Here is a 202,548-nt window from a genome sequence, read left to right as displayed (position 1 = left end):
ACTCCGAAGCGGCGCGGCGCGCCTAGGGAAACGGTCTGGGATTCGAACTCATGATCTTTGGTAAACTCATTCTAACCACTTAACTACCAGGACTGAACAAAACCTTAACGACACTATTACACAGATATATACCTCTAAGTGGCTAGGTACGTGTATGTTTGGTCACACGGTAATAAGTCCGTCACACGACTTTAAAGTAGGCTCTTCAGAATGAATGCTCTCGAAATTAGTTACACTTATTTTCGTGATTACAAGCCTATCTCTCAAAGTTACTATCGTTACTATTTAACTATGTCGATTATAGACTTTGAAACCATCCAACCGATGTGCCCCAACCTGGTTTCAGTAGAAAGGCAATAAAGCGAAGTTGGTACCTATAATTAGGGGCTAGTTAGTAGTAACTAGGTACGAAGTACGAACTCTACGAACTTCCAGATTTCAGTCCGTTCCAAAAAAGAACTTTATCGTTTCCCGATATATAAAATCCAAAAGTTTCATCTGTACCTACCTACCTTTTGTTAAGGCATACCTAGATACCTGTCTGCGGATTGTATGCGCCTACATTTCATTATATTTCATGATGATAGCCTAAGCTTCATGACAGCCTAAGTTTCATGAGCTCATATCTTAGTGGTTTAAATAGGTAAGTAGTAGATTGTTTGTTTGTATAGAAGCGGAGAATCTCCACAAATCCTAAACAATTTATTTAAAATACAAGCAGGCGGTATAACGAACGATTTTTTTAAGGTTCGACAGTTTGTGCGTTCGCGCCTGATCGCTATTCGGGTCACACACATCCCCTCCCACCGAACAATGGTTGGTAGCACTCCTTTCCACGCAGGAAACGACGCACGCGCATGCATTACAAAACACCTAGCACGTAGGTAACACCGCCATATATTTTTAAGGCTCGGACAGACATGACGCGTTACGACCGCGGCACCTACGACAGGACGTCACCCTCCGTAGCTTGATGGCAACGGCACCTGTCCTACGCACATTTCGCCCTGTAAACACCTTCATATAATTTCTAAGTCACATTTTTAAGACTATAAAGGATAGTCAATTAGTCACACAAATGGTTGAAATAAGTGTAATAATTTTTGTTCCATCTTTAAAAAATAGGCTATCTGTTAACTAAAATAGGTATTTTGGAAAATCATGTAAGTAAACATGCCAAAAATGGTTTAATTTACGTAGGTACTACTTAAGTTTTTTTGCACTTTGTATTTTGTACAAGTTCTAGCCTTTAGAAACGTTGCTATCACGCGTCGCTACCGCGATGCGTTATGCTTGACCAAGCCTCAATGCCGCCATATTTAAAAATAAGCAGCCCGTTGCCAGTCTGCCTGGAAATGATGGAGACAGTTGCCATAAAGGGTACATCCTGGTTAGTTTCCGTCCATCAGTTTTGGCTCAGGAAACGCGTGATTCACATTCAAGTCGGCTTGTAAAACCTCTTTCCGTATCCCTAATAGAGAGAGAGAGACCCAGGGAGGGGCAGACCTTCGTTGTTTTATAGAAGCTGAAAACTCCTGAAACTGAGTATTAACCCCAACACAGGGAAGAACAATCAACGACTATGAAGTTTTGATCAAGGTGGCTGTGGGAGATAACGGGTAACAAAGATGTAAAACTTCTTACGTCAAAGAATAAAGTATAAAAAATTTTCCGGAAAAGTATTAGAAATCACGTCATGTATTGCCACGACACATAAGATTTTTTTACACCTTTGTTACCCGCTATCTCCCAAAACCACCATGATCCAAACTTCATAGTCGCTGATTGTTCCTCCCTGCGTTGGGGGCAATACACAGAGAATCTTTCAGCTTTTATAAAATAACGAAGGTCTAACCCTCGCGGGCTTTTAGTCCATAACGTGCAACAGTCAACACCCTATGGGTGGAAATAAATGAGCGGTATCGGTTAATTCTTATTGCAGTCACGTTTTCTGATAAGGAGCCTACTACCAAAAACACGTAAATTCATTCACCCTATAAGTGTGATGTCTGTTCCCCTAAAAATAGAATTCCGACTGTGTGTCTTCTATTGATTTTCTTGCTGTCATCATGAATCACCATCAGCACTGGTACACTACTAAGCACAGATCTTTTGTCAGAGTGAGAAGGGTTTTGGCCATAGTCCATCAAGTTGGCCTAGTGCAAAGCAGACTTCACACACCTTTGAGAATATTTCAGAGGACTCTCAGACATGCAAGTTTCCTTACGTTTTCCTTCAACATTAAAGAGAGTGATATTTCTCCTCATAAATTCTCCATACAAATTATTACAAATGCGAAAGTGTGTCTGTCTATCTGTTTGTCTGATCATCAGTCTGCCTGTCTGTCTGCCTGCTAACTTTTCACGGCCCAATAGTTTAACCGATTTTGTTGGGAACAGAGCTTACATCCCGGGGACGGAAATAGGCTTCTTTTTATCCCGGAAAATCTGAGTTCCCACGGGATTCTCAATGACATAATTTAGGCTAAACCGATTTATGCGTACGGAGGTAGCCTGCGCCCCGGAAATTGACATGGGCAACTTTTTTCCTCGGAAAAGCAAAGAGATCCCACGGGTTTTTAAAAAACCTAAATCCATCAGTATTTTTGATGCTAGTAATCCGTAAATCAAGAAATGGCAGTAGGTACCTAGGTTCCGAATTATTCCAACAATTTGCCTCAGCTGGCACCCGAATGTCAGACTGGTTAACAGCTTAACACTCGTAAGTTTTCTTGTTCAGGTTTTAAGTAGATCAACCCAAAAACATTCAACAGTCCAATTGTAGTGCCGCGACATTCCGCGCATTCCGAAGCATTCTAGATTTCATAGAGAGCTAGAACGAGAGTTGTGATTATCACATAGCTACAATCGCAATTGTTCAGATTGGCTGAATTTACGATGTTCTAGCTTGGTCTGATCTGAGCTTCGATAGCTCAACGGTCGAGGAGCGGACTGAATTCCGAAAGGTCGGCGATTCAAACCCCCCCCCCCCCCCCCCCCTATGCACACTACCCACTCCAACACTAACCTCAGGTTGATAGCAGACAGACAGAACAGCGCTTTCAAAGCGCATTATACATATCTGCATTAGTTATGAATAAGTTCCTTACTAACACGTATTATTTCTAGATACTAGCATAATATTGTGGGCCTTTGTTGTCCGATAAAATATACTTAGACAGGAACTTCTCCAAAATCGATGAGGAACTTTCACACGGTACGGTCTTGCGCCGCCTGAATCCAGCCCTGCGACTCGTTTGAGGTCGTCACTTGTCTGTCCATGTAGGGGGTCTTCTAACGCTGCGATTTCTCTTACGAGGTCTTCATTCTAGTACCTTGACCTGTTATTGGAACTATGTGTTCTACCACCTACCCATTTCATTTCAGCTTCGCAACCCGTTGAGTTATGTCAGTTACTCTGGTTCTTTTATTCAACAGTTACTCTTTTCAAAAGAGAGAGCCATATGCCTTCCTTGCTCCGAGATTCCTTAAAACCATCATCATCATCATCTTCACGACTACAAGGTTGGCCCTTCTCTTAGAATTTGACCTGCAATTCGCTCCAGCAATGCGCAGGAGTTCAATTGCTTTTATACATGCCATAATATTGTATATCAAATCTTTGAAAAGAGCAACCGCCGAGTTTCTTGCTGGTTCTTCTCGGTAGGAAAGGCATTCCGAACCAGTGGTAGATGCTTTTGACGATTCAAAAGAACTTGTAAAAGTCTAATTGAATAAAAATATTTTGAATTTGAATTAGAAGGATAAAGGTTTAAGAGCTTACCTTTATTAAATCAAATTATACCTACGAGTACCTATTAGAATAGTGAAATTAATGCGTGTAATGTAAATATTATATGTACAAAGCGAATTTAAATAAGTATATGTACAAAGGGCGTAAGAAACATCTGTATTCCCTCGTGTGGGAGTTACCAACTGGGTAGGGTTGCCAAAAACTCACCGAGCTTTTCAATGATTACAAGTTCTCAATCTATACTAATATTATAAAGAGGAAACCTTTGTATTTTTGTATGTTTGTATTGAAAAGGCTCAAAAACTACTGGACCGATTTCAAACCAATACTTAGAGGGATTCTTCCGAATCCGTATAGGCTATATTTTATCCCGGAAAATAGAAAAAATAAATGTCCACCCGTGCGAAGCCGGGGCGGGTCGCTAGTTGCTCAATAATTTATGTTTTCAGCAAATGCCGGCCACATGGAAGAGACTCCAATGTAAGTAAATGGATGGCGATTGGTGAGTGATGCAAGTGACGTGCACACGACGACCATAATAAGGAATTGATTGACAACTCAATCATCAAAATCGGCCCAGTAATTTAGGTGCTACGGTGGAACACATAGAATTTGATACATACATACATACAAACATGCATCTATACATACAAACATGCATACACACATAGTCTGCAAAAATCATAACCCTTTTTTAAGCTTTGCCATAGTCGGACAGAAAAACCGGCCAAACACCAACATTTTGCACGATAAATCAAAAACTATTAAGTAAACATAAAAATATATAAAAATCTGTTTTAGAATGGACAAGTAAAGCCCTTTCATATGATAGCCCACTTCTGTTGGTTATCTTACTTTGAAAATTAAAACACATTTTAATTATTTTTTTTTAATGATGTAACCACAAATCAGGGTTTTCAGATTTATTCCTGTACTTGTGCTTTAAGACCTACCTAGGTACCTGCCGTCAACGGGAAGTACCCTATACGTTTCTTGACAGACACGACGAACAGACAGACAGACAACAAAGTGATCCTATAAGGGTTCCGTTTTTCCTTTTGAGGTACGGAACCCTAAAAATATATAGTGACTTATCAAGTCTATTAAGTGATGGTGTAGTTAGTGGGAGTCGGGAGCCCTATCAGCGCGGCAGAGGAATGGGCGGCGAGTGATGTAAGTCGTGAGTCATCCGCTAATCGTGTAATTACGCCCTCTGTATCTGCACACTCAGCAGAATATCACGGCGCTACACAGTTACCGACAGAAGGAATAGGGAAGGATAGTTATCGCACTACACAGTTAACGACAGAAGGAACTAACAAAACGACGAGGCTTCGACTTGGCAGGCGTCAAAATCACTACCCATATTCTGCCGTCCTAACGAAGAGAGCAATAACTAGGTTTCGACTACTTTCGAGATATTCGCGGTTATGATTAGCTACTTACAAATCGTAATATTACATATTGCAGTTTTGATAACCAACAGAACCGAAACTACTGAAGATACAAAAAAGACGTCTAAGGTGAAAATATAGAGCTCATTTTCCTGATTACGGATATATATATGGTCTTAAGTCAATTTGCCCAAAAACTCGACTTATTGCACTCTTTGTTAGGACTCAGTATTATAAACTAGATGAAGCCCGCAGCTTCGCCCGCGTGGATTGGTCAGTTCCCCTGCAGCATCAAGATTGAGGAGATGGAATCCAAATTTTTTATGGGACAATGTCACAAAGTTCCTCTATCGATTAAAAAAAATTACGCAAATTGGTTCAGAAATCTCGGAGATATCAGTGTACATAAGTAGAAAAACACAACTCCTCCATTCTTTAAAGTCGGTTAAAAAGGTTGCCTATGTCACCTACTCCTTGGTTAATCCTCTACTTGTCTGTGAAAGTCCCATCAAAATAGGTTCAGCCATTCCGAAGATTAGCCCGTTCAAACAGATATACACTTCAATTTTATTTATTAGTAAGTATAGTTGCGAAAGTGTGTTTGTTTGTTGGTTTGTCCTTCAATCACGACTCAACTGAGCAATGGATTGTCGTGATTTTTTGGCATGGGTATAGTTAAAGGTATAGGTTACTTTTTATCCCGGAAAATCAAAGAGTTCCCACGGTATTTTTAAAAACCTAAATCCTCGCGGACAAAATCGTGGGCATCAGCTAGTATGTTAAATGCATTAAAAATGACTTCTCACGCGCTATTTTAAGTTTGAAGTGATACTAAAAAAAATCAAAATGGCCACCATCATTGGAAAGTACTTAATTTAAAAGTGTTAAGTCTTGTAACTACGATGGTACGGAACCTTTTGTGTGCGAGTCGACTCGCACTTGACCGATTTTTAAAATACGCAAAGCATTGACAACGAGTAATGCCATATATTGCCAAATTATCGGGTACGGTCGCGTGCGCATATCTACGCGTACGCTGTTACGCGCGTTGAATGTTATGTTATTTCAAAATTGTGAAAAAACACGACGCGGTTTTGAGGGCGTTAACGCACGTTTTCCTTTACCCTATTAGATTAGACCCATTACGCACGGTTGACTGGTCGCCTGGCAACTGTGTGCACATAGACACGGCGATTTCCATATAAATTACAGATTCTAACAGTCGCTGGCGACTGAGTTGCCGGGCGACTAGTCGACAGAGCGCAAGTAATGGGTCTTAGAGATACTAGCAAGCTGAGCTGTCCCTTCAGCAGTTTTCTAGAACCACTATACGATCATTTCAGGAAGGGGATTCTTCCGTCGTTGACTTTTTGCCTATACGAGTTTAGAAGTCAATAAATAATAAATAATTGTTGTACCTGACCTACAAACGACGACTGACGAAGGAACAAGAACAAGACAATCGCCTTCCTGAAGCTAATTAAATAAAATACCCAGCGTTTAGTAGGAACTAGAAAGTTTTAGAATTGGAATTAAAAACCAAGGTCCCTCCCACATCAGGCATATCTTTGCTACCTGAACATATTGTCCTGGTAATCTTCAGGTTGTAGTTCTATAGCAGACTATCACCGTCCCTTAGGCCTAGCGTCGTAATTTGACAGTTATTGTGTGAACTTTAATTGACTGCCACTCTCTTATTAGTGGCCAAAATGCACAGTTGCAGCAAGATTAACTTATTCAACAAGAACTGCGATTCTAGGAATGTGAATTACTTACTTAAATGTGAATACTTATATCATATAGCATTAGAAAATTGTCGTTAACGCGCGAAATATTCTCCCGTATGTTTTAAGCTGGTTTTCACCTACTTTAATATAAATCTAAAAACGAAGCTTTGCCGATATGTTATGCCTGCCAGGTATACTATTAAACGTGATTTAACTTAATATCATAATATCTTTAATTTCAAAATTAGGAATATCCCCCAACGAAATAAAATTACAGAGTCAAGAAGAGATGTGTCTGCGGCGCGCACAGAAATCTATACATATAATAAAATTGTAGAAAAGTGGTGTCTGTACAATGGAAATATATAAAAAAAAGTAGCAGGGGTTGTTATTATATCGATGCCGAACCCGAAATTGTAATTAATTTTTTTTGTCTGTTTGTCTGTCTGTTTGTGCACGCTAATATTAGAAACGGCGTATTCGATTTAGACACGGTTTTCACTAATATATTGTAGTAAGCTTCACTTAACATTAAAGTGTTTATTTCATGTCAATCGGTTCATAAATAAAAAAGTTATGTCAATTTAAAGAATCACGGCGAACATTTTTAACGAACAGGGTATATATGCTGCCCGAAAAGTCACTATTCCACTCGAACGAAGTCGCGGGCACAGCTAGTTTAAAATACTTTCCTACTGCATGAGAATCCTGAAAGTTTGGTAAAGAGTAAAGTCACCACCACCATCGTTGCGGCTCACTCTTGGGTAATTAATTCATCCAATTCCAAGGCCTCACTTCATACTACCCATCAAAATAAATCAATAAATTCCCCACTGCGCAGGTTCAATAACAAACTTTCTGGTTCGAAAAAATCTGCTGTGTAAACTGCTCCAACGCTCCCACGAAGAGCCTACCCACTGCCCAGCTAGCTTATGATTTGTGACCCAAACCATCAGCAGGCGGGTCACCTAAACTTTTAGCAAAGCTAAAGCTCAGATCTATAGAGTGCACTTTGACTTTGCTCAGACTTAAGACACTGTTAAAATGAGACAGCGTTATACCGATGGCATAAATCTGTCTCGTTTTAACTGAAACTTAAGTTTAAGCAAAGTCAAAGTGCGGTCTATAGATTTCAACCTAAAAGTCCAAACTTTGGGCGATCTCAGTGAGCTTGCTTTTCTTGCGAAATTCTCCAGATGATATTCTCCGGATATTATCTAATAAGTAGTTAAAATTATGTTACCGAAAGTTATGAATACCTCCTATAATAGTCGTTCCGTGACGACTTGTTTAGCGGTTCACTATATAAGTGACGCGGCCATTTTTACACATTCCCGCTAAAATTACTGACCTTGGCGATATGAGGTTAGTGGTTCTACATGTAAGTTACTAATACATACTAGAAGTTACACATAAGTAAGTTACTAATACATTAAGTTATACCTACCTAAAAATAAGTTTAACTAGGAACCATCGTTAGACGTCATCTGTAGGGACTTCCACACGCTGCGGTTTTGCAACGCGTCTGGAATCTGGATCTAACGGCTACCAGCAACTCGTCTGATGTCGTCTGTCACCTGCCCGGCTAGCATGGGCAGTAGATAAAAATTATATCCCCCGATTATATCCACTGATGTCATAGAAATCAGTGGATATAATCGGGGATATACTGCCCATGCTAGCCGGGCTGGAAGGCTGGGGGATCTGATAACGCTGCGCCTGCGCTTTCGGATGTGAAATCACCATTCCAGCACATAAACGCACATAGGTAAGTACCTACCTAGCCCCCTGAATAAGAGGCGAACATCTTTTTTGACGGCCTCTCTGACACAGTAGTAAGCGCTGTGGTCTTATTAGTGGGAGGTCCTTGCTTCGATTCCCGAAATTGGTTTGGAATTTTATAATTTCTAAATTTCTGGTCTGGTCTGGTGGGAGGCTTCGGCCGTGGCCAGTTACCACACTACCGGCAAAGCCGTGCCGCTAGGCAATTTAGCATTCCGGTACGATGCCGTGTAGAAACCAAAGGGGTATGGGTTTAATAAAAAACTGCCATACCCCTTCCAAATTAGCCCGCTTCCATCTTAGACTGCACCACCACTTACCACCAGGTGAGATTGCCGTCAAGGACTAACTTGTATTGAATAAAAAAAAAACGCTAGGCTATCACGGCTCTTCAATAGGTAAATAACTATTCGGAGGTTATTTATTTAGGTACATGGATTAAGATTTTAGGATCTACGACGTAGGCATATTGCTATGATACTAATAAATAGGTAGCCGCATATATATGCGGCTAATAATAATATAATTAATATTTGCAATTTTATAGCCACGGTTATGAATATTGCAGCCCTAATTCGTCCACAGAACCATTTTTCGCGCCATCCAATGGGCAATCAATGGATCGGACTCCATATTGGAATCGATTGAAAACTAATTGGTTATCGACGCCGTATTGGAAGTAGGTATAATATAATATAAAGTAGGTATTAGTATAGTATAGACATGTATGAAAGAGTTGACGATTGTTGTAGGTAACTACTTAGTGTTGAAAGAAAGAGATGGACAATGTGAATATTTTGACTTTTATTCGACTTCGATATTCGTCTCTTATATACAGGGTGTCATAGGTGTAACCCTATTGAATTACCTACTATCTACTCAAACACGACCAGTAAAGTATAATTCAATTAGCACAGCGCTACGGCCTAAAATTTAATAAACGCCTCTCTTTCTATCCTGCATAACCTGCATTTAGAGCGAATAGAAGAAATCGGTTAAGTGCTAGTATACTAGAACTACCACGAAGAGTTCCGTACAATGGGGTGGCGCTTTCAATATTTATTCTTCTGTGATTTCAGTTCTGTATCTTTACAATCTGTAAGGCAAGGCACAAAGAAAACCAGAAAGCTATGTGCGCTAATCTGCCTTGACGTGAGAAACGCTTTCAATTCAGCTTCGTGGAGGGAGATCCTTTTAGAGATACGGATGAGAGGTTTCCCAGGCTACATTCAAAACCTGCTTAGTAGCTACCTGGAGAACCGATACATTGAGGTGAAGGATAGTAAGGGTTTGGAGGAGAGGATCCAAGTTAGTAGCGGAGTTCCACAAGGATCCATACTTGGCCCAACACTGTGGAACATTCTATATGATGGCGTTTTCCAAATAACGCAGGAAGAAGGCACAGAACTGGTGGGGTTCGCTGATGATTTGGCTCTGTTAGTCGTGGCCAAAACTGAAGCTACCCTCATGACACGGGCAAACACAGCACTTGACCGAATAAACACCTGGATGAAAGGAAGGCAGCTCTCCCTAGCACCGGAAAAAACTGAAGCGATAGTGTTTAGTGGAAGGCGAAGGCTAAATCCCATTAATTTTTTGATCCAAGGTGCTAGAGTAACACCAAAAGAGCACATTAAATATTGGGGAATATGGCTGGATAAGAGTCTTAACTACAAAAAACATATAGAAGAGGTAGCTAATAAAGCCCAGAAGCTGACAGAGGCACTATACAGACTAATGCCTACAAAAGGAGGGCCTAGAGCGAGCAAGAGGAGGGTGTTGGCATCAGTGGCCCACTCCATAATTCTTTACGGGGCACCAATATTCAGGGAAGCTATGAGGGTGGAACTGTACAAGAAGAAATTGGAAGGAGTCCAAAGACGACTGGCTATAGGTATTTGTGGAGCATATCGAACAGTCTCCACTGAAGCCGTGCTGGTGATAGCTGGGCTTATCCCTATAGCGAAACTGGTAAGCGAACGCGCTAAGCTGTTCGATAGCAAGGAGCAAACACTTATAGAAGTGCGAGAGGACACCTTGAAGGAGTGGGCAAACGAATGGTCGGAAGCAGGAAAAGGGAGCTGGACCAGAGAACTCATCACCGACTTGAAAAAATGGCACACTAGGAAGCATGGGGAAGTAGATCGCTGGCTGACACAAGCGCTCAGCGGTCACGGGGTGTTCAACACCTACCTCTTCGCAATTGGGAAAGCACCGACCGAAGGCTGCTACTTTTGCGGAGAGGAAGACACCCCGAGACACGCAATATTCGAATGCCCAGGTAGTGCCGACCTAAGGGCAAAAGCGCTTCGATCGACCGACGCGGAGGACGTGAATGCCGGAAATCTTATGGCGCGCATGCTGTCGAGCGAAGACGCCTGGCTAAGATATAGCCAAATGCTGAGGGCTACCATGATGCGAAGGGAGGAGAAAGAAAAAGAAGGAAAGAAGAAGATAGAAATTTAGGAGGTCAGCATGATGTAATGTCACGCAGTTCCGTGCTCACCTTGGCAGACATGGGGAGGTTATTTTAGTCCGTGCAAGTCGGACACACCCTGCCAGCAGGTAGATGTCCGTAGGGATTTTTTTCCTCCCCCGAAGGAAAAAAAAAAGTTCTGTATCTTTTACGTTTGAAAGAAAGAAGAATATATTTTCGTTTTGAAAGTTTGGCCCACCTATACATATCTATGCCCACCTACCACCCGATAAAATTACTTAAAAATTTGGTTATCCTGGAACATCTTATACTTGAGCATTAAAGCCTCAAGTATAGGAATAAACTTTGTCACCAAAGAAGGATTTCGTGCCGTGAAATTCTTCTTTGTCGAGACTCTACGGAGTAAATACCCCAATTATTGTTCAGACTTTACCGGACACCCTGTAGTATTGGTACATCTGACAAATTGCGTAGTGTAGTCCCTTGTTCAGGCGCGTAAAGGAGTATAGGCCAATATGTATGCAAGTCAGGCCCCCGCCAAAGCCATTCGTGCCCGACCAGCGCTGAACCGACCGAATCATGTCGATGGAATTTATGTTCGCTCTGTATGATATACTATGAATATGTAAAATTGAGGGTTCTAGGAATTTGATTGTTTAAAAATGCTCGCATTTTGTCGTTATATGATACATATTGATTTTGAAAGAGCCACCCCATGATACATTAGGGATACAATCAATCATTTCAATCATCAATCAATATTTAATAATAGAATCAATAAATATTTATTTTATTTGCTGAAATCTTGCAGATTAGCATAGATATCTAAGTCTGTTTGAAGACTATCTAGGTATGCTCGCTGAGTAGGGTTGTTTTCGTTACCTATGGATATAATAGGTATGCACGCTCCCCTATGTTAATCGCTTTTACTGTACTTTTATTAACCGCATCGGCAAATTCTTTTGCGCAGAAAAGCGCGACCTAACGCAGCCTAAAACCGAATGTACACCAATGAAATATAGACCTTATTGTTTTACGTTAAGATTTTAAATACAACAACAGAAATTCATGCTACCTCGCACATAATTCGCGCGTACTTTACAAAACATGGCGCGTCAGCAACAACCAATAGCGGACGGCCGCGCATTATGATTGGCTAAGATATTTTCGCGCCATTCAAAAATAAGTTTTCTGCGTAAGTATACCGACGTAACCAGGGGGTAGGTAACTTATAAAAGTAGTAGTGTCATATGAATAGATAGTGGTAAGTAGCACTATAAATCTTATAATTCTACCTTTAGGCCTTTACCTACAATTTATAAACCAGATAGTCAGATCTGAATAATCTTACTGAATCGTGGTGACTTTGAATTGCCATTTGGCAAATGCTCAGGCGTTGAAGAGTCAGGTTTATAATAATGTTCCTGATACTTTACTGAGAATCAAGTAAATAATGGTTTCGATTGCATATCTCGATACTGCCCCAAAGATTTATGCTTTCGTAATTCGTTCTACTCGTATGTAGAATTACCAATAAGGTCATATTCAAATCCCTGCATCTGTTTAGATACCTACTATAACTGAATACAACTTCTAGACAAAGCAACTGCCTTGTGATTTGCTCACTCAGCGTCTAACACTGAATGATAACGACAGAGCTCATTTGACATTTAATTTCAATTCATTGACGGTTTTCTATGAAAAAATATTTTAATATCCCTCAGTGAAGCAGCAATGTAGAACCATTATTATGAGCTTGGTGACTGTTGTTAAGTGTTAGACACTGACTTCGAGGCGAATCATCCTACACGCACATTTTATGTTTAACTATGTATGTTGGATTCACAAATAAAACAACAATTAGTTCATTCATTTATAATAGAGGTAGGTACCTACGTACTAAACAGTCGCCGAAAGCAAACCAATCTAAATCGATCGGTTCGAGTAGTCCACGCGGACAAAGTCGCGGGCATTAACTAGTCTAAATATATAAAAGGAAAAGGTGACTAAGAGACTAATTTATTATATTTATCAATGCACAGCTGTGGCTTAAACCACATGAGTAAAGGTAGCTCAAACTACGGACGGGTTGGGCTGGGTATGCAGATAGCTAAATTATAATGTAGACATCAACTTATTATACTGTATTATAATGTAGACAACTAAGAAAGGAGTTTTGAAAATTCTACTCTTAGTTAAAATAGGGTTTTGTTATGTGTAGTCCATGCAGACGAAGTCGCGGGCATAAGCTAACTTTATTTTATAACTTTGAACGTAAGATGAAACGTCTCTTACAAATCAATGTGAGCTTGTGGCTTGTGCTTCGTCTCTGTTGGCGTTTGCTGGCGCGCGTGTGGTGCCTCTTTGGAGTGTTTTTTTTTTTTTGTTAAAAGTGGCCGGTTTTTGTGTTTTACTGGTGTTTTTTGGTGGTGGAACTGACTGGGAAGCGCTCTAAAGGGGCGCCGCGCGTGTGGCGGTGGGCATCGGTACAGACGAAGCCCATACTTTTATAGTTTCCCTAACTTATAAATAGCTACAAACCTGACATTGGCTCATCTATGTAAAGCCAGGCGAGAGAAAAAAAAATCAATGTGACTTTGACGTTTAAAATGTCAATGTCAGTTGAATGAAATTAAGCGATCGTAGGGTGTTGTTTGTTTTGATTTTTCTTTGTCTATAAAAAGTTCCTAAGTTAATAAAATCATGCAGGATTTTACGAGTATACTGAACATAATATTCATCATCAGTGGTGGCGTACTGACCTTCGTGATCCTGTTCATATTCGCCAAGCGACAAATAACAAGGTTCGCCCTTCGGTCTAGAAGAGGACCTCACGTTCCAATAGGAACAGCTGCGAAAAAGGTATAATATGAACATTGTTGTAACAGTCTTTCTCTATTTAGGAAATTACCGCCCACTGCTAGGCAAACTCCACAGTTCTTTATTTACAGATAGGTAAACTGTGCAGGCCCATTGATTGCTTCTTTTTAAAGCAGCTGGTCATGAACATTTATTTGGGTTCGATGCCCATTTGCACCTTTCTTTCCCCATTTGGGCTTATTATTCCTTGGCCATATTTCCCCAATATATACCGTCTTTGGCTTGGCTTTGTTTTCCAATTCTGCTATTAAAATCGCCCATGATGTTTTTGTAGTAGGACTGTATGGTTTCATTTGGGTTTGTATAGAAATCATCTTTGAACCACTATAGCCACAGCAGAATGCTAGAGCATCTGTCTTAATAGTCTAGTGATTAAGGTATCCCTCACCTATTCAGGAAGTCAGAGGTTCAATACTGGACATGCACCTCTAATTTTTCGGAATTATATGCAGTTTAAGCAACTAGGTATCACTTGCTTAATAGGGAACGACAACATTGTGAGGAAACTTGCCTGCGTATAAATCCAACCATTGCAATTATTACAATGTGACAGTAACTCAATGTTTCCATCCCAGATTTAACAAATGTTTTATTTGTAGTGCTTGAAGAAAGAAATAGAGAGGCGCATAGAAGCAGTCCCGCGCATAGTGTTTGAGCCCCGACTGCTGAGCACGGAGCCCTCACATTACATCCTGGAGCCCCAGCAGCCCTACCACTACCGGTTCAGGGCTGTGGACGATGTTAAAACACTTGGTAATATATGACAGGCATTATGCATAACTGAGATTCCTAGTGTAACGGTGTGGGAGGGTGTGATGACGTGACCTGAGAGCTCAGTGATTGGTTAACTTGTGAGAACTGTCACCCTCCCGCACTGCTCACTACTGCAGACTATTCAGTCATGTGCTCCCATAGTAATATAATATTTATTTGATCTTAGTAATAGACGTGAAGGTAGCATCACGTTATATTCTATGAGGGTATTATGAAAATAGGTTAGTACACTATAGGTAATTTTCCAATTTTCTGAGACAAGGTGCATGTTAATTTGAATGAGTGCCAATAAAGAAACGAATCGAAAGTGTTCTTTCTGTGCTTTAGTGGCTTTATTATATGATAACACTGTTGTGTTATCATTCGATTTTACTCACACAGTCTAACCTGAATATAGTGTGAGTGAGACAATGATTAGCACTGCTTCATTACCATTGTTTTCTTTATTTGTACTAATATTATTGTTATCTTGTAGAAGAGGAGATAGCTCGTCAGGACCCTGGCCTCCGACGCCATCCGCGGGAGTCTCTCCGGGCGTTCCTGTTGTCATCACTGGCGGCGCCGCTCGATGGTCGCGGTCAGAAGCTCGTGCATCAGTTCTGTGACGCGTACGAGTCCGCGAGGCACCACCCTGCTGAGTTCGGCGAGGACGAGTATAGGGCATACACTCGACTGCTGCTCAAGTTGTTGGACGCGTGAGTATCTACTATCTCTGAAGCTACTACATCAGTTCTGTAACGCGTATGAGTCCGCGAGGCACCACCCTGGTGAGTTCGGCAAGGATGAGCAGAGACGTCGGGAGAGTTTCCATCCTCTTATCGTGTACAGGTAAAACCCTTTCATATGATACCCCAGTATCTTACTTTGAAATCACTAATTATGAATACATTTTAATTTTTTTTTTTGTGATGTAACAACAAATTCACGATTTTCGGATTTTTCTTTTACTTGTACTATAAGACCTACCTACTGGTCAAACATGATTCTAGGTCAACGAAAAGTACCCTATATCCCTACAGGTTTTCTTGACTGACAAGACACTTGACAGACATACAGACAGACACACATCAAAATGATCCTATAAGGGTTCTGTTTTTTCTTTTAAGGTATGAAACCCTAAAAAGGTATTATATATATAGGTTAGGTATTATAATATTTGTGGTTTAATTCCAGTGCTCGCTTATTGAAGAGTGTGTCATGTGTGGGCGCAGCGGGCGCTCGGAGCTCGCCGCAGCGCCGCGCGCCGCGCCTGCTCGACCCCGCTAGACTACGGCCCGCGACTCGCCCCGCCAACCATTACACTGCTTTGGAGGTAATTATACTAAACAGCACGGCATATGATCATACGACATATGATCTAGTATACTTGCGCACGTGTCCACTCGTCCACCTGCTCTAATGGATTGGTGTGTGTGTGCACTGTGTAGGCTGTACAGAGACCAACCAATGCAGTTAATAATGGTGTCATTAGTTACGGGACTCCAAAACACTAATATGGCAACATATTATGAGATGTAATTTGTTTAATGAAAAAGTAATTTCTCAACATACCAACTACTTACATATCATGGAAAGCTCATAATTTCATGCAAAAAAAATCAGAATTTAAAAAAAAAATTCATATGAAATATTTTATCATTGTTGCAAGTTATGGAAGTCTAAAACTTGATTGTTGTTCACAGAACATGCCCATAGAAGCTAAAATGGAGGACGAAGTACTCAGGATCCCAGTGCGGAGCCCCACCGAGCCGCTGGTGAAGGCGCCGGCCGACGAAACGGCACTCTGAGCGCGCGCCCCGCGCCAACCCGCGCAGACTCTGTAGCAAGCTACGCTCACATGTGCTGTCATCTCGATAGGTGACCAGTGTTAAAGTGAAGTGAATTTAGTGACATGTGATAGAACAGTGTGTTTGCCAGGAATCACATATTATATGGATCCAAGATATGATTGCTAACTGTAGCTAACCTCAGTGATCGTATACAAACTGTATGTGTAAATGATGTGAAGTCATCCGGATCAGCCTCACTAATGGGTGTTCCACAAGGCTCTATCTTAGGTCCCTTCATGTTTTTGGTATATATAAACGATTTACCATATTTCGTCCAAAATACTTGCGATATTGTACTATTTGCTGATGATACGTCATTGATTTTTAAAGTCGATAGAAATTATAATAATTTTGACGATGTAAATAGAACCATATCGCAGGTTACTCATTGGTTTACTGTTAATAATTTGCTTTTAAATGCAAAGAAAACTAAGTGTGTCGAATTCGCATTGCCCAATACTAAGACGGCAAATGATTTTAATTTAATGGTAAATAATGATATGTTGAAAGTACAAGAAACTACCGTGTTCCTGGGGATAACTTTAGATGCAAAGCTTCAATGGAACGCCCATATATCAACACTTGCTGGTAAACTCAGCTCTGCTGCTTACGCTGTTAGAAAGATTCGACAGATAACTGATGTGGAAACTGCAAAAATTGTATATTTTGCCTATTTTCACAGTATTATGTCTTACGGAATCTTGCTATGGGGTAAAGCGGCAGATATTGGAAAAATTTTCGTTTTACAAAAAAGGGCAATACGCGCAATCTATAATTTAAAACCGCGCGATTCCCTACGAGAGAAATTTAAGGAAATAGGTATTCTTACAGTAGCTTCTCAATATATTTACGCTAATATAATTTTTGTACGACAAAACATTCATAGTTACAAAAAAATCGGTGATTTCCACGACCGGCAAACTAGAAACCGTGATAGGCTCGCATATCCTACGCTCCGCCTCAGGAAAGTTGGAAAATCGTTTGTGGGAATGAGTGTAATATTTTATAATAAAATTCCACAATCAATTTTAGACTTGCCTTTACACAAGTTTAAAAAATCTATTAAAAGTATGCTCCTGAAAAAAGCTTATTATACAATCGAAGATTATGTAAATGACAAAAAAGCTTGGATTTGATGCGCTCCAGCAATACACGGCGCTGCAATTGCTTGTATACAGTATGGCATATTATTGTAAATTGTACATTTGAAAAGAGCAACCGCCGAGTTTCTTGCTGGTTCTTCTCGGTAGGAACAGCATTCCGAACCAGTGGTAGATTATTTTGACGATTCAAAAGCACTTGTAAAAGTTTAATTGAATAAAAATAATTTGAGTTTGAGTTTGAGTAGACTTCATAAGAAAGCTCAGTCACACAGCGAGTGATGGAGAGAGCAATTTTTTGGAGTTTCTCTACATGATCGAATTAGAAATGATTACATCATAGAAGAACCGGATAATCAATACAGCTCAACAAGTTGACAATGGGCAGGGCAGTTTGAAAAACCGATAGATTTAGGGTCCCAATTTGGCGACCTCACAAAAGATAGCTCAGTGTTGGAAGACTCCCCTATTGCTGAAATGGCTGGTCAGATGAGCTAAAAGAACTACGTGTGATTTGCCCTGAAAGGACTGAATACTTAATTTTTATAATAATAGTATGTTTCGGTACCTCGGTTCCAAAGTTCAATAAGTCTGAAATTCAGCAAGTTTGAGATAAGTATGAGTAATGGTTCCTCAATAGATTACCCATATCTCCAAAGAGAAAAAAACGATGGGTGAATAAGAAAATGAGTCCCTTGTAATAAAAAAAAAAAAAAACAGTTTATATTTTTTAAAAAAACCTTTGAATTTATTAAATTTTTTTTGGCTGCGTTATGTGCATTAAGATGGGCCTAAAAAAATTCATGTATTTCGTTTAACTTTATGATTATCTCTTAAGAACTCTTTCTGAATTGTTACAGTTTGGAACTGAGGAAATTCTGTAAATAGTTGAAATAAAATCCAATTATTATTATTATTAATACTTTATTTATATATTCAACAAGTATAACATTTTCAGATCTCTTATAAACATTTAAATATATTAGGACTAGTTATAAGTATGTCACTTATATTTATTTATAATAATGATCACAATAGGTATTCTTAATAATCTACCTACTACATACAGAAACAATTAATGATTTATTATTATATATTATGGCATAATTATTAAATAATTATATATTAGGCATATTTCCAGTTTGGAGAACCACAAACTTTAGTGTGTGCTAATGGCGTCAATACAAATGTAAATACTCAACTTATTTAATAATCTAGATTGGTCGTAGTCAGGCCAAAGTTAGTTTCTCTGTAAAAGAAAAATAAATAATTTATTACTACTATTAAAATTTCTCAAAAAAGTTTGTTGTGTAATTTTCTAAGCAAAAATCATTTACCTCACTGTTTAGAACTCTTCAATATTCCTCCTTGAGAAGCATAAACAAAAATATCATACAAAATGTGTACAAAATTACTAAAAACGTATTGTAATTTGTATTTTTGGAAAAAACAAGATTTTGATTAAAGAATGACTATCCTTTTGTATTATAGATAGCTTTCAGTACAATACTTCAGTGAAGGATCATGAAAATCGGTCTAGTTTTTTCTATCGAAAGCTTTGCAGTATTTGTTTTATACAAAGTTGTTAATAGATTTTGATAAATGAGGCATAATCGGTTTACCTTAGTTTTCCGCGTGTCATGGGTTATGACGTCACGACGGTAGTAATTGTATACTTACATCCTAGTCCAAATGCCCTGTGCAGTGAACTGTTCAGTGTGTCTCAGCGCCAGCATCGCTCGCTGGCAACACCGCGCCGTTTCTGACTCTTTGATGAGGTCTCGAGTGTGACAAAGCCATTCCAGCATCTGAATTATAGATTAATAATATTATAACACAATGATCTACGTTAGTAGTTAGTACGCACCGGTATCCGGTTCAAAGGACCGGAAACACTTGCCTGTGCAGTACAATCCTTCCAACCATCTCTCGACATCAAAGAGGCCGCGGCGGCCGGTAGCAAGGCACGGCGCGCGGCACCACTCGCGGCCAACGTTGCCGCATCCGGTTCGAAGGACCAGAGTCCACTGAACACCGTCACAGTGAGAAAAAATACGTCGCATAAATACAGCTTCGACAGTTCGTCGTCAGTTCTAGAACAAAATAGAGGTACATGAATGTTTTGACTCTTGAATCCCACTTCTGAAACTAAAAAAATTGAAAAAGAATGAAATATTAATCCCAAGTGACTCACTCATTAAATGCCACTTGAGTTCGTGCTAGTAGTTGGAGAAACCATTCCTGCGTGGATTTATCCTCAATCTTGGCAACTTGCAAGGCAGGCAGCATACAACGAAGAGAATACTCTTGCTCCCTGCAAATGTCGTTGACCTATAAGTAGATTTATGAATTTCCTTTCGAGCGAAGCGAGCCTCGATTTTTTTTTTGTGTGACTGAATTTGCGCATTTACATGTGTACATACATACATGCATTACATGCATACATACTTATCGGCGCAATAATGAGACACGTAATTCATAGATCGAATGACGAGTAGAATCCTCAATGACGCATCGTACATCGTCGACGTTTCCGAACCCCACCGCCACGATAGTATTTAAAAGCGAAGCGGTCCAGCGGAGCGGCATTCTATTATCGACAGTCGAAGTGATAACACGTTGAATTTGTCTACCTTTTTAATTTATTCGGTTTAGTTTGACAGTTAATTGTAACTTTGGTTTAAATGTTGAGTTTCTTAACTTCTTTCAAATTTGTTCGTTTAAAGTTTGACGGTTAAATGTAATTTCGGTTAAAATATTGTAAATCGAATCTTATTGTAAATCAAATCTTTGAAAAGAGCAACCGCTGAGTTTCTTGCTGGTTCTTCTCGGCAGGAAAGGCGTTCCGAACCAGTGGTAGATTCATTTGATGATTCAAAAGTATTTGTAAAGGTTTATTTGGATAAAAGTAATATTAAAGATGGTTAAAAGTTTGATAATAAACTGTGATGAATAATAACAATGGCGCGAGTTTTATTGGAGCTAGTTCTTCTACTCTTACATCAGAAGTGGGATGAATCAACGCCAATTACCATCATCGCCTCGCTAATAGCAACGGCATTTCTGGATAATACTTTAGAGACATAGATTGAGAAATAATGAATAGATTTTAGCCGTTTATTGTCAAACTTCAACCCTGATGTGAAAGAAATGAATATGATTTAAAATACAACGAAGTGCGACTGAAAGCAGCTAGCGCTCATTTAGGAGCAGTAAAATCGTGGGAATGTTTGCTTAAAACCACGACACGGAGTACAGTACCAGTTTTAGAACAATCAATCCAAGGAGTATAACCTGAGTGAATTGGCATACGTATGATGTTGGATAAGTGAAATAATGGCTGAAGGTATCCAAAGTCTGGAACGTGATACAAACCTAAGATTTCAAAGATAGTTGCCGACAGAAGATGACGTGCCTGGCGTGGTGTGAGCTGTTTTATTTGTCATCATTTCATTTATTATTATCATAATCTTTATTTATTTTTCCAGTGGTAGGCCGCTATTAGAAGCAGATGTGTTTTGTAAAGCTTCACAGGTGTATTTCTTTGAAAACATTTACTTTACTATTTCGTGGTCCCAAGATGATAGTAGACGGGTTTAAGCAATTTATCGGACTCCTGTTGTGTTTCTGGATAGTTCCGTTTTTTTTTTGTCTTCAAAATCGTTTTTGATTATTCGTAGATTTCGCTGTTAATGGCGAACCGTTGAATATTCTTAAATTTCACAGCAGTCACTTTGAGAGGTCATAATAGCATAGTAGTTTTGTTTTTTTAAGTGATCCTTAATACCGTACTAGATCAAGGGCTTGTTTTATGGTGGGAGACACTGATCGGCAGTGTTCCTTCTTTTCAACGTTTTCTGTTTTATGGTGGAATACTATTACCAAGGACCAAGCTACTGACTGGATGTTGTGTCATATAGAATCGGTTGTTTTCTTCGTAATACAGGTTTATCGAATAACTTTGACAAACTCTGTGGTGAGCTGACGGGTCTGTGCGAGGTGACTCAACGGCTTTGGTGATTTGCTGATCATTTTCCATTTCCGTTAAAAGTATTGGCTCCGTTAGGAAGTGTTGTTGGGAAAACTAAATTGTCTTTCTTGGCCGTTGGTTATGAATATCTTTTGTAGGATTTAATCTCAGAGATTTTTAATTTTTTTTTTAAGTTGATATTTTAATAGTTGTTCCGCGTGTTTCTCAGACCACTGCCGCATTTGGCGGATTAAACATTTGTGGGTACATGGATTGCTCGATTAGGTATTTGGAGCCCGAATCCAAGCTATCTTAAAGACTTACTGGAACATCTTCGTATTGGCCATCTCTTTCGAGTTTCTCGTTCGGTTCAGACTTATTCTAATTACAAGTTTCGCACTTAAACGTTTCCGTGTGTTGTGCGTGCCAATGCCAAATATCAACGATACGTAGAACCGGTATCCCAGTTTCCTTTTTGTCTTAAATGATAGTAGTGAATAAATTTTTAAGGTTTCATTTTTCAACCAAGATACGAGTCTTGTAGTCATAAATTTGTTGAATGTTCATAAGTTTGGTTCATTAAGAAGGCCATTATTATAAAGAATTTTCTACTAAGTAATTTACTCGGACGATTGACAGACAATTTAAATCAGTTTTAATAACACCATCCCATATTAAGATCAAGCTCAAGCTTTACGAGAAAGCTAAAAATGTCTAATCAAACCTTCAGTGGAATACATCAAATCACACCATAAAGCGATCCTAAAAGAGATGAAAGTACTGACTTAATCACGGCATATCTGAGGTACTTATTGTCTACCGACGAGAAAAGGTTGTCATGGGCAGAATGGCCGAACATGTTCTCAAATTATGTAATTCACCCAAGAAATCAATGAGACCACATCGGTGATGACTGACTGACAGACCTCACTTGTTCCTGTAGTGCAATCCAAATTTTAATTTCAAGGTGTTGACGCGGTTTTATAATTTAAGTGCTTCCATGTGTTCCTATTATCTACCAAATAGTACAGACCTCATAAAGAGATGTGTTTGCGAATCCACTTTTTTTCTTCTTATTGTTACAAATTTTTGGTACCAACCAAATACGAACAGATAATAACATTACAATTGTCGTGATTCGATTAAATTTACTGTTTAATAATTCCATAATTATTCAAAGTTTTGAGTAAATCGTGTTTGTCCATAGTCAATATTATTTTCAAGTGGCAACTTTAACAATATTGGCAATATCATTTTTTATGTTGGCAGTCTTGTGATATGTTTGAATCGACCAATAGCAAGTGGCGCGGGCCATTTTTATGATAAAATGGCGTGAAGTGGTAGGGAGATTTTTGGGGTAGACACGCTAACCAGCGGCAGAGCGGCATTCATTACGTGTGGTGTTTCGACAGAGTGAAGTAGTGAAAGGACTTCTTGAGTCAGTACTGTGAAAGTGATTTTAAGTTGCAGTTGTAATTGGTGAGTTCGTTCCAATTTGTACAGATAATGTGAATTTACATACGTGTGGATATTGTTGGTTAGAAATGTTGATTAGACGATTGAGATAGTAGTTACGATGGAGCCAATCTAGTGTAGGGTACCGTCGCCCAGTTACTTGTTGTTATTATAATCAGAGTTCTACAGGTCGGTGATACATATCAGATCTAGTTATAGAATCCCGTGGTGTTTTATGAATTCGTAACGCTGGGTGTTGTATATATCAAAACCGATTCATTATTCTGCGGCTCTGGTCAGAGACACTTCTCAGTAGACACGGTCTGTCGTACTTACTGTAGGTTTTAGAGTTGTGGTTACCTTATGTGGTTTCCGTTGGTTGAGGTCATAGTACTAGTTGTGGTAGCTAGGCTAGATGGTCGGTTTGGGACCGGTATAGGGGTGGAAGAGCCGGTCTAGGTAGAGTTGGGGTTTTGTATTTATCAAACAATGATACAAAAAAAAAAAAAAAACAATGGGATAGTAATGATAAAAAAAAGAGGATAAATATTTAAAAAAAATAGGGTAATACCGCAAAAAAAAAAAAAAAAACAAACAAAAAGATAAACAATGCAAAAAAAAAAAAAGAAGAAGAAAAAAAAAAACTGATAATAATATTGTATAAAATGTTAACGTAAAAGCTGAAGTAAGAATATCCTCTGAATATGAATATTACTGAACAATAGACGTGAACTTCATCGAAGTAAACCAATGGGACCAGAAGAAAAGTTTGCCACGATTAACGAACGTTTGGAAAGCGTACCAAAATTTGAAGTACAAAGTAATGTGGCCGTATCGGCTATGAGTAAACGTAATAGTACGGCAAAGTGAGGATTTGACGCGCAGACTGACGTGCTTTTATAAGTTAAGTACTTTTCCATTATTTAAGTGTAAACGGCAAGGCCAATATGAGCGCTGAGGCTCTGAGGCTGAACCAATATTAGCGCTGAGGCTTGAGGTTCCGCCGTCATCACTTTTTACTATCTCTCCGAAGGTGTAAACGTCAAGGCCAAAATGAGCGCTGAGGCTCTGAGGCTGAACCAAAATTAACGCTGAGGTTATGAGGTTCTGGCGTCATCACTTGGGGTTTCAATTATCCTTAAAGTCCATTTGATGTGTGAACCAAAATTAGCGCTGAGGCTATGAGGTTGTAACGTCATTTGTGCTTTAAGATAATTGAAAGGTGAAAAAAAAAAAAAAAAAAAAAAAGCAAAAAATGGTTACTGAACCGAAATTAGCGCTGAGGCTATGAGGTTCTGATGATCACTTACCTATGTGTTTTCAATTGTCTTGTAATTCATGTGTCAACGTCAAGGCTAAAATGAGCGCCGAGGCTCTGAGGCTGAACCAAAATTAGCGCTGAGGCTATGAGGTTCTGACGTTATCACTTATGTGTTCCAAGATAATTGAAATGTGTTTACGTGAAGGCTATGAGTTAACGTGAAAGCTAATATGGGTGTCGAGGCCCTGAGGCTATGAGATTCTTAACGTGATAAGAGTGTTGAGGAACCATTTTTGATTTCGAAATTATAAGGGTTTATGTGTGTGTGATGTTGGTTTACTAATTTATGCACTTTATTGCAGAGAAAAAGGACGAGAGTAGGCGCAGGGACGCGCCTATGATCAGTATGGCCGTATCGGCGCAATAATGAGACACGTAATTCATAGATCGAATGACGAGTAGAATCCTCAATGACGCATCGTACGTCGTCGACGTTTCCGAACCCCACCGCCACGATAGTATTTAAAAGCGAAGCGGTCCAGCGGAGCGGCATTCTATTATCGACAGTCGAAGTGATAACACGTTGAATTTGTCTACCTTTTTAATTTATTCGGTTTAGTTTGACAGTTAATTGTAACTTTGGTTTAAATGTTGAGTTTCTTAACTTCTTTCAAATTTGTTCGTTTAAAGTTTGACGGTTAAATGTAATTTCGGTTAAAATATTGTAAATCGAATCTTATTGTAAATCAAATCTTTGAAAAGAGCAACCGCTGAGTTTCTTGCTGGTTCTTCTCGGCAGGAAAGGCGTTCCGAACCAGTGGTAGATTCATTTGATGATTCAAAAGTATTTGTAAAGGTTTATTTGGATAAAAGTAATATTAAAGATGGTTAAAAGTTTGATAATAAACTGTGATGAATAATAACAATGGCGCGAGTTTTATTGGAGCTAGTTCTTCTACTCTTACATACTTAGTACTAATGATACTCACGTGATACTGGAAGCGTGCGCGTCTATGGACTCGTTGAGCCACACCAGTGGGGCGGAGACCTCAGTCAGTGCGGCCAGTCTGCTCCTCACTGCACTGGACTTGCGCAGAAGCTCGCTCGTCACTTCCCACCAGCCTGTGGGGGAGGTCATCCGTTCCAGATACTTGGTGGATAGAGCGCGACAGGTTTCCACGTATAACGGCCACGCCTGCAAAATGTTACATGTATGGGGACCTTCAGTACATACGCAACATTTATATATCTACACATTATAAACATAAATACATAATTAATACAATTATAACTCATCATCAACACTTGCATACAAACCAACTTTTTTATTTTGTAAAGTGATAGTATGTGCACCGCGCGGCTGTCTCGACTTGGAGAACCGGTTTTGTGTCGGCAGGCAGGTTAAATTGCTAGGTATCTTAAAACAGTGAGCAACTGCACCGCGTTGCGTTTACTCCTGTCACACGCACGCTCGCCACCACCAAACATGCATAACCCAAAATTCTTCACCAGTCTTCACCAGTGACGGATTAACCCTTAATCAAATTAAGTAATTGCCTAGGGCATCACGTCTGAGGGGGCACCAGACGAAGCACAAAAAAAATCCGTCCTTAGGGCATCACATCTCACTCTCACGTCACCAAAAACCACACCAAAAAAGTTTCTAGGACTAATTTGAAAATTCGCGCGTTTTAAGTTGACATAGAGTCCGACCTAGAGTCATAACCCAACTCCAGCTTGCCCACTCGCTGCCCGCTTGTGCATTCGAAATTCGAATGCCTCCGAAAGCCGCAAGGCGCATTTCAATAAATAAATAAATTATGCTTTGGTTTTTTTTTTATTGTTGTCGCACCTACTCCACTTTTAAAGTAGGTTTCATTTTCATCTCATCATCTTATTTTACAAAAAACTAATGTTTTTAGGCGGTAAAGGTTTAAAGACCGATTCTAGTTGACATACGGATAGGGGGGCCCACAGGCATGGATTGCTTAGGGCATCATGTAGTCTTAATCCGTCACTGGTCTTCACACAGTGTGTGTTGCTCAGGGATGACATATTATAATGGATTCTAGACATGGTCGCTAACTATGGGCCTCATAAGTAAGCTCAGAGTCATTAAGAGAGAGCTATGCTTGGAGTTTCTCTACGTGATCAAATCAGAAGTGAAGAGATCCATAGAAGAACCAGAGTAACCGACATAGCTCAACAGGTTGTGAAGCTGAAGTGGCAATGAGAAGTTTGAAATTTTTTTGTTTGAGGTCCCAAGGTGTTGAAATAACGACCTTGCGATGGAAGCGCAGCATTGGAAGAGCACCATATCATATCATTTATAATAGCATATCAGGTGGGCATGCAAAATCAAACGGGATGCAGAGAACCGCTGGTTTCAGGTAACGCAAGACTGTGGTATGTTGTAGAAGTTCCTACAAGATTTATGTCCAGCAGTGGACACTGGACGTCTATCAGTTGACGATGATATTGATAACATAAAATAACTCACCAAATGATCATCATTTATGACTGAGAAGTAGTTCTCCACAATTTGTGACAGCAAAGTTCTATTGGCATCATGTATTTTGTCTCCTTCTAGACATTCCTTGATCATTCTCAACTGTTTTATGAACAGGAACTCCTCGAGGTCAAGGTCTTTAGGTTTGACTCTGGGTATTGCTGAAAATGACTCTGCAAGGCATTGCTCCAAAGGTGGCCTTAAGTTGTTTGGAGGTACTGTTCTGCAGAGAATTGACAGGTTTTCGAAGAACAGCATTATGTCTGATTCCTGCAAAAATATAATTAGCCAGGTAACGATCAGGCTGATCACCTTAAAGATAAAAACCACCGCCAATATCAATATATAACACACTAGCAAACCCGGCGAACTCCGTTTCGCCACCAGATGGCTTCGTTTTATGTAACATTTCGTTTGGTGATTAAAAGAAGAAGAAAAATTTTTTTTTGTTTTATATTTGAAAAGGAAAAATTTTATTTCATTTCACAACAGTAATGAATTCATTTCGATTACAAAAATGAAGTGTTATTTAGTTGAACTTCTCTAAGTAAATGAAAGTGAATCCAAAGTAAATACTGAATCGAAGCGTTATACGTGTCCGCAAATTATCCGTTTCATTGAAGTGCTCTTTGGTAAACCACATTTTTTGTTTTTTGGTCTGACGTTAACACAAACAAAGCGGATGGTTTCCCAACTCGTGAACACGCAACGTATAACTGCCCATGTGAAAAACAATGATTTTCTAAATTTATCCCGCAAACACTAAGCGATTGGCCTTGCGACTTGTTAATTGTCATTGCGAACGCAAGGCGAACTGGAAATTGCAATCGTTTGAAGTCAAACGGAAGATCAGTCGGAATCATTGGTATTCGAGGAATACATACATTTTCACCTGCGTACTTTCCGTTAATAATGGTTGCCTCAATCAAATTCGGCATAAGTCTTTTTACCGAAAGTCGAGTACCGTTGCAAAGTCGCGGTGGATTCAAATTACGCAATATCATAATAACTGTACCAACTTTGAGTTGCAAGTTATGTGGTGGAAATCCTGGTAACTCCAGAGAGTTCAAAAACTCCGTTGGATAATTTACTACATCATCGGGATTTGTTATGGAATCAACGGATTTGTATGTCACCAAATCGCCAGCAATTTTTGATTGAATGGTGAAATTCAGTGCGTGTACATCATTATTCTTTGCGGCAAGAATTGCTCGTTGACTTAACCAAGAATAATTTTGATAATTCTCACTAATGTTTGGGAAAACATTTTCAATAAGAGCTAATTGAGAGTCTACAAATCGGCAAAAGTCGTTGGTAAGAGTAATTAATCCAGATGTCGCATCAACTGGGACTTTTCCATTTCCAACAGCTAACAATTGTTTGGAAAATTGTGCAGCACTTTGATCATTTTGAAGTTGAACTCTCATATTAGTGGTTAGCGATAGTGTTTTTACGTTATTCCATAAAGGTGATGCCTTCAGGCAAGCATTCAATTCATCTGCAGGCGTTCCACGGGGAATTACTGGCAACATCTGCCTGAAATCGCCTGCCAACAATATCATCAAGCCGCCAAAGATGTTGTTATTTCGCCGAAGATCCTTCAGTGTGAAGTTAAGTGCTTCAAGTGATTTCTTATGTGCCATTGTGCACTCATCCCAAACAATGAGCTTGCATTGCATCAACAATTTTCCCATTGCACTGGATCGGGAAATATTGCATGTTGGAGTATCAATTGTGTTTAAATTGAGTGGCAACTTAAGCGCAGAATGTGCAGTACGACCGCCATCTAGAAGAGTCGCCGCAATTCCAGATGATGCTAACGCCAAAGCTATGTCACATCTTGATCGAATAGTGGCCAAAATCAATGAAATGACAAATGTTTTCCCTGTTCCTCCAGGTGCGTCCAGGAAGAATAGACCACCAGTATTATTGTCCACCGCTTGCATTAATGTTTCGTATACTTGTTTTTGCTGTTCATTCAGCAACGGCACATTATTTCGAACGAATTCCTGCAATGTATCAACATTGTATTGCAGCTCTCGATTTAATTCTTGGTTGAATGCATCGTGCATTTGTATTCAAGGATGTGTTGAAGAAAATGGCTGGAATCGGGATCACTTCCATCGAACAATGATTTCAGTGGCTGTGGTGGTGTAAGTAATGGATCCAGTTTGACTTTTCCACTTGCGCAGCACAATCCAGCCCTTTCTCTTTTGAACTTTAACGCATTGCAATATCGGCATATAGTCGTCATTGGTCCAATATCTAAATTTTCATCATCACTGTAGTTCGCAGTGGGATCATATTGGAATGCCAAGCGATTGTATGATGCCAATGATCTTCGTGTGCTCACGCGTTGTCTCAATCGGGCATTTGCTCTTATTATATTTTGTCTTTCTTCGCTTAAGTTCTGTGAATACACTTGTTGCTGGCTTGCATGTCTTGTGCGGCGGCCGATGTTCGCACGTCGTCCTCTAGGCATTTTGGACTATGGACAGAGTGGTGAATTTAACCTCAAATGCACGATCCACATAATTTACACAGTTCAACTTACCACCTTAAAGACAAATGCCTGCTGTTGAAATTGAATAAAAATTTGCACAATACACGTGATTGATTTGATGGTTTCCAATTGAAATGTTAGGAAACGAATAACTTATTTTTTTTACTTTTTTTTCACAATTTCACTGTAAACACAATACCGGTTTGTCACATGAAATTAACTGAGCAGAGAACAATGAGTAGCTGTCAAACAATGTATCACGCATCTGCGCCATCTACTTAAAATATTGGTTTGTAGTGCATGCTATGTATCAGAGATGGCGCTGTATGTGAAAAAAGATTTTCAAATTTGCACAATACACATGATTGATTTGATGGTTTCCAATTGAAATGTTAGGAAACGAATAACTTATTTTTTTTACTTTTTTTTCACAATTTCACAGTGAACACAATACCGGTTTGTCACATGAAATTAACTGAGCAGAGTACAATGAGTAGCTGTCAAACAATGTATCACGCACCGGCGCCATCTACTTAAAATATTGGTTTGTAGTACATGCTATGAAAAAAGATTTTCACGCTTTTCTGTTGAAATTTTTCCTGAATTTTCTTTGCTATAAACCACACGGAGCCCGAGACCTTTCCAACGAATGCAAAACCGTGGAAATCGGTTCGTGCGTTATGGAGTTATAGCGTCAGGAAGGAAAACCCGACTTATTTTTATATAGTAAGAAGATGATGAAGTTGTTTCAGTCATCAATAATACAAGTACGAAAAATAGATTCGGTACCAAAGATTTTCGAATCTAGGTAAGTCCCAGTCATTCCAAAATGCATCAATCCACAAATTGACAAAAAAAAAATCCTTAAGAATGTGTCAAAGCGTTGAAGCAAAGAGCACAAACTGGGCTATAAATACTTAGTACAATTTGTTGGACCATGAGCAATCACATATCAAACTAAATTTTTCCGAAATTAACAAAATGTGGCGTGAAACATTTTTGGATCCAGTTAACTAAGACATAGCAATACAACGAATATACGTCTTAACATGAACGCAAAATATAGAAAAGAATTATACTAATTGTTCAAGACCAATTATACTGTTTACCAAGCCAGATAATAGATGGCGCTGTACGACCAATATGTCGCGGTCTTGGTCGATTATGTAAGAAATATATACTCATGTAAAATATTTATCAACGTGTGTTCGTCCTTGAGTTCAATAAACCGGCCCGGCCTTTTTAGAACAAACCGTGGTTTTTTTTTGTTACGACCTGCGGTCCCTCAGAGCACGGCGGGCTGGAGCGGGAACATTTTGTTCCTTCAGAACCGGACCTTTTTTGAAGAACAAGTGGTCCACTGGAGTGGACCACTCACCGTACTCGCAGTGGATCGCTGCAGACACCAGAGTACGTGGTTCCAGCAGCGGCGGCAGGCGCCGGCAGAGGGCGCCAGCAGCGTGGACCAGCGAGAGCGAGCGAGACGAGTGGTGCAGAGCAGGACAACCCTAGTACGCCAAGGATGGACTACCAAGGACCAGTTTGACAGGTGTCAAAGTCAAGTTTGACAGGTGTCAAAGTCAAGCTAACAGCTGTCATCGTGACGTGTGAGTGCAATAGTTCAAGTGAAGTGTCAAACCGTGAGTACAAACTTTATGTCAACTTTTCAAGCAAAATTAAACTTTATGTCAGTGATTCATATTTCAAGCAAAATTGAACTTTATTTCATTGGTTTCAATAACTTAGAAAATTCAAGCTAATAAGAACATAGAATTTGAAACTTGTAGAAATATTAGTAAACTCTTAACTTTAACTTAGAGTAAATTGCATGCTAGTTAGGACTTAGAATAATTTCACTAAAAACGAGGGAACGGGGAACCTATGTCCGATTTCCCCTAGAACTGTTTAAGTTTCAAACACTTGTAAAATTTTCAAGAAATATCTTAGGACATAGAATTTTTTCGATCAGTAAAACAATTTTTTCAAGATAAAAGAACATTGAAATTATTTAGGACATAGAAATTTTAGATCAATCAAACACTTGTGATTTACATGATGGTATAGAACATAAAATTATTTTGATTGATAGAACACTTGTTAATTTAATTGAGTAACTTAAATTTAGTACAAATAAATTATTTAGGACACTTTTAGTTTGAGTTCAAATGAGGACAATGATTATTTAATAGGTCAGTAAAGAGGTGAAATTTTAGCTAAGTAGATCAATAATTAATTTAATTTGAGTACAAAATGGAAGGACTAATAAATGTGCAGTTAGATTTACATAATTCAATTAAAAAGGATTTATCCAATTTTAAGAAAAGTGCAAAAGAAAGAATAAGCAAAGAGTACGTAGAAATTAGATTGGAAAGTTTAGAAACCGATTGGTTATCTTTTAGAGCAAATCATGCTAAATTGTTTGAAATTTCACAACCAGATATTTTAGCAAGTACACAGTATGTTGTAAAAGAAATTTATGATATTACTAAAGATCACTATTTCAATTATAAATCTCTCTTAATAAGAACTTTAAATCAACTTAGGTCAACAGAAAGTCAGTCAAGTCCTAGTACAATTAATAGTGATAAGGTCAGCCCGTTAGTAAAGCTTCCAAAAATTACTATTCCGACATTTTCGGGTAGTTATTCAGAATGGACAACATTTCGTGATTTATTCGTTTCTCTTGTTCACAATAATACTGATTTAGACAATGTACAAAAGTTAAATTATTTGAAAGCTCACATAACGGGTGAGGCAGAGCAATTAATAAGGCATACACCAATTACTAGTGCAAATTACAGTCGATGCTGGTCTCTATTAGAACAAAGGTACAACAATAGAAAATACTTAGCAAAATGCATCTTTAAGCGCTTGTTTAGCATTAAACAGATGAACACTGAGTCAGCATCCGGTCTAAAAGATCTTATAGACACCACCATAGACTGCTTGAATGCCTTAAAAAATATAAACATTGATGTTAGCACATGGGATATTATCATAATTCATATTGTTACTTTCAAACTCGATTCCGAAACACGGAAACAGTGGGAGCTACATATTTCTAGTTCAGTCGATTCGAATCAATTGCCAACCTTAGAACAATTTAAAACTTTTATGGAAAACCGTTTTCGCGCTTTAGAATTTGTAGATTCTAAAAAACCTTCAGTACAGTACAACAGTGGTTCTAGTTCAAAACCAAAGTCTTTTAAAGCTACAAATACCTCAGTTATGCGCTGTGAGTATTGTTCAGAGCAACACAAATTGTGTTTTTGTAAAAGGTTTGCTGGTGAAGATATCGCAACAAGGCGTGACTTTGTGGCCAAGAATTCAATTTGCGTGAACTGTTTAGGCAGCAATCACATATCTTCTCAGTGCAGAAATCCTGGATCCTGCAGAATTTGTAAATTGCGTCACCATTCCCTTTTGCATCAAGAAATCGAGAGCACAGCTTCCAGTTCAACGGCAGAAAAACCTGTTGAGAGTACTAGCACTTTAACTAATACTCCACCAATAGTTTCATGTCTTTCAACTCAAAGGATTTCCAGTTGCGGTCAGGTTTTACTTCCTACGGCATTAGTAAACACCGAGTCTGAAGCTGGTAAGGATCATATCCTCAGAGTTTTGTTAGATCAAGGATCGCAGGCCAGTTTTATAACTGAGGCTGCAGTCCAGCTGTTGCGTCTTAAGAAGACTCCTGTAAGCGGAATGATTACTGGACTAGGCAAAGCATTTGACTGTGTTGATCATCAGATTCTCTTGCGTAAACTCCAGTTCTATGGAATCAAAAATAAAGCCCGAGACCTAGTACAATCTTATCTTCTCAATAGATTGCAAAAGGTAGATATAGGTGGTGTCAAATCGGAGGGATCCTTGGTTAAAATGGGGGTTCCACAGGGTTCTATTTTGGGCCCATTTTTGTTCTTGGTGTATGTCAATGATTTACCTCATATGGTTCAGAACATTTCAGATATAGTAATGTTTGCTGATGATACTTCGCTTATTTTTAAAATAAAAAGACAGCTCAGTAACATGGAAGAAGTAAACATTGCTCTGTCCCGGGTCTTGGACTGGTTTACAGCGAACAATCTGCTGTTAAACTCCAAAAAAACTAAATGCATTAAATTTACCCTTCCTAATGTCCGGCAGATAGACACTGACATTTTTTTAGGCCATGACAAGTTAGAATTAGTGGAAGATACAGTGTTTCTTGGCATAGGTATCGACTTTAAGCTTCAATGGGGAAGTCATATCCGTAAACTATCTAAAAAATTGAGTTCTGCTGCTTATGCTATACGAAAAATTAGACAACTGACTGATGTGTCCACAGCTAAAATTGTTTATTTTAGTTACTTCCATAGTCTAATGGCATATGGAATCTTGTTGTGGGGCCGAGCTGCCGATATTAAAACCATATTCCTATTACAAAAACGAGCAGTTCGCGCCATTTACAACTTAAGTCCACGTGAATCGCTAAGAGAAATATTTAAAGAGAGCAATATATTGACAGTAGCGAGTCAATATATATATGAAAATATTATGTATGTTCGTAAAAATATAGGAAATCTTAGAACTAATTATGAACGGCATAATATTAACACACGATATAAAAATAAATTGGAAACCCAGAGGTTTCGACTAAAAAAAGTGAGCGAGTCGTTTTTGGGCAGCGGTGTTCGCTATTACAATAAAATTCCGTTCGAAGTTCAAAGTTTACCAGAAGGGAGGTTTAAACGGTACATTAAAAAAAACCTGTGCAAGAAAGGATATTACAATTTAAACGATTATATATCGGATAAGGACGCTTGGACAGCTCCTCTAACACAATGAAGTACCTCATGTTACATCTCATCTTTATTGATAATAATATTGTTAATTATATGTATTGTTAATTTTATTGCTATTGACATTGTATTCGTACTGAAAATCATGAATTATTGTTTAAAATTAAGTATTATTTTTACTTTATTTACCTAGCATAAAATTGTACAATTAATTTATATTTTATTTTTCTGATTGAATTATTTTATTTCATTTATGACGTTCAAAAAGTGTACATTGTACCTACTCTGAATAAAACATTTGAATTTGAATTTTGAATTTAGGAGGAAACAAAGCCATAAGATCAAAATATGTAGTTACCATCAAATTAAGATCGAGGACAAATCAGGACAACAACATACAGGTCACAGCCTACGTGCTGAAGGACATAACAACGTTCTTACCGGAACGTCAAGTGCATAACTTGGACTGGACAGAATTAAAGAACTTACAACTAGCAGATCCCCATTTCGACACTCCGAAGGCGATTGATATGCTGTTGGGTGCTAATATTTATAGCCAAATAGTACAAGATGGCATAAAAAAGAGCCGTAATGGGAAACTTATAGCACAAAGAACAACATTAGGGTGGATTCTGTCTGGCACAGTTAACGAACGTTTTAACAAGAACAACGAAGACACTCCGGAAATTTCGGTTATGCATGCTCAGGTCACTGAAACTAAAAATTCAAAACGGATAGAAGTAGAGCAAAAGTTCAAACCAAGAACACCAAATAGGACACGACACCTGAACGTAACCAAAATCCAACCATCACACAAAAGGCTATCGAAGAATTTAGATCTGAAACAAATAGAACAAATTAGAAATTCACAATAGGACACATAAAATCTGTAAACATAAACGACAGAGAAAATAATGGAACTGTCTACTTACTACATCATGCATTCGTAAGAAACGATAAGACAACCTTAAAAGAGCAAGCTGAAAAATGGAATAACAATAAAGTAGATATATTAACAAGCATATATAAGAAAGAAGATCAAGAGAACATACAAAAACCACACACAAGAAAACGACAAGCAACAACAAGACACCTTAAGCAAGAGTAAGCACAAACAGGACACAATGGAAAAGAACAAACAGAGCAAAATTAGCCTCAAGATCAAAAAGGACATGAAGAACAAAAATGAATATTAGAAAAAAAAAAAAAAGGACAACTAGAACAAAAAGGACAACTAGAACAAAAAGGACAACTAGAACAAAAGGGACAACTAGAGCAAAAGAACAACAAAAATTAGAAGACAAAAAGTATTAAGGACAAAACAAAGATCAAGGGCAAAATAAAAATGGAAAAAGAGTATCATAGGATTTAGAACTTACCTTTATCCGAAGCGAAGATCAATCTAGATGCTCGGTGAATACTGAAGCCAACGTCTGGACCTGAAACAAAAAGATCAATATTATCAATTAGTATACATCATATAGGCCACTAGAGTGGATAGCACTAAGTATAAAAGCAAAAAATATTTATTCAAAAAAAAAAAAAAGCATATTCGGTATAGCAAAATAGCAAAAGACAATTTTAGCATAATTTTAAAGAAAATAAAAGAATACTTACCTTGAAGAAGTAGAACAACTTACTACAGTACAAGTCCCACGATGGTGAAGCACATAACAGAAGCTAGTATTAAATTTCAAAAGTTCGGTGATTCATTTAAATAAGTATACACAGTGCAGATCACAAAATCCACATTAGGTATCCAGTTACCGACAGAGTTAAAGGTTCATTCGGAAGGAGATCAAACTCTCATTTAGTTTTAAAATATTTACTGAAGAAGAAAGTACGAACCGAAGAATTTAAGAACAATATTTCAAGTACTTAGGAGGACAAAAGTTGCTTACAATTTAAAATATACAAATTTAGAACAGCCCATATCTGGAGACAGTTCAGATCTCAGTGACTCTCTGCCGTTTACACCGGTATTTGTAAGAACCGTAGGGCCACTGATAGCTGTACCAAAGTTTAATAATACTTAACTATTTTGAGTCCAATGTAAGTATACTGAAAAGGTGGCAATTCATTCAAAATGCGATTAGTCATCGTTGAGGTCAAACTGTTACTAGATCAACACTGTATGTATAGGTTAGTTAGATAATAAGAAATTGTTATAGTTTAAGTTTATGTATAGCTCAAGTTTGATAATATCTATAGTTCATAAGATCAAATTTGTAAATTTATTTCATGTAAGAGCAAACCGTTGCATGGTTTAAAAGCGCAATTTAGTTCATTTATAATTGTTTAATTTAGTCCAAAAATTCAAGACTAGTGCATTTAACATTATGTAATTTCAAAATTCAACCTAGTTCATTTATAGTTCATTTAGCACAAGTTTCAAACCATGTAAGACCACCCACCAAGAACATAGTCATATTTACGAGTACATAATATTAACACATTTAATTAAGGACATTTCTCACTAAATGTCCTTGGCGGGCGGTATGTTCAAGACCAATTATACTGTTTACCAAGCCAGATAATAGATGGCGCTGTACGACCAATATGTCGCGGTCTTGGTCGATTATGTAAGAAATATATACTCATGTAAAATATTTATCAACGTGTGTTCGTCCTTGAGTTCAATAAACCGGCCCGGCCTTTTTAGAACAAACCGTGGTTTTTTTTTGTTACGACCTGCGGTCCCTCAGAGCACGGCGGGCTGGAGCGGGAACACTAATAAAACTCAGAATATGTGAACTATTTTATTTTTATTGTGATTACATGACATAAATTTCTCACCTCGCTACTACCAGGAACAATTCCTTGCAGAAAGTTCTCGATCAACCTCTTAGCAGAGCCGGAAGTATGCGCCTGTCTGGCCGCTAACTTGACACAGCCGGCCTTCCACAGCGAGCCACGATGGAACACCTCGTGCAGGAAGCACAGGTCCATTGGAGGCAGGGGTTTGGGGAACTCCTCAGTCAAGGTCTGGAGGATCGCTAGAAGGACAGCTTCTGGGTAGTCGTAAGATGGGGATGTCACCTGAAAGCCAATTTTTCAAGGTAAGATTACTGTTTTTTGGCCCTGATCCGCTCAAATTCTTCAAACACTGACTTGCTTCCTTCCACTTGCTCCCCACTCTCCCACCTTCTATATTCCACTCCTGTAAATCTGGTCTCCCGTTCCATCACCACATCTGACCAGATCATCACTACTCACCTGCTTCCGGAAGCACTCCATCATCCCTCGGACCACGCTCGCGACGGGCATGTGGCCCGCGCCCTGGGGCTCCCGAGTGTCAACTTGGTACACCCCACTTCTGTATGACTTGATCTCCCGTTCCATCAACTTGGTGACCAGTTGATGAACACCATTCAAGGCAGCTTGGTTGGTATACTTGAATACTTCTGGCCAGACTTCACCTATAATAGAAGAGTCCAAAATTATTAGTAGTATATTATACGTTGGTATAAATTTCACAGTTGAAAAGGATACGATTTTAGACACGAAAAGTTTCGAAAAGAATACTCACAAGGTACATAATCGAGGACATCTTCAGGTTTCCTGGCGGCGTCGGCTGGAGTCTTGCAATAAGAAGGCGGCAGTTTCACTGTACGTCTGTATATCTAGAAACACAGAATTATAAATATATGTCTAGAAACGATAATAATGGAATCAGTTATACACAGATCTATAGTCTAGATCTAACTAGTCTTTGACCTTGCTCGGCAAGAGCGTTGCTTCTATTACTCAAGGTTGGTTGGATTCAGCTATAGCATAACGGACGCAGCCAGAGGTTCTGGCTGCGTCCGTTATGCGTTTGTCTATACTCTGGCATTGACACTCAAAGTACGGATCTTGCAGATATTCTATGAAAATCTTACCTCAAGGATGTCTTTCAAGTTATTGTCTTTGACCTTGAATATTCTGCTAAAGCATTGCAGGCCGCCTAAAGGACCGAAGGTTGGTTGGAGTCGGCGATAATATATTGCCAGAGTTTTTTTGCAGCCCCTTTATGAGTTTATCTACTCTGGCATTAACCTCGAACTACTGATATATTGTAGATGTTCTATGAAAATCTTACCTCGGGAATGTCCTTCAGCTTGTAGTCTTCGATCTTGTACTCGGCTAGAGCGTTGCAGGCCGCTTCTATTACTGAAGGTTGGTTAGACTCGGCGATATATTGCCAGAGCTTCCTAGCAGCATCTGCTATAAGTTTGTCATACTCTGGCGTTGACACTCGGAGTGCTGGGATTTCAGCTAGCAACTTGCAAAGGCTAGGAATAGTAAAATTGAAAATAGTTATTTTTGACTTCTTGCAGTATCATCATTATGATCGGTAGTGAGCCGGGATGGGTCACTACTGAGAACTCAGAATGAGCGTAGTCTACCACGCTGGCAAAGTGCGAACTCGAAGTACACGCAGTCGATAGAAACGAGATAACCGAAAAGTGGCATATCATCTTCTAGGTTCTGAAGATAGTCTTTTTTTTTCATAAAAAATAGCAAGCAAACGAGCAGGCGGGTCATCGTGATTACCACCGCCCATGAACATTTGCAGCACCAGAGGAACCGCCGATGCGTTGCCGGCCTTTCAGGAATTTGTTGGAGGTCCGCCCCTTGAATAACCCAACAACCTTCGACAACCCACCGGGCGGTCGATGTGCACCAGACACCCAGGTGAATTGAAGTGAGGTTAATGATTCGGCTGCAGATCATGGGGTCTCAGCTTCGAATCCCGGATCAGGCAAAAATCCCCCTTTACAAATACTACCACGTCACATAATAGATGGCGCCACACAGTTTAACAGTCGCTATCGAAGTTGGCAAGATTTATAGTTTATATGTACATATTTATAACATACCTAATCTGCACGAGCGGTCTGGAATCCCGCCCCAGCCGTGGCTCCAAGGCCCGCCAAGTGCTAGGCGGGGCCACAGCGTTGCCGCGCCAGAGGCTAGCTAGGGCATCCAACACTAGTGACGTGGCGGTTGCACCGGGGCGGTCGGTACAACGGTTGAGGATAGACGATATCACTGATACTAGTTCTAGGCCGTGAGTTGACGCCCTAAAAATGAAACCTAGTGTAAAATTTCTTTAAGCACATCAGGGAAAATTAATCACTAACCATATTACGTATAATGCAACAGTGTGTTGGTTTGTTTTTAAATCACAATACAGCAGAGGCACGGATCGACGTGATTTTTTGCATGGATACAGTTAAAGACTTGAAAAGTGCCACAGGCTATTTTTTAATCTTGAAAAATCAAAAAGTTGCCTTGAGATTTTGAATAAATCCACGCGGACGAAGTCGTGGGCATCAGCTAGTCTTCTATTTACATAAAAGGTGAAGCTAACTGACTAACAATGTAGACCACTGAGTTTAAATATGAGAGATTTTCTAAACGGTGACTTTAATAAAACATTTTGAAAGTCGATATTATAAAGAACTTTTTATTTTATCAAAATAATTAGTAAACTAACCGCATCTCGCATATCCGCTTGACAGCGACCGCCTTGGCGACGTCTACCTCCCACTTGAGATCATCCGGTCTTCCTACTCCAGAGTCCACCAGTAGCTCTTGCAGGTACGGGAAACAACGCACCTGCACAAATATACCATTCAATCTCCAGGGTCATGCATAACCACGATCTGGTCTACTCGGCTTCTGGAACGACTTTGGCGAAGAGGGGTACTGTTACACCCCTTAAATGTAAGCCGGGGTGCTGACTCAGCACCAACTCGATCTTGACCAGGTGTCAGATCGGGTAGATGCCGGCAGTCCGGTCCTACAACTCGAAGAGGTTGCACGTCTTTTACAATTTCCATGTAATTCCAAGTATTTTCCTAGTGTATTAAAATTTATAATCTTATTCTGTATTAAAACAATTTTTTTTAAAAACCCTTTCGGATTTCCCATTGTAACAGTACGCACAACAGACGGAAACGTTTAATAGCGGGAACCAGCCCGAAAGGAAAAGAACCATGAACTGGAGTGAAGCGGTGTGGTAACTCCAAAACAAAAAAAAAAAAAACAAAGGTTTACTTGGGGACTTAGCTTGAGATCTATAGACCGCACTTTGACTTTGCTCAGACGTAAGATACCGTTAAAAGGAGACAGCGTTATATCGCTGGCATAAATCTATCAGCTCGTTTTAACTGAAACTTAAGTCTAAGCTAAGTCAAAGAACGCTCTATAGATTTCAGCCTTAGTATGTTACCATATTAAGTGCGATTTGGAAAATTATGTTCGATTTTTATTGGCTAATGGACTGTATTACTTTTTGGCGGTAAGTTTTCCCCATAAAAGCATAATAGCATTCAGCTCAGGATAAATTGGTGGATCGAAGGGATGAATGTGAATTTTTGGACTTACTGGACAATGCAACCACCGGCACTACACTTTCACTGTTCTCGATCCATGGCCAGGCGATCACTGTTGCACCTTTTGTGCTCTTGCACTGTTGTCACTTGTGACAACTCTCAGCAATGAAGAGAACGACGCAGAGAGTTATATACATTGTGTAACTGGTCAAACAAATAAGGCTAGTACCTGTGTTTCAGCGAGTCTTGTGTAGAGCATGATGAGGAGCGACGTTGGGACGCCTTTATTGGCTTTCAGTTTGTTGAGGATCGAAACCAACGCTGGAACATTTTCCTGAAGTAAAGCACTGCTGTCAATCGCATAATAACTAACAATTTTTTACCTCACAATTCATATCCATAAGTATTAGGTATATAATATTATAAATGCGATTGTGTGTTTGCCTGTCTGTCTGATGCGTTTTTTTTAGATTTGAGATCCGTTTAACCGATTTTGACGAAAATTGATAAAAAGATGGCTTATATCCAAGGGAAGTAGATAGTAAGTAATAAAGTATGTACATACATACATACATAGTTTCGGAAAATTAAGAGTTTCCACAGGTTTCTTAAGCATTCTTTCGTCCTCATGATGTCATAATATAAGTCTTTGGATTCTCAGAACTCTAAGGCGTACATCAGGCGATATATTCAGGCGATAGGAGATAAGTTCAGTAAATTCATTGAATCATGAAGTGGTGAAATGACAAACAATTGATGGAGCTGCGTAAAAACTACTAACCTTAGTCGTGGCCATCAACGGTAGGCCCCTCAAGCACCCCAGTTTTACACTGGGTCTTTCATCGTTCGCCATCTTGTAAAGCAACACTGGCAACACTGCCACCGACACTTCCTTCTTAACCCTCACACAGTCTATTATAACCCTCAACCCCTTCAACGTCACCTCTTCCTCCCCACACCTATCCATTACAACCCCAACAAAGAAAGTGAGCAGTTCCAACTTCAACTGATCATTTATACTTGTCAAAGTATCAAACCAACTTTTTAACTTCTCCGGGTTATCCCTCAAACGTTCCCAGGTTTCTAACAACTTGAAATACATGTATAAAATTTTGTCTGAATGAGCCAGTTCTATGAACGTTGTATTGGACTTGAGATTAGCCATATAAAGGCCAGTGTCATGTTTTTGGTCGTTTTGGTGAATATCTACAATTTTTGAAGCGACTTTCAAAGCATTATTGGTAAGGTATGAAGGGAGATGGATCCATTGTAGAGACAGACCGACAAATGAGTTCAGGCATAGTTTGGAGTATTCGTATTTGCTGATTATGTTTAGACCTGTGAAACAAAAAATTATTGTTCCAGAGGGGCACTAAAATATAAATATTTTCAAAATTAAACTGCAAGCTGCAATGGTAGCAGGCCAACTTGAAAGGTTCCCAAGTTAGCCGGCTACCATTTAATTGTTTAGTAACTAACCAAACATAGCTGCGATAGCTATTTTAAAAATGAACTTAAGGACTGTAAGATTGTTTAGCACAGTTATAGACACTTGCCATCGTTAAAGAGGCATATTTAATTAAATACTAGCTGACGCCCGCGACTTCGTCCGCGTGGATTTAGGTTTTTCAAAATCCCGTGGGAATTCTTTGATTTTCCGGGATAAAAAGTAGCCTATGTGCTAATCCAGGATACTATCTATCTCCATTCTGAATTTCAGCCAAATCCGTCCAGTGGTTTTTGCGTGAAGGAGTGACAAACATACACACACACATACAAACTTTCGCTTTTATAATATTAGTGTGATAGTGTGATTAAAAAAATAATGCAGAGTACCTCTTGTTTAAACTACAGTTTAAGAAACAATAACTTTCAAAGTTAATAACTTTAGCAAAGCAACTAAGTACCTATGGATATGGTTAGTGATTAAACATGGCGATAAACTAAGATAGGGTACCTTAGTTTATTGGTGTGGAATCATTACTCACACAGGTTGAACAGCTCGTGCAGATACAGCGCGGATGTGTGGGTGAGGTTGTGGGCCAGCAGCATGAGCGTGAGGCCCGCCACGCTCTTGAGTTCCGGCGCCTCGAGCGAGAAGCAGCGTTCTATCAGGCTGTAGCAGCCGCGCGGGTCGCGACTAACACACAAGTGTAAATTATAGTATACTAGAGGATGCCTGCGACTTCATCCGCGTGGATTTAGGTTTTTAAAGATCCCGTGGGAACTTTTTAATTTTCCGGGATAAAAAGTTGCCAATTACAGGGACGCAAGCTACCTCGGTACCAAATTTCATACAAATCGGTTAAGCAGATGGGTTTTTGGGAATCCCGTGGGAACTCTTTGATTATCCAGGATAAAAGTAGCCCATGTCCGTCCCCGGGATATAAGCTAACCCTGTACCAAATTTCGTCAGAATCGGTTAAACTGTAGGGCCGTGAAAAGGTAGCAGACAGACAGACAGAAAGACACTTTCGCATTTATAATATTAGTATGGCGGATTATATGTATAGTAGGAACTTTTCTGGTTATGAGAGCCCATTACTAGGCCGGCGATCTTGATTGATTGATACTTACCCGTGCGTCACTAACTCGCCACAGATTCGCGCGAGCACGGGCAGAAACGCAACGACGTGTTCGCGTCTCTGCTGATAAATAGCTGCGTCTGTTACTGCGGAGTAAGCGGCAAAAGCGTACTCGATCTCTTTTTGACTACATATCTGTAAATAGAAAAATAGATTAACAGATAGAAGAACAGAATAAAACTTACTTTATCCTCTGCTCTTTTCTGCATTTAAACGTTGTCTGTTTCATTATAAGTGGGAGAGATCATTATAAGTATCCGAAAACCATTTATTTTTTCGCTAGCAAAAATGAAGTCAGGTGATAGTATTGATGATTGCTGATAAATAAGATACCACAAAAGAAATTCTGTATTTTAAAAAAAATCACGATGTATTGCAAATAAAACATCGGACTACATCGAAACACTAGAGGTCAACGAAAGTTGCGTAGATAAGTGTCGCGGGTTTAATGCCGCGTCGTATGCGGGGCATTGACACCGAGTTTTGCACGCATTGCAGGTTTGAAACATACTAAATGACTAAACTACAAGTATAAGGCAAATGGTTATTGGATTGGATTGTGTTGAGGTAGTATAATGATAGTCTAGCACTATCATTATCCATTCTAATCACACTCTGTATTAAGGCTCCAGGCTGTGAGATTATAATAACTGATTATTAACCCCGGACCTAAAAAGAGGGGTGTTATAAGATTGACGTGTGTATCTGTGTATCTGTCTGTGGCATCGTAGCTCCTAAACTAATGGGCCGATTTTAATTTAATTTTTTTTGTTTGAAAGGTGGCTTGATTGAGAGTGTTCTTAGATATAATCCAAGAAAATCGGTTCAGCCGTTTGAAAGTTATCAGCTCTTTTCTAGTTACTGTAACCTTCACTTGTCGGGGGTGTTATAAATTTTTAATTTACACTTGTATATGACAGTGTTAGTCACCCTCTGGCAAGTGATACAAGCCACCAACAGCTGCAACTGAGCATCCGTCTGCGGCAGACTCAGCAATAGCTGCCACGGCCTGATGCTGCTGCGGCGCGGACTGCAGGCTAGCCACAGGAACACTGGCCGGAGAAGCTCCAGGCTGTTGGATGACACTCTGGAAATAAAGATTTGCTTTGAGCATTTTATGTACTCTTGCCAGTATATATTCTGCACTTCTCCTTTCAGCAAAGGTTGCCTGGTAGAGATTGCTTCAAGCAATAAGGCCGCCTTTGCGCACAATTGTTTTTTTTTCTGTTTTCTTCTTTCTGTGTTGTGATCCTTTACATGTGTTTTTGTGTGCAATAAAGTGTTTCTATCTATCTATATTCTGTAAATTAAACCATAAAATAAATAATTTATTATTCATCCTTTTTTAATATTTATCGTAGTGTCATAGTTTGGTGAAGTTTTATATTTGCACAAAAAATATGGAAACCTAACTTGAAATTTTAGTTTTCACAAAATATACATTGCTAGCTAATGCTCACATCTTTATTCATGTGGGATAAGGTTTTTGATAATCCTGTAGGAACTTTTTGAATTTAAAAGTAGCCTTTGTCACTGTCCAGGTCAGAATTTAACCATGCCAAGTATCACGTTGATTCGCTGCTCTGCTGCAATGTGATTGAAGAACAAACAAACATACAACATATCAACAAAGTAAATTATCACATAAATATTTACTCTGCTAATCAATGAACCTGTAAAATACTTATATCTCAATGGCTTAAATCACTCTCTTATAGGGACACGGAAGACATCGTAACTTTGAAATAATCCATTCACACTCGCATGCACATACAAACACACACACACACACACACACACTCACACACAAACACACACACACACACACACACACACACACACACACACACACACACACACACACACACACACACACACACACACACGCGCATATTAACTTAACACAATATTCATTGATTTTTAAGATTGTTACATATATATTTATTTTTCTTGTCTTTAGTACCTAATTTTGTCAATCTGGAGGTGGGCGTTAACAACTGCAACACAGTTTGTACCTAACTAACGCAGTTGTTATCGTTGTTTATTTTAAGGCAATGTTAAGTGTAAATAAAGATATTTTTCATTTTTTTCATACTATAGCATTTATAATGTGGATAGAGATAAAAGGATGGTGTGGATGTTCACCATAGCATTTCTATCTGAAGTGACACCATGACTATATCGTCTGAAGAATGCATAGATGGAACTAGCAAAGATGAAACTTTATCAATGATTATTAATTTCAAATGAATAGTTAATCTTCAATAGATAAGGGATTGTACTATCAGTGGAAAACAGATCATTATAGGTTTATTGGAAAAGGATTACAACCTTCACCAAGAGATATCTGATGTGGATATTACAGGCATAATACATAATTGAGTAGGTGCCTGTGGTAGTGGAGTGGTGTGGGAGAGGTGTGATGATGTGACTTGCAAGCTCAGTGATTCGTCAGCTTGTGACTACTGTTATCCTCTCACACAGCTCCACTACTGCAGGAACCTACTCATTTATGTGCTATACCTATAGTATAAATAAGAACCAACTTACTTATATTCTGGGTGTGTGCACAGAGCATGCATCTGTGTTAGCACATCATTCTCCATCTCCTTGTTCTTCTCCAGCACGGTGATGAATGGGTGTCGGGGAGAGCGCAGGGAGAACTGACACTTGTAGACCTGCCCCGGCACCAGTCTGGACTTGAGGTCCAACACCAGCAGACCAGCCATGGTGGAAATGATTGCTGAGTAGTTACTGGGGAAAAATTACATTTTTGTCTCACGGTAGGCAGTTTTAATGTGTTGACCTGACTTTTTTCAGCCACATTTTTCATTTAAAAAACTGTTAAAAAAAGTCAACTTCAAGTCTATCTCTATCACTGCATTATTTAGTTTAACGCATTAAATGCTAATTTAATAAAGGGTAACTTAAAAACTTACTGTGTGCTAGGAAGCAAGGTAACTACTGTAGACATCGTGTGAGCTATCTCCAAAACTCCAAGTTCCACTAACGCCAACAGACCCTGGCACGCAGTCAGGCTAACCATGTGTTCCTGTGCCAAGCACTTTTCCCTCAAGAACTTTAACTCTTCATTTTCGATCACAAACTTCTGCCGTTCGCCGACCTTATACTTCGATTTAATGGTCGATAACAACTTGTCTATCGCGTTGACTATTAGAACGCTGTTGTTAGTTTTTAATTTGTATTCTATTTCATCCATTTTGATAAAAGTTTTGTAAAAATTAAATTGAATTTGGCCGGCTCCCAGCTGGTTTGAAATGTTTTGAAAAATACGAAATGTCAGATTGAAATTGACAAGAATGTCAAAGTCAGTGTTACCTTATTTAATTAATTGCATATGTAAAGTCGCCAAGCCTGGCCAACCATGGTGGTCTTTTGTCTTAAACTAGGTACGTGGACTTGACATCTAAATCAAAGGTTATTCCACAGAGTACCTACTTTTTTTTGTTACACCCATCACTAGCATAATAGTTATCTGTGATACGCATATTCGTATAAGTTATGGTATATAGTGATCTGTGAAGTTATTCGTCTGCGACCAAATCTGCAACTACGAAATTTTTTGACATTTGATTTGTAAATTTTTAATTTTGGAAATTATTGTGCATTAAATTAGAATATTATCGTGTTATATTCTTAAAAAAATGTCGACCCCACCTCGCGAAACCATTCAAAAACAAATCCAGCAAGATTGGGCGAACAGAGAATACATAGAAGTGATCACAGGAAGCATAAAGAAAATTACCGATTTCCTCAATTCCTTCGGTAAAGAACCAATATAATAAAATATTTAGTGAAAGTTTTATTTTGTAACTGTTGTACTACAAGTTATTTACATATCGAATCATATTTATTGAGGCTTTAACGAATTTTTCCTGCTAGAAACATAAATCCTTTTATGAGAGCCTTCTAATATTACTTGTGATCATTACAATGGGATTATCGCCGGTTTTACATTAATATAATATATTGAGGGATGTGTAGGCAAGCTTCGCCATAGTATACCTTTTGAGTCTCATTATTAAGTGGCCAGTCCTGGTTGTTACAGCTAACATCTGATATTGTGACAAATAAGAGTATTCATACTCATGTCATATGTAACAGGATTTGGGAGTCCATCACGTTATCATCTCATTATATAATTAATAATAAAGATTAATAGCAAAGGGTTATAACCCTCAGTGATGATTAATAGGAATGCAATGAAAACAAATAGTCAGTTGCATTACTTTTTCAGATATGTCCTGCAGATCACGCCTAGCCACCTTGAATGAGAAATTAACTTCACTGGAAAGAAAGATTGACTATTTGGAAGCTTGTGTATGTATTTATTTTGTTATACATCTATGTCATTAACATAAGGATGGTTAGACCAACACTGAAATGTCACTAAATAGCTTTAAAAATCAAATAAAATAATTTTGCCTTATATGAATCTCAGTGTCTATTCATTCATAGTCTATTTATTCAAACTAATTGTTAGTTGTTGAATTTGACTTTTTTATCCTGGAAAATCAAGGGATAGGTTAATGGAAAATCAAGTTTGCACAGGATTTTAAATAATAATTAGTGAAATAGTTTATTTAAAAACACAAAAATATAATTAACATACTGTCCTTTATTATGGAAAGTCTTTTATAGGTCTATAATTTTAATAAGAACCTATTAAAATGGGATGGTCAAAAATTTAATAGCAGTTTTTTGTTCCAGGTCACAAAAGGAGAAACTCTGACATAATCTGTTAATAAGCAAATTAGTTACTTTCTGCAATGTATGTAGCTGTATGAACATATTTGCTTTAGAAAATATTTGTTTGGTGGCAATGCTAATTGACATGATAAAATGTTGCAACTTTCACTTTTCGCACTCACACAAATATCAGGGAGTTAGTGTGGAAGCTGTGAACATCATATTGCGATAATTGCAATTAAATTCAAACTCAAATAACTTATTCAAATTAGATTCAGCACTAGTACCACTTCTAAAAGTCGCATTGGCAAAATACACCGAAAAGACTAAATTGGAATACGCACCAGTGAAATATAGACCTTATTGGCTGACGTTAAGGTTTTAAATACAAGAACAACAGAGACTCTTGCTATCTCACTCTTTCGCGCGCACAAAACATGGCGCGTAGTCAACAACCAATAGTGGACGGGCTCGCGCTATGATTTGCTGAGATGTTTTTGCGCCTTTCAAAAATAAGATTTCTGCGCAAGTACATCGGCGTAACTTACAAAGTGGTATTAAGTATACGATTGTACACTTTTTGACTGTCAATTATTGTGGAATTTATAAGATAATGATGTAATGGTGATAATAATGAATTACGTAAACTTGAAATCAATTAGCATTCCTACCAATAACGATTTACGCCTGGATATAATATAAATATGACGCAATAATATTCCCATTCTACTTTTGACACTGCCGCAAAGAGATTTGCATGATTTTCAACTAGAAAACAATTAATTACATGTAATCAAAATACTATTTAAGCCATCCCCACAGACTAGAGGGAAAAGATAGATAGGACATGTGCTTGAAAAGTTAAACTGGACTAAACTAAACGAACACTTCTAAATCTAATGTGGCCAGCATTAGATTCAGAGAGCTGGCAATATGAAAAAGATAGATTTAGGCCTGCCATTTTAGTTTAGTTTACAGATTGTGTACAACAAAATTTGCCAAAATGCTGACTGCATTTTATTAACTTTATTTTTTCTTTAGTCTGTGGGATACCCACACTTTAAACCTAGCTCAATTAATTACAAAATCCGTAAAAATGACGATTTCTTAACATTCTTAAGAGCAAGTCGATATAATTGTATGTTTAGATATCTTGTAAGGTTAATTTAATTTTTAGTTTATTAAGATTTTCTACTTTATAATATTTTAATTTTCATAATATAATATTTTGTAAATAATAGAATATATTGTTTTCTTCTAATCATATTGATTCAAACATAATAGCTACTCCCTGACCACCCCCGCAACTGGATGCAGCAATAGCTCGTTTTGCTTTTTGGCGGCTGAAAATAATTGAACAAACTTACATATTATATTTAGGTATCATTATATTATATTATGTTGTATCAAAGCAACTGTTTTTATGAATTTTTGACTCTCAGACTAGAGGACAAGAAGACAACATATGGTTGATAAACCAAAAGAAGCCAGTTTTAAGAAGCTATTGGTGTGGCAGTGATGGTGGCACGAAGTTGATACCTACTGACTATAAGCACGTATCCCTGGATTACCCAACCAACCAACGTTTTATTTCATCGGTAAGCTTAATACTAATTATTGTCTGATGACTGATCAAAATATGCCATGCTGAGTCTGCTCATGAAGGTTTGAAGCTACGTAGTCGGGGATATTCCGATAATTTGGGTGAGTTCTAGCCAACGATATTAGTTTATAGTTTATATCATACTTAAGTTGATGTATAAGATGAACGGCCATCCTCGCCCCGGTGGCGGCCACAGGATGGCCGAGCGCCAGGGCTCCGCCACTGACGTTCACTTTCTGCTCATCCAACTTCAATTCCTTTATCGTGGCTAGGGCTTGTGTGGCAAATGTTTCATTTATCTGAAAGTAAATCATAGACGCTTATATTTTCCGTATTACACATAGATGAACGTTAGGGAGCCACATAGGCCCTCGATGTACCTATGACCCAGATGTAGATGGATGCAAGTACCATCGCAAATAATAAAAAAATAAATTAAAAAAAACCCAAAAGTCAAGACCCTATTGGGAAAAGTCACACATTCTTCAGAGAACATACCTCAAAAAAGTCGACATCATGAGCCTTCATCCCAGTTACATGTAACAGCTTTCTCACAGCCGCCACGGCCCCGAGACCCGTGTAAGGGTCAACACCCACACAAGCGTGTGCGACTACCCGCGCTAATGGTATCACATCGTTTCTTCGTACCGCCTCCTCTTCAGCTAGCACTAGAGCCGCGGCTCCGTCAGCTGGGGCCTGAAAACAGACTTATTTGTAGGTACATACTAGTTGGTGCCACAACATTGAATTTGTGAAGTAGATGATTTACTAGTAGTACTAAATGAGGATTGACGGCTGACTGTATATTGTAAGAGCGTTACAAGTTAAAACTATAATCAATATGAAGACTTGCGGTGGTTCCATCCAGGATACGACTTTTCGGAGTTATGTGCGTTTCAAGCAATATGACTTGCTTCAACGTTGAAAACATCGTGAGGAAACCTGCAAGCCTGAGAGTTCTCTGTAAAGTTCTCAAACCTCAAAATAAGGTGTGTGAAATTTGCCAATCCGCATTCCCGCAAAACCTAGTATATATTCTGAGAGGAGACCAGTGTGCTCAATAGTGGGTGATGATGAATTTTATTGTATAGTGATGTGAAAGGGTGATAAGTGATACTTACCGATGAGTTTAGCGATGTTACTATTGTGCCATCTGGTAATATCGGTGGTGCTGTTGTAAAATTTTTCATTTCTAAGTTCGCATCATCATCTTTGTCCACCGAAATGTCTTTATTTTTAAATTGCACAGTTAGACTCGTCAGCTCGTCAGGGAGAATCTTTGTTGATGCTAAAATAATTAAAACCGGAAAGTAAAGTTGAAGTACTTATTTTAAGTATGTAATCCAAAGGCATTATACTATTCTTATACGATTTAAGTCCAGTGGATTTTTGTTTTTTTCCGTGCATCGTTTGGGAATCATACGAAAAACTTGAAATACATTACCATATTAAAGATCGTTAATCATTAAAGGCATGTCAGAAGATACTCGTTCTTATCTTAAACCATAACTAGTGGAAAAATCGTTATAAAATACAAAATTACTGGCTTCATTTTTCTGACGGTGCCATCTATTTCTCATCTAGTCTGTTTGCTGATGTTGCCATACTAAAAAACTCGGTTCGTATTGTAACAAAATTATAATAGTTTAGTATGTATTTTGTGTTTACCTGCTTTGTATTTTAAAAGACTGTTATTTGCAAAATCATCAGCCATTTGTCTAGTTATTTCATATTTTTGTGCGTCAATTTCAGCTATCTTTTGCAACGTAAGACCAGTGTAGCTATCAGGAATTTGGTTTTTGATATGGTCTTCAAAATTATAGGATACTCCGAGAGTAGACCCGAATTTAACGTTTCGTACCAAAAAAGGGAGAGATGACATTATTTCTGTTCCTCCTGTTAAACATACATTCGCTGAACCTATTGAGATTTCCTGAAAATAATTATCATCATGTGGGGAAATTAACGGGAAATATGCGAGAAGCTTTTTTATTTAGCCCAAGCGTAGTGTAAAGTTAATAGGAAATACTCTACCAATATGCTAGTTATGATAGCCTGTAAACCGGAAGCGCACGCTTTATTGACTCCTAGCGCTGGTTTTTCAATCGGGACCCCTGAATAAAGCCCACAATACCTCGATGTTTTGCCTCCATCGCATTGGCTAAGCTGAAATTATTGTAAAATAATTTCTAATAGTTACGTAACTTTTATTTCAATATTATAGTAATTAATACAGGCTGTCTAAAAATGAAACCTTGAAAGTAACCTCTAAAAAGAAAGAGAATAAGAAGCGTGTGACACGTATTTATTGGTTTCAATTTTATGAATTTACGTTGATAAGGACTCCGTCTTTTTTATACTTTAGTCTGTGTATTACGGTCTGTGTTATGGCTAAAAATATAATTTAGTAGGTAATCATTTGTAGTGCAAAATTACTTAAAAATAAAAACACGTACAAAATTAACGTTTCCAATTATAGTACAATCTACCAAACTAGGATTTAATTTGGCAGAATGGAAGGCATCCTTTGCTGCAGCGGCGAAGGCATGCGAAGCTGGCAACTCACGAAGGTAACCGCCATATTTACAAAATGGCGTCCTTTTCGCGCCAACTACAAAAATGGCTGAAAATCCAGTTTTTATTATTCGTCTGTGGTCCCTCCTTATGCATAGTGTAAATAAAAACAGAGAACTCTATCTAATTTTGAAAATAGAATGTTCTAATAGAATTTATTCACTCTATAAATTCGTAATAATAAATTACTTGCAAGGTTAGTAAAATAATTTGATTAAAGATATTACTTATTGTAAAAAAACGTTATCGTTTTGTTGGTTATCTTATTATCAAACTAAAGATAATCGGAACTTTTGTTTTGAAATCGTACCAATAAAAACTCACCTTTGCGCGTGAGTGCCATGGCAATAGGTAGCCGGGTAACTGATTAAATTATCAAATTATTTACTACATAATAAGAACGTCATGTTATAAACAAGATTGGTTATGTACCTACATTATACTGTAAGAGCCAGCGCACACCAAACACGGCGAATGACGGTGAATAGTGGTGGCTAAGATTATAGTCACACTATTATTATAATAGTATATTAATTAATATTATTATAAGGCGAAAGTTGTGTGTATGTTTGTAACTCTTTCACGCAAAAATTACTTGATTTGGCTGTTTGGAATGAAGATAGATATTATCCTGGATTATGGTACAGGCTACTTTTATCCCGGAAAATAATAGAGTTTCCACGGGATTTTAATAAACCTAAATCCACGCGGACGAAGTCGCGGGCATCAGCCAATAAATAATGATTCCTTGATTCAGCAAGCTCGCACGACGCGCTTTTGCGACCCGTTGGCCGCTGCGACCCGTAATCATGCGAGGAGACGCTATTTTCAAATTTCAATTACAAGTGTAAATTAAAAATTTATAACACCCCCGACAAGTGAAGGTTACAGTAATTAGAAAAGACCGAAAAGACCTGATAACTTTCAAACGGCTGAACTGATTTTCTTGGACTATTCCGCGCCTACGATCCAAAGTATCTGAGTTTTCCAAAACATCATTTTCAAATAAATAATTATGTATTTAGGCAACGTCCATCTTAACAGCTTGACATTTGTCAAATGACATCATATTATGATGAACCTAACGGTTATCTAACTTTCTTTTCTACAAGAAAACTAGAAAAGAGCTGATAACTCTTAAACGGCTGAACCAATTTTTTTGGATTATAGCTAGGAACACTCTCGATCAAGCCACCTTTCAAACAAAAAAAAGTAAATTAAAATCGCTTCATTCGTTTAGGCGCTACGATGCCACAGACAGATACACAGATACACACGTCAAACTTATAACACCCCTCTTTTTGGGTCGGGGGTTAAAAACTATGCTAAGTTAAGTTTAAGTTCATAGTCAGATTGGGTAAAATTGTACACTTTCTGATTGTCAATTGCTGAATTTGCAATTACAATGATAAAAAATAAGCTGCGGGCCACACCACATCACTCTGTTTGTGAGCGTTGCGTCTATTTCTAAATTGCCACGACTGACGAGTTGCCAACCGCGCTGGTTCTAAATATAACAAAACAATTTTATCAGTTTTCGTGTAAGAATTTCAACAAGATTTGTGCATTATTTTTATCTTTATGATTGTAGAGATACCTATACTTACAATACGATAACCTCTACCTGCGTTTCTTCGTATAAATAGGTAGTTAATCTACTATCTTATGAAGTCTTGGCACTTATGGCTTTTGAATAACTTAGATGTTTTAATAGGTTACTTTTAGCTGCAACGAAGTAGGTTTGAAATTTGAATCTAACGTAACTACAGAATGTATCTATTTATGTATCTTAAATCGGAACTGTTACATACATGGACGTACATATTTTTATTCGAAGACCATTTCAAGACTTACACAGAGTAGGTACAGATACATAGAGACATTTTACAGAGTATAAAGCCGCCAGACATTACAGGAACCTTCTAGATATCTTCAAAATATTGACGTAAAATAAAAAATGCATCTAAAATTTTTGATAACAATTTTAATAACAAAGTACAATTAAGCAAAACTTAAAAATATATTAGAAATAATTATTTATTCTTTCTTTATTTGCATTCATGTCTTCATCATAAAAAATATTATTACAACATGAAGCCCCGTCAGGGCGCTGCAAAGTATAACATTGGTGATTAAAACAATTACAATTCTATTGTTAACAATTATGAAAATTATGAAATGTAAATAACAATTTTGAGTTAATTTAATGGTAGGTAATTAATTAAAAAAAATACAATGTCACAAAAAAATACAATAATTAAAAGATACAATGTCACGTTTAAATAAATGTTCTTATCCATTGCTCAGAATACATCTATCGTAACAATATTCATTGGAGTACATAATTTATCGTGGAATTGAGGTCATATGCGTAAAAGTAGGTGCAGTTAGTTACGAGGAAAGTTCATTTATGTCATAAAAACAATTTAGTGTGAGCCATTGTTTGAGTTTTCGCCTAAAGGTCGTATCGTTATTTTCATCTGTTATGTATTTTGGGATTTTATTATAAATGTTAGTAGTTCTGTATAGTGGGCCGCGGCAGGAGATTTTAAGCTTGTAAGTAGGGTATGCTAGTTTGTTTTGCAAACGTGTACTTCTTTCGTGTTTCTTTGTGTTCTCCACAGTTTTGTATAAATTGTAATGCTTCCTAACAAATAAAGCCGCCTCCATTATATAGATTGAAGGTACTGTCAGGATTTTTTTGTTTAGAAAGTGCGGTCTACAGCTATCGCGTGGTTTTATGTTGACAAGGATGCGGATACATTTTTTTTGCAGGATGAAGATATCCTCTGCATTGGTGCTTTCCCCCCAGAGGATTATACCATATCGGATCCACGAATATGCGTATGCGTAGTAGGCGGAAAGTGCAGTTTCGTAATTTGTATTTGCTTTCAGTACGCTGAGAGCATACACAAATCGCGAAAGCTTTACGCTTAGGTTGTGAACATGGCACTTCCAGTCCAGGTGAGTATCGATAGTGAGGCCGAGAAGAGTAAAGTCACTAACTTCTTGAATTTTTATGTTATTTGCAAGTAATTTGAGGTTTAGTGGATGTTTCTGGTGCGGTTTAAATTGTATGAGTTTAGTTTTATTTAGATTTATTTCGAGATTATTGTGTGATAAGTAATTTTGAATGTTTGCTAGGTTTTCCGAGATGAAATTTTCACAATCTGTCACATTCGCGCACATGGATAGGACTGACACGTCATCCGCAAACATAATGCATCGCGAGTGTGGGTTTATTATGTTAGGTAGGTCGTTGATGTATACCAAAAAAAGAATACATCCGAGGACACTTCCTTGTGGTATAGACCAGTTCGTAACGCGTACGTTCGATTCAAAGTCGCTTAATATGTTAGTCCGTTCATCGCGATATTGCACTTGTACAAATTGTTGTCTGTCTTTCAAGTAGGATTCCAGCCATCGGTGAGCATTTCCCCGTATACCTGAGTCGTATATTTTTTTTAATAGTAGTTTGTGTGAAACTTTGTCGTATGCTTTAGTCATATCTAGGAGCAGTCCTTAATTAAACTTTTTCTAGCAGCACCGCAATTCCTTGACCGCCGCCGATACATGCTGATCCGATGCCTCTCTTCAAGTTCCGCCTCCTGAAATAAAGAGAGATACTTTACTTTACTTTACCTACTTTTTGCCTAAAAATATCTTAGATTCTCATGCTTAAAACTATTCCCCAAACCTTGTTCTGATTATCTTAGCAAAACCAGGTCATATTATAGTAAAATAAAATAAATATAGTTAGCTATGGCGGAGCGCTCCTTTGATGGCTATCGTGTCACTCTCTCACTTATAAGGGAGAGATGAGAGATAAGATTTTACGCGACAGAAAGAGAGGTGTTTATTAAATTTTAAGCTGCTAGGCTTTGTGAGCTGAATTGCAGTTTATTACGTCGATAAGAGTCGCTATTATTTAAACGTCTTTGTAGAGTCATTCTTTTGTATCTGGGAGTAACTGTTAATTCTGACGCTAAATAGTATCATTTCTTTGCAAATTTCCCAACCTTGTAAAACTGTGCCACGGTAATATTATGTATCAGTATTCCAACTTCATACAAACGGACGAAACGCGAGCTATACCTACGCACCTCGATGTCGGCAGGCGCTCGACACGCAGACAGTCGCGACTGTGCCGCGGTGACGAACGGGCGGTGTTTTGTTTTTCTAACAATAACCGCGCGATTTTTTCGTTGTATGTGAAACCCGATCAAAGAAGCCACAATTTCAGCTCAGAATGTCGGTATTTAAGGTACCGGGACTACAATAAGATTAATTCGCAAATTTTTTGATTGTACCCCAGCGATGATTTTGTGGAATATATAGAAAAAATGGAGAAAATATTCCGAACTTCATTTAAAACCAAATATATAAATTGTAAAGTAGCTGTAGGTAGGAAAGATATTCATTTTTCTCCATCTTGTCCATGTTTCCCAAAACAATTTTTAATTAAAAGCTTTATACTAGAATGCGGATTTTTTAAACTTTAAAATTTAATAATTCGTAAAGTTCGTTTAATTTCCTACGTCTCAGTCGAGGCGCAAATATTTTTCGGTGTCAAATGTATAAGACCGATTTGTTATTCAATCATAAACATGGTTTTTTAATTAAATCTACCAATCAAAAAACAACACGCATTTTTATTGAACATTTTCTATGCAATTCACAAAGTATTATATTTGTTTATATAAAAAAAGTATATTTACAATCACAAAACTAGATGGAAACACAAAGTAGGCAAGTGTAATTAAACTGCTGGAGGCGGGCAGCCCTTTTTTTTTTTTTTTTTTTTTTTTTGACGCTGGGGAATGCATTTATGCATCCCCCCCGGAGGGAGGGTATGTGGGACTCGCCGGCCGAGAGGCGACCGGAATACCCACTAAACCCCAGCGGCGCTACTGCGCGTCGCCTGGCGACTGGGTCACGGGAACGGCCGAAGCAAACAACCGCGACCCAGCCAGCGACGTCTGCCAAGGCAGACCCTCCACCGGGGACCTGCTCGGTCCCCATCGACGCACCTCCGGGACGCACCAACGAAGTGCGTCCCCCGACCTTGGGACGCGCACGTCGCCCGCGTCCCATCCTCCGCTTCATCCACTGTGCCCTCTGCTAGTCAGAGGGACACGCGGAGAAACCTCCCCCCCTGCCAGGTCATTAGCCATAGCCAACAATATCTCCGAAGAGAAATTATTAGCCATGTTACCGGGGCGCACCGGCCCGAACACTGCTCTTCCCCTCGGACGCATCCAAAAGGGACCAGCAGCATCCAGGCACACTGGGAGGTTACCTGGCTGGCGGAGGCGGGCAGCCCTACCGCATGTTTACGTACCGCGCAACTGTAGGTATCTATTTCAAAAATACGGCCGAGTTAGAATACTGTATAGATAATATTACCGTGACTGTGCCCTGTGATTAGCGTGTCGCTTACGCGTTTAGCATGTTGTTTACATTTTAGGTCTGGTAAGGAAAATAGTTACCTCAGTTCATGAGTAAGGTGAGCAGTAATCCTAGCGCCCGACGCAGCGAGGGGATGTCCCATAGCGACCGCTCCACCGTTCACGTTCAACTTGCTGATGTCTAGACCTAGTTCTTTGGCACACGAGAGGGTCTGGGCTGCAAAGGCTTCATTGATCTGCATAATGAACAAAACTTTAGGTAATGTAGCCTAGTTGTGTGCATACTTATCAGTTGGTTAAGCTGTAAAGAAACGAGACATATCAGTAGAATGGGAGGGCTGACTTTGGCATTTAACTGTCCTCTTTGCCATCAGTCTCGATTATTATAGGAATAGATGACTAAAACCTAATAATAATTCATTACCCTAAGAATCAAAATAAAGCCAAGCCTGTGATCCTTATTCATGTTTGACCACTTGCGAAGGTCAAGAGTAAAAAAAAACTAATAGGAAATGATGCTAGGAAAAGTTTTTTCTTAGGTATTTTCACAAACAACTACGTTTATACAACGCCCCAATTAAGTTTGATGTAGGCAATTGCATAATTACCTCAATTAGATCAATATCATTAAGCGTCAACTTCGAAGCAGCGAGCAGTCCCTGAATGGCAGGCACCGGGCCGATGCCCATGACACTCGGGTCCACGCCCACAAACGACCAGCCGAGCAGTCTGGTGAGAGGTGTCAGATTGTGTTGCTTTAGCGCCTCTTCGCTGGCAAGGATCAACGCCCCTGCGCCGTCGTTTACACCCTGTTAAATTAAGAATTTATTTTTATAAACCCCCGACCCAAAAAGAGTGGTGTTATAAGTTTGACGTGTGTATCTGTGTATCGGTTTGTGGCATCGTAGCTCCTAAACTAATGAACCGATTTTAATTTAGTTTTTTTTTGTTCTCCATAATAGTGTTCTCAAAGGTGTGTGAAGTATGTCAATCTGCACTCGGCCAGCGTGGTGGACTACAGCCTAATCCCTTTCTGAGAGGAGATCTGTGCTCAGTAGTGAGCCGGCGATGAGTTGATCATGATGATACAACTAGAATCGGAATTACAGCTTGAAAAAATTTCATAGAAAGCTGAGGGCAAAAGCAAGCGGTAAAGAAAAGTCGCTAGTCCATCATATTTTGTCTGTGCATTTTATAGTACGCAATTTTATTAACCCCGACCCAAAAAGCGGGGTGTTATAAGGTTGACGTGTGTATCTGTGTATCTGTCTGTGGCATCGTAGCTCCTAAACTAATGAACCGATTTTAATTTAGTTTTTTTTTTGTTTGAAAGGTGGCTTGATCGAGAGTATTCTTAGCTATAATCCAAGAAAATCGGTTGAGCCGTTTGAAAGTTATCAGCTCTTTTCTAGTTACTGTAACCTTCACTTGTCGGAGGTGTTATTTTTTAATTTACACTTGTTAATTTAGGGATGGGCCTTGCGGGGCATCCTCATCCCGGTAGCCATCTCGACCTGTCGCGCACTATAGTTGTAAAAAGGCATAATACCGAAGAGTTCCCAGCAGTCACGACGCCTCCCTTGCGGAAGAGCACGGGAAGTTTGTGCAGGGCTTCGAGGGTGGTCTCCGGGCGCGGATGCTCATCTCTGTCCATGATCACTTCTTGCTTCTTCAGTTTCACTATCACTGGCGATAGCTCTGCCTGGAACGCCCCGCTATCTTGAGCTGTAGAAATAAATCCATAGCTAGGTACTAATACTACACACTATAATAATAGGTATTTGCAAAAGTATGTGTGTCTATCTGTCCCAATTTGTTAGTTAGTGAGTTTAACAGGGCTCTCTCCGTCACTCGTTTCCACTCGTTTCATACAATCGTAGTTCCAATTTCATTTGAATATTAAGCAACCAAAGTCCATTAAATTTTGCAGACATATTCTAGAAACTAATATCTGTGTCTGTGGTGTTTTAGATTTTTCTAAAAATATGTAGTTTTAAAATTACAGTGGCTCCAAGATTTGTATGAAAATTTTAAGACCGCGTAACTTTGAAACCGAATATTTTAACAGAAATCTGGAAAACCACAGACATAGATATTAGTTTCTAGAATATGTCTGCAAAATTTCATGGACTTTGGTTGCTTAATATTCAAATGAAATTGGAACTACGATTGTATGAAACGAGTGACGGAGAGAGCCCTCTTAAGATAATGCAGTTATTTCGAAATCTCAGAAAAATGAAATTTGTTTGTATACCCAGTCAAAAATATACCTAACCCTCTTAATGCAGGTGGATACAATAAGAGGATAAGACAGGCACTTGTTGATGGGCCTCCTAGTGCCGGGGGCCCCGATAACTTATTTGTTCTTAATGATTTTATATATTGATAACAGAGGAATTGATAGGAACCCAAAAACAACTAAGCGAACGTTACCAATAATTGCAAAGACACGAGACGTATCTTCTCGTCACATCTTCACCTTCACTTCTTCAGTAACTAGGTTATATAAATCTCCCATTCAACAGTGAGGGCGAAGACATGGATGGAGAGGATGTAACACAAACGCAATAAATATCATTCCTATAAACCAAGTAGGTATGGCGTCAAATATACAAGAGATCGTCTTAAGGGTTGGTGTGCCTGCAGTGTTTTACACCGCGTTAACATTTTAACTCGTTCTAAGCAAAAGACATCCGCTTCACACCTACCTATACGTTTGTGCGTTGGTACTCACCAATTTTCCACTTCTTCTGTGACTGTAAAGCGAACTCATCCACCTCCCCTCTCACCAAGCCATATTTCTCAGCCAAATTCTCCGCAGTCTGTGGCATCGTGAAATTGCAGTATGTGTCCAAAGATCCTTTAACCAGGGAGTCCTCGAACTCTATTTTAACTCCCAAGGGTGCGCCGAACCTAACGTTTCGTACTAAGAACGGGACAGCTGACATGTTTTCTGTTCCACCGGCGAGAGAAATTTGAGCCACTCCCGTTAGGATGTCCTAAAAGTATTTTAGAACCATAAGATCTGAAATTATCCATTAATAAGTTGAATATTACCAGTTGATTTTCTTTCAATGGCAACCAGAGTTTCTTGCCAATAAACTAAAACTGAGATCAATAAAGCTTAGGTACATACTTTGCTTAAACTTTACTTAAACGAGACGGAATACTCTTCCGCTATCTTCTCAGACTTGGGCGCATTTGGAACCCTCGTAGCTTTAGTTTTAAGTTACGTAATTAATTATCACCACTATATCGTACAGATTTAACAATTTCGACCATCAAAAAGAGTACAATTGTACCTACTTTGAATAAATGATTTTCACTTTTGACTTTTTTATCTGTATTTCCTATCAATTTTAATCCATATATCTTTAAACGAATGAATAGGCATCTTCTAAGTAAACGCGTCTAACTTTAGATCACATTATCTTATGTGTTCCATTTGTTTTATAGCAACATTTAAAACATTTTGACCTTCTCTAAGTTTTACTCAGATAGGAACAAAATTTAGAAAGGTCCTTCGAGCAGGATTTTACTAAAAGAACTACTCACTTCAAGAGCATTTTACCTGAGCACTGTTGATCACTGCTTGGAAACCAGATCCACATAACCTGTTCACTCCAAGAGCGGGTTTTTCTTGAGGGATCCCAGTTTTGAGGGACGCGTGGCGAGCAGCTAAATAGCCGTCTGAGCTGCCGCTTAACTGAAAATAATGTGAAGTTTGATTTTATTGAAAAAAGCTTGCGTTTGTGTAGAAGCAGGCGTTAATTTGTAGAAGTCCATGATATAGAAGGATGAAGGAACCAAAAGCTTATTTTGCTATAATCCACTAAACCAGACAAATTTTTATGGTGCAACATGCAGCATGCAATATGCAGCGCCCGCCCGCCCATTGGTAAACATGTAGGAAAAGCCAGCCACCAAGCAAGCAATACGCACCACCACCACAAAGCACCACACAAATCCCAAAAGCACTCAATTTGCAATTTTGCAATTGTGCATTGCAAGGTCTACATCTCCTAAGGGTGCTCCGGATTTGGAGCAAAACGTGCGCAGAGTGATACTGGGATTTGTGTGGTGCTGCGTGGTGGTGGTACGTATTGCTTGCATGGTGGCTGGCTTTTCCTGCATGTGTAACAGTAGGAAGACGGGCGGTGCATATCGCATGCTGCACGTTGCATCATACTTTGTCTGGTTTAGCGGATTATAGGAAATTAAGCTTTTGGTTCCTTGCGTTTGTTTGACGTGATGTTGATCAGATCGAATCATGGACCTTAAAACAACTATGCTGCGCTTCCAGTTAATGAGGGTCAATAATTAGGGTACAAACACTTACCGTATTAACAATCCCAACATTAACAGTGTCCACCAGACTGGGAGCGACGTTACCGGCTTTCAAGACGTCTTTAGCGGCAACAAGCAATAAGTCGGATGGGGGTATATTCTTTAGCATACCACCCATTTTGCCGAACGGCGTGCGTTTGGCAGCCACTATGTATACGCCTGAATAAAATATGAGCCCATTAGTTCAATATAGGTAAACCCCCACATGGAGACCACCACTGTAGAGCATGGTTAGTGGTTACCAATCTTTTTTGAAAATAAGTAATCAAAAGCTTTGCGCTCGCTGCGCCCGCGCTCCTATTTCTTATTGTATTCTATCTTACTGTCAAATTGAAAGGTAAAATTGCACCAATCAACCAGGTATTTACCCCGTCCAAACCAATAAACAAATAAACCAATTCCTGACTACGGTCATGCTGTAGAGTGCATTACTATGATCAGCATCACATCATTCTAATAAATAATCGTTTATCATTGTACGACTAGGGTCCTAATGTTTTAACAAATCATTAAATTTAACAACCTAAGTAGAGGTAGGTACCTACTTAATTTAAATACCTACCTATATATGTACCTACCTACCTACTTTTTCTTTTTACCTATACTTACTTGTATCTTTAAATTAACTTAAATAAGACTGCTCACAAAAAGCAGTAACATAGAAAACATTGCAACGACACCCATTTGATAAATAATTTTTCAAGTGGAATTAGAATCCACAATCTTTATTTTAGGTAGAGTAAAATTTCGAGAAGCTATAAATAGGTATATGTATTACCTAATAACTACCTATACAATACAACACAAGTAGGTAAGTATAATGTGTTCAAACGTAGTGTTATCATTTTCATTATTCAAGGACGGTCGCTTGGACGTTAACCCTGAGTATAACTACATTTAACAGCTACCTATAATAATATATTTAGAAGATGTTTTGTTTATGTATGCGGCTTTGCAGTTAAAAGCTTGTTAACTACCGATCTATTTATGAGAGCTAGGCAACATTCTACCTAATAAAGTTACCTAACGGTTACTAACTTGTAGCGCAAGATCCATGTCTTGTGTTTACCTAATTAAAATTGTAATGAGCACAGTTTGGAAACGATTTATTTCATAGTTACATATGTAACCATAAAAATGCGTATAATCTAACAATAATTAATATGTCAATATGTACCTACCTACCTTTATTTATAGCTACAGCCATCTTTTATAATCAAATCCACACGATTTTAAGGCAGATAAAATCAAAATCCCACTGATAACACAATGCGGCCAGCACGTTCACTCAGCGGCCGGTTCGATGAGTTTGTGGCAAAACACGTTATGTATTTCTTTATTTGCTAGATAAGTGTCTCTTTCAACTGCAGCAGTGAATACCTATCGCCAAAATTTAAAGTTGATTTTTGAGCATTACAATTGTCAGCACCCCTTTGCACAGCACACAGGGCAGGGATCCTTTTGCGGTCCTTTAATTATAACAATATAAAAGTTATGATTAAATTTTTAATACATAATATTCGTTAAATTTTATAGGCCTGTGGTGTTTCCAAAATGTATTAAAGAACGAAGCAGTTCGTTGTCTAGAAAAAGTAGCACAAAGTTGGCTCTTTTTTTTTAAAGAAAAATACAAATCTTTGAGCCCCTGTAATTTTAAAACTCCATATTTTAAGAAAAATCTAAAACACCACAGGAACAGTTATTAATTTCTAGAATATGTCTGCAAATTTTCATGGACTTTGGTTGCTTGATATTCAAATGAGAATGGAGCTACGATTGTATGGAGTAAGCGACGGAGATACTCCTGAACTACGTAACTAAAGAATCATTTTGTGTAGCATATTATGACGACTTTTTAAATTGTAAGCATATTTTTGTGGAAATGTATCACACTAATATTATAAAGGCGAAAGTTTGTATGTGTGTGTGTGCATGTGTGTGTGTGTATATGTTTGTTACTCCTTCACGCAAAAACCACTGGACGGATTTGGCTGAAATTCAGAATGTAGATAGATAAAATCCTGGATTAGCACATAGGCTACTTTTTATCCCGGAAAATCAAAGAGTTCCCACGGGATTTCGAAAAACCTAAATCCACGTGGACGAAGTCGCGGGCGTCAGCTAGTTGAGTAATAAACGTCATTAGGGGGCAATGAGCCTTACAGTATTTGTTTATCAACTTGGGTATCAATACCTATTGAACTAGAGGTCTTTACCTAATGTTCTAGTTTTTCTTCTTTGCATTTTTGGGGCCCCTTTAATTAGGGGGCCCCTGGTATTCTCCAGCTCTAGCATCCTATTGTTTTACCAGTATTTTATGACCAGATTCAGTTTTTTTTAGGGTTCCGTACCTCAAAAGGAAAAACGGAACCCTTATAGGTAGGATCACTTTGTCTGTCTGTCTGTCTGTCCGTCGTGTGTGTCAAGAAACCTATAGGGTACTTCCCGTTGACCTAGAATCATAAAATTTGGCAGGTAGGTAGGTCTTATAGCACAAGTATAGGAATAAACTGAAAACCGCGAATTTGTGGATACATCATTAAAAAAAAATTAAAATGGGAATACTTTTTTTGTATTTAGGTTTCCGCACGATAAAATATACGTTAGTTACGCAAAAATAGTTGTTTGATTCTACCTTTTTCAGTAGGTATTGTTTCGCCATATCTTAAAGCATTATCTTTTTATTACCTACTTGATGATAAAAACAACACTAAGAACTTTATACCACTTAGGTAAGTATTAGGTAACTACTTAACTAATGAGGAAAATCTTGTTTTTACACTTTAATTCATTACAAATCGTTAACTATTGGTTAGTATTTTTTTCTTGCGAGGTGCTGTATCATGTTTTGTTACATATCCGGGTTATTGATCCATAACATACAAGGGTAGGTAGGTAGTTAAATAAATAGGCAGGTCTTCTTAAAATATTTCTTTTTATTGAAAAAATAAAACATTCGTAAAAATCTGTACAGGAATAATAGGTAATAATAATAATTTAAGCCGATAAGTAATAAACGAAATACATAAAATCGTGTTACATAAAATTATACTTCTCTTACATCTTATAAAAATACATTTTTAATATCAAAATGGGTAGTTTCATAGTAGACGGTATAAATCTTTCACCATCAAGATTCAAGACATGATAGTTGATAACAAATAGGTACCTATTTAAGGCACAATAAAAACAATTCAGACTTAGACATATTTTAAATTTTTACAGTTTATTTATTTATTCAGATACAAGTTAGCCCTTGACTGCAATATCACCTGGTGGTAAGTGATGATGCAGTCTAAGGTGGAAGCGGGCTAACCTGGAAGCGGTATGGCAGTTTTATTAAGCCAATACCCCTTTGGTTTCTACACGGCATCGTACCGGTACGGCTTTGCCAGTAGGTTGGTAAATAGCCACGGCCGAAGCCTCCTACCAGACAACAATAAAAAACAGTTAAGTATAATAGTTATCAAAATAATGGTATTTTAAAAATAAAATAGCTACATCGTAAGGAAATTGAACAGTTTTATCTTACAAAATAATTGCTTATGTAATTAATAATTAATGGTTAATCTTTTATTAATGAATTTAAACGGCTTCCACCATAACCGCGATGCCCTGTCCGCCGCCGATGCAGGCCGACCCGATGGCGCGCTTCAAACCACGGCGTCTACAAAAATAAACGTAGACAAATAACACAAAAAATTACATAAAAATCTAAAAAAATACACAGACGTAACCAAAAACTTTATTTTTACCCGACTGCGGCAAAGCCAAAAGGAAGGGTTATAATTTTCATCACATCATCACATTATACAAACGAACGAATGATGAATGAATGAATATCAATTTAGCTTAGTTCATTCACGTACAAGATGCGCGGTGATGCGAGATCCGGAAGCAGTGAAGGGGTGTCCCAGAGCCGTAGCTCCTCCGTTCACGTTCTCCATAATAAAATAATTGTATGAATGAATGAATGAAAAAAAGGAATGAATATCAGTTTACCTTAGTTCGTGCACAAGATGCGCGGTGATGCGAGATCCGGAAGCAGCGAGGGGGTGTCCCAGCGCCGTGGCTCCTCCGTTCACATTCAACTTCTCCATGTCCAGCTTCAGGGCTTTGGCGCATGAAAGGGTCTGCGCTACGAACGCTTCGTTGATCTGAGACAATTAGATTGAACGAATGAATGAATTACGCTTTTTACTTTACAGCACGTATAATAAGTTTTTCAGTGGGTGTGACTTTTGAAGTTTGGGAACGCGTGACCTGACAATTACAGTGCATAGCAATCGATTACGCTTGTTGAGCATCGTTACGTAAGTCTGACTGGATGGGTGATCGACTTTGGAAGTCCAAAGTGAATTTTTTGCCTCGGACACTTGTTAAGCCATTGGTTACGGTTATTATCATTAACATCTCAAACAATCTTAAAAACCTAAGACTAAAGTCTTATGAGGAAGGATCTGGGAATCCATCGCATTATCATCCTATGAAAACTTTTACAATTATGTGAATAATGTAAGAGTCACGACCCTCATCATCATCATCATCATGATCAACCCATTTCCGCCCCACTACTGAGTACGGGTTTCCTCTCAGAATGAGAAGGGTTCAGGCCATAGTCTGCCACGCTGGCCCAATGCGGATTGGCAAACTTCACACATCTTTAAGAAAATGGAGAACTCTCAGGCATGCAGGTTTCCTCACGATGTTTTCTTCACCGTTAAAGCAAGTGATATTTGATTGCTTAAAACGCACATAACTGAAAAGTTAGTGGTGCGTGCCCGGGATCGAACCCCCGACCTCCAAATAGGAGGCGGACGTTCTAACCACTAGGCTATCACGACCCTTAGCTATGAAGAATGCGACGCTGAGAAAACTTCCAAGCAGAGTGAATTAACATGTTTTGAAAAACCGTTCAAAGTTAAATCTCATGATTACATTACATCATGCTTGATAATAGTCAAGGCTTATATCTTCAATAAAAAAGTATTACATTACAAAAAACAACTTATCACAGAATACATCCTTATCGCTATATAGCAATTTATTCAAAACAACAAATGGTGTTAAAAGATAGCCATAGATATGAGGATGCAGAAAGGTACGAAAATATTCACATCTTATTTTTAAGTATTCACAAATGTATATATAATCATATTCCACCAATTAAGTATACACTTTAGTGTTCTATTGACATCATCACTTTTTTTTTCTCTCTCGTCTGGCTTTACAAAGATTAGCCAATGTCAAGTTTGTAGTAATTTACAAGTTAGGCAAACTATACAGGTATGGACCTCGTCCGTGTCGGCGCTCACCGACACACGCGCGGCGCCTCTTTAGAGCGCTTCCTAGTCAAAACACCAGTAAAACACAAAACCCGGCCACAAAAACACTCCAAAAAGGCAAAGCCACGCGCCAGCAAACGCTAACACAGACAAAGTCACATCATCACTTATTATCATTGGATAACTATTGGACGGATTTAGATGAAATTTGCAATGGAGATAGATAATATTCTGGATTAGCCACATATGCCACTTTTTATCCCGGAAAATTAAAGAGTTCCCACATGATTTTAAAAATCTATATCCACGCGAATGAAGTCGCAGGCGGTAGTGTTATACTATTACTATTTTAACCTGCATTTGAGTAAATAAAATGATTTGATTTGATTTATATAACAAAAACTTCAATACTAGATTCAACTTACCTCAATCAAGTCCACATCATTGAGAGTCATTTTGGTGGCCTTCAGCAAATTCTCGATAGCAGGCACGGGGCCCACACCCATGATGCTGGGGTCAACTCCGACGTAGGACCAGCCCACCAGCCTGGCGAGCGGCTTGAGGTTCTTAGCTGCCTCTTCGCTTGCCAGGATGAGGGCGCCTGCTCCGTCGCTAATACCCTAGAGTTATAATCCTAGATTTAATCACTTTATGTGTTCTAAGTTTGAATAGTTGAAGGTTTGAAGAGTGTTCTAAGTTTCTAATGTTTGAAAGCACAAACGAAATTGCTATATTTTTCCAAAAAAATCACAGAAATTTTTGGCCTGCAGATTATTTCTAAAGCTTCTACACACAAGAGTCTAGAAACTTGAGATTTTCCATGTATATATTCTCATTATAATAATCCAAACTAATATTATAAATGCGAAAGTGTGACTGATTTGTCTGTTTGCTAGGTTTTCACGGCCCAACAGTTTAACCGATTTTGATCAAATTTGATACAAAGTTAGCTTACATCCCGGGGACAGACATAGGCGCCATTTTTAAAATATTCATTTCTAAAAACAAATAGTTCCCCGGGGCTCTCAAAAACCCATCCATTAAACCGATTTATATGAAAGGTACAGAGGTATCTTGCGTCCCGAAAATTGGCATAGGCAACTTTTTATCCCGGAAAATTCAATAGTTTCCACGGGATTTGAAAACGCGGATGAAATCGCGCTAGTATGAATTATATTATAAAACAAAGAGAACCCACCAAGCTGCAGAAAACATTTTAAGAAACTCCAACTGGATCTTTAAATGGGTATCAGCAAGTCATAGTCAGAATAGTCTTTCTTACGGAAGCAGAGCCAGCAGTCACAAGACCCTCTTTCTTGAACACGGGCGGCAGTTTCTTCAGACCCTCGATGGTGGTTTGTGGGCGAGGATGCTCGTCGGTGTCCACTTTGACTTCTTTCCTCTTAATGGTCAGAGTCACAGGTTCGATTTCAGCTTTGAACACACCAGCGTCGTTGGCTGGATAAAAAAGTTTTAATTATTTCATATTACTTTTTTTTAATTTGATTGGAGCGAACCCTGGGTCCACTATTATTCAAGTGAAAACAGTTTGTTAATTAATTTATTTAATTACACAAAATGTTATTTTTTAACATGCAAACTAAAATCTATTGTATGCAAAGGCGGCCTTATTGCTTAAAGCAATCTCCACGAGGCAACCTTTGGTGATCGGGGACGTCCCGCACACAGTCCCCGCGCTGATCCGGTGCGGGGCGTCCCCCCGCCTCATACTTCGATTGCCATCTCGACCTGCAACGCAATAAATTTTATACCCACGTCATCGAAAATCCGATATATCTTACCTTTCTTCCACCTCTGTTGGGACCTCAACGCGAAATTGTCAACTTCGTCCCTAGTTATTCCGAATTGTCCGCCCAATTTCTCCGCAGTCATGCCCATGGGGAGTCCACAGAAGGAGTCCGTGAGTCCAGCCCACAGGGTGTCTTCGAACGCATAGGTACTGCCCAGCATTGTACCGAATCTGACTCCGCGGACAGCGAACGGAGCCTGGGACATGTTTTCTACACCACCCGCTAATGAAATTTTTGCTGCTCCAGTGAGGATATCCTGCACAGAAAGCCATTTATTTATAACTCAAAAACTTTTACTTAAGTAAGTACTATTTAATAAAATATCATCAATGGAAGATAAAATGATGTAATATTTCATTGACAAACTGAAAAATACTCTGAATTTGAATACAAACATACTTTGACTATTTATATTTAATGATTCAACTTTTAATAGAGAAAAAATACATATTCTGTTGAAAGCAGAATTTTCAAACAAAGAGCAATTATTAAAAAAATACTTATAAATTAAAAAAGCTCTTAAAAAGCCACATTGCAACAAAAAAAACTTTTACTATATCATTCACAGGATCATCATTATCAACATATCGTATTATTTATTAACCCTTCTCATTCTGAATGGAGACTTGTTTTTCAGTAGTGATGATGATGATGATGATGATGATTATAGTAAAAAAAACTTGTGTTTATCACATTACTACAAAGCGTGGTAGACCTTGCCTAAACCCTTCTCATTTCGAGAGGAGACCTGTAGAGGCCGCGATGGGTTGGTCAGGAATCAGGATGATAGTGATAGATAGACTAACCTGTGCGCTGTTGACGATGGACTGGAACCCTGATCCGCACAATCGGTTGACCCCTAAAGCAGGTTTGTCTTGAGGAATGCCCGCTTTGAGCGCAGCGTGGCGAGGAGTATAGATGCCGTCCGTTTGACTAGCCTTGTCAGAATAGAGAAAACATATAAATGATAAAAATTATTCATAAAATGGCACTGATATCTTATACTTTTAGTTATAGTCGTATTCCCATTAGCCGTCTCCTAGGATAGGATAGGGTTAATGGCAAGGGGTTGTGACCCCTTCCATTAATCCTATAATGATGGAGTTCTCTTGGGATGATAATGGGTTCCCAGATCCTTCCACATACAATTCGAGAGTAAGAGAACGAGATTTTGACTCTTAGGTTAATTTAGTTTTATCAGATGCGAGGACTTAACGTGCTCGCCGGGGCACGGAGGAAACAGAAAAGGCCAAATTCGGTCACCCATCAGTTGCCGACTTGGTTCAACGTTGCTTAACAATCGCAATGGATTGATAAATATGCGTTGTCACAACTAGGCCACACGTCCCTCAATCTATCTGTTATGTCTTATAGTTAATCCTTATTATAGGTACTGAAGTCCCGGATTTGGCTCTGGGCTCGTTAAAGACAACTCACCGACATGACCTGGCCAACGATCACCGAGTCCACCTGACCAGGCGCCACCCCCGCTTCCTTCAGCGCGGCGACCGCCGCTATGGTCTGCAGTTCTGTCGCGGAAGTGTTCTTGAACACACCACCGAATGTGCCGAATGGCGTGCGTTTGGCACCCACAATGAAAATACCTGCACCAAAAGAATTTTTTTTTAAATATTTTTTTACGTTAGTCTGTATAATCCTATACTAGCTGATACCCGCGACTTCATTCGCGTGGATGTAGGTTTTTAAAATTCCCGTGGGAACTCTTTGATTTTCCGGGATAAAAAGTAGCCTATGTGCTAATCCAGGGTATAATCTATCTCCATTCTAAATTTCAGCCCAATCCGTCCAGTAGTTTTTGCGTGAAGGAGTAACAAACATACACACACACACACACACACACACACACACACACACACACATACAAACTTTCTCAGTGTGATATAATATTAGTGTATATTATTTTTGTAAAAAAATTTTCAAAAGAAAAATAAAACCGACTTCAAAAACGACAAACACTAAAAAGTAAAAAATAACTTTTGTTTAGCTACACGTGTAATGCACCTAGGTATGAAGTCGAGCGAGCATATTAAAACAAAATTAGAAATCCAAGAGTGAAGCTCGCCCGACTTCATACCTAGGTGCATTACACGTGTAGCTAAACAAAAGTTATTTTTAACTTTTTAGTGTTTGTCGTTTTTGAAGTCGGTTTTATTTTTCTTTTGAAAATTTTTTATTTCACAATTTTTAGTGGCCCCACTGTACTATAATATGCTGTGCCCAGTTAAAACCCTACTGTTTACTAAGCTATTACACTGATCGCGAGCAATTTGCTCCTATCCATTGAGGAGTTCTGTTCTCCATCTCCGAAGATATTCATCAGATCTTCACCAAATTTATATGGGACCACCTGCACAGTATACCCTTTCAAACAAAAAAAAAATTTTCCAAATCGGTCCAGGGGTCTTTGAGTAATCGGGGAACATACATAAAAAATAAAAAAAAAAATAAAAAAAAAAGATCCCGACGAATTGAGAACCTCCTCCTTTTTTGGAAGTCGGTTAAAAATATTTGCCATGTTTAATATATAACGAATATTTTCATCTAAGCGCAAAGCTTCTGATACCTATAATGTAGGTACAATTTATTTTGATTGCTAAAAATGGCAAAAGCAATAAACATTCGCATTAGCTTTATAATAAGTTAATACTAAGAGTTAACATATTTTATCAATTATAAATTTTTCGAGAGTATCAAAAATTGTCTTAAAATGGGGAAAAACTGGCAACATTATTATTAGATTAGTGATATCAAAGGTCAATGCACTTTAATAAATACTGACCTTGCACTTCATTAGACGTAAACAAATAAATAAATAAAATTACATAATATTTTCACTGTAATAATTCTATCACTACAGATTTTTTTGTGAGAAAATCAAGAAGGTATGGAAAATATCATTCTAAATCATTAGTTACCTACTTACTATTACTATTCTAAATAATTAGTTACCTATTTATTTTTACTTAGTCCATTCTTCAAGGAAAGTTATTTTAAGTTTATGAAATAAATTACATAACAGTAAAAAGCAGCTTTTAAATAAAGTTTTGAAAAACTACAGCCAAACAAAAAATGGAATTTGACCCCATAGGAGATAATTTCTGCAGATTACGTTTTTGGGCACAATTTGTTTTAAAAATATGAAGTAATGTAGTGTTTACGTACCTTTTACTGCTACAGACATGATTTTTTAAAATAATTTATTCGATTTAAAGATATAACAAAAGTTTACGCCAACACTACACCGGCGCAAAAGTTGTAAAAGTGAAGTGGGGTCAGGGGTGGGAGATTTAGAATGAATGAATGAAGCTGCCAACCAACAGGTGAATGAACCTCTTTTGTAAGGAAAGAATGAATGGATGTGTAGTGTAATAAATGAACAGAGGCTATCACATGCCACAGATTACGTAGTCAGAGTCGAACTTGAACTGGATCTTAGATTTGAATCTAATTTGCTGATGTCTTAGGCTAACGTACCCCGTACCTATGTAGATAGGTACTTTTTCAAGCGTTAAAATATGTTCAATCTCACTGTTCTTCAGTGCTAATTTTCTTCTTCTTTTTTGTTACAGTACACAAGCGCATACATTTACACTGTGAGTTATCTGTGGAAACTTTCAAAGTGACTTTGACAGATCTACTACCACAGAGATCTACATTTTTTTCCAACTGGGCTTGTATTTTTTTCATCAAAATTATTCGCCCAATCACCCAATTCAACAAATGCTTATGCAATGAGCGATGGTCGTTCTGTTAGTGGTCAATTAAAGAAGTTTGTGTTCCGCGGGAAGGCATCCAGCAACGGTGACATTCGAGGTGAATATCTCGAGATCGTCATACCCGAGCTCCTGTCGGCAGGTTACTCGTTCTACACGTGGCCTTCTGCGCCGCTACTGGCTTGGTATTTGTGGACTCAGAGGAGGCATTTACGCGGTCTCAGAGTTCTAGAACTCGGCTGTGGGACCGGCTTACCTGGAATTTTAGCCGCGAAGTGTGGAGCTCACGTGACTCTCACAGATAGTGTTGCGTTACCCCGATCGTTAAGACATTTATCAGCGTGCTGTGAGGCGAACGGGTTAACTCCTGATCGTGACGTGCAAGTGCTAGGCCTCGCTTGGGGACTCTTCCTCTCTGAAGTGCATAATCTACGTCCTGTAGACTTGCTTTTAGCATCGGATTGCTTTTACGAACCCTCGCAGTTTGAGGAAGTGCTATCAACTGTAGCGTATTTCTTGGACGGTACTGACGCACGGTTTTTGTGTGCTTACCAGGAGCGGAGTGCGGACTGGTCCATTGAAGCTCTGCTGAAGAAGTGGGGACTCAAAGGTGCACTTTTGGACTTGGATTCGTTGAGCGAGAGTACCGGTGTGGACTACAGGGCCGTAATCGGTGATAGAGCTTTGCATTTACTTGAAATAATCTCTGTATAGGGTATGGCAAGCACAGCGAGAGCCGCCCGCCTCTACGTTGGCAACTTAGCTTGGACTGTAGGCCACAGACAGCTAAGAGAATACTTCGCTCAATTTGGGCCGATTCAAAATGCTCGTGTAGTTTTTGATCGCTCTACAGGATTAAGCAAAGGGTATGGTTTTGTAGAATTCACCTCTCCCTCAGGTGCAGCAGATGCTACTAACAAGCAAATACATACTCTTGAAGGACTAAACTTGAATGTTCAACTTCAAAACAGTTAGATCCTACTACTAGTTACTTGTCCAGAATGGCTGAAGCACTACCAGGTAACTCCGACTCAGATTTCTCTGATGAAGAGTCAATAAGTCCTTTAGATCAATCATTTAACAAAGCATCTGATCATGTGAGAAAGATCACATCGAAACTTGACAACAATCAACTCTTAGAACTTTATGGATTATTCAAGCAAAGTACCGAGGGTAAATGTAACACTCCGAAGCCTGGGTGGTTAGATGGGAGAGGGAGGAGAAAATGGGAAGCCTGGAGAGCCCTAAATGATATGCCATGTGAAGAAGCCAAACAGAAATATATTGAGTTGGTCCAGAAACTAGATCCAGAGTCCGAGGTAATATCTCAAGGTGGTCCCAAAGAAGCATGGGCAGCCGTATCATCACTAAGATACTCTCCTGAGCCAGAGTTAGTTCATAACAACTTGACAGTATTTGACGCTGCAAGGGAAAACTTGGGAGAACTAGTCCATGAACTATTAACTAAAAATCCAGACTTAAAACATGAGAAGGATGATGATGGCTTAACAGCCTTACACTGGGCTGCTGATAGGGATGCCACTTATGCTCTAAATGTGTTAATAAAAGCCGGTTGTGATGTTAATGCAGTGGACAACTTTGATCAGACACCCTTGCACTATGCAGTATCATGCGACCACGTTAAGTCAACACAGATATTAGTTGATGCTGGAGCAGCATTCCTAAAAGACAATGAAGATTGTACTCCTTTAGATTTAGCTACAAATGATGAGGTTCGGAATATTCTGGAGAGTGCTAACAAGTAAAACATGTATATTACATAGTTATAATATGCCATTTTTAATGATTACTTAGTTATAGAAACATAGTTATTGGGAATAAAATTTGAGTTTACCTACTTATTTTATTTGCTTCTGAATCTATTAAAAATTAAGACGCATGATGATGCCCACAACTTCATCCATATGAATATGGTTTTGAAAATCCCAAGGGAACTGATTCTCTTTGATAAATAGTAACCTATGCCCATCTGCAGGATGCTATCTACTTCTATATGAAATAGATGATGTCCACATGGATTTAGTTGGTTCTTTAATTTTCCAGGACAATAAGTAGAATATGCCCATACCCGGGCTGTAAGCCAACTCTGTACCAAAAACAGTAAACAGATGGGCTGTGAAAAGCTAACAGACAGGCAGACATAATTTCGCATATATAAATGATCCATACTAATATAAAATATGCGAAAGTGTGTCTGTCTGTCTGTTAACTAGTCATTTATAAAACTAACATAAAATAAAGGAAGTAATTTTAAAATATCTTTTAATTTGTATTACAAAACAAAGAAATCTTTTTTAAGGCAAGCCTAGATTATGTAACATGTTATATGACATGATAACTTGTTATATAACATGAAAATAATGTTATATGTATACTGTAGACTTGCCCTTACAGTAATGATATAAATTTTTTATTTAGTTAATAAATAAAAATTCTTAATAACACCCAGGCAAAATATCACGTAAACAACAAAACTTGAAACAGACAACTCTGGTAATACAAGGAACTGTATAAAGCATTTTCCTAGTGGTTAAGATTGCGCCAGCCACCTCTTCAGGTTTTAATCCCGCGCATGCATTTTAATTTATTAGGCTCAACTTACACCGACGCGGAATGGAAGCGAATTTCTAAAATATTACATAGCATATTGACTTCTATCTCCACACTATAAAGCATCAATTTCTACTGAGAAAGAAAATTCCCGCGAAGTCGCGGGAATTCCCGCGCATTCCGGCGAATTTTACATTTGGGCGAGAAATTTGTGTTTTACGTGGTGGATATAGAAGCCAATATTGCTTTATAATATTTTAGAAATTTACTTCCAATCCGCGGCGGTGTAAGTTGAGCCTTAGAGTTACATACATTTTAAGCAATTAAATATCCTTGGCTAATGGAGAAAAACATTACTATGTTACCTGAGCATGCCAGAGAGTTCCACATAATGTTCTCAAAGGTGTGTTAAGACTGACAAATTAGTACCTGACCAGGGTGAAGTATGGCCACTATCCTCGTTATGAGAGGGCATCCGTGCACAGTAGTGGGTCTGTTTTAGCAAATTAAGCTTCCTTCCTTGTATATAATGGACTTCCGCAAAGTAACGCCAACTTCTATCCAACATAGACCCAGCACTTTAGAGATTATGTATGACAGAGTTAGCCATATTGTGTGTTTCAAGCTTAAGTCAAAAGTAAACTAGTATTTACAATAAAACTTATTCTACATCCTGCTCCTCACTCACGACAAAAGGATGCGAATGCCGCGACAAAATAATGTGGATGGTTTCATGTTCGTGATTTGCGACGCTTCCATTTCATGTCGGTTTTGTCATCCCATACATCCTACTCTATGTCCCTGTCAAAGTGACTCAACCTGTCGCTTTGTCACTGTACTTTATGCGAAAAGTTGCGAGTTTCATCCATCCATCCATCCATCAGCCTGTAAGCGTCCACTGCTGGACATAGGCCTTTCCAAGAGCGCGCCACCAAACACGGTCCTCCGCCTTCCTCATCCACCCGCTCCCCGCCACCTTCTTCAGGTCATCGGTCCAGCGGGCTGGAGGTCGTCCCACACTGCGCTTACCGGTACGCGGTCTCCACTCCAGAACACGTCTGCCCCAACGGCCGTCGGTTCTGCGACAGACATGGCCTGCCCATTGCCACTTCAGCTTGCTAATCCTTTCAGCTATGTCGGTCGCTTTTGTTCTCCTGCGAATTTCCTCGTTCCGGATTTTATCCCTGAGAGTAATACCCAACATAGCTCGCTCCATAGCGCGCTGAGCGACTTTTAGTTTGTGGACGAGGCCAACAGTCAGTGTCCACGTTTCTGCTCCATACGTCATCACAGGTAGGACACACTCATTGAAGACCTTAGTCTTAAGGCTTTGCGGTATCGACGATTCGAAGACCTGACGTAGCTTTGAAGTTGCGAGTTTAGAGTGAGCTTATAAAGACTCAGATCGGATCAGAGTTTTAGTCAGATCTATAAGTGTGATTAAAACTCTGATTAGATAAACAGAAGACAGATGAAAATTTTTTTTTTACTGCCGTGCCTTACATACGCTTGCCAGATGGACTCTAACCAGGGCTAACCTAAACAAAATTCAAATATTCCAACGAAAAATTGAAAGGAGCTACCTCGGTCTCAGACTTAAAAACAGAATGAAAAAAAAAAAACGCACAGGAGCCAAGGACTTCGCAAAGAGAGTTCTGCACTTAAGGGTCACGAGCCCGGCCTGCCCGCGAAATTTAAATTTAATGTGGTTTTTCGCAATTTGTAAACCAATACGACAACGTAGGCTTATGATTATTTTATTTGCGACAATGGCAATATCATCCTCACAGGTTTATATAAAAATCTTTACTTAAAAAGGTCCAGTTTAAGAAATAAATTAAAGTTTCGACTAATTTGTGGGAATAGTCGATACTTTAATTTATTTTTCTTCCATTTATCTGAAATGGAAGCTCGTCTTATTGGATTGGAAGCTAATAATATTTAACATAATTAATTAATTGTTCATTAGATGTCAGAGTAAATCAAGCCGACAGAGCTTTTATCGAAAATCCTGTCTTATAGAATAAGAAATATAACAAAATAACGACACTGATACCACATTAGTATTTTGATTGCACCGTGCGAAGTGTTATTTCTCTCGTTCGTCTCTACGTGTTTATTCTCTCTAGCTCTCTTTAGCCTCTTTGTGCGTGGTGTCACCAGAGTCGAGTTGTTTGAGCAGTCTGAACAGCGCCGCCGCCTCCCGGATCCGGCTGAACTCAACGCAGAAAGCTTCCACTTCGATGAATAATTCCTGAAAATTACAATTTTACACTGGAAATATATAAGAGTGCGTCCAAATTGTGTAACATATTACAAAACTTGTTATATAACGTGCCCGCATTGAAATAGAAAGGTGTAACGTGTATCCGAACGTATAGACACCCAGACCGCCTCTCTTGTTTCTGACAGCTCGAGTTGTCTGTGGTGCCCTTTTCTTTGACAAGACTAGTACTACTACTACTATAATAATTTCACGTTAAAGAACCGTTTTACTGTTTATATAAGTGGTGGAAATAAACTTATCAACCAACTTACAAAGGTTTTTTAATCGTCAAGTGAATTCCACTGGTTCAGAATGCCTACACTAATGAGAAGAATCAACATGAGACACGGCGACAAAGAAATATATTTCATTATGTATACAATTAGGAATTATTTTATTATTTTTCTAATAATAGTTTCTTTGCAAAGAGCAGAATTCTGGAGCAAAATATAACATAGCTGACCTTGACGTTGATGATTTTGTTCCTGATGAGAGACTGTAGAAACACGCACACTAGTCTGACGAGCCGGTTTTGCATGTATCGGTCTCTGATAGTCTCGCACGTTGATATGCAATTACTGATGTACAGATGGACAAATTCTACCGGCAGGTCCACTGATGTTGTTAACCTATACAAATTAAGCATTACAATTTTAAAAATATTTCGAAATATAATTTTTTACATGGCTATCTTAATTTTTTTTTCGGTCTACCCCATAATATTGTCATTATTTTTCAAAGACAATCAAAAAAAATTGGGTGATAGTTTATAATGTTAGATTAGAAATTAATCAAAGGAAACAAAATAAATATTTCGGAAAATTAATAACAGCTATATAATTATTATCTATATCAAATTGTAAAATTATGTAAAAGTAAAACATCTACCATAGCAATATAGATGAATCTAGATTATGTAACATGTTATGTTTGCAAAAACCGGTCCATATTGTTTAAAATTTAAAATATTACTGAATGTAACAAAAATGCCCTGTATATTCTATAAGTTTAATAAATAAATATAAATTTAAAATTTTATAAAACCATGTTATATAGTTCTTTTTACCATTTTATAAGTGTTACCAATGAAAAAAGATGAGTGTATTACCTGTTGACGACTTCCATAGAATGCAGTGACATTTCCATATTGACTAGGACGGAGAAGTAGTCAGTGATGTGTTGAGAGTGGATGAGTTTCAGCAGCACGGATATTGCTACCATCGGGTTGTTCTCTACTAAGTCTGGCAACTGCAAAGGGGGAGAACTTTTATTATATATTACAAATTGCGAAAGATCAAATTAAATTTGAATTTCGCGGGCAGACCCGTCTAGGGCAGACTTTAATGCCAGCTGTGTCAGTTTTTGAGCTTCAGTGACGATGTTGGTGCTTTCCTTCTCTTCTATCTTTTGACTTTAACTGCCTATATCCATGCTAAAAATTACGTAGAACCGTTGCTCCGTTGCGACATGATTGGAAGACAACTAACAAACAAACACACTTTCGCATTTATATAATACTAGCCGATGCCCACGACTTCGCCCGCGCGGATTTAGGTTTTTCAAAATCCCGTGGGAACTCTTTGATTTTCCGGGATAAAAGTAGCCTATGTGCTAATCTAGGATATTATCTATCTCCATTCCAAATTTCAGCCAAATCCGTCTAGTAGTTTTGCGTGAAGGAGTAACAAACATCCACACACACACACACATACACACAAACTTTCGTCTTTATAATATTAGTTTGAAGTGTGATTAGTGTGATAGTGATACCGGAAATTTTGGAAGATTTTATTATTATTTTAGGAATTAGGCAAATACCTGGTACGGCGTGACTCCAATCTGGTACACAATGTCGGGGTCTTGGTCCAACAATGCCAGTAACCTCTGTTGGTGTGGTACACTTAAGGCAGACTTCAATGCCAGCTGCGTCAGTTCCTGTGCTTCAGTGACGATGTTGGTGCTTTCCTTCTCTTCAGACTTCTTCTCTTCTGGCTTTTCTTTCTTTTCTTCCTGTGTAAAGTTTAACAAGAACTTTGACATCTGGTAGTGACCAAAATGGTAAAAAAAAGAAATGCTTATGATGGTGTGACTTTATTTTTACCCGACTACAGCAAAGCCCCAGGTTCCTGTTATGATTTTTGCCGTCTATGTATGTATGTTCTACCGTAGCACCTAAACTACTGAACCGATTTTGATAAATGAGGTGTCAATCGATTCGTTATTATGATCATTTTATGTGAACAAAATAAATATGATGAATGTTACATCCAATAAATGGGTCCCAAAACTATCACTACCCATATTATAAATGAGTAATAAAATACACACACCCCAAAAATAGTCTAAATCAGTTAGGAATGCGCAATTATGAACGAAACTGAAATAAAAGAGGTTTTCCTTCGTTTTTCATGTATTCAAAATGGTTATGATATTCGTGATTAGGAGGTCAAAATAACTATGCTATCATACTTTTCAGATTCATGGAGGTATGCCCTCTTTTTTTATTCATTACATGTTGACCAAAATCACATCTGATGAAAAGTGATGATGTGTCCTAAGTGGGATGCGTTTACCTAGAAGATGCCTATTTACTCTTGTTTTAAAGATGTTCGGATTGTAATTGGTAAGAAACACAGGTCGCGGAAGAGTATTCCAAACTTTAGCCATGCGTATGAGGAATGCGTACGCAAAACGTTTCGTGCGTAGATGTCGACGATATATTTTTTCGGAACGTTTTTCGGAAGTTTATCCAATTTACCTTAACTTTAACTTCTTTGGGCGCGCTCGGCATCCGCTTCTCTACTTTTTCCGGAGCTTTGAGCCCTATGAGACCATCGAAGTCCGTGTCATAGAGAGGCACATACGCGCCTCGATTAACTAGATTTTTCCATACACCCTGTGAATAAAGGAAATCTTTTGATACTTATATTTTTACTTGTCTGTTTGCTATTTTGACCTATCGCATAAATCACTTAGTGTAAATCTTTGATGAAATGAAATGAAATGATTTCTTTATTTTGCGAATGAAGAATTATTTATTACAGGATTATGAAGCGAAATCGTCATAAAATTTGAGATAGGTCATAAAGGTTAACCGAGGTGGTTGAAACAATGAATATAGTGGACAGGCGCGGTCGCAGCCCAAGTTTTTGGGGACCTTGGCTCATGGTACAGTTACTAGGGTCAACTTTAAATAAAATCAGAGTCGGTCTGGGTCAGTTTTGCCTGCGGTGTGAGATTTCATTTTGGCGCTCCCCGGACCTCCATTTGAATTTTTTCGTTTACATTTTCATATTATAAGAACCTTTATAACTGAGTCCAAAATATTATTTTGTCCATACGCGATAAAAAATATGTAATCACGAACACAGCATTATAAGCGCGAGCGAAACGATCGCGAAATTATTACAGATCCCGTGGGAACTGTTTAATTTTCGGGGATAAAAAGTTGCCTATTTCGATTACAGGGACGCAAGCTACTCGGTACCAAATTTCATACAAATCGGTTAAGTGGATGAGTCTTTAGGAATCCCGCGGGAACTCTTTGATTTTCCGGGATAAAAAGTACCCTATGTCTGTCTCCTGGATATAAGCTAACCCTGTACCAAATTTCGTCAGAATCGGTTAAACTGTTGGGCCGTGAAAAGGTAGCAGACAGAGAGACAGACAGACAGACAGACACACTTTTGCATTTATAATATTAAGTATGGATTATAGATGAATGATATTTACCTCATCAGAAAACGATATTTCCGTGGGGTCCAGTAGGAAGGTCGGCGGTGGTATGGGCCCTGAAGGTTGCAGCGTTTTGTGTAACGGCAGGTACTCGTTTGACATCAACGCTTCGAGGAGTTCCTTCATCGCCATGCGGTTTGGTGGGCCCCTGGACCAAAAAAATTTCAGTACTATATTTTAATTCAGTATTTTAAAGTCGGTAAATTGACAGTAAACAAGGCAATAAGTGTTACGGTAGGTATTAAGTATTCTTGCATTGATATTAAGCATTCTTTTATTTATTTAGATAAAAGTTAGCCCTTGAAATTCAAATTCAAATTCAAATTTTTTTTTTTTTTCAATTAAACTTTTACAAGTGCTTGACTGCAATCTCACCTGGTGGTAAGTGATGTTGCAGTTTAAAATGGAAGCAACCTAACCTGAAAGGGGTATGGCAGTTTTCATTAAACCCATACTCCTTTTGGTTTATATATGGCATCATACCGGAATGCTAGATTGCTTGGCGGCACGGCTTTCTGTGATTTGTTAATACTTTTGGTCTTTATGTGGTTTTGCACCAGAACACTAAATTGGTTTATAAGCTTTATAGGGATCCGTACTCGAAGGGTGCCAACGGGACCCTATTGTTAAGCCTCCGCTGCTCGTCCGTTCGCCCGTCTGTCTATCAGCGACCTGTATCTCGTGAAACACAATAGGTAGACAGTTGAAATTTTTACAGAATGTGTATTATGCGTCTATTGTCGCTATAACAACAAATAATAAAGATGTCAAAATGGCCGCCATGTAAATAAAAAAAAGATCAAAGTACATAATCCTGTTCGATGGTACGGAACCCTTCGTTTGCGAGTCCGACTCTAACTTTTTTTTTTTTTCCTTACCATAAAGAACTCGAACTTGACAAGTTTTTTATTATTTTCCTTACCCATCACTAAGCGCCACCAGCGCAGGCGCAGTCGCTTTGGCCACTGAGCTGACATCTGCCACTCTCTCTGCATGTAGAGACTGCAGGGAAGAGTAGTCAAACTCCAACTCTTTGGCATTCACCTCTGTCAGCATCACCTGTTTCGCCGACTTTTTGAGCACCTGAAAAATGTAAAATATGTATGTGCGTACCTTTAAAGATTAAACGTTAAGAATATAACGTAACTAGTTGTGAGAATTATGTTAATACAATAAATAAAATAAAAATAAAACATTGTTTTTCTGGGCGTGGGCAGGCCATGCCTGTCGTAGAGGCGATGGCCGTTGGAGCCGGAAAGTGCTTGAGTGGAGACCGCGTTTAAGCAAACGTAATGTGGGACGCCCTCCAGCACGATGGACCGATGTAATAAGCGGCTGGCGGGAAGTGGCTGGATGAGGAAGGCTGAGGACCGGGTGTGGTGGCGCTCTTTAGGGAAGGCCTATGTCCAGCTGTGGACGTCCACAGGCTGATGATGATGATGATGTTCTTCTGAGAAATAAACTCTTTAAACCTAACCTAATGAAAATGAATTTATTTATGCAGATGTCCACACTCCACATCATAATAGCTATCTCATATCTCCATGCCAAATTTTAGTCAGATCCGTCCAGTAGTTTGAGCTGTGCATAGTTAAATCAGTCAGTCAGTTTTCCTTTTACACATGTTATGTATATTTAGACATACCCTTTCTAAATATCGTAATACTTACATCTTTAATATTAACAGGTATAAACCCATGCAATTGTGCTATAAACAATCTCTCCTGTGGAGCCAGCGGCAGCAACCCTGGCTTACCGTCCAACAGATGCAGGAACAGGGAGCTGAAGGGGTTCTCTCCCTTATAGAAGTCAAATATTAAAGCTAGGGCTACCACCCTCTGGCCTGGGAGGGACAGGTCTCCGCCTGTGATTAGAGATGATAGCAGAAGGGATACTGCAATGAAAAAATAAACACTTATATATTATTATCTGTTATAGCTTATGCCTGCAAGTTTATTTGCATAGACTACAATACTAATTATTATACTAATAGACTAATACAATACAAATTTAGTAGTTTTAGCTATACGTTGTTAGATCAGTCAGTCAATCACCTTTTCCTATTATACAATACTAGCTGATGCCCGCGACTTCGTCCTGCCTGGATTTACGTTCCTTAAAATCCCGCGGGAACTCTTTGATTTTCTGGGATAAAAAGTAGCCTATGTGTTAATCCAGGGTATAATCTATCGCCATTCCAAATTTCAGCCAAATCCGTCTAAAAGTTTTTGCGTGATTGAGTAACAAACATCCAAACAGCCAAACATCCACACTTTCACATTTATAATATTATTAGGATTATATTATATTTAGATAAGTAACCACTTTTCGGAGTTGAGTGGGACCTAACCAGTTAAATATCGCTTTCTTTAACTGAGAGTTGTCCATTATGTTATAAAGATGTGTGAAGTCTGCCAATCCACACTTGGCAAGAGTGGAAGCCCTTCATTCTTAGGCAAGATCCATGCTCAAGGCCAGCGAAGGGTTGATCATGATGATGATGAGAAAATAGGGATCAGAAGGTGGTCACACTTTCAGGGTTTGAATTAGAAATATTTAACAAAAATGTTTTATGAAAGTAGACTGGATTTTACATTCTTAAATACTTAATTATTTATTTATGGAAAACTGCTTGATCTTGATGTTGCTCAGCAGAAACAATTTATAAATTATAAGTACTTTAAATTTCAGTAAAGTAAGTATAATTTTAACTTTTAGATTATAAAGGAAATACTAACGGTTAAAATGCTCTGATTTCGGGAACCTTTTCTGCACTTGAGCACAAATTGACTCCAGGCTCTGAGAATCAACTGTTTGCTCTGAAAATAAACTAAAAGCAAAAAATAAACACTACAAAACTGCTGTTCTTGACGTCTAAACAAACAGGTTACAAGAGTTAAGAACTTTAGAAACATACTCTAATATGTATTTGCTGTTCTCGTTGATCAATTGCTGTGACATGTTTAGTGATATTTTAATAGAAAACTTTCTTTAAAAGTTTTAATTGATGAATTTAACTCCATACATATGAGAATCGCCTGCTGCGAAAACAAACAAAAATTGACATTGACAAAATTACATTTGACATACTTGACAAATGAAGTTGAAACTGGCAGTGACAGTATCATCGAGAATGTTTGACGGCTGACTTTTTTTTTTTTTCTTTAAATCTGGCTTTACTCTGATTAGCCAATGTCAAGTTTGTGATATTTTCAAGTTATTAAATTTATACAAGTATGGACTCCGTCTGCGCCGGCGCCCACCAACATAGCGCGGCGCCCCTTTGGAGCGCTTCCCAGTCAGTTACACCACCAAAAAACACCAACTAACACAAAAACCAGCCACTCCTATCAAAAAAAACACTCCAAACAAGCACAGCACGCGCGCCAGCAAACGCCATCACAGACGAAGTCCGACGGCTGACTTTGACGTTCACAGATATAATATAGGAGGTATTTTATGATGATTATCGACCTAATACCTATGATGATGACGATTTCTATGCCTCTGTAGTGTATTTCATTTCTTGATCATGAAGGTAGCAGCCTATGAAAGGGCCCAGTATACTTAATATTTAATAAACGTGAGATGAAAATCTTTAGCTGAACAATTTTGAAAACCATATTAACTAGGTAACTAGTTAGATAAAAGGTAATGTGTAGGTAATTAACTACTAGGTGCATGGCAAAGTTTCATCAAAATATGTTCAGTAGTTTTTAAATAATTATTATCATCATCAACCCATCGCCGACTCTCTACTGAACACGGGGTCTCCTTTCAGAATGAGAAGGGTTTAAGCTTTAGGCAGCCCGCCACGCTGGCCAAATGCGAATTAACAAGGTGATTTTCTGTGGGATCCAGACCTTTGAGAACATTATAGAGTACTCCTCGTCATGCAGTTTCTTTTACCTTAAAGTATTGCCTAAAACGTACATACATAGCTCTGTTAAGTTAGAGGTCCTGGATCGAACTTCGAAGCCTCCGAATAGGAGGCTGACGTCTTAACCACTAGGCATCACCGCTTTAAAATAATTATACATTTAGTTATTCAATAATTTGATTCATTCAATAAAATTAACAATAAAGACATAAAAAGTCCAGAGCAAGTTATTTTATCACATCAGTAGCGGACTAAAACATTTTGAGGCCCGAGGCGCAACCTGATCTGGAAGCCCCCTATTGACCATTGTCATCGTCGAGGTACTTTATTTCGCCTTTATGGGAGTACACCTCAAAAGTTTTAAAGAGAAATGAGGATAGGAATGAAACAGCTTACCTAGTTATATCTTTCTGAATTAACTACTAGATACAATAGAAGTCCAAGGGATATGATGCGAATTTTACAAAAAATACATTTTAAACTTTTATCGAACTTATGCAGGAACAAGAACTCTCATTTTAATTAACATCTAACTATATATGATTGAAGAATATCACGAACGCTTTGAATCGTTTTTTAGGTCTTGCTAAGTTAGATTCAAATGAAATGAGCAGAAAAAAACAATTGCATTTTAAAAAATAGCGCCAGTGAAGCTAGCTTTAATTTAATTTTACAGAAACTCGAACCGCTTCTCTTCTTTCAGCTGATCGATGCCAAATACTACGCCACTCGTAGCGACTTCCTCGTGCCATAGTTTTGCGCCGCCTGGATTTAGCGGCTCCCTGCAACTCATTTGATGTCGTCTGCCCATCTAGGGGGAGTCTACTAATCTTGTATTTTCGGTGCAGGTCACCGGTCTTCCTTTCCAGCACCTTACGTACATCGGTTCGTTGAACTATGTGCCCCGCTTACGTTTCAGCTTCAAAACATCGCTATGTTAGTACCTACCTACTCTAAACTTACCTACATTATTCTTTAATTTTCCACGGACTTCCAATTTCAGTCTCTCCTTACCTTACCAGTTTCATTTGGGACTTGACTGCTGGGATTTGTTCAAAATTTTGAGGCCCCCTGGTATTGGAAGCCTGAGACTAGCATCTCACGCGCAAAAGTTAATCCGTCACTATATCATTCACACAGGTAACTAGGTATCTATGTATCAATTCTAACAGGTAGGCCGTATGAGGCAGTCCTATTGTTAGCGTACTTTAATTTTTTAGCAACACGAAAAGTGTGTCAGCCGTTATCCATTGCGGCTATAAAGAATTATGTCTCAATGACTGATAGGTACCGTTATCAGGCAAATTACCGCGAAACAATAGCGTTCAAATTTTCATGGACTGGGCCGAAACTGTATTTATCACAGCTATGCTAATTGCGCGCGGTCGTTTATCGCTCATTTCTTGGCCTGATAAGATTATAGCAGTCATATGGCGCGTACCTACGCCATCTTTTTCAAGTTTTGTTTAAGAATTTTGTAAATATTCAAGTACGAATCTTTTATTGAGGTGTTTTCGAAGTGTTTTAGTGAAATTGGTGATGTGTTTACGCGTTGCTTTGCAAGAAATGAGTGATATTGGTTAAAGCCATGCATAATCCAAGGCCGCTTGAGTTTGTATCTTGGATCGAGCCGCACCGCAGCCGGTCCTCGTCTTGGTCGTCATGGCGGAGGACGACCAGTTCCGTGCGGCCGGAACCGAGGCTCTCCTTGCAATATCAGGTGATTAATACTGTACTTACCTTGTTACACTTAGGTAGGTACCTAACTACGATATTTTATTGCATATATACTTAAGTGTAAGTTATCTTTTCTGGATAATAATTTTATTGATGGATATTTTAGATTTAGGTATTAATCTTTTAGGTACCTACTTATAATAGGTATGATACTGATAAAATAGTTATTGATTCTGAAGATAGTTAATTGTTAAATGATGTTTTAGGTAATGTTTTCACTACATTATTAGTTATTATATTTTAATGAAATAGATACTAGTTAGTTAGGAACTTACCAAATTTTTTTTATAGTTACTTAAATGTAGTAACTAGGTAGGTATATTTAAGGTCCTCAATAATATTATCGAAATGTTATCAAAGGTCGCGGGTTCGAATACCGATGTACTGCTGTGTGTAGTATAATTACTGGTAGTTAGGTACCGCTTATATTTTTATACAAATCTTCATATTATACAGTCTTAATTGATATTATCAATAAGTTAAAATCATAGCAGATACCTCGGTATGTTTGCCGTCACTAATAAAAATCTAGAAAAATCGAATCAAGAATTTTTTTAAGTTAAGTATTCAACTTCCTCGCTGATCAATAGCAGCGCAATTTGGCCTCAGCTCATTAAGCATCTGCCCATTGAAAGAAGTGGCCTTCGATGAATCACGATGTTTGCCTTCACTGAGGAGCGCGTGATGAATTATTTAAAATTATTATTTACGCACCAAATAAGTTGCATCAAACAATATTACAAAACGCAATTATCGCAAGGATCTATGAGTTCTAACCACTAAGCCATCGAGTTTCATTTTTTATTAAATTCGATAAGTTTTTTAATTTTTTTTAAATCGCTAGATGTTCTGCGTGAAACGTGTTGTAATGCGTAAAAAAATTAATGACATTATGACAAAGACATGTCAAACAGCTGTCACTTAATTGTCATGCGAGCTGCAGACGATATTTTTCTTGATACTTTAGTTTTTTTGTTTGTATTGTGTATTTTCCATAACCGTGTTAGTGATTTAGTGCCGTAGTGTTTAATTTCCTAGTTTTTTACAATTCCAATGGTCTCCCATGAGACCGAAACATGAAACTGTGGTTGCGGCGGTGTTAAAAAGAACTCTTTAGACGTGTCAAAAATCTATGTTATTTTTCAACTGATGAGCTTAGCAAAGAAACTCCAATTGTTTTGCGTTACGATTAATAATTAGTTTAATTTCACATGGCTTGGCAATCGGATACACGTGTGAGTTTTACCAAAATAAGTTTTTCTTTAGGTCCTAATGAGTTTTCGATATCACCAAGGCTTTTAACTGTTATGTAGGTATGGTATTAACATGCACATGTCCTTGTGATTGGTTTAGCATTTTAATGGACTATTTGAGGAGTCAAACGCGTTAATTTGCCTTTCGACATTATTTTAACACTCATACCTACAGCAATATGTATAATTTAGTGCTCTACATTGTGGCCTAGCTTAAGCCTCTTAATAGGATTTGAATGGGTATTTCGTATACTTTTATCCGATAGAATGCTGCCAATCCTATCTACTTCATTTAGTTTCACACTACATTTACATAGATAAAGCCAATGAACTGTGTGAAGAGGTATTTAATATATAAATGGGTATTAGAGCAAAGTCAAGAAAGTAACTATTGTATCATAATCAAACATCTATTCTTTTTAGTTTGTAGTAAGTGCCAAGCTCAGAACCAATCCTTGATTCAATACCAAAAATCTTTGATATCAGATGTTAAAATATAAGGGTGTTAATATAGTAATCCCTTAACCTCTCGTCTGTTAAAAGTATTAAAAATAAATTACCGTTGTCTGTGTGGAAATGACGTCACCTGCGCGCCGGAAGTGAAATTCAAATGGACGTACCAAGCAACGTTTGGTACTTTGAACGAAATGAATGACTGTATATTGTTCATTATTTATCTGTCTATATTATAACATTAGACTTTAAACTCTATTTTAATCGAAATAAAGTTTAAAATCCAATAAGAGAAGGCAAGGTAGTATAGACATGGATGACATGGATCCATGACAACACACACAAGGCACCCCGCACAGATCCATGCCAACACAGACGAGAGGTTAAGGGTCGGTGTAGATAGTGACCTTTTATTGTTTAATTTTTTTTTAAAGAAAATTAGCCATGACTGATATCCTCCTTTCCACTCCAACTGAACATAAAGCTTTTTCTTAAAAGAATTCCCACAGGGGTTTTATAACATAAAACTACACTGATGATATTGCTGGCATCATCTACTTTAACTCTTTAATATATAAAACAAAAAATGTTGCTACCTGTGTCCATTATAGACTTTGAAATCATCTGACCAATGTGCCTCAAACTGGTTTCATTAGAAAGGCAATAATGAGAGGATGGTTTTAGAATGTTTTTTTAATGAATTTTTTCAGCATAGTAATACACAATGGGTATCCGCTAGTTATAACTTATTAAACCACTATTTTTACCTGCTGCAATAAAATTATAAAAGGAAATTATCAATATTTCCTGTTTGATTATTGGATCTTTATTAGTTTACTTATTTATAAACAAGTACAGCAAGGTTATAACTTGGGGCGCCAGCCAGGTAACCTCCCAGTGTGCCTGGATGCTGCTGGTCCCTTTTGGATGCGTCCGAGGGGAAGAGCAGTGTTCGGGCCGGTGCGCCCCGGTAACATGGCTAATAATTTCTCTTCGGAGATATTGTTGGCTATGGCTAATGACCTGGCAGGGGGGGAGGTTTCTCCGCGTGTCCCTCTGACTAGCAGAGGGCACAGTGGATGAAGCGGAGGATGGGACGCGGGCGACGTGCGCGTCCCAAGGTCGGGGGACGCACTTCGTTGGTGCGTCCCGGAGGTGCGTCGATGGGGACCGAGCAGGTCCCCGGTGGAGGGTCTGCCTAAGCAGACGTCGCTGGCTGGGTCGCGGTTGTTTGCTTCGGCCGTTCCCGTGACCCAGTCGCCAGGCGACGCGCAGTAGCGCCGCTGGGGTTTAGTGGGTATTCCGGTCGCCTCTCGGCCGGCGAGTCCCACATACCCTCCCTCCGGGGGGGATGCGTAAATGCATTCCCCAGCGTCAACAAAAAAAAAAAAAAAAAAAAAGGTTATAACTTTAATTAGGCAAGTATATTTCATAATATACGAAATTCTTATGCAAATTTTTATAGGTTTACCAATGCCCACTACTTCTGCATGGATTTTGGATTTTAAAAATCGTGTGGAAACTGATTTTCATGGATTAAAAGGCCTTTTCCATCTTCTGTATGTACAGGCTGTCTCTGTATCAAATTTGGTCAAAATAGGTTAAACAGATAGGCAGTGAAAAGGCAACAGAGCAGTGACACTCTTGCATTTGTAATACTAGTTTAGTAATGTATGATCAGTAATTCAGAAGTTATAAGCCTCTGACAGATTGACAGATAGACAAGTGCAATTTCAGTCAAGTAACTCAGAGATCTGGCTTTGCTCTGTCTATTAGTATATATAGATGTAAGATGTCATAATTATTTGTATGTGAAAAATAATTGCATTGAATAGCCTTAGCTTTAGTTTTATGTTAAGGAAGTTGGTTAAGCATTACAACATAAAATTAATAATTCATTATTGGCTATTAAAAAGTGTATTTATAAAACATACACCTACTTCAATCGAGATATTTGGGTTTCAGTTTGATAGTATGCTATGAGTCATAGTGCTTAGGTAAGAAATATATAATTTGATATGTTGTAGGGTGTGTCATCAGTCATCAATATCATCATAGGTTACTCTACTTCCTGTTCATTTTATTAATCACACTAATATTATAAAGAGAAAGTTTGTATGTGTGTGTGTGTGTGTATGTTTGTTACTCCTTCACGCAAAAACTACTGGACGGATTGGGCTGAAATTTAGAATAGAGATAGATTTTACCCTGGATTAGCACATAGGCTACTTTTTATCCCGGAAAATCAAAGAGTTCCCACAGGAATTTTAAAAAACCTACATCCACGCGAACGAAGTCGCGGGTATCAGCTAGTTTTAAATATAAAAATTAATGTTTGTTTGTCTGTCTATTTATTACATTACACATTTGCATATCATTTATCTCATAGATGTTTTATACAGTTAATGTTAGCACTTGTATGAAGATTTCTGATATGGCACCATACAACATACAAATATATACAAATAGATGATGTGTGAATCACAATGCAGGCCAGGCATAAGCTAGTATAAAGTTTCTACAAATTAAATCATTTATTTTTACCCAACTGCAGCAAAAGGAAGGGTTATGATTTTAGCAGTCTTTGTATGTATGTATGTATGAATGTGGGTATGTATGATGCGGAACGGAGATGAGTTCAGCCGCCCAATCAGATTCTTATAAGAGTACTTGAAAAATTTATCACCTCATATATCAATAATCTGATTGGTCTGCTAAAGACACCTTTGTACATCCTGGCTTGGGTGATTATCAAACCGACTTAGCACAATCTTAAGCTTTTTGAACTTACTTATTTAAATAAATAATTAATACTATAATGAAATTAATATTTAGCTTTAACTTACTTACATATTGAAATTAATATTTTCCTTTTTAAATTTCAGACTGATGAAAACAGCTTCCTGCTTCGGTTGAAGATAGTAGGAGCTTATTCATTGGCTAAAAAAGACATTTTTGGTGCTAGGTGAGTTCCACTCTACATAAGCATGACTACTTTCTAGTTGAGCATTGGGCGGGGCGAGGGGATGTACAATTTAAAAAAAAAAAAAAGAATATTAGCACTATTAAATGACTAATATTCCCCTTTCCTCTCCAACTAAGCGTCAGGCTTGTGCTAGGAGTAGATACGACAATAGTGCAACGGGTGGGGTTTGAACCGTCGACCTTTCGGTTTTCAGTCCACTCCTTTACCGGTTGAGCTATTGAGACTATGTTCGTACTATTACTATTTATATCGTTCTGAATGGCAGTGGTACTAATTCTGATGACAACTATATTTTAGAGTACTTATTTCATAGCTGGTTACGAAAAATAGTTGCCAACGAGGATGAAAGGAAAAAGTTTTGTCTTTATTAAATGTTTGTTATGTAAATATGTCCTTTAATGTTTTTCAGTGATCCGTATGTCCGCGTTGAACTGCAAAAGGTGGACGGTGATGTCACGCTTGAAACTTTTCTTACGAAGACCAAGAAGAAGGTAACCGTTTCTTCTGTTTCTATATAAAATCTCATACAGGCTGTAATTAGAATGCCTAGCGAAAACTTTGCGCTATTATTATACTAAAGAATCCAATACCAATAAACATTTGCCTTATACTTGTAACCCTTTTCCTTATTTAACCTATTTAATAATATATTATTTAACTTGTAGTTTTAGTGATTTATCATTTTTCAAACTCGCAGTGTACAGTGTGCAAAACTCGGGGTTATTGTACCGCTTAAGACGGGGCATTGACCCCGCGGCACATATATGTGCAACGTTCGTTGAACTGTAGCGCCAGTCAGATGTTTTATTTGTAGTAATTGCGAACTTTAAAAATAAAGATTTAAAAAAAATCGTGTTTTTTTTTGGTTTTTTAGTATCAGTAAACATCAGTACCATTACCTTCGTTTTCGATAGCATTCTAAATACATCCTGTATATGCATAGATTTATACTAGAAAAAAAGAGTATTTATTTAAATACAGTTATAAACTGTTTCTATTTGTAAAGTTCAGAATGGTTCAGGCTGATTCAGAATGTCCACATTACCGAGTGAAAAACCAGTAACAAACTTGGTGGTTGCTCAATGTTCATACTATTATTATAAAAGATGTGAAAGAGTGTCTGTCTGTTTCTTTTATACGGCTCAACCGCTGTTTCGATCTTGCTTAAATAGCTTACATACTGGAGAACCCATTTCTTAGCGCCGAAAATTTGAAAAAAGAGTAAATAAGGGTGTTTAGAAATTTTAAATTCGCATGGACAAGCTTGTGGTTACATAGTACATACCTATTGACTAAGTGATAAAAAGTTTTTATTTTTATTTTGTACCCAATTTCATTGCATATTTAACCTTTTGGCGCAATCTTTTCAGACTTTAAACCCAGTATGGAATCAGGAGTTTGTATTCAGGGTAAGTTTAAAGATAAATAATGTTATCACACTAATATTATAAAGGCGAAAGTTTGTATAGGAAATATGTATATGTTTGTTTGTTCCAAAAACTACTGGATGGATTTGGCAGGAAATGGGGATAGATTATACCTTGGATTAACACAGGCTACTTTTCATCCCGTAAAAATCCATGGTTCCCACGGGATTTTCAAAAATATATCCACAAAGTCACAGGCTCATCTAGTGTTTATGTGGAAGGATCTGGGAGTGCACTATGATCTATGACTCAAATTCCAATTCAAAATATTTTTATTCAATTAGACTTTACATAGCCCAAACTATTAGCAAGCTGAAGTGGCAGTGGGCAGGCCATGCCTGTCGTGGAGGCGATGGTCGTTGGAGCCGTAAAGTCCTTGAGTGGAGACCGCGTGTGGGACACCCTCCAGCACGATGGACCGACTATATAAAGCGGCTGGCGGGAAATGGCTGGATTAGGAAGGCTAAGGACTCTTTAGGGAAGACCTATGTCCAACAGTGGACGTCCACAGGCTGATGATGATGATGAATTAGACTTTTACAAGTACTTTGAATCGTCAAAAGCATCTACCATTGTTAGCAATGGGGGATCTAAATCGTAATTTTCCACCTCAGGTGAAGCCCCAAGAGCAAAAGCTGCTCATCCAGGTGTTCGACGAGAACCGGCTCACCCGCGACGACTTCCTGGGCATGGTGGAGATCCCGCTGAGCGGCGCGCCCGTGGAGAGCGCGGCGCAGACCCGCGCGCCGTCCGTCAAGTACCCGCTGCGGCCGCGCAGGTCGGTGTAAGTAGTCGGGCCTATGCTTCTTATTTTTATTTTTGGTTGTTTTTTTTAAGTTTTATTTTTTGGTTGTTTTTTATTAATTTTATTTTTTGGTTGTTTTTATGAAGGTTTTATTTTGTTTTTTTAATTTTTATACAGGATTTTTTAACCAATGCGCAAATTTCAAAGTATTATAGATAGATAGATTTCATAGCACACATAACAAGAACAAAAAACACAATGAGAACTAGGTACGTAGTGTTTTACCGAAATGAAAAATAAACGTACCTACGGCCTTACCACCAAAAAAAGAAACAAGTGTTGAACACGTGTTTATTTTAAATTACTTCATAGATTTTCCGTACAAAAATGATTAAAGCATCTATTTATTTACTTATTAGTTGAACTAGTTTTATTTTTTGTGATAAAACAGCTATTTTTAAGTATTGGGTCAGGTGTCTGTACGGTAGGAATTCCAAAACCAATGTTAACTAGACATTTTTACTACTCTACTAAAGTATTATAAAAAAATTAAAAACAGAACTATTAATCGAATTATATTGTGTTAAAGATAAGTCAAAAAGAATTTGCGCACTGATTAAAAAAAAAATCCAATTTGTTTTTTTTTTGTTCTGCGTAATTGCAGTATTGCCTCCGTGTGTGAGCTTTGTAGTTAACCAAAAGCTAGTATTATTCGGCTATGTATTTGATTTTGTTTTTGAAAATATAATTTGGAATGTTTCTAACTTCTGCAGTGTGTTCGCAGTGTACGTGAGATTAATTAACTGTCGTTTATTTATTCAACTACAAGTTAAACTTTGACTGCAATCTCGAGTGAGGACGGTACAGTCTAAGGTTGAAATCTATAGATCGCACTTTGACTTTGCTCAGACTTAAGACACTGTTAAAACGAGACAGCGCTATACCGCTTGCATGAATCTGTCTCGTTTAAACTGAACTAAGCAAAGTCAAAGTGCGCTCTATAGATTTCAGCTTAAGATGGAAGTGGCTTAACTTGGAAAGGATATATCAGTTTTATTACATCAATGCTGTTATGCTAGATGCGACGTAAAATATGTGGTTGTGAGGGGTCTTTAGTAGGATGCAAAGCAAGCAGGATTTTCAATGGATGTCTGCTGAACTAATAAAATATGGAATTATATAATTGATTTAAAATAGAAATCAATGGCGAGTGAGAGTAGAGCGATTTTGGATTAATCAGTAAAAATAAATTTTTAAAACAATCAGTGGTCCCATTGTAACCCACTGTTTTTGAAAATTGACAAATAAACCATGAGAAAAGAAAAAGCGAGTGCAAGCGTAGCGAGCGTTAAATATGTGTACTAATAAAAATTAAAATGGTGATAGCCTAGTGGTTAAGACTTTGGCTTACCAATTGAGGTGCCTGGGGTACAATCTTCAGTATGCACCTCTAATTATTCGAAATTATGTGTTTTAAGTAATGAAATATAACTTGCGATTGAAAACAGAGATGTCAGAGAGTTCTTCATAATGTTCTTAGTGGAGTGTAAAATGTACCAATTTGCTCTTGGCCTGAGGCCTAAATGCTTCTCATTATGAGAGGAGTATAGTTGAAATTCCTCGGACACGTATGAGGCGATTCGTTTCCTCATTTCTAATCCGAACCGCTGGGATATGAAACGCCCTTCCTGCATCAGTTTTCCCTTCCACTTTTAATATGGGTACCTTCAAGTCAAGAGTGAATAGGCAACTTTTAGGCAAGCACACTCCATCTTAGGCTGCATCATCACTTGCTAGCAGGTCTGATTGCAGCCGAGGCATAGTCTGTAAATTAAAAAAAAACCCGTACTCAGTAGTGAGCCGGCGATGAGCTGAGATGATGATTAAAAAAGAAATGTTTGTAACCGTAGTGCGCGGTCGCGCGTGCGTGGCCACATCGAGGTGTACCACGCACTGGTGGGGCGCGTGGGCGAGCCGGGCGCCGAGCCCACGCCTGAGCCCGCGCCCGACGGCTGGGAGATGGTGGAGCCCGCTCCACAAGTGGGCAACGTGCAGCCGGTGAGTGTACACATCTTCTCTCTTTCTGTTGCTCACACTTTCAGTCGCGCCAAACTTCTAGCTCCCTCGACCACCCAAAACAGATCCACTGGTGCGGTGAGAACAATCCAGTCAGGTGCGTGTTTTCTAAATAACGTGATTGAATTCTGCTCAGCGCCATCTAGTACAAAGTAGTGTCACAATGCAAAATTAACTTGTTAGGCCCAACTTTTAGCTGAAATTGTTGATTTGCGCATGAAATTGTTATGGTTTATGTATTTTAAAACGCCTTTTCTTTTTCTATCAGACCATAGTGGAAGAACAATCAGTAAGAAAGTTGTCTTTCTGTAGAATAGCTAGTTAGTAATACTATTATATCTTTTTCTGCTTTTTAGGGTTTGTACCTCAAAATGAAAAACGGAGCCCTTATAGGATTACTTTGTTGTCTATCTGTCTGTCTGTCTATTTGTCCGTCCGTTCGTTTTGTCTGTCAAGAAAACCTATAGGGTACCTAAAATGTGTTTCAATTTTCAAAGTGAGATAACTATACCAAGTGGGGTGTCATATGAAACGGCTTTATCTGTACATTCTAAAACAGATTTTTATTTATTTTTATGCAAAATAATCTCAGATTTATCGTGCAAAATGTAAAAAAAAAATACCTGAGTACGGAATCCTCAGTGCGCGAGTCTGACCCGAACTTGGCCGGTTTTTACTATCTAAATGTAATTTTGTTATCTTTTTTGCTCAGCCTATCACTATAACCGTGGAAGAACCACTCGTAAGACAATTTATTTGAGTAGAAACGCTAAAGTAAGGTTTTTATATTGAAAATTGAAATGAAATAAAATAAAAATACTAACATCCCGCAACCTACCCTTTGAGCCGTGTCAGTCATACCTATACATAATAATATGTAACGTGTCTTTGTGTTTATGTTGCTAGATTTAGTTAGTATCACCACAGAGTAAATACATACAGCCCTTGATATTTGCGGATGAGCTGCTTTTTCGTTTTAGCACTTAGACGTAGATTGAAAACAAAAGTAACCGTATTCAACATTTAGATTTTATAGCTATTAAGTAATAATTGCGCTTAAAACGACTAAATATACAAGTGTAAATTAAACATTTATAACACCCCCGACAAGTGAAGGTTACAGTAACTAGAAAAGAGCTGATAACTTTCAAACGGCTGAACCGATTTTTTTGGATTAAGTATAGCTAAGAACACTCTCGGTCAAGCCACAAACAAAAAAATAAATTAAAATCGGTTCATTAGATTAGGAGCTACGATGCCACAGACAGATACACACGTCAAACTTATAACACCCCTTTTCTTGGGTCGGGGGTTAAAAATGACACTATCATCGTAGATCATAGAAGGTATCAAGACAAGGATATTTACAAAGGATCTTTTCTTCCCGCAGAATTACAGATAATATTGTTGTAACTCCAGAACTGCTAATTTTTGGATAAAGCCAGTTTTGTTTTAAAGCGATATTTTATCGTAACAACACAGTACGAAGCAAAATAATCAAAATTTCTTTTGTCGGCTTCTGCAGCTCGTTCGGTATTATCCCTTCCCTATCTCGCCCGTCACCCTTCTGGATTGCTCTGTCTATAGATCTCCGTCGACTGACTGTATGATGTAAATCTTCAGGCTATGGTACTGTTATAATAGATAGAATATTTACGTCTAGCCAGCGGATATTAATTTTTATTATTATTATCCAGACTCCTATGTCTAGCATGGATGAAGATTCAGTAAGAATTCAACTTTTTCGTACAATTGCTAGACATTGCAACTGGTGTGAAAATTGTTGCAACTTGCACTTATTAAACATGTTTTGCACAAGAATTATTTTCACTTTTTCGTGCAATTGCCAGACGTTGCAACTGGAGTGAAAGTTGTTGCAACTTACACTTGTGAAACGTGTTTTGCACGAAAAAGAATTTTCAGTGTTTTGTTTTCAGTCAGTATATTTTTTTAAGGTTTTCACCTTGCATTTTATATTTAACTTTAGTCGCTATAGATTTTTAAATTTATTGTTTGTTAATATTTACTAAATAACCTATGTAACATCATATTATTATCCTATATGCATGCTAATAGACAGTGCAGTCAGTGTAGTTTAAACAAAATCTAACGGATCAAAAGGTATTTCATTTATAATATTTGGCCGTTTGTGTATAAGTAGAATAACACCGTAAGACAATAGACATAAAGTTGGATTTAACTTGCCCTAAGTGACACCTTATGGCCAGTCAAACCAAACCTTATAACACTTGGCCGCCTTATTGCAAAACTAGAAGTAAACCCACTCTTACTAGTCATAAAGCTTGGTTTTGCCTGACAGGTGTCGTCAGTACCGCCAAAATGCTATTAAATTATAGCATATAAATGTATACGTAGAAATCATCCTTATCGCAATAAGAATTAAGCTTGGTTTTGACTGGCAATAGAGACACAGTAACATTTGGCCATCTAATTGCATAAGTAGAAGTACACCATAACACAATAGTCATAAGACTTAGTTTTGACTAGCACTAGATGTTGTCCGTAACGTCAATGGCATTAAATTATAACACTTGGGCAGGCAGCCAAATGTATGCGTAGAAATAAACCTTATTACAGTGACTATACAGCTTGGTTTTGACTGGCAATAGAGACACAGTAACATTTGGCCATCTAATTGCATAAGTAGAAGTACACCATAACACAATAGTCATAAGACTTAGTTTTGACTAGCACTAGATGTTGTCCGTAACGTCAATGGCATTAAATTATAACACATGGGCAGGCAGCCAAATGTATGCGTAGAAATAAACCTTATTACAGTGACTATACAGCTTGGTTTTGACTGGCAATATAACACTGTAACATTTGGCCATCTAATTGCATAAGTAGAAGTACACCGTAACACAATAGTCATAAGACTTAGTTTTGACTAGCACTAGATGTTGTCCGTAACGTCAATGGCATTAAATTATAACACTTGGGCAGGCAGCCAAATGTATGCGTAGAAATAAACCTTATTACAGTGACTATACAGCTTGGTTTTGACCGGCAATAGAGACACAGTAACATTTGGCCATCTAATTGCATAAGTAGAAGTACACCGTAACACAATAGTCATAAAGCTTAGTTTTGACCGGCAATAGGTGGCATGTGGCCATCTAATTGCATAAGTAGAAGTACACTTTAACGTTATAGTCATAAAGCTTGGTTTTGACTGGCACCAGGTGTCGTCGGTTCCGTCGCTGACCGGGGACGACTGGCAGCTGGTCGAGGCCACGGACTTTGATATTGTAGGTTCACTTTAGTTTTTTTTTTCGATCGCTTATTTTATTAGTTCGCGCCTTCAGTTCTTTTGCATGCTATTCGCTTATTTACACAACTGCTCAAAAAAGGAGTGTAATGTTTTCAGGGTGTATAAGAAGTTATAGTGGGATAAAAAACTCACATAATACTAATTTTAAATTTTCAGCAGAATACTAAATTTAAATTTATTATCTTTATTTGTAACACCACAAAAAGGATTACAGTAAAGTAACAAAAAACACAGACAGAAGGAGGATACAAAAGGCGGCCTTATCGCTAATTAGCGATCCAACCAGCCAGGCAACGTTTAACTGAAAAAATATATTTACATTTACTAGCTGATGCCCGCAACTTCATTCGCGTGGATATAGGTTTTTTTTAAAAATCCCGTGGGAACTCATTGATTTTCCGGGATAAAAAGTAGTCTATGTGTTAATCCATGGTATAATCTATCTTCATTCCAAATTTCAGCCAAATTCGTGCGGTAGTTTTTGCGTGAAAGAGTAACAAACATACAAACATACACTCAAACTTTCGCCTTTATAATATTAGTGTGATATGGGATCACATAACAAAGAGATCGCTATACTTTCCGCGCACAGAGTATAGTAATAGGCTCTCGTTTGGTACCCTTTCGGTACACTACGGATCCCTAAAAATAAATTCAAATTATTTTTGTTCAGTTAGACTTTTAGAAGTACTTTTGAATCGTCAAAAGCATCTACCACTAGTTTGGAATGCCTTTTCCACCGAGAAGAACCAGCAAGAAACTCGGCGGTTGCTCTTTTCAAAGATTATTCTTAATATTGTTCTTTACAGGCGATCGGCGGAGACGTCCTACCTCCAGGCTGGGAGGAGAGACAGGATGCGAATGGACGCACGTATTACGTGAATCATATAGCGCGATCCACGCAATGGGAGAGGCCTACGTTCACGTGAGTCTAAATCACTAATTTAATAAGCCACGACTATAGTATCACTTAAGTTACGCTGCTGCACCTGCGCACAAATCTTATTTTTAGGGTTCCGTACCTCAAAAAGAAAAAAGGAACCTTTGTAGATTCGTTTGTCTGTCTGTCTGTCGTGGCTGTCAAGAAAACCTATGGGTACTTCCCGTTGACCTAGAATCAGGAAATTTGGCATGTAGGCAAGTAGGTAGAACTAATAATAATAATAATTAGTATTTTCAATTTTTAAAAGTGAGCTAACTATACCAAGTGGGGTATCATATGAGAGGGCTTTGTCTGTATATTCTAAAACAGATTTATTATGAATAGTAGTTTTATTTACTTTTAAGAACAAAGTTTAATATGATTCTTCATGATAATATGAAGCAAGCTATCTCTTTGCCTTTCGTTTAAATCGGTTAAACAGATTTTCCTTGAAAAGATAAAGAGACATGCACGTGTTGGGATTTATATTAGTACTCGCTGACGCCCGCGACTTCGTCCGCGTGGATTTAGGTTTTCGAAATCCCGTGGGAACTCTTTGATTTTCTGAGATAAAAAGTAGCCTATGTGCTAATCCAGGATATTATCTATCGCCATTCCGAATTTCAGCCAAATCTGTCCAGTGCTTTTTGCGTGAAGGAGTAACAAACATACACACATACACACAAACTTTCGCCTTTGTAATATCAGTGTGATGTGATAGTGTGATGCATATTTTATCCCACCAGGCGCAACATAAGCATAGAATCACAAGCTGAACGTATGGAAACGGCAGTGACGGAGTTTCAGCGACGGTTCCACATCTCGGACGAGGAGCACGCGCCCACGCGTGGGCACAGCCCTGCGCCGCGGCCCCCCACGCCGCCCACGAGCCTGCCCACGCCCACCGCACTACCCGCCTCGCCGCCCACGAGTCTGCCCACGAATCTGCCTGCCGTGCCGTCTCAGGTCTGTACAACTACATGTGATGAAAATAGGGACCGTAACCTTGTCTTGAAAAAAGTTATCTTAAAGTCATATAAAAATTATGTGTCTCATTCGTAATGTGCGATCAGTAGAGTTAGTACGATTTTGCACATTTCGACAACGTTGATAGATTTCGAGTTCGAGACACTAGCCTTTTTTATTCGACAACTAGCTGATGCTTGCGACTTTGTCCGCGTGGATTTAGGTTTTTAGAAATCCTGTGGGAACTCTTTGATTTTCTGGTATAAAAGTAGCCAATGTCATTCTCCGGTTCTTTAACAATACCTATCAAAAATCACGTCGATCCGTTGTTTCATTGCGACGTGAATGAAGGATAAACCAATAAACCAACAAATACATATAATATGAGTAGTAATTAATACCTTACTGTACAGTAAGGTTAGTGCGATCTCGCACATTCCAAAAACGTTGGTAGATTTCGAGCGTCGAAGTGCTATGACTTTTTATCCGATAACAGTTGTGCACATTGCAATCTCACCTGTAGGGTTAGTATGAGATTTGACATCTCGCCAACGTTAATTAAATTAGAGTGTGGAAACCCAATTAAGTCAGAGTGAAATGAACCTAAAATGTACTCGTTTTAAAGTTGTTTTTTCAGTACAATTTTTGTTTTACGATCTGTACGATTATGTTTTCGCTCGAGGCGCTGGCGGTGTATGTATGGACGGATTAAAACCTAGAACTATCTTTCGGTTCATTTTACTTTTGCCAAATAATATTTCGAAGTTCGATGTTACATCAACGTCGGCGAATTTTTAAAATCATCCTCTATCCTCAGTGATAGTGAGTGAGTTACGTCAGAATAAGATGGATTAAAATTCGAAATCTATCGACGTTATCGATACAAAAAGTGGTACTAGGCAACTTAGTCGTTTAGATTATATTTTTTTATTACGTATCTTTAGTACATAAAAGTTTACAGATACACTTGTTAGACAGACATAAATTACTACTTTTTGATTAGGATTGATTTTTGTAGAGCTGATGATTTCAGCTTAAAGATAATATGAACAAAACTTGCATGCAACACAACATTTTTAATTTTTAAAGTACATACTTTCAAATTATCGTCCAAAGTAAGGAAAATCATAACGAAAAATCATTTAACTAGATGATAGTTGTCCGTAAATTCGTCCTCGCGGAGTTCGGTTTTTGAAATTCCGGCAGTAACTTTTTTTTTGATAAAAAGTTATTTTGATAAAAAGATACGTATTCATGCAAAGAATTACGCCAATCCGTTACTTTGCTGCGGTGTGATTGAAGGACAAACATACACTCGCACGTCCGCATTTATAATATTAGTGGGATTCGAATTGCATGCCGATATTTGTTTAGCTTATCAAATGCATGTAACATAAAATAGGAACATTATACAAGTACTCCTAATAAGACTGCACTTCTCAAAAAAGGTTGATGGATTTCGAGTATTGAAATACTGTAATCTCAGAGTAAAATTGACCTTAATTCCCTTATTTTAACGTGCAGTTTCCGTTTGACTGTAGATGTATGGTATTGTATATATACGAACTCAAGCTTCAAAACCAAGCAATTTAGTTGCATTTTATTGTGACTTTATAGTATTCCAATCTTCGATTTCTATTAATATTATCATTAATAATATAATATTATCATATATTAATCATTTTAATATGACGTTAAGTGTTTCGATACTCGAAATCTATTAACGTTGTCGAAATGTGCATACTTGTACTTGTACTAAGCCTACTTGTGTGTACTTCGAAAAGTTATTTTTTTACAGAGTATGTAGTTTATTATTACAAGCATGTTAACATGCTTTAAATGTTTTATTTTGCAAAATAATATCTATTTACTTGTACTAGGATTGCATGGTAGAGATGATGGTGAGAATTTGATTATTACCGTATTATCCCTAACTATCAGTTCTATTGAATGAAATTTTTGAAAAAGTAAATAGCTTATTTTACTTTACTAAGCGCTTTGTTTTTGCAATCATATTCTTTTCAATTTATATTACTTAACACTGAAGCCTATTACATTCTTCGAAAAAAATAGATAAATCATAACTCCGAGAAATCTCTAAAGACTATTAATGCACGAAAATGGTAGTATCCCAAAATAATTCAAAGTTGCATCAAAACTAACCATACTAAGGTTTTTTTTTTAATTTTTACAAAATCATTGCGGTGTCGGTAAGCATAGGGAAATTATGAAATATTAAAAAGTCATACAATAAAAATAAACTTTCTGAAACGTATTTCATGATATTCCATTATGACTCCGAGAGTCAAGACACACTGGGGCAGGAATGACGTGACACGATTTTTCTAAAATGTTACAAAGTATAAAATAAGGTATAATGTTAAAAGTATGAAGTATTACTATACATCTTCACTTTTTAAGCCCTTACTAATAAATGTTTAGCGGTTGTTCAGTTAGACTGTTTTATTATGTTCTTCCATCTAATGTCAAAATATAGATGTCAAAACGAGAAAGATCGATGTGTAACTATTCACCCACTAAATAACATTTAGACATTAAAAAGGCCCTTAGTGTACAATGTATGAAGTAAAATAAAGATGATACGCATTTGCGTGACATTTGCATTTTGTTCCTATCCTTTAGCACGCTATAATCTAATTGTTGTGATTGGTTTATGATATTATTGCTGCAACAATGCATTTTACCCAATAGTGATGGAGTAACTGCCAATCAGAGATAATTACGGACGCTACGAGGCTCTCAAATTGCGGCGGCAAGCCTCCAGAAACTTTACTTACTAAAATATACATTGTAAACAAACTTCAGTATAAATTGCAATATTTTGGAAAAGACGTGTGGCGTCAATTCGATACAGCTATGCCACAATGTGCCTCGAGCCTATGTTTTCATTTAGAAATTTTTCGCAGCATGGGCTTTTGCTGGACATTGGGAGACTAACAATGGAGTCAATTATTTTATGTATTTCTACTATAACTTGTTATATATCGTTTATTAGTTCTAGATTGGTATTATAGTTCGATAAAAGGTTTTGACAAATAACTGATTAAGTACAAAAAATACATGTAAAGTTTTCAAAGTATATATTTTGCAGACTATAGGAACTATCAATATTTTTCTGAATAATCGAATACAGCAAGCGACGTAAGGAAAGTACGTTCAGGTTCGAGTTAGAAAGTTAAGGCAAATAACTCGTGGATTCGTGATCCGAGCGCAACTAAGTTTTAGAGCGTTCGCATCTTTTTCTTACCAATGTAATTAGAAAAGGACAGACAAACTTTTCAAACCCTTTTTAAAATGCATTTTCCATCCTATTTTCCGCGATATTAAAAAGAAAAAGATGTAGATACTAGTTGAGAAAAAAAAAAAAAAAACTAGAATTGGGCGCCCGTATCTGTATACACAAATGAGACTTAAAATACTGTATAAATGTAAAGTCGGTATCACAGAACGATTCGTTTCAGCAAGAGATTTGCGGGGTAAATTCACGCAGTGCGATTTTGAATCCAGACTTTTTTTTAAAAGTAGGTACAATTTTGTACTATAAATTATTAAAATGGTAAATTTTGTACGATATAGTGGTGATAATTAATTACGTAACTTAAAACTAAAGCTGCGAGGGTTCCAAACGCACCCAAGTCTGAGAAGAGCCCACAACAAACTCAGCCGGTTTTAAACGAAGGTGTTCGCCTCAACTTTCTCTGTTCGATCTATATGCACAATTTATACGTGTGTGACTAATTTTTTAATCTCTACAGTACAAAATTATGGTGTTCCGTGTTGTCATAATGGTTAATAGTACACAGTGAACTAAAACATTCATGCTCATGGCACACTAATTTATTATTCTCCTTAATGGAATTTTTGAAGCGAATAATTTGCAAAATATCTACGTAAAAAAAGCTGCTTATTCAGTTGACACCAAGTTCGACCAGTTGTAAACCAACCCAAAAAACTGTAGCATCCTTTTTAACCGCAGATTTTTCACTTATACCTTATCCGCGGCATGAAGTGAGTATAGCGCTCTCTCTGTTATGTAATCCCATACAAATGATAGAGACAAATATCTCAGTGGGCGCTAATCATTTTGATACACCAACCAATCACAAACATGTTTTAAAAAAACATTCGAAATTCAATTAGAAAACATAGCTCCCTTTGTGATTGATTGGTGGCCCAAAATGGTTAACGCCCACTAAGATTTTTGTCTCTATCATTTGCATGGGATTATGTAACAGAGAGAGCGCTTTACTAACTTCTTACCGCAGATAGAGTATAGTAAATAGTTGAATAAGCAAATTCATTATGGCAGGTTGACTTCTTAAGTTTTGTGAACAATTGAATTCGGTACAGAACTAACGTGGCTTTTATGTAGGTATTTTCGCAAATTGTTCATGTTTTGAATTGGAATCGGGTGTGATTACAAAAACATCGTGTTGTCCTCACTTGTCGTAGACAAAAATTTTAAGTATTTTTGGCTTTTTCTAAGAAAATCAAATTTAGACGTCTTGATTAGAGCCTTGAGAGTTTCTAAAATGTCAATACATTTATGGGAATTTCATGAATTTGCTGATTAATTAACCTTACTCCTGGGTCAAATTCACCCCAAAACTTACGCTCAAAGCTCAGTTGTGGGTATAGATAATTTTTAGAAATTTAATATTTAAATGTTTATAAATACAAAATAGCTAGCAAGAAGTATCAATTCGAAATCTCTAACAGGAGGAAGTGAGTGATAGGCGAGCCGAATCGACTGAAAACACTCCTTACTCTACGCCGATCCTTTCCCCGGAGCTGGCAGACCAGGCTTCTGCAGCCACAATAACTGAACCTACAACAAATATAAGCAATGACTGTGATACTAATGTAAGAGAAAGTCCAAACGAGGAAGATGATGTCGTATGTGCAAATGAACATGTTCCAAGTGTGGAAGAGACGGCCACTACAGAAGAGACTGTCGAAAATGCTCAAGATTCAACCAATGAGAATCAAAATTCTAGTCAAGAAACGGTAGAGTCCGAAGTCAATGAAGCTGAAAACGAAAGACAAACTTCTAATGAAGTGAATGAAGTTGTTAATGATACGGAATCCAATGGAGTCATAGATCAAGATATAGATGATAGAGATTACGATTCGAGGACGGAGATTGAGGAAATAACGTTTGGGAGGGAAAGGACGTTCACGGAAGAGACTGGGGACGATTCGACGGAATCCCTGACGTTTGATGAAAACCATTTCAGCACGCCTACGGGAGGGGTCACTCCGGAGAGGCGACAATCGTCGTCTAGGCGAAGGAGGACTACCGCAAGCTCTTTGGATGACTCGGAGGTAAGCAGCCGACGGGTTTGCGGGCGTGACGTGTAACTGTTGGCTTATATTGTGGCTTACATTGGAATTCTTAATCATGATAGGGGCTTCTTTTAGTCGACCATTCAGACGACATGTGTCATATTCAACCTTAAGACTGTAAAGTCAAACACAAGACAAAGATTAAATATGACATATGTCATCTGAATGACCCCCTAAAGTAGCCCTTATCTTGGCTATTAATTCCAATGTTAATCTGTTGTTCACAATCTCTAAAACTAGCTAATATGACAGATCTAAATGTATTGCTATCCCTTTCATAATGTTTCATGCGGAAAAGAATGGCACTAGATTTAGATCTGTCGATTTAGTTTAGGTTAGAGATTTTGTGACAAGAATTTGGCGACATAACGATGCATTTTGTGTAGAACGGACTAATATGGGCGTTATTAATGTAAGAAGTACGATGCATGTTGCTACCGTCTTGCTAATTAATAGGTAGATATTGAATGCATTGCGAAGATTTTTGATGATAAAAAAATAAATTGTGATTAGTCTATATTAGGGAAAAAGTTGGGTTGAGTAAGGGGGGGGCGGGGGGAGTATTACATTATAGATCGAAACAATGTTTGATAACTGTTGTTTGATAGGTATTTTTTAGGTACTTATGATATTTAGTATCGAATGTACGTGCTTACATGCATATCTTGGGCCCAAACACTATGCACGCCACTGATTACCTCAAGCCTTTATGGCTTAGTACAAGTCGCAAAAAAGCATCGTATTCCCTACAAAATAAAGCCCATATTAGATTGTTCCACATAAAAGAAGTATGTTATTCCACGCCGCTTTATAAGCCAATATTAATATGTGATCATAATCGAGTGTTATTGTGTTTGAATGTGTGCGTTTTGTTTTTTCACAAGAATCGTTAAAAATCATCATAAAGTTAGGTTAATTAGGGATTTTAAGTAGTCATAGCATTGTGCACTGCGTGTCATAGCCCAAAATCTCGCTTGTTTCCACGATTTGTGCTTTGGGCGATTGTCTATGAGTGATGGACATATAGAGGATTCGATATACAAATACTTTACATTCCCGTATACAGGTACTCTGAGAAATCATACAATTGAGACCCAATTTACCGGAATAAGGTTGAAATCTATAGAGCCCACTTTGACTTTGCTTAGACTTAAGTTTCAGTTAAAACGAGACAGATTTATGCCAGCGGTATAGCGCTGTCTCGTTTTAACAGTGTCTCAGCCTAAGTGTGCCTATCCATTGAACCGGAGTGAAGCGGAAATGTGCAGTAGACCAATCAAATTGTTGAGAGGTGTCGTAAAAGGTTTTTGTGTCATTTCTATGGAATCTGATTTGTCTGCTGAACACGCCTCCTATCCGCTCCGCTGCAATGGACAGGTACCTTAAAGCTATATTCTCACAACATTGCAAAGAAGTAGTGGGGGGGGGGGGGGATAAGAAAAACAATGTTTTTAATTTATTTTCAAAACAGCAAGCCTCTCTTGCAATAAAAAAAAAATCATTATGCATAACCCTGATCGGCAAAAAGAAAATCTGTAAAACAGAGGTCCGCTTAGTTTGATTTCTTCTGTATCTACACAGACCTTACGAACAATTAATAATAATTAATTCAATATATCAAGACGTATACTCTATATGTTCATGTTGAGGACATTGTGAAGGACAACCGGCGATTGTGACGTTTCTACCCGTGCTACACGCTTGGACTAACACTGTGCTAATAATACACCGTTCCTAAAATCTAAGGCCACATCTAAGCTGCTATAAATATAAATAAAGTTATCAGCTCTTTTCTAGTCACTGTAACCTTCATTTGTTGGGGGTGTTATAAATTTTTAATTTACACTTGTTAGCTTTAGGTGATGCGTGTACTATTTATACATTTATTAGTATATTTTTGAATTTTCTTTTTACATAATCGTTAACGCAAGAATTGAATAAATGTTTTTAAGCATTGTAAAATCATAATATACCTACTATCTAGTTACAAAAATTTGATTTCCCTTAAAGATTACCTCAAAAAAAAAACTCTGCAAACACATTATTTAAAATTGCAATACATACTCTATATTTTTTATAGGATGAATTATAATATTTTTAATGCTATAAATATTATTTTTTTGCTAGATGTAGTAGGTAAGTTTAGATATTTTTAAAAATAAGACTAGGTACCTGATGTGTACTTATAAAATTCAATATGAATTATTAGATTTGGGTGAATTTTAGTTTCAAAAATACCATTTCCATTTCTGATACATCTGCTACTGCTAAGCTTTTCATGTCTTATATTTTTCTCAAAATGTAGATTCGGTGCGGTCTTGATTAGAGTATTGGCATCTATTTTTTTATAGACTAAGAGCCAGTGCGTGCCAGACCTTGGTTATTTTATAACAGATGAAAGTTTCTCTGCGTATTATCCCCAAACAGGGAGGAACGATTAGATACTATGAAGTTTGGATCATGGTGGCTTTGGGAGATAAGTAACTTAAACTTCTAAACTTTAAGGGTGTCTGGCGGTGGGTTGGCATGACACTAGGTGTCTGGCAATGCATGACGTGATTTCTAATACTATTCCGATGAAAATAATTATATAAAATTAGTCTTTATACTTTGACGTAAGCTTTTTTACACCTTTATTGTCTGTTATCTCCCAAAGCCACCATGACCAAAACTTCATAGTCGTTGATCGTTCTTCCCTTTGTTGGGAACAATAGTCATTACGCAGATAAACTCTCAACTTTTATAAAATAACGTAGGTCTGGCACGCGCTGGCTCTCTCTCTATTAGTATTAAGAATACATAAGGTGTTAATTTAATACTTGTTTTCCGTCCTTTTTGAAAACTGATAAAACGAAAAAGATGCAAAATACTTTATTTAAGACGAAATATCAGGATCAATGGCATTGTTTTGCAACTGATTGATGATGTATGATGATAATATTTGGTGGTTGTTGGTAGTATTTAGACTGGTTTTGCCCCTGCATGTATGTTTTCCTATACCCTGCAGTATTGAAAATCTTTTTAACATATTACATATACATATATTATTCTCTGGTCGGCATCGATCTATATGTAGCCTGTACTGCAAGCTGTATTCCATCGTGCTAAATTACTAAAGCTAGGTGTACTGGAGAAAGTATAGCTTGTTTTGTTTTCTTTTGCTTTAGATGTGGTTTTTAGTTCATGCTTTAGTCGGAATAAGTCGGTATAAAGATAAAAAACAACATTTTAGGCACTTTCACATTGACTTGTATCAACGTCTAAAAATACTACTTTCAAGATGTTCCCTATGAAAATAGCACTACCTATTAATTTACAGAAGGGCGATTACGGTAAAATGTATTGTACATTGCCTGGCAGGAAATATTTTACATCGAACTTTAGAAAGAGATTTCGGCTTCGTAGTCTCTGTCGTTGAAACTCGACGAAACGTCACATAGGTATGAGTGACAAACCCATCGCATGATATAATTGTACCAGAAGTAACACCATATCAAAAGCTACGTTTAGTATGTACTGCAGTACTCAATATGCAGGTACTTACAGGTTTACCCAGATATACAAGCTAAGCTAAGAATGTAACCGCCTGCTCCTATCCAACAGATTTACCCGGAGTTATAAGCTATATCAAAGCTAAAATTCTGCACTATACACATACGTAGCACTTATACTTTGGTGTAACCAGAACGCTAGCAAAAACGAGAACAGGTGATAGTACTGATGATTACTAAAAAAATCCTGTATTTTTTAAAAGTTCACAATATATTGCAAATAAAACATCTGACTGAGGTCAATCACGTTGCCTAAGTAGGCCACTCGAGGTCAATACCGCGTCGTAGGTGGGGCAGTGACTCGAATTTTACACGCTATACATACATTGCTGGTTTGAAATATACTTAATCATTAAAAGTACAAAATTAAACAATTTATTTATTAAGGTTATTGTCATTGGATTGTGTTTAGGTAGTATAATAATAACAACGCTAAGTTTTTTGCTAGGGTTCTGCTAACACCCTGTATATTGCGTTTCCACATTGTGGTTTTGATGTAAAACTGAATGCTTATAGGATGACACAGACGGGTCCACGGAAAGCACACGCAGTAGCACGTCGAGTACAAGCCAGAGTCAAAATCTTCCTAACAGTGATGGTAAGCTTAGCTTCATTTTGATAAAAAATTCGCCATATTTGCTGTATGTGTCAACTGTCATGCCAAAAGTAACTGTTTACCCTTAGATTAAGGACTAAAATCGTACTAATTATTATTAACCCCCGACCCAAAAAGAGGCTATAAGAGGCTTATAAGTTTGACGTGTGTATCTGTCTATGGCACCGTAGCGCCGAAACTAATGAACCGATTTTAATTTTCTTTTTTGTTTGAAAGGTGGCTTGATCGAGAGTGTTCTTAGCTATAATTCAAGAAAATCGGTTCAGCCGTTTGAAAGTTATCAGCTCTTTTCTAGTTACTGTAACCTTCACTTGTCGGGGGTGTTATAAATTTTTAATTTACACTTGTAAGCTTATTTCGTGGTTTGACGACATTTTGTACTAAAATATATAACGGGTTCATACCACGATTAATTTGTTTGTCTAACTGCTGATATTTCAACTCAATTGCATGAGTGTTACACAAAACAAATTAATCGTGGTTTGTACCTACCCGTTATTTATAATTTAAATCGTACTTTTAACGTGACGGTTGATAAAGCGCAAATATGGCGAGACCTTTCTCAAAATGTATCCACTGTATTATAGCAATTATATTCTCGCAGGTCTACCGCCAGGTTGGAGCATGCAACGCGCTCCCAACGGCAGGATATTCTTCATCGACCACAATCAGAAGACTACCACGTGGATTGATCCCAGAACAGGTATTTGCATCATGTTGTTCTGTCTCTAACAGTGTCAGACAGGGTCACTGCCAGTTTGAAGTATGCAACACATTCCAGAAGAGCGGAGTCCTTGAGATACTTCTCTTGAGGGTTCCCGATACGACCTATGTTTAATAACACTAAATTTTAATTTCATTGAAAGCTTTGTCTGAACAAACTTATGATTATTTTTTTGTATTCTCGCTTCGTCTCGGCTCGTCCGTAAATATCATATTCACTCAGCTATAGAGAGAGGTCCCCTTCATAAATGTTAATACCCAGAATACCCGGCTGAGTTTGTTGTGGGGTCTTCTCAGACTTCTTGGGCTTTTAACAATTCTGACCATCAAAAGCTTAACAATGATACCCGATTGGAATAAATGATTTTGACTTTGGCTAACAAACTGTAAGAGATTGCTATAGCAAAAAGGCCGCCTTTGCACCATCTAGTAGAGTTTCTTCTAATGTTTTCTGTATATATGTTTGTGTGTGCAATAAAGTTTTCCAAATAAAATAAAAATGTGGTCGGTTTCAGGTTGCGCGTCCAGTTTGCCCAGCGCGGCGGCGGCCAACGCGGGGGCCGAAGCCGACGGCTTGGGTCCTCTGCCGGAAGGCTGGGAGGAGAGGGTGCACACCGACGGACGGATATTCTTCATTGACCATAGTGAGTTTAGCATCATCCTCAACCCATCGTCAAGCCACTGCTGAGCTCGTGTCTCCTCTCAGACTGAAAAGTTATTCATAGTTCGCACTGGCCAAGTGCGGATTGATGCCTAATGATGAGTTTAGTATACAGTGTGATTTTTTAACTGGGACAACTCACGCTTGACTAAAAAATTGACAATGTCAAAATTGTTTTCATAAAAAGACCTAAAGTTACCTAAGAAGTTTCCTGTATTTCCTATGGTTTTGAATTTCCTTATACAGGGGTATACAGGTTGAGAGGGCGATCAAGGTATGAGGCGGAGGGCCGCCTCGCATACCCGCACGCTGCCCGCGCTTACTCTCAGCGGGTTAGCGTGGGGCTGTGTGGGTGTGCGGATCGTTTCTACCCCGGTTGCCATCTCGACCTGTCGTGTACTACAGGTTACCTATAAAAACCCCTTAAAATCATTGTTTTGTCCCACATGTCCCACGCGTAAAAACATTTCCCAGTATTTAAAAAAAAAGTGTCATTTTTTTTGTCAATGTCCACAGACACGCGAACAACGCAGTGGGAGGACCCGCGGCTGTCCAACCCTCAGATCGCGGGCCCGGCCGTGCCGTACTCGCGCGACTACAAGCGCAAATACGAGTACCTCAAGAGCCAACTGCGCAAGCCCGTATGTATCCCACTTTTTTTAAATTATTCGATACAAGTTAGTCATAACTGCAGTCTCAAACACCTCAGTAAGTGAGTCTTAAGATGGAAGCGGGCTAACCTGTAAGGGGTATCTCATTTTTTATTTAACCCCCTTTGGCTTCTACACGGCATCGTACCAGAACGCTAAAATAGCTTAGCCACGAGATCAGAGAAAATTAAGAAATTACATAATTCTAAATTTCCCGTGGCCTGAACGCTAGCAAAAACGAAAACAGGTGATAGTACTGGTGATTACTGATAAGGTACCACAAAAAACGCGTTTTTGACTGACGATAGAGGTCAACGAACGTTACGTAAATAGGTCACTCGGAGTCAATGCTGCGTTTTGGGGTTTGCACGCTATATTGCGGGTTTGAAAAATACTGAACCACTAAAACTACAAGATAAGGCAAATGGTTATTGGCATTGGATTGTATTTAGGTACTTAATAATAACCCTAAGTTTTGGCTAGTTTTCTGGTTGCACCATGTATATGGGGATAAACATATTTCACCCCCCCTTCATACTCTGTTTTTAATATTTCTGAACGTAATAGTTATATTTTTCCACAGAGTAATGTACCGAACAAATTCGAGATCAAAGTGAGAAGAAACTCCATTTTAGAAGACTCCTACCGTATCATAAGTTCTGTTAGCAGATTAGATCTACTCAAGACTAAGTTATGGGTCGAATTCGAGTCGGAAGTTGGATTGGGTATGTAGCAAATTTCAGTTATAATACTTCTAATGTCTAAACTAAATCAAATAACATACCACAGTATAACTCGTACTTAAGATACGAGAATGGCGGCATCAATTGTTCTCTCTCACTCGCACACTCTACACAAGTTTAGTGTGTAGCTGAGAGGGAATGATTAACACTACCATTTACGATTCATTTCTTTTGGCACAATTTATGCAATACCATTACTTAGAAGGGCTATCGGTAAAATTCACGAAAATAACGAAAGCTATCACTTCAGAGCCTACAAGAATGGTCTTCTCAGTAACGCAATATGAAATAAATAATCCATCCATACTAATATTATAAATGCGAAAGTGTGTCTGTCTGTCTGCTATCTTTTCACGGCCCAACAGTTTAACCGATTCTGAGAAATTTGCTACAGGGTTAGCTTATATCCCGGGGACGGACATAGGATACTTTTTATCCCGGAAAATCAGAGTTCCCACGGGATCTTCAAAAACCTAAATCTACGCGAACGAAGTCGCGGGCATCCTCCAGTATAGGGTATAATTAGGATGTATGTCCATCAGACTACGGCGGTCTTGCGCGGGAGTGGTTCTTCCTGCTGTCCAAGGAGATGTTCAACCCGTACTACGGGCTGTTCGAGTACTCCGCGATGGACAACTACACGCTGCAGATCAACCCCAACAGTGGGGTGTGCAACGAGGAGCACCTCAACTACTTCAAGTTCATCGGCCGCGTGGCCGGCATGGCCGTGTACCATGGCAAGTTGCTCGACGGTAAGGATATATCTTTCTAGATCCTTCTTCTTCTTATTAACTCTTTCTCGTTAATCCTCGGCTTAGTAACACTCCTACTCCATGTTATAATGTTCGGTATGGCCGTGTCATGACAAGTTGTTCGACGGTAAGAGTAAATCTTTCTGGACTCTTCTTTTTTTTTAAATCCTTCTAGCGAGTCTCCGTAGTGACATCTAGTATCGTCAGAATCCTTAAATCGTCCTGAGTGACACTGGCTATAAAAATTTTGAAAAAATTTCAACATAGCGGCTGTATGTTGCCATTTTCAAATGTGATTTTTAAATTTTTAGTTCGTCTTTGCAGGACCGTCGCGTTTTTACTTCCACGCGTATACTTCTACACCTATTCTCTCTCCCTCCTTTTTATCCTCATTGTAAGAGGAGTAAAAATTGTGTTGTTTGTTTCAGCATTTTTCATCCGTCCATTCTACAAAATGATGTTGGGCAAATCCATTGAGCTACAGGACATGGAATCGGTGGACTTGGAGTACTACAACTCCTTGATGTGGATAAAGGTACCTCGGTCCTATGAAAACACCTAAAAAATTATAGAAGTGAATTTTTCTCATGTGATTTTTTTTTATAGACTATTGCTTGACTGCAATCAGACCTACTGGCAAGTGATGATGCAGCCTAAGATGGAACGCTCTTGCCTAGACCATGTCTATTCACTCTTGAGAATAAAAGAAAAAAAATTGAAATTCACCCTCAGAATGCTATAGTAAAACAGTTGTTTTGGTCAGATTCCATACATCCTAAAACTCATTTTAGATGGTTTTGAAGTGGTTTAAGGGCATGTAAAAATTTCATTGATATGATTGTCCAATACTTCTGTAATCGTTGAAATATTCTTCTTAGATGTACGATTTCAGAAAGGGGTCCACACTGCCAATTTTATCCCCAACCGCCTATACTGAGCTGTCAAACGCCGTAATTAAAAAAATATGGTCATGGAAACATATGAAACCTCCTTAATCTAAGTAAAGAACTATGTAGCTGTCATCAGCTTATATTGGTCGGACCTCTTGTGGCGGCCCTGATTTTGCCTGTGGATATCAACGTTTCTGTAACTTCACAGGAGAACGACCCATCAGAACTGTACCTGACGTTCGCAGTGGACGAGGAGCAGTTCGGCAAAACAATCCAGAGGGAGTTAAAGCCTGGAGGCGCCAATATATCCATAGACAACGAAAACAAAGACGAGTATATTAAGTGAGTAATGCTTTTTTTATATTTTTTCATACCTGGTGTTTTTTTTTATAGAGGGTTAAGTATCTTTCAAAATGTTATTGGATGGGAAAAAACTGTGTCAAAGTACCGATACCTTCTCATTCACTCCTCTTGCCCAAGGAGAAATTGTTCTGTAAGCAAGAAGGCCGCTTTTGCGTACAGAACAAAATATAGTTTCAAGTTATCTATGTTTCTTGCGTATTCTCTCTTGCTTGCAATAAAAAAAATTTTATTCTAAACTCTCAGTATAGACAAACCTTACCTTACCGTTAGATAGTTATCATTACAAAATTCTACATAAGCTAATTATCTTATGTTAGGTACCCATTCTGTGATTTGAGTGATGATCGAGTGGTAAAGTTGTAAAATTCAAAGTCATTCTTTTTCGTTTTTAGGTTAGTAATCCAATGGCGGTTCGTCAGTCGAGTCCAGGAGCAGATGTACGCGTTCCTCGAGGGTTTAGGAGGCTTGGTGCCTCTGCCCCTGCTGAAGATCTTCGACGAGAACGAGCTGGAACTGCTGCTGTGTGGTATTCAGCATATAGATGTGCGCGACTGGCGCGCCAACACGCTGTACAAAGGCGACTACCACGCTAACCACATTGTGGTGCAGTGGTTCTGGAGGGTGAGTGTGTTGAGCTTTCTAGAATAGTCGAAAGCAAAAATTCTTTTGGAGTCTGGGAAAAATTTCAATGATCTGGCAAATTGTTTTGACAATCTGGGAAGGTATTGCATGGAGGTTTTCAAGAGTCAGAGGCGATTTCAAAGGCCTGGGAGGGTTTTTCAAGGGTACGATGTTTTGAGGATCTAGAATCTAGATTATAATGTTGGTTACCTTAGCTCTTGCTCTAGTTCTAGTCATTACGGTCTTGGGAGAGCATCGTGGTCGTCAGTGCATTGTTGGGGCACGCTTAACTATAGTATGCGACAGATCGAGATGGCAATCTGGGTATGAGGCATGGGGACGCGCCGCACACCCGCACGTCACCCGCGCTATCCCGCGCGGGGGCTGTGTGGGCGTGCGGAGTTTCCCCACCCCGATTGCCATCTTGTCTTGTCGCGTACTATGTGTCCATTCCTCTCTAATGGCTACCTTCCTTGTGTAATTTACTAAGGCCTTACTTGTGTAATTTATTTTGCCCACAGGTGGTCCTATCATTCTCCAACGAAATGCGCTCAAGACTACTGCAGTTTGTGACGGGCACCTCACGCGTGCCCATGAACGGGTTCAAAGAACTGTACGGCTCGAACGGGCCACAACTCTTCACCATAGAGAAGTGGGGCTCGCCTGACAACTACCCACGCGCTCATACCTGGTAAGTGTTGCCTCGACTCGAGGATAATTTTTTTCGAGAGTGCGTGCGTGAGTGGGTGCGTGCGTGCGTGCGTGCGTGCGTGTGTGAGTGAGTGTATGTGTGTGTGTGTGTGTATGTGCGAGTGATTATTGTAATGAGACGCATGCCTCAAGTCGAGGCATGCATTGCGAGGCAGTTGTTAATGTATTTATCACGACTTGACTCGCCTCGGGCCTCAAGTTGAGACATGCTGCGAGACAGAATTTAATATTGCTTTTTTTGTCCCCAGCTTCAACCGCATCGACCTCCCGCCCTACGAAAGCTACCAGCAGCTGCGCGAGAAGTTGGTCAAGGCCATCGAGGGCTCGCAAGGCTTCGCGGGCGTCGACTGAGCCTCGGCCGGCGACCAGATACAAGCGTTCCTTAGGGCCTTATATTCCTTGTTATGACGGCGTATTCATTGATGATTGTGGTGATTGTGATGATTGTGGTATGATTGTGATGATGTAAGTTGTTTTTGTTTCAAACTGTATCATGAAAGAATGACATTCAAAATTTCTTATCAAAGATTCACGGTCGTCGACTGATCCTTGGCTAGAAAAAAGATACAAGCTTTCTATACATACTACTGCTACTAGTATACCATATATTATACTATATTTGGGCAAATAACTGATTGAGATTGGTCAATACCATCAAAGGTTCGCGGGCGTCGACTAGCTAGAGCACGGATACAACATTTTCTTAGAGCCATATTAAATACCTTGTTATGACGGCGTATTCATTGATAATGGGGATTGTAATCATTTATCAAATGATTATGATTATGATGATGGAAGTCGTTTTTGTTCCAAACTATAAAATTTAAGAATGACTTTCAAAAATTCTTGTCAAAGGTTCGCGGTCGTCGATTTAGCCTTGGCTAGAGCAAAGATACAAGCTTTCCTTAGAGCCTTATATTCCTTGTTATAACGACGTATTCGTTGATGATAATGATTGTGATGATTATGATATGATTGTGATGATGATAATTGCTATCGTTTCTTTAATAACAATCAAGGACAACTTCAACTTTAATAATAATAGATTTCACATACAAAACTAAAATAATTATTTAATTTTTTCTTAATTTTGTGATCAACAACTGTGCAACAAGTTCATCAAGGTGTTTAGATCATTACTTATTTACTGGGCATGTTTGTCATCAAATGGAAGCCTATTGTCAGCTCTTTACCCGTAGTGAGGTGACCGCGAACGCCGCGAAAAGTGATAATGAAGTAATTTTGCCTTCCATGGCAGCCTTTGATGGGGTGCCTCCACACATACCCAAGTAAATGTTCGACATACTTGGACGGTATAAAATCGATTCAATTAAGTTTTTATCATACTAACTGTGGTTTCACCAACAGCGAGTGACGTTGAAATGGGGAATAAATTGGGTATAGTGACAGTTTTTGTATGGAAAACCTGTCAAAATATCAAATTTACTCTCCGATAACACTTATTTTTACGTTGGTCAACTCGCCCCTAAATTGTTTAAACGCGAAAGTGTTAGCTTACTTGTAATCATTTCTAGATTAAATAGTTGAACCGATTTTGAAATTTTGCAAAGCGATAGCGATATATTTTGAAGATGGACAAAGGCGAATTATACTGCATGAAAATACAAGTATATTAGTCCCACAAGGTTTCAAGCAAATGAATTCGCAGAAAAAGTTTGTGAGGGTTATATTATTGTACCTACATAGAAATTGTTTTGATTTACGTTTCCCCTAGCATAACCGAAAGTAGCTTGTCCCTTTGTAAAATATAATAATGTATACCGCAAAACTGTTCCATCAATTTCATTAGTATTTCCCATAAAAAGATGCCGATAACGTGTGGAGGCATCCTCAAGAATTGTTTATCAAACAAAAATGTACGATATTCCATTATTTTAAGGTCCATATTTGTTTGTCCGGTGTGAAGTTAGGACGGGTCGATATATGCCTTACTCATTTATGTGATTGTGACTAATATTCTAATGTTCTTAGAGTTTTTAAAATGTGAGTTAAGAGGATTGCTATTTTAATATTGACAGGGCTCTCTCCGTCACTTACTCCATACAATCGTAGCCCCAATTTCATTTGAATATTAAGCAACCAAAGTCCATGAAATTTTGCAGACATATTCTAAAAACTAATATCTGTGCCTGTGGTGTTTTAGATTTTTCTAAAAATATGTAGTTTTAAAATTACAGGGGCTCAAAGATTTGTATGGTAAATTTTCAAGACCGCGTAACTTTGAAACCGAATATTTTAACGGAAATCTGGAAAACCACAGGCATAGATATTAGTTCCCGGAACGTTTTTGCTAAATTCCATTGAGTATGATTGGTTAGTATTCCAATGAGAGACGAACTACGTTTGTATGGAGCGAGTGACGGAGAGACCCCTCTTAAATAAATTGTATTGACTGCCTCCTAGTATTTTGTCCAAAATACTAGGGTATTATCTTATTTTTGAATGGCGCGAAAATATCTCGGTCAATCATAGCTCGCGGCCGTCTGCTATTAGTTGTTGCCTACGCGCCATGTTTTGTGCGTGCGAATTATGAGTGAGATAGCACGAGTCTCTGTTGTTCTTGTGTTTAAAATAAGGTCTGTATTTCATTGTTGTACATTCGGTTTTAGTCTGCGTTAGATAAACACAGAAATAATGTAACAGGTAAAATTAAGAATGGCAATCCTCTTAGTTCCCAACTTCAATATATTTTTAAAATTTTGCTTAAAATGCTTTTCATGGAAAGTTCGGCTTACATTCAGCCGCATTTAAAACTGTAATTCAATAGAAAAAATCAAAACCATAACCTGTTTTTGGTAAAGAAAAACACTTGCATGTGGTTTGATTTTGACGCTAATGTGTGTATAAATAGTTACATTATTAGCCTGTTAAAGTTTAGATCAATAAGAAGCAGACCTCAAACGGATTAAAAGTTTTGACAAGTTATATTTTGATTGTTAGTTTTTGTAGCTGAATGTAAGCAGGTCCTGTATTATTTTTTATAGAAATTATTCATTTGTATATAGATTAGGCTACGGTGTAGAAAATTGCTATTGTATAAAGGTTATAAGTTTGTGAGGGGTCGTCCATATAATGGAATGAGATTGGTCTGTCAAAGTTAAAGCAATAGTGTACGCCATGTATTTATTATTACCTTATTATATTAATTTACTTTAACTATTACGCCGACTCGGTTTGGATATAATATGTACCTAGTTATATAAAAAACAATTACTTAAATTGAATAGTTAGGTTAAATAAATAAATAAAATTTTAATACTTATAAACAGCGAAAATCCTAGATGTATAAGTTGCAACTTTATTTATCTATACAGATTATAAAATAACACTGATTGTTAAGAATTATCGAGATAATGTACTAATTTGTTACTAAGTATAAAATAATACATATATGTATATATTTATATTTACACGATTTTTTGCTAATTATTAAGCCGTAAAATAATCTGATAAAGACAATTCGTATTCACAGTTATATTTTAAATATATCATAATGTATTGATTGTTTAAATATCGCAATAAAAATGACGCAATAATAAAAAGCTTACATGCGAAGTGCTAAGAAAATTATACTTACATAACACAAATATTGATTTCTACAGTATTTTTCGGAAGAAATATGAATATTTTGCGACATGTAAACCAACCTTTATTGTTATGACGTTATGTCAAACCTAGTTCTTTTATGAAGAGGTGTTGAATTTGCCAATTTTTACACACTAAACTAAAACTAAACCAAAAATTGGCAGTAGACATTGTCGATCAAGGTGTAAACTTAAAGCTATGAAATAATAATGGTTTTCGGTTTGGATTTTCAAATTGTAGTATGAAAAAATAAAATTTTATAATTTGTAAATTAAAACCATTAACATAAGTTTAGTTTTACACCTATATGCACTCCGAGCAATATTAACAAGAATATCGGTGACGCGACCTTGAAGTTTTTACTCATTACAATATCGCCCAGTACGCCTAAAGAAGTTTACACTTCAAAAAATATTATGGACAATGGGGATGATGCCTAGGTCAAAAATAAATTATTTAGTTACTAAATAAAGCGTCTTCCAAAATTCGTAAAATCCACATTCAGTGGTAATTTTAAGTTTGCTTCCATTTTAACCATTCGATTTAACTAAAAAAGTATGACGTCACTGCTGCGTATTTCATACAAGCTCCCATACTAAGCGAGCGTTTTGGCGTTTGATAAAAAGTCGCTGATTTGACTAGTAGTCATTATTCCTATTCAAAAAACACCGGTCGCTGATAGTCGATATGGAGAATTTTTATTGATGAAAAAAATAGATGATCAAGCCAAATCTTAGGCCGCGATTACACCTTTAAGTTTTACTCACGTGTAAGTAGCTTGCGTAATTAATTTACATCTGATTTACTAATGAAAATGTACATAAAACAAAAGAGTGTTTACTGTTTACATTAGTAAATTGGTCGTAAGTTAATCACTAAGCCACATATTATGTGAGTAAAATTTACAGATGTAATTATTTTATCAGTTTATTGTATTAGTTTAGTTTTAGTTTAGTGTACAATTGAGAGCCTAGTGTAACTTTCAAGTTAAAATGTGACACCAGCACCAAAGTTTTGATTGTACAATATTGGCAATTGATGGCATTCTTGCTGCAATTGCACATTTTAGCCAATAGAGATAGTGTGGCTGTGCAGTGGCTAGTTCTGTTATACACAATCTCTAAACTAAACTGAAATGACAGGTCTAAATATATTGCTATCACTATCATTATGCTTGGTGCGGAAAAGGATAGCACTGTTTAGTTTAGAGATTGTATGCTACAGCATTAGCGGCTGTGTCAGACACTACAGTTATTGTGATTGGTTGGTGACTCCAAATGGTTAACGCCTACTGAGATTTTTGTCTCTGTCATTTGTATAAGATTACAACAGAACAAATAGAGATTGGCAGAGAGAGCCTGATACTAAATTATTTCCATGGTTATAGTTATTTACGTTACTTAACTTGAAAAGTTGTACTAGGGCTTCGGGATAGGGTGCCATTTTACAAAATTTCAGTTTTCGAGTAAAACAATGTTGGGTGTCGTCGAGATGTTGACTTTATTTTTATTACGACTGTAATGTACTGTACTGTATTGTATTGTGCTGTACGAGCAAGTGTAAATAGTTTATTCCAAATGGAGGATTAATGCAAATAAAATATCGATTATATCGTTTTTTGTTTTTTTTTTTATTATTTTTATTTATACTACCTATCACCTATCGGATAACAAACAAAATGTAATTTGAGGACCTCGGCGGTACGGCTTTGCCAGTAGGGTGGTAACTAGCCATGGCCGAAGCCCACCAGACAACTATTTTATCTGAACTATTTTCGGTCTTCAGTTTATGTGTTTTGGCTATCATCAGTCAAAATAACATTTTGGGCTGTAAAATTGTGAACCAATGACGACTATAAAATGCAGTTATGCAGTTTCTCAAATTAATTTACAACTTTGTTGCTATATTGAGTACCTATAGCAACAAAGTTGTAAATTTGTGTATCCGACATACTTGAAGTCATTTAGGTAATTAAATATTACTATGCAAACTTGACCGATATTATGTTTATTAAATGGTCTAACGTAATACCACAGAATAAACAAATATGGTAATTATATAAAGACTTGGACACAGCTCGATGGCACCGTGATCCATACTAATATTATAAATGCGAAAGTGTGTCTGTCTGTCTGCTACGTTTTCGCAGCCCAACCGCTGAACCGATTTTAATGATATTTGGTACAAACTTGGGGTACATCCCGGGGAAGGACATGGGTTACTTTTTATCCCGAAAAATCGAAAATTTCCTAGAGGATTTAAAAAAATACGAAATCGTGGGGATCCTCTAGTCTAACATAAGTTCTAAATATTTTGAGAAATGTAGTGGTGATAGCCTAGTGGTTAAGTCATCGGCCTTCTATTCGGAGGTCGGGGGTTCGATCCCGGGCACGTACCTCTATTTTTCGGAGTTATGTGCGGAGTTAGTAAATATCACTTTGCTTTAAAGGTGCCTGTAGGAAAATATTGTGAGATAATCCTCTAATTTTTTTAACGTGTGAAGTCCGCCAATCCGCACTAGGCCAACGTGGTAAATTGGCACCTAAACTCTTTTCATCCTGAGAGCAGACCCGTGCTCAGTAGTGGGTCGGCGATGGATTGATCGTGATGGTGATGCTGAAATGATCAAAAATCATAAAATTTTGATTCATTTGAAGAGCCGCGTTGCTGCAGTCGCGCCATTTGTCGTCACCCTCGCCTGTGTGACGTGTACGTGCGCTTTAAGTGTGACGTCCATGACCGTGTTTCTTCAGTGTAACATGGGCCATAATATAACAGTCCCTTGTATTACACAAATCGTCCACGCATACGCGCGCGTTCAGTATGACGTACTACCACACGCTTGTCGCTGCGCTTTATGTATGACCAAGTCTTAAGTGTTGCAAGTCGTAAGCCTTAAGAAGGCCACTCTAACCCCCAACGCAGGCGCTTTAGGCTTTCATAATATTTTTTATCGAAGCATGCGCATCGACGCAGTCGACCGCGACCTGCGTGTGCGCACTTATCTAACAAGCGATATTATAACACCCCCGTGAAGCAAAGATTTGGATAATTCTACTAATTAACCTTTAATAATAATAAATTGGGTATTTATTTTTAATTGTTAAATTGATTGTTGTAAAAAAACCGCTTAGTTATTAATTTTATGATAATTGAAGCATGTTAGCAGTAATATTTTTAAATATTAAATGAAGTTAATTTAATCAATGCAAAATAAAATATTTTTTAATACCGCAGTTATTTATTATTATTATTTATTTGTTATTATTATTTGTTATATTTAGTTATTTGTTATTATTATTATTTTTATACCGCAGTTATTTATAGTTAGTTATTTTTTTGCAGTTACCGTTTATCTTAGTAAAAATTTAAATAACTAGGTGTCTATGAATGATTTATGACTAACTATTACCTGTAGAATAGAATAGATTTTAGTTCAAAAAACTATTACAGGTGCTTTTTGTCAATCCTCGAAAAAAAATCCAGTTTCTGAATCCCGTATTAACTATACCTTTGTAGAAAATTATTTTTTAAAAAAAAAATTTTTTTTAATGTCCTATCAGAACACAGTTTGTCCAGATTTCTAAGAATATGAGTTACTAGGTAACTTTGCAACAAGTATAGAGTTTTGCTACCTAAACAGAAGTGAAAAAGAGTGTTTGAATAGTAACAATGCAGGGTCATATAAAACTGTTTATATTGTTGTGTGTGACCACGTGGGGCGGATGCTACGGAAGCCATTTTAACGGTAAGTAACTTTAGCTTATTTTTGTAGTGATCATCACCAAAATCGGTCGAGCTAAAACATCGCCTGCATTACGAGTAAGAGTGCGCTCCATGGTCGTTGAAATCGAGTGAGCGAATGCTGTACAAATCAAAGCTCCGCCTCGTAGACAGACAGACACACATAAAGTCTAAAGCTTTAGTATAATATAACTAACTTAAAATACAAAAGATCACAGTTCAATATGTAGGCTGTACAAGTTATCGCTAATAGTCGACCAAGTTCTAAAATGTATCTACTTAGCAACACTAGCTTCTCTTTTCAACAAAGGTTGCCTGGTAGAGATTGCTCTAAGCAATAAAGCCGCCTTTGCACACAATTGTTTTTCTGTTTTCTTCCTTCTGTGTTGTTCCTTTACATGTTTTTGTGTGCAATAAAGACTTCTATCTATCTATCTATCTACTTAGGTATTTTTAGGGCTTAGTCCGCACTGTAAAAAAAAATCGCAGTACGTACTACGTAGATAGGTAGGTTTTATCGCACCTAATACTTTAAAATAGCGAACTTGATTAAAAATTCGTGTACGGAAAAAATTGGTTTCATTTTACCGAAATCGAAAAAATTGTATCTATACATATAATAAAATTGTAGAAAAGTGGTGTCTGTACAATGGAAATATATAAAAAAAAGTAGCAGGGGCTGTTATTATATCGATGACGAACCCGAAATTGTAATTAATTTTTTTTTGTCTGTTTGTCTGTGTGTTTGTGCACGCTAATATCAGAAACGGCTTATTCGATTTAGATATTGTTTAACGTACAGAGTACATACTACACGCCTCGCGCCTGAGCGTCCGTGGCTATATGAAGCGAGCTGATTCCACGCGAACGAAGTCGCGGGCACAGCTAGTTAGAAATAAGTAGCTAGGTATCTAGTACCTATCTACATTCGGTTAGTACTTAATCATAAACATATTTACAGCATTTCATTTTCAATTTACAGAATTTTTTTTGTCAGTAGATTTAAAAGTAGGCTCAAGTTTAATTAGAACCCGTGATCTTTTAAGGTCACCACGACAATTTGATTAATATTTTGACCCACTTTAAAATCTTAATGAGTTTGACCTAGGCTTTCGTAAGCCTATGAGCAAATGAAGCCTTTTCGCCGAATTCCCCCTTAATTCTGTCAGTCTTAAGAGTTAAGAGAGGAGGAAATAAGGAATGTAACCCTTCCGGCAACAGTTTCCCTTCCACTTTTAATATGGGCACCTTCACGTCAAGTGTGAATATGCAACTTCTAGGCAAGCGCGCTCAATCTAAGGCTGCATCATCACTTACTAGCTGCAGTTCTGATTGCAGCCAAGCGCTAGTTAAATTAAGAAAAAACGAGTTTGCAGATTTATAATTTACTAGCTGATGCCTGCGACTTCGTTCGCGTGGATGTAGGTTTTTTAAAATTCCCGTGGGAACTCTTTGAATTTCCGGGATAAAAAGTAGCCTATGTGCTAATCCAGGGTATAATCTATCTCCATTCTAAATTTCTGCCCAATCCGTCCAGTAGTTTTTGCGTGAAGGAGTAACAAACACACACACACACACACACACACATACAAACTTTCTCCTTTATAATATTAGTGTGATTTCGTGTATGAGAGTTTAGGTATACATAATTATATAATTTTTAGGGTTCCATACCTCTAAAGGAAAAAAGGAACTCTTATAGGATCACTTTGATGTCTGTCTGTCTGTCGTGTCTGTCAATTCGGGAGCACAAAAACCTATGGGCTTCCTATACGATAGGTACTTTCCGTTAACTTTATAATACGCCTTATTTACAACCTTTAATGGGAAGCTGGAAGAAATCTCTGTTTAGCATTTTAAATGTAACTTAATTTATTATTACTTTGTCACTGCGATTTTGGTACATGAAAAATAAAAATAAACAAAGAATCACATATCTGTTTTTTTTTATTAAAAATTAGTATTCACTACCAAATAAAAATAGATTAGTTTACTAAATCACATCAAGATGGCACTGTCCATTATTAACTTGCAGTGTTACACCTATTGGTGCGATAAATTTTTATTATATTGGTTTGATGGTACGAAGCCCTTCTTGTGCAATTACGACTCGCACTTGACCGATGTTTTGCACGTTATATCTTTGACCCCTGGCCCCACAACTTTAATTCAGAGTATTTTATGTAACACCACAACTCGTTAATATTTTCACAGGATCATAAAAAATCCTTTCAAGTTATAAATATATTTATGAGTTCATAAAAATGTTATTTTTAGGCACCTAGTTAAAAAAACTAAGTACAGTTTTTAAAACTACCTTTAACAGCATTATAAAATACACGATTGGATATAAAACGTACCTACTTAGTTACAACCTACTTAATTATTATTATTTACCAAAAAATAATATATTATTTTAATAACATTATGGGAACACCTGTTTTGCATTTTGTTAGGGTCCCAGTTTGTAAATAAGGGGTAAACCCTCGAATTGATTCGATTCTGAAAATTCTTTCACTGATAGATAGGCTGTATGCTAAAGTGTGTGGGTGAAGCGCTGCAGTCGCACGTTTTTAGGGTTCCGTACCTCAAAAGGAAAAACGGAACCCTTATAGGATCACTTTGTTGTCTGTCTGTCTGTCCGTCCGTCCGTCCGTTCGTCCGTCGTGTCTGTTAAGAAAACCTATAGGGTAGGTACTTCCCATTCACCTAGAATCATGAAAGGCAGGTAGGTAGCTCTTATAGCACAAGTACAGGAATGAATCTGAAAACCACGAATTCGTAGTCACATCATTAAAAAAAATATGTTTCAATTTTCAAAGTAAGATAACTATTCCAAGTGGGATATCTTAAGAAAGGACTTTACTTGCACATTCTAAAACAGATTTTTATTTATTTTTACGCATTATAGTTTTTGCTTTATCGTGCAAAATGTCGAATAAATACCCGAGTACGGAACCCTCGGTGCGCGAGTCTGACTCGCACTTGGCCGGTTATTTTAATTACGCTGCAGCCTCGCTTCGGCAAATTTGAAGCTGTCCTAAAGGTTGTTTCTCTGAAGAGACTAAAGTTCGAAAGCTTAAGGTTGTATAACTAGGAACTAATTACGGAAGGGCTTATCAGCTATCATATTGTTTTTAAAATACTTAATCAGGCTCGGTAAAGGGCTACTTAAGATTAGACATGCTATAAGGAAATACAAAGGGTCATTGACAACCACCTACGAGCTTTTTAATCTTACATGAATATTTAATATATAACTTTAACTTAATTTAATACCTTTTATCTAAGCAATAAAAGACACTTATGTATCAAAATTGATTGATTGAAATGTAAGCCGTAAATAAGTTCAAATTCCAAATACAAAATTTTAATAAGTATCCACCCACCGACCTACCTTGAATTGGTATACTTAAATATCTACTGCACTGCACCCCCGACAAGTGAAGGTTACAAGTAACTAGAAAAGAGCTGATAACTTTCTAACAGCTGAACCGATTTTCTTGGATTATAAATACATAGCTTAGGTAGAACACTTTCGATCAAGCCACCTTTCAAACAAAAAAAAACTAAATTAAAATCGGTTCATTAGTTTAGGAGCTACGATGCCACAGACAGATACACAGATACAAAGATACATACGTTAAACATATAACACCCCTCTTTTCGGTCGGGGGTTAAAAATGGAAATGAAAGATTTTTATATATGAACTAGCTTGTGTCTAAGACTTCGTCCGCGTGGACTAAACAAATTTCAAACCCCTATTATACCCCCTTAGGGGTTGAATTTTCAAAAACACTTTCTTACAACCTTTTCTTAGGGTACAAGGTACAAGCTATACATATAGCTACTATTAGTTTCTGTATATCTACCACTGGTTCTTATTTGAAAATCCTTCATGTGGAAGTCCTTCTTACCGAGAAGAACCAGCAAGAAACTTGGCGGTTCCTCTTTCAAATATTCAATCTTCAAATGTGAAATTAGTGTGGATGCTTGGATGTTTGTTACTCAATCACACAAAACGGCTGAACGGATTTGGATGAAATTTGGAATGGAGATAGATTATACCCTGGATTAACACATAGGCTACTTTTCATCTCGGAAAATCAAAGAGTTCCCGCGGGATTTTGAAAAATGTAAATCCACGCGGACGAAGGCATCAGCTAGTATTCAATATTGGGTAGATATGCCATGTTTATGAAAAGGTATTACTTAGGCACAAGGTAGGTACAGCTAGGTGAGTGCATGGTGCAGTCTCGCGCATTGCTGGAGCAAGCCACGAATCGAGTCCATGCTCTTTTATCATTTGGGTACGATAATCTTCCATCGTGTAGTAGGTATGCTTTTTTCAGGAAAATACTTTTAACATCTAAATTGCTCGACTGAGTCTTTATTTGTGACTAGCTGATGCCCGCAGCTTCGCCCGCGTGGATTGGTCAGATCCCCTGCAGCATCAGGATTGAGGAGTTGGAATCCAAATTTTGTATGAAACAATGTCGCAAAGTTCCTCTATCGAATAAAAAAGAAATGACGCAAATCGGTTCAGAAATTTCGGAGATTTCGGTGTACATAGGTAGAAAAACACAACTCCCTTCTTGAAAGTCGGTTAAAAAAGTAGCCTATGTTACACCCTGGTCAATCCTCTACTTGTATGTGAAAATCCCGTTAAAATCGGTTCAGCCGTTCCGAAGATTAGTCTTTTCAAACAGTCAGACAGACAGACAGACAGACAGACAAAAATTTTAAAAATGTGTGATTCAGTTATGGTATCGTTCAAATAACCATATGACCTTAATATGTGGTAGTTATTTCGAAATTACAGACAGACACTCCAATTTTATTTATTAGTATATAGTAGTATAGAAAAAGCCGAGATAGCCAGTGGGTAAAACGCCGCATCGTCGGTCTCTGACTCGCACAGTGTAACTTTCCGGAATCATCATGTGCATTCACAGAAATTCAAATAATACTAGCAATCAATGAATATCACTTGCTGTAACGGTGAAGGAAAACTTCGTTAGGAAACCTGTATGCCTGAATGTTCTCCATAATGTTTCCTAAGGTGTGTTAATTCTGTTCTTTGAATTCTTACTAGGCTGACGTAGTCGACGAACTCTCGTAGCTTTAGTTTTAAGTTACGTTATTTATGTATTTTATCAACACTATTTCGACTAACAAAAGGAGTACAATTGTACCTACTTTGAATAAATGATTTTGACTTGACTTGATTTTGACTAGTGGATTATATCCTTACGTTCTTCTCGTTCTGAGAAAAATCTGTGGTTTGTCCGAGGGCCGCTGATATACAGGATGTTTGGTAATTAGTATTTAATGACGACACGTACCCATGCTACTTTGATCTGATAACCACAATGCTGAAGTATAATGGCGAAATAAAATTATAAAAATTTCCATACAAAATATAAAAAAAATTATGTCAAAGTTTTCATGACCCAACCGTGCCCTAACTCACTGAGATCCTTAGCCATCTTTAGATAGGCCGAGGCCAACGATCTCAGTGAGATAGGGCATATTAGGGCCATAAAAACGTGGTCATAAAAAAAAATTAAAATTTTGTATGGAAATTTTTATAATTTTATTTCGACATTTTACTTCTGCATTGTATTTATCAGATCAAGTAGCATGGGTACGTGTCGTCTTTATATACTAATTACCAAACACCCTGTATATCATTATTGGTATGAATAGTGTATCGTGCGTCTTTATCTGGCAAGGCGAGCATTCTTATTGCGTAACTTACTGTACTCTTTAGGCAGGTACATGACTGCCCTTGGCAATTTAATAAAAGACGATTTATATTGACTTAAAACGCAAAATTAGTAGGTCGAGCGTTGTTGAGTTGACCACCAGTTTACATAGCTATGTGTAACGCAGCGGCCTGGAATTTATTATCAAACTAGGTGCTGCCCGCGATTTCATCCGCGTGGATTTGGTTTTTTTTAAATCCCGTTAGAACTCTTTGATTTAACGGGATAAAAAGTTGCCTGTGTTAATTTCCGGGGCGCAAGCCGCAAGCTAAATCTCTGTACGCATCAAATCCAGTGAAAAGCTAGCAGACAGACAGACAGACAGACAGATAGACCGACACACTTTCGTATTTATAATATTAAGTATGTAAGTAAGGACTAGATGAACCTGTGACTTTGTCCTGCGGGTTAAGATTTTTGAAATTCTGTGGGAACTCTTTGATTTCTCGGAATAAAAAGTAGCCTATATCCCTGTCCAGGTCTTTAATTTTCTAAATAAGTAGGAAATAAGTATGTACTATATATTATATATACACAGGGTGGTCAAAAAGTCGTGGATCAAACGCAATAGGGAGATAGAGGAGGTCATTTCCAGCAAAAAAAAATTCTACAGCATGGCCATTTTTAAATTGCCCTAAGAGTTATGATTGGGTTTTTTAACAAAATACCTAATTCTCTTACAATTAGACTAATTAAAAAAAAATGAGATAAAAAACAATAAAACAAACGATGTTGTGTCATTACTAGATAATGTATCAGCACTACAAACCTTCTATTGAGGCTCTGGCTACCAAATTACAGGAGCAATTAATTTTTTTCCAAAACTTTTAAAGCGTTACCAAAAATTAAATGTCACTTTAAAAGCGCACTATGAAAAAAAAATGTACTACGGAAAAGTGACCCTGTATTAGAAAAACTTGCTGATTTAATGCCAATTCAAATGAGGTATAACACATTACTCTTTGTTTCGTAATACTGGTATTATAATCGTTTTTTCATATCAAGGTGCAAATTTCAGTAGATTAGTTTACTTCAAAATAATTTTGAAGATTATCACGCTGCTAGTTAAACTGCTAGTTTTTTGTACGTTGGAATGCTAGAAACATCACTGTGCTTGTCACACTTAAAATTTGTGAAAAGAACAGAAACTCTTCACTACCACCACGTGCCAGAACTACCCAGAACGCCCGTCTTGCAAGTAGTTCATCTTTTCTAGGAAACAAAAGGATAAAAAAAACTATGCCTCTCGTTCACACTAATCATCCTTTCTATTTGCATTGTTGGAATAAAGAAGGATGTGAAAGAGAGGCATAGTTTTTTATCCTTTTTATCCTAGGAAACCGTGAACGTTAGCAGTTGGCAACCGTGTGTCGATATCGAATCTACCTACTTGTATGAAACTTTTTTGCTCAAAGTTTCGGATACAAACCAATAAGATGTGGAATGTCCTTCCACATGTTAGCAGTTCGCGTAACCGTGTTTTGTACTTATTTAACTCATAACTTAAATACCTTCAAGGTAAAAGTGTGTTTGCAGTCAAGTGCATGCCTAAATAATTATAGTTAAAAAAAAACGCGCTCTAACCTAGACCTCATTTTTGCTTTTTACTAGGCATTAGCTTATTCCCGCGACTTCGTCTGCGTGAAATTCACTAACAAACTCCTAGAGTTGAATTTTCAAAGAGCCTTTTTTAGCGGATGTCTACGTCATAATAGCTATCTGCATGCCAAATTTCAGCCCGATCCGTCCAATAGTTTGAGCTGCGCGTAGATAAATCAATCAGTCAGCTTTACCTTTTAAATATTCAGATAATTAACGTCAATTGCGAGCCTATCTCATCCGGGATAAAAAGTAGCCTATGTGCTAATCCAGGATATTATCTATCTCCATTCCAAATTTCAGCCAAATCCGTCTAGTGGTTTTTGCGTGAAAGAGTTACAAACAAACACACACACACACACACACACACATACACACAAACTTTCCCCTTTATAATATTAGTGTGAAGTGTGATGCGAAAGTGTGTCTGTCTGTCTGTCTGCTACCTTTTCACGGCCCAACAGTTTAACCAATTTTGATGAAATTTGGTTTCTTTTTAATTCACTATAGGTAAGCGCTTGACCACAATCACACCTGATGGAAAGTGATGATGTGGTCTAAGATGGGACGCGTTTACCTAGAAGGTACTCTTGTTTTAAAGATACCCGGATTGTAATTGGTAGGAAACACTGATCGCGGAAGAGTATTCCAAACCTTAGCCATGCGTATGAGGAATGAAGAATGTATGATTTTTTGACTGATGTCATGACTTTTTATCTCGGAAATCAAATAGTTCCTATAGGATCTTTAAAAACCGAAATCCATGCGGACGAAGTCGCGGGCATCCCCTAGTTTTCTAATATGTAATTTAAAAAAAATGTTTTAGCATCAGCCTTTGCCGAAGCTCCTCCCCTGTACGCCCTGGACGAGTGGGCGCAGTGCCAGCGCCCGGCAGACGTCTACTGCATCGTGCACGCAGCTTTGACGTCCGCCACTCCTAACCACTTGCTGGACTTACTGCGGGTAAGCTTATCTATACTAATAAATAAAATTGGAGTGTCGAATTATTTGAAGTGTAATTTCGAAATAACTACCGCATATTAAGGTCATATGGTTATTTGAACGATACTATAACTGAATCACACGTTTTTAAAATTTTTGTCTGTCTGTCTGTCTGTCTGTCTGTCTGTCTGTCTGTCTGTTTGAAAAGACTAATCTTGGGAACGGCTGAACCGATTTTGACGGGATTTTCACAGACAATTAGAGAATTGACCAGGGAGTAACATAGGCTACTTTTTTAACCGACTTTCAAAAAGGGAGTTGTGTTTTTCTACCTATGTACACCGAAATCTCCGAGATTTCTGAACCGATTTGCGTCATTTCTTTTTTAATCGATATAGGAACTTTGCGACATTGTTTCATAAAAAATTTGGAGTCCAACTCCTCAATCCTGATGCTGCAGGGGATCTGACCAATCCACGTGGGCGAAGCTGCGGGCATCAGCTAGTTGACAAATAAGTATGACTATAAAGTATAATTAAATCTTATTTATATTGTAGATAACGGGTACATACCACGAGTAGTTTCGTGTTTTAACTGCCGATATTTCGACTCAGTTGCATATTAAAAACCGGTTAAGTGCGAGTGTGACTTGCACTGCGCACATGAAGGGTTCCGCGCCATTGTATCAAAAATATCAAACGAGTATAATAAAAACTTCCAAGTTAATGGCAGATGTAAAGACAGATTCACGGGTTTCGCTATTCTAGGGTACCTAGTAGGTACCCTAGAATAGCGAAATTTTTTTGTCTGTCAAGAAAAGGAAAATAGGGTAGGGTTTCCTTTTCTTGACAGACATAACAGACAGACAGATAGACAACGAAGTGATAGTAATTATGGGTTCCTTTTATACCTATTGTGGATTTATAAGTATAGATAACGGGTACATACCACGATTAATTTGGAGTTTTTAACTATCGATATTTCGACTCAGTTGCATGAGTCGTGGTCACGACGGGACTGCAGTGCTACGAGGGATAAAGTTCGAGCTGTCATGGACAGTACCGACCTAACTGCTTTCTTGTTCTTTTCGCTAGAACTTCACGAGCTGTCCGGCAAGATACACTCACAACGTCACTATTACCTTTGGATGTCGTACGATGCTGTCCTGGTTTACATAATTCTACCACTGGATTCTTATACTAGCAGAGTGAATTAGAGTGAGGGAACTCTCGGGTTGATCCTGATTCGACGATATTAGGCTATGGTGACGTAAAATCAAAGAAAAAGGGAAGGTCTATACCTTTGGTGGAATTTAGGGCTACTTACATAGTCAAACGTATTAGAACATTAATTGAAGCTTGATAGGGTCTGTCGTGAACTGTGGTATTAGTAGATACATATTAAATAATTTTGTGTACCTACTTATTTACTAATTTCATCCATATTTTGATATGAGAGTTGATACATAGAGCAAAAAGGCGAGTGAGAATTCAAAACTTATGTATTATATTATTTTGGACCTAAAAGTTCAATGTTAATACGTAAACGCCGCAACCCTTTCTATTCACGTGCGGAACCTGTTCGCACTTGGCGCGAGCGGGTGACCTTGACCTAGTAACCGGTCGGTTCATGCACCTCGCCGCGTCACTGGGCATCAGCCTATACGCCGGATCTAATGACATTCCTAAGATGATTGCCAAACTATGTAAGATTAGGTAAATCCGATCAAATTATAATATCTCACGTGGAACCAAAAGCTTAATTTGCTAATAATCCGATAAAGTTTTCGGCGTATTACAGCAAGTTAAGCTTTTGGTTCTTTGTAAGTAGGTATATCATGGACTTCCGTAAAGTAGTAACGCCTGGTTCTTTACAATTAATGACTTGCCTGCAACGAGGAATAGCAAAACTCCAACCACAGTATCTACAAATTGTGCTCCAACGGTGCATGAGTTATTCTTTATTCCCTTACTCTCGGTCGCTTCATGCACCTTGGCGCGTCACGATCTACACCAAATACCAAAATTTTAAGCTAGAGACCTGTGACCGGCGGACAGAAAGACTGACAGACGGATAGTCAGACAGACAGCCGACTGAGGTTAATAGGGCTCTGATCGCCCTTGAATTTCAGTCACCGCAGAATCTCAACGAAGATTAGCCAACTGCACAGAAAATATTACCTATTCTATACTAACTCATGCCCACGACTCCGTATCCTTATAAATCCAAAATAAAACTAGCCTCCATGCAAAAAATCACGTCGATTCGATGCTGCGTGTGGCGTGATTGCGGAATTAGCTGACTTCACACACCTTTGAAAATGTTATAGAGAACTGTCAAGCATGCAGGTTTCCTCACGATGCAGAATTCCTTCATTGCACCGTTAAAGCAAGTGATATATTTAATTGCTTAAAATACACATCACCAAAATTTTACTTTACTTTGTGCATCATCCCGCGCTCTGGTCACTGAACCCGTACACCAAAGGTTACCTGTAAGAGATTGCTATAGCAATAAGGCCGCCTTTGCACCATCTAGTATATAGTTTCTTCTAATGCTTTCTGCAAACATGTTTGTGTGTGCCATACCTAAAGTTTTCTAATAAATAAATTAGGTTAGAATTAGGGGTGCGGGCATCATGCATGGGATCGGACTCCTGATGTTCTAGCGCAATAAATAAATATTGTGTGCTAATTTTCCAGGAATACTCAGCCGATACGCAGAAGCACTTCAATCGGACTCTGGTGCATCGCGGGGTTTGCGTGTCGCGCTGCGGCGGAGAGGGTCCGGAGACCTGGCATGATGCTGCGCAGCTCTGCGTCAACCAGAGCCTCGCCAGATATGACCTGGAGGTAATATAAACATACACTAGGTACTTTAAGTCTAAGATTTATTGTGGAATTTTAATTGGAAGATATGCTAAAATACATAATTAACATAAACATAATATTTATTATATCACTAATTACGATGTCCGCTTCGAAACCAGAGCGAGGATAAACGGAAAAATGAGCCAAGGCAGTCTAGGCACAGTCTGCCTTGACTTTCAAGCAACACTCCCTCCCTCCTTGAAATGCACAGTTCTATGAAGAAAGTGATGTGCCTTTCTGAAGTACCCTTGAATTGAATTGTTGTCTCATGCGCAAGAGACGTCTTAGGACGCCCAATTAATGGTAAGCCATGCTGGGCTGCGCTGTCCTCGACTTAAGACTACAATGAAGATACAAGCAAACCCTGCTGCGCTGCATAGCTCAATGTTGATTGGTCACCCCAAATGTAGCAACTAGCTTGTACTGCATGATAGTGGCATAGGTACATTCTGTGAAAATTTCAACTGTCTACCTATTACGGTTCACGAGATATAGTCCGCTGACAGACGGACCGACGGAGTCCGATTGACGGATGGGCAGCGGAAGCTTAGTGATAGAGTCCCGTTGGGGACCAGTCAAGATATTGCACCCATATTGCGTCCTTTTCACTTCTATACAGTTGTGCAAGAGAGAGCGCACTATGTTAGCTCGACTCTCTGAACAAAATATAGGCAGGGACCTTACGAGCCGTCTCAGTACTCTAATACGGCATACTATATTATGTACACTTTACTTTCTTTCCAGGCTCAAGTATTGTCAGTGCGGTGGTGCAACAAACCGGTCCCTAAGTTGAGCACTTCAGCGTTTGTGTTCAACATCGTGATCCTGATCCTATTGGCGGTAACTTCCTTGGCAACTGGCCTTCATGTCTTTGGCAGATTCTGCGGGAAATTTCAAGGTGAAAAAATTAAGTGAAAGAATCCGTCATTTTTTTTAAGTTAGGCTTGCGCTATGACAATCATGTCTTAATTATTAGGCAATGATTAGGTCTCGGAAACAATAGATCCCGGAAAAGCGTTTCACCCTTCCGCCCTCTTCAGGCACCTTTACAGCAGTCCGTGCGGGCAGCCTTAACTGAGACCGTTGAGAGCTGAGTCCTTGTCAAAAAGGACCCCGGATGAGTTCGAAACTAGTCGGGCTTACGTCGACTAAATACATGAGTAGGACCGGAATAATCTATACTTATCAAATCACTTCACTAAGTACGTTGCGTTAGTTTAAACGCGAAAATAGGATATTTTTCACTCCGGTATACATCAAAAATGTCTTTGAAAAGAACACGAACTCTCTAGATATAGGTACCTAGCCCCATAATATAATACTTATCAACTTTCTTTTTTGTTTTTTTATACTTTGTTATTTCAAACATGTATTTACAGGTAACATGTATCTCCTAGCATTTTCCATCAAGAAGAACTGGCAAATATTAACGCACATCAGGTCAACGCCCAAAGCAGAAGATCGCACGAGTGATCTGAGCAGCTTGGAAGGCATTAGGTAACTTAGTAGCATTGTATCGATTTATGTAACAAAAATAAAAACAAAAAAATAAATGTCCATTTATTAGGGTTCCGCACCTCAAAAACAAAAAAAAGGAACGCGAAGCGATTGCGATTCGCAAACATCAGAATTTCAATCGTGAGCTTTAAGCTAACGAATATGTGGAGTCCAGTGATAGAATTATGCAAACCAGGACAGGATTGCACGAGTTTAAGAAATTAATTCACTAGAATTAATCTAGATTTAGATACTAATCGACTAATTTGTGAGATAGTCGATACTAGAATTAATTTCTTAAAATGGACCCTTTCAAGTAAAATTTGCCATTGTCGCAATTAAAATACCATAAGCCTATGTTTTCGTATTAGTTTACAAATTGCGAAAAACCAAATTGAATTTGAATTTCGCGGGCAGGCCCGTCTCATGCCCCTTAATAGTGACGTTGTGAGTGTATTTTGCTGGTTTATTTCGTGAAGTTCCAGCGAAAAGAACAAGAAAGCGGGTAGATCGGTACTGCCCATGACAACTCGAACTTATGCAACTGAGTCGAAATATCGATAGTTAAAAACACCAAATTAATCGTGGTATGTACCTACTCGTTATCTACAGTATAAAAGGAAACCATATACTATCAATTCGATGTCTGTCTGTCTGTCTGTTGTGTCTGTCAATAAAAGGAAAATAGGGTACCTACTTCCCGTTGGCCTAGAATCATGAAATTTAACAAGTAGCGAAAACCGTGAATCTGTCTTTACTCTGTCATTAACTTTCTAGTTTTTGTTATACTGGTTTGATATTTCTTGTACGATGGTGCGGAACCCTCCGTGTGCGAGGTCGACTCGCACTTAACGGGTTTTTAATACGGACGTAAATAACGTTCGCACTACTTTCGTCCGAAACGTCCGATGTGCGCAATTCAATATTTTCTTCTCAATTTCTAACTTGTTTCAGGTTCTTAGGAACCCTGGGTGTCATCTCCACTCACGTCACCATTGTGTACGTTTACTCATTCATCGATAATCCTGAATTCATTGAAAATGTGAGTATTTTTGGCTTTAGAATAAATTCGCAAAAAAAAGAAAAAGCTAAGAAAATCAGTTTTTACAAAGAATCAAAGACTTAATTTGCTATAAACCTCAAAAAAATCTTGTATGGTAAAACATGCAGCATGAGACATGCACCTCCCGCCCTCCCACTGCTAAGTATGCAGGAAAAGCCAGCCACCAAGCAAGCCCAAGCACCACCACGTAAATCCACCAGAACACTCTCGACGCACGTTTCGCTCCGACACCGGAGCATCCTCAGGAGATGTAGACCCTGCAAGTCGGCGTGACTTGCTTCTACGCAATGTTTAAAATCAGTTTTAATCACTGAGTAGAATTCTTTTTTCCTTCTTTCCTTCTTTCTGAGAGGAGACCTGTGCTGAGTAGTGAGCTGGCGATGGGCTGATGATGATGAAACTTTTGGTGAGATAAAAAATACAATTAATACAAAGATAATAATTAATAATTAGATAAGGCTAGCTTTAAGTTTTATTATAATATTTTCATTAAAAAAAAAAAAATTAATACAAATACTTCAAATCCCAGATGTTCGACCACATCCCCACTCAGCTGGCCTTCAACTCGCCGCTGTGGATGCAAGTGTTCTTCTCTATCTCCGGCTTCCTCACCGCCTACTTCACGCTCATCTACGCGGAGAAGCGCACGCTTACCGTCGGCAGATGCGTGCTCTCTTTTATCAATCGGTTTATCAGGTAAGATCAATTTCAAACCAATCCATACTAATATTTTAAATGCAAAAGTGTGTCTGTCTGTCTGTCTATCTGTCTCTGTCTGCTACCTTTTCACGGCCCAACAGCTTAACCGATTCGGACGAAATTTGGTACAGGGTTAGCTTATATCTCGGGGACGGACATAAGCTACTTTTTATCTCGGAAAATCAAAGAGTTCCCACGGGATTCCCAAAAAACCATCCGCTTAACCGATTTGTATGAAATTTAGTACCGAGGTAGCTTGCGTCCCTGTAATTGACATAGGCAACTTTTTGTCCTGGAAAACCAAACAGTTCGCACGGGATCTTTAAAAACCTAAATTAGATACATACATATTTCATTCATTCATCCAAACAGATTTCTTTGGTTTGGCGGATTATAGCAAATTGAGCTTTTGGTTCCTTGGACCTTTAAGAATTCCGTCGGAACTCTTTGATTTTACGGGATAAAAAGTTGCCTATTTCCTTTCTTTCTTTCTAACTTGGTTTGGTAGGTACGTTTCATCAACGTGAAAAGCTAGCAGACAGACACACTTTCGCGTTTATAATATTATCAAGTATGGATTATTCGGTTTCTAGGTTAACGCCAGTAGCGATGTTTGGCATATGGTTCACGATCGCGTACCCGCGGCTGGGCAGCGGGCCGCAGTGGCAGCTGCTGGTGGAGCGAGAATCGCAAGACTGCACCGAGCGCTGGTGGTACCACCTGTTCTACGTGCACAACCATCTCACGTTGGGCAAGTTCTGCATGGGCCACACGTGGTGAGTGAATGACATTTTATCACTAGATCGCCAAATCCAACAATTTCAAAATAAAGTACTCAGGGTATTATCAATGTACCATGGTACGTCAGAAATGAAGATATTCATCGCGATCTTCAAATGGACTTCGTGGACTCAGTTATTAGCAAACATGCTAAACCCCACGAACATAGGCTCCATCAACATTATAACGTCAAGGCAATCCAGCTTCTCAACAACACAGAAGTATATATACCGCCGTCTTAGAGTGAAAACCTCGGGAATGCATTTTTGCTCAAATTTATTTTATTGCGTTTCTAGGAAGAAAACCTCGCAACGCACATCCTGATCTGACTAATTTGTTCATTCGATACTCGTAACGCCATCTATGACATTAAATTTGAAACTCGTAAAATACTCGCTTCTAATTTTACAGCACGCAGTTTTTTCTTCCTCCTGAAAAGTTACTTCTTTTACACTTACGAGGTTTTCACTCTAAGCCATCGATACGTAGACTTAAAAGGACTAGCTATAAACGGAGGTAGGTAATTGATTTTATTCTTGTCATTGCAGGTATCTGGCAGTGGACATGCAGCTGCACATCCTGGGCTCGGTCCTGTTGCTCGTGTTCCTGCGCTGGAGGAAGAGCGTCGCGCCAGTCATCTTCACGCTGGTCTCCAGCGCCATTATCGCCACCGGCCTGATTGTTTACTTTTACGACCTCTCACCTATCATTACTGCGCAGACTCCTGAGTAAGTACCGGTGCAGGCTGTACCAACTTACCAGATATACAAGGTGTAACCCAAAACACTTGCAAAAAACGAAGACAGCTGATAGTATTGATGATTACAGCTGGTACCACAAAAAAAGTGACATAAAAATTTAAAAATTCTGTATTTTTAAAAGTTCACAATATAATACTGCAAACACACACATACGTCTGACAGACGCTAGAGTAAAAAGGCCACTCGGGGTCAATGGCGCGTTGTAAGGGGGGTGTTGGTTATGCACGCTATCAATGGTGATGATATGTAATAATCATGGTCTTGTACGTGTGTAGGATTGTCAGCAACATGTTCCGGGGCTCGGAGCTGATGACGAAGCTGTACTTGCCGGTGTGGATGAACTTGTGTGGATACCTGTTCGGCTTCGCTGTAGCTTTTATCTACCATAGCAACCAGGTGAAAGGCGTCAAGCTCAACGAAGTCAAGGTTTGTACTGATTGTGGATTCAGGAAAGAGAGAGAGAGAGAATGAGTGAGTGAGACAAAACATTATCAATCAACCTGTTTGCGTCCACTGCTGGACATAAGCCTTCCCAAGAGCGCGCCACCACACACCCTTCATCTTCCTCATCCACCCACTTCCCGCTATCTTCTTAAAGTCGTCAGTCCATCGGGTTGGAGGTTGTGCTACACTGCGTTTGCTGATACGCGTCTCCACTCCAAAACACGTTTGATCCAGCAGCCATCAGTTCTGCGGCAGACGTGGCCTGCCCACTTCAGCTGGCTAATTAAAAACAAATAGTTATTAAATTACATACCAAAAGTTTAGCTATGTTTAAAATGTGAAACAATCCTGTAGGATCAACCTTTGGCCTCGCCAACTTCTTGTTTCGTGCACCTCCTAAAGACAAGTCCAAAATTGATTACGAAGTTTTGTTATAACAGATTGTGCTCATTCCCACAAACGACTTCTGGACTTTCCTGAGGTGGAGCGTAGGAGACGCAAGCTTATTATGGTTGCTACTTTCTAGTTTGTCTATTAAGTGATTATTTTTTGCAGTGGTTCAACCTCGTGTTCCACGCAACACTAACGCTGGCCCTGTGCGTGACCCTGGCGGGAGTGGCGTTCCTCTCAGACATCAAACCGCCGCGCTGGGCTGCCATCCTCTACAGCTCCTTCGACCGCGTGCTCGTCGCTCTGTGTTTTAACATCTTCCTGCTAGGATGCTTCAGCAATTGCAAATGTGAGTATCACCACCATCAAACCATCGCCGTTTAAATGAGTTATTTTGAAGTTATTGTAATTTTTTACCTTCTCTTCTAGATCGTTCACTCTCACGTTCACAATGAGTGACTGCTGACATGTGCATTAATTTATATCATTTGTGCATAGAGGATATCGAGAAAGATGTCCAATGCTGGATGAAAGTCTCTCGTTACGAAGGAAACTCCACACTTATAAGGACTCCATTACAGCATCTAAGCAAAATTAACCATATCACAAACCCCACACTCCACAACCTACCACGTCATACACCACAACATCACACACCACATCACACTACAACCCCCTCTACACCACTTTTTCTTTCCTTTTATTTATATTGTTACAACTTTCTGGTACAAATAAATAAATAAATAAATAAATACATCACATCACACGCTACACCGTTACACCAATAAATACAACACGCACCCTACCACACCACCAACCACACCACACCACGCACCACACCATCACAGTTCCACCACAGATATTATATCTTGTTCTGATTCTTTTTCAGCTGTACTCCGCGACGCACTATCCTGGCGAGGCTTCCACGTGCTCGGGCGGCTCTCATACTCTGTGTTCATCGTGCACTTCATTATCATGCGCATGACTGTGGCCAGCAACACGCAGATCGGACATATCTCCGTTTATGCTATGGTGAGTTCTGGAGAATATGTTGACTCTACAATAGATAATTTTGTACAATACTCAACAGAGTTCACATCTTTTGAGGAAGCTTTCGTGGTGGTGCATTATAATTTCTTGGTGGCTTGCTTTTCCGTCAATTTCAGCAGTGGGAGGGTGGGCAGTACAAATGCATGTTGTCCGTTGTCCTATACAGATTTGTTTGTTTTGGCGGATTATAGCAAATTAAGCTTGTACGAAATGGCTTCAGCCGTGTCAAAGCCTAGTTAGTAAGGCATTATAAACAAAAATTTTAACAGTGACTGATTAAAAATAAATATTAAATGAGCTCAGTTTAGACATCGAGTTAGCGAATCAGTAGGCTACCCCTAAACGGGCCGATTCAAAATGTAAAAGTCTATAAATAAAGGTTTAAAAATAAGGCCGATTCACTTCAAGCACGTACACGTAACACGTGCGTAGTGACGCGCGTAAACACCTAACACACCGGGTTACGCATACGTCCACGCTTTACGCAAGCGGTGTGCCATGTTTCAGACAGTTCCATACATTACAACGCAATGGTACGCGCTACGTCTACACTTACGCAGCCTGTGTGATCGAGCTATTAAGGCCAAGTGTGTTTCAGGAATTTTCTTTTGATAGGTATCGATGACGTAGGTATTGTCATCGAAGTAAAGTAAAGTTGAAATTAGTAACATGGTTTTTCATTGTTTCAGATCTCTTTATTAATAGTCAGTTCAGTCCTCTCGTACATCGTCGCCATACCTGTCTACCTCCTCATAGAGATGCCTTTCATCCAACTCTGGAAAGCCCTCACCGGTGAAAACACGAAGAAGGAACACGAAGAAAATGACCAGAATCAGACAGCGCCGGCCAAATTAAATATTGTTAGAGTTAGAAGTAAAAGACATGATACCAATGATGTTTAATATTAAGGTTAGTAATAGTAATACTTCATCCACGGAAGTAAGTTAATATAGGTTACTTAATCCCATACAAATGATAGACAAAACAAGTGTAAATTAAAAATTTATAACACCCCGACGATCCAAAGTATTTGAGTTTTCCAAAACATCATTTTCAAATAAATAATTATGTATTTAGGCAACGTCCATCTTGACAGCTTGACATTTGTCTATTGACATAATATTATGAACCTAACGGTTATCTAACCTTCTTTTCTACAAGAAAACTAGAAAAGAGCTGATAACTCTTAAACGGCTGAACCAATTTTTTTAGATTATAGCTAAGAACACTCTCGATCAAGCCACCTTTCAAACAAAAAAAACTAAATTAAGATCGGTTCATTCGTTTAGGCGCTACGATGCCACAGACAGATACACAGATACACAGATACACAGATACACAGACACACAGATACACACGTCAAACTTATAACACCCCTCTTTTTGGGTCGGGGGTTATAAAAAGTCAGTGGGCGTTAACCATTTCACCAATCCAATCACAAACATAGACTATGTTTTCCGTACTACGTAGTAGGATAACATAATATCTGTGATTGGCGAATATGGTTAATGTCCACTGCCTTCTTAACCGACTTCAAAAACCAGTGTTTGTGGTTTTTGAAGTCGGTTTTATTTTTCTTATGATTTTTGTCTTTGTCATTTGTATGGGAGTTTAACAGAGAGAGCCCCATGATTGCCATCTCTCTGTGGATAGATTAAGCGTAAAATAATTTACTTAAGGCGAAACGCACACCGGTAGAGGTGAATGGAACCGAGGCGTGGCATCTATCTTAGTCCATTGACTACCAACTATGAGTAAACTCGTAATTTGTTTCTTCAAAAGAAGACAGCTACGATCGTAATGAATATTATCTATACGCGTTGAAGTCATTTGAATGTTTATTAGTTTGACATCTACATATAAATCACGGATATAAAATTACTTACTTAGCATTATTTATTGCAATTTTTGTTACATATTTTAGACTAGCCGATGCCCGCGACTTCGCCTACGTGAATTTAGGTTTTTTGAAATCCCGTGGGAACTCTTTGATTTTCCGGGATAAAAAGTAACCTATGTGCTAATCCAGGATATTATCTATCTCCATTCTGAATTTCAGCCAAATCCGTCCAGTGGTTTTTGCGTGAAGGAGTAACAAACATACACACACACACACACACACACACACACACACTCACACACACACACACACACACACACGCACACACACACACACACACACACACACACACACACACACACACACACACACAGACACACACATACAAACTTTCGCCTTTATAATATTAGTGTGATATTTAGGTACACACTACACATAGTTATAATTTTTTTAAAGATAGATAATGAATCAATAAATGTGCAAAATTGGGAATAATGTGAATCAATTTCAGAGGAAATATCAATAAAATCGACCTGAGTTGAAGGAAATATACATAGTCGTATTACTTACTTATTAACTCGTAGTTGGAAAGTAAACCGAATCATTTAACCGCTACCTATTCAGTGCGTTTAAGTAAGTTTTATGGCGTGAAGGATCTAGTTGAATAAAAAATATTTAAGTACTTAGATATAAGATCAATTGTTGGATTAATTGTCTAGTGATTTTGAGGCAGGGTATAACATGTATGTAGGTAAAATAAAATAATGGCATAATATATTTTTATTAACTATCAAGTATTTTATTGAATCTTTAAATCACCCCGATACCTGGTATCTACCTACTTAGTGGTTAAAAACCTTTGGCCTTTTAAACGGGCCTTTGGCCTATGTGCTACCGCATTAGAACATGTGATATTAATTATTTATATATCACAATAGCTAATACCCGCGACTTCGTTCCCAGGGGTATAGGTTTTTAAAAATCCCATGGGAACTCATTGATTTTCCGGGATAAAAAGTAGCCTAAGTATGTGTTAATCCAGGGTAGAATCTATCTCCATTCCAAACAGCCAAATCCATCCTGTAGTTTTTGCGTTAGTAACAAACATCCATCCATACATTACTTACAAACTTTCGTGTTTATAATAATAGTAGGATCGTAAGAAATTAGGAAACCGGCATATTATCCATTTATGTGTTCCGATTTCCCATTAATATAAGTAGTAGGTATTGGAAGTATGAAAGCCTAAAATGAAAATGAGGCAATCATATATCATTCTAAAACTCAATGATTCTATACTAATAAAAAAGTAGGCGGGCTGTAGTTGAGGGAATCGAAGGATCGTGTTTGGTGGCGCGCTTTTGGAAAGGCCTATGTCCAGCAGTGGACGCTTACAGGCTGATGGAATGCAAAAAAACGATAAGATCATAAAACTAAGTGAACCGATCATAACAATAGATTGTGGTACATTATGCGTAGGAGATATTTTTATGTTTCCTGTAGATCAAGAAAATGAAACGAGTTAAGTACGTTGGTACCTACTTAATGTATTTCACGGTTAAAGATAGCCTTAAATTAATACATTTAATATACCTATTGTAATTACAACGAAAGTGAATAACAAAGAAAATCTAAAACTAATTCAATTTCTTTTCTGTTTTCTCGCTGGAGGTGAGTTTGAGGAGTTTGATGGTGGGCGCCTCCACTAGGAGGTGGAAGGGCACCGCCACCACGTGAGTCACCACGAACACCCCAACGGCCATGAGGAACTAGAAATTAAAATAACAAGATAAAGTTAAACAGCACTAAACCCAACTACTACCCGCGAACTGCCGATAGATAGCGATAGATTAACGACCGAAATTAATAACTTATCTATCTGTAATCTGTCAATAAGTATCTTAGCATTAGTTTAGTTAGTTAGCATTAATTGTTATTTGTCAAGAATTATAATATGATCTTTTTTGACAAAGTTGCTTGGTTACTTATCGACAGATTAAAGATAGATTGATTATTAGGTTCGGCCGATAGTAAAATTGTTTATCTGTCGCTCAATGTATTTTAAAATTGCACTATATTTATATTTATGACCTAGAATTTTTCTTCTTTCAATTTATAACCCACTCGATACAACAGCAAAAAAAAAATTTTGGAGATCCCCACTTTTCTGGATGGCAACATCCGTCAGGTCGATTTTTTTCGTATAAAATGTAGCCCATGTCACCCGACCCATAATAACGGATCGATTGACAGCTGATTTATCAAAATCGGCTCAGTAGTATAGACGCTATAGTGGGACACACATAAATACAAACCTACTAACATACATAGACTGCTAAAATCATAACTTTCCTTTTGGTTTTGGCGCAGTTGGGTAAAAATACACATGAACATACAAAGGAACATACAAATACCTTTTATTTAATTTATAGACTAGCGCTTGGCTGCAATCAGAAATTCTGGCTAGTGATGATGGAGCCTAACACGCTGACCTAGAAGATGCCTATTCACTTTTGACTGGAAGGTATCTAGATTTTTGCTAGACTTGTCCATGGCCTTAGAAATGCTATAGTTGTGTTGCTGAGTTCTTACCGTATTATAGAAAGACACAGGCGTCAGCTGAGTTCGGATTCCTAAGCTTAGCTCAATGAATACAGTGTGCAGCAAATACACGCTGTACGACAGCCGGCTCGGCAGCACCCAGCCCGGCCACTCCATGACGGCCTTAGACATTCCTGCAAGTAAATCCATACTTAATATTATAAATGCGAAAGTGTGTCTGTCTGTCTGTTAGCTTTTCACAGATTTTGACGTTTGATGCAGAGATACATTCCATTCCGCAGACGGGCATAAGATGTAGATGTTATACGTCCTTTAGGTCTCGGAATAATTAAAGAGTTCCCACAGGATTTTTAAAAAGTCGCGGGCATCTTTTATTTGGTATGGTATATAGCTCGCATCCTGGAGATGGATATAAACTACTTTTCCCCCCTTTTAAAATCCATTTTTTCCCTTTTTTCCACGCACATGCAAACTGTGGAGTCAACTCCCAACAAATCCGAAAACTCACCATTAAATTTCAACGTACTCCCCACTGCCCCAAATGCCACAAGAAAACCAACGATGGCTCTATTTGTTCCCGCGTACAACATTCTGAGCGCAATGGACGGGCGTTCACCGTCAATGAAAAACAGACTGCCGCAGTATACCAACAGAATGTACATCGGTATTGAACACCAGCAGATGAAGTTGCCAATCTGAATGAAGAAGGAATATTAGAAGCAACACAAAATATAAAGAAAACTGCCATAGTTTACCAGAAATAATTAATTTTGCAAGTCTAATGCCGCTAAAACACAACGTGTTTATTCATCCCAAGATAGAGCCTCAATAGCTCAACCGGTAAAGGAGTGGACTGAAAACCGAAAGGTCGATGGTTCAAACCCCGCCCGTTGCACTATTGTCGTACCTACTCCTAGCACAAGCCTGACGCTTAGTTGGAGAGGAAAGAGGAATATAAGTCATTTAACATGGCTAATATTCTTTAAAAAAATAAGAAAATGACCACATTGAAATTAACTCAACTAAAATCATTTATTCAAAGTTGGTGCAATTTACTCCTTTTGATGGTCAGAATTGTTAGATTTTTAAGATGATTTAGTGGTGATAATTAATGAAGGAAACTTAAAACTAAAGGTACGAGGGTTCCAAACGCGTCCAGGTCTTGGGTATCGACATCTCACCCAACCTCAAACAGTTGAGTCAAATAACTGCCGAAAAACTTGGTACCTATCCTGAAGCAGTACTTCAAACAATACAACGCCTCGCTCTGTATCAGGCTCGGTTCTGTCTGGCATAGAGTACTAGATACGCGTTCAGGAAGACTCTGCTAAGTACCAACTCGATGCATTAGAGTCAATAGATCTGATTCAGATCTGATCAGATCAGATAGAGAATCATTCCAACATTAGCGGATGATTTATCCGCTAATGTTGGAATGCCTTTCCAGCTTCCGTTTTTCCTGCGACGCGACGGACAATCCTCATCATTGCTTTTTGCATGACATCTGACAAATACCTTAAAGTTGGAATATTCCAGTTTGTTCTGTTGCAGGTAGTAGACAAAGTAGCCTGCAGCCAGGCCAATGATGAAACCGGACAAGTTGTTATGACCCAGCGTGTGCAGCTTGCGGAAGTTTGCGTCGGAGAGTGTTCGGCATACTCTGTAACGAAAGCAAACAAAACAGTCACTTGTATGAAATACAGTCGTACAGTGTTAAAAAGAGAAAAAAAATCCTCAGTTTTTTCATCTTTTTAACACGTAGCGATGCGAGTGTTCTCGCTCGCACACTCTTTAGCGTCTTAGCTCGGGGCGGTGACCGTGCGCACATGATAGAGCGGGAGTAAATGTAATTATTTTCAAACTTTGTGTTATTTTCTTCGTGATTTTTCACAAGCCACTTTAAACAGTTCTAGCATAATGAAGAAGCTTTTTACGTGATTTTCCACACGGTCTGTGAAATGGTCGACCTTTTGGTACATACTCAGGTTTCTGCATGAAAAATGCATCGAGATCCAACCACCACACGTGCAGCGCTGGGCTGGCCATCCCGAGCAGCAGGAGGGCGGTCAGGGTGGTTATCTTAAACCTCGTGCTCCGATTCCTGATCGCAAAGTGTATTAAGATGCCCACAATGAACAGCTGCATGTCTGCTGCTATATACCTGAAACAAACAAATCCATCAAATAGGGTGTTATCAGAACGCTAGCGAAAGCTTAGCACCGATAATATTATACTACCCAAACGCAATCCAATACGAATAACCATTTGCCTTATACTTGTACTTTTATGATATAGTAATTTTTCAAACCCGCAATGTACCTATAGACCTCACGGTATCTATCTACGCAACGTTCGTTGACTGTTAGCGTCAGTCAGATATTTTATTTGCAATTCATTGTGAACTTTTTAAAATACAGGGGTTTTAAATAAATTATTTTTTTACGGTTTTATACGGGTTTATTTGTGTAAGAGTTACTCATCCGTACCGCCTCGCGAGCAGACGCTTCTTCTCGTCGGGCATACTCTGACTAAAATGACGTGAGTCTAGTCATTAGATATTACATTTGTAACGGTTTAAGTTTTGTATTCACCATACTCCAGACACGGCCTCGAGGGCGTATGGGGCGTAATCAAGTCCAACCAAACCCATCCATCCCAAAATCATCCTAAGCCGTGGTCTGAGCCTCACAGAAAGCCCCCTACGCAGCATAATTAATCCAAAACCATAAAAACTCACCATGTCTGGAAAACGCAAAACGTGTCTTCAGGGATGTAGTTGTTGAGATACAGGACGTGGGCCCAGAAGAACCGCCGGCATTGTGCCGACGAGCCGTGGGTGATGTGGGTGTGCCACAACGGACCACTGCTGAGGTGCCGCATCCAGGTCGCTGAGAACCCTACCACCATTGCTGCTGAGGGTGTTAACCTAAAAATATAAAACAAACCGGTCAAATGTGGGTCGGATTCGCACGCGAAAAGTTCCGTAGCATTTATATGTCCAACACTGCAAGTTAATTACGAATAGTGCCATCTTTTATGTGATTCAGTAAGCTAATTAATTGTTCTTGGACGCATTTTAATTTTTTTGTGATGTAGCCACAAATTCATGGGCTTCAGGTTTTTAATCTTTTGACTTTAGTACTACAAAATTATATCAATTTATTTCTTCATCCCTTACCTCCACCATCTCCCAAATATGATCTTCGGTATCATGTTCCACGTCACCTGGCGCGTCTCCGCGGAGACCTGCATGAAGTACGTGAGCAGCATGCCGGTGAAGAAGAAGAACACCTGGACTATGTTGGTGCCGCTGAACGCGATCCGCTTGTCTACATATTCGTAGGCCTGTGAGATTATCGTTTACTTTAATATCTCTAAATAATGCAGGGTGTAACCAGAACGCCTGGATACCAATAACCACTTGACTTATCTTTTAATTTTAGTGATTTTAAGTTTAGTGAGTATTTTTCAAACCCAAGTCTTGCACGCTATACAATGTAGCTTGCAAAACTTGGAGCAATGCCCCACGACACGGCATTGACTTTATTTGTTTTATTTGCAATATATTGTGAACTTTCAAAAATACAGGATTAAAAAAAAATGTCGAAGTTTTTTTTATGGTATCTTATCAGTAATCATCACTACTATCACTCGTTTTCGTTTTTGCCAGGGTTACAACTTACACCCTGTACATAATGTAGATAACGGATTAATTTGATGATTTTGAGCTGTCGATATTTCGTTCCAGTATCACAAAGTGTTGTTGGTACTGTGTAGTGGTCCAAATAGAACCCATTTTAAATAACAGACTTTCACTTTCCGTGATATCTAAGTTCAGGTAAAGGCACTTACAGGTATGGTAGTTTCAGAATTACCTTTTCGAAGCTGTGAGGATCGGCAGTAAAGTCGCTGATTAAAAGCGCAGTATGGGCACTCGCCGTGAAGAATGTCACTATTGTCCTGCAAAATCAGTATTCTATAATAAAAAACCGGCCAAGTGCGAGTTAGACTCGTGCATCGAGGGTTCCGTACTACAGAAGTGAAATGGTAAGAATCACTTTTGTTAACGAACCGCAAAACTGACTTTGTTTGTAGAAGTTTAAGAGTGTACATGTAAAGCCCTTTTATATGATACCCTCTTGGATGAAGGATTATATAATATCTCTATGGATACCCTACTCAGTATAGTTATCTTAGTTTGTCAAAACCCCGATTTCCCCCTTTTTTCGATATTTTTTTATTTCAATTCTAATTACAAGACATTTCTTAAAAGGCATAAGTAATTTTCTTGTAATGTACAAAATGCCTTAATAATTTTAGGGTAATATTATGCAGTAGTAACTTATGTAGTAGTACTGTAGAAGTAAGTACTACCTATGTAGTAGTAAGTAATAACTCACCGAAGGGCATGAATACTTTTGAAAATATTCACCCTAGGATCACTTTCTCCTATTGTAGTCAATCCCTTGTAGTTTCGAGGGATAGAGAAACATAATAATATATCTTTGCCTGACACACCTGAAAAAATAAATTTGAATACAAATTTCACTAAGCAATTAATAATGGCAGTTATGAGAGTTTACGTGTGTGTTTAAGAGATAGTAAAGTAAATCTAAATTTAAAACAATACGCAAAAGAATGCGAAAATATTAGGATACTAGGACCTTTCGAAGGAAAAAATGCCTTTTCCCTACGTGAAAAATGAGTTTCCCTACGTGATCAAATAAGAAATGGAGATCAGTAGAAGAAGCAGAGTAGCTGACATAGCTCGACGGGTCATGAATTTGAAGTGGCAATGGACAGAGCCTTCCAGCTCAAAAAACTGATAGAAATTGGGATCCCAAGGTGCTGGAATGACAAGCTGGAAAACCGTGGCATGTGGAAGTCCCAACAAGAGACTTAACTCCAGCTGTGGACATCAATCGATTGATAATGCCGAAGAAAAAATAGAGAGAAAACGTCGAAGTGTTAAGGATAGATTTTATCAGACAAATTAAGAAAAAGATTAAGAGGGCAGTAATTATACCTTACTGCAAAATGTAAGACAGGCCAGGGGAAAAAATGGTAGACAAAAAAAGTGGTTCTGCATTTTAATATTAAACGAAGCATTAGTACTTTTAGCCCCCTTTGCCCTTCAGCTAAGTGTGAAGCATGCGAAATAGCGGCTTAAGTAATAACTAGGTATTCCAAAGCGTGGTACTTGAAGCTTTGAGTCTAGAGAATGAATTCCAATCCGATCCCTAAGCTTTTAAGCTATTGCGGTTTTGAAATTAACGATAATTGATGGTTAAGTTGCAAAACTAACCTTTCTTATGATTCAGTTCATTATTTTTATCATTTGAATAGATCTCACAATAGCTTCCGACCAAGCAGAGCACAAGTAAAATAATAAATACGCCAAGAAATATATAATCAGTGTAGTCCAAATTAAGTTGATCCTTGTCTTTTTCTGATACACAGTTCATGTTATACATTCTTGCCATTAAATTGTACTTGTTGACTATAGTTTCGTTGAGGCATCCCTCAAGGACCTTTCGTAGATCCCTGTTTATATCTAAGCCTACATATTTGGCGTATGACTTGCATGTCTGAGTTACACAGACGCCTCTGTCTATTCTTGAATAGTTGTAGTGTTTCAATGCAAATTCGGAATACTCCTGGAAATCAATAATTTTCACTTAAAAATACTTAATGCTATCCATACTTATTCCTGCAATCAAAGAGCTAATAGGTAATTTTGAAACGGCATGTACTCATTAAATCTGATGAGTTCGGTTTGAGATCAGTCATTATTTTCTTAAGTAGCTGCAGCGCCCCAACAGTTTTGTAAAAGTCTGCACGTTTTTGTTTTTTAAATGCATTTTAGACTAAATAGCTACCTGGATGAGCGTGTACAGCTCATTTTTCAAGTCAGCATAGAGCTCTAAATTGGCCACGCAGTAGATGCCTCCAGGGTCTTCCATGCATTTCTCATAGTTCTCCAGACCGAACAATCGAGGCAGTCGTTCATACTCCGTTTCTGAAAGAGCAGATAATAGAATAAGAAGACAACGTAACGTAACAATCTTATAGAGCAATTAACTCATCTACAACCTCTGCACTGCGTCTTTCCAATAAATAATTGTTAAGTATTGCGTTTCGTACCAAAATCATTATGATGTAAGTACCTACTACATCTATTATTCATTTTCATATTAAAAATATAGGTAAGTAAGTATATAAGTAAGTGTAAGTATAGGAAAGTATGTCAATAAAGGGACACATTTTGCGTTCATAATTAGGGTTTCAAGATATTATGAGCGTAGCTATTCAGCGTAGATAACTAAATATAGTACCTAAGAACACTAAGAAGGTATAATATTATAAAAATATTCCAGGCGATTGAAAAACAACTTTACTTACTATATATTTCAGCGTTTATTATGAGTAAGTGATTGAATGTTGAACTTTATCTTGTTTTGTTTGTGGAATTTCTAGGTATAATAACCATACCATATTTCAAACCGAGGATAATAATATTAATGTAAATAAGAATAACCCAAGTAGGTACCTATCTACTTACTTATGCAACTTTTTTAGTGTCTAGGTAAGTATTCCGCAAAATATTAAAATTATAAAATCAAAACATTACTTGATTACTTAAGAGGGCTCTCTCCGTCACTCGTTTCATACAATCGTAGTTCCAATTTCATTTGAATATTAAGCAACCAAAGTCCATGAAATTTTGCAAACATATTCTAGAAACTAATATCTATGTCTATGGTTTTCCAGATTTCTGTTAAAATATTCGGTTTAAAGTTACGCGGTCTTAAAAATTATCATACAAATCTTTGAGCTCCTGTAATTTTAAAACTACATATTTTTAGAAAAATCTAAAACACCACAGACACAGATATTAGTTTCTAGAATATGTCTGCATTTCATGGACTTTGGTTGCTTAATATTCAAAGGTAAATAAGAATAACCCAAGTAGGTACCTATCTACTTACTTATGCAACTTTTTTAGTGTCTAGGTAAGTATTCCGCAAAATATTATTAAAATTATAAAATCAAAACATTACTTGATTACTTAAGAGGGCTCTCTCCGTCACTCGTTTCATACAATCGTAGTTCCAATTTCATTTGAATATTAAGCAACCAAAGTCCATGAAATTTTGCAAACATATTCTAGAAACTAATATCTATGTCTATGGTTTTCCAGATTTCTGTTAAAATATTCGGTTTAAAGTTACGCGGTCTTAAAAATTATCATACAAATCTTTGAGCTCCTGTAATTTTAAAACTACATATTTTTAGAAAAATCTAAAACACCACAGACACAGATATTAGTTTCTAGAATATGTCTGCATTTCATGGACTTTGGTTGCTTAATCTATACTTACTAATACTTACTAATAAATAAAATTGGAGTGTCTGTCTGTAATTTCGAAATAACTACCTCATATTAAGCTCATATGGTTATTTGAACGATACCATAACTGAATCACACGTTTTCAAAATTTTTGTCTGTCTGTCTGTCTGTCTGTCTGTCTGTCTGTTTGAAAAGGCTAATCTTTGGAACGGCTGAACCGATTTTGACGGGACTTTCACAGGCAAGTAAAGGATTGACCAGGGCGTAAAATAGGCTACTTTTTTAACCGACTTTCAAAAAGGGAGTTGTGTTTTTCTACCTATGTACACCGAAATCTCCGAGATTTCTGAACCGATTTGCGTCATTTCTTTTTTAATCGATAGAGGAACTTTGCGACATTGTTTCATAAAAAATTTGGAGTCCAACTCCTCAATCCTGATGCTGCAGGGGATCTGACCAATCCACGCGGGCGAAGCTGCGGGCATCAGCTAGTATTCAAATGAAATTGGAACTACGATTGTATGAAACGAGTGACGGAGAGAGCCCTCATGCGAAACTTATTTTATAGTCCGTAGATAAAATTTAAAAATGAACCCTCCATACTAATATTATAAATGCGAAAGTGTGTCTGTCTGTCTGTCTGCTACCTTTTCACGGCCCATCGGTGTAACCGATTCTGACGTTTGGTACAGGGTTAGCTTAATCCCGGGGACGGATATAGGCTACTTTTTATCCCGGAAAATCAAAGAGTTCCCGCGGGATTCCTTAAGATCCATCCAGTTAACCGATTTGTATGTTTGGTATCGAAGTAGCTTGCGTTCCTATAATCGAAATAGGCAACTTTTTATCCCGGAAAATCAAACTGTTCCCACGGGATCTATAAAAATCTAAATCCACGCAGACGAAGTCACGGGCATCCTCTAGTTAATTACATTTTAAGAATTACTTTTAGTTAATTTTAGTAATTAAGTCATAGACAGTAAGTAAAATATAAAATCCTATGGACCGGTGATAGTCTAGTAGTAGAGACGTAGTTAGAGACGGTAGTGGTTTGGTGGAAGCGGCTGGATGAGGAATGCTGACGACAGCGCGTGGTAGCGCTCCCTAGGGAAGTCCTATGTTTAGCAGTGGATATCCGCAGGCTAATATGATGATGATAAAGACAAAATGGATCAATTGAAAAGCCGGGGAACAAAACGGTATAATCGCACTTCTGATCAATATTTTTTTTTACTATCCGTATGTTTTTGGCCCACTGAATACGAATCAAAACGAAACGAAACTAAGCAAAACGGCCTAAAAACTGCTAAATGCCAATGGTCGTGAGTTTGAGCATTGAGTACAATTAATCTAAAGTTATTTCCAAATAAAAAGGCCTAAAGCTGTGTTAAAATTGAGCCCTTTGTGAATTTTTTTAATTGCTAGGTAAGCTTGATGACTGTCGTCAAATAAACACGCTTAAGAGGGCTCTCTCCGTCACTCGTTTCCACTCGTTTCATATAATCGTAGTTCCAATTTCATTTGAATATTAAGCAACCAAAGTCCATGAAATTTTGCACATATATTCTAGAAACTAATATCTATGTCTGTGGTTTTCCAGATTTCTGTTAAAATATTCGGTTTCAAAGTTACGCGGTCTTAAAATTTTCATACAAATCTTTGAGCCCCTGTAATTTTAAAAGTACATATTTTTATAAAAATCTAAAACACCACAGACACAGATATTAGTTTCTAGAATATGTCTGCAAAATTTCATGGACTTTGGTTGCTTAACATTCAAATGAAATTGGAACTACGATTGTATGAAACGAGTGGAAACGAGTGACGGAGAGAGCCCTGTTAACAAAAAGCAATGATGAGATCTAGGTTAGCGTGCGCTTGTCTAGAAGATGCCTATTCACTCTTGCGTTTAAGATTTATTAAGATAAGATAAGATGATTACGAAACACAGAAGCCGAAAGAGTATTTCCATCAAAATGGCGTAATTACAGTAAAGTTTCAACAGCTTTCTTTCAGTTTTTGCTTCTCTTGTAGTAAAAATTTAATTTGGTGCCGTTTTGTTCGCCAGCTTTTCAGTTATAATGTATGAAAATTGAACTTACCATTCAAATGGTATATAACTCCAAAACTCTGACCGAACCAAAATACTGAGATACAAACACATACTTTAAGATGCATTTTGTTAATTAAACAAAAATATCTTTAAATAATTATCACGAGCATAAAAACGTCTTAACGTCTTGTTCCTTTGTTTGATTTTAACCGTTGTTGATTTGATTCTCTATTAATATGATGTACCTAGATCTTTCGAGGTATTTTTAGGGTTCCGTACTCGAATTGTGCCAAGGGGACGGGATTAAAAGTAATGTCATCCGGCGTGGATAAGTCGCAAACATCATGTAAGTATTTGGTGCAGAGATAACTTGCATCCCGTATACGGATCTAGGCTATTCCTTATCCCGGAAAATGGAAGAGTTCCGTTTGGATATTTCAAAACCTAAATCCTACTTTTGACGGCCTCCCTAGCGCAGTGGCAAGCGATGTGGTCTTATTAGTGGTTGTATCTTTGAAAAGAGCAACCGCCGAGTTTCGTCCTGGTTCTTCTAGGCAGGATATACATTCCGGAACCAGTGGTAGATGCACTTGACGATTCAAAAGTACCTACTTGTAAAAGTTAAAGTGTAAGTAAATTGAATAAAAATATTTTGAATTTTGTTGTTTGAAAGTTATCAGCTCTTTACTAGTTTTCTTATAAGAAGTTTTTGTGTCGGGGGTTTTTTTAATTTTGAGTTATTAACTATGACTTACCAGAACACTTAAAATTCAAATTTTTTATCGGTCTACTGTAGATCAAGGAAAACTGGAATATAAAGTAAGTACTTATTAGTACATAATATGTATTTCACCGTTTAAGTTAGTCCTAAGTTACAATAGTGCGGAAGTAACGGAAGCTACAATTAAAAAAAATTATACCTGTTAACTACGATTTAATTAACTAAAATATTAAGTACGAAAGTGAAAACTAAAAGAACATCCTAATAACTAATTGGACTTCTTTTCTGTCTTCTCGCTGGAGGTGAGTTTGATGAGTTTGATGGTGGGCGCCTCTACGAGGAGGTGGAAGGGCACCGCTACCACGTGAGTCACTACGAACACCCCTACGGCCATGAGGAACTAGAAATTAAAAAAATACACATTAACATACAAAATACCTTTAATTTAATTTACAGACTAGCGCTTGGCTGCAGTCAGAACTTCTGGCAACTATCAAGTATTTTATTTAAAAAAAACCGGCCAAGTGCTAGTTGAGCAGTTTTAAGGGTCCGTAGATAATTATAAACATCGTTTTATTTTTGGTGTATGAAATATTTCATTTCCGAGCTTAAACATCCCAATAAACTGTGTAAGAAAACTCCAAAAAATGTTCGTTTGTTTTGGTTACAGCTTACAAAATATTTCATAAATCGTTGTTTTTAGTATTTGTTGTTTAAATACAATATATGGTACATAATATACCGAAATTTCATATTCCTAACTTCTTTGGTTTTTGAGATAGCCCCCGTCACAAAAATGTTCTAAAACTGTCATTTTTAACAGCTCCCCAATTCCTTATTTTTTAAGATAAGAAATAAATAAACAATATATTTACTCAATAAGCTCTAAACAATGATACTCCATATGCTAGGGTAAAAAAGCAGAAGTTTAACAGTAGGAGGGCGGGCGGTGCATATCGCATGTAGGTATATTTTACCTACCATACAGATTTGTCTGGTTGAGTGGATTACGGCAAATTAAATTTTTGGTTCCTTGTACTCTAGCAAAGTAACACCTGCAACACATATCTATATCAACAACTATCTATACAACAAATATCTATCTGCAGGCCATTGAGATTCAAATTACAACTAAATTAAAGTTTGTAGGGAATGCGCCTGGGAACGCGCTTGGGAAACAATGCTCCTGTAGGCACTAACCACAAAATCGAATCAGAATTTTTGGTAGATTTGTCCATGGCCTTAGAAATAGTTATTATAGCTGTGTTGCTGAGTTCTTACCGTATTATAGAAAGACACAGGCGTCAGCTGAGTTCGGATTCCTAAGCTTAGCTCAATGAATACAGTGTGCAGCAAATACACGCTGTACGAGAGCCGGCTCGGCAGCACCCAGCCCGGCCACTCCATAACGGCCTTAGACATTCCTGCAAGCAAATTGAATAAGTTAGTTCTTGCCATCTTCTTGCAGATTAAGTTAGGTAAACAGTTAAAATAGCTTCACAGTATATTTCAAAATAGTTAATATATAGTTTTTGTGCAAATGTCCAAGTACGGATTAACTTGTACTTGCAGTGCATAATGAAAGTGCAAGTACAAACGGTGGTCTTGCGCCACCTGAATCCAGCGGCTTCCCATCAACTCTAACTGCAACTGTTTACTGCCAACAATACTTCTTCCAAGTTCCAACATCTATCAATTCTAGTTTTCACCAAAGGTTGCCTGGTGGAGATTGCTCTAAGCAATAAGGCCGCCTTTGCATAAAATTGTTTCTAGTTTTTTCTTTTTCTTCCTTTTCTGTTGATTATTTTATGTTTTGTGTGCAATAAAGTTTTTATCCATCTATCTATCAATTATATGCCACATCCTCCCTTTCAACTTACCAACTCGTTAAGCTAGGTTGGTTACTAGCTGAATCCACAATTAAATAGTACTAACAAGAGTAAATTAAAAATTTATAACACCCCCAACAAGTGAAGGTTACAGTAACTAGAAAACAGCTGGTAACTTTCAAACGGCTGAACCGATTTTCTGAACACTCTCGATTAAGCCACCTTTCAAACAAAAAAATCGGTTCATTATAGATTAGGTGCGATTCCACAGACAGTTACACAGATACACACGTCAAACTTATAACAACCCAATGGGTCGGGGGTTAAAAAAATATAGGTCTCACCATTAAATTTCAACGTAGCTCCCACTATCGCAAATGCCACAAGGAAACTAACGATGGCTCTATTAGTTCCCGCGTACAACATTCTGAGCGCAATGGACGGACGTTCACCGTCGATATAAAACAGACTGCCGCAGTATACCAACAGAATGTACAGCGGTATTGAACACCAGCAGATGAAGTTACCGATCTGAAAGAAGAAGGAATATTAAAAAAAAAATCGCCCAAGTGCGAGTTCCGTACTCGGGTATTTTTTCCGACATTTTTCACGATAAATCAAAAACCATTAGGTATAAAAATAAATAAAAATCTGTTTTAAAATGTACACATAAAGCCCTTTTATATGATACCCCACAAGGTATAGTTATCTTGCTTTGAAAATTGAAAATAATAATTAATTATTTATTCATGAGCACATTTTTTTTTGTGATGTAACTACAAATTCGCCGTTTTCAGATTTTTTCCTTTACTTGTGCTATAAGACCGATACCTGGCAAATTTCATGATTCTAGGTCAACAGGAAGTACCCTATTATCTAGTATACCCGGGAAGGGACAGACAGACAGACAACAAAGTGATCCTATAAGGGTTCCGTTTTTCCTTTTGAGGTACGGAAACCTAAAAATAAGTTTTTACTTATACAAGTCAAGTCATAGTGGCAACTATAAGGGGAACCTGCCTGTTTACTACAAAGGGTTTCGTAGGAAATGAGACGGTATTATAATATGTATGTAAATGTAAAATCTGACGGTCACCTTAAAATTAGGATATTCGAGTTTCTTCTGTTGCAAGTAGTAGACCAAGTAGCCGGCAGCCAGGCCAATGACGAAACCGGACAAGTTATTATGGCCCAGCATGTGCAGCTTGCGGGAGTTCCCGTCGGAGAGTGTTCGGTATAATCTGTAACGAAAGCATACAAAACAATCACTTGCATGAATCAGGGTGTCAGTATTTCTCAGGGTTTTTCTTTTTTTAACACGTAGCGATGCAAGTGTTCCCGCTCGCACACTTTTTAGCGTCTTAGCTCAGATCGATGACCATGCGCGCGTGAAAATAACAGAGCGGTATTAAATGTAATTAATCCCAAACTTTGTGTTTGCTCCGTGATTTTTTATAGGCTCTAGCATAATGAAGATGCTATTCACGTGAATTTTCACACGGTCTGTGAAATGGCCGATCCCTAGCCGGTACATACTCAGGTTTCTGCATCATAAACGCATCGAGTTCCAACCACCACACGTGCAGCGCTGGGCTGGCCATCCCGAGCAGCAGGAGGGCGGTCAGGGTGGATATCTTAAACCTCGTGCTCCGATTCCTGATCGCAAAGTGTATTAGCACGCCCACAATGAACAGCTGCATGTCTGCTGCTATGTACCTGAAACCAACAAATCCATCATATTTTAGATTGCAAGCAAAAACTTAACGCTATTATTGTACTACCTAAACACACTCTAATACCAAGAACCATTTGTCTTATACTTGTTGTTTTACTGATTTAGTATTTTTCGGACCCGCAATGTATAGCGTGCAAACTCGGGGTCAATGCCCCGCCTACGACGTAGCGTTAACCCAACGCTAACTATCTACGCAACGTTCATTGACCTTTAGCGTCAGTAGTTTTCTTTGCAATACATTGCGAACTTTTAAAAAACACAAAACAACTCACCATGTCTGCAAGACGCAAAACGTGTCTTCAGGGATGTAGTTGTTGAGATACAGGACGTGGGCCCAGAAGAACCGCCGGCATTGTGCCGACGAGCCGTGGGTGATGTGGGTGTGCCACAACGGGCCACTGCTGAGGTGCCGCATCCAGGTCGCTGAGAAAGCTACCGCCATTGCTGCTGAGGGTGTTAACCTAAAAAAAAAAAAAAAAAACCACTCAAATGCGAATTGGACTCGCACACGGAGGATTCTGTACCATCGTACAAGATTATACTTTTTCTTTTTAATTTGTCATTTTGTTCTTAGTTGATATAGCGACAATAGAAATACAAACTCTGGGAAATTTTCATCTCTCTACCTGTTATGGTTCGTGAGATAGATAAAGCCTGCTGACAGACAGGCAGATGGTCAGTGGAGACTTAGTAATAGCGTCCCGGTACCTACCCTTCGGATACGGAAACCTAAAATAAAACTTTATGTGAGCAGCATGCTGGTGGAGAAGAATAGCACCTGGACTATGTTAGTGAACTTACCTCCACCATCTCATGAATAAAATCTTCGGTATCACGTTCCACGTCACCTGGCGCGTCTCTGCGGCGACCTGCATGAAGTACGTGAGCAGCATGCCAGTGAAGAAGAAGAACACCTGGACTATGTTGGTGCCGCTGAACGCGATCCGCCTGTCTACATATTCGTAGGCCTGTAAAAAAAAGCGGTCAAGTGCATATTCTTCAAAAAGTTAGGAGATTCTTTGTATGAGCTTTACACGGCTTGAGTTGACATTACATCAATTTGTTTGTTAAATTCACAATCACATCATTTTTGAATTTTTGTATAATAGACTTTGACTTAATATAATATCTAAGTTCAGAGAGAGACACTAGTTGAATTACCTTTTCAAAGCTATGAGGATCAGTACTAAAGGCGTTGCCGATTATAAACCCAGCATGTGCATTCACCGTGAAGAATGTCACTATTGTCCTGCAAAATCAATGTTCCATAGTAAAAATGGAGGTGTTTTTACAATAATCAGGTTCTACTATTATTATTGGTATTTATGAAGAAAGGAGGGGTTTTAGTCGGTTGGAGTCCGGCACTATCCGCTTTGGATATCCGTGAAGATTTGCCCCTCCCTAAGCGAAAAAAAAGATTCTCCTGAACCATTGGCCCCCGCCATGACGAGCTAAACAGAAGGACGCGGTAGAGAAGATATTTTTAACCCGAATTTTATGTAGACAAGGCAGATATAATTATTATTATTAAGTTCAAAAGTTTGGTAAAAATTGAATCATTAGCTATGATCTTATCTAAGTTGTTATACTTATTATTTAATTAATGTAGATGTTATTATCTGGGTGCTATCTGTTAATTTACGATATACAAAAACTATAAAATACGTCGGTAACTTGAATTCTGTGGTAAATAACCTTCTACAAAAAACTACTAAAATACAAATTATTATATTTTACCATACGTATAATTAATTTGTAATTTTTTGCGATAGGTTATTTATGTAAATATTTTAATCCTATTTGTTCTGTATGACTAAATTTTAATGATGTTAATGTTATAAAAGCACACATACACACACACACACAAACTTTCGCCTTTATACCACTAGCTAGTGTGAAGTAGATGTGATTGTAGTAATACCTATCAATAACTCACCGAAGGGCATGGATACTTTTGAAAACATTAACCCTAGGATCACTTTCTCCTATTGTAGTCAATCCCTTGTAGTTTCGAGGGATAGAGAAACATAATAAAACCTCTTTGCCTGAAACTATTGAAAAAATATTTTCAAAAATAAATAGGATTAATATCAGTTATATAATGGTAGTAGTAAGACAATAGAACAGCGAAAAAGTTTGATTAAAAAAATATTCTGAAGGAAAAAATAAACACAAAGCGTAGAGCTTAGAAATGCAAGATAATAAGGACTTTTATTTGGACCAATTACGGAAAAGGTTAAGCGTAATGTTGAACCTTAACCATTGTAAAATGAAAGGCAGGCCAGGCACAAAAATTGTAGAGAAGGTTTATCTACTAGTTTTATTATCAGGATTTTTAGATATGAGCCCAGATCAAAGTGATTTATGCAATAGCTAGACCAAAACGTGGGATTTGAATCTAACTTCGAATTACGGTCCGATCTTTATATGCCATTGAGCTATTGCAACTTTAAAATAATTAATGTTGATTGATGATGAAGTTATAAAAACTAACCTTTCTTGTGACTTAGTTCATTATTTTTATCATTTGAGTAGATCTCACAATAGCTTCCGACCAAGCAGAGCACAAGTAAAATAATAAATACGACAAGAAATATATAATCAGTGTAGTCTAAATTAAGTTGATCCTTGTCTTTTTCTGACACACAGTTCATGTTATACATTCTTGCCATTAAATCGTACTTGTTGACAATTGTTTCGTTGAGGCATCCTTCAAGGACCTGTCGTAGGTCCCTGTTTATATCTAAGAAGGCATTCTTGGCGTATGACTTGCATGTCTGCGTTACACAGACGCCTCTGTCTATTTTTGAATAGTTGTAGTGTTTTAATGTATACTCGGAATACTCCTGAAAATAAATCATTTTTAATTTCAAATATTTTATGACATCTATACTTAATTCTGTAATAGTTAAAGAGCTTATAGGTAATTTAGCAAAGGTACTTATAAATCTAAGGAGTTCAATTTGAAAAAGGACATTATTTTCGTAATTAGCACCCTAAAAATCTAGAAAAAGACAGATATCTATTTTCTTCAATTTATTTGAAGTACTACGGCTTTTTAAAAAACTATATAGCCGGCAGTCTAAACTAAATACCAAAGTGGCCGATATAGTCCACCCGTCTGCAAGTTTTCATTTCTTGATACATTTTACACTGAAAATGTTACGCTGGACTAGTGGCGTGACGTGTTAGACAAAAGTGATGAACTCAAGGGAACTTTTGAGATCACACTAGGTGACTAGTACAACAAACTTAAAGAGAGGAAATAGGTTAAATACTAGCTGATACCCACGATTTCGTTCGCGTGGATGTGGTTTTTTAAAATTCCCGAGGGAACTCTTTGATTTTCCGAGATAAAAAGTAGCCTATGTGCTAATCCAGGGTATAATCTATCTCCATTCTAAATTTCAGCCCAATCCGTCCAGTAGTTTTTGCGTGAAGGAGTAACAAACATACACACACACACACACACACACACACACACACACACACACACACACATACAAACTTTCGCCTTTATAATATTAGTGTGATAATGCAAAGAAGCGATGTCTATTTAATAAAGAAAGTACTGGATATATGTATCTCTATCAAACCATGAGGGAAAGACCCCCAGCCACATAGTGGCCCAATGTCTAGTAGGACCATCTCGCCAATGACAACTCAGGATAGAAATGCCAGGCGCTTACGCAAAAAAAAGCCCGACCTCAAATGAAATGAGACAAGGCAAGAGAAAGAAATAGAGATGCGTTTTAGACTAAATAGCTACCTGGATAAGCGTGTACAGCTCATTTTTTGAGTCAGCATAGAGTTCTAAATTGGCCACGCAGTAGATGCCTCCAGGGTCTTCCAAGCATTTCTCATAGTTCTCCAGATCAAACAATCGAGGCAGCCGTTCATACTCCGTTTCTGATAGAGCAGATAAAAGAATAAGACCACTAAGGAATAGTCATAGTCATTTATTCTTCATAATATACATTATACGTCAATCCAATAATTCAAAGAATTCAAATTAATTTTTGTAATAAAATGTCACAATAAGTTTTCTTAAAAATATAGAATAAAATAAAATAAATATTAATAAGCAATTTTGTCTTCAATCTTTCTAAGTAAGAATTCATTATAACTATAGAAAGACTCCTCGACAAGCCAGCTTTTCATTTTTCTTTTAAAAATGTTCATGTTTTGCGCATTTTTTATGACGTGGGGGATCCGATTATATACCTCGGGACCACTGAAAAAGGCAAATCTGTATGGTACAACATGCAGCAAGCGACATGCACCACCCGCCCTGCCACTGCTAAGCATGGAGGAAAAGCCAGCCACCAAGTAAGCCCGTACCACGCAACACCACAAAAATCCACCAGAACACACTCGTACTCGAGAATACTCAGGAGAGGTAGGGTAGACCTTATTGCATTCGACGGTAAAAAACTGCATAGGAACTTTTACAATGTGTTATAGGTCATTTTTATTTGCATTAATTTTTATGTGCAGTTTGAATTAATACGGTACCTATAGGGAAATATTGGGAAGTTATAGAAGGTATATCTTGTACGATGGTGCGGAACCCTTTGTGTACAAGTTCGACTCCCACTTGACCGGTTTTTCTGACGATAAGTGTACTTATTATTAATTGTGCTATAGTTAAGATCTCTCAAATCTTATTTGTTAATCTGAGTTCTAATTAATGAACATTTTTTTAATATTAAGTACCTATTGTGAGAATTAAAGGCACTTAATTGTATTTTACGTAAATTAGGTAACCACAGGCACACATTTTTATAAAATATCAGTCTCATTACGGAAGTATCAGCGAAAAATCCGGCCAAGTGCGAGTCGGACTCGCTCACCGAGGGTTCCGTACTCGGGTATTTTTTTTGACATTTTGCACGATAAATCAAAAACTATTGGGTATATATAAAAATAAATAAAAATCTGTTTTAGAATACAGCTAAACGTTATACAGGTAAAGCCCTTTCATATGATACCCCACTTGGTATAGTTATCTTACTTTGAAAATTGAAACACATTTTTTTTAAATTATGTAAACACAAATTCACAGTTTTTAGATTTATTCCTTTACTTGTGATATAAGACCTACCTACCTCCAAATTTCATGATTCTAGGTCAACGGGAAGTACCCTATAAGTTTTCTTGACAGACACGACGGACGGACGGACGGACAGACAGACAGACAGAGAGACAGACAGACAGACAACAAAGTAACCCTATAAGGGTTCCGTTTTTCCTTTTGAGATACGGAACCCTAAAAACAAACAATTTAAAACAGACCAAAAAATTACGCATGTTAGTCATGGACGTTAGTCCATTACTAACATGCGTATTTTTTTTATAAGTAGGTACGTACGCGTTTCAACTAATAAAAACACGACAAAAATTTATTCCGTACCCGCAGAGTGCCAATCGAACCCTATTTACTTAGCTCCCACACCGTCAGCTAGCCTGTATCTCATGAACCGTAATAGGCGGAGAGATGAAATTTTCACAAAGTCTTTCAAAATGTCTATTGCCACTAAAACAAGAAATAGTAAAAACTTCAAAATGGCCGCTAGCCAATTTTTATGGTTGGTAATTTTATGGATGGTACAAAACCATTAATGTGTGAGTCCGACTCGTACCTACTTGAAAGGCTTTTTTTGAATACATAATAGGTACCTACCTAACTTATAAAAGAAAAATTATATACCATGGGTTATAAACATAATCTTTGACAGCTTAAATGTTCATAATATAAACTTTAGGTGGGTTGGTAGCGGTAACTCTAGCAGTTCCACCTTTTTATGATTGTTATGTGCGTTTTAAGCAAATAAGAAAAAAAGAAAACTAATTTATTCATCTTGTGCCTAAAGTATAAACAAACTTAAAATGAGTTCTTAGTAGTAGTTAGCAATAAAATACTTAATAATTAACTAGTAAGCTTAATATACTGGTTGGTGATGAGTGTTTCATCAATCATCAACACAGAACTCTTAAGAGTCTTCCTACATCAGTGACCTGTCCCACCGGTCTCTCGCCTGTCTAGTTTGGTGACGGGCGAGGAAGATGCTGAGGATGGGGAACGTGGAAAGGGAATTGCCCTCCCTACGAACCCTAACCCTCGAGAGCACCTGTGTATGATGGATACGGGGCGGTCCGTCGTTCACAGTATGGTCCTCGAGTTGGTTGGCGTGCTGTGGTTCCGGCATGCCTCTAACGGTCTTTGGAGGCACGTAGTGGTCCAGTGGCGGACATCCGCTGGCCGAGTATAACGATGCGTTGTCGGTTCCTTGGGTTCTATCGTCAGCGGTTGGATTGAACTTCGTGAGGTTTTTAGTCGGTTGGAGTCCGACATAACCAGCTGTGCTCCACTATGGCCGGTGGTATCCATGAAGGAGTTTTGTTACGAATAAAAGGGTGCACTCCAGCACGATGAACTGACAATACAAAGACGGTTGGCGGGAGGCGACTGGATGAGGATCTCGCGAACAAATCGGTGTAATTGCACTTCTGATTAAGTATACTTTTCCATTCGGTTTTTCTCTATACGAATCTGAACTTAATTCTAAGCAAAACTGCCTAAAAATATGTTCTAAACTTGATTCCAAAGTTCGTAAATTCGATCAAAATGGCATAATGACGGCAAAGTTTCAACAGCTTTCTTTCAGTTTTCGCTACTCCTGTAATATTTGATTTCGGAAAAGTGTACTACTCATACTTTGAGTAGCATTTTCACTTATACCCATATCCATATTATAAATACTATCCATATTATAAATGGAATAGTGTGTTTGTTTGTTGGTTTCTTGGTTTGTCCTTCAATCAAGTTACAACGGAGCAACGGATCGACGTGATTTTTGTATGGATAGGTATAATTAATTATTATTAAAGACCTGAAGAGTGACATAGGCTACTTTTTATTCCGTAAAATTAATAAGTTCCCACGGGATGGTTAAAAACCTAAAATCCGCGTAGATAATTAACTGTTGCGTGTTATCAACTAGTTTATTATAAAAATATCAATCAATAAATAACCGGAGTTTCGATCAAAATGGCGTAATTACAGCAAAGTTTCAACAGCCTTTTATTTAGTTTTAAGCTTCTCCTGTAAAATTTGATTTCGTGCAGTTACACCGTTTTGTTTAAGAAAGTTTAAGTGCACTACTTACCATTCAAATGGTATATCACTCCAGAAGTCTGACTTAACCAAAATGCTGAGAGACAAACACATACTTCAAGAAGCATTCTGTTAGTTAAACATAAAAATATTTTTAAATATTTAGCACGCGCATAAACGTCTTTATGTCTTGTTACTTTGTTTTAATTGAACCGTTGTTGATTTGGTTCTCTGATATATACCTAGATATGTGTCTTTTTTGTAGATATTTACGGAACTCGGAAGGGTTATGGTCTAAGAGCCCGTGAGGACCAGTCACCAGACCTTCGTTATTTTATAAAAGCTGAAAGCTGGGGTTTTATTCTAAGGCTGAAAGTTTTTATGTGCATCGTCTTCAACAGAGGGAGGAACGATCAGCAACTATGAAGTTTGGATCATGGTGGCTTTGGGAGATTATAGGTTTTAAAAATCTTACGTAAATACTTTGAATTCTAATTTTTTTTATTTTCTTTGAAATAGTATTAGAAATCACGCCATGCATTGCCAGACATTTAGAGTCGTGGCAATCCCCTACCAGACACCCTTAAAATTTAAAAAAAATGTATTTTAACAACAAATACTGAAAATAAGGATTTCTAAAATAGTTTCTAAGCTGTGGCTCAAAAAAAGGAACATTTTTTAGTTTTTTCTTTCAGGGTTTATTGCGATGTTCTAGCTAAGAAAAGATACCTAAGTTCATACACCCAAAATTTGATGTTTATAATTTATTAAGTACGGAACCCTAAAGGAGCGAGACCCGACTCGCACTTGACCGGTTTTAATGGATTATGTGAATGTACATACGTTTTACTGAATGTATCATTAAAATAATTCCGCTTGGTATAGCAATAACGTAAATATACATAATAAATATTCAAAAATTATTATTTTATTACTAAAACTTTGTAGCAATAACGCCTAATGTCGCTTTGCACGCCGCTATTTTATGTTTCCTACTTTCTGGATTGTACCTAAGTATTTCTATCTACGAAGCGGGGACATAAGTAGTATATTATATGCTAGTAGTCTTTTTTTATACAAATAGCGAGCAGACGAGCAGGCGGGTCACCTGTCGCCGCCCATGAACATTTGCAGCACCGGAGGTACCGCCATGCGTTGCTGGCCTTTCAGGAATTTGTTGATCCGCCCCTTGAAAGACGTCTCTAAAAATATGAAATCAGTAGGAAATATCAGTCTCTAAAATCTCGGTAGGGAAGGCATTCCGAACCAGTGGTAGATTCTCTTGACGATTCAAAAGTACTTGTTAAAGTCTAATTGAATAAAAATATTTTGAATTTGAGTTTGAATATAAGACCTGCCAAGTTTCAAGTTTCATGATTCTAGGTAAACGGGAAGTAGGTACCCTTTAGGTTTTCTTGACAGACACGACGAACGGACGGACGGACAAACAGACAGATAGACAACAAAGTGATCCTATAAGGATTCCGTTTCTCCTTTTGAGGTACGGAACCCTAAAAATCTTGTATCTCTAGCAAAATTCATTCACTCAGCCTCTCTCGGGGTGAGGTGCGGTTAGAGGGAAAGGGCGCACTGATAACGTTGTTTCTGTTATCTGTGGAAACAGCACTCACTATTTTTGGCTCCGCCCGCCAACGAACTATCGCATTGATAAAGCAGGGTCAGTAGCTGATGCCTGCGACTTCGTTCGCGTGGATTTAGATTTTTAAAAATCCCGTTGGAATTCTTAGAATTTCCGGGACAAAAAGTAGGTCCACTGACCTCTCTCCAGGTCTTTAACTATAAGCATGCAGAACATTACTTACGTTTATCTATTGCCTAGTTGCGACGTGATTGAAGGACAAACCAATAAATCAACAAACAAACACACTTTCGCATTTATAATATGCGTATAGTATATATGGATGATTGTGGAACTATCATAGTATAGACCAAAAAAATATATTGGCATACTAATATAGTTTTAAGGCCTCGCTAAGTCATTGAGTTCGTTTCCATTGTCAGCATTACGACATTTTAAAATTTGATTCAACAGGGCTCTCTCCGTCACTCGTTTCCACTCGTTTCATACAATCGTAGTTCCAATTTCATTTGAATATTAAGCAACCAAAGTTCATGAAATTTTGCAGACATATTCTAGAAACTAATATCTGTGTCTGTGGTGTTTTAGATTTTTCTAAAAATATGCAGTTTTAAAATTACAGGGGCTCAAAGATTTGTATGAAAATTTTAAGACCGCGTAACTATGAAACCGAATATTTTAACAGAAATCTGGAAAACCACAGACATAGATATTAGTTTCTAGAAATAGTCTGCAAAATTTCATGGACTTTGGTTGCTTAGTATTCAAATGAAACTGGAACTACGATTGTATGAAACGAGTGGAAACGAGTGACGGAGACAGCCCTCTTAAAAACACCAGTTACAGTGGCAAAAATAAGACTCATCTAAATTATTTTAAGTTTCAACCTATTGTAACTATTAATAAATGATAAATAAAAAATAAATCATTCATTCATACGATGGTACCTATGGCAAAGAGAGGTTAGAGATAAGAGTTTATGCGAAAGAAAAGACATTAGTCCGCCAGCGCGGCTTTGCGAGCTGAATTGGACTTTATTGCGTCATAACAAGAGTCGCTATTTATATTGCCTGCGGAGTGAGTCTTCTCTACCTCGAAGGTACTATTAAGCCTTTTGTGCTAAGTATTAAGTATATTAGGTATTATTAGCTATCGGATTATATTTGCAATTATTGGAATATGACATCGTTCAAATGTTCGTCACGCTTTGTATGGAGGTCCGATTTTTAATGACTGCCGCATAGATCTGGCTGCATTTTACAGGTTATGTTGATTTTGAGGGCATAAGGGCATGACTTCAGAAAACCCCTACAAAAAAATCGAGCGGAGACAAATCGCACTGAAATTAGCACTATCAATGAAAACGTACGAAAATATGCAATAATGCTACGAAAATAGCGTTTTATCCATTTGCATGTGCAAAAATGCAAAAGCAAATAATCCGATGATTATTGTGACGCGGTTTTCAACTCTCTGTGTTTCTCTCAAACAGAAAGTTGAAAACCGCGTCCCTTTAGACACGAACTTTTGCCTCCGTCTTCATGCCGTCACGCCATGTCCTCGGTGTCGGCCGGCGCCGTGGCGTCCTGTGGAAAACTGCCCTTGTAAATAGGTAATAGAGTTGTTACAAGTTGTCAGGGTAAAGTAATCTCTATATCGAAGCCCACAATACATAATCTCGCTAGCAAACATCTTATTTAACGTCGGCTGTGAAAAGGCAAAATGACGCAACTGACATTTTCAAGAAAATCCGATGATATAAAAAAAAATTATTAGGTAACTACAAGGGTACATACCTACTGATCTAAAAAATTTAGTTTTCAAAAAAGTTTTCTATGGCTTGCTAAAGCTTTTGCGAGGCAAAAAAATGTAATGAATGATGAGCTCATGTTTGATTTGGTGCGCCTGCTTTTGAATATTTTTGTCTGACTGTTAAGACTCAGGACTTCTCCAAAATAATTGAATCGATTTCATCACGGGTCTTTCGCATCGTAGGGAATTATACAATAAGCAATATAATAATAGTTATGATTATTTTAACTATCTTTTAATTATATTTTAATAAATACCAGAAAACAAAAGATTCCTACATGATTGAAAAAATATAAATCCACGCTGACAAAGTTGCGCCGAGAATCTGGTTCTATATATGCCTGCAATATAAATAAATCAGATTACAGAGGCCAAAATGTCACTTATTTACTTTTTCCCTAACAGCGGGCGATATAATTCAACGGTTTGCTCTATGAGATAACAACTTTAATTGCCGGAACGGGTCACAGTCTAAAAAACCAGTTACAAATCAGCTGTTCGCAATGGCGGACGCGGAATCGACATTACGTGAAGTGCTAAACAGAATACTGGATGAACATGAGTACAAGCCTCGGGAGATCAAGTTGAACGCGATCACAACAGGTGGTGCAAACTACACATCATCTTTGTACATCATCAAAGTCGTATCACCGAATCTTGACGATTTAAACTTGTTCGCAAAAGTCGCTTGCATAGGAGAAACGATGAGAACTGCTATGAAAGCAGATTGGCTGTTTACGACAGAAAGATTCGTCTACACCGAACTAGTTAAAATTTACAATGATATACAAGCGAAAACCAATGTACCAGAAGAGCATAGGTTTGTGTTCCCCAAATTTTATGGGTGTAATCCTGATTTAGGAAAGGAAACAATCGTTATGGAGAATTTAGTAGAAGCTGGATTCAAAACGTATAATCGATTTCTTTCAATGGATTGGGAGCATGCCAGTGCAGCGGTGGACAACCTTGCGAAGTTCCATGCGTTGTCGTTTGCGTTTGAGAAGTATTATCCGGAAAAATTTGAGGAATTGGTGCCCAACATGAAGTATAGGATTGGTAGTGGGGACGAGCCATCTGAAAAGATGAAAGCTTTATGGCAAAAGATGGTGGATGAATCTTTAGGTAAATAGAATTGAACTCTTGATTTTCATTACAGTTATTAGAATCATTTGACTGCTGCAGACTAAAACTAAACTATGTTATGATGAATTTTAAAAAATTAACCATATATCTGGCGACAGAAGGGCTGGCTCGTTTTTTGCGCAAAGGATCAGCCTGGCTATCCAGCGCGGGAATGCAGCCAGTGTTTTTGACACCATTCCATGCACGCATGAATTACTTGCATGAATCAAAATTCATAGTGATATATATTTTTTACATATCCTAAGCAAATAAAATAAAAAATAAAAAAAGATAAAACTAAACTAGGGTGATAGTTCACATTGATATCGGAGCAATTTAATATTTCAGACCGGACGACAGGATGTGTGATATTATGACGATATGACAAAAATTGATTAATAGCACGTTTGGTGAGGATGATCAAATATAGACTAATAATAGGCTTGTAGCTTGCTGCTTTTGCTCCCCTCGTCAAGAAAGTACGAACCATTGAATATCAGCTGTTTGTTTGTAGGAAGTATTCTCTGGAAATACTGAACCGATTTTTAAAAATTCTTTTACCGATAGAAAGCTACATTATTCCTAAGTTAGATATGCTATATTTCATTTTCAGAAAAATTAGGGATCCCTGCGAAAATTATGATAAGCCACCCGTGCGAAGCCTAAGCTGGTTGTACTACAATAACTCCTCAAAGGTCCGAAAGTCGTTTGTGAGGATGAATGTAATTTTTTATAACTGAATTCCGCAATCATAGACTTGCCTTTACACAAGTTAAAAAAAAACTTTTATAAGTATGCCCCTGAAAAACATATTGCACAATCGAAGATTATGTATGCAAGAGCGTGGATTTGACTGGCAGCTCGCTCCAGCAATGCGCGGGACTGCAATTACTTTAATACGTGAAATAATATTTCTGTGAATTGAATCTTATACAAGTGTAAATTAAAAATTTTCAACACCCCCGACAAATCATTTTCAAATAAATAATTATGTATATCTAGGCAACGTCCATCTTGACAACTTGACATTTGTCAATTGACACTTGAATATTATGAACCTAAGGGTTATCTAACCTTCTTTTCTACAAGAAAACTAGAAAATAGCTGATAACTTTTAGACGGCTGAACCAATTTTTTTGGATTATAGCTAAGAACACTCTCGATCAAGCCACCTTTCAAACAAAAAAAAACTAAATTAAAATCGGTTCATTCGTTTAGGCGCTACGATGCCACAGACAGATACACAGATACACAGATACACAGACACACAGATACACACGTCAAACTTATAACACCCCTCTTTTTGGGTCGGGGGTTAAAAATATACGGATGACTTGGTTTCCAGAAGTGCTAAAGGAGGAGCAAAGGGACCGAGTGCGGAGCTACTTGATGGACACCAATCTGCTACAGAAACATAACAAGCCAATTGGGAGGCCGGTTGTTGCGCATGGAGATTACAGACTGAGCAATTTGCTGTTTAGAAGACGGGTAAGTGAGTCTTTTTTGTTTTTGTTTTGTTTTTGTTTATTAAGCACACAATACAGATAATGACAATAATAATACAATATTACAATAAAGCCATGAAATAATTTGAACAAGTGTAAATTAAAAATTTTCAACACCCCCGACAAATCATTTTCAAGTAAATAATTATGTATATCTAGGCAACGTCCATCTTGACAGCTTGACATTTGTCAATTGACACTTGAATATTATGAACCTAAGGGTTATCTAACCTTCTTTTCTACAAGAAAACTAGAAAATAGCTGATAACTTTAAACGGCTGAACCTATTTTTTGGATTATAGCTAAGAACACTCTCGATCAAGCCACCTTTCAAACAAAAAAAACTAAATTAAAATCGGTTCATTCGTTTAGCTGCTACGATGCCACAGACAGATACACAGATACACAGATACACAGATACACAGATACACAGACACACAGATACACAGACACACAGATACACAGATACACACGTCAAACTTATAACACCCCTCTTTTTGGGTCGGGGGTTAAAAAAGACTAGCCACTCTCCAAAAAAAAGTGTGTACATATGCAGTCAATAAGATAATGGACGTGTCGCTTAGAACAGCTATACACCAAAAACTAAAATTTAAGAAAACTAGAAAACAGAACTAAACAACTACCAAAGTCATGTGGTATATAACTCGATCGCTCTAAGTTTGCAGTTTGCACCTCGCTGGAATGCGTCGTCTCTCCCATTTCCCCGCTCACCTCCCCGCGGTCGTCTTGTCGCGCAGTTCGCATACCGTACCTTAGCGTCGTTTACGGTTGTCGCGATTGACGCTTGTCGTTACGATGCGAGCTGCAAACTAATCTTGACCGAGTAGTACTACTTATGATAACTGAGGACATAAATCAACTAAGTATTCATCTATAAGAGCCTTACGCATTCATCCGATCTGAATCCGTGAAAATACAGACATAAAAACTCGGATCGAGTTCGGATATTGCTTACGCACTAATCCGATCTCTGATCTAAATCCAAGCTATTCATTGGACATCTTTGACATATCTACGTCATATGTCCGATTTGAACCCGAGGCACCTCCGAGATATTCTCACGGATGACGGAGAGATATCGGATGACGGAAGTCGGATGTAGTGCGTTTTAAGCTACCATACAAATAGTTCTATGACTACTTCGGAAAGTATTTTCACGGACTAGGATCGGGTGAGTGTGCAACTGCCCTAACTGGTCAAGTGTGTTGTGTGTGTCAGAAGTCAGAACATGCTTGAGGTAGAATTCCAAGTTGTGCTAGGAATAATCTATTTTTTCTAGACTTCTCTACATAGTATAAAACAAAGTCGCTTCCCACTGTCTGTTCAACTGTACGCTTAGATCTTAACTGCGCATCGGATCTTAATGCGGCTTTCATCAATAGATAAGGGGATTCAAGAGGAAGGTTTACTCAATAGATAGAGTGATTCAAGAGAAAGGTTTATACGTACAGTTTAATATTGTTTGTGTTAATTTATTGAAATACTAGTTGACCCGCCCCGGCTTTGCGCGGGGAGCCTACCTATTCCGCATAGACAAAATGTATGCTATGCTATGTATGATATGGCTAAGAGTCTACTTTCTACTAAGCTATTATACTGATAGCGATCGATTTGCGTGGAGGAGTTGAGGCGTTGCGACTTCCGTCCTCTATTTCCGAAACTGTTCGTCTTTTCAACAAACTTACATGATACCACCCTGTCAGTATTATATTTGTAAAGAAAAAGGAATTGTAAAAATCGGTTTAAATTTGACGGATTTATGGAGTAAAATCGACCAACAGTTGGATCCCGTATGCCGAAGAATCCCTAATTTTTTTGGGATAAAAACTACCCTATATATTAACCCGGAGTATCAGCTATTATTATACTAAATTTCATTTAAATCCGTTCAGTAGTTTTCGCTTGATGCGCGTACAGACAGACAAAAATTCTGAAAAAAGCTGTTTTGGGGTCTATATCGATAATGATGTTTTCTCCGATTAAAATTTTCAAAATATATTAAATGTACAGAAATCGTACAGTTACAGTACAGTAAGTATAGATATAGATAGATAACGATAAGTAATTGTTCAAGATAATATGATGTCACCTGACAGGTAGATTAACTTTGCAATGTTAAATAGGTCTACATCTTTAAAGTTATGATGTGAATTATAATGGAATGCAAATAAAACTAATTCAAATGCAAAACCGCAGCAATCAGTCATAAGCATAAAATCTCGTAGGTAGGTACTGCTAGGCCATAAAATTTTGATGTAATTATCTACTGGTACAACCTTCTCGGCAGAAACGACATTTCTGAACCAGTGTGGTAGAGGCATTTGACAAAATAAGCATTTTATTCTTTCTATTCTATTCTATTCTAATTTGGAATATAACGTGGAAAATGCGATCTCCCGTAGGCTATAGGCCTATAGGCTATGCTATAGGTGCTCTTAAGTAAAGAGGTAAGTTAGAATTCGATTCTCGTATGGGGCCATAATTTGAGTATTTATAAAATAATGGATAAGTGAAAAGTGGAAAACCGACTGCCAACTTTTAGTACTATAGAAGTATAGAAAGAAGAAGAAAAATCGGTCAAGTGTGAGTCAGACATAACAAATAACACATATTTTTTTTGAAATTTTTATTATTTGCTGTTATAGCGGCAATAGAAATACACATTCTGTGAAAATTTTAACTCTCTACCTATCACGGTTCCTGAGATACAGCCCGCTGACAGACGGACGGACAGACAGTACTTAGTAATAACTAATAAGGTCCCGTTGGCATCCTTCGGATACGGAGCCCTACATATCAATGTATGGACAAGCTGAAAGGCCAAAAGATGAGAAAATTCGGGTGCCACGCACTTTGCCCATTATGCTATTGTCAAAGTGAAGGTCACAATAAACTAGGGATCGAGGTTGTTGGAATAAACTCACACAAAGGCCTAATTCGATTGACCTCTGTAAAGTCAAGCGTGCACAGTATTTTTCCGTTGAGCAAAAAACTATTGCTGACTATTACTAGTAGGTACATCTTATAGTTACTTCAACAATAGTTTTTATCTAAGTACATTTTAACGGATGGTTTGTACTTGATTGTGGGAAACAAGGTCTTTTGACTGATGATGGCGCCGGAACGTAGCTAGGTACATAAGCAGTGAGACTACGGAAAATAATAATCTATACTAATAAAAAAAATTGAAGTGTCGTGTCTGTTTAAACGGGCTAATCTTCGGAATGGCTATACCTATTTTGACGGGACTTTTACAGACAAGTAGAGGATTGACCAAGGAGTAGTATAGACTACTTTTTTAACCGACGTTAAAAAATGGAGTTGTGTTTTTCTACCTATGTACACTGATATCTCCGAGATTTCTGAACCGATTTGCGTAATTTTTTTTTTAATGGTTAAGGGAACTTTGCGACATTGTTCCATAAAAAATTTGGATTCCAACTCCTCAATCCTGATGCTGTAGGGGATCTGACTAATCCACGCGGGTGAACGTGCGGGCAACATCTAGTACTTAATATTATAAATGCGAAAGTGTCTGTCTGCCTATCTGTCTATCTGTCTGCTAACTTTTCACGGCCCAACAGTTTAGCCGATTCTGACGAGTTAGCTTATATCCCGGAGACGGACATAGGCTACTTTTTATCCCAGAAAATCAAGGAGTTCCCACGGGATTCCTAAAAACCCATCCGCTTGACCGATTTGTATGAAAGGTAGCAAGGTAGCTTGCGTCCATGTAAATGGCATAGGCAACTTTTTGTTCCGGAAAATCAAACAGTTCCCGCGGGATATTTGAAACCCTAATTCCACGCGGACGAAGTCGCGGGCGTCCTCTGGTACCTAATAATTATATCACAGCTCGACAAGTAGATACAAATGGTAGATTACTCAGGCACTCGACAAATAAGTTATCACAACGTGACGCAAGATAGCCTCGATTGCCAAAACGAAACGCTTTAACCTTGCCATAACCAGTTATAGATCAAATACGCAGGATGGCGGACGCGGAAAAAACTTTACGCGATACTCTAGACTTAATATTGGACGACAGAGGTTATAAACCACGGGAAATCACGGTCAAGGCAAAAGAGACTGGTGGAGCGAACTATACATCTACTTTGTTTGTTGTAAATGTTTCATCACCAGATCAAGAGAATCTGAAGTTATTCGTAAAAGTCGCCAGCGTTGGAGAATCGATACGAGGTATAATGCATGCAGACTATTTGTACAGAACAGAAAGATTGTTCTACACACAACTAACTAAAATATATGAAGAAATTCAAGAAGAACGAAACATTCCTGCAGAACACAGATTTATATTCCCCAAATTTTACGGATGCAACGGTAATTATTGTAAAGAAACAGTTGTTATGGAGGACTTGGCTGCCGTTGGTTTTGAACCTGTTGATCGATTAAAATCTATTGATTGGGACCACGCGAAAGCAGCTGTTGAAAATTTAGCTAAATTCCACGCTCTGTCATTTGCTTTTGAGAAATATAGACCTGAAGAATTTGAAATATTAACGTCTGCTATGAAATTTGAGATGAGTGGTATGGATGATGGACATGAAGAAACAGTGAAAGTTATGGGTGAGAAAATGATAGAGAGCGCTGCAGGGTTGGTAAAAAAAGAGTACAAGGAACGAGTGCGGGATTTTGCACTGACTCATAAATTATGGGAAACGTATAACCATCCAATTGGAAAACCTGTTATTGCACATGGAGATTATAGAACGAGCAATCTGTTGTTTAGGATACAGGTGAGACTATTCCTTCAAAGCTTCAGTAATGTCACTGCATATTTTGGGGAGTGACTATTTGATATCATGGCCATACTTATTATAATACATATAATTTGTATCCAGTTGTAACTATTTAGGAATAATGTCACTCTTTATGTATTAAAGGTAACCGACAGCCATTATAGCCCTATCTATATAATATAAGGCACTTAATATGGCGTTTCGTTCTTGGTAAGATTGATCCTTAGGATCCAAAGAAGGATAAGAAGTGGAGCCGTCAAGATTTTAGATTTAAATAAAATCAACCTTATAAGTAATTAATTATTCACATTTAATTTACAATTTCAATTATTTTCAATTATTATTATTTTTTCCAGTCTTAATTATTATTAAAAAATTCAAAATTCAAAATATTTATATTCAATTGAACTTTTACAAGTGCTTTTAAATCATCAAAATAATCTATCTACCACTGGTTCGGAATGCCTTTCCTGCCGAAAGAACCAGCAAGAAACTCGGCGGTTGTTTTTCTTTCAGTTTTCAATTATTATTGCAGTTATTATTACAAACCAGAGTCTCAAATCATGTAAACCTACTTGGAATCGGTTGACAAACCAACGAGCTAATGACAAATAAACAAACACGCCTCGCATTTATAGTAAGGGTAGTGATAGTTTATGAACTACTAACTTTCTTCCAAAATATAGATAATACCCAAAACATCAAAAATCTTGTGACTTGTCTTTTTTGAAATTTTTATACAAAAATCGATAACATTTTCTCCTCGTAAATGTAGTCTAATTTTCATAATTTTTAGAAATGTTGTAGTCATAATGAAGAGCTATGCTCTTACGATTTTAATTTTAAAGAAATATTGCTTATGTTAAAAGTTACTAACGTCTAAATATCCATATTTTTGACCTAAAATCTTGTGTATTTTTTAAATGTAACTAAACTAAAATAATAAAAAAAACGTACGAGCCTAGATTAAGGTGTACTGGATATATTAATGTGATCAAAATTGTCTAATATTGTAAACGTTTGGAGGGGTAAAAACGTTATATCACCCGAAATAATATTTCAAGAATAAAATGTAGGCAAATTCCTACTGGACTATGAAAAAAAAATTGCAAAAATTGACAACTAGACTATCCTTTCTTTACCTCTCTCAGTAGGATCAAAATCAATTCGACTTTTTGTGACATAGCAGGAAGTTGCAAATTAACATTCATAATGATTTTAATCATCGATAGCTTAATAATTAGTTGATAACGATAGACTTATATATGTTGATAACAATGGTAGTAGTAAGCTATTGTTATCAGGTCATTTTTATAAGGTCATCGTTACGAAACCCACTATCGGTTACTAAACCCACTTGCTATAGTTACCTTGAAAATTTTTGTTCGGCATTATCTTGTCATTTATATCAATGATAAAGATAAACTTAGATATGTAGATACCAATGATAGTAATAACTAAAAAGCTAATGTTATTATATAACACGGAAGCGGACTTTAACGTCGCGTAACCGTCTGACAAGGCTCTCTTGGCACTTGAGTGACATTGACAGGGGGGCGCAGTTGTAGCATGAAGGCTGAAGGAAGGCTGCCAGCAAATAAAATCTTCTCAAGTTTAGGAAATATCTTGAAAATATTAATATTGAAAATCGAGTAAGTTTTATTCAATTTTAACTGAATGGGAAATTGGGAAAGCCGTCTCTGTTCCCACAGCGAGGAGTAATAATAAAAACCATTGATAAGCCATGGGCTTGCAACCTATGATATTTACATGCTCAAATACTATATTTACGTAGTGCTAAATAATTATAATATTATGCCGACACATTTATGCCGTATCTGTTAACAGTGCAGCTGAGGTATATGAAGGAATGGGTCTCGTATTCAAAAAAACAGTTAATTTCAGATTATAAGCTTCACAAGATAGCGGCGTTAGTTCCAATTTCAGCCACGCGCCAAGAGAGTGCTTTGCACTATATTTTTTCATTTTTATCAATGATAACGATAGACTTATATATATGTTGATAACAATGATAGTAATAAGCTAATGTTAGCAGGTCATTTTTATAAGGTCATCCTTACTAAGCCCATTATCGGTCAATAAACCCACTTGCTATACTATAGAGTTATCTTACCTTGAAAATATTTTCGGCATATTGTCTTGTCATTAATATCAATGATAACGATAGACTTATACATATAATATGTTGATACCAATGATAGTACCTAATAAGCTAATATTATCAGGTAATTTTTATAAGGTCATCTTTACTAAACCCATTATCGGTTACTAAACCCAATTGCTATAGTTATCTTACCTTGAAAATTGAAAATCGCTAATTATTATTTGTCCATGAAATTACGTATTTAATAATATACAAGTGTAAATTAAAATGTTATAGCACCGTCGACAAACTGTGAAGCTTACAGTAACTAGAAAACGGCTGAACCGATTTTCTTGTATTATTAAAATCGGTTCATTAGTTTAGGAGCTACGATGGCACAGACAGATACACAGATACACACGTCAAACTTATAGCACCCCTCTTTTTGGGTCGGGGGTAAAAAAACCAAAAACCCTGCGTAAAACAAACAAAAGAGCTTCAAGTTCATTATTAAGATAGGTAATATAATAGGAGCAAAAACTTTGAGGTACGGAACCGTAAAAAAATTCCAAGAAATTATGTAAATCCCACAAAAATTGGAGATTTTTAGATTTTGTTAGATTCGACGGTAAATCCACGCTCTTCCTTTTGCATTGCTCCTGTACAATGATCCTCTGTTTCAATTTCCGGGTTGATGATGGCGATGATGATGAAATGATGACGAATGATCGTCTCTCATAAAAGCAATAGATGATGCCTGCGACTTCGTCCGCGTGGATTTAGGTTTTTGAAAATCCCGTAGCAACTCTTTGACCTTCCGGGATAAAAAGCCTGTGTCAATTTCCGGGATGTTAGCTAACGCTGTACCAAATTTCGTACAAATCGGTTAAACGGATGGGCCTTTAAGAATCCCGACAGACAGACACACGCTTTCGCATATTTATAATAGTCAAATCAAAGTATAGTATGGATTGCTTAATTCCAGGATGACAACCTCCAGGCCATCGCGGTGGACTACCAGACAGTGCACGCGGGCTGCCCGGCCGGCGACCTCGTCTACTTCATCTTCATGGGCTCCGACGAGGAGTTCCGGAGACAACACTACGAGAAGCTTCTGGACCACTACTTTGTCTGCTTGGAGCAAGCCTTGGAAAGGCTGGCCGTGGAGCTCAGCGTTTATACGCGGGAGAAGTTCGACAGTGATATGAAAGAGGTGAATTGCTTTTATTACCTTACCACATCATCATCACCATCTCCAGCTCACTGCTGGGCACCGGTTCCTCTCAGAATGGGACGGAATTTAGCCATGGTCTGCCACACTTGCCAAGTGCGGACTTTACAACATTTGAGAACACTGCGGAACTAGTTTTAGGGTTCCGTACCGCAAAAGGAAAAAGGGAAACCTTATAGATCACTTTGTTGTCTGTCTGTCTGTCGTGTCTGTCAAGAAACCTTTAAGGTACTTACTTCCCGTTGACCTAGAATCATGAAATTTGGCAGATAGGTAGGTCTTATAGCACACATAAGGAGAAAAATATGAAAATCATGAATTTGTGGTTATATCACAAAAAAAAATTAAATGTGGTCATGAACCAGTAAATAAATTAGTATTTTCAATTTTAAAAGTAAGATAACTATAACGCCAGACCCCCGACTAGGAAGGCTCATTTTTTGCGCAAAGGATCAGCTTGCTGTCCAGCGCGGAAATGCAGCCAGTATTCTTGCCAATATTCCACGTGGGCATGATTTTGTTCAGTAGGTACTTAATAAGGTACCTTTATGTTAGCTTTTATTGTAACTTCTTAAATGAAAAACAGAGACGCTAGTTCTTCGAGATGAGATAAAATTTTGATTTTCCCCTTCTAGTTGCTGCCATACGCGGTGCTGCTCGGCGTGATGGTGCTGCCCGTGGTGACGGTGCAGGCGGACGCCGCGCCGCGCGTTGACGGCGACGCGGACATCAACGACTTTGTTATGAAGCCTAACGAGCTGTTTGCGCAGAGGTTCAACGGCATCGTCAACGACTGCATCCGATGGGGCGCCATTTAACGATGCTGTGCAGTTAGAGGCGACGCGACGTGGGCTTCAGCGGCTTTGCTGTGAAGCCCAACGAACTGTTTGCGCAGAGGTTCAACGGCGTCATCAACGATTGCATCCGATGGGGCGCCATTTAATGGTTTTAATCGCCTGCCATCCTCCAGTATGATATCCATGAGGATTTTTCTCCTCTAGTGATAAAACCGCCTTAATAATTATTATTATTATCAACTTAGTTGGAATGGGTAATAAATATGTATTTATTGTAAGTTGTAACTTTAATTAAGTAGATAATAATTATGTGTGTTCAGTAATATAATTAATTGCTAAAACCAACGATAGATGTATAATTAAAATAGCTGAAATAATTAACTTTAAATCATTAATAAAAATTTTGATTAGATAGCCCACCATAAAGCACCAGTATAAAAAATTATTATTGAAAAGTGTACCTACATAATGATCAATCCATACTAATATTAAAAATGCGAAAGTGTATCTGTCTATCCGTCTGTCTGTCTGCTACGTTTTTTACGGCTCAACCGCTGAACCGATTTAATGTTTAGGACAGACTTAGGATACATTCCCGGGAAGGACATAGGCTACTTTTTATCCCGGAAAAACAATCAATTCAATAACGCCGTAACAGAGCTATGAATTGACGTCGTTTTTTGCATAGACATAGTCGATATATTTTAGGCTACATTTATTTTCAAAGAAAAACACACAGTCCCCGCAGGATAGCATTCTTTAACACATGATAAAATAACTTAAGCTTTGCACCAAATAATATTGTAACAAACCTCAATTATTATCATTAAAACCTTGAGTCACGCCAGCGAAGCTGCGGGTAATAGCTATTTAAATAAGTTATATTCAATTAGGTATGAATTTGTTTTTCTTTTACAGTAAGTATTATTAAGTAAATTGTTTTAAAATAAATTTTTAAATATCGTAACATGTTTTATTTGCTTTTCTATCTTACTCGACCAGCAGGGCGATTCAGAACACTTCGATAACATTATTATCGATCGATTTGTCGAAATCGTATGGTGAGATGCATTTTCAATTGAAAATACATCTTACAGTCCGATAACTTACTGAATCGATCGATAATAATGTCATCGTAGTGTGAATCGCACTGCTGGTCTTTTTGTCAATTTATAAAACAAAGTTTTGAATTGGATACTATTTTTTTTTTAGATTTAAAATAATATAGTAATAATCTGAAGACTTAATAACTTGTGTAAGTGTTTATAACTTACTACTTAGCTGTCTTCTAAAATGAAAATCCTTTCTTAGTTACCTCTAGGCAGGTAGAGAGAGAACCTAAATACAAAATCTATCTAATTTCTAGACTCGTTGGTTGGAGCAGTAGGCATTGATTTTGGAAGCGCCACATTAGGTTGTTCGTGGCAGTCGAATCTTGATGTGACAGTCAGTCAGTTCGTACTTGACAGAACGAAGCGAAACTCAAACTGAAATCATTTATTCAAAGTAGGTAGGCATTATTGTACTCCTTTTGATGGTCAGAATTGTTTGGTTTGCAAGATGATATAGTGGTGATAATTAATTAAATAAACTAAAAACTAAAGCTACGAGGGTTCCAAACGCGCCCAGGTCTGAGAAGAGCCCACAACAAACCGGTTATTCTTTTTACAATCACCACTTCATAAAGTCACTAAACTTATTAGAACTATCAAAGCTTTCCAAGCTTTCTTATCATTTAATTAATCCATTACATTCCAGTAGGATTTTTAATAAAATAACTTTTCGAGGTTTCCGAGTCCAATTGGATGTATTTCTTTTTTTCCGTCCATTTGTCATATAACTTCTTTGCACGTAATCACTACAAATTCAAAATTAGTAATGTCTTCCCGACCGAATATCGGCCAAGGCGACCAATCTTCATAGAGATTATATCCACGCGCGGGAGATACCTAGTGCATAAGTGTGTGCGCAAACACAGATGCACACTCTCATAGCCCGATGGGACGGAAATCCGACACGACTGGAGAGATACCTCAATAGAAATATAGTATTATGTAAATCAGTAACTCAAAGCCATATTTAAATTAGTCCATTACTATAAAATAGAAATAAAATTACACTTTTTTTCTTTGAGAGAGAAAAAGCTCTGCGCCTGCCTGGTTTTTTTTGCAAAAACTTTTTACAAAAACATTACTGTGCGGTGCCAACACCGACAATAATTCAAAGTCATTATAGAGAGAGAGCCAGCGCGTGCCAGACCTTCATCCATACTATCCATACTATCCATACTAATATTATAAATGCGAAAGTGTGTCTGTCTGTCTGTCTGTCTATCTGTCTGTCTGTCGGTCTGCTACCTTTTACGGCCCAACATTTTAACCGATTCTGACGAAATTTGGTACAGGGCTAGCTTATATCCCGGGGACGGTAAAGAAGCTACTTTTTATCCCGGAAAATCAAAGAATTCCCGCGGGATTCCCAAAGATCCATCCACTTAACCAATTTGTTTGAAATTTGGTACCGAAGTAGCTTGCGTCCCTGTAAATGAAATAGGCAACTTTTTATTCCGGAAAATCAAACAGTTCCCACGGGATCTATAGAAATCTAAATCCACGCGGACGAAGTCGCGGGCATCCTCTAGTGATTTTATAAAAGCAGAAAGTTCCTTTGCGTATTGTCCCCAGTACAGGGACAACCGATCAGCGACTATGAAGTCTGGATCATGGTGGCTTTAGAGTTTGGTAGATAACAGGCACAGACCACTGTGATAATAGGTAATAAAGGCGTAATCCTACGCCAAAGTGTAATGTGTAATGTTTTATATTTTCCCCAGAATAGTGTTAGAAATCATGTCATGCATTACCAGAAACCAAACATAAGCAGCCCCCTGCCAGACATCCTTAAACTTTAAGGGCAGAGAGAAGGATCTGTGAACGAGTTTGTTGTGGGCTCTTTTGAGACTAGGGCGCGTTTGGAACCCTCGTAGCCGTAAGCCGTGATGATAGTAATTATTGACTATCATAAAATATACAATGGTACCTGTTTTGAATAAATGCTTTGAGTTTGAATTCTGGCAGCCCGCCCCCATTATTATCCCAAGAAGAGCCCCCAAGAAGAATAAAAGAAGGGACACGACCCTCAGCAATGAGGATAATGGCGCAGAGAGACTACCTAGGGTACATGTTCCGGACTTACCCAGTTGTTTATAACAAGTAGTAGGTATTGTTATTATTGGCGTAAGTAATAGCTCTATTATTGCGCGTGCGTGCAGCGTGTGTCGTACTTTTCTATGTAATAGAATACCTACAATATTTAATTTTTACTCTAACATTGATCAATTTTATTTATTTAATAAACTAGATGATGCCCACGATTCATCCGAGTGGATTTAGGTTTTTATATATGTCCCGTAGGAACTCTTTAATTTTCCGGAATAAAAAGTAGCCTATGTGTTAATCCAGGGTATAATCTATCTCCATTTTAAACAGCCAAATCCGTCCAGTAGTTTTTGCGTGAAGGAGTAACAAACACACTCACACATACATACTAACTTTCGCCTTTATGATATTAGTGTGAAGTGTGATGGTGTGAAGTGTGATAGTGTGATGTGGTGGTGTGACTAGCGACCTGCTCCGGCTTCGCATTATTAAAATTTTCGAAAGAATCTCTATTTTTTTTTTTTTTAATTTCGTAGTAAAAAGATGCAACCTAATGTTTGAAATATTTTCAAAATAGTTTTTTATTTTCACGGAAAAGAATTGTATACAGACCTGCACCTAATGGTGTGGCTGGTAAACTCTCAAAATAAAACATTATTTCACCTCGTTTCCTCCATGATTGAGATCGGTATGAACGTCACGTACTGAACTCGTTTTCGTGGAATTTGTGTAAGGTACCAAATAGAGTTTAAAGGTGACGTATACCTGAGAGTTCTCCATAATGTTCTCAAAGATGTAGGAAGTCTGCCAATCTGCACTCGGCCAGCGTGGTGGACTATGGCCAAACCCTTCTCATTCTGAGAGGAGACCGGTCGGTAGTATAATGATTTTCACTAGTTCTAATCTCTAAGGAAAATCCGTCGCCAACAAAATTAACTTCTTGAGTTGAAGCACAGAGTTTTGTCAATTTCCCTGGCGCAGTGGTAAGCACTGTGGTCGTATTAGTGTGAGGTCCCGGGTTCGATTCCCGATTTTGTAGTTTCTAAATCTCTAGTCTGGTCTTGTGGGAGGCTTCGGCCGTGGCTGGTTACAACCCTACCGGCAAAGCCGTGCCGTCAAGCGATTTAGCGTTCCGGTACGATGCCGTGTAGAAACCAAAGGGATATGGGTTTAATAATAACTGCCATACCACTTACAGGTTAGCCCGCTTCCATCTTAGACTGCATCAACACTTACCACCAGTTGAGATTCAGTCAATGGCTAACTCGTATCTGATTTACCATTTAGGTAGTAGATACATACTTATAGTATCCGAATCCAAGTTATCCAAGAGTTCCTCAGAAGCTCATATTTCTAGAAATCAATATACAAATGGGGGTAGGTGGATATACTTACTAGCGGCGGTATTTCCACGGATAGTTTTCCGCTTCACTAAACCGAATGGAAGAAATGTATCTGCGTAAATTCCACAGTGAACTAACAAGCCGTACAGATTCGGAGCACAACCTATAGAGTATTCCCATCCTATTCTTGCTAATGTAATATGAACAGGACAGACACAGTTTGACAGTTTTCAATTTAATTTAGAGCTGTCAAACCTCGTGATTTACCTAGCTACCACGCGGGACTATTGTTTAATTTGTAACGTGTACTAAATTGAGTTTCATGTTACGTCCATTTTTAGGAATATTAAAAAGAAAAAGATGCAAATACTCTAAATTTAGTTTAAAGAAAGACAACAGAATCGGCGCTAATCTTAGGGCTACACGTAGTAAAGCAAGGAACCCTTGTACATATTAGTTTTGTTGAGTCGGTCTGTCCGTATATCGCAATTCACAGTAGGTAACAAGAAATTATTTAACTTGTAAGCTTAGTTATGAAATATTGTTACAGCTACATATTCAAATTAAAAAAAGAGTCCTCTCCAAAACAACCTATGAACATAAGAAGTGAGAGACAAAGAAAGATGGGTAAATCGATAATTGGGTTAGTTTTAAATGGAGAACAGCAATTAATAAGAGAATAATCGGCGCAAGTAATTACGTTTGTATGGAGAAGCGCGTATGAAGAAACGTGATGTATGTAAGAAGAAATTGAACTGAAAAGGCTTTTCTTTTCTCTTTGCTTAAATAGTTGAATCAACGTAAAGACATAACCTTTCTACAATTTTATTACTAACGTAGAAGGCCTCTAGTTGACAATAATAAGGATAATAGCCTATATCAGCATCTGCATGGTACGATCATGTTACAGCATTTGTGCCGCTCACGTCACTTGCTAGGACGTGTGTGGTGGGCCTAATTTATATTTATTTTTAAAATAATTGTAAAACAAACGAGTGAAAAGTTATATTAATTTATTAAAAAATGAAGGTGATGCTTTTAGTAATTTTTTCGTTAGTTTTGGTAGAACAGAGTGCGGCTGTAATTTATAGGATAAATGGTGCGTATGTACTCATCGCTTTTTTTTGGTATAATTAATTTAATCCCTGATCCTCCGTTTAACCGATCTTGACGTAAATAGCATGCATCCCAGGAACAGACATAAGCTACTTGTGTGCTCGAAAATCAAAGAGATTTTTAAAAATCTAAATCCAACTGCAGACGAAGGTGCGAGCGTTATCTATAGTATTATTATTTGATATAGAGTTAGCTGGCATCTCAGGGACAAGCATAGGCTACGTTTTATCCCGGAAAACAAAGAGTTCCCACGGAATTTTTCCAAAACCTAAATCCACGCTGACGAAATCGTGGTGGTCATCATCTAAAAGTGATGTCATATTTTCAAAAAATAATTTGTCTATCAGTTTTCAAAACGTTTTTCAAGCTTCAGTACTTACTATTTCATAATAAGCATTTACAAAATTTTAAGTTCCTCGGAAAAATTTGAGAGCAACGTTTGTCTAAAAGGAAATGTAAAAGAATCAGTTAGATGCGAATCGGACACGAAGGGTTCCATCGTGCAAGAAATACCACTTTTTACTTTTTACGGTTTTGCGGTACGGTACTTATAATGGTTCACGAGATACAGCCCGCTGGCAGACAGACGAACGGACAACCGGATGTACAGCGGAGGTTTAGTAATAGACGTTCGAGTGTGGAACCCCATAAAGCTCTATTCAATTCCTAACTTCCGGTGCCTAGCTAGTCCAAAGGTTGTCCTTCGCCATTCAGCGTGCCAAGCTGCACGCTTTATGGGTAGCTTTGGCCGAGAGGCAACCAGGAGCGTCTTCCACCCGATTGACATGTGAAAATTTTTACTTTTTGGCTCGTGTTTTGGCATGGCAATCGTGTTTCTTTGTTTAAATTACGACTTATTTTATGTTGTCCGTTTTTCCGGTTTGTCCGTCATTCTCTGTAGGTACAGTGCGCAAAAAACGCAATAATATGTACTCAAACTAATTTTTCGCACTCGGAAAATAGTCGTAACTCCTGCCGTGTCCAGTAGCATGAATGGCGCGACATTGAACTAGGGTTCAAGTGTCTCTGTTGAGGAAATAGGCAGTAAACACATATGTTAAACCATTCGCTAAATGCCTACAATACGGTCACTAAAGCTCGGTCCAGACGAGTGTAACGTGTGATGTAATTCACCGTGTAATGTAACACGAATTCTATGGTGTGGGCGGTGTGGTGGAATTCTGTGTGGCGCTCGGACTGATCCATCGGCTGTCGGTTTTTGCGCGAACACAAAGGCGCTTGCAGTGCTGGTTTGAACTATAATACAAGTAGATTCGCGTACACAATTCGCTTTGAGCTCGTGTGCCGTCTCTACTGTTGACTCAGTGCTGTTGACGCTAAATTACAAGTTATCTTACATTACACGTTACACTCCTCTGGACTCGGCTTTAGAATCGTTTTACCAGACTACGGCGATGCTAAAAGGAAGGGTATGAGTTTAGCAGTCTATGTATGTATGTAGGCTTGTATTTATGTGTGGTCCACCGAAGCGCCTAAATTACTTAGCCGATTTTGATGAATGAGGCGTCAATCGATTTGTTATTATGATCCGAGTGAGATAGGTTACATTTTATACGAAAAAAATCGACCTGACGGATGTTACATCAAAAAAGTAACTACAAGTCTATTTTTGTAGACTACAAGTAGTCTAAAAAAATACAACTATCTGGTCTACAAACTAGCCACGTCTGCCGTGGCTAGTTACACCCCTATGGGCAAAGACGTGCCACAGAGTGATTAAAGCGTTACGGTACGATGCCGAGTAGAAACCGATAAGGAGTAGCTGTATGTATGGGTTTAATAAATCTGCCATACCACTTCTAAGTTAGCCTGCTTCCATCTTAGGTTGGAATGTATAGATCGCACTTTAACTTTGTTTAGACTTAAGTTTCAGTTAAAACGAGACAAATTTATGCCAGCAGTATAGCGCTGTCTCGTTTTAACAGTGTCTTAAGTCTGAGCAAAGTCAAAGTTCGCTCTATAGATCTCAAGCTTAGACTGCATCTTCACTCACCACCAGGTGAGATCGCAGTCAAAGGCTAACTTGTATCAGAATAAAATAAAATAAAACATTTCGTTATTTGCGACCAGTGACGTTCGGTTTCTAACTTCCCTATTAACTCGTCTCCCTGAACAGGGTATAAGGGTATAGGTCAAAGATGCACGTGCTTTAACTTATGACGGCTTCTACCTTCGATAATTACCTACGTCTAAATAGTTAAGTGAAACATTGCAATTTGCCCTCTTGACAGTACCTAAGTAAGTAGGTACTTCCTAGGTTGTACTCGTTCAAATTACAGTATTTAACTGCATCTAGTTATACTAATTATACTGTTAGGTCTAGTGTTATGAACTTAAAGGTCTCAACAGACAAGCGTGGCAGACGTAAGCGGTGGAATGATAAACTGAACGTGTGTTCGATTAGTTCCACAAAATGCTAAATTAATGTAATAGAAATGATATCTGCTGTCCTTAATATAGGGACAGTATGTCTAATAAAATTTAAAAAAAAAATGAATGTACATCTTTATTTTCGCAAGTTCCAATAGCACTTTGTGCAGTTGCTGTTGGGACTTGTGGGAAGATTTCTGATATAGTGGATGTACGGGGTGTCGTTAGAATCCTTACATCATCCCGAGTGACACTGGTTATAAAACAAAAAAAAATATGGTGTTTGTATGGTACCATTTTTACATGTGATTTTTTTACTTTTTAGTTCGTTTTTGTATTTTTTTTTTAATTACGACTTAAATACCACTTCTATACCAACCTGTTGTGAATTCTGTGGTTCATACTTTTAGCGAGTTTACAATACGACGCCCTCTACAGTTTCAATTCCCTAAAACAGTTCCATAATATTACAACTTTTAAGAGTCAAAGTCAAAGTCAAATTATATTCAAAATATGTACCATTGTACACTTTTTTTATACCTGTTACAGCAACTGAATACCACCGGATGCCGCCACTGTTCGCGTTAGATGACTTCGCAGAATGCATGCTGGAGCCAGGGGGCACGTATTGCGTAGCGGACTACGACCTCTCCTCCAGAGGGCATTCGGACCTCATGCATTTTATACTGGTAAGCACTCAAAAGGAAAAACAGAACCCTTATAGGATGACTTTGTTGTCTGTCTGTCTGTCTGACGTCCGTCCGTCGTGTCTGTCAAGAAACCTATAGGGAACTTCCCGTTGACCTAGAATCATGAAATTTGGCAGGTAGGTAGGGCTTATAGCACAAGTACAAATCTGAAAACCGCGAGTTTGTTGTTACATCATTAAAAAAAATTAAAATGTGTTTCAATTTTCAAAGTAAGATAACTATACCAAGTGGGGTGTCATGTGAAGGGGCTTCACTTGTACATTCTAAAACAGATTTTGATTTATTTTTATGCAAAACTAGCTGATGCCCGCGACTTTGTTCGCGTTCTAAATTTCAGCCCAATCCGTCCAGTAGTTTTAGCGTGAAGGAGTAACAAACAAACATACACACACACACACACACACACACACACACACACACACACACACACACACACACACACACACACACACACACACACACACACACACACACACACACACACACACACACACACATACAAACTTTCGCCTTTATAATATTAGTGTGATAGTTTTTAATTTATCGTGCAAAATGTTAAAAAAAATACCTGAGTACGGAACCTTAAGTGCGCGAGTCTGACTCGCACTTGGCCGGTTTTTTTTTTAATTTATAGACCACCGTTTGATGAAGATGCCTATTCACTCTTGACTTGACGGTACCCATACCTAGACTAACGGAAGCATACTAATTACAAGGTGGGATTGAACCGATCAGTCAAGCGAAAATTTAACTATAGGTACTTAAGTATTGGGTAGAGAAAGAGAAAATGGTTTATGATGGATACATATTTTTTTTTTTGATTTTGAAATCGAATAGAATGAATCGATTCGCCATCGATTTTAAAGAAAGACTGTGATAAAAGATATTTCAAAAATCTAATACACAGCATAAGAAACAGGTGCTACTCTTCTTATTCTATATGTAAATTAAAAGGTATTTACTAAAGTCATATCAAGTAGAACTGATTCAACGAAACGACACCATTATTATTATTATTAAATCTGTACTAATTGTTATACGATTACAATAATTTAATACATTCGTATTATCCATATCCATACTACAAAAGCGAAAGTGTGTCCGTCTGTCTGCTAGTTTTTCACGGCTCGTTAATAATTTAAGCTTGATTATGAAGAAATATTAATTCCGAAAAATAAAAAAGTTCCCACGGGATTTTAAAAACAACGAAACTTTCACGAACGAAGTCGCGAGCATCGTCTAGTATAAAACAAAATCTTTTGACATAAGCGTTAGGAAGTACTTATCCATTTTCCACATGAAAGTAGGAACCTATTTTTCCAGATTCTTCTCACTAGTTACAATATTATAAACTAGTGGTAACTGACGTTAGATACTTAGTGCAGGTACAAAATATGCTTTTGATTTTTATTTAACTAAAAGTATAACTTAAGCAACAAAGTTTAAAAATCGATGAGTATAATAAAGGAAATCTATAACTATTTTATAAAGTAATTTTTTCACAGGAATATTCGTCATACAAAAAAAAGCATTTCAACCATACAAAAATACATAGAGGCACCTGCGTCTCAATTGCTTGTAAGGATTACTTTTATACATTAAATAAAACAAGGGACCTAGAAGAGATCCTTGGGGAGTGCCTCAATGCAAGCCTATGGAGGAGCCATAAGCTGGAAGCAAGCTTATCAGAAATACAGTATTGTAAAAAGGCTGATGATGAAACAATTTTAGATATAAGTGACTTCATTGTATTAGCTGTATATGTTTTTCTTATCATGATTAACACTATCGGAAGCTTTTACGACATCATCTTATGTGAAAAAGACAGTAAAACAGGTAATAAAATTGTAATTTTTCTTATGATTTATTATTGGTTCTATTAATCAAGAATACTTAAAAAATAAAGCCATAAACATGAGCACGGGTTAGGTACAAGATTTTTATAACTTTATGTACCTTATTAGTAAAGAGTGGTGATAACCTAGTGTTTAAAGACTTTGGCCTCCTATTCAGGGTCCAAGGTTCATGCTTCTATCTTTTTGGAGTTAAGTACTTACGTTTTAAACAATAAAATGTCACAAGCTTCAACGGTGAAAGAAAACATTGCGAGGAAACCTAGATTTGGATTACTTAGAGCTGGATGCAAAAAGGATTTTTGGAAATTCCACCCGTAAGAAGGTTAAATATGGGACGAACGCTTGTATGAAAGTCCGTCATTTTTAAGTTGTAGCCATAAATTAATTAAAGTAATAAAAATTGAATTGAATTTAATAAAATTTGTAAGGCGTTCCTATTTCCGGTTCATATCAGAAATGTTAAACAAAAACGTTTTGTGCGAGTAGATTGGATGTCATCCACACAAAGATGCCAACGTTCACCGTTTTTCGCTTTTCTGTGGTAGAACCTGGTGTAGGAGGAACGAGATTATGGAGTTCCTGAGACCACTTTCCAAAATGTATACGATTCTAGACCGATAGATAGGCAACATTGAGACAATGTTGTAGACTGAGAACTTTTGCCTGAGTCGAGGCTACCAATAATAATTTTTCAGCCGTATTGTATTGAGTCTAATGCATCGAGTTGATACATGGCAGAAGAAAGTACAAATAAAAATAACAAACAAGTACAATATCAAAATACGTATGTATTTTCAGATTTTCAGCTAAAACATAGATTTTCTCTTCACCAGGAAACCGGTATTTGCTAGCATTTTCGATAAGGCGCAATTGGTCGAAACTAATTGCCCCTGGCGGCATCGGACCAGACCCCAGGATGGAAAGACTGAAGTTATTCAATGGATTAAGGTAGGGAGAAGCAAGAAACAAAAAGCTTCATCATCACAAATCGCCGGCTTACTACTGAGCACAGGTTTCCTCTCAAAATGGAAAGGGTTAGCCATAGCATCACGCTGGCCAAGTGCAGAGCCGAGTTCACCTACCTTTGAGAACATTATGGAAAACTCTCAGGCATGCAGGTTTTCTCACTATGTTTTCCTTCAATGTTAAAGCAAGTGATATAACACACTTCAACTGTCATCGCAAATAAATGACTGATTGAATGATCGCTTATACTAAGCGATCTAGAAGCTAATAGAACATGATTGTAATTAATTTCGTCAATTTCAGAACAATGACGATAGTGTGCGTAATTTTCTCCCACTGCGCACTACTCTTGTCATGCGCTTACGTCGCCAACCCACATTACGTCGAACAGGTATACACTTATACACATCATTATTATTTTCTTTTCTATTTGTACTTCTACACATTTTTTTTAAATTAAGGGATAGATTTGCGCTTGACGACAACAATTCAAACAATTTCAAATTATGACGATTGTATAAATATAATTTAGATAGCAGCCAAACTGGGCAATTCTATTGTCAGGTCTAAATGTATTGCTATCGCTTTTATAATGCTCCCAAAGGAAAAAGATAAAAATTTACTCTATCCGCGGTAAGAGGTCCGCGGAAGTAATTGTTTGGTGACTCAAAATGGTTAACACCCACTGAGATTTCTGCCTCTATCATTTGTATGAGATTACGTAACAGAGAGAGCACTATATACTAACTTTTTCTGCGTCTACGGTATTATTCAGTTCAACGGAAGAGTTTGTGTACAAAATATTTGTGATTGCATACGACATTTGGGATTTTCACATTGGCTACGTAAATATTTACCCGGTTCGCTTTTACCTACCCTCGATTTCAGACTTACGATGATCTGTCAAAACAAATCCTGTACAACGGGAGCCTAGTCACGCACACCTTCTTCATAATGTCCAGCTTCCTCCTGGCGTACAACCTTCAGATACAGGCCGAGAAGGCAGAAATCACCTGGAAGCATATACCCAGGGGAATCCTGATGCGGTGGATGAGGTATTTTACGCAATTTCCTTTGATACATATTTTATGTACTCGATTGGGATAACCGTGTTTGATACTTTAGGGTGAAATTTTACGTAAATGGCCTGATTTTTAGTTTAATAATTATTTTTTAAACTTAACCGAACAAAACGTTGGAGTCCCAATCCCAAGGTGGTCATACACCACCTTAGTCACCTTACACCAAAAAGCATAGCGTTTCTTGCATTATAGTTGATTATATACCTTGGTTTATAGACATGTTTTAAGGTTGTATTGGTCTACATCATAATAGTTATCTGCAGCCCGATCCGTACAGTAGTTTGAGCTGTGCGTTGATAGATCAGTCAGTCAGTCAGTCAGGTTTTCCTTTTATATTTTTAAGATTAGCATAACATTCGGTTTTGATTTCAGGTTGACTCCGCCTTACGCCCTCATCATAGCCACGATCAGTACATGGATGCGCCATGCTGGCAGAGGTCCCCTGTGGGACCTAGTGGTGACCAGCGAGTCCAACTACTGCCGCCAGTACTGGTGGGCAAATGTCTTCTACTTCAACAACTACATCTACCAGGAGGATATTTGCTTCCCCCAGGGATGGTAAGTGTCGCTTAACATCTTGTTTATGATTACTACATGTCTTGTGCGTCGACAGACGACCCTGTGGGGTCCAGTGATGGATGGATCCTGATGGGCAATTGACTCTCTATTAAGCTTGAGTATTCGTCCCAGATTAGCCTTAACTTTAAACACATTTTACGGACCATAGCTCACTCCGGTGCCATCTTTAATACCAAAAAATTTTCCGTTGCTTAGTGTCTCTGTTAGGTATAGTCTACATCATGAGACCAATCTGACGGTATATATCCTCAAAAAATCTTTGGACTAGTTGTTTATATTTGACGGAAACATGGAATGACATCACCAAAAACCACCAACTTTAAAAAAAATTTAAATGTATATTCCAGGTACCTCGCGGCAGACACTCAGCTCTTTATCCTGGGCCTGGTGATCATGGTGCTGGTGAAGAAGCCTCAGCACAGGAAGGTGGTGCTCATTCTGATGTTCGTGGCCTCACTCGTCATCACCGCTGCACACACCTACTTTCAAGACTTGGATGCTGTAGTCATACAGTCACCTGAGTATGATCATAATCCATACTATGTATTTATAATAATCCATTCAGTGAGACAAATCATTGAGCTATACAATTGCGATGCTATTTTTTAAATTCAAAGACTAGCGTTTGTATATCTATCAGTCCCGCTGGAATCTGGAATGGAATGCCGTTCCTCTCCCCTTTTAATATGTACCTTCGAATCCAGAGTGAATAGGCACCTTCTATGCAAGCGCGCTCTACTTAGGCTGCACCATCTTTTGCGCTGGCAAGTTAAGAAAATTAAGTTTAAGTTGAAATGTTAAAGATCATTGGTATTCTACAGGATATATTTCAGAGAGTGTGCACAAGAGCTCTTTGACCTGGTTCCTCATTCACCTTTCTACCATCGCCGTACTGCAAGGCATCGTCAAGGTCGGCTTCCATACGTAGTTGAAATTCCTCGGACATGTACGAAGCGATTTGCTTCCTTGTTTCTAATCCGAACTGCTAGGAATTGGAACGGCCTCCCGGCATCAGTTTTCCCTTCCACTTTTAATATAGGTACCTTCAAGTGACTAGGCAGCTCCTAGGCAAGCGCGCTAAATCTTAGGCTGCATCCTAGTCTGTAAATTTAAAAAAAAAACATTGCATGTTACAGATCGTACCGTAGTATGTACAAGGATGACGACACGTACAGGCTGGTGTATATCAGAGGCCACACAAACCTCTCTGTGTACACCCTGGGGCTGGCTGGAGGACTCCTGGCCTACCGGTGGCAAACCAATGAAAAGGACTTCTCCAAATATAAGGTTAATAATTTACAACTAACTTTTTGTCTTGTGGGAGGCTATGGTCGTGGCTACAGTACCACCCTAACAATAAAGCCGTGTCACGAAGCGATTTAGCGTTCCAGTACGATATTGCGTAGATTCCCGTTCCGTGTTTAATGAAACTACCATCCAAAGTTGCCCGCTTCCATCTTTGACAGCATCATCACTTATCATCAAGAAGGCTAATCAAGAGCTAACTTGAATCCGTATTAAAATTTAAAATCTCAACCCTTTTCCAATCTATGAATGATGGGTCACCGCGCCTATCGGTGGCAGACCAACGAAAAGGACTTCTTCAAATATAAGGTTAATTTATTATCACCCGTATGCGTTGTTACGTATATTTCATCATGTTACATTACATGTTATATCATCCTCATCTCAGACCATCGCCGATCCATTAGGTAGGTACTAGCTCGGGCGACCCGCCTGATCTTGTCAGAATGAGAAAGGTTTAGCTATAGTCTACCCGTATAGCGTCACATAGGAAACTCGAAGTAGTGTGGAAGGCCAAGTTCTGGCCAAGTATGGATTGTCAAACTTCATAATATATCTTTGAAAACATTGTGAAGAACTCTCAGGCAACTCAGGTTTCTTTACGACGTTTTCCTATGCCGTTAAAGCAAGTGATATCTATTTCAATGCTTACAACGCACAAATTGAACTCTGATAAACTAGTGGTGTATCCCAGGATCAAACCTCCAAACTCCCGAAAAAATGGCCGACGTCAACTTAATTACTTATGAAATTTACTATTTATTACTTTAGCCGTGGCTAAATCTTAATTTTTGAAAAAAAAATTCCTGACTAATACCAAATACAATGTAGGTAGGTATCACATTACATTACATTTAAATTTTTTCATTTTCAGAAATATCGTTGGTTCATGTACTTTATGCTTCCTGTGGGTGTGATCATCATCCTCTCTGGAGGCATCTTCTACGTCGACGGGGTGACCCCTCCCACGCTGCTGCGAGTAGCCTATGCAATGCTTATCAAACCCATCTTCCAGCTCTTTGTGCTCGGCTACATTATCATCAGCATGTTCAAAATAGAGAGTGAGTATTTGGTATATCTTCTTCTTTTTCTGACGAGGTCAGAGGCTTCGTTCTTCTTATCAGAAAATCGGACATGTACCAACTGGTGGAGTAAACTCTTGTCTAGAATACGGCGAGCTTAAAGAAGTATGTGAAAATGACGTTTTGGAAAAGTCTTCGTGTTCCCTCTCGGTGTTTATTATTATTCATTTGACCATGAACCTCCTGTTCCCACTGAGCATAGCCATCATCGACTGGACTTTGTTTAACATGGTTAAGCTGGTTGTAGTCATCAATTTCTCTGGAGGCATCGTCTACATCGACGGGGTAAGTATTTGGCAACATTCTTTTTTTTCGACGAGGCCAGAGGTTCTTCTTTCTTCTTATCAGGGAATCAGACGTGTACGAACTGGTGAACTCCTTTTGCCACTATAAAATAACCCGTCTGCTATAAAATAACCCTTGGCTACGAACTCAGTAGGTGTCAAATGACGATGCAGTTGTCTTCTCTTCCGGATGAAGTCAGAGGCTACATTCTTGGACTTTTTCAATTGTAATGTCCTCTTCAACATCTTCGAGTATACTTAAGCTTAGGATTTGCCACGTTTTTTCAAATGATATTCTGTTCCAGGATTATGCAGCAGTATAATAGAATGGCGCGGTTTCACCTGGGGTGGCCGCGTGTCCTACAGTGCCTTCCTTCTCCACAGCCTGTTCCAGAGAGCCTTGGCAGGAGTGCAAACCACTCCCCTGGTTATGAATGACTATTTTATAGTACGTGAGCTTGTTTTTTATTTAGAGAAATAGCGAGAAACGAGCAAGCGGGTCACTTGATGTTAAGTAATTACCGCAGCCCATGAACATTTGCAGCGCCAGGGGAACCGCCAATGCGTTGCCTAATTCTGAAATTCGTTGATCCGTCCCATTGAAATCTAGTGGGAACACCACCGAAGGGAGTTGGGTCTTCAGTTTGCATGTGACATGCGTGGAAAAAAAGATCTTTTCCAATGGGCGGTCGAAGTGCACCAGGCACCCACCTAGGACCTGCCAAATTTCATGACTCTAGGTCAACGAGAAGTACCCTATAGGTTTTCTTGACACACACGACAGACGGACAGACGGGCAGACAGACAGACAGACTTACAGATAGACAACAAAGTGATCCTATAAGGGTTCCGTTTTCCTTTTGAGGTACGATTGGAAGTGTAATCACAGACATATCCTCCTCCTCAATTTCCTGTTTGCTTCAGATGATAGTGCTGTGCGCGTCGGTGTTCCTCTCATTCGGGCTGGGGGTGGTGCTGTGGCTGCTGGTGGAGGCGCCGATCAGTGGGGTGATGCGCGCTGTCCTCGCCCCAAGATCTAAACAAACTACTTGCTAAAAATACCGGTCAAGTGCGAGTCGGATTCGCAGACGAAGAGTTCCGTACCATCCTACAACAAGTAACACTTTCGAACTCAACACAGCAAGTTAATGACGGACAGCGCCATCTATTATGTGATTTTCGTCGTAACACTTTTTTTTTGTGATGTAACCACAAATTCACGGTTTTTGGATTGTTTCCTTTACTTGTGCTAAAAGACATTGCGACCTGCCAAATTTCATGATTTTAGGTCGACGGGAAGCATCCTATAGGTTTTGATTCCCTTTAACAGACCCGAAAGATGGACAGATAACGAAGTGATCCTGGGTTTCTTTTTACTATTGAGGTACGAAACCATTAAAATTATTATCAAGGATCAAATAAGCAATGCGCGACAGCAGTGCGATGCAACAGCAATGTACTCGTATTCAATAGCTAGAATCCTCCTAGAATTTATACTTATAACAGACTCTGTCTAATACGGGCTTCGTCGTCCGTCCATGGTAGTGCAGATAATATGTCCGTCATGGTGCGTCCAATTAGCGGATGACAAAATAGTTTCGAATCTCAAGCCCCACACAGACTGACAGACGTCGCATCGCGCATTCATTACGCGCTGGTGTGACCGTACCTTTAGGTAATTTCTATGTGATTTTTATGTTTTGGATAATAAAAATTGTTGTCTGGTGAAGTGTGTTTCCTTTTTGTTAACCAACTATTAGCGAAGCAACGAAAGAGTGATGTATTTAACTATGTATGCAGGTCTGTTATGTATAATAACGGACCATCGACGGTTTAAGAGGGCTCTCTCCGTCACTCGTTTCATACAATCGCAGTTCCAATTTCATTTGAATATTAAGCAACCAAAGTCCATGAAATTTTGCAGACATATTCTAGAAACTAATATCTATGTCTGTGGTTTTCCAGATTTCTGTTAAAATATTCGGTTTCAAAGTTACGCGGTCTTTAAAATTTACATACAAATCTTTGAACCCCTGTAATTTTAAAACTACATATTTTTAGAAAAATCTAAAAGACCACAGACACAGATATTAGTTTCTAGAATATGTATGCAAAATTTCATGGACTTTGGTTGCTTAATATTCAAATGAAATTGGAACTACGATTGTATGAAACGAGTGACGGAGAGAGCCCTGTTAATTAACTTGACGTATTAAACACGGAATACTTACTCTTTATTAACACATTCTTCTTAGAGCCTCAATAGCTCAACAGTTAAAGGAGCGGACTGAAATCCGAAAGGTCGCCGGTTCAAACACCGTTGCACTATGTCGTACCCACTCCTAACACAAGCTAAACGCTTAGATGGTTCTTTAAAAATAAACATGTTATGTCAGGCTTAAGTTGGTATATCTTTAACTAGCTGATGTCCGTGACTTTATTCGCGTGGGTTCAGGTTTTTAAAAATCCCGTGTGAACTCTATGATTTCCCGGAATAAAAAACCGGCCAAGTGCGAGTCAGGCTCGCGCACCGAGGGTTCCGTACTCAGGTATTTTTCCGATTTTTGTTCCGATTATAGTGCTTTAAGATCCACATACCTACTTGCCAAATTTCATGATTCTAGGTCTATGGGAAGTAACCTCTAGGTTTCTTGACAGATAGACAGACAGACGGACGGACAGACACCAAAGTGATCCTTTAAGGACTCCTTTTGAGGTACGGAACCCTAATAATACGTAAACTTAAAACTAAAGCGCCAAGGGTTCTAAATGCGCCCAGAAGAAATAAGAAGAGCTTTTTATTTATTCTTTTATCGAACAGATATTATTAGGTACCTATGGATTAACAACAGTCAGGCATAGCGTTCGATTTTAAATTTGAATAATTCAACAAATATTTAACCGAAGGCTCTCCGTCATTAACTCCATACAAACGTAGTTTCATTCTCTTTTTTTACAACGAATATTAAACATGCTAATCATGACTAATACTCCCCTTTCCCCTCCAATTAAGCGTAAAGCTTGTGCCAGGAGTGGGTACGACAACAATGCAACGCGTGGGGTTTGAACCGCCGACCTCTTGGAATTCAGTCCGCTCCTCAACCGTTGAGCTATCGAGGCCCGAGTAACTTTAAAACAAAATATTTAAACGGGAATCTAGAAAATCACTTACACGAATATTACTTAGTTCATAAAACGGTGGTTGGTTGATATTCAAATTACATATCCAAACTTAAAACAATGTATTTTTGAATTACTGTATAAAATCACCGTACATTTATATTTTTACAAATTCTACAATATTTACATTTAGATTCAGTTCAATTCAATTCAATTCTCTTTATTGCGAGTTTTGATTAGTTTATGTTAGTGTTCTGCCAAATTCTATTTTACGGCATGTAATAATGTAATACAATCATGAATATAATCTTGTCATTAAAGTTGTTATGTTTTTGAGAAAAATAAACTTTTCAAATTTTAATTACAGACTTTTGTGTGGAGCGCACTGCGAATAAACGCCTCCTGATAAAAAAATAATGTCTTTTCTTTAAGTGTCTGCACATTTTCCGCGATTTAAATACAAATACAAGGTAAATATTGTTTTGTAAACATTCTGTATTTATTCCTGCGACAGAGCTGTCGCTGTAATTACGATTTTATCCATCATTGAGGTGAATTAAATTAAATACTGTGTGTGGTCCAAGATCCGAGGACCGCCAGACATTACTTATTTTGTGAGAAGCAAAATGTGTGGGATAGAGTAGTGTGTTAGTATGCACTTTTAATGTACACCTTTTGCTAATTTGTGCCTGTTATTTCTAGACTTTTGGAAGAGGTCTGAATAGAAGCACAGTTATACCGTTACAAGGCGTATTCCCACTAAATTACGCATCGCACGGGTGTAAACGCGTACACAAGAGTCTTATCTATACTAATAAATAAAATTGGAGTGTCTGTCTGTAATTTCGAAATAACTACCGCATATTAAGGTCATATGGTTATTTGAACGATACTATAACCGAATCACACGTTTTTAAAATTTTTGTCTGTCTGTCTGTCTGTCTGTCTGTCTGTCTGTTTGAAAAGGCTAATCTTCGGAACGGCTGAACCGATTTTGACGGGATTTTCACAGACAAGTAGAGAATTAACCAGGGAGTAACATAAGCTACTTTTTTAACCGACTTTCAAAAAGGGAGTTGTGTTTTTCTACCTATGTACACCGAAATCTCCGAGATTTCTGAACCGATTTGCGTCATTTCTTTTTTAATCGATAGAGGAACTTTGCGACATTGTTTCATAAAAAATTTGGAGTCCAACTCCTCAATCCTGATGCTGCAGGGGATCTGACCAATCCACGCGGGCGAAGCTGCGGGCATCAGCTAGTCTACCTATATATCATAACAGTACCCCAGCCAATTTAAAGTTAAAACTGCTAAAGGTACGAAAAAACAGTACTCACTTTTCATGAAGTCTGATGAATGAAGAATATGCTGATTTTTATCAACGTTTCCTGAACATCATAACACACAAATTACCATTCAGACTATAAGCAAGATTGCTAAGTATTGTAAGCAAATATATTATTCTTTGCGAGATTTAAAGCGTTAAAGCGTCTGGTGGAATTTACCGCCGACGAGAAATATCTGGCGCTATTGAATATTAATTATTAACAATATTCTGTAAAACATACATAAAAATCAGGACTTTAAAAAAAGTGAGTAATGTTTTCACATAGATACTCTTAGCAGCAGATCTATATCTATAAATTGACCATCGGCACAAGCTAGCAAGTATGTACACGCTAACA

General features: G+C 38.0%; 13 protein-coding genes and 1 long non-coding RNA gene across 20 annotated transcripts; 7 read left to right on the top strand and 7 right to left on the bottom strand.

The window, feature by feature from the left end:
- Positions 1–13,704: 13,704 nt before the first annotated feature.
- LOC123875421 (protein C1orf43 homolog) lies at positions 13,705–18,404 on the top strand. Its single transcript, XM_045921236.1, has 6 exons — positions 13,705–13,955; positions 14,573–14,726; positions 15,223–15,442; positions 15,921–16,059; positions 16,430–16,723; positions 17,935–18,404. The coding sequence occupies exons 1-5, from the start codon at positions 13,797–13,799 to the stop codon at positions 16,532–16,534; spliced, it is 777 nt and encodes a 258-aa protein (XP_045777192.1). The 5' UTR covers positions 13,705–13,796; the 3' UTR covers positions 16,535–16,723; positions 17,935–18,404.
- A 387-nt stretch (positions 18,405–18,791) lies between these two features.
- Positions 18,792–46,347, bottom strand: LOC123875420 (focadhesin). Its single transcript, XM_045921235.1, has 19 exons — positions 46,003–46,347; positions 45,614–45,817; positions 43,994–44,150; positions 43,056–43,198; positions 42,467–42,618; positions 41,260–41,816; positions 40,708–40,812; positions 39,638–39,759; positions 39,018–39,221; positions 38,237–38,429; positions 37,685–37,778; positions 37,372–37,574; positions 36,952–37,194; positions 26,863–27,141; positions 25,352–25,557; positions 19,871–19,990; positions 19,577–19,769; positions 19,357–19,484; positions 18,792–18,925 (listed from the first exon to the last, which is right to left on the bottom strand). Exons 1-19 carry the CDS (start codon positions 46,281–46,283, stop codon positions 18,883–18,885), a joined length of 3,627 nt encoding a protein of 1,208 aa, XP_045777191.1. The 5' UTR covers positions 46,284–46,347; the 3' UTR covers positions 18,792–18,882.
- Positions 46,348–46,611: 264 nt separating this feature from the next.
- LOC123875938 (probable protein BRICK1-B) lies at positions 46,612–48,213 on the top strand. The gene is made up of 3 exons (XM_045922051.1): positions 46,612–46,849; positions 47,322–47,404; positions 47,795–48,213. Exons 1-3 carry the CDS (start codon positions 46,729–46,731, stop codon positions 47,819–47,821), a joined length of 231 nt encoding a protein of 76 aa, XP_045778007.1. The 5' UTR covers positions 46,612–46,728; the 3' UTR covers positions 47,822–48,213.
- Positions 48,214–48,364: 151 nt separating this feature from the next.
- On the bottom strand, positions 48,365–64,452 carry LOC123875819. The gene is made up of 18 exons (XM_045921865.1): positions 64,398–64,452; positions 62,891–63,085; positions 61,698–61,864; positions 60,930–61,064; positions 60,093–60,357; positions 58,908–59,083; positions 57,967–58,167; positions 57,440–57,594; positions 55,479–55,558; positions 52,394–52,444; positions 52,275–52,313; positions 51,833–51,999; positions 51,411–51,542; positions 51,045–51,309; positions 50,498–50,664; positions 49,875–50,072; positions 49,521–49,675; positions 48,365–49,116 (listed from the first exon to the last, which is right to left on the bottom strand). Exons 2-18 carry the CDS (start codon positions 62,910–62,912, stop codon positions 49,035–49,037), a joined length of 2,457 nt encoding a protein of 818 aa, XP_045777821.1. The 5' UTR covers positions 62,913–63,085; positions 64,398–64,452; the 3' UTR covers positions 48,365–49,034.
- A 628-nt stretch (positions 64,453–65,080) lies between these two features.
- On the bottom strand, positions 65,081–72,121 carry LOC123875923 (3-ketoacyl-CoA thiolase, mitochondrial). The gene is made up of 8 exons (XM_045922025.1): positions 71,985–72,121; positions 70,239–70,405; positions 69,608–69,739; positions 68,793–69,057; positions 68,273–68,448; positions 67,416–67,610; positions 65,708–65,862; positions 65,081–65,372 (listed from the first exon to the last, which is right to left on the bottom strand). Exons 1-8 carry the CDS (start codon positions 72,001–72,003, stop codon positions 65,291–65,293), a joined length of 1,191 nt encoding a protein of 396 aa, XP_045777981.1. The 5' UTR covers positions 72,004–72,121; the 3' UTR covers positions 65,081–65,290.
- A 326-nt stretch (positions 72,122–72,447) lies between these two features.
- Positions 72,448–74,390, top strand: LOC123875939 (acyl-CoA-binding domain-containing protein 6-like). Its single transcript, XM_045922052.1, has 2 exons — positions 72,448–73,186; positions 73,507–74,390. The coding sequence occupies exons 1-2, from the start codon at positions 72,554–72,556 to the stop codon at positions 74,299–74,301; spliced, it is 1,428 nt and encodes a 475-aa protein (XP_045778008.1). The 5' UTR covers positions 72,448–72,553; the 3' UTR covers positions 74,302–74,390.
- A 2,626-nt stretch (positions 74,391–77,016) lies between these two features.
- On the bottom strand, positions 77,017–84,175 carry LOC123875918 (CCR4-NOT transcription complex subunit 11). The gene is made up of 10 exons (XM_045922015.1): positions 84,025–84,175; positions 83,846–83,937; positions 82,778–83,001; positions 82,030–82,190; positions 81,105–81,255; positions 80,131–80,268; positions 79,191–79,382; positions 78,481–78,620; positions 77,836–78,001; positions 77,017–77,360 (listed from the first exon to the last, which is right to left on the bottom strand). Exons 1-10 carry the CDS (start codon positions 84,066–84,068, stop codon positions 77,232–77,234), a joined length of 1,437 nt encoding a protein of 478 aa, XP_045777971.1. The 5' UTR covers positions 84,069–84,175; the 3' UTR covers positions 77,017–77,231.
- A 1,855-nt stretch (positions 84,176–86,030) lies between these two features.
- LOC123875903 (E3 ubiquitin-protein ligase Nedd-4) lies at positions 86,031–118,520 on the top strand. Of its 6 annotated transcripts, none has more exons than XM_045921990.1 (23): positions 86,031–86,707; positions 91,316–91,395; positions 91,826–91,907; positions 92,787–92,825; positions 93,458–93,621; positions 95,499–95,646; positions 95,933–95,953; positions 96,377–96,406; positions 97,362–97,391; positions 99,769–99,884; positions 100,628–100,847; positions 105,588–106,193; positions 110,282–110,363; positions 110,986–111,084; positions 111,620–111,748; positions 112,282–112,406; positions 112,999–113,140; positions 113,701–113,910; positions 114,339–114,445; positions 115,009–115,142; positions 115,556–115,784; positions 116,306–116,475; positions 116,744–118,520. In XM_045921990.1, exons 1-23 carry the CDS (start codon positions 86,576–86,578, stop codon positions 116,844–116,846), a joined length of 3,198 nt encoding a protein of 1,065 aa, XP_045777946.1. In that variant the 5' UTR covers positions 86,031–86,575; the 3' UTR covers positions 116,847–118,520. The 6 variants fall into 6 exon arrangements, with proteins under 6 accessions (XP_045777946.1, XP_045777945.1, XP_045777948.1 ...); XM_045921989.1 differs by having other exon boundaries at positions 86,032–86,707; positions 93,458–93,627; XM_045921994.1 differs by lacking the exon at positions 86,031–86,707 and adding an exon at positions 87,635–87,959 and having other exon boundaries at positions 93,458–93,627.
- LOC123875940 lies at positions 88,974–110,827 on the bottom strand. Its single transcript, XR_006798225.1, has 3 exons — positions 110,763–110,827; positions 101,782–101,785; positions 88,974–88,987 (listed from the first exon to the last, which is right to left on the bottom strand). It is a non-coding gene; the product is annotated as an uncharacterized LOC123875940 (long non-coding RNA).
- Positions 118,521–123,740: 5,220 nt separating the features above from the next.
- Positions 123,741–142,687, top strand: LOC123875910 (nose resistant to fluoxetine protein 6-like). Its single transcript, XM_045922003.1, has 13 exons — positions 123,741–123,849; positions 132,040–132,176; positions 134,858–135,007; positions 135,770–135,923; positions 136,405–136,522; positions 137,477–137,564; positions 138,115–138,281; positions 138,878–139,060; positions 139,613–139,792; positions 140,101–140,251; positions 140,825–141,008; positions 141,549–141,691; positions 142,399–142,687. The coding sequence occupies exons 1-13, from the start codon at positions 123,774–123,776 to the stop codon at positions 142,609–142,611; spliced, it is 1,944 nt and encodes a 647-aa protein (XP_045777959.1). The 5' UTR covers positions 123,741–123,773; the 3' UTR covers positions 142,612–142,687.
- Positions 142,688–145,164: 2,477 nt separating this feature from the next.
- On the bottom strand, positions 145,165–155,640 carry LOC123875818 (O-acyltransferase like protein-like). Its single transcript, XM_045921863.1, has 12 exons — positions 155,565–155,640; positions 151,991–152,130; positions 151,417–151,768; positions 150,512–150,629; positions 149,987–150,071; positions 149,290–149,456; positions 148,849–149,037; positions 148,093–148,272; positions 147,627–147,771; positions 146,620–146,806; positions 146,142–146,284; positions 145,165–145,318 (listed from the first exon to the last, which is right to left on the bottom strand). The coding sequence occupies exons 1-12, from the start codon at positions 155,638–155,640 to the stop codon at positions 145,187–145,189; spliced, it is 1,914 nt and encodes a 637-aa protein (XP_045777819.1). The 3' UTR covers positions 145,165–145,186.
- A 783-nt stretch (positions 155,641–156,423) lies between these two features.
- Positions 156,424–166,009, bottom strand: LOC123875817 (O-acyltransferase like protein-like). Its single transcript, XM_045921862.1, has 12 exons — positions 165,819–166,009; positions 163,570–163,738; positions 162,295–162,646; positions 161,737–161,851; positions 160,962–161,049; positions 160,602–160,768; positions 160,073–160,261; positions 159,602–159,781; positions 159,162–159,306; positions 158,410–158,596; positions 157,518–157,660; positions 156,424–156,636 (listed from the first exon to the last, which is right to left on the bottom strand). The coding sequence occupies exons 1-12, from the start codon at positions 166,007–166,009 to the stop codon at positions 156,505–156,507; spliced, it is 2,058 nt and encodes a 685-aa protein (XP_045777818.1). The 3' UTR covers positions 156,424–156,504.
- Positions 166,010–170,776: 4,767 nt separating this feature from the next.
- Positions 170,777–182,831, top strand: LOC123875925. Of its 2 annotated transcripts, XM_045922028.1 has the most exons (4): positions 170,777–171,451; positions 172,797–172,939; positions 180,827–181,054; positions 181,708–182,831. In XM_045922028.1, exons 1-4 carry the CDS (start codon positions 170,833–170,835, stop codon positions 181,888–181,890), a joined length of 1,173 nt encoding a protein of 390 aa, XP_045777984.1. In that variant the 5' UTR covers positions 170,777–170,832; the 3' UTR covers positions 181,891–182,831. The 2 variants fall into 2 exon arrangements, with proteins under 2 accessions (XP_045777984.1, XP_045777983.1); XM_045922027.1 differs by lacking the exons at positions 170,777–171,451; positions 172,797–172,939 and adding an exon at positions 176,881–177,734.
- Positions 182,832–187,270: 4,439 nt separating this feature from the next.
- Positions 187,271–199,470, top strand: LOC123875912 (nose resistant to fluoxetine protein 6-like). The gene is made up of 12 exons (XM_045922005.1): positions 187,271–187,469; positions 190,427–190,566; positions 192,093–192,423; positions 193,277–193,391; positions 193,713–193,800; positions 194,298–194,464; positions 194,864–195,049; positions 195,418–195,591; positions 196,207–196,357; positions 197,250–197,436; positions 198,047–198,189; positions 198,666–199,470. The coding sequence occupies exons 1-12, from the start codon at positions 187,394–187,396 to the stop codon at positions 198,795–198,797; spliced, it is 1,890 nt and encodes a 629-aa protein (XP_045777961.1). The 5' UTR covers positions 187,271–187,393; the 3' UTR covers positions 198,798–199,470.
- Positions 199,471–202,548: the final 3,078 nt, after the last annotated feature.

Source organism: Maniola jurtina, chromosome 20 (assembly GCF_905333055.1).
Source record: "Maniola jurtina chromosome 20, ilManJurt1.1, whole genome shotgun sequence".
Lineage (NCBI taxonomy): Eukaryota > Metazoa > Arthropoda > Insecta > Lepidoptera > Nymphalidae > Maniola > Maniola jurtina.
Note: the sequence above shows the minus strand (reverse complement) of the source record. Positions and strands in the feature narration are given on the sequence as shown.

Bases quoted from the DNA above. Each gene is read 5' to 3' on its own strand.
- LOC123875421 (XM_045921236.1), top strand. From the start codon at position 13,797: ATGCAGGATTTTACGAGTATACTGAACATAATATTCATCATCAGTGGT. The intron at 13,956-14,572 runs GTATAATATGAA...TTTTATTTGTAG, and splicing joins TAGGAACAGCTGCGAAAAAG to TGCTTGAAGAAAGAAATAGA. The intron at 16,060-16,429 runs GTAATTATACTA...TGTTGTTCACAG, and splicing joins ACCATTACACTGCTTTGGAG to AACATGCCCATAGAAGCTAA.
- LOC123875420 (XM_045921235.1), bottom strand. From the start codon at position 46,283: ATGGATGAAATAGAATACAAATTAAAAACTAACAACAGCGTTCTAATA. The intron at 43,199-43,993 runs GTGACTAACACT...TTCTATTTACAG, and splicing joins CTTGTATCACTTGCCAGAGG to ATATGTAGTCAAAAAGAGAT. The intron at 27,142-36,951 runs GTGAGAAATTTA...ATATTTTTGCAG, and splicing joins TTGTTCCTGGTAGTAGCGAG to GAATCAGACATAATGCTGTT.
- LOC123875938 (XM_045922051.1), top strand. From the start codon at position 46,729: ATGTCGACCCCACCTCGCGAAACCATTCAAAAACAAATCCAGCAAGAT. The intron at 46,850-47,321 runs GTAAAGAACCAA...TTACTTTTTCAG, and splicing joins CGATTTCCTCAATTCCTTCG to ATATGTCCTGCAGATCACGC. The intron at 47,405-47,794 runs GTATGTATTTAT...TTTTTGTTCCAG, and splicing joins TTGACTATTTGGAAGCTTGT to GTCACAAAAGGAGAAACTCT.
- LOC123875819 (XM_045921865.1), bottom strand. From the start codon at position 62,912: ATGGCTGTAGCTATAAATAAAG. The intron at 61,865-62,890 runs GTAGGTAGGTAC...TATTTTATTCAG, and splicing joins GGCTGTAGCTATAAATAAAG to GCGTATACATAGTGGCTGCC. The intron at 58,168-58,907 runs GTATTATGCCTT...TTAATTTAACAG, and splicing joins TGACTGCTGGGAACTCTTCG to GGTGTAAACGACGGCGCAGG.
- LOC123875923 (XM_045922025.1), bottom strand. The intron at 65,863-67,415 runs GTAAGTTGAATC...TAATTGTCTCAG, and splicing joins ATGATGTGGACTTGATTGAG to ATCAACGAAGCGTTCGTAGC. The intron at 65,373-65,707 runs GTAAACTGATAT...TTATTTTTGTAG, and splicing joins CATCTTGTGCACGAACTAAG to ACGCCGTGGTTTGAAGCGCG.
- LOC123875939 (XM_045922052.1), top strand. From the start codon at position 72,554: ATGAGCGATGGTCGTTCTGTTAGTGGTCAATTAAAGAAGTTTGTGTTC. The intron at 73,187-73,506 runs GTGGACTACAGG...ACTTCAAAACAG, and splicing joins CGTTGAGCGAGAGTACCGGT to TTAGATCCTACTACTAGTTA.
- LOC123875918 (XM_045922015.1), bottom strand. From the start codon at position 84,068: ATGTCACAGCAATTGATCAACGAGAACAGCAAATACATATTAGA. The intron at 82,191-82,777 runs GTAAGTATTACG...TACATTTTTCAG, and splicing joins TACCTGTTAATATTAAAGAT to GTGCTCAAAAAGTCGGCGAA. The intron at 80,269-81,104 runs GTAAATATCATT...CTTTATTCACAG, and splicing joins AAATATCGTTTTCTGATGAG to GGTGTATGGAAAAATCTAGT.
- LOC123875903 (XM_045921989.1), top strand. From the start codon at position 86,576: ATGCATAATCCAAGGCCGCTTGAGTTTGTATCTTGGATCGAGCCGCAC. The intron at 96,407-97,361 runs GTAAGACAATTT...ATTATTATCCAG, and splicing joins TAACCGTGGAAGAACCACTC to ACTCCTATGTCTAGCATGGA. The intron at 116,476-116,743 runs GTAAGTGTTGCC...TTTTGTCCCCAG, and splicing joins TACCCACGCGCTCATACCTG to CTTCAACCGCATCGACCTCC.
- LOC123875910 (XM_045922003.1), top strand. From the start codon at position 123,774: ATGCAGGGTCATATAAAACTGTTTATATTGTTGTGTGTGACCACGTGG. The intron at 139,793-140,100 runs GTAAGTACCGGT...GTACGTGTGTAG, and splicing joins ATTACTGCGCAGACTCCTGA to GATTGTCAGCAACATGTTCC. The intron at 141,692-142,398 runs GTGAGTTCTGGA...TCATTGTTTCAG, and splicing joins ATATCTCCGTTTATGCTATG to ATCTCTTTATTAATAGTCAG.
- LOC123875818 (XM_045921863.1), bottom strand. From the start codon at position 155,640: ATGCATCTTAAAGTATGTGTTTGTATCTCAGTATTTTGGTTCGGTCAG. The intron at 150,630-151,416 runs GTTAGTTTTGCA...TTATTTTTTCAG, and splicing joins TGAACTGAATCATAAGAAAG to GTGTGTCAGGCAAAGATATA. The intron at 149,038-149,289 runs GTAAGGGATGAA...TTATATTTTTAG, and splicing joins ATATTTGGGAGATGGTGGAG to GTTAACACCCTCAGCAGCAA.
- LOC123875817 (XM_045921862.1), bottom strand. From the start codon at position 166,009: ATGCCGGAACCACAGCACGCCAACCAACTCGAGGACCATACTGTGAAC. The intron at 162,647-163,569 runs GTAGCTATTTAG...ATTTATTTTCAG, and splicing joins AGCTGTACACGCTTATCCAG to GAGTATTCCGAGTATACATT. The intron at 159,782-160,072 runs GTGAGTTGTTTT...TGTTGGTTTCAG, and splicing joins TTTTGCGTCTTGCAGACATG to GTACATAGCAGCAGACATGC.
- LOC123875925 (XM_045922027.1), top strand. From the start codon at position 176,970: ATGGCGGACGCGGAAAAAACTTTACGCGATACTCTAGACTTAATATTG. The intron at 177,735-180,826 runs GTGAGACTATTC...GCTTAATTCCAG, and splicing joins ATCTGTTGTTTAGGATACAG to GATGACAACCTCCAGGCCAT. The intron at 181,055-181,707 runs GTGAATTGCTTT...TTCCCCTTCTAG, and splicing joins TCGACAGTGATATGAAAGAG to TTGCTGCCATACGCGGTGCT.
- LOC123875912 (XM_045922005.1), top strand. From the start codon at position 187,394: ATGAAGGTGATGCTTTTAGTAATTTTTTCGTTAGTTTTGGTAGAACAG. The intron at 195,592-196,206 runs GTATGATCATAA...TGCATGTTACAG, and splicing joins GTAGTCATACAGTCACCTGA to ATCGTACCGTAGTATGTACA. The intron at 198,190-198,665 runs GTACGTGAGCTT...TGTTTGCTTCAG, and splicing joins TTATGAATGACTATTTTATA to ATGATAGTGCTGTGCGCGTC.